At 46.6% G+C, this 223,627-nt stretch overlaps 7 protein-coding genes and 3 pseudogenes across 13 annotated transcripts; 6 read left to right on the top strand and 4 right to left on the bottom strand.

Moving 5' to 3' along the window:
* The first annotated feature begins 4,920 nt into the window (after positions 1-4,920).
* RAD51 (RAD51 recombinase) lies at positions 4,921-57,028 on the top strand. 2 transcript variants are annotated; one of them, XM_066277079.1, is made up of 10 exons: positions 4,921-5,358; positions 12,270-12,421; positions 14,720-14,857; positions 28,486-28,603; positions 30,287-30,378; positions 44,720-44,814; positions 53,486-53,599; positions 54,784-54,913; positions 55,131-55,252; positions 55,898-57,028. In XM_066277079.1, exons 2-10 carry the CDS (start codon positions 12,335-12,337, stop codon positions 56,019-56,021), a joined length of 1,020 nt encoding a protein of 339 aa, XP_066133176.1. In that variant the 5' UTR covers positions 4,921-5,358; positions 12,270-12,334; the 3' UTR covers positions 56,022-57,028. The 2 variants fall into 2 exon arrangements, with proteins under 2 accessions (XP_066133176.1, XP_066133175.1); XM_066277078.1 differs by having other exon boundaries at positions 4,923-5,358; positions 12,287-12,421.
* Positions 57,029-57,575: 547 nt separating this feature from the next.
* RMDN3 (regulator of microtubule dynamics 3) lies at positions 57,576-89,981 on the bottom strand. 2 transcript variants are annotated; one of them, XM_066277070.1, is made up of 13 exons: positions 89,433-89,981; positions 73,981-74,174; positions 70,781-70,973; positions 70,297-70,440; positions 64,460-64,745; positions 63,642-63,744; positions 62,350-62,410; positions 60,055-60,130; positions 59,819-59,896; positions 59,481-59,579; positions 59,149-59,202; positions 58,930-59,010; positions 57,576-58,316 (listed from the first exon to the last, which is right to left on the bottom strand). In XM_066277070.1, exons 1-13 carry the CDS (start codon positions 89,546-89,548, stop codon positions 58,263-58,265), a joined length of 1,539 nt encoding a protein of 512 aa, XP_066133167.1. In that variant the 5' UTR covers positions 89,549-89,981; the 3' UTR covers positions 57,576-58,262. The 2 variants fall into 2 exon arrangements, with proteins under 2 accessions (XP_066133167.1, XP_066133168.1); XM_066277071.1 differs by lacking the exon at positions 89,433-89,981 and adding an exon at positions 74,304-74,608.
* LOC136335883 (coiled-coil domain-containing protein 34-like) lies at positions 77,050-77,793 on the bottom strand (annotated as a pseudogene).
* A 1,384-nt stretch (positions 89,982-91,365) lies between the features above and the next one.
* Positions 91,366-148,670, bottom strand: DNAJC17 (DnaJ heat shock protein family (Hsp40) member C17). The gene is made up of 11 exons (XM_066277073.1): positions 148,517-148,670; positions 103,714-103,783; positions 103,364-103,422; positions 103,070-103,157; positions 100,927-101,012; positions 100,583-100,679; positions 100,069-100,112; positions 98,802-98,876; positions 98,240-98,320; positions 97,292-97,402; positions 91,366-92,057 (listed from the first exon to the last, which is right to left on the bottom strand). Exons 1-11 carry the CDS (start codon positions 148,592-148,594, stop codon positions 91,935-91,937), a joined length of 912 nt encoding a protein of 303 aa, XP_066133170.1. The 5' UTR covers positions 148,595-148,670; the 3' UTR covers positions 91,366-91,934.
* C4H15orf62 (chromosome 4 C15orf62 homolog) lies at positions 92,066-96,337 on the top strand. Its single transcript, XM_066277074.1, has 2 exons — positions 92,066-92,278; positions 94,265-96,337. Exon 2 carries the CDS (start codon positions 94,546-94,548, stop codon positions 95,104-95,106), a length of 561 nt encoding a protein of 186 aa, XP_066133171.1. The 5' UTR covers positions 92,066-92,278; positions 94,265-94,545; the 3' UTR covers positions 95,107-96,337.
* On the top strand, positions 132,201-133,850 carry LOC136333917 (TATA-binding protein-associated factor 2N pseudogene; annotated as a pseudogene).
* An 83-nt stretch (positions 148,671-148,753) lies between the features above and the next one.
* On the top strand, positions 148,754-155,982 carry ZFYVE19 (zinc finger FYVE-type containing 19). The gene is made up of 11 exons (XM_066277072.1): positions 148,754-149,004; positions 150,571-150,692; positions 150,858-150,908; positions 151,295-151,413; positions 151,513-151,658; positions 151,985-152,093; positions 154,112-154,321; positions 154,757-154,836; positions 155,150-155,248; positions 155,374-155,501; positions 155,585-155,982. Exons 1-11 carry the CDS (start codon positions 148,951-148,953, stop codon positions 155,661-155,663), a joined length of 1,197 nt encoding a protein of 398 aa, XP_066133169.1. The 5' UTR covers positions 148,754-148,950; the 3' UTR covers positions 155,664-155,982.
* A 1,140-nt stretch (positions 155,983-157,122) lies between these two features.
* Positions 157,123-171,425, bottom strand: PPP1R14D (protein phosphatase 1 regulatory inhibitor subunit 14D). 2 transcript variants are annotated; one of them, XM_066277076.1, is made up of 4 exons: positions 171,044-171,425; positions 157,852-157,956; positions 157,622-157,654; positions 157,123-157,432 (listed from the first exon to the last, which is right to left on the bottom strand). In XM_066277076.1, exons 1-4 carry the CDS (start codon positions 171,293-171,295, stop codon positions 157,367-157,369), a joined length of 456 nt encoding a protein of 151 aa, XP_066133173.1. In that variant the 5' UTR covers positions 171,296-171,425; the 3' UTR covers positions 157,123-157,366. The 2 variants fall into 2 exon arrangements, with proteins under 2 accessions (XP_066133173.1, XP_066133174.1); XM_066277077.1 differs by having other exon boundaries at positions 157,852-157,935; positions 171,044-171,416.
* A 14,689-nt stretch (positions 171,426-186,114) lies between these two features.
* On the top strand, positions 186,115-186,702 carry LOC136335468 (small ribosomal subunit protein eS6-like; annotated as a pseudogene).
* Positions 186,703-194,674: 7,972 nt separating this feature from the next.
* On the top strand, positions 194,675-208,578 carry SPINT1 (serine peptidase inhibitor, Kunitz type 1). 4 transcript variants are annotated; one of them, XM_066277050.1, is made up of 12 exons: positions 194,675-194,860; positions 195,185-195,319; positions 195,550-196,079; positions 203,843-203,970; positions 204,178-204,316; positions 204,407-204,577; positions 204,722-204,748; positions 205,080-205,205; positions 205,321-205,371; positions 206,802-206,972; positions 207,182-207,229; positions 207,659-208,578. In XM_066277050.1, exons 1-12 carry the CDS (start codon positions 194,784-194,786, stop codon positions 207,874-207,876), a joined length of 1,821 nt encoding a protein of 606 aa, XP_066133147.1. In that variant the 5' UTR covers positions 194,675-194,783; the 3' UTR covers positions 207,877-208,578. The 4 variants fall into 4 exon arrangements, with proteins under 4 accessions (XP_066133147.1, XP_066133149.1, XP_066133148.1 ...); XM_066277052.1 differs by having other exon boundaries at positions 194,722-194,885; positions 195,194-195,319; XM_066277051.1 differs by having other exon boundaries at positions 194,722-194,885.
* Positions 208,579-223,627: the final 15,049 nt, after the last annotated feature.

Here is a 223,627-nt window from a genome sequence, read left to right as displayed (position 1 = left end):
TTTATGCAATGTATACAATACAGATTTTGTGTAAACCACCACCACAATCACGATGCAGAACTGCTCTATCACAAAAGACTTATAATTTCCTTTTGCCACCACTTGATAGTCACACCACACATCCATCTTTATCTTCTGGTAACCACTAATCGGTTTCCATCTCTAGTTTTATCAACTTTAGAATGCTATATACATGGAATTTAAGGTATGTAACCTTTTGATACTGGCCTTTTTTTTCATTTGGCATAATGTCCTTGACATTCACCCAAATGGTCATGTATAAAGAGTTTATTCCTTTTTTTTTTTTTTGTATTTTTCTGAAGTTGGAAACGGGGAGGCAGTCAGACAGACTCCCGCATGTGCCCGACTGGGATCCACCTGGCATGCCCACCAGGGGGTGATGCTCTGCCCATCTGGGGAGTCCCTCTGTTGCAACCAGAGCCATTCTAGCGCCTGAGGCAGAGGCCACAGAGCCATCCTCAGCGCCCAGGCCAACTTTGCTCCAATGGAGCCTCGGCTGCGGGAGGGGAAGAGAGAGACAGAGAGGAAGGAGAGGGGGAGGGGTGGAGAAGCAGATGGGCATTTCTCCTGTGTGCCCTGGCCGGGAATTGAACCCAGGACTCCTGCACACCGGGCCAACCGGCCAGGACAAGAGTTTATTCCTTCTTTTTTTTTTTTTTTACAGAGAGAGTCAGAGACAGGGATAGACAGACAGGAAAGGAGAGATGAGAAGCATCAATCATTAGCTTTTCGTTGCGCAGTGATACCCTAGTTGTTCATTGATTGCTTTCTCACATGTGACTTGACTGCGGGCCTCCAGTAGAATGAGTAACCCCTTGCTCGAGCCAGAAACCTTGGGTCCAAGTCGGTGAGCTTTTTGCTCAAACCAGATGAGCCTTTGCTCAAGCTGGTGCCCTTGGGGTCTCGAACCTGGGTCCTCGGCATCCCAGTCCAATGCTCTATCCACTGCGCCACCGCCTGGTCAGGCAAGAGTTTATTCCTTTTAATGCTGAGAATTATTCCTGCTGTATAAATGTACTATAGTTTAACCAGTGACCCATTAAAGGACATTGGGCTGCCTGACCTGTGGAGATTTATTGGACTGTAGGGGTATCTGATAGACCTTAAAAGCAGTTACATGATAGACCCCTGAGAAACTGGAAAAGGGATCTAGAAAGCAATCAGAATTAAAAACTACCTGACCTGTGGTGGCGCAGTGGATAATGCGTAGACCTGGAAATGCTGAGGTCGCCGGTTCGAAACCCTGGGCTTGCCTGGTCAAGGCACATATGGGAGTTGATGCTTCCAGCTCCTCCCCCCTTCTCTCTCTCCCTCTCTCTCTCCTCTCTAAAAATGAATAAAATAAAAAAAAACAACTTAATTTCTGTGTCAGACTCCCATTTTTTTAACCTCTCATTTTTTTTTAAATGTATTCATTTTAGAGAGGAGAGAGTGTGAGAGAGAGCGAGAGAAAGTGGGGAGGAGCAGGAAGCATTAACTCCCAAATGTGCCTTGACCAGGCGAGTGCAGGGTTTTGAACTGGCGACCTCAGTGTTCTAAATCAATGCTTTATTCACTGTGCTACCACAGGTCAGGCCGCCTCTCAATTTCTTAATCCTTTTTTTTTTAATTTATTTTTATTTATTCATTTTAGAGAGGAGAGGGAGAGACAGAGAGACAGAGGGAGAGAGAAGGGGAGGAGGAGCTGGAAGCATCAACTCCCATATGTGCCTTGACCAGGCAAGCCCAGGGTTTTGAACCGGCGACCTCAGCATTTCCAGGTCGACGCTTTATCCACTGTGCCACCACAGGTCAGGCCTTCTTAATCTTTTTGCATATGCGGTTGCTCTGATTTAACATCCACACAGACACAGGAATTTAATTTTAGTAAAGTGAAAGTTGTATGACTTCACTCTGCCAAAAGAGGCTATGGATTTGCAAATGCCAAGGAGGAGTATACATGAAGAGTGGGAGGTAACAGATGGTATCTTTGGTATGGAAGGCAGCTCATTATTATCCCCAGGTATTACATATTTATAATCACTAAATTAGGTTGATTGTACTTCGAATGCTTCCTGAATCTTTTGTCATTGCTCTAAATCAAGCCTCCATCTCTTCTCTGTTAATTTCCTAAGTCTTTGCTGTTTACTCTCCTGAAATCTATCCTTCAATGCAAAAAGATAACAGTGTGAGAAATAACTCTATGAACTTTATTTTTAAATTTACTTTTAGAGAGACAGCCTAAGGGAGGGAGGGAGGGAGTGAGAATCATTCATTTGTTTTTCCACTTATTTATGCATTCCTTAGTTGAATTTTTGTATGTGTTCTGACCAGGGATTTAACCCCCAACCTTGGTGTATCCTGAGGATGTTTTACCAAATGAGCTACTTGGCCAGAGTGAAAACTTTATGAACTTTAAAGCATTCCACAAATACAAAGCAGTGGGGGGGGGGGGGAATAGATCTAGCCAAATGACTTGTCTGCTTAAACACTTTCAATGATTTCCCCATTACCTAAAGAATGAAGACCAAAGCTCAGTATTAAGCCTCTTTATAGTCTGAACTATAACGTAACTTTCCAGTCTCAGAACCTCTTACATGTTTTCTTCCTATCAGACAGTACTATTCCTTGACCATTGTTAAATTTCTATGGCCATAATACTTTTACCATGTTTCCCCATGTATAAGGTGCACCTTCTTCCAGAAAATTTGGGGTCTGAAAACTGGGTGCGTCTTATACAATGGTTGTAGGGGTTTTTTTTACTTGCATTTCCTGCTTCTCGCGCTCATTTTTTTTTTTTTTAACAGAGACAGAGTCAGAAAAAGGGATAGATAGGGACAGACAGGAACAGAGAGAGATGAGAAGCATGAATCATTAGTTTTTCATTGCAACACTTTAGTTGTCCATTGATTGCTTTCTCATATGTGCCTTGACCTTGGGGCTGCAGCAGACCGAGTAACCCCTTGCTCGAGCCAGCGACCTTGGGTCCAAGCTGGTGAGCTTTGCTCAAACCAGATGAGCCCGCGCTCAAGCTGGCGACCTCGGGGTCTTGAACCTGGGTCCTCCTCATTCCAGTCCGATGCTCTATCCACTGTGCCACCGCCTGGTCAGGCTGTTGTAGATTTTTTAAAATTGCTTTTCGCACTTTTTGTCTTAGCGTTCATAGTTTTGCACTTGTTACCGGTATATTATGTAGGTTATGTTTTGCCATGTTCTACCCAGAAATGGCTCAGGAAAGATTTTTGTACAGTGCTGAATTCAAGTTAAAAGTGATCCAGCCTGACCAGGCGGTGGCGCAGTGGATAGAGCATCAGACTGGGATGCGGAGGAACCAGGTTCAAGACCCCGAAGTCTCCAGCTTGAGCACGGGCTCATCTGGTTTGAGCAAAGTTCACCAGCTTGGACCCAAGGTCGCTGGTTACTCGGTCTGCTGAAGGCCCGCGGTCATAGCACATATGAGAAAGCAATCAATTAACAACTAAGATGTTGCAGTGAAAAACTGATGATTGATGCTTCTCATCTCTCTTCGTTCCTGTCTGTCCCTATCTATCCTTCTCTCTGACTCTCTGTCCCTTAAAAAAAAATCCAGTTTGCAAAAGTAAATAGAAATTATGCTGCTGAATGTTAAGTTTGGTCCTCCTCCAACTGAGAAATCAATTCGAAATAGTGATGAGGAGTTGTATGAATTTCATGATGAATAAAACTTGAGTTCAGCAACTCTATGTAATACATTTTCTTTCAAATTTCGGGCCCCCAAATTAAGGTGCGTCTTATACATGGGGAATACGGTATTTGCTTGTCTGCAAGCGCTTTGTCTTCGCCAGGAAACCCTACTCACCCTTTTTTTTTTAAAGATTTTATTTACTTATTATTTTAGAGAGGAAGAGAGAGAGAGAGAGAGAGAGAGAGAAGGGGAGAGGAGCAGGAATCATCAACTGCTATATGTGCCTTGAACGGGCAAGCCCAGGGTTTTGAACTGGCGACCTCAGCATTCCAGGTCGATGCTTTATCCACTGCGCCAGGTCAGGCCCTACTCACCCTTTAAAAACGGAGTAACAGAACATCCTTTCCAGTAAACTGATAGATATGTAAATTCCAAACTGCCCTCTTGATGTTCCGCTTATATGTTAGACCTCACCCTTACTGGACTATTGACCCTGAGACAGAGAAATTCCAAAAAACTGAGAAGCCGCCCCAAAAAGGGGCTCCGGACACACCAGGACTTTTGAGTCAACACCCACATGCTTGAAGCCCCCCAAGGAGGAGCATTCCGGACATATCAGGACTTTTGCCTCAGTAGCCCCTCAGGCTCTCCCAAACACTATATAACTCGCCCCTAGTCTGTAACCGGTGCTCTTCTGCCCTGGGAGAAGTGCCCGGCAGGGTTCCTTTCTTCCTTTCAATAAAGCCTGTTACTCTGGTCTTTCAGACTCCCATGGATTCCAACATAAACCATAAGGTTTAACTTCTCGAAATCAGTGCTTCTTTCCTCTGGAGTCCTGTAAAACTCCAGCCAAATAACACAGCTCGACTAATAATATTCCAGCCACTTTTTTCTCCCCCCTCCCCCCCCAGCTCGATTTTCCAGTTTCATCCATCTACTCTAGCTTCCTCAGCTCCAACACCTCCAAGGTCCTGGAAAGCACCTGGCTCATTCATGCGACTGGGTCAGAGGCTCAGTTACTTAGGGTGTCCAAAGTTCACGTTTAGCGACTTAAAAGTAAATCGAGGGTAACTCTCCGGAAGCCAGTCTACTCCCGGGAGAGAGAGAGAGGGAGGAGGGAGGCCGAGTGAGTACTTCCGTCGCGCCCGCCCGCGGTGCATACTGGGAGGTGTGGTCTCCAGCCACGCCACGACTTCTTGAGAATTGTAGGCCTCGATGGGGTCATAAGAAGGCGGCAACTCCCAAATTTTGAATTAGGCCTTAGGGGTAAAAGGAAGAGGGCAAGCCATAATATCTTGCAAAGTCAAGTTCCCTGGGTTTATCGCTGGGGCTCGCAAGCAGCAGCAGAACGTGCGAGGCGGCGACCGGAGAAGGGAGGGGCACGTTACGTTGACGCGAGCGTGACCCCGCGGAGAGAGGTTGGCGGGGTTTATGAAAAATCGCGGGGCAGAACGCTGGCTACCGGTGGAGACTTGAGGCCTGAGGGGAGCTGAGGCGCGCCTCCGAGGCGCCCCCCCAGGCGCGTAGTTCGGAGCTGAAACTCGCTTGGATCGTGTGCAGACGGTCGGAGCAAAGGAGTAGAGAAGTGGGGCGCAAGCAGGGCGTTTGGAGTTCGTCCAGAGTCGGGCGTGTGCCGGCCAGTGGACGGAGCTCGGAGCGCGCAGCCGGCCGGAGCGAGGGTGCTGCAGGCGCAGGTGAGTGCATCAGGCTTAGACTGGGTCCCTTTTCAACGCCGGTTTCGTTACCACGTTAGCCAGACCCGACCGGCTCGTGCTCCCCCACCCAGTTTAGGGGGCTCTCCGCGGCAACTGCGGTAGGGGCGTGCCCGGGCCCAACGGGCCCTGGGAGCTCATGGTAGCGAAAACAAAAGAGGACCCATCTTTAGAGCTGGGAGGAGCCTTTTTGAGGCCTTCATTTCCAACACCGGTTTTTTTTTCCTTTTTCTTTTTTATTTTTTTATTTTTATTTTTTTACTTTATTTATTTTTAGAGAGGAGAGAGACAGAGAGGGAGAGAGAGGAGAGAGAGACAGAGAGAGAGAAGGGGGGAGGAGCTGGAAGCATCAACTCCCATATGTGCCTTGACCAGGCAAGCCCAGGGTTTTGAACCGGCGACCTCAGCATTTCCAGGTCGACGCTTTATCCACTGCGCCACCACAGGTCAGGCCTCCTTTTTCTTTTTTAAAGATTTTATTGATTTTGGAGAGGAAAGTGAGGAAGGGGGGAGGAGCGGGAAGCATCAACTCGTAGTCGCTTCCGGTTTGTACTTGACCCAGCAGCCCGAGTTTCGAACCGGATTTCAGGTCAGGCTTTATTCACTGCGCAGCCTCACGTCAGGCCGATACCCATTTCATTGGCGTAGGCGAGGAAGCTGAGATTCAGAGAAGTGTAATGACTTAAATCACAGCTGTTTTATATTAGAGCCGGGATTTCGGATTTCTGGTCAGCCCTCTTTCCGTTACACCATGCTTTGCTTACTCCAGTTGACAAAAACATTTATTTTTTTCATTTTGCAGCAAGTAAAGAAACAATTTATTGGCGGTGCAGGAATAAACTCAGAAGGGACTGAGTGGGAAAGAAAGGGGGGGCCTTTGGTGCAGGTTCAGGGGGGGGGGTTAGCCCAGGAGGAGCTGCCATTGCCAATTGCTTCCCTGGTTGCAAGTCTCCTGGGGTCCCTTAGAGCTTAGGACACAGAGAAAGGCATGGAAAACCCACGGGGGTGGGGGGAGAAGAGGACGAGGAAGGTGCAGGTGTGCCTCGGAAAGGGAGAGTGTTCCACAAAAGATCATTTCATCATCTAATCAGAAGACTGTTTACTGGATGCCTGGGGAATAATCTGTAAAGTGAGCTGTTTTTTGTTTATTTTAGATCTCTAAAGTGAAGTGTAATATACATATAGGAAAACACAAATGTGTATTCAGCTCCATGAGTTACTACAAAAGGAATATATCTGTAACCACCACTCAGGTTAAAAAATAGAATTCTGTCAGCACCCCAGAAGCCTTCCTGTGCCTCCTTGTCTAAAATTCTTCCCCTCTTTTCTCCAAAAGTAACCACTATTGACTTCTAAGACCATTGACTAATTTCGCCTTTTCTGAACTTTGTATATATAAGTAATAGTATATATATATTGAATGAATTTATTTGAGCCAGACTGATGACATATGATCGGAAGCAAGACCTCAACTGTTCCTCTAAGTAATACTATATATTTTTATGTCTGGCTTTGCTCAGCATTCTGTCTGTACATTCATACATGTCTTTACACACAGCAGTAGTTCTTTATTGTTGCTATATGGTGTTTCTTATTTTACTCGTGGTGGACTTTTGGATTATTTGTGTTAACTTGTATGAGAAAGGCTGCTGAGAACATTACTATATATGTCTTGGTGTACTTTTGTACATGTATGCTTTTCAGTTGGTTAATAATATAAACTAGTGGAATTCTTGGGACACAGTGTTTGTCTGGTTTAACTTTCACATTTAATGCCAGTTTTCCAAAGATGTACCAATTTACGCTGATACCAGCACAGCAGCACATGAATGTTTAGTTGTTCCACATGCTTGCCAACACGTGATTTGTTAGTCTTTTTGATTTTAGCTATTCAGGTGGTTATATAGTAATATTGCTTTAATTTTCCTGATTATTAATGTAAGGTATTTTTCCTCGCCAAGGAAGAAGGAAGGGTGTAGCCACCAAGTGTGGATAAGCAAAAGCTTTATTGAGTACGGAGCACATCCCACCTGACGAAGTTCTCTGGTCCTGGGGACAGAGGCCAGGGAAGTCGCATGGGCTGACCAGCATGGGGAATATTTAAAGGGTCTCTAGAGTGGTCGAGCTAGTAGGACGTGGTGAAATCTCACTAGCTGGTAGACGGTGGCTCTTTTTCCAAGGACTCCTGGGAAGTTTCTTTTGGTGCTCATGAATGTGGGCACTACTGACCAAAGTTCCCAGGTCTGGGTTCCTCACGTGACCTTCCCCCATTGCTGACCACCTTACATTCCAGTCTTTTGTGTTAATTAGGGGCGCCCCGCTATTTCATCTGGCTACTTCCTGCTGGTTAGGGGCCTTGTGGGGAGGGGAGATCGGAAGGTGGTGGCTTTGAGGGGTGTCAGGAGGAACATCTGTTTGGCCATGAGTTGAGAAACTTCGTGGATGTGGTCCCGTTCCTGCAGGATTACCCTTGGTTCAGCATGGGTGAGGATAATGGGGGTCTCAGAGTCCAGGCCGTGTTCTACGAGTCAAAGGATGAGCCCGCCTGGCTGGATTGGCCTTCCATCCGAGTGGCTTGTCCTCCACGTAGAGATGCTGAGGATGAGCCTGCTGCCCAAAGGGGGCAATCGCTCCACCAGTGACCGGGCTGCTTGCAGTTAGGGCAGGGCTCAGTGGGCAGCTGAGGGCAGGGGCCCTGCCGGGACCAGTGACCCTGCTTGCCACATTTAAAGCAAGCTGCTGGCGGGATTTCTCTTTGTGGCTTAGACTTAGGTCGGGCACTTCTTGTGCCTTGCCCCTGTTGCTCTGCTGGCCTCAAGGCTGCCACAAGAGCCTGGGTTTGGAGTGTTATCTTCTGCTGTATGTGGGCCTGGCGTACAGCCTTGGCCTGTCCCTCCCGACCATTGAAAACTTTAAGTGCTATGTTCACAGGTCTCGGATAGGGGTTTGGGGGTTAGAATAAAAAGAGGGGGGCTCCTGGGGAGCCCGGCATCCAGATAAGGCCAGAAATGCCTGAGCTAGAGGCAGGACAGGTCCAGGCCTTCCTGTAAGAAGATTAGGGTCGGGCCTGACCAGGAGGTGGCGCAGTGGATAGAGCGTCGGACTGGGATGTGGAAGGACCCAGGTTCGAGACCCCGAGGTCGCCAGCTTGAGTGCAGACTCATCTGGTTTGAGCAAAGCTCACCAGCTTGGACCCAAGGTCCCTAGCTCAAGCAAGGGGTTACTCGGTCTGCTGAAGGCCTGCGGTCAAGGCACATATGAGAAAGCAATCAATGAACAACTAAGGTGTTGCAACGCGCAATGAAAAACTAATGATTGATGCTTCTCATCTCTCTCCGTTCCTGTCTGTCTGTCCCTGTCTATCCCTCTCTCTGATTCACTCACTGTCTCTGTAAAAAATAAATAAATAAATAAATAAATAAATAAAGATTAGGGTCGGGCGTCCTGCAAACCGGTGTAAGGGCCAATGGCAGGCTGAGAATGGCCTGACGGAGGAGGGGCTTAAGAACAGTGGAGAAGGGAGGGGCCCCTGGCCAGCAGGGGAGGAGAAAGAGAGACTGGTATTTGCAGGTGAATGAGAAACAGGATTCTGCAAAGGGAGGGGAGGAGGCTCTTGGAGGGAAGAAACCTGAGCTAAAGAGGTCCACAGAGGGACCAGAGAGGGGTTTGGAGAGAGGGGTGCCCTTGGGGGTCAAGCAGGGAGGGGAGAGAGTTGGGAGTCGGCTAAGGAGGAAAGATTAGGAGCAGAGGGTTTAGGTGCGGTTTCTCTGGCCTAAAAGGGCCTGCATGGTAGAACAGGCAGCACAGAGATTAGTACGGGAGCACAAATAACTAGAAGCCCTGAACGTAAGGGATCTCCAACCAGTTCCCTTTGATGATAGTTAAATTGGTGACGGTGTTAAAACCAAAAGTCCCACCTGACCAGGCGGTGGCGCAGTGGATAGAGCGTTAGACTGGGATGCAGAGGACCCAGGTTCAAGACCCCGAGGTCACCAGCTTGAGCACGGGCTCATCTGGCTTGAGCAAAGCTCACCAGCTTGGACCCAAGGTCACTGGCTTGAGTAAGGGGTTACTCGTTCTGCTGTGGCCCCATGGTCAAGGCACATGAGAAAGCGATCAATGAACAACTAAGGTGTCAAAATGAAAAGCTAATGATTGATAATTCTCATCTCTCTCCGTTCCTGTCTGTCTGTCCCTATCTGTCCCTCTTTCTGACTCCCTCTCTGTCTCAAAAAACAAACAAACAAAAAAAAACCCCGAAAGTCCCTTCAGGAGGCTACCTGGTTCAATTATCCAGTGGATTCTGTGACCTGGCCACAGTGGAGAATAAGAACAGTTTCTTCTTCTTTAGGGAGCGATAGATTTCAGATAAGGCAATTCCAGGAGTGTTTTTGGATTAGGTTTAAGATTTCTGTGCCTCTACGGCCATTCTCAGTTCTCGGAGTGGTCAGAGTTGAGCATTGGTGTCCTGCAACTCAAGCTCTGGCCACTGGATGGATAGGTAAAGTGGATGTGCTTGGGACGTCTCCATGGGCACACACGCACTCGGAACTGAACAGAAAAGAGGTCCCTGACACAGCTGAGGTTTCAGACAGGGAGTCTCCATGGAAAGAACTGAGGGGAGGCTGGAGGTAGGGGACTTACTGCACCGTGTGCCGAAGTGGGTGGAAGGTTGGAGGTCCTGGTTTTTTCTTGGAGGGGAAGAGGAGAGGAGCGTTCCTTGCAGACTTCTGACTCCTCCTGGGTTTTGGCACCAAATATAAGGTATTTTTCCCCACCGAGGAAGAAGGAAGGGGCGTAGCCACCAAGTGTGCATAAGTAAAAGCTTTATTGAGTACGGAGCACATCCCACCTGACGAGGTTCTTTGGTCCCAGGGACAGAGGCCAGGGAAGTCCCGTGGGCTGACCCGCATGGGGAATATTTAAAGGGTCTCGGGTGGTCGAGCTAATATGATGTGGTGAAATCTCACTGGCTGGTAGATGGTGGCTCTTTTTCCAAGGACTCCTGGGAAGTTTCTTTAGGCGCTCATGAGTGTGGGTGGTACTAATCAAAGTTCCTGGCTCTGGGTTCCTCACGTGACCTTCCCCCATTGCTGACCACCTGCAATTAACAAGGTTGAGCATTTGTTTATATGTTTATTGGCCATTTTACTACCTTCTAGTGTGAAATGCTTATTTAAATTTCCAGCCTATTATTCTTTTGGGTAGCCCTGCTGATTTGGAGCTTGTCTTTTTTTTTTTTTTGAGAGAGAGAGACAGAAAGGGAGAGAGATAAGCAGCATCAACTGGTAGTTGTGGCACCTTAGTTGTTCATTGATTGCTTTCCCATACATGCCTTGAAGGGGATGGCTCCAACTGAGCCAGCAACCTTGTGCTCCAAGCCAGGGACCTTTGGGCTCAAACTAGCAACCAAGGGATTATGTCTATGATCCTATCTATACTCAAGCTGGTGAGCCTGTGCTCAAGCCAGCAACCTCTGGGTTTTGAATCGGGGACCTCAGTGACCTAGGTCAATGCTCTGTCCACTACACCACTACCAGTCAGGCTCATCAAATATTTTTTTAAAAACCTAACATTTGCCTGACCAGGCGGTTGCACAGTGGATAGAGCGTCGGACTGGGATGCAGAAGGACCCAGGTTCGAGACACCGAGGTCGCCAGCTTGAGTACGGGCTCATCTGGTTTGAGCAAAAAGCTCACCAGCTTGGACCCAAGGTCACTGGCTGGAGCAAGGGGTTACTCGGTCTGCTGAAGGCCCGTGGTCAAGGCACATATGAAAAAGCAATCACTGAACAAGTAAGGTGTCGCAATGCGCAACGAAAAACTAATGATTGATGCTTCTCATCTCTCCGTTCCTGTCTGTCTATCCCTCTCTCTGACTCTTTCTCTGTCTCTGTTTAAAAAACAACAAAAAGGCCCTGGCCGGTTGGCTCAGCGGTAGAGCATCAGCCTGGCGTGCGGGGGACCCGGGTTCGATTCCCAGCCAGGGCACATAGGAGAAGCGCCCATTTGCTTCTCCACCCCCGCCTCCTTCCTCTCTGCCTCTCTCTTTCCCTCCCGCAGCCAAGGCTCCATTGGAGCAAGGATGGCCCGGGCGCTGGGGATGGCTCCTTGGCCTCTGCCCCAGGCACTAGAGTGGCTCTGGTTGCGGCAGAGCGACGCCCCTGGTGGGCGTGCTGGGTGGATCCCGGTCGGGCACATGCGGGAGTCTGTCTGACTGTCTCTCCCCATTTCCAGCTTCAGAAAAATACAAAAAAAACAAACAACAACAAAAAAACCCCTACCATTTATAATGTATCATGGGGTATATACAAATAAATAAAACTTGGCCCCTACCCTCAAGGAATATGAAGCAGGGGAAGAGGGACATAGTTGATGTAGTTAAGCTGTACATCTTCAAGAAGCAGAATAGGCCCTGGCTAACCCTGCATATGGACATCCTGGGTTTGATTCCTTGTCAGGGCACACAGGAGAAGCGACCATCTACTTCTCTCCTACCCCCTTCTTGCCTCTTCCCCTCCCACAGCCAGTGGCTCAATTGGTTCCAGCGTGGGCCCAGGCGCTGAGGATAGCTCAGTTAAGCGCGTCAGCCTCAGGTGCTAAAAATAGCTTGGTACTCCTCGAGTATTGCCCCAGACAGCATTACTGTGTGTATCCCAGTCCAAGGCGCGTGTGGGAGTGTACCTCAATATCTCCCCTCCTCTCATCTAATAATAATAAGAAGCAGCAGCAGAATAGTCCTGGCTCTTCCTAAAGTTTTTCTGATATACTAGCTAGGTGGAAGGGAAAGCTGGTGACAGATTTGTTCTTTTTCTTGCTGTGGGTAGGTCAGTGATTACACCAAAAGCCCAGCGAGCAATTCTTCAGGGATTTATTGCAAAATTGAGTTTGTAGCTCTGTATTTTTTCTAGTGTTCCTCCGGATGACCATCTGTATTTTTCGGTATTAAACACTGAGTGATGGCTATGCAGATGCAGCTTGAAGCAAATGCAGATACTTCCGTGGAAGAAGAGAGCTTTGGCCCACAACATGTTTCACGATTAGAGGTATGTACTTAGTTGCTAATTTGGGAATTTTAAAGCTGAGCTAGATTCTGTAACCTGTTGGGAGAAATCACAACCTTTACATAAATCATTGCTTTACTACCTATGGTCAAGACTCAGAGTTTTCAGAAGGGTAGTCAAGGATACTGTGGAAAGCCTTTAGATAGTTGCTAAACATGTCAAGGCAGATCTCTTTTGTCAAGAATTTTACTTAATCACTTTTCTTTCTCAGAGCTGGATTGTCAGAAACTAAGAAGTCCTAGGATCCCATGGTAGAGTCTGTGCTGTTTGTACTAAGTATGAAATGGCTGCCTGACCAGGCGGTGGCACAGTGGATAGAACGTTGGACTGGGATGCAGAGGACTCAGGTTCGAGACCCTGAGGTCGCCAGCTTGAGCGCGGGCTCATCTGGTTTGAGCAAAATCCCACCAGCTTGAAACCAAGGTCGCTGGCTCCAGCAAGGGGTTACTCAGTCTGCTGAAGGCCCGCGGTCAAGGCACATATGAGAAAGCAATCAGTGAACAACTAAGGTGTTACAACATGCAATGAAAAACTAATGATTGTGGCCCTGGCCGGTTGGCTCAGCAGTAGAGCGTTGGCCTGGCGTGCGGGGCACCCGGGTTCGATTCCCGGCCAGGGCACATAGGAGAAGCGCCCATTTGCTTCTCCACCCCCCCCCCTCCTTCCTCTCTGTCTCTCTCTTCCCCTCCCGCAGCCAAGGCTCCATTGGAGCAAAGATGGCCCGGGCGCTGGGGATGGCTCGTTGGCCTGTGCCCCAGGCGCTAGAGTGGCTCTGGTCGTGGCAGAGCATCGACCCCTGGTGGGCAGAGCGTCGCCCCTGGTGGGCGTGCTGGGTGGATCCCGGTCGGGCGCACGCGGGAGTCTGTCTGACTGTCTCTCCCCATTTCCAGCTTCAGAAAAATACAAAAAAAAAGAAAAGAAAAAAGAAAAACTAATGATTGATGCTTCTCATCTCTCTCCGTTTCTGTCTGTCTGTCTGTCCCTGTCTATCCCTCTCTCTGACCTACTCTCTATCTCTGGGGAAAAAAAAAAAAAGAAATTACTGTCCAGGGAATTACAGTGGCTGGCCAGTGATGCAGGGAGGAAAGACCCAGATCTGTGCTGAAGTTACTAACAAGACAGCTGTCACGGGCACGGAGTAGGGCTTGTAATTGCTATGGTTCAAGTGCCAAGCTCTAATTCAGAGCTTTGGACAAGAACATCAAGCACTAGAGCTGGGGCCTTGTACTGTTTCTACTCATTGTAGAGGCCCCAGTGTGAGTGCAGCTGATGTGGGCAGAAAGAAATAGGTGGAAAAGCAGAGAAAGCCTTCATTCTTCTGTCTCTCTTTTTTTTTTTTTTTTTCATTTTTTCATTTTTCTGAAGCTGGAAACGGGGAGAGACAGTCAGACAGACTCCCGCATGCGCCCAACCGGGATCCACCCGGCACGCCCACCAGGGGCGAAACTTTGCCCACCAGGGGGCGATGCTCTACCCATCCTGGGCGTCGCCATGTTGCGACCAGAGCCACTCTAGCGCCTGAGGCAGAGGCCACAGAGCCATCCCCAGCGCCCGGGCCATCTTTGCTCCAATGGAGCCTTGGCTGCGGGAGGGGAAGAGAGAGACAGAGAGGAAGGCACGGCGGAGGGGTGGAGAAGCAAATGGGCGCTTCTCCTGTGTGCCCTGGCCGGGAATCGAACCCGGGTCCTCCGCACGCTAGGCTGACGCTCTACCGCTGAGCCAACCGGCCAGGGCCTGATTGCTTTCTCATATGTGCCTTGACCGGGGACTACAGCAGACCAAGTGACGCCTTGCTCAAGCCAGCGACCTTGGGCTCAAGCTGGTGGACCTTGGGGTTTCGAACGTGGGTCCTCTGCGTCCCAGTCCAATGCTCTATCCACTGCACCACTGCTTGGTTAGGTATTATGTGTGCTTAATGTGGAAAATGTTGGGAAATACTGGCTTAAAGTAGTATTTTAGGACCCAAGGTCTCAAAGATCATTTATTTAGCCTACTAGTCATAAAAGGCTCAGAGTTATACATATATTTCCAGTGGTTGTAAGTTTTACTGATTTAATCCCAACTCATAATGAGTCCATCTTAATATACATGGGATAGTGCTAGTTTAAAACTCCTAGTTTTGATAAATATTTTTTAAATACCTTGTATAGGGCACACTCTTCAAAGCTTTTGGATATAATATCACAGTTATTCCAAACTTATAAAGTAGTTAGCAATAATATCCACATTAGACAGATGAGAAAAATGTTTAAATTTATCCATGGTTTTCTTCACTTGCAGCAATGTGGCATAAATGCCAATGATGTGAAGAAATTGGAAGAAGCTGGATTCCATACTGTGGAGGCTGTTGCCTATGCACCAAAGAAGGAGCTAATAAATATTAAGGGGATTAGTGAAGCCAAAGCTGATAAAATTCTTGTAAGTACTGCTTACATGACCTCGGGAGACATTAGAGGGAGTATTACAAAAGGGTATACTGTAAATGGTGGCAATCTTCCTCCTTCCATCACTTGTTCCCCTTTCTACAGGTGACTGCATCACCAGTTAATTATCTCTATTTGCTTTCTTGCATATATTGGGATTTTCTCTAAGGAATTCCAGCATCGTGGGTTATGATATAAATACTGCCAAATTGACTACCAATTTGTACTCCCACAAGCCATGCATGGTATGTGGTATACAGTATACCTTATCTTTCTAGATAGTATGATCTCATGCCTTGGCAATATTCTATAGACTGCATCTACAAAACAAAACAGCTTTGAAGAATATTCATTGACATAGAGAAATGTTAGGCCCTGGCCGGTTGGCTCAGTGTCAGAGCGTCAGCCTGGCATTTGGAGTTATGGGTTTGATTCCTGGTCAGCGCACACAGGAGAACTGACCATCTGCTTCTCCACCTCTCTTTCTCTCTCTCTCTCTCTCTCTCTCTCTCCCTCTCCCTCTCTCCCGCTCTCCCCCTCTCCCCCTCTCCCTCTCTCTCCCTCTCCCTCTCTCTCTCCCTCTCCCTCTTACCCTTTCCCTCTCTTCTCCTTTCTTCCTCTCTCTTCCTCTCTCTTCCTCTCTTGCAGCGTGGCTCGGTTGGAGCAATTTGGCCCCAGAAATAAGGATGGCCCCATGGCCTCGCTTCAGGTGCTTAAATAGCTCGGTTGTGGCCCTGGCCGGTTGGCTCAGTGGTAGAGCGTCGGCCTGGTGTGCAGAACTCCCGGGTTCGATTTCCGGCCAGGGCACACAGGAGAAGCGCCCATCTGCTTCTCCACCCCTCCCCCTCTCCTTCCTCTCTGTCTCTCCCTTCCCCTCCCGCAGCTGAGGCTCCATTGGAGCAAGGATGGCCCGGGCGCTGGGGATGGCTCCTTGGCCTCTGCCCCAGGTGCAAGAGTGGCTCTGGTCGCCACAAAGCGACGCCCCGGAAGGGCAGAGCATCGCCCCCTTGTGGGCGTGCCGGGTGGATCCCGATCCCACGCGGGAGTCTGTCTGACTGTCTCTCCCCGTTTCCAGCTTCAGAAAAATACCAAAAAAAAAAAAAAAAAAAAAAAAAAAATAGCTCGGTTGCTGAACAACAGAGCAGTGGCCACAGATGTGCAGAGCATTCTCCAGTAGGTGGCTTGCTAAGTGGATCCCAGTCAGGGCGCATGTAGGAGGAGTCTGTCTCTCTGCCTCCCTGCCTCTCACTTTAAAAAAAAAAAAAGAAACATTAACAAAATGTGCCCTGGCTGGATACTCAGTTGGTTAGAGCATCCTGCAATGCAGATGTTGCAGGTTTGATCTCTGGTCAGGACACATACAGGAACAGACTGATTTTCCTCTCTGTCTGTCTGTCTGTCTGTCTCTCTCTCTCTCTCTCACACTCTCTGCCTCTCTCCCTCTTCCCTCTTTCTCTAAAATCAATAAAACATTTAAAAAAATGTGTGTGGCCTGACCAGGTGGTGGCGCAGTGGATAGAGCGTCGGAGTGGGATGCAGAGGACCCAGGTTCGAGACCCCGAGGCCAGCTTGAGCACGGGCTCATCTGGCTTGAGCAAAGAGCTCACCAGCTTGGACCCAAGGTCACTGGCTCCAGCAAGGGGTTGCTCGGTCTGCTGAAGGCTCGCGGTCAAGGCACATGTGAGAAAGCAATCAATGAACAACTAAGAAGTCGCAACGCACAACGAAAAACTAATGATTGATGCTTCTCATCTCTCTCTCCGTTTCTGTCTGTCTGTCCCTGTCTATCTCTGCCTATGTAAAAAAATAATAAATAAATAAAATGAATAAAACACACACAAACTCACACACCATTGCCACAATTTAAAATTTAAAAAAAAAAAAATGTGTGTATACATACATACATATGTTTATATTCATTTATTTATACATTCTTGATTTTTGTTTTTAAAATGTAAATTTATACATGTATAGCACACACTGGGTATAAATACATTAAAATATTAATGTTATTTCTGGATGGTAAGAGAATGAGCAATTTTTATTTTTGCCTCAATTTTCTGAGGTTTCTATAATACATTTTCTTCTTTTTTTTTTTAATAATTTTTCTTTATTGATTTTTAGCAAGAGAGGAAGGGAGAAAGAGACAGCAACATAGATCTGTTCCTGTACATGCCCTGACCAGGGATTGAATTGGCCACCTCTGCACTTCACAGTGATGCTGTAACCAGCCGAGCTTTCGGCCAGGGTTTTACATCATCTGTAATAAACATGTTTACTTTCAAATAGAGAAGCTGTTTTTATTGCTTGAATATTAAAGTCATAGTAATTAGGCTGTCAGTGTGTATAATATGCTAGTCAACTAATCACAGACAAGATTCTTTTTTTTTTTTCTTTTTCATTTTAGAGAGTAGAGGGAGAGACAGAGAGAGAGGAGAGACAGAGAGAGAGAAGGGGGGGAGAAGCTGGAAGCATCAACTCCCATATGTGTCTTGACCAGGCAAGCCCAGGGTTTCGAACCAGTGACCTCAGCATTTCCAGGTCGATGCTTTATTCACTGTGCCACCACAGGTCAGACACAGACAAGATTCTTTAATAATGACAAGAGGGTGTGATTTCAAATCATGCACCTAGTTTTTTATTTCTCATAATAAATGACATAAAAGTAATTTTACTGGCTTAACTGAAATGAGTGTAATTCCTTATGAAGCACTTTAACTTTGAATTCTCATCTTTTTCATATATATTATCATTTGGTCTTCCTAACAACACTGAGAAAGATGGATAGAACCAGTCATCAATAATAACATAGTTGAACAGAAATTTTCTTTGAAAAATAATCTTTAAAAGCTGAAGAATCTTGCCCTGGCCGGTTGGCTCAGCGGTAGAGCGTTGGCCTAGCGTGCGGAGGACCCGGGTTCGATTCCCGGCCAGGGCACACAGGAGAAGCGCCCATTTGCTTCTCCACCCCTCCGCCGCGCTTTCCTCTCTGTCTCTCTCTTCCCCTCCCGCAGCCGAGGCTCCATTGGAGCAAAGATGGCCCGGGCGCTGGGGATGGCTCTGTGGCCTCTGCCTCAGGCGCTAGAGTGGCTCTGGTCGCAACATGGCGACGCCCAGGATGGGCAGAGCATCGCCCCCTGGTGGGCAGAGCGTCGCCCCCTGGTGGGCGTGCCGGGTGGATCCCGGTCGGGCGCATGCGGGAGTCTGTCTGACTGTCTCTCCCTGTTTCCAGCTTCAGAAAAATGAAAAATGAAAGAAAAAAAAAAAAGGCTGAAGAATCTTGGCTTGACCTGTGGTGGCACAGTAGATAAAGCGTCAACCTGGAATGCTGAGGTCGCCACTTCGAAACCCTGAGCTTTCCTGGTCAAGGCACATATGGGAGTTGATGCTTCCTGCTCCTCCCCCCTTCTTTCTCCCTCTCTCTCTGTCTCTTCTCTCTCCTTTCTTCGTTCTTAAATGAATAAGTAAAGTCTTTTTTTAAAAAAAGCTAAAGAATCTTTCAAAAGACTACATCCTTTGTTATTGAGTATCTTCGATACATGTAGTTCTGCAGTGTAACTTAGTCAAATGGACAGTATCTGAGATTTATGTGTATCGGAGATTTAATATCTCACACATAAAATATATACAAAACCCAGTAAATTCTGTTTTAGTGGATATTGTACTAAGCTTTGAATTTTTAAACCCTGAGGTCTCTGGCTTGAGCACAGGGTTGCTGGCTTGAGCAGGGCATTGTAGAAATGATCCCATGGTCACTAGCTTGAGCAAGAGCTCTCTAGTTAAGGCACATATGAGAAAATAATCAATGAACAACTAAAGTGTTGCAGCTACAAGTTTGATGCTTCTCATCTCTCTCCCTTTCTGTCTGTCTGTCCCTATCTCGCTTGCTCTCTAGCTAACAACAAACAAAACCATATATAATTTGAGCCCTTAAAGGAAAGATATTGTCATTTATTGGATTACTGAAATAATTAAATGTTTGAAGTGGCCTGACCTGTGGTGGCGCAGTGGATAACGTGTCGACCTGGAAATGCTGAGGTCGCTGGTTCGAAACCCTGGGCTTGCCTGGTCAAGGCACATATGGGAGTTGATGCTTCCAGCTCCTTCCCCCTTTTCTCTCTCTCTGTCTCTCTCTCTCTCCCTCTCTCTCTCCTCTCTAAAAATGAATAAAGAAAAAAAGAAAAAAAAATGTTTGAAGTGGTGAATTGGAAATAAGAGTTCTGAGTCCCTAATACCTTATTGAAAGATTGTGATATTAACTAAACCAGTAGGTATCCCTGAAGTCTATTTGTTATTTCTTTTTGGACTTCAGTTTTTGTGATTGAACAAACCCTGACAGGATCTTTATATATGCCTTCTCAGACCTTAATTTTAGAAACCAAATCAATGTTATGCTATTGTGAAAACATACAAACCCATAATAAGTGAAATGAGGTATGCAAAATGACTTAGATATGTCTTTCTGTTTCTGTCTCAGACATTTTTTTTTTTTTTTTTTTGCATTTTTCTGAAGCTGGAAACAGGGAGAGACAGTCAGACAGACTCCCGCATGCGCCCGACCAGGATCCACCCGGCACGCCCACCATGGGGCGATGCTCTGCCCATCCTGGGCGTCGCCATGTTGCGACCAGAGCCACTCTAGCGCCTGAGGCAGAGGCCACAGAGCCATCCCCAGCGCCCGGGCCATCTTTGCTCCAATGGAGCCTTGGCTGCGGGAGGGGAAGAGAAAGACAGAGAGGAAGGCGCGTCGGAGGGGTGGAGAAGCAAATGGGCGCTTCTCCTATGTGCCCTGGCCGGGAATCGAACCCGGGTCCTCCGCACGCTAGGCCTACGCTCTACCGCTGAGCCAACTAGCCAGGGCCTGTCTCAGACATTTTATACTGTGAATTTCTAGTAAGTAAAGATTGTGCTATTTACTTTTAAAGGCTAAAGACTTTTTCAGAACTGTGGCTGTTTCTTTCCACTTCCCCAAAATCTTTTTTCCTTTTTTTTTTTTTTTTTTTTTGGTATTTTTCTGAAGTGAGAAACGGGGAGGCAGTCAGACTCCTTCATGTGCCCAACCAGGATCCACTTGGGAAGCCCACCAGGGGGTGATGATCTGCCCATGGAGCCATCCTCAGAGCCTGGGCCGACTTTGCTCCAATGGAGCCTTGGCTACAGGAGGGGAAGAGAGAGACAGAGAGGAAGGAGAGGGGGAGGGGTGGAGAAGCAGATGGAATTGAACCCAGGACTTCTACATTCTGGGCCAATGCTCTACCACTTCCCCAAAATCTTTCTAGTTGGCTTTAAGCAAGAATATTTATTGTCACAATGGAGAAGGAAAACTATCTCCAAAATTCTTTATTTTGTTTTATTTTAAATTTTTTTCATTGATTTGAGAAATTGGAAGGGGAGAAAGGGTGGGTGAAGGGAGAGAGAGAAGCATCAACTCATTGTTTCATTTAGTTGTGTACTCATTGATAGCTTATCATATGTGCCCTAAACTGAGGTTGAACCCGCGACCTCTGATACACCAGTTTGGCACTTTATCCTTTGAACCACCCAGCCAGTGCCTATTTTTTATTTTCTAATTTATTGAGGTGACAATAGTTAATAAGATTATATAGATTTCAAGATACATTTCTAATACATGATCTGGGACCTTGAGAATATTACACTGAGCAAAATAAGTCAGAAAAAGCTAAGAACCTAGGATTTCACTCATGGGGATATACAACTGAAACTCAAGAGACAACAGAATGGGCCCTGGCTGGTTGGCTCAGTGGTAGAGCGTCGGCCTGGCGTGCAGGGGACCTGGGTTCGATTCCCGGCCAGGGCACATAGGAGAAGCGCCCATTTGGTTCTCCACTCCCCCCCCCCCCCCCCGCCTCCTTCCTCTCTGTCTCTCTTCCTCTCCTGCAGCCGAGGCTCCATTGGAGCAAAGATGGCCTGGGTGCTGGGGATGGCTCCTCGGCCTCTGCCCCAGGCGCTAGAGTGGCCCTGGTCTTGGCAGAGCGAAGCCCCGGAGGGGCAGAGCATCGCCCCTGGTGGGCGTGCCGGGTGGATCCCGGTCGGGCGCATGCGAGAGTCTATCTGACTGTCTCTCCCCATTTCCAGCTTTAAAAAAAAAAAAAAAAAAAGAGACAACAGAATGGTGTTTACCCGAGGGAAGGGAGGTGGAAGGTAGTGGGTAGTAAAGGATAAAAAAGACCAAATATATGGTGATGGAAGATGAAACTGTCTAAAGAAAAGAAATCCATTATCAGAATATAAATCAAAACAGTTGAGAGAAAATATTGTGAATGAAGCAGTTCATTCAGAAGGTGTCAGATTCTAGTGGCTTTTTCCAGTTTCAAACTGTAAAGAAATTGTAATTGGCTTTTGTTGAGCTATTCTCCCTTGCTTGGTACACTATGATAGCACTGACAGATTTGGCATGGATATTTTTTGTAATCTTTTACTTGTCATTTTTTGTCTTGTGAATAGGGCTTTGTAGTTTGGCTATTGAAGTCTTTTTTGTTTTTATTTTTAAAAAAGGGGAAGGGAGAGAGAAACATTGATTAGTTGTTCTACTATTTATGCATTTATTGGTTGATTCTTGTATGTGCCCTGACCAGGAATTGGACTCGCAGTCTTGGCATATCAGGACAATGCTCTAATCAACTGAACTATCCAGCCAGGACACTATTGAAAACTTAAACTTCTCAAGACTTCTACTTAGCATAGATGAAAGCAGGCTTATTATGTAAAGTGTAAGAATAAAGTGAAGTTCTGCCTAGTTAGGCAGTTGGATGGTTTTTTTTACTTCAAATATTATTTTGGTTATAATATTCTGTTCCTTTAAGAACTCATAGATTACAAAAAAATAAATAAAATAAAAAGAACTCATAGATTAGAAAATGTAGGGGTTAAACTGATAAGGTAAAGCATCTCTTTCTGAATTTTCTCAACATTTTTAACTTACTGCAAAGCTGAAAGAATTATACAGTGAACATTCATACACCCACCACCTAGACTATGCCATTAACATTTTAGTGTAGTTGCAGTCCATCTTGGTTATTTTTTTATGCTTTTCAAAGAAAGTTGCAGATATTAGTACATTTTCCTTGAGATTGTCTATTTATTTATTTATAGAAACAAGAAAAGAGATAAGAAGCATCAACTTATAGTTGTTGCAATTTAGTTGGTCATTGATTACTTCTTATATGTGCCTTGGCCAGAGGGCTTTTGCTGAGCCAGTGACCATAGGATCATGTCTATGATGCCATGCTCAAGCCAGCGACCCCATGCTCAAGCCAGCGACCTCAGGGTTTCAAACCCAGGACTGCGGCACTCCAGGTCAATGCTCTGTCCGCTGCGCCACCACTCTTTAGGCTTTCCACCAGGTATTTTAGCATATATTAACTAGAATTTTTTTTTAATAATTTTATTATTAACTAGAATTTAACCAGTATTGGCTTATAGCTTCTTTTCTCTCTCTTTGGTATTTTTATTTTATTTCTTTAAATTTTTACTTACTGATTTTAGAGGGAGAGAGAGAGAGAGAGAGACATCGATTTATTTATGCATTAATTGGTTGATTCTTGTATGTGTCCTGACTGGGGCATATTAGGACAATTATCTAATCAACTGAGCTGCCTGGCCAGGGCATGTGTTTTTATTTTCTAGTTTTCATTATCTTCATTTATCCTGAAGATTAGTAGAAGTTATAGGAAGAGAGATAACAGAAAAAAAAGTAAAAAGTTTTCAAGGAAATAATACAATACCACTTGACAAAGCTAAAAGGGAAGCAGAAGTCAGACATTGTAAGACCCCATAGAGTGTCAAAGACCAACACCTAGACAGAGCAGTGTGAATTTCAGTACACCGGTCACAAAGAGAAGATTCTGAAAGATTTAAGAGAAAAAAATAAGTGAGCTCTGAAGGAAAAACAATCAGAAAGCACATTTCCTATTAGATATATGGATGGTAGAAGCAGGTAGAGCAATGCCTTTCAAGCTCTGAGGGAAGATCATCTTAAAACTACCATTCTATTGGCCCTGGCCGGTTGGCTCAGCGGTAGAGCGTTGGCCTGGCTTGTGGGGGACCCGGGTTCGATTCCCGGCCAGGGCACACAGGAGAAGCGCCCATCTGCTTCTCCACCCCTCCCCCTCTCCTTCCTCTCTGTCTCTCTCTTCCCCTCCCTCAGCCAAGGCTCCATTGGAGCAAAAGATGGCCCAGGCACTGGGGATGGCTCCTTGGCCTCTGCCCCAGGCGCTAGAGTGGCTCTGGTCAAGGCAGAGCGACACCCCGGAGGAGCAGAGCATCGCCCCCTGGTGGGCAGAGCGTTGCCCCTGGTGGGCGTGCCGGGTGGATCCTGGTCTGGCGCATGTGGGAGTCTGTCTGACTGTCTCCCCGTTTCCAGCTTCAGAAAAATACAAAAAAAACACACCAAAAAACCTACCATTCTATTTATAGTTATATTATTAGTCAAATATTGAGACAGAATAAAACTTTCGGAAATATGAGAATTCAAAATATTTTTTTCTCATCCACTTTTTCTTAGGAAGTCAACTTGAGAGTATACTTTATCAGAACGAAGGTGGAAAAACGTAGGATCTAGGTTAGAGGGCTCCAACTCAAGTACTCAGTGAAGGCAGGCCCAGGACTGTAGCTAACCTAGAGTTCAGTTTGGACAAGGAAAGATCTTTAGAGTGAGAAAGAAGGATTCAGCAGAATGCATAGTAAGATTGAGAGGTTGGAAAATTTCAGAAATATTAAGTCAGGGAAGACTAGAGAAAGATGTGGCTCTGATATAAAAACAAGGTTAAATGATCAGGATTTTAAAACTAGAGGGGAGGGTACAAAAGAGAATTTATTTGAATTTGACAGTCGACACCTTTGAGAGACATAGTGTTAACATTGGAACCTTAGTGAAATAATTGTATTTCTGTCATACCATTCGGTTCTGCAATGAATTACCACATTTCCCCATGTATAAGATGCACCCCTTTTGAAATTTTGGGGTCTAAAATCTCTGGGTGCATCTTATACAGTGGTTGTAGTTTTGTTTTACTTGCATTTCCTGCTTTGTTGTGCAGATGAGGAGTAGTATGAATTTTATGATGAATAAAACTTGAGTTCAATAACTTTATATAATACATTTTCCCCCCAAATTTTGGGCCCCAAAATTAAGGTGTGTCTTATACATGGGAGCATCGTGTACATGGGGGAATATGGTGTATTTACAAAGCTATATAATATAAACATTGGGATGAGTTTTTTTTCTTGTTTTTTTTTTTTTTTAAGATGTTATTTATTCATTATAGAGAGGAGAGAGAGAGAGAGAGCAGGGGGGAGGAGCAGGAAGCATCAACTCCCATATGTGCCTTGACCAGGCAAGCCCAGGGTTTTGAACCGGCAACCTCAGCGTTTCCAGGTTGATGCCTTATCCACTGCGCCACCACAGGTCAGGCGAGTTTTTTTTCTTTATTATTCAGTGAGAGGAGGGAAGGCAGAGAAACATACTCCTGCATTCACCCCCACCAGGATCCACCTGACAAACCCACTAGAGCCGTGAAGGCAAACCTTTTTATAAAAACCGCCCACTTTTGCAGCGCTGGTCAACCTGGTCCCTCCCGCCCACTAGTGGGTGTTCTAGCTTTCATGGTGGGCCATAGCGGAGCAACCAAATGGTCCTAGGGGGTGGTGCTTTGCCCATCTGGGGTGTTGTTCTGTTGCTGGCAAGCAAGCTCTTAGCACCTGAGGCAAGACTATGGAGCCATCCTCAATGCCCTGGGCCAACTCTCTCCAGTTGAGCCATGGCTGCAGGAGGGAGAGAGAGAGAAGCAAGAGGGGTAGAGAAGCAGAGGGTCGATTATCCTGTGTGCCCTGACTGGGAATTGAACCCAGGACATCCACATGCCAGACCAATGCTGTACCACTGAGCCAATCAACCAGGGCAAGATTTTTTTAAAAATTATTTATTTATTTATTCATTTTAGAGAGGAGAGGGAGAGACAGAGAGAGAGAGAGAGAGAGAGAGAGAGGAGAGACAGAGAGAGAGAAGGTGGGGAGGAGCTAGAAGCATCAACTCCCATATGTGCCTTGACCAGGCAAGCCCGGGGTTTCGAACCAGCGGCCTCAGCATTTCCAGGTCGACGCTTTATCCACTGCGCCACCACAGGTCAGGCAAGATTTTTTTAAAAAGGTGTTTACAGCCATACATTTCCCTTTATGTACTGCTTTTTGCTGTATCCTATAAGTTTTCGTATTTGTGTTTTTTGGTTTTTTTTGTTTTTGTTTTTTTTAATTTTATTTATTCATTTTAGAGAAGAGAGAGAGAGAGAAAGAAAGGGGGGGGGAGGAGCAGGAAGCATCAACCTCCATATATGCCTTGACCGGGCAGGCCCAGGGTTTTGAACCGACAACCTCAGCATTCCAGGTTCACGCTTTATCCACTGTGCCACCACAGGTCAGGCCGTATTTGTGTTTTTATTTTTATCCGAAAGCACTTTTTTTTGTTTCCATTATAAGTTCTTTGACTAATTTGATATTTAGTAGTATAGTGTTTACTTCCCACATATTTGTGTAAATGCATTTATTTTTAAATTTTGGAATCAACTAACTGAAAGACTGATCATTGAAGATTTATCAGTAACTACAAAATAGGATATAAATCTCAGAAAAAGTAAAAGTTAAAAGGAAAGGGACGGCCTGACCAGATGGTAGCACAGTAGATAGAGTGTTGGCCTGGAACACAGCGGACCCAGGTTTGAAACCCAAAGTCTCCAGTTTGAGTGTGGGCTCACTAGCTTGAACGTGGGATCATAGACATGACTTCATGCTCTTTGGCTTGAGCCCAAGGTCACTGACTTGAAGAAGGCGTCACTGGCTGGACTGGAGCCCCCTGGTCAAGGCACATATAAAAAACAATCAATGAACAGCTAAGGTGCCGCAATGAAGAATTGATGCTTCTCATCTCTCTCCCTTCCTCTCTGTCCCTATCTGTCCGTCTCTGTCTCTCTCATTAAAAAATAAAAAAGGGGGGGGGGATAAAGCTGACAGAGATGAAGAAGTAGACATGGAGGGAGAAGAGATCAAAGGACAAATGTCCTCATTTAACAAAGTAGAAAGTTAAGAGATAGTCTGTGGTTGATGGAACAGGAATTGAAGGTTTAGATATGTTTTGGATAGACAAACCTGTGGAAGTGCAGTGGATAAAGCATCATCCTGGAGTGCTGAAGTCGCCTGTTTGAAACCATGGGCTTGCCCAGTCAATAAGCAGCAGCTTGCCCTGGCCGGTTGGCTCAGTGGTAGAGCTCGGCCTGGCTGCAAAAGTCCCGGGTTCTATTTCCGGCCAGGGCACACAGGAGAAGCACCCATCTGCTTCTCCACCCCACCCCCTCTCCTTCCTCTCTGCCTCTCTTCCCCTCCCGCAGCCGAGGCTCCATTGGAGCAAAGATGGCCCGGGCGCTGGGGATGGCTCCTTGGCCTCTGCCCCGGGTGCTAGAGTGGCTCTGGTCGCAACAGAGCGACGCCCCGGAGGGGCAGAGCATCGCCCCCTGGTGGGCAGAGCGTCGCCCCCTGGTGGGCGTGCCGGGTGGATCCTGGTCGGGCGCATGCGGGAGTCTGACTGTCTCTCCCCGTTTCTAGCTTCAGAAAAATACAAAAAAAAAAAAGAAGCAGCTTAATCTGAATTTATGCTTCCTGTACCTTTTCCACCCCCTTTTCTCTCACTCCTCTCTCTAATAAAGTAATGAATAAAATCCTTTAAAAATAGGCCCTGGCCGGTTGGCTCAGTGGTAGAGCATCGGCCTGGCGTGCAGAAGTCCCGGGTTCGATTTCCGGCCAGGGCACACAGGAGAAGCGCCCATCTGCTTCTCCACCCCTCCCCCTCTCCTTCCTCTCTGTCTCTCTCTTCCCCTCTTGCAGCCGAGGCTCCATTGGAGCAAAGATGGCCCGGGCGTTGGGGATGGCTCCTTGGCCTCTGCCCCAGGCGCTAGAGTGGCTCTGGTCGCGGCAGAGCGACGCCCGGAGGGGCAGAGCTTCGTCCCCTGGTGGGCAGAGCTTCGCCCCTGGTGGGCATGCCGGGTGGATCCCGTTCGGGCGTATGCGGGAGTCTGTCTGACTGTCTCTCCCCGTTTCCAGCTTCAGAAAAATATATATATTTAAAAAAAAAAAAAAAGGCCCTGGCCTGTTGGCTCAGTGGTAGAGCGTAGGCCTGGTGTGCAGAAGTCCCGGTTCGATTCCTGGCCAGGGCACACAGGAGAAGCACCCATCTGCTTCTCCACCCCTCCCCCTCTCCTTCTTCTCTGTCTCTCTCTACCCCTCCCACAGCCAAGGCAGAGGCTCCATTGGAGCAAAGATGGCCCGGGCGCTGGGGATGGCTCCTTGGTCTCTGCCCCAGGCGCTAGAGTGGCTCTGGTCGCGACAGAGCGATGCCCCGGAAGGGCAGGGCATCGTCCCCTGGTGGGCAGAGCGTCGCCCCCTGGTGGGTGTGCCAGGTGGATCCCGGTCGGGCGCATAGGTCGGGCGCATTCGGGAGTCTGACTGTCTCTCCCTGTTTCTAGCTTCAGAAAAATACAAAAAAAAAAAAAATATATATATATATATATATATACACACACACATATATATGTTTTGAACTTTGTATTATATTGTTATATTTGTTATATATCAGATGAAGTATGTATGTGATATAGATATATATATATATATATTTTTTTTTTTTTTTGACAGAGAAAGAGAGAGAGAGGGACAGATAGGGACAGACAGGAAGGGAGAGAGATGAGAAGCATCAATTCTTTGTTGCAGCTCCTTAGTTCATTGATTGCTTTCTCATATGTGCCTTGAAGGGGGGGGGTGCTACAGCAGAGCAAGTGACCCCTTGCTCAAGCCAATGGCCTTGGGCTCAAGCCAGTGACCTTTGGGCTCAACCCAGTGACCATAGGGTTATGTCTATGAGCTCACGCTCAAGCCAGTGATCCCTTGCTCAAGCTGGTGAGCCCGTGCTCAAGCCAGTGACCTCAGGGTTTTGAACCTGGGTCCTCTGCGTCCCAGTCCAATGCTGTATCCACTGTGCCATCACCTGGTCAGCATATATATATTTTTTTAAGTGCATGAATGTATTACTTGTTTTGGCAATTTAAACATTAATCTTCATGGAATCTCTTAATTAGCTTATCATTTAGTTGCCAGAGAGATACATAAAAGAACTAGAACTACTAGTATTTTGATGACTTTTTTTTTGCAAGAGGGAGAGGGACAAACAGGAAAGGAGAGATGAGAAGCATCAACTCTTTATTGCAGCACCTTAGTTGTACATTGATTGTTTCCTCGTATGTGCCTTGACTGGGGGGGGGGAGGGGCTCCACTGAGCCAGTGACCTTTGGCTTCAAGCGAGCGACCATGGGGTCATGTCTGTGATGTGCTCTCACACTTAAGCTGGTGAGCCTGCGCTCAAGGTACTGACCTCAGGGTTTTGAACCTAGGTACTCAGTGTCCCAGGCAGATGCTCTATTCACTGTGCCACTGCCTGGCAGGCTAGATGACTTAAAGAGAAATTATACTAGAAATTTGTTAGATGTTGTCTTTTCCTACTTTAAGCTTGGTTCTTTTTTGGTAAGCTTATTTTGTTGATTTGACTTTTCTTGTTTTTCCCAGACTGAGGCAGCTAAATTAGTTCCGATGGGTTTTACCACTGCTACTGAGTTCCACCAAAGGCGATCAGAGATCATACAGATCACAACTGGCTCCAAAGAGCTTGACAAACTACTTCAAGGTATAGTAATCCCTTATCCTATGTTGTGAACTGCAGTTAGCAAAGCATCCAGGTCATAGAATAAAGCTAAAGTATTAAATTTATGTTTTAGATATGATCAGTGGTGGGATTCAGCCAGTTCACACCGGTTCAGCAGAACCAATACCTAATATAAATATTTTGTTGAGTTTGGCGAACTGGTTGTTAAAATGGCACTTGTAATCAGGGTTCTCTCTAAAGTGAGTGCCTGGGCAGCTGCCTAATGTAGAAATCACAAATTTACGTTTCTTACTCTTTTTGTGTGTGTGTGTGACAGAGACAGAGAGAGGTACAGATAGGGACAGACAGACAGGAAGGGAGAGAGATGAGAAGCATCAATTCTTTGTTGTGGCACCTGAGTTGTTCATTGATTGCTTTCTCATATGTGCCTTGATGGGGCGGGGGGTGCTACAGCAGACCAAGTGACCCCTTGCTCAAGCCAGCGACCTTGGACTCAAGCTGATGAGCCTTGCTCAAACCAGATGAACCCACGCTCAAGCTGACGACCTTGGAGTTTCGAACCTGGGTCCTCCGCGTACCAGTCTGATGCTCAATTCACTGCACCATGGCCTGGTCAGGCTCTTACTCTTTTTTTTTTAACACTCATCGGCTCAATAGCTTATTCTAAGCGGTCCTAGTAATGTTCTTCAGTCCATAGGTGAAAAAAATTGCAAGTGAGGACGCCAACCAAGAAGCAATATGGAAATATCTTTAACAGTTTTATTGTTTTTTTTCAGGTATTATTTAATATGTTTTAATGTTTTTTATTAATATTTTAAAACTCTTATAATCCAGTTTTGTGTACCTCTTTTATTGTTTTTATTTCAATATTAAATGCATGAAATAATAAACTACCTTTCAGTATAATGTTTTCTTATACTTTAAACCAGGCATCCCCAAACTACGGCCCACGGGCCGCATGTGGCCACCTGAAACCATTTATATAGCTCCCGCCGCACTTCCGGAAAGGGGCACCTCTTTCACTGGTGGTCAGTGAGAGGAGCACTGTATGTGGCGGCCCCCCAACGGTCTGAGGGACAGTGAACTGGCCCCCTGTGTAAAAAGTTTGGGGACTCCTGCTTTAAACAGTCATTAGTGCAGGGAACTGGTTAAATTATTTGAATCCCACCACTGGATATGATTAAGGGATAAGAGAAGTGTTCACATTGATGAAGTAAGACTGCTGCAGGGTGGGTTCTGACTTACAAAACATTGATGTCTGCCAATTAAATAATTTAGTCTCAACTTAATACTGCATTCAGAGAGTAAGCTCCCTCTCTCTAAAGAAATAATTTAACCCTCTAACACAAGCTTAAAAATCTGATGACTGATTAAAATACTTTATGTTTGAATACTACATTGTAGTATACACTAATCTTCAGGACTTTATGGAAAGCTGTAGTTTTGAAAAGCATTACTGTCCTAGGTTAGATTTGATTCTTACTGCTTCCACAAATGTTTAATCATTCAAGTTTTCTTTTTTTAGGGTACAAAATAACATGAGTTCAGGAATCACACTTAAATTTGAGTACAATTACAGCCCTTCCTCCTGTACCTCTATACCCTCCTGTCAATATCTTTCTGATGAGCTCTAAGAACATTTCTATGATTATTTTTTCTAAACATTTCTACTGTGCTAAGAGATGTTTCTTACCGCTCTTTTAGGAGGGATTGAAACTGGATCCATCACAGAGATGTTTGGAGAATTCCGAACTGGAAAGACCCAAATCTGTCATACATTGGCTGTAACATGCCAGGTGAGCTGTTGGGCCTCTAACTAATCAAATCAGCAAGAATGAGTTGATTTCTACTGTTTTCAAGCATCTTTAGGAAAGGACATAAAAGGCACTTTCTATGTCCTTAAGAATCCTATGTTCTAGTTAAAAGAGATCCATACTACAAATGCAAAATTCTTCTACATCAGTGATTTTCAACCTTTGTTTTTCATGCACTCATAAACTAATTACTAAAGAAAAAGGGGCCCTGACCTCTTCTTCTTTAGTAACTAATTTATTTGTGCCATGAGATGAAAATGGTTGTATTCAGTCAGAGGCACTGACCTTAGTAATTAGTGTGTGTTTGTGCCATGAAAAAAAAAAAAGGTTGAAAATCACTGTCATAGAAACTTTCAAATCATTGATTTTTCTTTTTTTTTCCCTAAGGTGAGAAGAGGGGGAGATAGGCAGACTCCCACATGTACCGTGACCGGATCCACCCGGCAACCCCATCTCGGGCCAATGCTCGAATATCAAGCTAGTTTTAGCACCTGAGGTTGTTGTGCTCCACCAGAGCTATCTTCAGTGCCCAGGCCACGCTGGAACTAATCGAGCCACTGGCAGTGGAAGAAGTAGAAGGAGATAAGTGTGTGGGAGAAGATGGTCTCTTTTCCTGTGTGCCCTGACTGGGAATTGAACCTGGGTTGTCTATATGCTGGGCCAGTGCTCTATCCACTCTGCCACTGGCCAGGGCCCATTGATTTTAAATACTTTTTTACCATCCACAAGGCCTCCCCTGGCTTTACTTTTTCTTCATCACTAGTCTAGGTTTTATGATTCATTAAAGTTATTCCTTTAGGCCCTGGCCGGTTGGCTCAGCGGTAGAGCATCGGCCTGGCGTGAGGGGGACCCGGGTTCGATTCCCGGCCAGGGCACATAGGAGAAGTGCCCATTTGCTTCTACACCCCCACCCCCTCCTTCCTCTCTCTCTCTTCCCCTCCCGCAGCCAAGGCTCCATTGGAGCAAAGATGGCCCGGGCGCTGGGGATGGCTCCTTGGCCTCTGCCCCAGGCGCTAGAGTGGCTCTGGTCGCGGCAGAGCAACACCCTGGAGGGGCAGAGCATCGCCCCTGGTGGGCGTGCCAGGTGGATCCCAGTCAGGCGCATGCGGGAGTCTGTCTGACTGTCTCACCCCGTTTCCAGCTTCAGAAAAAAAAAAAAAAAAAAAAGTTATTCCTTTAAAAGTACCCTGATGTCCCATATACCTGAAAAGATGCCAGTCTCCATGAACCCTGTCTCCTCAATGCCTGTTCCCAAGTAGCTGATCATAATGGAGAAAAATCATACCATAAAGCTGATTGGCCTGACCAGGTGGTTGCATAGTGAATAGAGCGTCGGCCTGGGATGCTGAGGACCTAGATTTGAAACCCCTAGATCGCCGGTTTCAGTGTGGGATCATAGACATGAGCCTTAGTTTGCTGGCTAGAGCAAGGGGTCACTGGTTCAGCTGTAGCCCCCCTGGTCAAGGCACATATAAGAAAGCAATCAATGAGCAACTAAGGTGTTGCAACTATGAGTTGATGCTTCTCATCTCCCTCTCTCAAAAAAAAAATTTTTTTTTTAATTAAAAAAAAAAGCTATTTGGCTTTGCTTTAAATTTAAGATGACAAACTTTAGGTTAACATTCAATGATACTGCTTGGCAGATCAACTGAGTTTCTCCATTTGGACATACTTTATTCCACTCTGTAAGATGACTTTATCATTTGTTCTTTAACCTTCATACTCTTTTTTTTTTTTTTTTTTTTTTTACTTTTTTAGATTTTGTTTATTCATTTTTATTAGAGAGAGAGGGGGGAGAGAGAGAGAGAGAGAGAGAGAGAACAGGGGGAGGAGCAAGAAGCATCAACTCCCATATGTACCTTGACCAGGCAAGCCCAGGGTTTTGAACCGGCGACCTCAGTATTCCAGGTCGACGCTTTATCCACTGCGCCACCACAGGTCAGGCCTAACCTTCATACTCTTTAACACTCACTCTCAGCCAATGACCTAACCCACTCTTCCTGTAAAATTTATAAATTCACCTACATTTTTATCCACCTTTTCTTATCTTGGGTTATAATGGGGAAAGCTCTTTTCCTCTCAAAAGCCCATCCTACCAGTGTGATCTAGTTACTCTGTCCTGCCACCCTCTCAAGGACTTTACTCCTGTTTCCTGCTTTGCCTCTGTATAAGATTATCCTCATTAGCATACGAACACACCTAGTATCTCCATTTGGAGAAAACTTCCCTGGATCCTTTCAGTTGGTCCTTCCTTTACTTATTATGCTCCCATTCACAGACACATTTGAAAACAGACAAGGTGACGCCCTGGCCGGTTGGCTCCAGTGGTAAAGCATCAGCCAGCATGTGGAAGTCCTCAGTTTGGTTCCTGGTCAGGGCACACAGGAGAAGCAACCATCTGCTTCTCCAATCCTCCCCTTCCCCTTCTCTCTCTCTTCTCTCTTCTCTCTTCTCTCTCTCTTCTGCAGCCACGGCTCAAATAGTTTGAGCAGTAGGCCCCAGTCCGTCACCGAGGACTGGCTCTGTGGCCTGGCCTCGGATGCTAAAATAGCTCGGTTGCCAAGCGACCGAGCAGTAGGTCCAGATAGGCAGAGCATCGCCTGGTAGAGGGCTTGCCGAGTGGTTCCAGGTTGGGGCTCATGCCAGAGTCTGTCTCTGCCTCAATTTAAAAAATAAATAAATAAATAAATAAAACAGACAAGGTGAGTTAAATAATTGCCTAAGATCATACTGTATATAAATACTAGTAGATATGGGAATCAAACCAGTTTTCAAAGCTGATGTTCTTAAAAGATTCATAAGAGTAGAAACTGACTGGCTTGGTTTCTGCTGTATTGCTAGTGCCTGAATCAGTGCTTGGCACTTAGTAAGTATTGTACTTGACTGAATGGAGATGATGGAATATCCAAGGCATACTTGATATAATAAATGGTGTAGAGGAAGTAGCATAATTGTTTAAGGAAGCTGGAAGGATTACTTCAGCCTAGAGCCCTGGTCAGCAAACTGCGGCTTGTGAGCCACATGTGGCTTTTTGGCCTATCACGTGCAGGTGCTACCTCGATAAGGAATGCACCTACCTATATAGTTTAAGTTAAAAAATTTGGCTCTCAAAAGAAATTTCAACCGTTATGCTGTTAATATTTGACTCTGTTGACTAATGAGTTTACTGACCATTGGCCTAAAGTAATCATGGAATACTTTATAGAGAAAAAGAGATTGGACCAGACTCCTAAAGAATGCTAAATTTGAACAGTTAAAGAAATTTAAAAACTTTTAACTGTAAGGAGTGGAATGAATGGAAGTGCAGTGAGCAGAGAAGTGTAATGTATTGAGGAAAAGACAATAAATAAACCTGTTTACCTAGTTCAGAGATTTTATTTTGAAAAGTTTTGGGAGATGAACCTTAAAAAGGATGCATCACAATCATATTTTAGCCCTGACTGGGTGGCTCAGTTGGTTAGAGCAGTGGTCCTTATTAACCTTTTTTGGGCCACGGACCAGTTTAATGTCAGAAAGTATTTTCAGGGACTGGCCTTTAGGGTGGGACGGATAAAGGTATCACGTGACCGAGACTAGCATCAAAAGTGAGTCTTAGATGGATGTAACAGAGGGAATCTGGTCATTTTTTAAAAAATAAAACATCGTTCAGACTTAAATATAAATAAAACGGAAATAATGTAAGTTATTTATTCTTTCTCTGCGGACCGGTACCAAATGGCCCATGGATCGGTACCGGTCCAGGGGTTGGGGCCCACTGGGTTAGAGCATTGTCCCAATACACCAAGGTTGTAGGTTTAATCCCTAGTCAGGGCACATACAAGAATCAACCAGTGAATGCTTAAATAAGTGGAACAACAAATCAATGTTTTTCTTTATATATCTCTAGTTCTTGTTTCTTTCTCTAAAAATTATTAAAATAAAATTTTTTAAAACTATTTTAGAATGTCTTGTTTTGTAGTGTAGGAAGCTTACACTTGATTCTGTTAAGAATAGGGATTTAGTGTTTTTAGCTAAAGTGTAACAGCAAAATTTTCAAAAATATTCTGATAGCAACCTATTGAGTGAATTGAAAGGGAAGGCAAGAGCTGAAGCTATTTGATTGATGTATGATTATTAAAAGTATTAGCTGATCAGGACTAAACTAAAAAAGTTACACTGAAGGGATATAGGTAGAAGATACAAAAGGCAGCACTTAATGGTTAATAATAAAAAATACTTCTCAGCTGAACAGTGTGTTAATTTGTTAAACTGGGGTTTGGGAGAGAAGGTCTTTAATGAAAAGATGAGTTCAAGTTTAGAGATGGTGGGATTGATGAGATACAACCAAATAAAAGTTTCTATCAGTGGTTAGAGATGTAGAACTAAGTCCTTTATAGAGAAGTAACATTGGAATCTGAAAATGAAAGAGAGAGACAGAAGGATATAGAAGAGAAGGTGAGCAGACATTTTTCTGTTTTGCAACTTCAAGCAGTGTTTTAGGGAAACCTTTCTTCCTCTTTGAATGGGGTCCTAACATTCCCTAGCATAAGGGTATGCTGCTATGAGTGGCTGGACCACAGAGTACCCTGGAACTTGGTCCATCCTCATGGTCCAACTTTCTACTATCTTTTGGGGCTTTATTACAGTTTTAGGTATTTGAAGAAAATGGCATTATTTTAATTTAGCTATACTCACTTCTCTCAGAGGTAGTTTATTGATGGAGTTCAAGAATAGCTGAAGTGAAATCTGCTTCCTTATATGTAATGTCTTTCCATTCTAGTATGAAATCTTATCCACTCAACAAAATAATACTAGTTCTTGAAACCTACTTATAAATTTAGACATCAAATATAAATTTTCTTTTGTGTTTTTTCCCTTATAAAAAAATAAGTTGCAAACTATCCTTCATAATTCTGTATTTTAAATAGCACTTTATAAAAAAATGTTTATTACATTGATGTAATACTATGCTATAGTTAAGGATGGTATATGTTGTAAAAAAGGGATTTTGTGAGGACCCTATTTCTTGTATAGGGTTCACATTTGATATACTATATATACAGAGGCTAATATAATAAGGCTGATTTTTCTCAAGTCATCCAAGAAAATGTCTTATTTTCTCATATAACAAGTATGTCTTTTATCAGTCATCATTTTTGTGTTGAAGTAGCGAATGCTGCTTGCTTGCTTTTTCTTTCTCCCTTTCTTTCCCCCTCCCCTCCCCTCCCCTCCCCTCCCCTCCCCTCCCCTCCCCTCCCCTCCCCTCCCCTCCCCTCCCCTCCCCTCCCCTCCCCTCCCCATTTATTTATTTATTTAAAGTGAGAGGAGGGGAGATAGACAGACTCCTGCATGCAACCCGCCCACAATCCACCCAGCATCCATCTGATGTATCCTCAGTGCCTGGGGCCCAAGCTCAAACTATTATAGTTGAGCCACTGGCTGTGAGAGGAGAAGAGAGAAAAGGGGTAGAGGATGAGGAAGAGATGCAGATAGTCGCTTCTCGTGTGTGTCCTGACCAGGGATCTAAACCGGGACATCCATACACTGGGCCAACACTCTATACACTGAGCAAACCTGCCAGCGCTGTTAATGCCATTTCTTAAGAAAGAAAACATTCTGATTCTTTATGAATAAAAGCTGTTTAACAGCAAGAAATCCAGCTTAATGGTCTCCTGTATGTCACTATATATTTTATGACACAGCCAACTTATAAAGTAGACCTAAGCCATTGTTGGCTCTCCTCAGAAGTAATTCTGTAGAGGAGTTAGGGAGGTAGGAGAACTTTTAGAATAATAAGGGACAATCATTGAGAAGAAGAATGGTAAGTAGCTATGGAAGCTATAGTTTATTGCCTGAGCACCTTTAAGAAATTGTTAACTAAAGAGAAATAGTGCTGTTGAAATTATCACCTTTACTTCGGTCATTTGATGTGATATGTGACCAGTTCAAATAGAAATGTTTCCCCCATGTTGTTCTAACAAGGATTCACTTGGAATAAATATTTAGAATACAGAACACAATACTTGTATTTACCAGGGCAACTTGGTATGTCACACTGATGCTCTTAAGTTGTACAAACAGTCCTGTCCGGGGAATGTTTATTAAGTAGTCAGATAATGCATGTCAACAATAAACTGAAGCAAAATTCTCAAACATATATTTTCTGTAAATATATTGCTCACAAAAATTAGAGAATATTTCAAAATGAATATGAAGCTATAAACTATCTCCTAACTTTTGTGAGTAATATATAACAAAACATTCACAGGTGGCTGAATATCAGAAAAACTGTTAATTCATTAATAGTAGAAAAGATTACATTTCACCAGCCTAATAGCTAGAAGAGGTATAGAAAGACATTAGATTACTACTTAAATCTATATATTATCTGCTCTTACTTTTTCAGATTTTCTCAACTTAATGAAGTGAAGCCCCATTACGTTATATCTGGTTTTTTTTTTTTTTTAATTTAAAAAAACTTTTTTAGCCTGACCAGGCGGTGGCGCAGTGGATAGAGCATCAGACTGGGATGCAGAGGATCCAGGTTCAAGACCCCAGGGTCGCCAGCTTGGACCCAATTTCTCTGGCTTGAGCAAGGGGTTACTCCATCTGCTGAAGGCCCATGGTCAAGGCACATATGAGAAAGCAGTCAATGAACAACTAAGATTTCACAACAAACAACTGATGATTGATGCTTCTCATCTCTCTTTGTTCCTGTCTGTCTGACCCTCTCTCTGTCTCTGTAAAATAAAAATAATTTTTTTTAGGCCCTGGCCAGTTGCCTCAGTGGTAGAGCGTTGGCCTGGCGTGCAGAAGTCCTGGGTTCAATTCCCGGCCAGGGCACACAGGAGAAGCGCCCATCTGCTTCTCCACCCCTCCCCCTCTTCTTCCTCTCTGTCTCTCTCTTCCCCTCCCGCGGGAGGCTCCATTGGAGCAGGGATGGCCCGGGCGCTGGGGATGGCTCCTTGGCCTCTGCCCCAGGTGCTAGAGTGGCTCTGGTCGCGACAGAGCATCGCCCCCTGGTGGGCAGAGCGTCCCCTGGTGAGCGTGCCGGGTGGATCCCGGTCAGGCGCATGCGGGAGTCTGTCTGACTGTCTCTTCCCGTTTCCAGCTTCAGAAAAATACAAAAAAAAAAATTTTTTTTAAGACTTTATTCATTTTAGAGAGGAGAGAGAGAGAGAAGGGAGGAGCAGTAAGCATCAACACCAATGTGTGCCTTGACCAGGCAAGCCCAGGGTTTTGAACCGGCAACCTCAGCATTCCAGGTCGACACTTTATCCACTGCGCCTCCACAGGTCAGGCCCTATATCTCCGTCTTAATAATGAAGTTATAAAAAGTTGAAAGGCACAGGTATCTTACAAAAATATGAGCAGCTCAAGCTTGTTTAAAGTATGAGTGGAAGGCCCTGGCCAGTTGGCTCAGTGGTAGAGCATCGGCCTGGTGTGCAGGAGTCCCGGGTTCGATTCCCGGCCAGGGCACACAGGAGAAGCGTCCATCTGCTTCTCCACCCCTCCCCCTCTCCTTCCTCTCTGTCTCTCTCTTCCCCTCCCACAGCCAAGGTTCCACTGGAGCAAAGTTAGCCCGGGCGCTGAGGATGGCTCTGTGGCCTCTGCCTCAGGTGCTAGAATGGCTCTGATTGCGGCAGAGCGATGCCCCAGATGGGCAGAGCATCGCCCCCTGTTAGGCATGCCGGTTGGATCCCGGTTGGGCGCATGCGGGAGTCTGTCTGACTGCCTCCCCGTTTCCAGCTTCGGAAAAATACACACACACAAAAAAAAGTACGAGTGGAGGCTGACCAGGTGGTGATGCACTGGATAGAGCATCCCCAAGGTTGCTGGCTTGAGCACGGGCTCACTAGCTTGAGCACAGGGTCGCTGAAATGAGTGTAGAATCAGAGACATGACCCCATGGTCACTGGCTTGAGCCCAAAGGTGGCTGGCTCTGCTGCAGCCACCTGGTCAAGGCACGTATGAGAAAGCAATCAATGAACCACTAAAGTGTCACAACTATGAGTTGATGCTCTCATCTCTCCCTCTCTGTCCCTGTCTGTCTCTTCACTCTCAAAAAAAAAAAAAAAAGTCAAGTCAGCATAATTTAAAAAAAATTTGAAGACAATTTAATGAGTATTCTTTGTTAAAAATCAATTGATTGATTATTGATTGGAGAAAGAGAAATGGCGATTTGCTGTTCCACTTATGCATTCATTGGTTGATTCTCCTTTTTATTTTTAGTTGTTTTGGGGTTTTTTTTAAAGACTATTCATTTTGCCTGACCAGGCGGTGGCGCAGTGCATAGTGTCGAACTGAAACACGGAGGACTCAGGTTCAAGGTCCCGAGGTCACCAGCTTGAGCCCAATGTCACTGGCTTGAGCAAGGAGTCACTTAGTCTGCTGTAGTCCCTGGTCAAGGCACATATGAGAAAACAATCAGTGAATAACAAAGGTGCTACAACAAAGAGTTGATGCTTCTCATCTCCCTTCCTGTCTGTCTATACCTATCTGTTCCTCTTTCTGTCTCTGTCACACACACACAAAAAAAGACTATTCATTTTGGAGAGGGGAGAGAGAGAGAGAGAGATGAGCAGGAAGCATTAACTCCATATATGTCTTGACCAGGCAAGTCCAGGGTTTTGAACTGGCGACCTCACTCAGCATTCCAGGTCGACACTTTATCTACTGTGCTAACACAGGTCAGGCCCTGTTTGATTCTTGCATGTGCCCTGACCAGTGATGGAACCCACAACTTTGGCATATTGGGATGACACTCTAACTAACTGAGCTACCCAACCAGGGCATAGGTACCAGTTTTAAATGTACATGCCCTTTGACAGAAAATGTGTCTTTTAGAACTTTTCATATCAAGGATAAAGGTACAAAGAATTTACACAGCAGCATTATAAAATGGCGAGAATTTGAAACCACTCGCATCACTATAAAATAAGAATTAAGCCCTGGCCGGTTGGCTCAGCGGTAGAGCGTCGGCCTAGCGTGCGGAGGACCCGGGTTCGATTCCCGGCCAGGGCACATAGGAGAAGCGCCCATTTGCTTCTCCGCCCCTCCGCCGCACCTTCCTTTCTGTCTCTCTCTTCCCCTCCCGCAGCCGAGGCTCCATTGGAGCAAAGATGGCCTGGGCGCTGGGGATGGCTCTGTGGCCTCTGCCCCAAGCGCTAGAGTGGCTCTGGTCGCAACATGGCGACACCCAGGAGGGTCGCAACATGGCGACGCCCAGGATGGGCAGAGCATCGCCCCCTGGTGGACAGAGCGTCGCCCCTGGTGGGCGTGCCGGGTGGATCCCGGTCGGGCGCATGCGGGAGTCTGTCTGACTGTCTCTCCCTGTTTCCAGCTTCAGAAAAATGCAAAAAAAAAAAAAAAAAGAATTAAGCCCAGGCCGGTTGGGTCAGCGGTAGAGTGTCGGTCTGGCATGCGGGGGACCCGGGTTCGATTCCCAGCCAGAGCACATAGGAGAAGCGCCCATTTGCTTCTCCACCCCCCCCCCTCCTTCCTCTTCCTCTCTGTCTCTCTCTTCCCCTCCCTCAGCCAAGGCTCCACTGGAGCAAAGATGGCCCGGGCGCTGGGGATGGCTCCTTGGCCGCTGCCCCAGGCGCTAGAGTGGCTCTGGTCGTGGCAGAGTGATGCCCTGGAGGGGCAGAGCATCGCCCCCTGGTGGGCAGAGCATCGCCCGTGGTGGGCGTGCCCAGTGGATCCCAGTTGGGCGCATGCGGGAGTCTGTCTGACTGTCTCTCCCCGTTTCCAGCTTCAGGAAAAAAAAAAAAAAGAGTTAAATTGCCGGGGTCCAGCCCCGGGGGGAATCCAGGGGTCCCACAGGAAGAGACGGCATCGGCACGAATCGAGTGAGAGAGCCGAATTCTTTATTCTCTCTTTAGCATTTACTGCCAGGCATCTCTGCCAATGGCTGGTCTAGCTTTATTTTTATACATACACACTAAGTTACAATCACCTGGTATTCAGAATACATTGATTAATCATTGTTTTTGTTTCACTATGTTTACATATTTCTAGGCAACAGTTAATTCATTTCTATAAGCTATAAATCAGGTGGTAAGTCATTCAAAGTACAGTTATACAATAACTTGAATAGCAATAACAATATTGGTACAAACTTCTAAAAGGTCAGTACTGATTAATAACTCTACCTTACCTAAGATTCTATTGTCTAGTCAAATTTTATTTATTTACTATATTCATACACTAGTTAAGTTCTAACTTTATTCTCAGAGTGTTCCACCACCTGCAGGTCAGGTATGCAAGAAAGGAAAGTTTCTCTACTCTACCACATGAAAAGGCTAGGGAGGTAAAGTAATGAGTTAAGTGAAGGCTGAAAGGTGCTTCTGTGTATAGTTACTGTTTCCTACCTATTCATAAGTCACAATCTATTTTTTCTAACATGATAAGAAGAAATTCTCCTACAAACTTAACCCTTTATGAGGGATATCATAGCCAGCCTCTTATGTCTATGAGCCTAGTCCAAGGGGCTTACAGGCTTTTCTGTGGAACTCACACCCTCTGTCTCATTTCCAAAGAAATTACTACAAATCTGCAGGGAAAGCACAGTACTATTATCCCTGTGCCATAAATGATAGCACACACCCAGAAAAGGGGGGATATAAGGCCAAATTAATTCAAAAGGTCAAAGGGGGAAGTATCGTTGTGCCTTTACTATGTGGTGACTTTGTCAACCAGCAGCCATTGATCTTCACTGCGGTGACTTTATCAACCAGCAGCCATTGGTCTTCTCTGCTGTGACTTTGTCAGTCAGCAGTTTTTGATCTTCTTCTGCTGTGACCTTGTCAGCCAGCAGTTGTGGATCTTCTTCTGCTGTGACCTTGTCAGCCAGTAGTTGTTGATTGGCTCCCGACATTAAATTATGGTACTAAGCAGTTATTTAAAAAGCTAACATAGCCCTGGCCGGTTGGTTCAGTGGTAGAGCGTAGGCCTGGTGTGCGGGGGACCCGGGTTCAATTCCCGGCCAGGGCACATAGGAGAAGCGCCCATTTTCTTCTCTACCCCCTCCTCCTTCCCCTCTGTCTCTCTCTTCCCCTCCCTTTGCTCCATTGGAGCAAAGATGGCCTGGGTGCTGGGGATGGCTCCTTGGCCTCTGCCCCAGGTGCTAGAGTGGCTCTGGTCACGGCAGAGCGACGCCCCGGAGGGGCAGAGCATCACCCCTGGTGGGCGTGCCGGGTGGATCCCGGTCGGGCGCATGCGGGAGTCTGTCTGACTGTCTCTCCCCATTTCCAGCTTCAGAAAAATACAAAAAATAAAAAATAAATAAATAAAAGCTAACATAGTGGCGTTCAAGTTCAGTAACTCAGGGTGGCCATAGTGACACTGGGAGAGCAAGGTGAAGGAGATAAAATGGGCTGGAGTGCAGAGCATGTAATCCATCCCGTTGAGTCTGGCCAAACCACTGGGACTCTGTCCATGCCTCTGCTGTCAGTCTGCCTGCCTGTGGCCTTCCTCCTTCCCTTCTACCTAGCTGGAAAAGAAACCTTCTCATGTTAGCAGTAAAGACACTAAAAAGTAAGGGGAGGGGGAAACTCATTTATCTCAGTTTCTTGGGACTTAGCCCCAAGTGTCAAGACTTTCTCTTCCCCCTAAAAACTGAAGAAGTCTCTGCTTTCTGTCCTCTTGGTCAGTGGTTTCAAACCTTTCCTCTGTCAAAACCGTTTTTTGTTTGATACATATCCTTTGTTCCTTCCATGGATTCCTATGATTTGAAAGATTTTGTTTGCTAACCTGGCAAATGATAAGTATTTTCCCTTTCCAAATTCATAAAACCTTCCATTGGTAGAGAATATCATAAGTCTTCAAAGTGCTTTCTGTCTGTCAGGCACTGCACTGTGCTAAACACTTGACATAAATTATTTCATCTTTAAAACAATCCCAGAAGGGGGGTTTTATCTACATTTTACAGAAACGAAAACAGAATATTCTTTAGAACACATAGTATCAGAACCACAAATAATAAAAAATGCTTGTATGACAATGCATAGAAAATGATCTGAAAGATTACGTCTGGGAGATGGGAGTAATGAAAAGAGCTGTCAGTTTTTACTTTGCTTTTACTTCATTTTCTTTTTTCTTTTTTTTAAGAGAGAGGTACAAAGAGGAAGGGAGATAGATGAGAAACGTCAACTCATAGTTTTAGCACCTTAGTTCGTTCATTGCTTTCTCATATGTGCCTTGAGCCAGGGGGGCTCCAGCCGAGCCAGGGACCATGGGGTCATGTCTGTGATCCCATGCTCAAACCAGATGAGCCTATTGGCTCAAGCCGGCAACCTCAGTGTTTCAATGCTCTACCCTCTACACCACTGCCTGGTCAGGCTAACTCTACTTTTTTATATATTTGAATATTTAATATACATATAGTACTTTTGTAATTTTGAAAAATAAAATTTTATTTCTCAGAAATAGGAAACGAAAGAAAATTTGGTGCTACCATGTCCTTAAGGCAGAGGTCCCCAAACTTTTTACACAGGGGGCCAGTTCACTGTCCCTCAGGCCGTTGGAGGGCCGGACTATAAAAAAAACTATGAACAAATCCCTATGCACACTGCACATATCTTATTTTAAAGTAAAAAAACAAAACAGGAACAAATACAATATTTAAAATAAAGAACGAGTAAATTTAAATCAACAAACTGACCAGTATTTCAATGGGAACTATGGGCCTGCTTTTGGCTAATGAGATAGTCAGTGTGCTCCTCTCACTGACCACCAATGAAAAAGGTGCCCCTTCCGGAAGTGCGGCAGGGGCCGGATAAATGGCCTCAGGGTGCTGCAGTTTGGGGACCCCTGTCTTAAGGTAAAGTGTCCTAAGGAATTTTCCTCAGAATTAAGAGGTGAATTAGGCTCCACAGATTTGTAGGGTGGAAACTACCCTTTAGCATCATTCACCTAAACTCTGTAGAACCCAAAGGTGTCTGGCATGGGCTGGGGAGCCGAAAGTAGAGATTTCCTTGAGTAGCTCATGAGACTATTTCCATGGCCTTTCTTCCTTATCTCTTTGTTTGTGTCTTTCATATTTTATTTATTGATTTTAGTGAGGAGAGGGGATAGGAAGGAGTGGGAAGCATCAACTTGAAATAATAGTTGCTTTTTGTATGTGCCTTGACCAGGCAAGCCTAGAGTTTTGAACTGGCGACTTTAGCAGGTTTACACTTTACCCACTGTGCCACCGGGGTAGTATAGCCAGGCTTCCTTTTCTTTTTTATAATTCTTTCTATTATTTCTTTTTCCTTTTTGTTTTTTTGTTCATTTCTAATATCTAAATAGGCCTGACCTGTGGTGGCGCAGTGGGATAAAGTGTTGACCTGGGTGTACTTAGGTCGCTGGTTCAAAACCCTGGGTTTGCCTGGTCAAGGCACATATGGGAGTTGATTCTTCCAGCTCGTCTCTCCTCTCTCTTTCTCTGTCTCTCTCTTTCTCTCTCTGTCTCTCCCTCTCCTCTCTAAAATGAATTTAAAAATATATATAATAAATGAATGAATAAATAAATAAATAATAATATCTAAATATACTATTGGAGCAAACACCTTTTTCTTCATTTTTGCCCATACATTAATCTTGATAGGGTGCTCCTGGGGCATTGCCAGGTTCCTTTAGTAACCCACGTAAATGAACTCTGCTCAATAAAGTGAGGTGTAGCCTGACTAGGTGGATAGCATCATCCTGGAAGGCTAAGGACCCAGGTTCAAAACCCTGAGGTCGCAAACTTGAGCACGATGTCACTGGCTTGAGCCCACAGGTCACTGACTTGAGCCCAAGGTCGCTGGCTTGAGCAAGAGGTCACTGGCTCAGCTGGAGTCCCCCTAATCAAGGCATGTATAAGAAGCAATCAGTGAACAACTAAAGTCTATAACTACAAGTTGATGCTTCTCATCTCTTTCCCATTCTGTCTGTCTCTCTCTCTCTAAAAAAAAAAAAAATGAATAAGTGTGGTTTGGATATGCTAAAATTAATTGGGTATAGGGTCAGGCTCTCTTATATATTAAAGCTAAGGTAAATGATCTTCCAAATGTTTGTACTCTTGAAAGCACTGGTCAAGCTTGTGTTGGTGTGTAGTCATAGAAGCTTATCACCTACTTTGGATTATATTTCCAAGCAGTCCAACTCTGGCAAGACTTCTAGCCTCACACGCTGTGGGACACAACAAGTTTCATTCTACTACTGGCTATATTTTTCTCAGAAGAGAATGCCCTCCTTCCTACCTACAGTTGTCACTATGAAATGTTTTTTTTCCATTGCCTTATCGAATCATGGTTAAGTCGGTCAGTTATATCAGAAGTAGAACGTTCATTTCTACTGTTCTTTTTGTTTTCTCTAGCTTCCCATTGACCGAGGTGGAGGTGAAGGAAAGGCCATGTATATTGACACCGAGGGTACCTTTAGGCCAGAACGCCTGCTGGCAGTGGCTGAGAGGTAGGTTACTGGATTAGATGAGAGAAGTATGACTATACCTGTCACTGTAGTGATTGCCAGGATTAGTCTAGCTGAAAAGTGTCTTCTTATTACTCCATATTTCAAAATTGTATATATGGCCTGACCTGCGGTGGCACAGTGGATAAAGCATCGACCTGGAACACTGAGATTGCTGGTTCAAAACCCTGGGCTTTCCTGGTCAAGGCACATATGGGAGTTGATGCTTCCTGCTCCTCCTCCCTTTCTCTCTCTCTCTCACTCTGTCTCCTCTCTAAAAATGAACAAATAAATAATTAAAAAAAAATTATATATGTAGTAGAGAAAAGCATTCTTCTATAGTCAGTAATTGTGAGTTATTGCCAGACTGGATAAAAGAACAAGATCCGACTATATGCTGTCTTCTAGAAAAACACTTTGGTTCAAAGACACAAATAGATTGAAAGTAAAAGGATGGAAAAAGATTTGCATGCAAACAGTAATCAGAGAATTCTAGTGGCTACACTAATATCAGACAAAATGGACCTTAAGACACACCCAAAATATACTGCTCACAAAAATTAGGGGACATTTTATAGCTTCATATTCATTTTTTAAATATCCCCTAATTTTTGTGAGCAGTATATTTTACTAGGGACAAAGAACATTTTATAATTAAAAGGTCAGTTCGCCCTGGCCGGTTGGCTCAGCAGTAGAGCGTCGGCCTAGCGTGCGGAGGACGCGGGTTCGATTCCCGGCCAGGGCACACAGGAGAAGCGCCCATTTGCTTCTCCACCCCTCCGCCACGCTTTCCTCTCTGTCTCTCTCTTCCCCTCCCGCAGCCAAGGCTCCATTGGAGCAAAGATGGCCCGGGCGCTGGGGATGGCTCTGTGGCCTCTGCCTCAGGCGCTAGAGTGGCTCTGGTCACAACATGGCGACGCCCAGGATGGGCAGAGCATCGCCCCCTGGTGGGCAGAGCTTCGCCCCTGGTGGGCGTGCCGGGTGGATCTCGGTTGGGCGCATGCGGGAGTCTGTCTGACTGTCTCTCCCTGTTTCCAGCTTCAGAAAAATGAAATAAATAATTAATTAATTAATTAATTAAAAAAAAAAAAAGGTCAGTTCATCAGATAAGTAACTATTATAAACATGCACATCTAATAACAGAACCCAAAATATGTGAAACAAAAACTGACATAATTGAAAAGTGAAATAGACAATTCAACCATAATAGTTGGGGGCCAATATTTCACTGTCAAGAATGGGTAGGTGCCCTGATAAAGGAAGCCACAAAAAACCTACAGTTTACATCGCACTTAATGGTGAAAGTCTAAATGCTTTCTCCTTAAGATTGGAAAGAAGGCAAGGGTGTCCACTCTCATCATTTATATTCTGCATTGTATAGAGGTCATGGCCAGTGCAGTCAGGCAAGAAAATAAAAGGTATTCAGGTTGGAATGGAAGACATAAAACTTTTTATTCATTAGTGGCATGATCCTGGATGTAGAAAATCCTAAAGAAGCTATACATACACAGAAGAAAAGAAAACTAGTAGAACTTAATTAGTTCAGCAAGGTGGTAGGCTACAAGGTCAGTATTTCTGTATACTAGCAATGAACAATTTAAAAATTAAAAGAACAATCCTAGGCCTGACCTGTGGTGGCACAGTGGATAAAGTGTCAACCTGGAGTGCTGCGGTCTCTGGTTTAAATCCTTGGCTTTGCCTGGTCAAGGCACATATGAGAAGCAACTACAAGCAGATGCTTCCTGCTCCTCCTCACCTCTCTTTCTCCTCTCTCTAAAAAAAAAAAAAGAACAATCCTATTCACAGTAGCATCAAAAATAATATTTAGTAATTAACACATGCAAGATTGGTACACTGAAAATTACAAAACAATACAGAGAAACTGAACTAAACATCTGCATAAATAGAGAAACATTTCACATTCATGGATTGGAAGATGTAATACTATTAAAATGGTGATTTTCCCTTAAATTGACCTGTGGATTCAACACAATTTACCCCAAGCAGGCTTTTTTTTTTAAGAAATTGACAGCTGATTATAAAATTTATATGGAAATGTAAAAGACTCAGAATAGCCAAAACATTGTTGGGGGGGGAAATTAAATTGGAGGTCTTACTTAGTCTTTCCAATGTAAAAACTTGTATAAAGCAACAGTAATCAAAACAGTGTGGTACTGGCATAAGGATAGGCATAATGGGTCAACGGAACAGACTTGAAATTACAGAAATAAGCCTTGTCATTTATAGTCGCTTGACTTTGTATTTTTTTGTTGGTTTTTTGTTTGTTTGTTTGTTTTTGTATTTTTCTGAAGTTGGAGGCAAGGAGGCAGTCAGACAGACTCCCGCATAAGCCCGACCGGGATCCACCCAGCATGCCCACCAGGGGGCGATGCTCTGCTCATCTGGGGCGTCACTCTGTTGCAACCAGGGCCATTCTAGCGCCTGAGGCAGAGGCCAAGGAGCCATCCTCAGCGCTTGGGCCAACTTTGCTCCAATGGAGCCTTGGCTGCAGGAGGGGAAGAGAGAGACAGAGAGGAAGGAGAGGGGGAGGGGTGGAGAAGCAGATGGGCGCCTCTCCTGTGTGCCCTGGCCAGGAATCAAACCTGGGACTTCGCATGCCAGGCCGACGCTCTACCACTGAGCCAACCAACCAGGGCCTTACAGTAATTTTTTTAAATATGATAATCTGAAGTAAGAGCTAAAACTAACATTTTTGTGAGGGGGAAACAGAAGAAAAATTCGATAAGGATCTAATATCCAGACTATATAAATAAGTCTTACAAACAGACAATAAAATAACTCAATTTAAAAATGGGCAAAGATTGTAAAGACATTTCTTCAAAGACAATATATGTACAAATGGCCAGTAAGCACATGGAAAGATACTTATCATTAGTCAAAGAAAATGCAAATTAAAACACAGTGAGATACCACTACTGGGATGACTAATAAAAAAGACAGTCACAGGTTTTGGGGAATGTGGAAAAACTGGAATCTTTAATATATACTGGTGAGAATGTAAAATGATACAGTCACTTTGAAAAAGAATATGTCAGTTAAACAAATTTACCATATGACCCAGCAATTGACTTTGGTTATATACCCAAGAGATGTGAAACATGTCCACACGGAAACTTGTATATGGATGTTTATAGTATTGTTATCTCCAAAAAACTGGTAACAATCTATTGTCTATCAACTGGTAAGTGAACATACAAAATTTTATTTATCCATTTCATTGATAGTATTTCCATTGTATGTGAAATACTATTCAAACAAAAAGGAATGAAGTACCATTAAGAGTTAAAAAACATGGAGGAACCTCAAAAATGTACTAAATGGTAGAAAGACATGTTGTATATGATTCCATTTATATGAAATTTCCAGAAGGGGAATATCTATAAAGTTAGTATATTAAGTGGTTGCCTGGGGCTGGGAGTAAGAACTGAAGTAGCTACAGATAGACCTGAGATCTTTCTGGGGTGATGGAAATGTTCTAATATTGGATTGTGATGATAGTTGTTCAACTCTGCAGGTTGACTAGAAAGCCATTGAATATTACACTTAATACAGGTTAGTATTGCCTGACCAGGCAGTGGCACAGTGGATAGAGCGTCGGACCGGGATGCAGAAGACCCAGGTTCGAGACCCCGAGGTTGCCAGGTTAAGCGCGGGCTCATCTGGCTTTCTGGCTTGAGCAAAAAAAAAAAAAGAAGAAAAGCTCACCAGCTTGGACTCAAGGTCACTGGCTTGAGCAAGGGGTTACTCGGTCTTCTGCTGAAGACCTGTGGTCAAGGCACATATAAGAAAGCAATCAAAAAAATAAAAAAAATAAAAAAAAAAAAAGAAAGCAATCACGGGCCCTGGCCGGTTGGCTCAGTGGTAGAGTGTCAGCCTGACGTGCAGGAGTCATGGGTTCGATTCCCAGCCAGGGCACACAGGAGAAGCGCCCATTTGCTTCTCCACCCCTCCCCCTCTCCTTCCTTTCTGTCTCTCTTTTCCCTTCCCGCAGCCAAGGCTCCATTGGGGCAAAGTTGGCCTGGGCGCTGAGGATGGCTCCATGGCCTCTGTCTCAGGCGCTAGAATGGCTCTGGATGCAACAGAGCAATGCCCCAGATGGGCAGAGCATCGCCCCCTGGTGGGCATGCCGGGTGGATCCTGGTCGGGTGCATGCGGGAGTCTGTCTGACTGCCTCCCTGTTTCCAACTTCAGAAAAAGAAAAAGAAAAAGAAAGCAATTAATGAACAACTAAGGTGTCACAATGAAAAACTGATGATCAATGCTTCTCATCTCTCTCTGTTCCTGTCTGTCCCTATCTATCCCTCTCTCTGACTCTTTCTCTGTCTCTGTAAAAAAAACAAAAAACAAAACAACCAAACAGGTTAATATTATGGTGTCTAAATTACACCTCAGTAAAGCTGGTAAAGAATTGTTAAGTTTCTTCATCCCCTAATACAACTTTTAAATAAACTTTTTTTTTTTTTTAAAGCAAGAGAAGGACAAACAGGAAGGGAGAGAGATGAGAAGCATCAATTCTTTGTTGCTATACTTTAGTTGTTCATTGATTGCTTTCTCATATGTGCCTTGATGGGGGTGAAGGGTGGGGCTTCGGCCTAGCCAGTGACACCTTGCTCAAGCCAGTGACTATGGGGTTTTGACCTTGGGTTCACAGCATCCCAGGCAATGCTTTATCTACTGTGCCACTGTCTGGTCAGGCTAAATAAACTTTTATTATTAATTTTAGAGAGAAGAGAGAGAAAGAGAAGGGATTGAGGTGGAGCAGGAAGCATCAACTCGAAGTAGTTGCTTCTCTATGTGCTTTGACCGGGCTGGTTTCAAACTGGCGACCTCAGTGTCCCTGGTCATTACTCTGTCCACTGCACCACTACAGGTCAGGCTAAATAAACTCTTGAAAGCATTTTACTTGTTTTCCCTTGTGAAGGGGCAGATGTGATCATTTGGTCCCTACCACACATTTTCTGAAACCTAGTGATTAAACAGAATTTAATTGTATATTGAGATGTCAGGCTCAAGTTGAAACCTACCTGGCTAAATTGAGAATTTTCTAGTTTTATAATTATAGCCAAATTCTCTTTCCCTGTTAACAATTTGAGAAATCCAAACCATGGAGTGTATACCATTGAGGCATAAAGTTAGGTTGGAACAATAATTGTAGCTTTTTGCCTCTGCTTATAAAATCCCTGTCATGAAAAAAGAATTACTCTCTTGCAGCCTGGTCTTAGTTTTCTAAAGATGTATATACTGCCTGACCAGGCTGTGGCGCAGTGCATAGAGTGTCGAACTGGGATGCAGAGGACCCAGGTTCAAGACCCCTAGTTCGCTGGCTTGAGCAAGGTGTCACTTGGTCTGCTGTAGCCCACCCCCGTCAAGCACATATGAGAAAGCAATCAATGAACAACTAAGGTGCTGCAACAAAGAATTGATGCTTCTCATCTCTCTCCCTTCCTGTCTTGACTGTCCCTATCTGTCCCTCTCTCTGTCTCTGTCACCAAAAAAAAAAAAAAAAAAAAAAAAATCACCTGAGGGGCCCTGGCTGTTTGGTAGAGAGAGCATCAGTCTGGAGTGTAGTGTTGACTTTCTGGGTTTGATTCCTGGTCAGGGCACACAAGAGAAGTGCCCATCTGCTTCTCTGCACCCCCACTCCCCCACCCCCGCCCCGTCCCCTGCAGCCATGGCTTGCTTGGAGCCAGTTGGCCCAGGGTGCTGAGGATTGCTCCATGGCCTCTGCCTCAGGCACTAAGAAGAGCTCTTTACTTAGCACGGCCCCAGGTGGGCAAAGCATTGCCTCCTAGTGTGCTTGCCCGGTTGATCCAGGTCCAAGCACATGCGGTAATCTTTCTCTCTGCCTCCCCTCCTGTCACTGAATTAAAAAAGAAATTATAGCACATTGATTTATTTTTTTTTATTTTATTTTTTATTTTTTTCATTTTTCTGAAGCTGGAAACAGGGAGAGACAGTCAGTCAGACTCCCGCGTGCGCCCGACCGGGATCCACCCGGCACGCCCACCATGGGGCGACGCTCTGCCCCTCCGGGGCATCGCCATGTTGCGACCAGAGCTCCTCTAGCGCCTGAGGCAGCGGCCACAGAGCCATCCCCAGCGCCCGGGCCATCTTTGCTCCAATGGAGCCTTGGCTGCGGGAGGGGAAGAAAGAGACAGAGAGGAAAGCGCGGCGGAGGGGTGGAGAAGTAAATGGGCGCTTCTCCTGTGTGCCCTGGCCGGGAATCGAACCCGGGTCCTCTGCACGCTAGGCCGACGCTCTACCGCTGAGCCAACTGGCCAGGGCCCACATTGATTTGTTTAAAGAAATTCTCCTTTGAACTGTTACATAAGGGAATCAGTACTATATTTTTATACTATAATGATTGTAGGAGCCAATATGAAAACATGACTTGAATTCAAATGTATACAATTCTCTTTTTGTACGGATTTTGGGAAACTGTTACTCAGAATTTACTAGGTATAAAAAATGTCCTAGATAGAGAAGCTTAGTCTTGTTTTTTGTTCTTGTTGTTGTTGTTTTGTGACAGAGAGAGAGAAACAGATAGGGACAGACAGACAGGAAGGGAGATAGATGAGAACCATCAGTTTTTTGTTGCGGCTCCTTAGTTGTTCATTGATTGCTTTTTCATATGTGCCTTGACCAGGGTGATCCAGCAGAGCAAATGACCCCTTGCTTAAGCCAGTGACCTTGGGCTTTAAGCCAGTGACCATGGGGTCACGTCTGTGATCCCACACTCAAACCAGATGAGCCCACGCTGAAGCCAGCGACCTCTGGGTTTTAAACCTAGGTCCTCTGCATCCCAGTCTGACGCTCTGTCCACTGTGCCACCACCTGGTCTTTACCCTCAGGGAATTTGTAGTCTTTAGTCAAAGAATGGCAGGGCAGTTCTTCACAAGTGCCATTAAAAAAAAACCTGAACCAGCCTGACCAGGAGGTGGCACAGTGGATAGAGCGTCAGACTAGGATGCCGAGGACCCAGGTTCGAGACCCAGAGGTCGCCAGCTTGAGCGCAGGCTCATCTGGTTTGAGCAAAAGTTCACCAGCTTGGACCCAAGGTCGCTGGCTCGAGCAGGGGTCACTCGGTCTGCTGAAGGCCCGGGGTCAAAGCACATATGAGAACAATCAATGAACAACTAAGGTGTCGCAACAAAAAACTGATTATTGATGCTTCTCATCTCTCTCTGTTCCTGTCTGTCTGTCCCTGTCTATCCCTCTATCCCTCTCTCTGACTCTTTCTGTAAAAAAAAACACAAAAAGGAACCTGAACCAGTTTTTTGGAAGTGTGAGAATAGGGAGAATCACATCTGAGGGGTATGAGGAAGTTTTAATGAAAGTACAGGCATTTAATTTACTCTTGATAGATGTGTAAATCAAATTATCTTTGAAGAAATGGGGCTCCATCTTGACACATTTAATGAGAATAAAAACTCTCACTCAGTCTTAGGTAATGGTTATAAAGGTAAGAAAAAACGAGATATTTTATTTGCCTTTTTTTAATGCAGAGGAAAAAAATCATTATTAATGTATAAAATGAGTTAACATATCACTCATTTAACTATAAAATATATGTCAAATAATCTGTCTTAAGTATAATTACTAGCAAGAAAAAAGAAGAAAGGTACTTGTTTCTCTTGAACTTAGAGTTTAGAGTTTTGCTTAGGTTTTATTCCTATGTAAGTTTTATGTGAATTTGTTTAATAGATCTTTGAGTAATTCTTTTTGTTTGTTTTGGTCTCAATTCTGTCATGTTAAAATGAATGTGAAGCGATAAAAAAAAAGCATTTTTTTTTTTTTGTATTTTTCCAAAGTTAGACGTGGGGAGGCAGTCAGACAGACTCCCACATGCGCCCAACTGGGATCCACTCGGCACGTCCACCAGGGGGCGATACTCTGCCCATCTCGGGCGTTGCTCCATTGTGGCTAGAGCCATTCTAGTGCCTGAGGCAGAGGACACAGAGCCATCCTCAGTGCCTGGGACAACTTTGTTCCAATGGAGCCTTGGCTGCAGGAGGGGGGGGGGGGAGAGAGAGAGAGAGAGAGAGGGAGAGGGAGAGGGAGGAAGGAAGGAAGGAGGGGGAAGGGTAGAAAAGAAGGTGGGTGCTTCTCCTGTGTGCCCTGACCAGTAATCGAACCTGGTACTTCCACATGCCGGGTTGATGCTCTACCACTGAGTCAACTGGCCAGGGCTTGATTTTTTTTTTAAACAAGAACATCAGAAAAGCAAATGACAAGGCATAGAAAGTTATTCAGTCATAGAAAGTTATTCAGTTTTGAGATGCAAAACCAACTTATTTCATTGATGAAAATGCACTGTACAAAAAGCTGAAAGTACAAGAGTATCTACACGTTCCCCGATCCCCTAATTTTTGGAAATTTCTCTTCTAGTTCAGGAGTCCTCAGAGAATAGATCTAATTGATCTTAAAGTCCTGCCAGGTAGATTTATCTACTCCAAAGCAGCTACTACTGTCATCTCTTTCTCCCTGCCCCTCCTCTAGTTTGTCTGGACTTCCTAATAGAAAGGGTATTATTATTCTTGAGCCCCAATACCTGTTCTTATCTACCCATCCAGATAATTTCTTTATTAGAGATGACTTTCTCATCTGCCTGAGTTGTGTGTGCAGCCTCAAAATATCTTCTTCTGTTTTCTAGATATGGCCTCTCTGGCAGTGATGTCCTAGACAATGTAGCATATGCTCGTGGCTTCAACACAGACCACCAGACCCAGCTTCTTTATCAAGCATCAGCTATGATGGTAGAGTCCAGGTATGTGCTCAGTAGAAGACACTGAATATGCTCCCAGGGCCTTTACTCTGGATCTTTTTTTTTTTTTTTTTTTAATTTTATTTATTCATTTTTAGAGAGACAGAAGGGGGAGGAACAGGAAGCATCAGCTCTCCTATGTGCCTTGACCAGGCAAGCCCAGGGTTTTGAACCAGCGACCTCAGTGTTCCAGGTCGATGCTTTATCCCCTGCACCACCACAGGTCAGGCCCTTACTCTGAATCTTAACATGGGCTACTTGGCCAAATTGATATTATAGTAGCTTGAATTAGAAATAGGGAGATTAGAAGTCCCGGGTTCGATTCCCGGCCAGGGCACACAGGAGAAGCGCCCATCTGCTTCTCCACCCCTCCCCCTCTCCTTCCTCTCTGTCTCTCTCTTCCCCTCCTGCAGCCAAGGCTCCACTGGAGCAGAGATGGCCGGGTGCTGATGGCTCCTCGGCCTCTGCCCCAGGCGCTAGAGTGGCTTTGGTCGTGACAGAGCGACGCCCCTGGTGGGCGTGCCGGGTGGATCCCGGTCGGGTGCATGCGGGAGTCTGTCTGACTCTCTCCCTGTTTCCGGCTTCAGAAAAATACAGAAAAAAAAGAAAAAAGAAATAGGGAGATTAAAGTTTTATTTCCTGTTTTGACATTCTTGCTTTGTGGTTAGTCAAGTAATTTAAAAAATGAAGCCAGCCTTGGGCAAGGCACATACGGGAACAGATCTATGTTTCTCTCCCTCCTTCCCTCCCCCTTCCTTTCTCTCTAAAATAAATATTTTTTAAAATGAAACCATATCACCCCCCAAAAAATTAAACCATAATTTACCTGAAATTGTTGGAAATTTTATCTTGTCACATGGTCCTCAGACATTAACACTGTACATATATATTAATGAAACATCTAGGCCTGTCCTGGGGTGGCACAGTAGATAAAACGTCGACCTGGAATGCTGAGGTTGCTGGTTTGAAACCCTGGGCTTGCCTAGTTAAAGGCACATATGGGAGTTGATGCTTCCTGCTCCTCCCTCTTCTATCTCTCTCTCTCTGAAATGAATAAAAATAAAATCCTTTAAAAAAATAAACATCTATATACAACTATGAATATGAAATTTTAGTGGAGTAAGAAGAAGGAAGTGGAATCTGACATAAGCTAGAAATAGGCTTCAGAGAATCCTTGTTCCCTGTAGGTATGCACTGCTAATTGTAGACAGTGCCACTGCCCTCTACAGAACAGACTATTCCGGTCGAGGTGAACTTTCAGCCAGGCAGATGCACCTGGCCAGGTTTCTGCGGATGCTTCTGCGACTTGCTGATGAGGTAAGTTGTCAGGTAGGGACAGAGCGTAACTACTTTCAGAGACCACAAATTCTGGGTGCCTTGCTGGGAGGCCAGGATGTCAGGGCCTGGTATTAAGATACCAGTTTGATATGAAGTGAGACCTGAACCATTGGCTTGTGGGAGAAAGGGGTGGCAGCAATAAAGTCTTTGGAATGTCTGTGGCCACAAAAAGTAACATTTATCCTTCCTCCATCAGTTTGGTGTAGCAGTGGTAATCACCAATCAGGTGGTAGCCCAAGTGGATGGAGCAGCCATGTTTGCTGCAGATCCTAAAAAACCTATTGGAGGAAATATCATTGCTCATGCCTCAACCACCAGGTAAAGTGATGAGACAGATGACTTCATCTTAGAATGTTGTGTTAGCTATGAAGTAGACATGAAGATATAATATTTCCCTGTTAAAGCTACTGTTGTGTGGACAGAGGAGCCCTTGATAAATCTGTCATGCTTTGATTAGTATAGGTGTTTGCAAAGTTGATAAAAGAATAAAAAGCCCTCAAATGTGAAGGACTGAATATAAAGAATTAATATGCTTTTCCTTCATTATTAAAAGAAGGTAGTTGTATTAACATGGAAAATTTGCCTGACCAGTGGTAGTACAGTGGATAGAGCATCGACTTGAGATTCTGAGGTCCCAGGTTCTAAACTTTGAGGTCTCCAGCTTGAGCACAGGCTTATCTGGCTTGAGCGTGGGATCATCAACATGATTCCATGGTCATTGGCTTGCCACAAAGGGTCACTTGTTCAGCTGGAGTCCCCGGTCAAGGCACATATGAGAAGCAGTCAATGAGCAACTAAAAGTGACACAACTACAAGTTGATGTTTCTCATCTCTCCCTCTCTCTCTCACAAAAGGGAAAAAAAAATTGTGTGTATGGAAAATCCACTGTCCAAAAATTTTCAGTCCTACCATACTCAGGAATAGGAATTTTTGTAACTTTGTTTTGGTCTGTCTTTGGATCAGATTGTACCTGCGAAAAGGAAGAGGGGAAACCAGAATCTGCAAAATCTACGACTCTCCCTGTCTTCCTGAAGCTGAAGCTATGTTTGCCATCAATGCGGATGGAGTGGGAGATGCCAAAGACTGAATCATTGGGGTTTTTCTCATGATAAGCCTAAGTGCTGCAGCCTAATGAAGACTGCTTACTCCCTGGGGTTCTTTGGAGGCCTCTTCCTGTTGTGACTGCCAAAAAAAAAGGGCAAACAGGAAAACAGCTATTGTATCAGCTTTTCTGGTGGTGTAAACAGGAGATAGGTCAGTAGTCACAAACTGATCTGAAATGTTTATTCCTTCTCTATGTGAATTCTTTGGTTTTTGGGGGATGGTGTATGAAATACCTTTGACATAGTGCCTTGAGTGACTTGGGACATCTTGTGTCTCTAGAACTAAAGCTAAGGAGACCTGACTCCTCTTACTGTCTGAATAATGTTGAAAAGAATGTCTGAGCTACGTGGCAAAGGGAATGGGTCTCTTGGCAGGTTCTTTTTCTCTGTCAACCAGACAGAAGTTTTTAAGTTTGTATGCCTGAGTTTTCTTCAGTAAAAATTTTTTAGTTAAGGACTGAGCAGACCTGCTGGGTCACCAGCCCTTTACGATTCACTTGCATGGGGTTTTTTACTGCTAAGAGCAATTTAAGATAATTCTGGAATCTTAAGCATTTCAGAGGCTTAAAGTAAATGGGCTCGTTGTGGGGCTGCTAATAAAGTAGTTATTTGTAGCGACTGGTGTTTATAGGAGTTACTCTGGTACAAACTAAGTATTTCAAGATAGGGCCTTTATATCTTTTTGCCACTGGGTAGGTATGATCAGTTTCTATTACTTTAAATTATAATTTTAAAAGGGAGTCCTACATTCAGATGATTGAACTTCTTGTCCTTCAACCTAATAGACTATAAAAAGACTATACCATGGCTTTCCTATGGCCTTTGCTTTTATTCTGCAAGCCCCATGTTGTAGAAGTCTGATGCTTCCCTGGATTATTCTACTTCAGGGGTTTGAGACACTCTTCCCCTTCAAACTGCTCAGGATGAGTTTTAAACTGCTCTTACAATTTCAAAGGGCTTCTCAGTATTGGGAATAAAGGCAATGAAAATCTCTGCTGTTGTCTGTGTTGATCCCACTGTATGTAGAGAGCTAGGGAGATACAATTTAATGCAGCTTTGTTTTGAGAACAGTTCTATTCTTTGGTTTTTAAGCAGGGAGCATCTCTCGGGTCTTCTGTTACCAAAGAACAAACCTAGGGTAGGATAATAAAGCCCCACCAACAGATTCTGGAGTGAAAGCTTGGTTCTTGTATAAAAGCAATATCAGTATCTTAGGACCTATATTTAAATGCCTTTGACCTAAAAATTTGTCTCAATTTTTCTTGTAGGTAGGATTAGACTTTGTGCTGCTGACTCAAGTGAACATGAGTAGGTCAGGAAATAACCTGCTTAATTAGACTAGGCGTTGTTAGGCTAAAAATCAGCTGTCTGTATTTTATATGTATCATAACTAAAATTTTTGCAAATAGCATTAACCAGAGAGCTTTTTCTAAATTCTTTGGTGCTGTTTTTCTACTTGTCTGAGACAGCTTCTGCAGTAGGAAACAATTATGGAAATGTTAAGAATAGGAGCTGATAATAAACATAGGGGAATACACTTCTAATCAAATTTGGTTTATTTTCAGTTTGTATCAAAATATATTCCAGGCAACAACTCAGTTCATTGTTTCACAGTCTCATAAGCCTTATGTATTACTGTTATTTCAAAAGCAGCCAAGACTGAAGTCAAGTGGTCCAGCCCCTTGGACCAGGAATACAATTAGAATCCACATGATAGGTGAGAAGAGGGCAGTATCAATTGACTACCCTGCCCCTTTTACCCTGGAAGGGTAAAGGGTAGGGTGTGATCTTAGGGCTATGTACTTTGGTGTTGAACATTACTCAGTGAAAAAGATTAGAGAGTACAAGTTCTGTATTTTGTCCCTATAGCTCTTTGAAGTGCATTCACCTTACCAGTAGTTGGAAGGCAGCCTTCAGTTCTCTACCCAACCCTAGGACAGGTCTTGATTTTTCAAGCATTCACTTAAGGGAGAAAACAAAAGAAACCCAGGCCTCAAGTACTTCCCCAGTTTCAGCTTAGTTAAGCAATTAGAATAAAGTAACCCGTGGACAATAGGCAAGAACTGGGGAATGGTAGTAGGTACTGATTAGACCAGGCATCAGGATACTCCTTTACCCAGCCTTGCTCAGTCTCCTGATCTAAGCAGCGTCTAAGGGAAAAAAGACTTAGTTTTTTCCCCATCAGTACTGGTATTTCTGAAGTCATGAAGGCCACTGGAATGTGGTTAGTGTCCTAAAATTACTTCCAATTCTTCAAGGTCCTTCTGGAAAGCTGAATCCTAGGGAGACAAAAGAACAAGACTAGGACCCAAAATCTAAGCCAACATTTCCCAAGCCACTGGTACCCAAGAAAAAGGGCCCTCTGCTTCCCTTCTGAGCTGTTATCATAGTGCCTACAAGCAAAAGTACAGACTCGGCCCTGGCCGGTTTGCTCAGTGGTAGAGCATCGGCCTGGCGTACAGGAGTCCTGGGTTTGATTCCCAGCCAGGGCACACAGGAGAAGCGCCCATCTGCTTCTCCACCCCTCCCCCTCTCCTTCCTCTCTGTCTCTCTCTTCCCCTCCCGCAGCCAAGGCTCCATTGGAGCAAAGTTGGTCCAGGCGCTGAGGATGGCTCTATGGCCTCTGCCTCAGGCGCTAGAATGGCTCTGTTTGCAACGGAGCGTCACCCCCTGGTGGGCATGCCGGGTGGATCCCGGTCAGGTGCATGCGGGAGTCTGTCTGACTGCCTCCCCATTTCCAACTTCAGAAAAATACCAAAAAAAAAAAAAAAAAAAAAAGTACAAACTCTTTTCTAGAGAAATAAGATTTTAAGGGAAGATTTTCTCTCTCAAAAAGGTCCAGTGGTCACTGGATGATGGAACCTACTGTTAGAAAACTCTTAAAAGTATTACCTCATTAGTGACATCTGGCAGCTCCCTGGCCAGCTTCACCCACTGTCTAGCTTCAGAGTTTTTTCCTAGTTCTCTGTAGCACTGAGAAGAGACAACAGTGAAACCCTAGGAGAACTGCCATCGGGAGACTAGCAGGGGATAAGTAGGTATGCTTTTAGGAGTTTCCAGAATGTTACCGGCATACATACTTTTCATCTACATTGAAATAGGTGAGTTTACCTTGGAAATATATACTCTTCCTGCTTTGGAAAATCCTGGCTGTAGTTCTTCAGCCTGGAGGTGGGAGGGAGGCATTTCAGTAAGGTGTTCCCAAATTCAAGACAGCCTCTGAAGTACATTAGAGATTTCCAGTCCCCTACCCGGAGACTGATTTAGTGGTCTGGGAATTTATATCTTTTTATAAGCTTTTCAGGTGGTTCTGATTTTCCCACAGAACAAGCAAACAAAAGTGCTCCGTACCAGAAACCACTCCCAATAATGTCCTTAGGAAAAACAAGTTCACCCAGGCATTTTGGGCTGCTGTCCACCCCTCTCCCCCTCCCTCTTGATACCTTCAGGAAGCTCTGGAGGGCATCCTGCACAGTGGCACTGAGAGGGCTTTCAAGCAAGGCTGTAGCAGTTTTCTTTTCTAGCCAGCTCAGGTGTGCAACCTGCCACCAAAAGGTGTTAATGAGAAGGTTTAACAGGTGTTTTTAGGAATATTGCATATTCTGTACTGAAAACAAAAAGGTCAAACAAGGCTGGGCCCAGTCCCAGTAACATGACCATTCAGAGGAAATGGAAATGGTACTTGAACCAGGCTCAGGTCCCTGCTGCAAATTTTCACTACAAGGAGATCAGTGGCACAGGACACTGAGGGTCCTTCTATTAAGCCCGGAATTTAGCTCACCTGATAACACCACCTCCCAAGGAGAAAGTGAGCCATGGGGTTCTCTGGCCGGAGAGCAAGGGCTTTATCCACGTGCTCCTGAGGAGTAACATGTAAATATAAACTAACATCAGACATGATGACTGATAAAGAAAAAGGGGCGAGTCATAGAGGTGGTAGGAACACCCTATGCAAGGAGCGAGGATGGAGCAGGGAATGTGGACAGCACAAGGGAAAGAGGAGAAGCCTTTCCTCACCTTGAAGCTAAAGCCACTCTGGATGCGCCTCTGGATGCCCTCATGCTCAGCCAGCTGACCACAAAGCACTGCGTACCTACGGGGAAAGCAGCAAGCAGCAAGCTCAGCAACAAGGAACGTGCTTCCCCCCACGCCCATGGCCTGATGAGACCTGCTCCTGATCCTTCAACTAGGGCTGAAAATACCATTTCCATCTATTTGTAATTCCTCTTTTCATAGACTTGTGGTCCCAATTCATTCTTTGACATAGTGGCAGGCTCTCCAAAGTATACATACTAGGTACAAAAAAGCTATATCGCCTGATCTGTGGTGGCGCAGTGGATAAAGTGTCGACCTGGAACGCTGAGGTCGCCAGTTCGGAACCCGGGGCTTGCCCAGTCAAGGCACATGTGGGAGTTGATGCTTCCTGCTCCTCCCCCTTCTCTCTCTCTCTCTCTCTCTCTCTCCTCTCTCTAAAAATGAATAAATAAAAATCTAAAAAAAAAAAAAAAAAAAAAAAGCTATATCCTCCACAGTAAATCTCTTGTACTTAATATTTAGGCAAGGTCTTGGTCCAAATCTCTAAAAAAATTTTCCCACATAATGAGTACAGCCCCACCTGTCAAAATTTAAAAAGCAGCCTGACCTGTGGTGGCGCAGTGGATAAAGCGTCAACCTGGAAATGCTGAGGTCGCCGGTTCAAAACCCTGGGCTTGCCTGGTCAAGGCACATATGGGAGTTGATGCTTCCAGCTCCTCCCCCCTTCTCTCTCTCTGTTTCTCTCTCTCCCTCTCTCTCTCCTCTCCAAAAATGAATAAATAAAATTTAAAAAAAAAGAAAAAAAAAAAGAAACCCAAAACAAACAAAAAACTCAATAAATAAAATTCTTAAAAAAAAAAAAATTTAAAAAGCAGTTCTCTAATAATCAGCATCAAAGGAGAAGAGACCTGAATACATTGTTTTTTTTGTCTTCTGAGCAGACACTAAAAGAAGGTCTCTTTAGCCTTGGAAGTATACAGGTAAAACATTAAAATAGACTCTCTACAGTGGTCGATAAACTCATTAGTCAACAGAGCCAAATATCAACAGCACAACGACTGAAATTTCTTTTGAGAGCCAAATTTTTTAAACTTAAACTATAGGTAGGTACATTCCTTATCGAGGTGGCGACCGCACGTGTTATTTTGTGGAAGAGCCACACTCAAGGGGCCAAAGAGCCGCAGTTTGCCGACCAAGGCTCGAGGACAATCAAATTGGGATGAGATACTCTAGGAATTTCTGAGGTTAAGCTGGGAACCAATAGAAGCAAAGGAAGAAAGGCCTCTGATTTCTGCGCTCTCTTCTACATCCTTCCTCCCACGGGAACACAGCCAGCAACTTCTTATATTCTGTCTTTAAAACTAAGGTCTCATTACCTCCCAGCCTTGTTTGACATTAAATGAATGTTTAAAGGCTCAAGTTGCTTTTTCAAATATTCACTTGTATCAGATACTTTTAGAAGTTCATCTCCATGTTTAGTCCAAATCACTGTTCCCCAAGAATAGGTAAAGCATGAGGCCAATTTCCATTGTTGGGAGTCCAGCCCCAGGGAAGCAGTACCTGTGACACCCTAGAAACCGTAATGACCTGGCTTCTGAGAAGACCCCTTGCAGAAATCTAGTTTTAGCAACAGATAGCTTCTCTCAGCTCACAACGTATCTGAGGACAGATACGGAAAGCAAGAGGAGAGGTAGGAAAGGAACGTTTTCACTAACACTTAGGTAATGGAACCAGGTACCAGAACAAAAGTTGGCTCTGACCCATGCAAATTAGTGTAACTTTTACATGAGACCACACACAGGGCTGATGTTTTTGTGAGCTAATAAAGTGACTACTGAACTTCCCGGGGGTGGGGGTGAACTCATCCACTTTTCCTCATGCAAGCCAAGCAAAAAAGCCAAAGCCCACCACCAGCCAGGGATAGCAGATTGAGCAGGAGCAGGGGCTGCAAACTGTCCCAGCCTCTCTGAGGTACCAGGAACCCACAGGTTTTGCAGCTAGGTGACTTACAAAGCTGCTCATTTCTCCAAGCCTCAACAGAAAGGAGAGCATGTACTCTCCCCAGCCTCTTCATGAAGGTGCCTGCCAAGGAAAACTTCCTTCGGTCCCTAGCTGGGACAGGGCGGGGCCATATAGAAGTAAAGGCCAGAGCTCCCTCTCCTGGTTCTCTCCGCAAAGGCCTTTGTGGCCAGGGCAGAGACAATGAAGCCTTGCGCCCTCCACTCACTCTGAATGACCCCTCCTGGCTCTTCCCAGGACCCTGCAGGGTGTTATTACCATTGGTGACAATCAGCATTCTCCTCCCCCGTCTTCAGAGCGGCCTCCGCTTCTTCTTTTCCTGTGGGGCAAAGGTGTTACAGAATTGACAAGGGCTCCCCTGCACACTTCCTAAGAGGGGGCTTTGGGAAGAATGACTGCTCTCTAGCTCTCACCAATGCCCACCAGCCTGGACTTGTTTGGAAATAGTTGTGAACTTAAACAGAGTGAAAAGCTTCAAGTAGCTTCTCAGGAATGACCTGCTTCACCTTGCCTTCCCAACCTGTCAGCTGCCTTGTTTTTATAATACCCACTGATGTGCTTGCAGCACTTCAAATATAAAAGAGTCTACATTATCAAAGATTCAGTAACGTATATAAGGCTTTACTTATAAAAGTGGGAAAGTAGAGGTTTGGTTTTTTATTTAGAAAATTAAATGGTGATATTGATCAATAAGTACATACATAGGTTTCAGGCAAACATTTCTATAGCATTTAAACTTGATTATATTGTATACCCATCACCCAAAGTCAAATATTCTTGTCATATATTTGTCCCCAGTAGAATATTTTAGATAACTGAGTAAGACCTGGAAGCCCAGTGATGGATGGTATATGACTCAGGTGTGTGGCGAGGCAGGACACATCTCCTTCCCCATGAAACCAGTCGTGGTTTTGCTGAACATCAATTTTTTTGCTTCACTTATTTATGCATTCATTGGCTAATTCCTGTATGTGCCCCGACTGGGGATCAAACCCACAACCTTGGTGTATGAGAATGATGCTCTAACCAACTGAGCAACCCAGCCAGGGCTGAAACCAGTCGCTTTTTAAAGTTCCAGGATTCTCAGTGACTTCATGGCAGAGGGATCAGCCCTGTGCCTGGCATAAGTCTGATGCACTCTACCCCAGGGCACAGACTTGGCAACAGAATTGCCAAGTAGATTCGAGGGACTTCTAAGTAGTACAGTATTCTCTCAAACTACTCTTTACAGGTGCTCACCAGATATACTCCACTCATTCTTAGAACACCTGCCCCACAACCTCTATAAATGAAACCAGATCCATAAGCCACAGAAAAAAACTTCAGATTAAGAAAGGAGGTTTTGCCCTCTTTTTGTATTTGGAGAGTGAGACCAAAGAATTAGGCTGATATGATAAAAAGTACTTCCCAAAACATGCACTGGTGTTACTCAGATCACAATGATGTGCAGAGAAACAGACTGTTCTGTGTATCAAGGAAGCAGGAGTCTCTGGGAGCCAGTCTCTAGTGAGTAACTGAGCCACACTCCCCTGGAACGTGTCAGCACTTACCATTTAGAGCATATGACTTCTTCTCGCTCACCTCATCAGCTAGCTCACACATGTCACTGTAGGCCCGGGCCAGGCGCCAGAGAAAGTCCTGCAGATTTCCATACTACAGACCAAACAGAGAAAGGGATGAGGCCCCTCCTCCCTCAGAGAATTGGGGCTCTGGCCTTCCCACACCCCCAGTTTGAGTTTCCAGGCTAGTGTGTTACACATGCTAACTGACATTAAGCCAGTTTCGTGCACCGCCCTCTACCCCCATACAACCTTCCTTTTCTTGGGCATTTTCAATTTTTTTTTCATTGAGTTAGCAAGACTTCTCCTTTGCTGTGCCTCATTACATTTAGAGTTGACCTTTCCTCCTTACAGTACTAGGAAGCCAGAATGCCCTCTGCAGTAAGTAGTGCCTCAAAAAAGGGGAATTCTAACTTGGGGTATTTATACGTGGGTGAGCATAAACTCTGGCAGTGAACCTGAAGAGAAGGGAATTGTGGTTGAGTGAGCTACACACTTATCCCTGCTGCTGGAAACTTCAAGTGGGTAGGCAGCTCGGGCTCTGCCTCAAGGGAAACAAAAGGACATTCCAGTTCCTGTCCGTGTTTTCCTCTGCTGTGCGGTGTGTAGCTCTTGCAGTAACTCTAGGAGGCAGAGGACGACTCGGGAGGAAGCTCTGGAGCAGGCAGTAAACCTGGACCCTGGGGGTTAGGCGCAGAACCAGCCATTCACCCTCATTTTCCTTCTGATGTCACCTTGCAGGGTCAATAACCACAGTGTCAGCAGGGAGGGAGGGAGGGGAGAGGGCAGACAGGCAGCTGGAGCCTCACCGCTAGCTTGTTGTTGAGCAGCAGCTGAAAGCCTTCTCGCTTGTTCTGCTCACTGCCCTGGTGCAGCTCGTCGGCCTGCTGCAGGAGGGGCAGAACGTCCTCCAGGCCAGGGGAGCCCTCGGCCTCCAGGGCTCTGGGAACCAAGCCTGAAGCCACTTCTGCTTCCAGGTCCACAGAATCCTTTCTCCCCATCTTCACAGTCTCACAGCTCACTTCGTCTTCCCCATCTTCACTCTCCCTGTCAGAGTCCCGCTCGTAGTCAGACTCGGCATTAGCTGTTGTGTAACTATGGCAGAAAAATACAAGGTACAGGGTCAAAGGAGAGGACCATTCAGCCTCAGAGCCCTAGGCCACAAAGACAGACCTCGTGAGACTGTTGTCTGAAGCGCCAAGTAAGAACCACTCTCCCCACTTAGGGGCAAAACCAGTCCTCTAGAGAAGGCTTCCCATAGGGACTATGGGGCTGGGGAAATGATTTAGAAGAGTGACTAGCTTGGAGACACTTGACAGGGGCTATTATGAGAACCCCTGCTTAGCTACTACCAAGTCTGCCATAAAATACAGGAAAAGGAAAAGAAAAAGCCTAGAGAGATATGTACCAAAATGTTTCCAGTCCACCTCTCAGGGTAGAATTAAAAGAATTATTTTGGCCCTGGCCGATTTGCTCAGCAGACAGAGCGTTGGTCAGTGTATGGATGTCCCAGGTTTGATTCCCAGTCAGGGCACACAAAAGAAGCAACCATCTGCTTCTCTCCCCCTCCCACAGCCAGTGGCTCCATTGGTTTGAGCGCTGGCCCTGGCCACTGAGGCTAACTCAGTTGATTCGAGCATCAGCCCCAAACTGGGGTTGCTAAGTAGATCCCAGTCAGGGCGCACGCGGGAGTCAGTCTCACTATCTCCCCTCCTTTCAAAAAGAAAAAAAAAGTAAATTATTTTATCTTTTAATGTAATTGCTTTAGTGAGCATATAGTCTTATAAATAAGTGAATGTTTAGGATAAAAACTCCATTGTAGGTGGAACTGATCTCCTGAGCTAGAAGGCTCACCAGGCTCAGGGTTTGTCAACCATTTTCACTGTATCAGCCAAAGACACCTGTCAGAAAGAACCAACATGGGTGGGTGCCAGCCTCTGAGGCCACGGGCAGCCACAGATAGCTGCATTTCTTTTTTTGTGTGTGTGTGTGTGTGACAGAGAGAAAGAGGGACAGATAGGGACAGACAGACAGGAAGGAAGAGAGATGAGAAGCATCAATTCTTTGTTGCGGCTCCTTAGTTGTTCATTGATTGCTTTCTCATATGTGCCTTGATCTGGGGGCTACAGCAGACTGAGTGACCCCTTGCTCGAGCCAGCGACCTTGGGTCCAAGCTGGTGAGCTTTGCTCAAACCAGATGAGCCTGCGCTCAAGCTGGTAACCTTGGGGTCTCGAACCTAGGTCCTCCACATCCCAGTCCGACGCTCTATCCAGTGCGCTACTACCTGGTCAGGCTCCACATTTTCTTCTCAATTCAACGAGTACCTCTATCACAAGTCAGTCACCAAACCTAAACTAAAACAGGAGCAGCCCTTGGAAAACTTTGGAATTGCCGGGGCTAGGGTGAGGGCCATTTGCAGCTGCAAGTAGGGGTGAAAGAAGATGCAAACAGAACCCTCTGGGAAGGTAGCTCTGGGCCACCATAACCCAGGGGTCTCCTAGGGAGCCCCAACCTTGATGCACCTACTTAAGAGGAAGCCAAGTTTTGCTCAGATCTTGGCCTCTACCAGCAGCTGATTAGGGTATTTTTCCTAACTGCCAACTGAATCAGACCAAAACTGAGTAGGGGAGAAGGTAAGACTTCCAGGACGTAGCATCAGACACCAGAGAGGCCTCCAGACTGAAAGAAAAGCAGGTTCTGGAGCACAGGGAAGACCTCTAGAGATAAGCTTTCCTCCATTCTGGAATGAGAGATAGGGGAAGGACCCCGGTGGCTGGAGCAAAGCAGAACTGAAGGAGAGAAGAGGCAGACACGCACCGATCAAGTCGCACGAGAGAGCCTGAAGGCCAGAGCTGGATGCTGTGGGCCAGAAAGGCAGAGGTGAAGGAGGCAGATGTCATCTGGAAGGTACCAAGTGAGCAGTCGGACCTGATACCTAATCCCTGCTGACTGCTTCTTTATGGAGGAGCTTCCAGAATCCTCTAACAAAGAGGCCCTCGTAACATCTACTACAGGAATTTATAAGGTACCTAAAACCTTAATTTCACTCTGTTTTTGAAGTGATTATCCAAGTATCTTTCCCCTCTGGCAATTTGCGGTAAAAACTTTAGAAATTAAAGGGACAAGGAGAAGTGGCATCTGAGTTCCCAAACAACCTGGGTGGTGATGAGTGAGACCACACGGGGGCATCCTAGAGAAACTCCCAACCGAGTCCTAGGGCCCGGACAGTAACCTGCCCTATTCAGCCCAGCCGGGCTCAAAGCCAAATGGGTGAGTTATCTGGGGTGGAGAACTTGAGCCTTATCAACTCTACTTGCTAGAAAGAAGGGGAGACACCATTCTCTGCTAGACTGAAGGCTGTCTTGGCCAATCAGGAGTTCAAATCAGGAGTCTTTAGGGGACTCCTGCTCTTATGCTAGAGCACAGCCATCAGCAGTCTCTCCAGGGAGTTAAGCCAGGAGGAATGTCCTACAGTTTGTGGTCCCTCTAGGTCCTAAAGGCCAAGGAGAAAGAGGTCAGGAGGGCCTTACTGCCACCCACAGAGAGGTGGTAGAGTCCCGTGAGGCAGGGTGGTTCCAGTAAGCTGGCACAGTGAGACCTTTCATTGTACCTCAGCCCCACTTCCAAGGAGCTCCGCCTCACTAATTTGCAGCCTGTTGCCTGGAACGCAGTGGGCAGAGAAACAACGTGCTGAGTGAGCACTGATATCAGCCCCATGGCTTCCAGGGCTTGAGGAGAAATTAATCATGTGCCAGAGCTACGTGGGCCGCGGTCTCCACATTCACATCATACTCACACCTCCTGGACTGAAAACCCAGCCCTTGGAGAAATACACCAGAGAGAGAGGCGGCCCTTTTGTTTAACATGCCCTGAAGCTTTTGAGATCAGCAAGGGACTGGCAGGAGCCTTTGAAAAGGCCATTTGGATCTGTGCACTCAGACGGAACACTTCCACAGTGGGTCTAGGACCCAAGGCTCCCTGGAGCAAGGAGCCCAGAGCTATCCTACTGTATTCCTTGAGTGGTCGAAGACGAAACACCATCTTTAATGAGGTGATAATGCCCAAGAAGGAGACGACTTTACAGGCAATCCCTCTTGGCTGGGATGCCTGCCACGGCTTGCTGGAGGAGCTGGTGTTTTAGGACAAGTTGGGTTTTTTACAGGGTGGGAACAAAAGCCAGGTTTGCTATGATACTCAGGGAACAAGCTCACAGACCCACACGGTGATTTTGCCTCTGCTGCAGTCAGTCCCCTAGGAACTCAAAGTTGCTATTTTATTGGGGGGTGGGATACAGCTTTCCGTGGAGTTGAGTAGCCCCATCAAATATTCTTATCCTTTCATCCCTCAAAGAGGAAATCCTTCCCCCAGGCCCACATGTTCAAAGTAATTCCAGAGTTTGAGGTCTCCTCCCATAATTTCCCCTTGACCTGTATGGCACTGACCATGGCAAAAAGAATGACCTCACTCTGGCCACTGCCCCAGATGGCAGCCAGCTAAACCAGAGCCTTGCGTCACGTGCCCCATCAGCCTCCACAAGCCACGTGGTCAGTCATGGGGCTGAGCTTGCTGGAGCTATCATGAAGAAAGCCGCCCTTCCTCTCAGCCCGTCACAGGTGGCTGGCGACCTGCCCTGCCCCTCACGGGAGCCCCAGTGAGCACCCACAACTCCCCTGGTTAAACACTGGCTCTCACTGCCCACAGAGCTTTGTATAACTTCTTAAAAATCATCAAGGGCCTTGAGTGGTATACCCTGATCTTGGGCAGAGCTGTGACCTCTCTTACCCTCTTACAAAGTTTAAATGCCAATTCCCCACCCATGTGACCCGCTCCCTTGGGTGCATAGAGGCCTCTTTAGTGTCAGGGCCCATTATCAGCCACTCTGTCCTTTCAATCCAGATGTGTCAAATATTTCATTTCTGCCTCTCCTCTAAACAGCCCTCGAGAAGCATCTCTCAGCCCAGAGTTGTTAGATAAATTGAACAGAAAAGGGCCTCTCCTGCTAGCCCTTGAGAATACAGATAAAAGGGACCAGACAACCTAGGCACCAGTAGCCATGAATGAAGGACTAAAGCTCTACCAAGCCTTCACTTGTTTCTTTTTTTAAACTATTTTTTAAATTTTATTTATTCATTTTTAGAGAGGAGAGAGACAGAGAGGGAGAGAGACAGAGAGAGAGAAGAGGGAAGGAGCAGGAAGCATCAACTCCCATATGTGCCTTGACCAGGCCAGCCCAGGGTTTCGAACCGATGACCTCAGTATTCCAGGTCGACGCTTTATCCACTGCGCCACCACAGGTCAGGCAACCTTCACTTGTTTCAAGAGGCACCTGAACATTAATCAAATCCAGCACAGGTGCCCAATGGCAGTGACAGGGTAAAAGAGAGTAACACTATTCTTCATTTCCTTAGAAAACCAAGAGGCGAGGCAGGAGACTGTAATGGCCCAATCAAGAAAACAAGGCTGAAATCTCCTGAGTGAGAAGTACTGAACTTACTATACTACGATGGACAATGAGCTGTGACGGCTCTTAGTCAATGGTAAGAATTCCCAGGGACTGCTGGGATGTCCCTCTGTGAGAGCCCTTCTGTGCCCTGATGACCGAGGCATTCCTCAGATCACAGACCCTCACACCCCTGCAGATGAGCGCAGCTAAGCTTGAACTTGGTAGTTGGACAGCCCTGGGCAAGGCATCATACCTTGCTAAGCTTCAAGTCTGCTCTGAGAAACAGAAAAAGCAGCACCTACTCCACAGGATCCTTGTGAGGATTGAGTGAGAAAATGCTTCTAAAGTGCTTAGTACATATAGTGTCTGTCACAGAGGAAGAATGACCAGTGGTTAATATTATAAGGTGTTTCAGCTAAGAGGGACGGTGCTGCAGCAATCATCCCGAGTGGCTTGTTTATAGCTAAATCAGCCATCCTGACCTGACAGAAGGCTTGGGTGTTCTCTGCACCAATCTTTTCCTTGAGGAGGAAGCAAGGTTGGCAAAGGCCGTAAAAAAGAGATCAGGTTCTCTGGCTCCCGCAGTCACCTGGGTCCCTGGAGCTAGCAGCAAACCAGAGCAGTGCTGCCACTGAGCCCCAGGCACTGCAACAGATGCTCATTTAGACTTCATGTCTGGGACCGAAGTTTCAAAATGGCACTAGTGGTTTAAAATCAGAAGCTCTAGCCTGACCAAATTTGGAGGCTGTCTACAAGACTCCTGTCCCGTCTAGGGCCTAAGATCAAACCTGCAGGGCCACCAATTACTTAGGACAGACATCTGCCATATGCAGAGTTGGCAAGGAAGCAAGCCCCCCTGGGGGACGAGGGGAGCTCCAGGGAAGGGGCACACTCGTGAAGGAAATAAAGTTCTGGTGATAGCACAGGAAAATGCCCAACTGGTGTTATAAGAGAACAGAAATTTAAAAAATCAGACCTACTCAGAGGAAAATAATAGATGCAGGTAGTAACCACTGTTGACATTTGTTTGTCTGGATAACATAAGGCAGATGGTTCTCTTATTTCAACTTCTGTATTTATTTATACTCTTGTTCCAAATATTATTCATAGCAGCATGGTATCAATTTTCCATTGAAAAACATTACTTTTACAAAATATAACCTTGGCTGAAGCCACAACTGCCTCCAGGAGAGATGACTCACCCTCCTTCACTCTCAGCATCTGTGTATGTGGCTCCCGAGGTGGCCGTGAAGTAGACGGAGCTGGAGCCAGTGGAGTCACTCCTCTCACGGGCAAACGGGAACCTTCGCCGCCGAGCCCCTCTCTGGTTCTCTTCCATGTGGGATCTGAAAAGCAGGGTGGCATTAGGCCCCATCTGGCCTGTCTTTCCTCTCACCATGAGGGGCCTCTTTCTACCACTCCTCATTAAAGGGCCAAGAGCAGAGAAAATCTTGGGTCTTTACACTCAGGAGACCAACAGGGAATCTCCCTAGACAGACCTGGACAGACCAGGTTCATCAGAACGAAGCATTGCAGCTGCTACCACAGACCATAGGGGCCCAAAAGCAGCAAGGAACTTGTGCAAAGCCACCTTCCCTGCCAATGAGGTGAGAGGCTATAAAGCTGACCTACAGAGCTCAGCTGGAAAAGCCGTGGGGGCCGGGCCGGGAGGAGGCCATTACTCACCGGAACTCCCCAGCAATCTGCCCAGCGAGCCCCTGCAGGCTGCTCCTCAGCTCCTCCACCTCCCGCCTCAGTGCCACCAGACTAGTCAGCACGAAGTCCAGGCGCTCCAGCACCATCTCCTGCCCTTCTCGTGGGAGGCTGGGCAGGGTCGCAGCATCTCCGGCCTCGCCTGGGGCTGCTCGCAGTGGCCTCGCTGAAGGAAGGAGGACAGAAGACGGGAATGACCATGAGACATAGCAAGGAAACAATCTTGCACTTAGAATTCAAGAACACTTGCTTTTCATTAGAGTTCAATTTATAAAGACCCTTGAGGCTCAGAAAGCACATGTTCACAGCTAAGTCCTATTAACAAATCCCAAGTAACATCAAGGTCCCAATCTATAAACAAGAGCACTGTGTTCCACGAACTTTCTGCACCATGGCAGATGATATAAAATGCTTGTAAGAGTGAGGGTCCTCAAAGTCAGGACAGCTACCCTGCTAGAATAAAAGAAAAATCTACCCGACTACAGACATACCTCAGAGAGATTGCAGGTTTGGTTCCAGACCACTGCCATAAATCAGACCACTGCAATAAAGTCAGTTGTAATCTTTTGCTGGTGAGGGGTCTTGCCTTCAATTTGGAAAAAAAAGAAAAATGTGCCTGGCCTGTGGTGGCGCAGTAGATAAAGCATTGACCTGGAACGCTGAGGTCCCCAGTTTGAAACCAAGCTTGCCAGGTCAAGGCACATACAAGAAGCAACTACTATGAGTTGATGCTTCCCACTTCCCCACCTTTCTACCTCTTTCTCTAAAATTAATAAAATCTTTTTAAAAATGCAATGTCTGTGTGTTGGTCAATAAGTTTCTAAAGTGTGATTTTTCTGTTTGCTCGCTTATAGTTTGCATTGGGAGCAAGGCAGCACCAGGTATATGTGGTTGTGAAATTGCAAATTACCTTACTGCTTGGGAAAGACCATTGTTTTGCTAATGTTTGCTGGAGGAGAGGTTTTCTCATCAGAAAGTTCTGAAAAGAGAAGGAGAAGAAGCAGAGAGAAACCATGTTTGCATAGTGAGAGCAGAGAGAACGCAGAGTGCTGAAGCCAGTTTGTACAGAAAGAGAACATGTGCAGATGGGGAACCAGAGCTGAGGGACTTTTGTGAGGTCCACTGAGACTGGTGCGGCCTTTGGTTCTAGGGGAAACCGGAGAAGATTCTCCTGGTTGTGGAACTGAAGAATGTGTCAGGCATTGGAGTCCTGTGTGTTTGCTCATCGGCTGGTGCGAGACTTTAATAAAGGAATGGCCCACCCTTTCTTGGCTCCACTCTTTCTTTACCGTCTGTCTGAATCCAATGGGAGCCTACATGTGAATGGCCATGACGGTGGCGACTACTGGCCATACACTGTGAAATGCAATAAAGCGAAGCGAAGCACAATGAAACGAGGTATGCCTATATATAATACCCAGATACCAGTTCATACTGTGGGGTAGCTGTGTTAGGCTTGCTCACGGGGTTACCAGCTGCAAGCACTTTGCCTGATTGGTGTGTGAGTGTGTGGCTGTGTCATGTGTATATGGCCTATAAAAGGCTACGGGTGCTTGCACTCAAGAGAGACGGGGGGTTACAGGTGTGCACGGATTGCCTGCCTGCCACTATGAGGGGCCATTTTGCTGGTTCTTTGCCTGAGAGGTAGTTTCCCCTGCTTGTGTGCTTGTCCGCCATTGTGAGACTTTATTAAACGGAATGGCCCAACTCCTTCTTCCGGCTCCAGTTTTTCTACCGTCTGCCTGAATCCAATGCGAACCTGCCTGGCATTGGCCACCGGCATTACAAATAACAACCACAGAGCAAAACTAAAATTGAGCTCACCCAGATTCTGATCTTTCACTTCATAAAGAATAGCAAAAAAAACTTGGAGCTCCTCTCTACTATCATCTGAGAGGAGCAAAGAGAAAAAGGGTAGTAACTGAGAGAAAAGTACACTGGAAAAAGAAGTACTGGAAAAAGCCTATCAAAACCCTTTGGAAAAAAACAGCATTACCTAGCCCTGTATTAAGGTCTAGGTAAATTCCAACAATAAATGCTAGTAACCTGAGAGCTACCTAAGGCAATTTTACTATAAGATATAAAAACAGGAAAGAAACCAGGGAGGCAGAACCCACAGACCAGACCAGCAAGCACAAATCTGTTAAATCTAATAATCTAGGCCAGATTACAATACACATCCAACAGTGTTCAAGAATGTAGAGCAAGAAAGATCCCTGGGAACAGCCACTTTCTCACAATCTCAACAGAAGAATGACTACTGCTCAGGAATTACAAACAAAACTCAAGGGAAATGAAGAGAAAACAAGCACACATACAAAACTAGGTTTCTACCAGGTTATAAAATGCTGACAGTTACAAGTTAAAATGAGAACTCTGAAGACTCAAACTTTTCTAAACAACCTGGCCTTTGTTAATCAGAGAAAACACTCCCGGTTAACATGGGGTGAGACGATCTCAAAACTCCTGTTATGTGAACATGAGGTCTGACTCAACCCTAGATACTCTGCTCAAATGAGTTAATTTAAAGTGAAAGTTTTGCAAAACTGAAAGCACTATCAATTTCAGCTGTGGCTGGCTGCCAGCCATATTCAACTTCAGTTGCAAGTAAGCACCCTCCCAGCCTTGTACTCTGTTAAGTCCACAGGACCAAGTGACCAGGCCCTATACTGCCACTTACTTGCTCTGTGACAACCTTGGAAAAGTTACACAACCTTTTTAAATCTTGATTTCATCATAGGAAGGAAAAAACACGTGGACTACATAGTCTCCAAGGTGCCTTCATTCTAATATGTAATTTGATACATAGGCCTTGGAACTTTTAATTCTTTCCTACACAATTTTTCCTTTTGCCTACTTTTGGACTCTTCCTCTATTTACTAAACACTACACCCAACGCTAAGCAAGTGTCTTTAATACATATATAGCACCACTGTGGCCAGAACTAAAAGTGAAAGCTAAACAGTCTTTCCACAATGTACTTTCCCTGGGATTATAAGGGAAGAGTGCAGATGGGGGAGAATGCTTTCCTTTTGAATAAGCTTTCCAGAAGAGTGAAAGAAACTCTCAGGCACCCGCCTCCAATGTTCTGTCCCACAGACTCTGCTAAAAGCAGCCTGGATCCCAGGTCCATCCCTTAGTTGTGACTGCGGCCCCAGGGGACCGGCTCCTACCCTGGCGTCCAGACTCTGAAGTCTGCGTGAAGTCCAGTGAGTTGGGCGGGAGCTGGCTATGGCCATGGCGCTGGGTCCGTTTCCACCGCTGGCTATAAAGGGCACACAGGAATCCAAGGCCGGCGGCCGTGCCCAGCAACAGTCCCAGTCCGGAGCGGGCGCCGCCCAGCACCCCCAGCCTAGACATGATGCACCTGTAGCCCGCGTGAACCACCAGAGGCGGGCGGGGGGGGGGGGGGGAGAGATTCGTGAGCGTGGTCCACCCACCCTCGCGACGAACCCCTGGAAAGATATCCTTGCCCCGGCTCTGAGCTCCCACTTACCTTCACCACAATCCGGACCCTAAGACTTCTGCGGGCCCCCAGATCCTAACTACCGCGCCTCTCACACAGCGTGGACGCAGCCTCCCCTCCAACAACGCCCCCTATCCCTGATCCCTGAGTCAGGTTCCTGGCCTCCAAACCCTCTCCTCTAGCCTCACGGCACTCTAGGCCACAAATCCCTGGCTGCAAACTCCTGGTTTCCCCCGCGCCCTTTGAGGGTTCCCTGGCCTTGCCGTAAATAAACTCAGACCCTCAGCCTGCCGCTCAGCACCATGGCAGCAGTCACCGCTGCCTAACGCTGTCAATGATCGTGACGTCATTAAACGGCGCCATGAATACCGCATCGGGTTAGGAAGGCGCGGCAAAATGACTGTATTAGGCTGCGCCTCCCGCCCAAGTTTTTTCCCAGGGACGAGGCTGCGGGTGCGGACAGAGGGACGGAGCCAGCAGAGAGGCGGGAAGCGGGAACAGGGTGCGGGAGAGAGGGGAAAGCTGATTGGATCAGATGCTGCAGCAGAAGTCCCCGCGGTCTGGCCAGCTGGGTTACCGTTTCTCTTCAGGCACACCAAATTACCTGCTGTTCCTCCAGTATCTTTCTACCTTCGCATCTACTGTGGATTCTGCCTAGAAGGACCCATTCTCTACCTGAAAAACGCTGCCCCTTCCCACCTATCCTTAACAGTCTGTAGTAACTCTGACTTCATTTATTTAGGCATAACTTGTTTATGAATTTTTTCTGAAATTATGTATTTACTAAACGCTAGGCAGTAGCACCTCGCGCAGTTCAAATGACAACATAAAAATTGTTGGTTGGCTACAAGAAGTCCCTGAGTCCCCAGAGCCAGCTGCTTAAAAACTTGCACATCGCAGCGCTAAGAAAAATAATTTTTCTATGCCCACCTGTGGCCTATGGACCTTTTTATAATTCCATTATATTTGTGATTTTATGTAACTTCTTGTAATTTTAGAAACTAAATACAGTATTTTATTTTATTTATTCATTTTAGAAAAGAGAAAGAGAGAGAACGGGGAAGGAGCAGGAAGCATCAACTCCCGCAGGTGCCTTGACCAGGCAAGCCCAGGGATTCGAACCTGGCGACCTCAGCATTCCAGGTTGACACTTGATCCACTGCACCTCCACAGGTCAGGCAGAAACGAAATACAGTATTTTATGGACTATTTGATTGTCAGCATTCTTTAAGAGTTAAAATTTGGTGCCAGCTGAAATATCCAGAGCAGTCCTCCCCAAATGTTTGATTAGATATATTAATTTACCTTTTAATTGTGAAATATTTTACATATATGAGTACATTTAATGTATATGTACATTGTAAAGAATAAAAGCAGTGAGGTATCCACCCAGTGATGGGATTCAAATAATTTAACAACCAGTTCTTTGCCCTTATGACCGTTTTAAGTATAAAAAAACTATATACCAAAAGGTAGTTTATTATATCATGCTTAAATAAGAACAATAAAAGAGGTACACAAAACTAGTTTATGTTATAAGAAAGAGTTTTAAAATATTAAATAATACCTGAGGAAAAACAAAGTTGTTATTTATTTCTGGCCCTGGCCAGTTGGCTCAGTGGTAGAGCAAACGCCCAGATGTGGATGTCGCAGGTTCCAGGTGAGGCGGGTAGAGGTGGAGAAGTCGCGTCTCCTGTGTGCCCTGACCAGGAATCGAACCCAGTACTTCCACATGATGGGCGGACACTCTACTGCAGAGCCAAGCGGCCAGGGCCCCTTGTTCATTCTTTTTTTTTTTTTTAAAGAACACAGGAAAAATTGTTGGTTTTATTGGTATCACATTGGTTTTAATACAGAGCTAAATGCAAACACAATCATTGATTTTCAGTCACTTCTCCTGCAAAACAATATGTCAAGATAACTCTGAAGCATTTATAAAAGTGGAAATGTACAAAATGTCTTCCTTAATTAACTCTAAGGAATCCATATATTAAATGGAAAAATTTGAATTGTCAGTCACTCCAAAGGTTGAGCTATTATTGACTGAACAGCAAAAAACCAATTTCTGATTTTAAAATTCAATAGTTACAGGTAAAAGAATATAATTTCCCACATCTACTATCTCTGTATTCTGCACAGAGTTCCAAAGCTAAGATTGCTTCTGGCTCTATGAATTACCAAAGATTGTGACTTGTGTGGCTGACTTATCACAGGCCGTTTAGTCTTCTTTCCTGATAGATCCTTAGCTTCTTTGGAAGGAGGCATATGAATTGGTTTCCAGGGAATTGAGTTATAGATGGCTGGTTCTGGATAAGAATTTCCACTGTAAAAACCTGTAAGCCTCCCATTGGCATAACCATAGCTCTCTGCAGCTGGAAGAGGCTTGCTTTTTTTTTTCCCCCAGAGACAGAGAGTCAGAGAGAGGGATAGATAGGGACAGACAGGAACAGAGAGAGATGAGAAGAATCAATCATTAGTTTTTTGTTGCAACACCTTAGTTGTTCATTGATTGCTTTCTCATATGTGCCTTGACCATGGGCCTTCAACAGACCGAGTAACCCCTTGCTCAAGCCAGCGACCTTGGGTCCAAGCTGGTGAGCTTTGCTCAAACCAGATGAGCCCGCACTCAAACTGATGACCTCGGGGTCTTGAACCTGGGTCTTCCACATCCCAGTCCGATGCTGTATCCACTGCACCACCGCCTGGTCAGGCTATTTCTTTTTTTCTTTCTTTTTTTTTCCAGGCCATTTCTTTATTTTTTGTTCTCTTTTCTTTGCTATTCATTCTTTTTCTGAACCCATTCCTTATGCTTTTCTTCAGCAATTATCATTTTTTTTAAGATTTTTTTTTAAGATTTTATTTATTTATTATAGAGAAGGGGGGGGAGGAGCAGGAAGCATCAACTCCCATATGTGCCTTGACCAGGCAAGCCCAGGGTTTTGAACCAGCAACCTCAGTATTTCCAGGTTGACGCTTTATCCACTGCGCCACCACAGGTCAGGCAATTATCATTCTTTTTTCACGTTCTTCCCTTTCTTTTCTTTTTTCTAGCTTTTAATTCCTCTAGAGCTTTCTGTTGCAGATGATCACATTCTTCTCTCGCCAACAAACCACACTTCCCATGGTGTCAGGCTGCTGTCTGGTAGGCACACGTGTTTCTGCTCTTCTCGGTTATCTCTAGAGTCACCCACACTGGCGCACTCCTGTAACTCCGTTTCTTCCAGGCCCGCCCTCTAAGCCCTGGGTCGTGAGCATCTGCATCCAGTTCTTCATCCTACGTGTCGCCATCATCATCGTCAAACGGGAAGCTGCGATGGCGAAGGAGAGACAACAGTGATGGGGTGGAATTGCTGCAGCTCAGTGGCAGCGATGGCGAGTACACTGCCACATTCTCCAGGCCCTGTCTTTGGGCGTCCGCTGGCAGGGCGGAGAAGGTGCCCGAGGATGGCCGAGATCTGGACCTGCCGTCAGCGGGCAACTGGGTGTCGGAAGGGGGTGAGGCAGCCCCTGCCGCCCTCATGGGGCCCGCCAACTTCAAACCCACGGAACGGCGTCAGGGACGTGCTCTCGCCCCTTGTTCATTCTTTTTTTTAAATTTTATTTTATTTTTCTGAAGCTGGAAACGGGGAGAGACAGTCAGACAGACTCCCGCATGCTCCCGACCGGGATCCACCCGGCACGCCCACCAGGGGGCAACACTCTGCCCCTCCGGGGTGTCGCTCTGTTGCGACCAGAGCCACTCTAGCGCCTGGGGCAGAGGCCAAGGAGCCATCCCCAGCACCCGGGCCATCTTTGCTCCAGTGGAGCCTCGGCTGCGGGAGGGGAAGAGAGAGACAGAGAGGAAGGAGAGGGGGAGGGGTGGAGAAGCAGATGGGCGCTTCTCCTCTGTGCCCTGGCTGGGAATCGAACCTGGGACTTCTGCACACCAGGCCGACGCTCTACCACTGAGCCAACTGGCCAGGGCCTCATTCTTTTTTTTTTCTTTTTTCTTTTTTTTTGTGTGGCAGAAACAGAGAGAGTCAGAGGAACAGACAGACAGGAAGGGAGAGAGATGAGAAACATCAATTCTTCGTTGCGGCTCCTTAGTTGTTCATTGATTGATTTCTCATATGTGGGGGGGGGCGCCCTACAGCAGACTGAGTGACTCCTTGCTTGAGCCAGCCACCCTGGGGTTCAAGCTGGTGAGCCTTGCTCAAACCAGATGAGCCTGCACTCAAGCTAACGAGCTCAGGGTCTCGAACCTGGGTCCTCCTCATCCCAGTCCAACGCTCTATCCACTGCGCCACCGCCTGGTCAGGCCCCTTGTTCATTCTTTTTTTTTTTTTCATTATTCTGAAGCTGGAAACAGGGAGAGACAGTCAGACAGACTCCCTCATGTGCCCGACCGGGATCCACCCGGCACGCCCACCATGGGGCAACACTCTGCCCACCAGGGGGCGATGCTCTGCCCATCCTGGGCGTCGCCATGTTGCGACCAGAGCCACTCTAGCGCCTGAGGCAGAGGCCACAGAGCCAACCCCAGCGCCCGGGCCATCTTTGCTCCAATGGAGCCTTGGCTGCAGGAGGGGAAGAGAGAGACAGAGAGGAAAGCGCGGCGGAGGGGTGGAGAAGCAAATGGGCGCTTCTCCTGTGTGCCCTGGCCGGGAATCGAACCCGGGTCCTCCGCACGCTAGGCCGACGCTCTACCGCTGAGCCAACTGGCCAGGGCCCCTTGTTCATTCTTAAGAGTTTATTTCAATTAGTACCTCTTGAAATACACTCAAAGACTAGTTATAATTGTCCTGGTGGTGAGAAAAGAGGGGCTTTTAAATTTTTTATTTTTATTAAACTTATTGAGTATCATTAGTTGATAACATATAATTTTCAGGTGTACAAGATAATTCGACATCTGTGTACTCTAGTGCATGCTCCCCACATGAAATCTAGTTTTGTTCAACATATATTTGACCCTTGTAACCCAATTCACCCTCTCCCATCCTCTTTCCATTGTGGTGATCACCATTCTGTTGTCTGTATCTACCAGCCAGTTTTGTTTTTTGTTAGTCTTGTTACATTTTGTTTTATATTTCACAAATGAGTGAAATCATAGGTTTTTGTCCTTTTCCTTCTAACTTACTTCACTTAGCATAATACTGTCAAGATCTATTCATGTTGTCACAAATGACAATATTTCATCCTTTTTATGGCTGAGTAGTATTTCATTGAATACATGTCCCACATCTTCTTTATCCATTCATCCCTTAGGATGTTTTCCATGTCTTGGATATTGTAAATAATAAAGCAATGTGCAAAAAATAATATAAATGGAGCCCCTTTATTTATATATTTATTTTTAGAAAGAGAGAGGGACAGAGAGGAAGGGAGATGAGAAGCATCAACTCATAGTTGTAACACTTTAGTTGTTCAGTGATTGATTTCTCATATGTGCCATGACCAAGGGACTCCAGCTGAGCCTGTGACCCCTTGCTCAGGCCAGAGACCATGGGGTCATGTCTATGATCCCATGCTCAAGCCAGCGACCCCACACTCAAGCCAGCGACCTTGGAGTCATGTCTATGAGCCCACGCTCAAGCTGCAACCTCAGGTTTTGAATCTGGGTCCTCAGCAGTCCAGGCCGATGCTCTATCCACTGTGCCACCAACTGGTCAAGCAAAATGGAGCCACTTTAAATAATATAAACTAGAAAGCCCGGCGGTCATACAAAATGACCGCTGTTCTAGATATTATAAATTGTAATTAAAATGATTTGTGCAAAGGTGTCTGCTAATTCAAACTGAATTACCCAGGGCAGGCGGCGAGGACGCCCCTTTGCTTAGTGCCCCACGGGGTTTCCCCCTTCTACTTGCTTAATTGCTTAAAGTAGAGTGCAATGAAGGAAACCACTGGCGGTACATTTCTTAAGAGCCACCGCTAGCTCAATAAATAAAGGTGATTTAAATAATAAAATGTTAATTCACATGTCAAAGATCTCTTTGTACACAACATTTCTTGTGTAGATCTTTCCATCATTTTTAAGCTCGCCTTGCAGAGGACCATCAATTATTTTTAATTTAATATTCATGTCACCAGAGGAATGCTCAAAAATTAAAGTTTCTTCGTTTGAAACTGTTTTAATCCTTTTTGCATTTCAGTCAGCATTACTCTGTCGTTTTTTTGCATTTCTCTCCTGCCTTTGTTCAGGGACTCATTTTGTCGAGACAGGCTTTTTTGTCTTGCATCTAAGGCAAGCCTTGTTTCTCTATGCTCATCAGTCTCATTTTGCCGAGAAAGACACATTTGCTCTGCGACTGAAGCAAGCCTTGTCTTTCTCTGCTCAGTGGTTTCTTTTTGTCGAGAAAGCTGTTTTTGTGCAGCTTTAGCTCCTTTTCTCTCCTCTTCAGTGCTGTATTTTCTAGGAGGCATTCTTAAAAGAAATTACATTAAGACGTAGTTTTTATGTAAAACAGATGATTGCCAATGCAAACAAATGTTCACCTTCCCCATGACACGCTCAATTTGCGTTCAGCCTTAAATTGTTTCAAAAGCAGATGATTGTGCCTGACCTGTGGTGGCGCAGTGGATGAAGCGTCAACCTGGAAATCCTAAGGTCGCCGGTTCAAAACCCTGGACTTGCTTGGTCAAGGCACATATGGGAGTTGATGCTTACAGCTCCTCCCCCCCCTTCTCTCTCTCTCCTCTCTCTCCCTTTCTGTCTCTCTCTCTCCTCTCTAAAAATGAATAAATAAAAAAAAAGGATTTAAAAGCAGATGATTGCCAATGCAAACAAACGTTTACCTTCCCCCTGACCCGCTCAATTTGCGTTTAGCCGTGGCAACTTCATCCCATTGGCTAGTACAGTTACGCAATCAACCAATAAGCTATCGGCGACAAACAGACACTTAAGCCGCATATAATAAAGATGTGATCCCCAGTCAGGGCACATACAAGAATCAACCAATGGCCCTGGCTAGATAGCTCGGTTGGTTAGAGCATCCTGAAGCACAGAGGTTGCTGGTTTGATTCCCAGTCAGGGCACATACAGGAACAGATCTATGTTCCTGTTCCTGTCTCTTTCTCTCCCTCTCTCTATTTCTCTCTCACTAAAATAAATTTTTAAAAATCAACCAATGAGCCTGACCAGGTAGTGGTGCAGTGGGTAGAGCATTGGACTGGGACTTGGAGGACCCAGGTTCAAAACTCTGAGGTCACAGCTCAAGCGCAGGCTCATTTGGCTTGAGCTTGGGCTCACCAGCTTGAGTGAGGGCTCACTGGCTTGAATGTCGGTTCATAGACGTGACCCCATGGTCGCTGACTTGAGCCCAAAGATCACTGGCTTGAAGCCCAAGGTCGCTGGCTTGAAGCCCAAGGTTGCTGGCTTGAGCAAGGGATCATTTGCTCTGCTGCAGCCCCTGGGTCAAGCATATATGAGAAAGCAATCAATGAACAACTAAGGAGCTGCAACAAAGAATTGATGCTTCTCATCTCTCTCCCTTCCTGTCTGTCCCTATCTGTCCCTCTCTCTGACTCTCTCTCTGTCTCTGTCACACACACAAAATTAACCAATGAATGCATAAATAAGTGGAACAATAAACTCTTGTGTTTTCCTCATTCTCTCTCTCTCTCATTAGTCAATAAATAAAATAGTAATATAAATTGAGCCTGAGCTACCATTCCATTCCAGAGGCAGGCACATCTATGCCTCAAACCTTTGGAATGTTAAACAGGGCAAATTAACCTTTGGACTAGGCCTAAAGCAACATTGCATTCCTAAAGAACTTTTTGCAAAGATAACAAGAAAACAGATATTCTGCCTTCTGGACTGTTGACTATGGAATGAAAATTAACAACATTGTTTAAAATTAGCATCACTGGGCCCTGGCCAGTTGACTCAGTCCTAGAGTGTTGGCCCCATGTGTGGATATCCTGGGTTCAATTTCCAGTCAGGGCACACAGGAGAAGTGACCATCTGTTTATCCTCCACTTCCCCTCTTCCTTCTCTCTCTCTCTCTCTCTCCCTCCTCCTCTCTCAGCCAGTGGTTCAGTTGGTTCAAATGCATCCTTCCAAGGCTCTGAGGATAGCTCTTTGGAGCCACTGCCTCAGGAGCTAAAAATAGCTCAGTTGCAAGCATCGGCCCCAGATGGGGTGTGTGTGTGGGTGCTGGGTGGATCCTTGGTTGAGGCACATGAGGGAGTCTATCTCACTATTTCCTCTCTTCTCAAAAAAACCCGAAACTTTGTGTCATATGTTAGTTTGCACCAATAGAAATACCTCCCTTAACTGATGTAATTGTTCCCTTTCCCTTTCTCATAAATACACTTTGCCTTGTCATCAAAAAGAAAAAAAGAAAAAGAAAGCAGAACATTATCTTGGCTTCTGCCTAAATCAGTGCTTCCCCAATAGCTAGTCTTTTTATCTCAATAAATGCTTGTTGACTTTCACTTTGGCCTTTTATTTTAAAATTTTTATTTATTCATTTTTAGAGAGAGAGAGAGAGAGAGAGAGAGAGAAGGGGGGAGGAGCAGGAAGCATCAACTCCCATATGTGCCTTGATCAGGCAAGCCCAGGGTTTCGAACCATCGACCTCAGCATTTCCAGGTTGATGCTTTATCCACTCTGCCACCACAGGTCAGGTGGCCTTTATTTTTAGATTAAGTGTTTTCATATTAAAATTATGTTTTTAATATCCATTTCCCCTATTTTTCTCAATTTCTAAAAACAGCATGTTTCTTTTATAAGAAAAAAATATTAATTTTGGAGGGAATAAAAATTCATTTCTGCCTGACCAGGCAATGATGCTGTGGATAGATCGTCAGCCTGGAATGCTGAGGACACAAGTTTGAAGACCCAACATCGCCAACTTGAGCACAGGCTCATCCGACTTGAACATGGGCTCACCAGCTTGAGCACGGGGTCACTGGTTTGAGCGTCAGTTCATTGACATTACCCTATGGTTGCTGACTTGAAGCCCATGTTGCTGGGTTGAGTCAGGGGTCACTCACTCTGTTGGAGCCCCCAGTCAAGGCACATATGAGAAGGCGATCAGTGAACAACCAAGATGCTGCAACAAAGAATTGATGCTTCTCATTTTTCTCCCAGCCTATCTGTCTGTCTGTCTGTCTCTTTCTCACTTAGAAAAAAAAAATTCATTTCCTCTATTGGAATTAATCTTTTTATCTTCCTTTGCTTCTGAGGCTTGGTTACCTCCATTACACTTAGTTCCATGATTATTTGCTTTCTAGTCCATCTGCCTCACTGGACTCTAAGACAAGGTTCATGCCTGATTCGTCTCCATGTCCCTGGGGCCTAGCACAGCTCTAATGCAGAAGCCATCATAAAAGCTGAATAGAGGAAGGAAGAAGAAATGACCAACATCCAGGCCCTGATACTTTGACGATGTTTTCATGATGAAAAGCTGAGTTGTGGAAGAACAATTTCTCCTCTATTTATAGGAGAGGAACATCTGCCAGATAAACTGACTACAGCAAGAGGAGAAGCCAGATGGGCAGACCAAGCGAGGGAATTCATTTCCTCCTGGATATTAAAGATGTTATCTGGCTGGTGTGAGGCTGCCAGAGCAATCAGCAGTGGGATGGGTGCTTCTGGATGAAATTCTCTTTCTTATGCATCTGCAGATCAGTTTTGCAAATGTAATAAAGCCCTGGCAGCCTGAGACATGCACTACCCTTCCACCTCCTCCCCACCCCTTCATAGTGCAGCTCGAGAGAGGAGATCAGAGGAGACAGATCCCAAACTTCTGTTTTGCTCTCTCCCCAGAACATGATACCCTCATCTACCTGGCTCTTCCAAGAGTAGCAACATAGTCAAATGCCTTAGGTGTGCAACAAGAATTTTTAAAATATGCAATACCTGATTATTTGATCAGGAGCATTGATCTCTTTTCCCTCAGATTGTCAAATTAAAAAAAAAAAAAAAAAAAAAGGACACCATGCCCTGCGTAGTAGCTTAATTGGTTAGAGCATCATCCCAATACACCAAGGTTGTGGGTATGACCCCTGGTCAGGGCACATACAAGAATCAACCAATGAGTGCATAAGTAAGTGGAAGAACAAATCAATGTCTCTCTCTCGTTCTCTCCCTTCCTCTCTCTTTACTTTTTTTTTTTTTTTCATTTTTCTGAAGCTGGAAACAGGGAGAGACAGTCAGACAGACTCCCGCATGCGCCCGACCGGGATCCACCCGGCACGCCCACCAGGGGCGGTGCTCTGCCCCCAGGGGGCGATGCTCTGCCCATCCTGGGCGTCACCATATTGCGACCAGAGCCACTCTAGCGCCTGAGGCAGAGGCCACAGAGCCATGCCCAGCGCCCGGGCCATCTTTGCTCCAATGGAGCTTTGGCTGCGGGAGGGGAAGAGAGAGACAGAGAGGAAAGCGCGGCGGAGGGGTGGAGAAGCAAATGGGCGCTTCTCCTATGTGCCCTGGCCGGGAATCGAACCCGGGTCCTCCGCACGCTAGGCCGACGCTCTACCGCTGAGCCAACCGGCCAGGGCTCCCTTCCTCTCTCTTTAAAATTCATACGTTAAAAAAATAATATTGGCCCTGGCAGGTTGGCTCAGTGGTAGAGCGTCCGCCTGGCGTGCAGGAGTCCCGGGTTCAATTCCCGGCCAGGGCACACAGGAGAAGCGCCCATCTGCTTCTCCACCCCTCCCCCTCTCCTTCCTCTCTGTCTCTCTCTTCCCCTCCCGCAGCTGAGGCTCCATTGGAGCAAAGATGGCCCGGGCGCTGGGGATGGTTCCTTGGCCACTGCCCCAGGTGCTAGAGTGGCTCTGGTCGCAACAGAGCGACGCCCCGGAGGGGCAGAGCATCGCCCCCTGGTGGGCAGGGCGTCATCCCCTGGTGGGCATGCCGGGTGGATCCCGGTCAGGCGCCTGCGGGAGTCTGTCTGACTGTCTCTCCCCATTTCCAGCTTCAGAAAAATACAAAAATAATAATAATAGCCACCAGTGTGAATGAATCAAAATTATACCAATTATTTTTTCAGATCAGAAAAAAAAAATTTTTTTTGATGTTCTGCAGAATTTTAGTAATTAGTGTGTATATGCCTCAAGATGAAAAAGGCTGCCTTGGGATGGTGGGCTTACCCCTGTCTCTAACCTCTCAGGTAGTGATTTTCAACCTTACTTTCCTCACTTTACTTTATAGTATGACTACCCTCATTTTTATCTCCAAACAATATATTTCTTAGTTTTGCAAATTTGTGGTTTATGTAAATAGAATTGTTCTGTATTTTTCAAAAATTTGCGCTGAGCATTTTCATTGCTATACAGTTTCTGTCCTATGAATTGAGGACTTCCAAGAACTTGAATATCATAACTGGTGGCCTAACATTGGCATTTTTACAGTTTGAACTCAGACCCTGCTCTCTGCTTTCAGAGTTAAGACTCCACTTCCTTGGACTTGGAAACTGCCTTCAGAATAAACATTTTCTCTGTGCTGTTTGATTTCTGTTGATAAGAAATGCAAAAGCTTTAGTTCTACAATCTCAAACTAGACAAATCTAGAAACCCAAAAGTTTTTGTTCTACAATCTCAAACTAGACAATAATAATTGGTATAATTTTGATTCATTCACACTGGTGGCTATTATTTTTTTTATTTTTTTGTATTTTGTATTTTCTCAAACATTGACAAATGCCTAATCGTTGGTTATCCATTGTTCTTGTATCACAGCCCCACTTGCTGAACACTGAGTCCGCCACGGTTGAAAGTCCATTACTCTCAACAATTGACAAATGAATGATGTAAGTTTCTGGTCTTGTTTTCCCTAACAACCCATTTCATAGATGATCAGCTGCTAGCAACTTATATCTTTTATTTAAAAATTTTTATTGATTTAGATGGAGGGAAGAGAGAGATTGATTTGTTGTTCCACTTATTCATGCATTTCTTAGTTGATTCTTGTGCGCCCTGAGCAAAGATTGAACTTGCAACCTTGCCAAATCCCCATGACGCTCTACCAACCAGACCTCTACCAACCCAGGCAAGGCCTGCTTTGTTTTTTAAAGAACCAATCACAAGACAAAGAATGTTGAGTTGTCAGACTTTGTTGGCTACATCCAGATGAGGGCGTGGAGCACGGAGGTGAACTCGCTGCCCCCTCAGTGATGACTGGTGCGGGGGAAGTTGTTTCCTTTTGCCCCAGGTGTTGCCTTGTGATCTCCGCTTGCGCCATGTCCCTCCAGCTCCGCGGAAAGCTCTCCGATCTGAGGGCCAAATTCTGTTGGTTCAAGTCCGTCAGGCCTGGCACTCAGCTAAGCGCTCACTCAGTTCCTCTACAGAGCTACTGATTGCACCACAGAAATGCAAGATGCAGTTGCTGTGCTAGGAATTACAGCCAGGGAGGCGGAAACGCGCAGCGCACCCTAAGTGGTGTTTTAGCTGCTGTCACAAGCCTCCTGCCCCTATCTTTCTTCCGTTGAAGGAGTCTCTGGAGAACGGGTCTTAGGGATGGGAAGTGGGATCTGCTAAAAGCTTTAGAGCTGTCCCTGGGTGCAGTGGACTGGAGCTTGGGAGGCTTCAGCGGGGTCGCCGTTTGCTGCCTGCTCTGCTTCATTGGGACGGGGGAGGAGACCAGCAGAACTTTGGAATCTGTTACTGGAAGAGTTGCAGTAAGAGCGTGCAATGTCAACACGCGCGCTGGGTGCCTCAAGGCAGCGGGTGCTGGAGCGGCCCCCCACAAACAAGCACCTTCTCAGTGCGCTGCTCCAGGGCAGGGGTGGGCCCTGGATTGCCAGGTGCCAGTGCTGCGTCATGGACGCCCGTTCCTGATTGGCCGCCGCGGCGGTCATGGGCCGGGCGCACCGGGATTGGCACTGCTAGAGCCTAGAGCCGGAGTAACGGGACTTGGGACGGCGGGTCACAGTCCTGGAGCCCAGGTACTGACGTTGACACCAAGCCCAAAACCCACTTTGGAAGCCTGTCCAGGACGTTCACATCATGCCCTACGTGCTCATCAGCACCCAGATCCGCATGGTGAGTAGCCCCGCCTGGACAGTGGAGTTGGGGTTGGGTCGGGTCCGGGCCTGGGGACTGCTGCCGCACTTTGGCGCCTCCCTCCAGAGCAGCCAGAAGCTGTCTGGGACACGCCCCCTCGGCCCGCCCCGGATCCCGGGACTTGGAGCTCTGGCCGCCCCGCACCTCCCGGGCTGCGAAGGAGGGCAGGTGCGTGCGTCCTCGCAACCCAGCGAGCTCAGGGCGCTTGTGGCTGCAGTACTACCTATCCGCGGGAAACCCTGCCCTCACACATTCAACACCCACTGCCCTACACAAAGCCGCTCTGCAGAGGGGAAAAGGTATAATCTGAGGGAAAGAGGTCTGGAAAAGAAAAGGACGTGCTAAGACGCTAAAACACGTAAGCCAAGTGCCTGCCTGGTCCACCCACAGCTGCTGACTGCACCCTTAAGCACTTCCAGGAAGAGCTGTCCTTCAGAATTTAGGAAAGAAAAAGAAAGATCTTCCTGCCCATGAAGAAAGGGGAGACCGCGGCCCATAGGGTTAGAGGGGAGAACACCATTCAGGGGTCGATTCCCTCTTTCTCTAGATGCAGTTTCCTAGTCTAAGAAAGTGCTGGTTGCTCCAGGGGTCCCCTTTTAGCTTCAGAATGATATGATTTGGTCCCCCAGCTGGGTACAGGATGCTCCTCTCCCCTTTTTCACTCCCCAGTGCTTTCGTGATCCATCAGAGGGGGAGCACTCCCTGGGGGTGAAGGAAACAGGCAGGCTCACCACAGGACAGGAGGTTTTGGCAGTGCCCTGGGCAGTGGTTTGAGAATCAGGCAGTAGGGCAATTGTTAAAATGTGGACTCCTGGGCCCTTTCCAGACCTCTCAAAACACTCTGAGCCTGAGGCATGGATATTCAGTGCTCCTTAGATTATTCTTTTTCTTAAATATACAGGCAGTTCCTGGGTTACAAACAAGGTAGGTTCTGTAGGTTTGAAAATGTATAAGTATTTATATGCACAGAAAGGTAAAAATAAATGTTATACAAACACTTGTCTAAGTTGCATTTAATAGGTAAATGTACTTGTTCCAGCTGACATACAAATTCAACTTAAGAACAAACCTACAGAATCTATCCCATTTATAACCCCGAAGACTGCCTGTATCAGGCTTTTCTTTTCTTTTCTTTTCTTTTGAGAGAGAGAGACAGACAGGAAAGGGACAGAGATGAGAAGCATAAATTCATAGTTGCGGCACCTCAGTTGTTATTGCTTTCTAATATGTTCCTTGACTGGGGGGCTCCAGCTGACCCAGTGACCCCTTGCTCAAGCCAGCAACCTTTGGGCTCAAGCCAGTGACCATGGGGTCATGTCTATGATCCTACGCTCAAGCCAGTAACCCCACGCTACTTTGGGGTTTTGAACCTGGGACCTCAGTATCCCAGGCCGACACTCTATACATGGTGCCACTGCCTGGTCAGTCTCAGCTTTATTGCTATATAATGCACATACCATAGAATTCACCAATTTAAAGTGTACAATTCAACAGGTTTTTTAAAAATAGCATATTTAGAGTTGTGTAACCATCATCCTAATCAATTTTAGAACATATTCCGTCACCTTAACAGTCACTCATCATCCCCCTCCACTTCAGTCCCCCAGGTAACCACTAATCTACTTTCTGAGGTAATCTGTGATCTTTTACTGGCGTCTTTCCCTTACATAAATTTTCAATGTTCATGTGTATTGCAGAATATACCAGTACTCATTCCTTTCTATTGCAAATAAGATTTCATTGTATGGCTAATATCACATTTATTTGCCCATTCAGCAACTGAAAAACATTTAGGTTTCCACTTTTTGATTATTATTAATAATGCTGCTACCAACATTACTGTACAAGTTTTTGTGTGGACAGGCTTTCATTTCTCTGCTCTCAAGCTGATCCTGACATACCAAACACAGGTGGTGGGTGGTGCTTGGCACGAAGGTGCCAGTTCGGGCACTGCCTAGCTCAGCTTGGAGGGACTAGAGAAGCCTCGTATTGCTTGGCTGGGTCATTGTCCGGCCTCACCCTTTCCCAGCTTGTTCTCAGTCCTCAAGGTCCCTCACCAACCCCTCCAGCCTTCACCTGAAGCTGGCTAGGGGCCAGCTGGCAGGGGAGGAAGGAGGTAAGACCTGCCACCTCCACCTGGCAGCCAGCCAAGCATCCACTGTGACTTACCTTGCAGGAGGTGGGCCCCACCATGGTGGGCGATGAGCACTCGGATCCAGAGCTGATGCGGCATCTGGGGGCCTCGAAAAGAGGCGTCCTGGGAAACAACTTGTAAGTTGTGGCATTCTTAAGTATCGTCTCCTCAATGGCCCCTAGACCTGCTCCTGTTCCCTTCACACACCACCAAGACCAGGGCCAATGCCACTACTGCCCAACCTCAGAGCCTCTGCCTGCCTCCTGGGGCTCTGTCCTCTTGCAGGGTCAGCCTCCTGCCTGCAGCCTCACAGCCCCCCAGGCTTACTCTGCAGGTTTTCCCACTGGTCCTCCCTCACAAGAGAGCTCAAGGACAAAGTCAAATCCCAGGACAAAGTCCCAGGACAGAGTCCCGGTCCCTGGAGATAGGATTATGTAAATGGACTGTTCCCTGTCCTGTCCTTTTATCTCCAAGCTGGAGGAAAAGATAGGCACAGAGGAATAGACTTCTGTCCTAACGAGCTGGCTGATGAACAAAGCTAAGCCCTAGAAACAGGGAGCAGGCTGCCTGGGTCCTACTTCCAGCTCAGCCAACTGCCTGGGGACTCGGCCACTTCCCTTGGCATTCTTCACACCAGCTCTGAGTCTGAACAGCGAGTGCTGCTTCCTTTTCTGCCCCTCCCTCTTCATACCATGTAGGCGGGGAGAACCTTGGCTCCACAGGCTGGAACTCCTTAGAAGTGTCTCCAGAGTGAGCCCCAGTTCAAAGGGGGCAGCACAGGGGAGGCGAGCTGGTGCCAGCCCCTTGGGTCAGTGTTGGAGGACTGATGCCAACCCCACCCCTTTGCCATGAGGAATTTGTCTGGAGATGCTCGGCTTGGGGCTTGAGCCCTTTATCTACCTGATGGCCCTTTAGAATCAATTCCCCCTTAAAGAAGGAAGAGCGGCCCTGGCCGGTTGGCTCAGTGGTAGAGCGTCGGCCTGGCGTGCAGGGGACCCAGGTTCAATTCCCAGCCAGGGCACATAGGAGAAGCGCCCATTTGCTTCTCCACCCCCCACCTCCTTCCTCTCTGTCTCTCTCTTCCCCTCCTGCAGCCAAGGCTCCATTGGAGCAAAGATGGCCCGGGCGCTGGGGATGGCTCCTTGGCCTCTGCCCCAGGCGCTAGAGTGGCTCTGGTCGTGGCAGAGCGACCCCCCGGAGGGGCAGAGCATTGCCCCCTGGTGGGCAGAGCGTTGCCCCTGGTGGGCGTGCCGGGTGGATCCCGGTCGGGCGCATGTGGGAGTCTGTCTGACTACCTCTCCCTGTTCCCAGCTTCAGAAAAATGCAAAAAAAAAAAAAAAAAGAAGGAAGAGCAAGCATTCTCTGCGCTAGGGAGAGGCGCTCAGAGTCAGAAACTATTAGGGGCTAAGCTGTTGTCTGAGGACGGGAGGGCTGCGTGGGCCACAGGAGGGGCCAGCAGCCTGGGCGAGGACCCTGGGGAGAACAGCCCGTTCCTCCTGAACAGTGCAGCAGCCTAGATCACATGGGGCTGTCATCAGACTAACACGGGTTCTACTGTCTGATGACATCGGGAAAGCTACTTAAGCGCTCTGAGTTTTGTCATTAATAAAATGGGAACAATAATAGTGCCTTCCTCAGGTTGTGGGAGGAATAAATGAGATACATGCACAAAAAGTAGGATGCAGGGACTGTGCACTTAGCCTGGACCTTGGAATACATCAACAGATATCAGTCACTGCTATGAGCATTCCGACCAGGCGTGGTGTTCGCAGACACTAGCTTTGTAGGGGAGCCTGCACTGTATACTGCCTCACGCTGCCCCTTCCTCCTTCTGTTCACAGTTATGAGTACTTCGTCAATGATCCTCCTCGAATAGTCCTGGACAAGCTGGAACGCAGGGGCTTCCGTGTGCTGAGCATGACGGGGGTGGGCCAGACGCTAGTGTGGTGCCTGCACAAGGAGGAGTGACCCTCACTCTGAGGATTGGACAGGGCACCCCTTCTTTGAGTGGTTGCCACAGGCCCTGATCCCAAGCCCCTGCCTCACTCACTGCCCTGCCCCTCTTCCCAAATTGTCATTTTTCCCCTTCACCTAGCGACACGGGCCGTGAATGGCCTTCTCTGAAACCTGTCTTAGAAGGGAACAGGGAAAACAGGCCCCTTGCCCCGGTGCCCCCACTGCCCCTCCACCTTCCGGCCTGTTTATGGGTAGGCTGAGGGGCTGGCAAGAGCCAGGCTGCCCTTGGCCAGAAGCATGGCCCCAGACTGGGCGGGTGGACACTGTGTAGCTAGTCCAAGTCAATAAAGGGCTGTGACGAGTGGTGATCCTAGCTGTGTGTGTGCAGGGGCTCTCACCAAGTGGAGCGCCACCCCGGGGAGGGAGAGCCAGCCTGGGCGGGGCCTCTGAAGCAAAGCCCAGAAATCAGGGCCACACTTGGACGGGCCGGCACCCTACACCTATATGTGCAAGAGGTAGACTTAAAAAAAAAATTTATTGGTGGGATTTAAGAAAAAGGCTGTGGGTGGTAGGGCTGGAGGCTACGTGGGCTGCCCCACCTTGTCCTCCTGCTGCATCTGGGCGATCAGCTGCTGCCGCTCTGCTGCTTGGCGCATGCGCATCATGACGAGGCTTTCGTAGTCCCTCTCGGACACCACTGAGCCCTGGGGGACAGAGGAGGCACAGGCAGGTATCAGGGCACATCCACAGACTCCAGACTTGGTGGACAGGACCTAGGCACTGTGACAGTCGAGTAAATGCCCAGGAAGGGAAGGACCTGAAGCAGTCTGCAATCCCAATTCATCCATGCTCCTTCAGAGCGAGCAGGCCCTTGACCTCCAGACTAGCTTCTCAGCCCATCTGAACTCTGGTTCATCTCTCCCAGGTGATTCACTTCCTTCTGCGCCGGCCAGACCCACTTCTCCCTTCACTTCCTCTCAGCCCTCCAGCCCACAGCTTCTGCTTCTTGCAGTTTCCAGTGCAGGGGAGAGGTCAGAGGTTTACAAACCCATCCTGCTCTGCCAGGCCGAGGCCAGGGCACTACACCCTCCCAGCTGTCCACATTCCTTGTGGTTTGGCTCCTACTGAGCATACAGGAGAAGGAAGCCCTACCCTAGACACTCACAATCAGCCCTACCCTAAAAAAGAGAGACAAGCACGAGGCTGGCTTGCCTCCTAAAAACCACATGGGGGCAGGGGGCTGTCCTGATAGCTCAGTTGGTTAGAGCATCTTCCTGATAATGAGGTTCAATCCCTAGTGAGGGTACACACAAGAATCAACCAATGAGTGTGTAAATAGTGGAACAACAAATTGGTTACTCTCTCTCTTAAAAAGAAAAAAATATATATATCAGGGTTCCTGGAGCCCTGTAGCTTTTTCTTTTATGATTTTGCCAGCAGAGTGCAGGGGATTAAAGACTGGTACATTTTAATAATCAAAAGAATAATAAATAACCCCCTTACTGGGCCAAGGCTGTGAGGCAGAGAGGCAGTCTACAGTGCCAGGATCCCTGAGCTGCCAATCCCACGCCCTGATAAGGTCTGCAGTGGGAATTAAATCACTTCCTCCCTCGGGGCAGCGGAAGCTGAGTGAAGTGTGACGCCCACCTGAGTTGGCACAGAAGCGAGCCATGCCAGGGGGCTACGAAGCAGGCAAACGTGTGGAACCCTGTTCTGTGTATGCCAAACTGGTCCACTCTTGGAGAGTAAGTCAGGAGGCAAGTTTGGTGGTCAGTGACCCAGAAAATAAGAAGGGAGTGGCTGGTTAAGATGCCAGGCCCTGGCCAGCTGGTTTGGAGTGAGGGGTGTACATACCAGGAAGTGTTATTCAGCCCAGACCCCCCTGCTCCTCCCAGCAGCCCCTTCCTCTCCACTGGGCTGCAGAAGCACTCCCAGCCAGGCCCACCTAGCTCAGCTCGGCCCAGAGTACTGCTGACAGTTCAGGGCAGTCCCACATGGCCGCCCCTCCACAGAGCGACCTCAAGTGAAGGCCAAGCAGCGCGTGGGGAAGGACTGGACCCCAGGTTAAGAGGCAGCAGGCCTCTGCCCCTCAGCTGCGCTCTCCAACCCTGAGGCCAGCTGGTAAACCAAGAAAGGATGAGGAAATGGAGCAGCTAGACTGGGTGTCAGGCCAAGGGGAGGGCAGTTCTCCCCTCCCCAAGGAAATACTCCTCAGCTTAAAAAACTCAGTCACCCTGGCATGCCGGGCCCAGCCCTGGAAGGAGCCAACCCTTTATTGGCATGGGACTGCTCCTCATTAACACACCCTCTGCCTCCTTCCCCCGCAACTTCTAGGCTCTGTTCATGTGGGCCTGTCCCCAGGCCCAGGGCTGAGTCACCCACACCAGCAACAGGTCCCTTCCTTCCCCAACAATTGTTCTACCTCTCAATTAACTGCCGCCTTCCCTGACCTCCCACCTCCCAGACACACTGGGGGCTTGGCAGCCAGGCCTGCCTGCTAGGGCCCAGGATGGTGGGGAAAATGGAAACTGTGGTGACACACAAAGCAGGGTGCTCTGGACGAGTCCCCAGAAGAATCAAGCTCTCCAGTGGCCCTGGGGTGTCGGCCAGGGCTGCCCAACCCCTGCACGCAGATGCTGCAATTAACTCAGGGCACGAAACCGGGCTTCCCACCTGACTGAGTCAGCTGAGAACAACACACCTCCATGCCACACCAGCACAACCAGCGGGCGCTCATCAGCCAGGGAGCGTGGCAGAACAAGGCAGAGGCCGGGAGAGAGGGAGCTGGGGCCACGAGCAGCTGGGGCAGGGGAAGGCGCACGGTCGGCTCGGCCACCTGAGAAGACCCATCTCTGACACCCTGGAGCTGCTCTCACTCGGGCTCCTGTAAGTGCTGCTTCTTCCTCTTCAGGTTTTTTCCACTGCCCTCTCAAGTAACCAGGCCACTCCTGTCCCTCTGGGAAACTCCTGACACCCGGGACTCGCAGAACTCCGCTCTCCTCTTCCTGGGACCTCATTTCACCATCAAGAATGCTGGTCCGAGGTCTGTGCTGAGCAGAAGGCTAGAGGCCTGGGCTGGAAGCTCACGTGGGCTGTCTCCCAATCTTTGTCATTCACTGCTCTGGCAGGAACCAAATGGTCCCTAGCCATTCTTGAACTGGACTTCTAAGGACTGCTGGCTCCCTGGGTCCCATGGAAACCTGGCGGAAAGGCTCCTTCCGCAATGCCTCTTTCTTCAAGCGGTTGAGCCTGGCACGGCCTCAGCGACTCCGGCGACAGGGCAGTGTGCTGAGCCAGGCTAGCATGGCTGGCGGGGACCACGAGGAGTACAGCAACAGAGAGGTTGTCCGGGAGCTTCGAGGGAGATCAGATGGCCGGCGCCTGCCACTGTGGGGGGACGAGCAGCCCCGGACGACCCTTCTGGCCCCACCCAAGCCCCCGCGCCTTTACCGAGAGAGCTCCAGCTGCCCCAACATCCTGGAGCCCTCATCTGCCTACACTTCTGCCTACTCAGCTACTCTGCCCTCAGCACTCTCTCTGGCAGACACCCTCCATGAATACTCTGGGGAGGACCTTTCGGACACTACCTCCTTCCAGAGGACACCTGCTCTGGACCTTAATGATCCCTTCTTCTCCTTCAAGGTGGACCTGGGGATTTCACTTCTTGAGGAAGTTCTACAGATGCTGAGGGAGCAATTTCCCAGTGAGCTCACTTCTGAATGGGGTGAGGGTGGGCAGAGGTGTGGTGACTAAAGGACTGAAAGCCTTGGGACCCAGGAAAGGAAGGCACAGTCAAGGATTAAGAAAAAATTGGGGGCAGGAATCCAGGGCTGCCTGCCCTCGGGGTCCTCAACAGCCCTCCAGCTCACCCCAAAGTGGAGGGACAGAGGTGCAGAGGCAGAATGGAAGTCTGTGTGGCGGGCACTCGCTGACAGGGCCCTGAGCCTGGCTGGGCCGGGAAGGGAGGCCATGCATGCAACTGCAGGGCCCAGGCAGAGGTCAGCAGAGGGAGTGGGTGACACAAGGGGCAGGTCAGGAAGTGGAGGACACAGACTGGAGAGATCAGATGGGTGGCACCCTGCCCCAACCCTCTCTAAAGCCACTGTCAACAGAGTCTAGGCAAAAGTCCAAATGGGGCCTTAAAGGGAAGTGGGGAGGCCTGAGGGGAGAAGAATGAGACAGGCTAGACTTGTCCAGTGTGGTGGCTGTTTACATTTCAATCATTAAAAGTAAGCAAAATTAAAAATTTAGTTCCTGAGCTACACTAGCTGCATTTCAAATACTCAACAGCCACACATAACTAACAGCTACCACGCCGGACAGTGGAGGGTGAACAGTAACATCACTGGATAAAATCCTGTTGGATGGAGCTGGCCTCAGCCGTGGCCTGGTGGGGATGGTGGGAGCGAAGGGCCTGCAGCGGAAGGAGGGTGGCAGAGCAGGAGAGCGAGGCATGGAGAGATAGAGTATTTAGAGGAAAGCCACACAAATCATTAGCAGGAAAGGGCATGAGAGACTCAACTCCCAGAATTATTACTGGTGGGAGTCCTTGGAAGTGCGGCAAGAACAGTGGCAGGTATCCCTCCACGCTGGCCCCACGAGAGCACTGGAGGACTGGACCAGGGGATGGATACAAAACCCAGGACTGTTCCTGTGAAGAGGCACAGCTGTCTCCAGAACCCTCCACCAGGACTGGGCAGCTCTGCCTTGCCTAAGCCCTCCGCAATGGGGCCTGCCACCCAGGGCCGGGCCACTGGGTCAAGGCCACACACTGGGCTACTGCCCCACACTGTGGCTTGGCCAAAAGACTTGAAACCAGAGCTCAGGTTGGCTGGGCAATTCCAGGTGTGGAAGAGTAAGAGGGAAGCTTCCACTCACTGCTCCCACAGCCGAGCCTGTGGCTCTGTCTCTCCTCCTCCTGTGTGCATGAGCCCGGGAGAGGCACCCTCTGGATGCAGGAGACAATAAACAACATTCTGTGCAATAGCCTGTGGGGTGTCGTCTGGGGCTGTGAAGTGTTGGGACTTAATGGTGAGGGAGTGAGTTCTCAAAGGAAAGGTCTCGAGCTGGGCTCAGCTCAGTCACTTTCTTCCTCTGTCCAGGGTCTAGGACACACCCTCAGAGCTTCCCATTCTCACGGCCAGCGAGGGGCAGGTAGCAAAGAGGGGTGGAGTGACTGAGCAAAGGCCTTGCTCACCCACCGAGGGGCACCCTCCCTCATAGGGGGTTGTGAACACATCAGTCTAGGCTCCCACACAGACGCACAGGCCATTTCAGAGAAGGGAGAGCTCTTGGCCTTAAAAGTCTCTGTCCTACCAACATGGGGGCAGATGTGACTAGGGCCACCTTAGTGTGCGTGTGCGTAGCTGTGGGAATGAACAGCTAGTGCTCAGAATGCGTCAGCTGAAGTCTTTGCTTCACCACGAGTCCGGCCAAGGCAGCAAGCACCCCAGTGTCAGCAGGTAGCTAGAGTTATTTCTAAAGAGGAAATATCACCTCTTGACAGTAGATCCTGTCTGGGGAAGCCCGAGATGCACCTGGAAAATGAGCTGGGGACAGAAACAGTTGCCCTCGGCCTCTTCCCTTTCCCCACAGCACCAGGTTGCTTAAGTGCCAAATGCTCCACACCAAAACCAACATCTACAGATGCTGCCCCAGCATCCTGGGAAATCACTTCGGGTGATGACGAAGGGCTCCAACAGGAGGCCGGGACAGGGAGGGAAAATCAGGTCTAAGCATTCTGTGGGGTGGGGCCCACTGGCACTCAAACAGGAAAACAGGTCAGCACGGAATCAGTCCTGCTGTGGTTGGGGGGCCTGACTATCTCACTCCGTTGGGATGAACTGGATTTGCGAGAAAGCTCTGAGAAGAGCCAAACAGGAGAAGAGGGTTCCCCAAACCCTCAGCAGGCGCGCACGTGTCAGGCCTGGCTCCTTACCTGCAACTGTCCTGGGTGGCTAAGGCCACCCTTGCCCTGGGGCCGTCCCTCCAACCAGGAAATCTTCAGGGGGTTATCGACGAGGCCCACTTCATTCTGGACAGCCAGCTCCTGCCGAACACAGCATCCAGTTAGTCCCATCACTTCAATCGGCTACGGAGTGAGCCCCTACCTCCACAGAAAGTACCAGAACCAGCACTCTCATCTTCCAAGCAAAGCTGAGCAACCTTCCTGTACGGTGTGCTAGGGCTGACCCTCCTCACGGGTGAGTGGGGGGCTGAGCCTTCCTGTATGGTGTGCTAGGGCTGACCCTCCTCACGGGTGAGTGGGGGGCTGAGCCTTCCTGTATGGTGTGCTAGGGCTGACCCTCCTCACGGGTGAGTGGGGGGCTGAGCCTTCCTGTGACGGTGTGCTAGAGCTGACCCTCCTCACGGGTGAGTGGGGGGCTGAGCCTTCCTGTACGGTGTGCTAGAGCTGACCCTCCTCACGGGTGAGTGGGGGGCTGAGCCTTCCTGTATGGTGTGCTAGAGCTCTGACCCTCCTCACGGGTGAGTGGGGGGCTGAGCCTTCCTGTATGGTGTGCTAGAGCTGACCCTCCTCACGGGTGAGTGGGGGGCTGAGCCTTCTGACTGGGTAATTGGAGAAGGGGGAAAGGCAGTGTGAGACCCCCACCTAGAGGCGTGCCAGCTGCTGGCAGAGTGGAGGGGCTGGAGCCGGGCAACAGGAAATGAAGTTGGTCTGTGTTCTCCTTTATCCCAGAGCATAATCCCACCCATTCCTTCACTACTGTGCCCAGACTCCTGGGACTTGGGGGACCTCTGGAGGACTTTGGCTCTGAGCTGGCCCAGAGATTCCCTGGGAATATGGATACTTAAGCCTAGGGTACCCACAGAATTGACTCCCTGACATTCCAGGGCAGGGTGCCCCAAAGCCCCACACATCACTCACCGCAGCCTTGAGGGTTGCAAACTCCACCACGGCGGTGCCGGCCTTCCTCCTGGAGAGCACCAGGTTGAGCACCTCCCCATACTGCGGGGACAAGGGAGGCCCCGCTCAGGACACAGGCAAGTCTAGGCTACCCTGAAATAACTTCTTGTTGCCAGGCTCTCGGAGAGGCGAGACCAGATGGGAAGGAGAGGATTTTTTTCTGGGATGTAGGAGAGCAAAGGACTGGGACTTAGCCCGGCAGAGTTGCAAAGCTGCCTCAGTGACTGACAGTGGTGAAGAGACAGGGCTTCTGTGCCAGACCTACCTCCTCTCCCCCCACACACTCAGCTCAGCCCTCTGCTTCTAAGACTGGCAAGAGCCTCCTGGGCACTGAAGGTGAGACAGGCTGGGAGGGACACACGGCAACACAAGTGAGAGGAGGGTCGTGGGCTGGGAAGATGCTAAGCTGTCCTATCGTCTACGGACAGGAAAAAAAGGCAGGCAGAGGTGTTAAGGGAAGTGAAGGCCTGGAGACTCTGGGTTTGGACTGAGATGACGGCAAGAGGGAGTCAGCAGGGCAGACCTTCTGAAAGAGCCGCAGGAGGACATCTCTGGAGTAGCAGCCTTCGGACCCATCCTCCTGGCACTTCCACTTCAGCTGAAAGACAGCAGGGCGTCACCACCGCATGCCAGCCTTCGCCTGGCAGTACAGACCCCGCACCTGAGCTTCAGTCCCAACAGACTCCCTCCACTGGTAATCGAGGGCGCACCCTCCCCAACAATGTGTTCCCGTTAAACGCAAACGAGCAGGGCGGCCTGCTCAGCACAGCCACGACTCCAGCCCCATAAGATGCTGCCTCCCGAGGGCTTCCGGGGAGTGCTGCCTGCCGCAGTCAGGGCGAGAGCAGCTTCCCGGACAGTGGGAGGATGGGCGGATGCGGACAGTGGTGCTGGCTCCCAGACTTCCAGTGTTCCCACGAGAATGCCCCCCTTTCCTTTTTCTGTCTTCTTTTTTTTTTTAATTATTTTTATTTATTTATTTTATTTTTTTACAGAGACAGAGAGAGAGAGTCAGAGTGAGTGATAGACAAGGACAGACAGACAGGAACGGAGAGATGAGAAGCATCAATCATTAGTTTTTCGTTGCACATTGCGACACCTTAGTTGTTCATTGATTGCTTTCTCATATGTGCCTTGACCGTGGGCTACAGCAGACCGAGTAACCCCTTGCTTGAGCCAGTGACCTTGGGTCCAAGCTGGTGAATTTTTGCTCAAACCAGATGAGCCTATGCTCAAGCTGGTGATCTCGGGGTCTCGAACCTGGGCCCTTCTGCATCCCAGCATCCCAGTCTGACGCTCTACCCACTGCGCCACTGCCTGGTCAGGCTTTTTTTTTTTTTTTTTTTTTTTAGTGAGACTGAGACACAGAGAGAGAGGGACAGACAGGAAGGGAGAGAGATGTGAAGCATCAATTCACAGTTGTGGCACTTTAGTTGCTCATTGCTTTCTCATACATGCCTTGACTGGGGGGCTCCAGCTGAGCCAGTGATCCCTTGCTCAAGTCAGCGACCTCTGGACTTAAGCCAGCAACCATGGGGACATGTCTATGATCCCACACTCAAGCCAGTAATCCAACGCTCAAGCTGGTGAGCCCACACTCAAGCTAGATGAGCCTACGCTCAAGCCAGTGACCTCAGGGTTTCAAACCTGGGTCCTCAGTGTACCAGGCCAATGCTCCATCCACTGTGTCACTGCCTGATCAGGCTTACCAGAACCCCTTGAGCCACAGAAAGTATCAGTTCTTGCTAAGGAGAAGGTATGAGTGACTCATGGATCCCAACAGGGCTCACCTTTAGCTTGGGAGTTCCTCTGCCTTCAGGATTTTCTGCCTTTCCTAGAAAATTTGGGGAAATTAACAGAGTATGAGGGAGAGAGAAGTTCTCCCAAAGGAGACACTGCCCAGGGCCACAAGGACCTAGAAAAGGTCACTCCTGACCAAGGGCAGTATCTGCCTCCTCTGAGGAGCCTGGTGAAGAGGGAGAGGCAATGTGATGCAGGGCTGTGAACACCTTCTGGGAGCAGTACGTAGAGATATAGACCACACGGTTCTACTCAACAAAGCATCCCAGAGCCTCTCTTCTGGTGACTTGCTCCAAAATAGGGCCAGCCCTACTTAGGACTAGGATATACCAAGCCAGGAGATCTAGGGCACAGGGAAAAGCAAACAGGCCCCAGAGAACAGGTAGGAGGGACCAGTGACATGCATCCCCGTGGGGCGCCCCCAGGGTTCCAGCAGATGGAAGTCTCCACAGCGACTCCACAGAGAGCTGCCTCAGTGGAGGTGACTGAGTGACAGACTCGCACCTCTCAACCTCTGTTCCTGTTCTTGGCGTATCTGCTCCTGGATCAGCCTCTGCTGCTCCTCCAGCTGCCGGGAACCCTCTTCTCGCAGGCGTTCGATCTGCAGAGGGGAGGGTTGTGTGGGGGAGGTGACAATTCTGTGCAGATCCAACTCCAGGTTGGCTCCCCTTGTAAAGGTCCCTGGGAGGCCCCACCTGTAAGTTAGGGCTCAGCAAGCTGCGGGTGGGACAGATTACCCTGACCCCACAGAAGAGGATGGGAAGGACAGGACCTCCTCAGCCACTGCATCCCCTAGGCCCACCCACCACCCTGCCGATGGCCTCAGGCCCACATGCCTGGCCACTCACCTCTTGCTCTAGTGTCCTGGTGCTCCAGCTCTCCTCCGCCTCCTCACTGTCCTGGGCCTGAGCCTGCCGTTCCCGGGCCTCCAGGTCTAGACACAAGGGGTGAATGACCCAGTGACTGGTCTAAGCAATCTCTACACAGCCTCAGCAATGCTAGCTCTGGCTGCTCCCCCGTCTCATATAGGATGAAACCAACAGTGATTCTGCCCCCTCCCTCCATGCACATGTGTTCCTAAATTAATTCCCATTGAGAAAAAGTCACAGTGCAGAAGTACAGGTTCCAGCTGAGAGGCTGGGGTCTGGAAGAGTTAAATCAGCTCATACTGACCCAGCTGGTTTTCCGGTCAGAGATCAGGGTGGGGGCGGGTGCTTATGTCAGCAACCCAGGGTCATGTGTCAGGAATACCAGCAGGTGAACATGCTGGCCTCTGTCCCTGTGGTTTGGCACCACAGCCTCACCTGGAGCTTGCCTTGGCTCTGATGCATTTCCCAGCACTGAGCCAGGCTGTCACACACACACACACACACACACCCATTTACCAAGCCGCACTGTGAACCTGGCAGCATGGCTTCTACAGGGATAGAAGATTCTATGTGAGGACATGAGGCCAAGTCACAGAGCCTGTCTGTTTTCCAAGGGAAACTTGCTTGTGGCCCTGTTCCAGGCCAGCTGCTATGATAAACCCCACTGCTTTGGTCTCAGACTCACTGCTTTGTTTATGGGCATTGATCTACAATATCCAGGGGTTTTTTGTTCATTTGTTTTGCGAGAGAGAGATGAACAGACAGGAAAAGAGAAAGATGAGAAGCATCAACTCATAGTTGCAGCACCTCAGTTGTTCATTGATTGCTTTCCCATATGTGCCTTGACTGGGGGCTCCAGCTGACCCAGTGACCCCTTGCTCAAGCCAGCGACCTTGGGCTCAAGCCAGCGACCTTTGTGCTCAAGCCAGCAACCATGGAGTTTCGAACCTGGGTCTTCAGCATCCCAGGCCAACGTTCTATCCATTGCACTACTGCCTGGTTAGGCTTTTTTGTTTGTTTTTGATAGAGAGATGGATGCACTGGGCTGATATATGTACATATTCATTACACTGATATCAACTAGGCAAGAAGACAGGGAGAAAATTGAGTGAAGAATGCTTGGACCAATCTTGATGGAGAGATGAAATTGATTTACAGTTATAGTTAAACCATTTGGTAAATTTACCAAAAATCACTTTATGTTCACTTGAAAAGGTTGGATATTATAATACAAAAAATTTATCCAATAAAGCTGTTAAAGAAAATAAAAGAAACTAGAAGAAAAGAAAGGAAAGGAAAAGAAAAGAAAAAAGAAAAGAAAAGAATGCCTGGACTTCTCTGGATTCTTTTGAGGGGACTTCTCAGAGTGAAAGTTCCGTGCAGAGCCTGACCAGGTGGTGGCGCAGTGGATAGAGCGTCGGACTGGGATGCGGAGGACCCAGGTTTGAGACCCCGAGGTCGCCAGCTTGAGCGCAGGCTCATCTGGCTTGAGCAAAAAGCTCACCAGCTTGGACCCAAGGTCGCTGGCTCGAGCAAAGGGTTACTCAGACTGCTGAAGGCCCACGGTCAAGGCACATATGAGAAAGCAATCAATGAACAACTAAGGTGTCGCAACGAAAAACTAATGATTGATGCTTCTCATCTCTCTCCGTTCCTGTCTGTCTGTCCCTATCTCTCTCTCTGTCTCTGTAAAAAAAAAAGAAAGCTCTGTGCAGAAATGCAGCTGGGACGATTGAAAAGGCCAGGATGGCATGGGGAACAAGAACATGGGTCTACTTTACTGCATGGGTTTGAATCACAGCTCCAGCAAGCCTCGTCCTTGGGGTGTCTTAGCGTCTTTGTCTACAAAAAGTGGGTTTAGTAATACCCACTGCCTCGGAACACTGTGGTAATTAAAAAAGACGATAAAACGTTTGTCACAGTGCTTAGCTAATAGGAAATGTAGTCATTATTATCCCTGAGAGTGCTCTTGAGGATCCATCTGAGTATGAAGTTCTTCCCAGAGCTGGGGCCAACAGGCTCTGGGTCGCTGGAACTGAGGGAGGCTCCAGGAAGCAAGGCGAGGGGGCTACACGACAACGGCCGGGAGACGCGGGCCACCCAGCACCATCGTGTCACCTACCAAGCTTCACTTTCTTCCTCCTCTCATCTAGTTTCTGGGTCCTCTCTGCTGCCTGCTTCTTGGCTTTCCTGACCTTGTCATATGCGGCCTGGCAGGAGAAAGGTCATCGAGGAGCAGTCAGCCAGAGAACAAGCGTAGGGCCCAGCCACCTTCCTGGCCCCACCGCCTACACCTTGAGTCTCTAGTCTGGGACAGCCAGGACTCTGCTGCATGGCAGAGCACAGAGGACCGCGGCTAAAGTGCACGGTGGTCTCTCACCATGGGGACAGTGCAGATAGATGAGGATGTGCTTACCCTGGCTGCAGCATCAGTCAGTACCTCCAAAGCCTGAGAAAGCTGGTGGAAGAGTTCAGCTAAACCCAAGGGTCAAAAAACAGAGAAGAAAATTAAATTAGACTCAGTGATGGTGTGCTCCTTCAAAAGAGCATCTCAGAGAAGCCACAGGCTGGCAAAAAGCAAAAAAAGCCGACCGACATCAGCAGATGACAAACCAGCAAAAAAAGGGTGAACGCATCAGCAACTGACCTAAGATGAGAAGCCAGGTGAGTGCACCAGCATTCCCCAGCACTCCTGCGGGAGCGCGGGTGGGAAACGTACCATGCCCAGGCGGCTGGCCTCCTTCTCCCCACGCCTCTGAGTCTCACCTGCTCTGGGATTATCTGGATTTTTGTCTGGGTGGCAGGAGAGGGCCTTCTGCCTATATGCCTTTTTCACCTGAAAGGGTCAGAACACATGGTCATTAGTTCTCTGACCGGCACAGACAAGAACACCTTGCAGAAAGTGCTCCCTGTCTCTGTAAGAGAGGTTGCTGGCTCTCACACTGAGACAGTCACCTCACAACCAACAGGAGATTTGCAGTGGAGGAGGCAGAGGCTGTGGATGAAGCCCACCGCTGCCTGGAGCAGAAGGCCTGGGCCTACTTCCTACCAAGCACCCAATCTCACCACTGGGCATGTCAAAGCGATCCTAGCAGGGCAGGTTCTCTTCAGCCATGTGGAAACAAACAGGCACTCTCATATATCCTTGGTGGGCCTATCAACTGGGGCAACCTTTCTGGAAGAAAATTTTGCCATCAAAAAAAATTGGGGGGGGGGGTATTTTTCCGCAGTTGAAGCAGGGAGGCAGACAGACTCCCACATGCGCCTGACCGGGATCCACCTAGCATGCCCACCAGGGGGCAAGCTCTGCCAATCTGGAGCATTGCTCCGTTTTGGCTGGAGCCATTCTAGTGCCTGAGGTGGAGGCCATAGAGCCGTCCTCAGTGTCCGAGCCAACTTTGCTCCAATGGAGCCTTGGCTGCAGGAGGGGAAGAGAGAGACAGAGAGGAAGGAAGGAGAGGGGGAGGGGTGGAGAAGCAGATGGGCGCTTCTCCTGTGTGCCCTGACCGGGAATTGAACCTGGGACTTCCACACGCCAGGCTGATGCTCTACTGCTGAGCCAGCCAGCCAGGGCACCATCAAAATTTTAAATGTACTTCTCTTTGACCCATTCCTAGGAATTTGGACTTGTAGAAGTATGCCATCATACAAGGATGCCCACTGCGCCACTGTTTATATTAGCTCCCAACTGGAACCAACCAAAATCTCCATCAACAGGAGGATCCATTTTAAAAATTATGATAGATGGAAGCCTGTATGTGCTGACTAGAAAGATCTTCAAGTCCTCATTACAAGAAAAAAAAAGAGTCTGTACTCTGTGTGGTGATGAATGTTAACTAGACTTATTGTGGTGCATGTGTTGTATACCTGAAATTAATACAATGTTACATGCTTATTATATCTCAATCTGGAAACAAGAAGAATCTTCAAGATGTAGTGTGTTAAAAAAAGGCTTAGAGCCTGACCTGTGGTGGTGCAGTGGATAAAGCGTCAACCTGGAAATGCTGAGGTCGCCGGTTCAAAACCCTGGGCTTGCCTGGTCAAGGCACATATGGGAGTTGATGCTTCCTGCTCCTCCCCCCTTCTCCCTCTCTCTCTCTCTTTCTCTCCCCCTCCCCCTATAATGAATAAATAAAATCTTTTTTTTTTTTTTAAAGGCTTAGAACAGTTATATAATTTCACTTTGGGGCTTACAATAAAAAAACGAAATAAAAATAGTTAAAGATACTATGGCATGTACATAGCTTCTGTTTTCTTTCTTCCTCATAGCAATCATAAGAAACATAAGAGTGGTTTCCTTTGGAGAAAAGCTAAAGATGGAGGGAGAAAAACATTTACATCTCATTTTATGCCATTCTGTAGTTCAATTTTCAAACCACTTGACCTGTGGTGGTGCGGTGGATAGAGTGTCAACCTAGATGCAGTGGATAGAGTGTCAACCTGGAGTGCTGAGGTCGCTGGTTTGAAATCCTGGGCTTGCCCGGTCAAGGCACATACGAGAAGCAATCAAGTAACAGCTAACATGAAGCAACTATGATCTTGTTCTCTCTCTCTCGTTCTCTCTCTCTCTCTCTCTCTCTCTCTCTCTCGTTATCCCCCCCCTCTCTCTCCCTGTCTCTCTAAAATCAGTAAATAAAATCTTTAAAAATTTTTTGAACCTTAAGTCTTATTTTATTGTCAACAGAGAGTTATCTTGGTGGGGAAGTTATGGTTCATTTTTTGTTTTTATCTTTGCATATCTCTGATTTAAAAAGAAAAAAGGTAATATTTCTTATATTAGTAAAAATTAACAGCTACCAAGATTCCCGAGAGTGTTTTAAGGGAAAGCAGAACACAAAATCCCAGAATCTGTCCTGTTTCCTGAGGGCTTGACCTCATTTCTGCCTGTATACCTTACTTGCTGCTCAAACCTCCTGAGAGGAGGAACCTTTGGACCCAGAACTTCCATATCTCAGAGGAAACCAATAAATATTTCCACCCAAAGTGTGCTAAATAAGGACTTTCAGCCGCAAGCTGCCAGCCGCGCAGGTGCCTCACTCCACTCTCCCATCTTCCGCCAAGAAAGGCAGGTAGCTGCCTAGATCGCTGGGCTATGCTGCCACCTGCTGGGCCACCACCAGCACCACACCTTCACATGCCAGGGCAACCGGGCCCATATGGCTCTCCTGGCTGAGCAGGAGGCAAGAAACCATACCCCTAGGACAGGTCTTGAGCAGCAAAGGGGTAGACATGCCTCCATGCCCTCCCGCCTTCGCTCACCTGGCCCACCTGTTCACCTCCCCACCCCAATGTCTTTACCATTAAACAAAATCACCTAGCTGTTTTCACTACAAAATAACAATAATAATAATAATAGAAAATAATCCAAGGAAACTGGAGGTGATAGTCTTACATTTGAAATGTCATCTTGACTCTTTTTTTTTTTTTTTAACAGAGAGAGAGTCAGAGAGAGGGATAGATATGGACAGACAGGAACAGAGAGAGGTGAGAAGCATCAATCATTAGTTTTTCGTTGCAACACCTTAGTTGTTCATTAATTGCTTTCTCACATGTGCCTTGACGGCTCATGGGCCTTCAGCAGACCGAGTAACCCCTTGCTTAAGCCAGGGGCTTTGGGTCCAAGCTGGTGAGCTTTGCTCAAGCCAGATGAGCCCACGCTCAAGCTGGCAACCTTGGGGTCTCGAACCTGGGTCCTCTGCATCCCAGTCCGATGCACTATCCATTGAACCACTGCCTGGTCAGGCTCATCTTGATTCTTTAACTCCCTTGTCTTGTCTCTTTCTTTCTTTTGCCTCCTCCATTGTGTCCTCAATTTCATTTCCTTTTTGTTTTAAAGTAAGCCTTTATTATATATTCTTTAGATCTTAAGAGTCCTTCATTTATTTTTCCAGTAAGTAACACATTACAAAAAATGTATAAAAAGCTAATGTTCTTTGAGCATTTCCCCAGCCCTCTCTTCAAAATTCCAATGTTAACTGGATGGTAGGTATCCTTCTAAACCTTCCTCCTTAATCATTCCAATAAATACAAGCATCTAATGCACCTATAGGAGTCTTTGAGTTTTGTTTCGCCTCTCTCCCCCCACCTTGCTCTCTGGTCCCATCCCCACCCTCCGAGAAGAATGAGAGGAAGAAATAGGGAGAATGAGGTGTCTATCACCTCACCTTGAAACACTGCCCTCTGAATGAACTTGCTTAGAGCCAGGATTAAGATGCATGCCCTACTAATGTTGGGGGATTTTGTGGAAGGTGGTTTCTTTTGTATCATGAGTTCTTTTAAATATTGCAAGTTCTTTTTTGTAAATTCAAGAGGGACAGTAGAAGGGAGAGAGTGGCAATAAGGACCAGTAAGAAAGCAAGATAAAATAACCATGAGATGGGCTGGCTGGTAGTACATTCTTCAGTTCCTTTCCTTTCTTTTTTCTTGGACAGAATGCTTTATGGGCTTATTCTAAAGGAATATTAAATATTGCTTTGAGTTTTATAATTCATTTGGATGTTCTATATCTTAAAATTAGTTTTTTATGTAAATAGGGAGACAAAATTCTTCAAACTGAAAAAAAAAATTATATAACGGGAAATTAATCTACATATTTTAATTTGCTTCCTTATCAATTCTCTTTCCAGAATGTGCTCCTCTGACAAATGTTTATAAGGCCTGACCTGTGGTGGCGCAGTGGATAAAGCGTCGACCTGGAAATGCTGAGGTCGCCGGTTCAAAACCCTGGGCTTGCCTGGTCAAGGCACATATGGGAATTGATGCTTCCAGCTCCTCCCCCCTTCTCTCTCTCTGTTTCTCTCTCTCTCTTCTCTAAAAATGAATAAATAAAATAAAATAAAAAACTTTAAAAAATGTTTATAAGAGTCTCATCAGATTTTCCTTGAAGCAACTAGTACAACAAGATCTAAGTTATACCACTTCCCCAGTGGGCGGCATCCCCTCTCACTCAACCACTCATTTCTCACCCTCCCAACACAACCAAACACAACTTCCCCAATCAACTGGATGTATCCTGGACCCTCATTCCCTCGGGGCCTTGCCTGGTCCTCAATTTCCAAACCACCTTTTAAAGGTGTAAGGTGCTGAACATTCTGTGTTTCAAGATCTTACAGGAAAAATATTACCAGTCTCCTGCACTGACTAGATGTTGGCAGGGAGAGAGGTGAGGTCAGAAAGTCAAGGTTAGGCTGGTATTCAATCCCAGGCAGGGACGTTTAAAGGCAGAAGGAGAGCTCTTTGAGAACCTTCATTACAGTAGTGAATGAAGCTAACCCCCTTCTGGGTCTGCTGATGGAGCATCTAGGATAGACAGGGGCTTAGCTGGAGCTGGGCACACAGAGAAAAATCAGTCATTTCCCTGACACTGAAGAGGAAGGTGACTGTTGAGCAAGAAAGATGACTGAAAATAATTACATCACAGTGTGTGAGATGCTGTAAGAGTGGTCTCTAAGAATGGGAACACAGAAGTGAGTGACTAATTTTTGTCCTGAAGACTCCCCAGAGGAGGCAATATCTGAGCTGATTCTGAAAGGCGAGCAGTTCTCTAAGTAGAAAGCCAGAAAAGACAGTCAAGACAGAGGGTGTGAAAAAGGCAACTTCTCTTCACACCCCAGACCAGCTTAGAAAAGAAATATAAAAATTTTGTTTTAATAATGAGAAAAAGGGCCTGACCAGGTGGTGGTGTAGTTGAAAGAGCGTCGACCTGGGACACTGAGGTCCCAGGTTTGAAACCCCAAGGTCACCAGCTTGAGTGTGGGATCATAGACATGACCCCATGGTCATTCGCTTGAGCCCAAAGGTTGCTGACTTAAAGCCCAATGTCAGTGGTTTGAGCCCAAGATCACTGGCTTGAGCAAGGGGTCACTGGGTTCGCTGGAGCCCCGTGATCAAGGCACGTATGGCAAAGCATTCAATGAACAGCTAAAGTGTCACAACTATGAGCTGATATCTCTCATCTCTCTCCCTTCCTGTCTATCTGTCTCACACACACACACACACACACACAAAATTAACAATAATAATGAGAAAAAGGTACTGAGAACAGGAAAGGATTTGAAAAGACAGAGATGGTTGCAATAAAACAAAAACAAAAATGTTTTTGTTAAAAGATAGTTTTGGTTAGTTAAAAAACTTCAACCAGCCTGACCTGTAGTGGCGCAGTGGATAAAGCATCGACCTGGAAATGCTGAGGTTGCCGGTTCGAAACCCTGGGCTTGCCTGGTCAAGGCACATATGGGAGTTAATGCTTCCAGCTCCTCCCCCCTTCTCTCTGTTTCTCTCTCTCTCTCTCTCTCTCTCTCTCTCTCCTCTCTAAAAATGAATAAATAAACAACAACAAAAAAACAACAAAAAAAACTTCAACCAAAGAAAGTAATGAAAGGAAAATAGGAAAAGAAAAATTCATACAAACATGCAGGATTTGGGATGGATTAAAGAACGGTAAGTTAACAAATAATAGAACAAAAAGGTAAGTTAACAAATAATAGAACAATTAGAAGGGAAGCCCCATGGTGTTTATGAGCAGGGCCAGGTGTGGAGAGACTTCTGAGTTCAAAGTAATAGAACAGAATGAGTTACTAAGGAGGCTAATGGGATCTTGAAGTGCAAAAAACTTGAACCTCAACACTGTCTGCTATAAAAGCACAAAAATATCAGGCAAAATTAATGGAACAGATGAACAACTGAGGTCTTGCAACGAGAAACTGATGATTGATGCTTCTCATCTCTCTCCGTTCCTGCCTGTCTGTCCCTATCTATCCCTCTCTCTGACTCTCTCTCTGTCCCTGTAATAAATAAATAAATAAATAAATAAATAAATAAATAAATAATAAAAAGATTAATGGAACAAACTGTAGTAAATGTGAAAATTCAAGATATGATAAAAGGTATTATTAAAATTTACTACACCAACCTGACCAGGTGGTGGCGCAATGGATACAGCCTCAGACTAGGACACTGAGGACCCAAGTTCGAAACCCCAGGTTGCCGGCTTGAGCACGGGCTCATCTGGTTTGAGCAAGGCTCACCAGCTTGAGCCCAATGTCGCTGGCTCGAGCAAGGGGTTACTCAGTCTGCTGTAGCCCCCTGGTCAAGGCACATATGAGAAAGCAATCAATGAACAACTAAGGTGCCACAACGAAGAATTGATGCTTCTCATCTGTCTCCCTTCCTGTCTGTCCTTATCTGTCCCTCTGTCTGTCTCTCTCTGACTCTGTCACACACACAAAAAGTGTATTACACCAAGTGAAAAAAAAAGTTGAATCATCATCTCAACCAATATATCAAAGTAATTCCAGCTAGATTTCAAAAACTAATTATAAAAGAAAAAGAAACTAGCCTGGCCTGTGGTGGCCCAATGGATAAAACGTTGACCTGGAACGCTGAGGTTGCCAGTTCTAATCCCTGGGTTTGCCTGGTCAAGGCACACACAACAAGCAATCAATGAACAACTAAAGTGAAGCAACTATGAGTTGATACTTCCCTCTCCCCACCCTTATCCCTGTAAAATCAATAAATAAATATCTTTAAAAAAGAAAAGAAGGAAGGAAAGAAGAAAAGGAGGGAGGGAAGGGAGAAGAGGGGAGGGAGGGAGGAGAAAACTACAAAAACCTAAAAAGAAAGAAAATAATGGACCCGTAACCTGCCTTTTGGATGGGAAAGAAATTCCTAAGTATTAAAATGGAAAAAACTGGCCTGACCTGTGGTGGCACAGTGGGTAAAGCATCGACCTAGAATGCTGGGGTCGCCGGTTCGAAACCCTGGGCTTGCCTGGTCAAGGCACATGTGGGAGTTGATGCTTCCTGCTCCTCCCCTCCCCTCTCTCTCTCTCCTCTCTCTAAAATGAATAGTTTTTTTTTAAAATCTAAAACGGAAAAAATCATACACACACATGCACACAAACACAAAATGAATGGATTTACAAGGAAAAAACTTTTATCTGAGTCAAAAATCATACACAAAAGACAGAGGAAATAAAAACTAAGAGAAGGCTCTCCATGAAATATGACAGACACCAAATCCCTACCATATAAACAACTCATACAGAAAAAAACAAACTATAAGAAAATAGAGAAAGATCATAAAGAGAACACACTATAAATGGCTAAAAACATGAAAAATGTTCAGTCTCACAAACAACAGTTAAGTCATTTTTCTTTCTTTCTTTTTTTTTTTCTTTTCTTTAGTGAGACAGAGAGGAGATAGAGAGACAGAATCCTGCATGTGCCCCGACCAGTATCTACCCAGCAACCCCTGTCTGGGGCCAATGTTCTGCCCATCTGGGGCCATGCTTACAACTGAGCTATTTTTAGCACCTGAGGTGGAGGGTTCGTGGAGACATCTTCAGTGCTCGGGGTCAATGCACTCATACCAATCAAGCCATGGCTGTGGGAGGGGATGAGAGAGAGAGTGAGAGAGAAGGGAGAGGAGAGAAGCAGATGGTCACCTCTCCTTTGTGCCCTGACTGGGAATCAAACTTAGGACTTCCACACACTGAGTCAATGCTCTACCACTTAGCCAACCAGCCAGGGCAATTAAGTCATTTTTCACTTGTCAATTGACAACAAGTGAAAAAGAGATAGAGCCTGACCAGGCAGTGGCACAGTGGATAGAGCATCAGTCTGGGACATGGAGGATCCAGGTTCAAAACCCCAACGTTGCTGGCTTGAGCGAGGGCTCCTTCAACTTAATCACGGGCTCACCAGCTTGAGCCCAAAGGTCGCTGGCTTGAGCCCAAGGTAACTGGCTTGAGCAAGTGGTCACTGGTTCGGCTGGAGCCCCGGGTCAAGACACATATGAGAAAGTAATCAATAAACAACTAAGTTGCCACAATGAAGAATTGATGCTTCTCATCTCTCCCCTTCCTGTCTGTCTGCCTGTCCCTATCTGTTCCTCCTTCTGTCTCTATCCAAAAAAAAAAAAAAAAAAAAAAAAAAAAAGATGGAATTTAATGTTGGCGGCTTTGTGGTGAATATATAAATTGACACAATGATTCTGGAAAGCCATTCATACAGATCAGAAGGCTTTGAAAAGTGAAGACCCTTTGCCCTGGCCGGTTGGCTCAGTGGTAGAGCGTCAGCCTGGCGTGCGGAAGTCCTGGGTTCGATTCCCGGCCAGGGCACACAGGAGAGGCGCCCATCTGCTTCTCTGCCCCTCCCCCTCTCCTTCCTCTCTGTCTCTCTCTTCCCTTCCCGCAGCCGAGGCTCCATTGGAGCAAAAGATGGCCCCAGCGCTGGGGATGGCTCCATGGCCTCTGCCCCAGGTGCTAGAGTGGCTCTGGTCGCAACAGAGCGATGCCCCGGATGGGCAGAACATCGCCCCCTGGTGGGCATGCCGGGTGGATCCCGGTTGGGCGCATGCGGGAGTCTGACTGTCTCCCTGTTTCCAGCTTCAGAAAAACACAAAAAACAAAACAAAACAAAAAAACAACGAAAAGTGAAGACCCTTTGATCCAGCAAGTCCTCTTCTAAGAATCTGTCCTAAAGAAATATTTAGAAATTTACACAATATTTGTAAACACTGGTATTTATTTATAGCATTATTTATAATAGAGACAAATCCAGAAGTAACTTACATACCAAAAAAAACCCCCAAAATAGCAGCTGGCAATTACAATATATAATGCTCACCATATAGCAAGCTCTGTTTGAAGTTCTTTACATATGATAACTTATTTGACTCTTTAAAAAAATTTTTTTTCAGTGAGAGAGAAAGACAGATGGGAAGGTAGAGAGATGAGAAGCATCAACTGCTAGTTCTGGCACTTTAGTTGTTCACTGATTGCTTTTTTTTTTTTCTTTTACAGAAACAGAGAGAGAGTCAGAGAGAGGGATAGACAGGGACAGACAGAACGGAGAGAGATGAGAAGCATCAATCATTAGTTTTTCGTTGTGACACCTTAGTTGTTCATTGACTGCTCTCTCATATGTGCCTTGACCGTGGGGCTACAGCAGACCGAGTAACCCCTGCTCATACCAGCGATCCTGGGTCCAAGCTGGTGAGCTTTGCTCAAACCAGATGAGCCCACGCTCAAGCTGGTGACCTCAGGGTCTTGAACCTGGATCCTCCGCATCCCAGTCCGACACTCTATCCACTGCACCACCGCCCGGTCAGGCTGATTGCTTTCTCATATGTGCCTTGACCAGGGTTGAGGGGCTCCAGCTGAGCCAGTAACCTCTTGTTCAAACCAGTGACCAGGAGGTCATGTCTATGATCCCAAGTTCAAGCTGGTGACCCTGCATTCAAACTGGTGAGCCTGTGCTCAAGCTGGCGACCTCAGGGTTTTAAACCTGGGTCCTCAGCATCCCAGATTGATGCTCTATCCATTGCATGACTGCCTGGTCAGGCTAAAAAAAAATGTGTTTTGTTTTTTTTTTAACAGAGACAGAGAGAGTCAGAGAGAGGGATAGATAGGGACAGACAGACAGGAACGGAGAGAGATGAAAGCATCAATCATCAGTTTTTCACTGCGACACCTTAGTTCTTCATTGATTGCTTTCTCATATGTGCCTTGACCGCGGGCCTTCAGCAGACCGAGTAACCCCTTGCTCAAGCCAGCGACCTCAGGGTCTCGAACCTGGGTCCTTCCACATCCCAGTCTGACACTCTATCCACTGTGCCACCGCCTGGTCAGGCAAAAAAGAAATATTTTTAATTTACTGATTTTAGAAAGAGAGAGAAATGGGGAGAGATAGACAGAAAGAGAGAGACAGAAAAAGAAAAAGAGATAAACATCAATTTGTTTGACTTATTTATGCATTCATTGGTTAATTCTTGTATGTGCCCTGACCCATGGTTAAACCTGCAAACTTGGCATATCTGGAGTACGCTCTCTCCTACTTTCATCAATGTATAGATCATTCAGACAGAAAATCAGTAAGGAAACACTGGCCTTAAATAATACGTTAGCTCATATGGACTTAATAGACATATGTGGAACATATTACCCAAAGCAACAGAACACGTGTTCTTCTCAAGCACAATATATATCATATGTTAGTCCACAAAACAACCCTTAATAAATTTTTAAAAACTGAAATCATATCAAGCATCTTTTCTAACCACAACAGTATGAAACTAGATATCAATTACAAGAAGAAAACAAAAATTTCACAAATATGTGGAGATTAAACAATATGCTACTAAACAACCAATCGGTCAAAGCAGAAACCAAGAGAGATAAATAAATTCCTTGAGAAAAATAAAAATAGAAACACAACATACCAAAACTTATGGGTTACAGCAAAAGCAGTTTAAAGAGGGAAGTTCATAGCAATAAATACTAATAGTAAGAAACAAGAAAGATTTTTTTTTTTTTTACAGAGTCAGAGAGAGAGAGAGTTAGAGAGAGGGATAGATAGGGACAGACAGACAGAAACGGAGACGGAGAGAGATGAGAAGCATCAATCATCAGTTTTTTGTTGCAACACCTTAGTTGTTCATTGACTGCTCTCTCATATGTGCCTTGACCGCAGGTCTTCAGCAGACCAAGTAAACCCTTGCTCAAGCCAGCGACCTTGTGTCCAAGCTGGTGAGCTTTGCTCAAACCAGATGAGCCCGCGCTCAAGCTGGTGACCTCAGGGTCTCGAGCCTGGGTCCTCCACGTCCCAATCCAACGCTCCATCCACTGCGCCACCACCCAGCCAGGCAAGAAAGATCTTAAATAAACAATTTAACTTTACACCTTAAGGAATGAGAAAAAGAAAAACAAATGAAGCCCAAAGTTAGTAAAAGTAGGAAAATAATACAGATTAGAGTGGAAATAAATGAGGTAGAGACTAAAAGCCAATAGACAAGATAGATGAAACTAAGAGCTGGTTTTCTGAAAAATAAGCAAAACAGACAAATCTTGAGCTCAATTTATCAAGAAGAAAAGAGAAAGGAGGCAAAATAAAAATCAGAAATAAAAGTAGAGATACAACTGATATCACTGATGTCTACTGACTTCAATAGTACATTAAAAGAATTAAAAGAATCAAACACCATGATCAAATGGGATTAGTTCCAGGGATGCAAGGGTGGTTCAAATTCTGCAAATTAATCAGTGTGATACACCACATTAAGAAAATACAGTGGTACCTCGACACACGAGCACTTTAAATCATGAGCAATTTGAGACAAGCAGTCACTCGTGGCATTTTTTGCTTTAAGCCATGAGTGGATATTTGAATCACGTGCTTCTGCCACCCTCCACTAGATAGCCTGCTGAATGTTCTGAGAGGGAGGAAGAAACAAACTTCCATGGAAAAGTTTTTATTGAAACGGCCTCTAAGTGAAAGCAAGGAAAGTGTGGCAAAAAAGCCAAAAGTCAGTGAAAAAAATGATTGTTGGGCCCTGGCCGGTTGGCTCAGCGGTAGAGCGTCGGCCTAGCATGCGGAGGACCCGGGTTCGATTCCCGGCCAGGGCACATAGGAGAAGCGCCCATTTGCTTCTCCACCCCTCCGCCGCGCCTCCCTCTCTGTCTCTCTCTTCCCCTCCCGCAGCCAAGGCTCCATTGGAGCAAAGATGGCCCGGGCGCTGGGGATGGCTCTGTGGCCTCTGCCCCAGGCGCTAGAGTGGCTCTGGTCGCAACATGGCGACACCCAGGAGGGTCGCAACATGGCGACGCCCAGGATGGGCAGAGCGTCGCCCCCTGGTGGGCGTGCCGGGTGGATCCCGGTCAGGTGCATGCGGGAGTCTGTCTGACTGTCTCTCCCTGTTTCCAGCTTCAGAAAAATGCAAAAAAAAAAAAAAAAAAAAAAAGATTGTTGGGCAAATGAGTTTGTAAAATCTGTATTTTCTGAGTTTCCTCACTTTTATTGTTAAAAATGGCGCTGGCAGCTGTCTGTGAAATCGCTAATTACCTTCCTGCTTGGGAAGGACCATTTTTATGCTAATATATCATCCCCTCCCCCAGCATCTTCACCTGACCTTGAAGGTAAATACACTTCATAAACCAGTTTATTTCTTTACATTCTCTCTTATTGTGTGTGTGTGTGTATGTATGTATATGTATTTTTTATTTACAAAGTACATTTTCTTATTTAAAAGCATATAAAACAAAAAATTTGTGTGGTTTGGGGGGGCTGGAACAGATTAATTGCATTCCCCTTAATTAAAATTCAATTTGACACACAAGCAAATTGAGTCATGAGCTTGGCCATGAAACAAATTAAACTCATGTGTCAAGGTATCACTGTAAAGGATAGGCCCTGGCTGGGTGATTCAGTGGACAGAGTATCATCCAGGTGCACCAAGGCCACCAGTTCGATCCCATCCCCAGTCAGGGCACATACAAGAAGCAACCAATGAGTGCACAACTAAATGGAACAACTACATGGAACAATGATGCATCTCTCTCCATCTCTCTTTCCTCCTCTTTTTCCCAATTCCTCTCTCTCTGTCCCTCAAATTAATGGAAAAATTAATTAAAAAAAGAAAGAATAAAAATCATATGTTCATTTCATGATCAGCTCAATGGATGTAGAAAAGCATTTGACAAAATTCAACATCCATTTATGATAAAAATTCTCAATAAAGTGAGTACAGGCAAGTGTTGGTGAGATGGAGAAAAGAGAATCCTTGTACACTGTTCGTGTGAATACATAATACAGGTAATATATGACAATCCATGGCTAACAATACGTAATGGTGAAAAGCTGAAAGGGGCCCTGGTCACTTGGCTCAGTGGATAGAGCATTGGCCAGTGTTTGAACATCTTGGTTTCAATCACTGGCCAGGGCATACATAAGAAGCAACCATCTGCTTCTCTCCTCCTTCTCCCCTCCTTTCTCTCCCTCTTCCCCTCCCGCAGCCAGTGGCTCAATTGGTTTCAGTGTCGGCCAAGTGCACTGAGGATAGCTCATTGGTCCAAGCACCAGCCTTAGGTGCTAAAAATAGCTCAGCTGATTTGAGAATTGGCCCCAGAAAGGGGTTGCCAGGTAGATCCCAGTCAGGGAGCATAATGGAGTCTGTCTCACTATCTCCTCTCCTCTCGTTAAAATAAATAAATAAATATATCAGCCCTGGCCGGTTGGCTCAGTGGTAGAGCATCGGCCTGGCATGCAGGAGTCCTGGGTTCGATTCCTGGCCAGGGCACACAGGAGAACCGCCCATCTGCTTCTCCACCCCTTCCCCTCTTCTTCCCCTCTCTCTTCCCCTTCCTCAGCCAAGGCTCCATTGGAGCAAAGTTGGCCCGGGCACTGAGGATGGCTCTATGGCCTCTGCCTCAGGCGCTAGAATGGCTCTGGTTGCAACAGAGCAACGCCTCAGATGGGCAGAGCATCGCCCCCTGGTGGGCATGTTGGGTGGATCCCAGTCGGGCGCATGCGGGATTCCCTCTGACTGCCTCCCCGTTTCCAACTTCAGAAAAATACAAAAAATAAAATAAATAAATAAATAGCTTTTCCTCAAAGATCATTAAAAAAGAAAGGATGCTCATTCTCACCACTTTTACTTAACATAGTATTGAAGTCCTAATCAGAAAAATTAGGCAAAAAAAGATAAAAAGAACAGAAGTAAAAGGCATCTAAATCAGACAGAAAGAAGTAAATTTGTCACTATTGGCCCTGGCCGGTTGGCTCAGTGGAGCATCAGCCTGGTGTGCAGGAGTCTCAGGTTTGATTCCTGGCCAGGGCACACAGGAGAAGCGTCCATATGCTTCTCTACCCCTCCCCCTCTCCTTCCTCTCTGTCTCTCTCTTCCCCTCCCGCAGCCAAGACTCCATTGGAGCAAAGTTGGCCCGGGCGCTGAGGATGGCTCTGTGGCCTCTGCCTCAGGTGCTAGAATGGCTCTGGTTGCAACAGAGCGATGCCCCAGATGGGCAGAGCATCGCCCCCTGGTGGGCATGCCACATGGATCCTGGTCGGGGGCATATGCGGGAGTCTGTCTGACTGCCTCCCTGTTTCCAACTTCAGAAAAATACAAAAAAAAAAAAATCAGTCCATAAAAATTTTTTTTTTAAATGTCACTATTTGCAGATGACATATCACATATAAAAAACCCTAAAGATTCCACCAAAAGACTATTAGAACTAATAAATGAACTTAGTAAAGTTGAAGGTACAAAATCAATATTAAAAATCAGTTGCATTTCTATACACTAATAATAAACTATAAAAAAGAGAAGTTAAGAAAACAATCCCATTTATAACTGCATCAAAAAGAATACCCAAGAATAAATTTAAGCCTGACCAGGTGGTGGCGCAGTGGATAGAGCGTCGGACTGGGATACGGAAGGACCCAGGTTCGAGACCCCGAGGTCGCCAGCTTGAGCGCGGGCTCATCTGGCTTGAGCAAAGAGCTCACCAGCTTGGACCCATGGTTGCTGGCTCCAGCAGGGGGTTACTCGGTCTGCTGAAGGCCCACGTGAGAAAGCAATCAATGAACAACTAAGAAGTCGCAAGGCGCAACGAGAAACTGATGATTGATGCTTCTCATCTCTCTCCATTCCTGTCTGTCTGTCCCTGTCTATCTCTGTCTCTGTAAAAAAAAAAAAAAGAAAAAAAGAAAAAATTTAACCAAGGAAGTTAAAGACCTGTACACTGAAAACTGTAAAACAATGATTTAAAAATAATTGAGCCCTGGCTGGCTGGCTCAGTAGTAGAGCGTCGGCCTGGCGTGTGCAAGTCCCGGGTTCGATTCCTGGCTAGGGCATACAGGAGAACCGCCCATCTACTTCTCCACCCCTCCCCCTCTCCTTCCTCTCTGTCTCTCTCTTTCCCTCCCGCAGCCAAGGCTCCATTGGAGCAAAGATGGTCCGGGTGCTGGGGATGGCTCCATGGCCTCTGCCTTAGGCGCTAGAGTGGCTCTGGTGGCAACAAAGCGACGCCCCAGATGGGCAGAGCATCGCCCCCTGGTGGGCGTGCCGGGTGGATCCCCGTCAGGCGCATGCGGGAGTCTGTTTGCCTCCCCATTTCCAGCTTCAGAAAAATACAAAAAAAAAAAAAATTTGAGCCTGACCTGTGGTGGCGCAGTGGATAAAGCCTCGACTAGAACACTGAGGTCGCCAGTTCCAAACCCTGGGCTTGCCCAGTCAAGGCACATATGGAAGTTGGGAGTTGATGCTTCCTGCTCCTCCCCCCCCTTGTGTCTCCCTTCTCTCCCTCTCTCTCTTTCTTTCTCCTCTCTCAAATGAATAAATAAAATCTTTAAAAAAAATAAATAAAAATAAAAATAATTGAATAAAACACAAATAAGTGGAGAGATATTCCATGCCCATAGATTGAAAGAATTGATATTGTTAAAATGTCTATCTACCAAAAGCAATCTACAGATTCAATGCAACTCCGGTCAAAATATCAATGGAATTTTTCACAGAAATACAAAAAGCAATCCTAAAATTTGTATGAAACCATAAAAGACCCTAAATAGCCAAAGCAATCTTGAGAAAACAAAGCTATAGGCATCATATTTCTTGATTTCACACTATATTACAAAACTATAGTAATCAAAACAGTATGGTCTATACGCACACAGAACAATGGAACAGAATAGAGCCCAAAAATAAACTCACACATTCAAGCTCTATAATTTATGGCAAAGGAGCCAAGAATATACATGGGAAAGGACAGTTCCTTTGATAGTGTTGGGATAATTAGACAACTATATGCAAAAGAATGAACTCTTATACCAAACAAAAAAATAAACTCAAAATGGGTTCAAGACTTGAAAGTTAAGACTGGAAACCACCAATTTCTAGAAGAAAACAGATGGTAAGCAACTTGGCATCAGTCTTGGCAATAAGTTTTTGGATTTGACACCAAAAGCAAAGGACAAAAGCAAAAAAACCAACAAAAAACCAGTGGGACTACATCAAACTAAAAAGCACAGCAAAGAACAAGAGAAAACAAAAATCAACAAAATGAAATCAGCCTAAAGAATGAGAGAAAATATCTGCAAACCATACAGCTGATAAAGGTTAATATCCAAAATGTATAAAGGACTCATTCAACTCAATATCAAGAAAACCAAACAACCTGATTAAAAAATGGGCTTGACCAGGCAGTGGTGCAGTCAATAGAGTGTCAGCCTGGGATGCTGAGGACCCAGGTTTGAGGAGCCATGGTCACTGGCTTGAGCACAGGCTCATCTGGCTTGAGCGTGGGCTCACCAGTTTGAGTGCAGGATCATAGACATGACTCCAAGGTTGCTGGCTTGAAGCCCAAGGTTGCTAGCTTGAGCAAGGGGTCACTTGCTCTGCTGGAGACCCCCACCCCGGTCAAGGCAAATATGAGAAAGGAATCAATGAACAACTAAGATGTCACAACAAAGAATTGATGCTTCTCATCTCTCTCCCTTCCTGTCTCTCTGTCCCCCTAACCTCTCTCTCTGTCTCTTGCTTTAAAAAAAAAAAAATGGGCAGAGGATCTAAAGAGACATTTTTCTTACAGATGGCCAACAGGTACATGAAAAGCCGCTCAACATCACTAAACAACAGGGAAATGTCAATCTAAACCACAATGAGATATCACTGCATACTGGTTAGAATGAATATTATTACCAAAAAGACAAGAAATTCGGTAATAACAAGTGTTGGTGAGATGGAGAAAAAAGAACCTTGTACACTGTTGGTGGGGATGTAAATTGGTGCAACCACTATAGAAAACAGTATGGAGGTTGCTCAAAAAATTAAAAATAGAACTATCATATGATACAGCAATTCCACTTCTGGGTATAGACCAGAAAAAAATGAAAATACTAACTCAAAAAGATATATGCACCCCCATATTCACAGTAGCATTATTTACAATAGCTGAGACACAGAAGTAACCTGAAGTAACCTAAATATCCATTGATGGGTGAATGTATAACGAAAATGTAGCATATACATACAAAGGAATATTATTCAGCCATAAAAAAGATGAACCCCCCCCCCTTAGACAGAGAGAGAGTCAGAGAGAGGGATAGACAGGGACAGACAGGTACGGAGAGAGATAAGTATCACTCATTAGTTTTTCGTTGCGCATTGTGACACCTTAGTTGTTCATTGATTGCTTTCTCATATGTGCCTTGACTGCAGGCCTTCAGCAGACTGAGTGACCCCTTGCTCAAGCCAGCGACCTTGGATCCAAGCTAATTGTAAGGTCTTTTTCCCCAGCGAGAAGGAACAGGTCTCGGAGCCACCAAGTGTGGTAAGTTCAAAAGGCTTTATTCAGTACACAGCGTTCCTCGGACGAGACTCACTAGCCTGGAAGATGGAGGTCAGGAAAATCACGTGCGCACGGAGAGACCGCGTGGGTATATTTAAAAAGGGGTCCCTCTAGGGAAGTCGGGCTAATATGACATAGAGAAATCTCACTGGCTGACAGTCAGTTGCTTTTTTTCCAAGGACTCCTAGGAAGTTTCTTTTGGTGCGCTTGGCTGTGGGCAGTCCTAGCCAAAGTTCGCAGGCCTGGGTTCCCCACGTGACCATCTCTCATTATCCACTGACCTTACATTGATGAGCTTTTTTTTTTTTTTTGCTCAAGTCAGATGAGCCCACACTCAAGCTGGTGACCTCAGGGTCTCGAACCTGGGTCCTCCGCATCCCAGTCTGACGCTCTATCCACTGCGCCACCACATGGTCAGGCAAGATGAAAATCTTGCTCTGGCTGGATAGCTCAGTTGGTTAGAGCCTCATTCCAAAGTGTAGACATTGCTGGTTTGATTCCCAGTCAGGGCACATACAGAACAGATAGATGTTACTGTTTCTCTCTCTCCTTCTTCTCTCACTAAAATCAATAAATAGCCTGACCAGGTGGTGGCGCAGTGGATAGAGCGTCGGACTGGGATGCAGAGGACCCAGGTTCGATACCCCGAGGCCAGCTTGAGCTCAGGCTCACTGGCTTGAACAACAACAACAAAAAAGTTCACCAGTTTGGACCCAAGGTCGCTGGCTCAAGCAAGGGGGTTACTCGGTCTGCTGAAGCCCCCGGGTCAAGGCACATATGAGGAAAGCAATCAATGAACAACTAAGGTGTCCCAACAAAAAACTGATAATTGATGCTTCTCATCTCTCTCCGTTCCTGTCTGTATGTCCCTATCTATCCTTCTCTCTGTAAAAAAATAAAAATAAAATCAATCAATAAAATTTTTTTAAAGGATTAAAATCTTGCCATATGTGACAACATAGATAGAGCTTGAAGGCATTGTGCTAAGTGAAATAACTCAGAAAAGGACAAATACATGTGATCTCACATATATGTAGGATCTAAAAAAACAAACGAAAACCTGAACTCATTGATACACAGAACAGACTGGTGGTTGCTAGCGGCAGTGGGTGGGGGTGGGCAAAATAGGTAAAGGGGATCAAAAGGTCTGGGGATGTAATGCACAGCGCAGTGACTCGAGTTAATAATACTACAATATATTTGAAAGTTGTTAAGAAAGTAGATCTTAAAAGTTCCCATCATAAGAAAAAAATTGTAACCGTGTTGGTGATGGATGTTAACTAGACTTGTGATCATTTTCCAGTACACACATACCGTAAATTACGTTGTATACCTGAAACTAATATTATAGTATATGTCAATTATGTTTCAAAAAAACACAGGAGCCTGTGACCAGTGGTGGTGCGATGGAGAGTGTTGACCTGGGATGCTGAGATCCCAGGTTTGAAATCCCAAGGTCATGCTCAGGGGACTCTGCCAGGACAGAAATGAAATCCCAAGGTCACTGGCTTGAACGCGGGCTCGTCCGGCTTGAACACGGGATCATCAAAATGATCCCATGTTTGCTGGCTTGAAGCCTAAGGTTGCTGGCTTGACCAAGGGGTCACTGGCTCAACTGGAGCCCAGTAGTCAAGGTATATAGAAGAAGCAATCAATGAACAACTAAAGTGCCACAACTTCAAGTTGCTGCTTCTCATCTCTCTCCCCTCCTCTCTAAAAACAAAAGCAAAACAGAACAGAGAAATGTTTAGCTTATTTCTATTGTACCAAGCTAGGAGACAGCATGGTTCACTGAAAGAAAGAAGGGTCTGGAGTCTTAAAAGATATATTTTCAAAATACACATGAATCCTCCACAAACAACTAGCATAACCTTGGGAAAATTACTGAATCTCACTCAGCCTTGATTCTTCAACTACAAAGTGAGGAAAGTATTCCCTATACAGAGGACTGTTGTGAGGATTAAGTAATCCTTGTAAAGTACCTGACAAAAACCAGGCACTCAATATAAGTTCCAAAACCCTACCTTACCCGTTCCTGGGAGGGAGATAAATTGTGACACCAGCTCAAAATGAGGCCAACCTGACAATAACTCCAAGGGTGGATATGTGTCCACAGTGGGCTTGGAAGAGCTCAATTTGAATTCTTGAGGTGGACAGTTCTAAAATTCAATCCTTGGTTAGCCCCCAGGGGCTCTGAAATACTCTCATTCAAAAGGCAGAGGCCACAGGTAGGTGGTCTGAGATCTTCCAGAGCAGCTGTGACCCAAAACCAAGCTGGCCCAAGGATGCTGGTCAAGTGTGTCTGGCCTGATTAACTAGTTATTGCTATCTTTAGCAGCTAAGCCTGCTCTGGGCAGGGCCCATTCCTGGGTTTTAGGCTAGCAGGCCAGTTTTGACTTAGAACCAGTTGGCCTAGAGTTTGGTGTTTTGTGTTATAAATTGGATTCCCAATTTTGCCCAACCTTCCTGCAGTGACTGCTGCCTGAAGAATTTCTCATCATGTAAGCACAACTCTTCTAAAGCAGGCCTTTGAAAAAGCTTCCAGTGTCAATACTGTTCATTATGAAATAATCCTAACTTTATGAGCAGCTCAAGAGGTGAGATTCAGGGCAGAAAGATGCAACATTCTTGTTAACTGGCGCTGGCAGTTGGTTCAGGGGTAGAGCATTGGCCCAGTGCATGGATGTCCCGGGTTCAATTCCCGGTCAGGGCACACAGGAGAAGCAATCACCTGCTTCTCCACCCACCCCCTCTTCACCTCCTGCAGCCATGGCTTGAATGAGCAAATTGGCCCTGGGCACTGAGGATGGCTCCATGGCCTAACCTCAGGTGCTGGAATTGCTTGGTTGCTGAGCAACAAAGCAGCAGCCCCAGATGGGCAGAACATCAGCCCCAGAAGAGGGTTGCCAGGTGGATCATGGTCCGGGTGCATGTGGGAGTCTGTCTCTCCGCCTCCCTACCTCTCACTTTGTTAACTATAATAAAGTTGGGAAGAAAGAGAAACTTTCAGAAGAACAAAGAATAGAAGCACCTGATGTAGAATGATATGGGAGAAAGTCTGGACTGTCTGCCTATTCCAGGCATCGGGGTTGGTAGCTCCTCTTCTGAAACTGAGTTCGCAAGTGCTGAGATTGTTTAGGCAAGGCTGAAGTAGTCACAGGAAGTTGCCAAAAGCTGCTACATTGTCTTAATTAACACTTGCCAGTTTCCTTCTTTACCTATAGGTTTCCCCGAAGTCCTCTGGTCTCCTTAACACTTAGAAACATTCATTTGCATTTCCTGAGACTTCACAGAGAGGAGTTAGGTAACAGTTGAGAGATTTACCACCCAATGCCTCCTGCCCAGACCAAGGTTTTTCAGAGGACCAGGCTGTCTCCAAGGCCCAGCCCCAGAACAACAAAGGTCTCAGGTGAAGCTCTATAAGGACTTTAAACTCCAGGTTGCAGAATTATGGTCTTAGTCCTGATGTCTTTCTAACTGCCTACCCTCTCCCCTTCTCCGTTCTAAGACACTACATGAATTTACTGTCTTCCATGTCTGAGGATCATCACCCAGAACATAAACCACTGAACAGTACAGCACGTTCAGATGTGACTGAGGGCAGAGTCAGGCTTTTCCTATGCTTAGGCAGTGATAATCTTAAATTTACTTTTTATAGTTTTTCTGTCTCTTCCCTAGTCAGCCTCTGCTAGTCTGTGCCAGATGCCAGCACTTCCCTGGAAGTGCTTCTAGTGTGCAGTTTCTTTTCTGGTACAGTCAGGAAAAATAGATAAGCTGGTTGCAACCATAGCTCAAATGAGAGCATACAGGTATAAAAAATTATGAGGGGCCTGACCAGGCGGTGGTGCAATGGATAGAGTGTCGGACTGGGATGCGGAGGACCCAGGTTCAAGACCCCAAGGTTGCCAGCTTGAGCGCGGGCTCATCTGGTTTGAGCAAAGCTCACCAGCTTGGACCCAAGGTCGCTGACTTGAGCAAGGGGTCCCTCGGTCTGCTGTAGCCCCCACAGTCAAGACAGGTATGAGAAAGCAGTCAATGAACAAGTAAAGTGTCGCAACGAAGAAGTGATGCTTCTCATCTCTCTCCCTTCCTGTCTGTCCCACTCTGTCTTTCTTTGTCTCTGTCACAAAAATAAAAGAAATTATGGGGGTTCCTCTTACAAATAAAGAGAATGTACTTTAGGGGGCAGAGTTTTGCTTGTTTCCAGGGCCCGAACAGTGCACTGAACTGCACCTAGCACTTAGTCGGCACACAATAAACACCTACCGAAACAAAGGAGCAAACATTCATTTGTTTTCAACCAAAACACAATCAGAAAACCTCAACTATGTCAATTCGCTCAGGTCCACTAAGGAGTAGAAGGAAGTGGGTGCTGTCCCAACCCTAGGAGACCTTCCACTATTTCACAATCTCCCCTTCTACCTAAAACCTCCTCTTGAGAAATCAAGTCTGGAAAAGGGAAGAAATCACTAGAGCAGACTGCCAGGAGAAACTGCGGGAACTCAATGTCAACCCGCAGAGCCCACATCACAGAGAAGAATGAGTCAGGAATTAATAGCCACCCTGCCCTTCCTGGAGTCTTCTTAATTGGTTCCACCACTTGTAGCAACCTGAGCCCAGAGCAGGAGAGGGGCTGGGGAGCTGCGTCTCCTGCCATCTCCAGTGGGCTTTGTTCCTGGCACAGAGGAGGGCCTCTGACAATCCACTTGCTTCCAGTTTTGCCTCTTAGGGGAATGAACTTCTGATTTACCCCAAAAAACAAGGCACTAAGGGGTCCAATAAACATAAAATAGCCATAATTAACTTAAAAGAAAGGTGCCCTACAAAGAAGAGATCATTATATTTTAAAAGGCTGCAGTCTTTTCTTATAATAATAAAACTTGGAGCCAGTTAAGTAAGTGGTACAAAGTAATTAGGCCCAGTTCTCAAAAGCCAGACTCATAAATGGGACTCAGATATGGCGACTCACAGATAGGACTCAGATGTGAAGGACACATAGGGCGGCCACTCTGTGTGACAACAGGTACTGAATGAACAAGCCACCCTGATGAATCAGCTAGAAAGGCCAGGTTCCAGAAATTGGAACAGTCAGTAATCACCACCTGGCAGGAATTTTCCCCAAGCCTGGGGGAGACAGACATTTCTCCAGGAACACCAGAGGTTACATGACTGCCTGATGTCACAGGCAGGAAGTAATCCACAGAGCTCTGGGCACTTACCTAGCAGTCTGCTCTGCCTAAAAGATTGGTCACCTTCATCCCTTATAGCTGTGGCCCACACTGCAACAGCACGCCAGAGAAAGCCCTAAATGCCTGGTCACTACAGAAACTACGGACTCCTCCTAAGGCTCAGTGTAAGCAGGGTACCAGCCAACCCCCAGACCAGCATCCTCAGCTTAAACTTCCAAAATGTGGGCCCGTTGGTGGTATCAAGACGATTCTGAGAACCTGGACCTCACATCAACATCTCTCTCAAACTGCTAACCACGCCCAGAGTCCAGATTCAGGGCAGTGGCCTGTGCAGCATGTTCCACTGGGACCACGGACAGGGCCTGACTTGCTTCTCCCCACGTTGCCCCGACACACTCTTTGGGATCTGGATCTTCTGCCCATCTCTGAGGTCACTCTTCAGCTCCTTCCATCCCTCTGGCTCTCACCTCTGGGTTCCCCCTTCCTTCAGCCCTCCTGGCACTCCTGGGCCTCAAGCTGTCCAAACCTCCCTCTCGGCCCACTTCCCCAAATCAGCAACTCACCTGGAGCCCAAGTCCACTGCCCTCCTCCTCCTCCCCCACCTCCTCCTTCCCCTTCTCTTCCTCAGAGGCCCCTTGCTCTCAGGCCCTGCCTTGACCCTCCCACCCTTACCCTGAGTACCCTTTATCAGGCTGGGACTCCAAAATCCTTGCCCACCTTCTTATCTCAGGTTGGAGATTTCCACCCCTCAGGTCTGACCGCCCTTTACCTCTCCCCCCTGCCTGCTATCACCCCCAACTCCTGGAGACCTGGGTCCCCAACCCCAAACACTCTCTGTGCCCTGTCTCTGCCCTCTCCCAGGGTGAAGAAATCCCCTCTGGACCCTGGTACTTCCTACATCTCATTCATTTTTCCCTTAATGCACTGGTTTCCTTTATAAACAAATTCATATTAGCAAAAAGAGGTAAGCCTGAGCAGGCGGTGGCGCAGTGGACGTGGAGGACCCAGGTTCAAGACCCTGAGGTCGCCAGCTTGAGCGTGGGCTCATCTGATTTGAACAAAGCTCACCAGCTTGGACCCAAGGTCGCTGGCTCGAGCAAGGGGTTACTTGGTCTGCTGTAGCTTCCCGCCCTCATCAAGGCACATATGAGAAAGCAATCAATGAACAACTACGATGCCACAACAAAGAACTGATGTTTCTCATCTCTCTCCCTTCCTGTCTGTCTGACCCTATGTCCCTCTCTCTAATTCTGTCACCACAAAAAAAAAAAAAAAAAAAAAAAGAGGCAAGCCACCTGACCTGTGGTGGTGCAGTGGATAAAGCATCGACCTGGAATGCTGAGGTTGCTGGTTCAAAACCCCGGGCTTGCCTGGTCAAGGCACATATGGGAATTGATGCTTCCTGTTCCTACCCTATCTCCCCCTTCCACTGCTCTCAAAAATAAATAAATAAAAATAGTAAAAAGAAGTGAGTCAATTTAACTAAAGAACAGTACTCAGAAACAGCAAAAAATAGGGAAGCAGCTATGCAAACAGAAAATATTTTGAATACTGCCTCAGTTGAATGGAACCTATTGCAGTAATTTTAAGGTAAAAAAATTTTTTTAGGGGGGGAAGGATAGACAGGCTGGAAGGGAGAGAGATGAGAAGCATCAATTCTTTTTTTTTTTTTTTTAACAGAGACAGAGAGAGAGTCAGAGACAGGGATAGACAGGAATGGAGAGAGATGAGAAGCATTAATCATTAGTTTTCGTTGTGACACCTTAGTTGTTCATTGATTGCTTTCTCATATGTGCCTTGTCCGTGGGGCTAGAGCAGACTGAGAAACCCCTTGCTCAAGCCAGCGACCTTGGGTCCAAGGTCGTGAGCTTTGCAAACCAGATGAGCCCATGCTCAAGCTGGCAACCTGGGGGTCTTGAACCTGGGTCCTCCACATCCCAGTCCGACGCTCTATCCACTGCGCTACCGCCTGGTCAGGCGAGAAGCATCAATTCTTGTTTGTGGCATCTTAGTTGTTCATTGATTGCTTTCTCATATGTGCCTTGATTGGGGGGGGGCCTCCAGCAGAGCGAGTGACCCCTTGCTCAAGCCAGAAATCTTGGACTCAAGCCAGGAACCTTGGGGCTCAAGCTAGCGACCATGGACTCATGTCTATGATTTCCACACTCAAGCGGCAACCCCGCGCTCAAGCTGGTGAGTCCACGCTCAAGCCAGTGACCTCAGGGTTTCGAACGTGAGTCCTCAGTATCTCAGTTTGACAGTATCTACTGTGCCACTGCCTGGTCAGGCTTAGGGCAAATTTTGATGCACTTACTTAAACTTTCCAGACTGACTTAATACCTGTTGAGTTCACTGAGGTTGGGTAGCTTTACTCAGTCAAATGTCTATCTGTGTCACAGTTGGAGTTCCGAGGCTCTCTGGGGCCCAAAGACTCATCTCTATTGTCGTACCTGCCCCTGAAGTATGGGTCATGGAAAAAACTCTGAGAAAGGAGTAGAAAATTCAGGTTTGGGCAGGTGCTCTGCATTTACTAGCCACCTTATGCTGGGCAAATCAATTAAACTCTTGGTCTTCTCATCTACAAACTGGAGCTAATGGTCCTTGCCTACCTCACAGGCTTGTTTTGAAGATCACATCAAATGAGATAATTTATGTGAAAGCAATTTGGTGTTATATAAGTGTGAGGTATTATCTTGAAAGCTAATGTATAGCTTACAAAAACAAATAAATCATTCCTTCTGACTTTAACAGGCAGCCAAGTAACTTAAAAAAATCCAGAGCTTCAAAGAGAACACGAATAGCCTCAGCAATCTTGAAAAGGAAGAATAAAGTGGGAGGTATCACACTTCCGGATATCAAGTTATACTATTGTACAAGGCCATTGTACTCAAAACAGCCTGGTACTGGCATAAGAACAGGCATATAGATCAATGGAACAGAACTGAGAACCCAGAAATAAACCCACACCTTTATGGACAACTGATATTTGACAAAGGAGGTAAGAGCATACATTGGAGTAAAGACAGCCTCTTCAACAAATGGTGTTGGGAAAATTGGACAGCTACCTGCAAAAAAAAATGAAACTAGACCACCAACTTACAGCATTCACAAAAATCAACTCAAAATGGATAAAAGACTTAAATGTAAGCCGTGAAACCATAAGCATCTTAGAAGAAAACATAGGCAGTAAGCTCTGACATTTCTCGCAGCAATATATTTGCCGATTTGTCTCCATGGGCAAGACAGGATAAACAAATGGGACTTTATCAAACTAAAAAGCTTCTGCACAGCTAAAGACAATAAGAACAGAATAAAAAGACAAACTACACAATGGGAGAATATATTTGACAATGCATCTGATAAGGGGTTAATAACCAAAATTTATAAAGAACTTGTAAAACTTAATACCAGGAAGACAAACAATCCAATCCAAAAATGGGCAAAAGAAATGAATAGACACTTCTCCAAAGAGGACATACATATGGCCAATAGGCATATGAAAAAATGCTCAACATCACTAATCATTAGAGAAATGCAAATTAAAACCACAATGAGATATCACCTCACACCAGTCAGAATGGCTCTCATCAAGAAAACAACACAGAGTAAGTGCTGGCGAGGATGTGGAGAAAGGGGAACCCTCCTGCACTGCTGGTGGGAATGCAGACTGGTGCAGCCACTGTGGAAAACAGTATGGAGATTCCTCAAAAAATTAAAAATCGAACTGTCTTTTGACCCAGCTATCCCACTGTTAGGAATATACCCTAAGAACACCATAGCACTGTTTGAAAAGAAGAAATGCACCCCCATGTTTGTGGCAGCCTTGTTCACAATAGCAAAGATCTGGAAACAGCCCAAGTGTCCGTCAGTGGACGAATGGATTAAAAAGCTTTGATACATATACACTATGGAAAACTACTCAACCATAAGAAATGATGACATAGGATCATTTACAACAACATGGATGAACCTTGATAACATTATACTGAGCGAAATAAGTAAATAAAAAAAAACTAAGAACTATATGATTCCATACATAGGTGGGACATAAAAATGAGACTCAGAGACATGGACAAGAGTGTGGAGGTTACGGGGTGGGGGGAGGAGAGGGAGGGAGCTAGGGGAGGGGAGAGGCACAAAGAAAACCAGTTAGAAGGTGAAGGAAGACAATTGGACTTTGGGTGATGGGAATGCAGCATAAGCAAATGTCAAAATAACCTAGAGCTGTTTTCTCTGAACATATGTACCCTGATTTATCAATGTCACCCATTAAAATTAATCAAAATAGAAAAAAAAATTCTGCTGGGTGGTTATGTTCCACAGTCTCATTGTGATGTATGCAGATGGGAATAGAAAAATAAGAAATATCTAAGAAGCCCACTGATGATGGTTTCATCGGAACTGGAAGACGTGTGCTCGGTGGCCTCCCTGAGTGACAAGTGCCCAGAGTCAAAACCACCTAGCCATTATTCATTAACAGTGATTCTCCAAGATTAAGAAACATTCTCCCCCTGTCATTCCTCATGATATCTTACCTATTAAACACAGCACTCCTTCTGGCTTTAAAAAAAAAAATCCAGAGCTTCAGCTAGACAACCAAACCTAGGAGTGAGTTAACCATCAGAGAGATACAGAGAGATACCTGGCTCCTGGTCCTGACCAGTGCTGGTTAGGCCCATGGTGAACAAAGGATCATCACCAAGCGAAACCAAGCTCGATACCCAACCTCAAGGATTCAGTCCCTGGTTCAGGTGAGAGGCTTTGGGAGAGGCTCCTGTTGGAGACCATGAACCAGATCAGGTACACCTCAAATCCAGAAACGGCCCCCAGACGTCCACAGAATCAAGCCCAGCCACCCTAGTGCCTAGAGGCCCAAAGACAACACGTTTTTCAGATTCTCCTGCCACATTCTCAGTGAACCCGAAGCAATGTTCCATTCTTTGTCACAGGAAGCACTTTTACTTCATCTTCGTGCACATGCTGTTCCTTCAAGCCCCTGTCTATTCTCAAAAACTTAACTCTTCTTAAATCTGTAAGAAACAACATCAGTGCATCATATCCTAGGGAATAACAGAAATACGTGGTTTAAAGAAAGGTATTAGCTAGCAGACACGTTCAATAGCCTTTACCTTAAAGCAATAATAAACTATACCCCCCCCAAGTGTCAATATTAAATTTCCATGGTAGTTTTCCCAGTAAATACACTTAAAATTTAAATCTTCCAAAGTGATCAAAATGCATTTCAAGCACCTGGCTTCACCAAGTAATACCTGCCAAGATACAGTGAGTCTGAAGCCTTCAAAGGGCTTCAAATGAAAAGCAAGACTGCTGTGGACGGGAGAGCATTTCCTGTGTCAGCTGTCGAGGAGTGGAGAGAACATGACCTGGGCTCCAGTCTGGCCTGGCGCGCCCTCACTGGGTTATCTCTGGCAAGTTCCTCCATCCTCTTATCTATAAAGTGAGGAGTAGAGGAGCATGAAGATCACTTTTAACCCTGCTGTGATATATTCTTTTCTCCCCTCAAGGTCTTACACAAAAACATCTCCTGAGGGATGTCTTCCCTGATCTTGCCAATCATATAAATCATGTCTTCCTCTTTATTGTTACGTTATCTTTATATAATTTCATTAAACCTCCTGCACTCTACCTCAGAACTCATTGTTTACTATACTGTGTGAGCTGTCCAAAAGCAGAAGTGGTGTCTTACTCAGCTCTCAAGTCCCATATGCTACTTGTCCATGATGACATACTCCATTCATTAGTAGATTGGAACTAAACAGTGAACCCTGCTGATCCTCATTTTTGTTCTGATTCCCCACTTCCTTTCTACCCTGGCTGCTGCTTCAACTGAGAATCACTGGTGTAGTGCTGGATGAATCAGCACGGCTCTGTCAGACTGGAATAAATGAGAGGGGTGAAGGGTGGGGACAACTTCAGACATGAGTTCTGGGCAGCATATATTTGACTTTAGCACTCACCATGTAAGGAAGGTGGAACAACAGTGATAACATCAAGAGCTAACTTGTAGCCTGACTAGGCGGTGGCGCAGTGGATACAGTGTTGGACTGGATCACAGAGGACCCAGGTTCAAAACCTCGAGGTCACCAGCTTGAGTGCAGGCTCACCTGGTTTGAGCACAGCTCACCTTGAGCCCAAGGTCACTGGCTTGAGCAAGGGGTCACCTGGTCTGCTGTAGCTCCCCCATCAAAGCACATATGAGAAAGCAATCAATGAACAACTAAGGTGCTGCAACAAAGAATTGATGCTTCTCATCTCTCTCCCTTCCTGTCTCTCTGTCCCTCTCTGTCCCTCTCTCTCTCTGTCTCTGTCACAAAAACAAACAAACAAACAAAAGAACGCTAACTTGTAGTAGGCATGTACTCTGTTCCAGGCCCCATGCTAAGTGTTTCACCTGGACCCAGCTTCACAACAAAGCCAGCAAGGAGAACTGCAGATGGGGAAGCCAAGGCACACAGATGCTAAATATTTGTTCAACAGTCAAATTATGGTCAGCAACATGATTCCTATAATCAAAACCAGCAGTCTTACCATTCACAAAGAAAAAATTGCAGCCACAGATGCCTGTCATGATATGACTAGGTACGGAGAAGATAACAGAGGATGTGGCGGGTCACAGGGAGGAGGAAGATGGTGTGGGAGGTATGACAAGAATGAAAGAGGTCCTAAGACAGGATCAAGGGGTGGTGACGGTAATGGCTTCAAATATTTTGGTGGTCACAAAGATTATGGACCCAGACCAGATGTTGATTCAGAATCTGATAATTCAGATAACAACATAGTCTTTGTGCAAGGACGTGGGAAGGGTATATCCACAGACCAAGTGGAGGAGTTCTTTCAACAGATAGGATTATCAAGACAAACACCAGAAAACTGCACAGACAAGGACACAGGGAAGTCAAAATGGGAGGCAACTGTGTCATTTGATAGCCCTCCTTCAGCTAAGGCAGCCGTCGGCTGGTTTGATGGGAAAGAACTCCATGGCACCATCATTAAAGTGTCTTTTGCCGCCAGAAGACTTGAATTTATGAGAGAAGGTGGAACTGGAGGTGGGTGGCAAGGCCATGGAGGATCTAGAAGCCATGGAGACTTTCAGAAGAGAGGTGGAGAACCCAAAAGTGGGGACTGGGTTTGTCTTAATCCTCCATGTGGAAATATGAACTTTTCTTCAAGGAATTCCTGCAGTCAGTGCAATGAACTCAGACCAGAGGACTCTCGTCTCTCATAAGGAGATTTCCGGAGAATAGGCTATGGTGGAGAGAGGAACTACAGAGGTCATGGGGCAGAGGAGGAGACTGACGCAGCTATGGTGGAGACAGAAGTGGTTATGGTGGGGATAGAGGAGGTGGCTACGGAGGAGACCGAGAAGGCTATGATGGAGACTGAAGTGGGGTGGGGTATCTACAAAGAGGACAGGAGTAGTGGGAGCTATGGAGGACACCAAGGTGGCTATGGAGGCAAAATGGGAGGAGGAAATGACTACAGAAATGATTAATGCAACCAACCATAATGATGATTGTTTTGACTGTTCCTTTGTCTCTGACATGATCCATAGCAAAACTGTCAAGAGTTTTTTGGTTTTTTCCCCCTGACGTTAAAAGCGAGGAGGCAGTCAGACAGACTCCCGCATGCACCTGACTGGGATCCACCCAGCATGCCCACTACGGGGCGATGCTCTGCCCATCTGGGGCATTGCTCCGTTGCGGCTGGAGCCATTCCAGCGCCTGATGCAGAGACTATGGAGCCATCCTCCGCACCCTAGCCAACTTTGCTCCAATGGAGCCTTGATTGTGGGAGGGGAAGAGAGAGAAAAAGAGAGAAAGGAGAGGGAGAAGGGGGGAGAAGCAGATGGGCGCTTCTCCTGTTTGCCCTGGCCAGGAATCGAACCCAGGACTTCCACACACCAAGCCAATGCTCTACCACTGCGCCAACCGGTCAGGGTGAAACTGTCAGAGTTTTGCCTGCTGCTTTTCTCCTGGCCTCTTCTTGAGTAGTGAAATTAAGTAATGTTTAGAATTTTATTTGGGTGGGAGGGCAAGGACAGTTTCTTTTTACTAATGTCTACTTAAATTTGCCTCTTTAGTTTCCAGTCTTCTCCTTCCCAAATTTTGAACCTAAGTGTGCTGTAGAATATTAACAAAATGGGAAATGGTTTTTTGTGTTTTTTTTTAATTAGGCTATTTTTTAAAATTATTTTTATTTATTTATTCATTTTAGAGAAGAGAGAGAGAGAAGGGGGAAGGAGCAGGAAGCATCAACTCCCACATGTGCCTTAACCAGGCAAGCCCAGGGTTTTGAACCGGCAACCTCAGCATTCCAGGTCGATGCCTGATGCACTGCGCCACCATAGGTCAGGCCGGGAAATGTTTTTAATACTGCAATAAAGGGTCCTTGGTTTTTTTGTTTGTTTGTTTATTTTTTTTTTCATTTATTGATTTTTTTTTTTTTTTAGAGAGAGGAAAGAGAGGGAGAGACAGAAGAAGAGAGAGGAGAAGCAGAAAGCATCAACTCATAGTAGTTACTTCTCATATGTGCCTTGACCAGGCAAAGCCCAGGGTTTCAAACCGGCGACCTCAGCATTCCAGGTGGATGCTTTATCCACTGTGCCACCACAAGCCAGGTATTGTTTTGTGAGAGGAAAAACAAAACATATATATATATATATATATCCGATTCCAAAGTCCACTCTCTTAATTATCACTGGTGGTAAGTACAATGAACATTATAAAGGCACATTTACAATTCCAAACATCACCCAGTGATCTGTATTGTGATTTCCACCCATTCTCAACACACAGTTGATATAATAAGCAACAATTCTTGGCCTTACTAGTTAAGATTAGTTATAAACACTGCTATTTTCTACAGCGGTGACCTTCTCTAGGAAATCATCATCTGTTTTTTGGGGGTTTTTTTTACTTTATTTATTGGTTTTACAGAGACAGGAGAGAAAGGGGAGCATGGAATGGGAAGTATCAACTCATAGCTGCTTCATGTTAGTTGTTCATTGCTTGCTTGTTGTATGTGCCTTGACCAGGGAAGCCCAAGGTTTCGAACCTGCAACCCTGGCATTCCAGGCCAAAGCTTTATCCACTGCGCCACCACAGGCCAGGTGAAATCATCATCTGATTAGAAAATGTCAGCACCTAGAATTATCAGCTTTATCCTCTGCATTTCACAATGATGGGCCACAGGATCAAGAGACAGGGCATCTTGAAACAGACAAGCTGGGGTGACCATACAGGGATCGCTGTCTTCACATTTGTATCCCTAGAACCATCTGGAATAAGCACACGGTAGTCAGTTAAAAGTTTGTGGAATCAAATAGTGTTTGTGGGAAATGATTCTAAACTCCTCTAAAATACTCACATAGAAAGAAAAAGGAAGCCAAAAGGAAGCAGGGAAAACACTATAGTGTGATTTCATAAAGTGAGTGTGCCACCTGACAGGTGGTGGCACAGTAGATACAGCATTGACCCAAACTGCTGAGCTCACCCATTCAAAACTCAAGGTCACTGACTTGACCACAGGCTCACCAGCTTGAGTACAGGTCACTGGCTTGAGTGTGGGATCACTGGTTTGAGTGCAGGTCAACACGATCCCAAGGTCACCAGCTTGAACCCAAGGTTGCTGGCTTGAGCCCAAGGTCTCTGGTTTAAGCAAGAGGTCTCTGGCTCAACTTGAGACCGAGGTCTCTGGTCCAATCCCTGGTCAAGGCACGTAGAAGGAGCAATCAATGCACAATTAAAGCAATGAGTTGATGCTTCTCTCTCTCCCTTCCTGTGAAGGGAGGAAAGGAGGGAGGGAGGGAGGGAGGGAGGGAGGGAGGGAGGGAGGGAGGAAGGAAGGAAGGAAGGAAGGAAGGAAGGAAGGAAGGAAGGAAGGAAGGAAGGAGGGAGGGAGGAAGGAAGAAAAAGAGAGAGAAAAAAGAAAGAAAGAGAGAGAGAAAGAGAAAAAGAAAAAGAAAAAATAAAGAAAAAGAAAGAGAAAGAGAAAGAAATGTGTGTGCCTGCTCTGGCTAATGTATGTACTGCGCACACCGCATACTAATTTCAAAACTCAGGCCTGACCAGGCGATGGCACAGTGGATAGAGCATCAGACTGGAACATAGAGGATCCAGGTTCAAAACCCCAGGGTAGACAACTTGAGCGTGGGCTCATCTGGCTTGAGTGTGGGCTCACCAGCTTGAGCACAGGGTTGCTGGCTTGAGCCCAAAGTCACTCACTGGCTTGAGCAAGGGGTCACTCACTCTGCTGTAGCACCCTGGCTAAGGCACATATAAGAAGGCAATCAATTAACAACTAAGATGCTACAACAAAGAATTGATGCTTTTCATTCTCTCTCTTTTCCTGTCTGTCCCTATCTGTCTCTCTCTGCCTCTGTCAGAAAAAAAAACCAAAAACCAAAAAACTCAGGGCAGTGGTTGCCAGCAGAGACATGGGCAATCTCCTACCTACTCAGTGGGAGTACCACATTTCTGAAATATAATTTTTAAAAACAGTTATTGATTATAGAGAGAGAGAAGGGAGAGAGTGAGAAAAGAAATATCAGTTTGTTGTTCCACTTATTTATGCATTCATTGATTGATTCTTTTTCTTTTAGAGAGAGGGGGAGAGAGAGAGAGGAAAGAGAAATATGAGAAGTATTAACTCATAATTGCTTCACTTTTTAGTTGTTCATTGGTTGATCCTCATATGTGCCTTGACTGGGGGGCTCAATCTGAGCCAGTGAACTCTTGCTCAAGCCAGAGACCTTGGGATTGTGTCAATGATCCTGAGGTCAAGCTGGCGAGCTCATGCTCAAGCTGGCAACCTCACACTCAAGCTGATGAGCCTCCATTCAAGCTGGTAAACTCGGATTTTTGAACCTGGGACCTCAGCATTCCAGGTCGATGCTCTACCCACTGCGCCACCACCAGTCAGGCTCATTGGTTGATTCTTTTTTCTTTTTTTTAACAGGGACAGAGAGAGAGTCAGAGAGAGGAATAGATAGGGACAGACAGACAGGAATGGAGAGAGATGAGAAGCATCAATCATCAGTTTTTCATTGTGACACCTTAGTTGTTCATTGATTGCTTTCTCATATGTGCCTTGACCACTGGCCTTCAGCAGACTGAGTAACCCCTTGCTCAAGCCAGTGACCATGGGTCCAAGCTGGTAAGCTTTTTGCTCAAGCCAGATGAGCCCGCACTCAAGCTAGTGAGCTCGGGGTCTCGAACCTGGATCCTTCCGCATCCCAGTCCGATGCTCTATCTACTGCACCACCGCCTGGTCAAGCTCATTGGTTGATTCTTGTAGATGCCCTGATCAGGGATTGAATCTGCAACCTTGGCATTTTGGGACAATGTTCTAACCAACTGAGCTACCGAGCCAGGGCTTGAAAGACAATTTTGAAAAAGCTTTTAGAGGGGGATGCTACTGGAATGGAGGAGGACAGTGACAGCAATCACAGTGTAGCCAGGGTTGTCAATAATGAGAATTTTCATTATTTGATTTTAGAAGAAAATTTAACTGTAAAATTCTTGATTATCTTTATTATATGCAGCTAAAGTATCTGTTTGTCGCCGATAGCTTATTGGTTGCTTGTGTAACTGTACTAGCCAATGGGGTGAAGTTGCCACGGCATTCAAATAGTCCCGCCTTCTGGCATGCCACCTCACAAACTGAGGTTAAAGATTGGAGCAATTATTATGCTGTTAAGAAATCTTAACACCAGAAGGGGTCTTTGCAATGGTACAAGACTAGAGGTTCTCCAATTGAAAAATAATGTCATAATAGCTAAGTCTTTGACTGGCTCCTCTAAAGGTGAAATACATGTCATTCCAAGAATTGATTTGGCTCCATCTCAAACAGGGTTGCCGTTTCAATTGAGATGTAGACAATTTCCTATAAAACTTGCCTTTGCTATGACCATCAATAAGTCTCAGGGCCAAACGCTTAAGCGTGTTGGCATTTTTTTACCTGAGCCTGCATTTGGACACGGTCAACTTTATGTTGCCTGTTCAAGAGCTCGTGAAAGAACAGACGTAAAATTAAAAATAACTGATGGTCCTCTGCAAGGCGAGCTTAAAAATGATGGAAAGACCTACACAAGAAATGTTGTGTACAAAGAGATCTTTGACATGTGAATTAACATTTTATTATTTAAATCACCTTTATTTATTGAGCTAGCGGTGGCTCTTAAGAAATGTACCGCCAGTGGTTTCCTTCATTGCACTCTACTTTAAGCAATTAAGCAAGTAGAAGGGGGAAACCCCGTGGGGCAGTAAGCAAAGGGGCGTCCTCGCCACCTGCCCTGGGTAATTCAGTTTGAATTAGCAGACACCTTTGCACAAATCATTTTAATTACAATTTATAATATCTAGAACAGCGGTCATTTCGTATGACCGCCGGGCTTTCTAGTATTTATATAACAAGAGACCAAGAAATATACCTAAAATTTGATGTTGAATGCCTAGCAATGTAGCCTTCAAAATAGCCTCTTCTTGTAGCCTTCTATTTTATGCCTCTTCTGTAAAGACATCAAAATCATATTCACTCCTCCATGAGTGTTCCCTGTCAAAGACTCTGCCTATTCACCAGAGTCCCAGGAGGTCCCAGAACCAACAGATCCTGGGGTCAGCTTCAGAGAACAGCAGAGCAGAATCCAGTCAACTTCACAAGCGGTGTATTCAAAGGGAGACCTTGGCAGGCACCAGACCCTGTTGAGGCGAATTCCACTTTGTGTGGTCAGCACCTGCACAGTGGCTCGTACACTGTGGTTGGGGTTGATCCTCACCTTCAGCCAACCTGAGGGTCAACTCCTCGCACAAATGAGCTAACAGCAATCAAGTCTCAATTAAAACAGGAGGACCCACATAACTCAGTAAGGGACATTCACAGCGCACCCATCTCAGGTGATCAAGGAGACTGCACCACCAGTTCCCATAAGACACCTTCTACCTATGGCCACCCTATTAAGACTGGAAGTAATAGCAGATCTACGTAATACATAGAAACAAACACAAAGAGGCAGCCAAAATGAGGAGAAAAAGAAACAGGCCCCAAATGAAAGAACAGAAGAAATCTCCAGAAAAAGAGCTAAATGAAACAAAGGCAAAACAATTTATCAGATACAGAGTTTTTAAAATGGTTATAAGGAGCCTGACCAGTGGTGGCACAGCAGACAGAGTGTCGATCTGGGATGCTGAAGTTCCAGGTTCAAAACACAGAGATTGGCCCTGGCCGGTTGGCTCAGCGGTAGAGGGTCAACCTGGCGTGCAGGGAACCCGGGTTCGATTCCCAGCCAGGGCACATAGAAGAAGCGCCCATTTGCTTCTCCACCCCCCCCCCTCCTTCCTCTCTGTCTCTCTCTTCCCCTCCCGCAGCCAAGGCTCCATTGGAGCAAAGATGGCCTGGGCGCTGGGGATGGCTCCTTGGCCTCTGCCCCAGGCACTAGAGTGGCTCTGGTCGCAGCAGAGCGATGCCCCGGAGGGGCAGAGCATCGCCCCCTGGTGGGCAGAGCGTTGCCCCTGGTGGGCGTGCCGGGTGGATCCCGGTGGGACGCATGCGGGAGTCTGACTGTCTCTCCCCGTTTCCAGCTTCAGAAAAATACACACACACAAAAAAAAAACCAAAAAAAAAAAAACCACAGAGATTGCCGACTTGAGTGCAGGCAGGCTCATCCAGCTTGAACGTGGGATCAACATGATTTCATGGTCACAGGCTTGAGCCCAAAGGTCGCTGAGGCCCAAGGTTACTGGCTTGAGCCCAAGATCTCTGGCTTGAGCAAGGGGTCACTGGCCCAGTTTGAGTCCCCCTGGCCAAGGCACGTATGAAAAGCAATCAGTGAACAACTAAAGTGAAGCAACTATGACTTGATGCTTCTCATCTCTCTCTAAAAAAAAAAAAAGGGTTATACGGATGCTCAAACCCTGGCTGGTTGGCTTGGTGGATAGACGGTCAGCCCGGTATGCAGAGATTCCGGGTTCAATGCCTGGTCAGGGCACACATAAGAGGCGACCATTTGCTTCTCTTCCTCTCCCTCTCCCCTTTCTCTCTCTCCTCCCCTCTCACAACCAGTGGCTCGACAGGTTCGAGCATCAGCCTCAGGTGCTGAGGATAGCTCAGCTGATTCAAGCATCAGCTCCAGATGGGAGTTGCCAGGTGGATCCTGGTCAGGGAGCATGCAGGAGTCTGTCTCACTATCTCCCGTCTTTTCACTTAAAGAAAAATAAAAGATGCTTAAGGAACTTAGTGAGAGCTACAAGGAACTTAGAACTGCAACAGCATGAAAAAGGACAAAGAAACCATAAAAAAGAACCAGTTTGAAATGAAAAAATACAGTATCTGAAATGAAATAAACATAGGAGGTTAGATAAAGCAAAGGATCAAATCAGCTATTTAGAAGAGAAAATAGCAAAAATACCCAATCAGAACAGTAAAAAGAAAAAAGAATTTAAAAAATGAGGACAGATTAAGGGATCTTTGTGACAACATGAAGCATAAAAAATCTGCATCATAGGAGTACCAGAAGGAAAAAGAAAGCAAGGGATCAAGAATCTAATTGAAAAATAATGACCAAAAACTTCCCTAACCTGAAGGAAATAGAGGTACATGTCCAGGAAGCACAGGAAGTCCCAAACAAGATGAATCAAAGAGGCCCACACCAAGATAAATCATAATTACAATGACAAAGGTTAAAGACAAAAAGAGACTCTTAAAAGCTGCAAGAGAAAGACAGTTACCAACAAGGTAGGCCCATTAGACTGTCAGCTGATTTCTCAACAGAAACATTTCAGGCCAGAGGGGATTGGCATTAAATATTCAGAGTGGTGAAAAGCAAGGACCTACAACCAAGACTATTTTACCCAGGAAGGCTATCATTTATTTTATTTATTTTTTTAAATTTATTTTTATTTTATTTTTTTACAGCGACAGAGAGAGAGTCAGAGAGAGGGATAGACAGACAGGAACGGAGAGAGATGAGAAGCATCAATCATCAGTTTTTCGTTGGGACTCCTTAGTCGTTCATTGATTGCTTTCTCACATGTGCCTTAACCGCGGGCCTTCAGCAGACCGAGTAACCCCTTGCTCAAGTCAGTGACCTTGGGTCCAAGCTGGTGAGCTTTTTTTTTTTTGGCACAAGCCAGATGAGCCCGCGCTCAGGCTGGTGACCTTGGGGTCTCAAACCTGGGTCCTTCTGCATCCCAGTCCGACGCTCTATTCACTGCGCCACCGCCTGGTCAGGCCAGGAAGGCTATCATTTAAAGTTGAAGGAGAAATAAAGAGCTTCCCAGACATGAAAAAGCTAAAACAGTATTACAAGAAATGTTAAAAAGCATTCTTTAAGAAGAAGAAAAGGCCTGACCTGTGGTGGCGCAGTGGATAAAGCGTCAACCTGGAAACGCTGAGGTTGCTGGTTTGAAACCCTGGGCTTGCCTGGTCAAGGCACATATGGGAGTTGATGATTCCTGCTCCACCCCCTTCTCTCTTTCTCTCTCTCTCTCTCTCTCTTTCCCCTCTCTCTCCTCTCTGAAAATTGAATAAAGTTTAAAAAAAAAAAATCAAATAATAATATCAATAAATGCAGAAAAAGCATTTGCTAAAATCCATCACCCATTTATGATTAAAAAGATAAAGAAAACTCTCAACAAAATGGGAATACAGTCATCCCTCGCCATATCACGGTTTTCACATTTTGTGGTCTCACTGTATCACAGATTTTTTTTTTTTTTTTTTAACAGAGGCAGAGATAGACAGGGACAGACAGACAGGAATGGAGAGAGATGAGAAGCATCAATCATCAGTTTCTCTTTGCGCGTTGCGACTTCTTAGTTGTTCATTGATTGCTTTCTCACATGTGCCTTGACCGTGGGCCTTCAGCAGACCAAGTAACCCCCTGCTGGAGCCAGCGACCTTGGGTCCAAGCTAGTGAGCTCTTTGCTCATGCCAGATGAGCCCGCACTCAAGCTGGCGACCTCGGGGTCTCGAACCTGGGTCCTTCCGCATCCCAGTCTGATGCTCTATCCACTGCGCCACCACCTGGTCAGGCTGTATCACAGATTTTAAAATCGTCTATATCTAAATTTGTATTGCGGATTTTTCGCTATATCACAGGATTTTGCAGTATATAGGTATTTTTATATATTTATTATTTTTGCAGTAAAATAAGCATTTTCTAGCCTAAAATTTTGAAAACAATATAAAAAATTAATTGACATATTAAAAGAATATTAAATCAAAATAAAATATGTAGCATTAAGCAGATGAGTAGACATACTCGCACTATGGAAAACGCAGCTACAGCTGCTTCCACTTGAGCTTGTTTGTCCACGTGAGATCAAACAGGGCACACTATTGGCTGATTGATGGATGGGAGGCGACCAACCAGAGCATAGGAAGTGTTTATAAGAGTGTGGGAAAGGTTAAAAAGAGTGTGGGGAGGGTTTATAAAGCCTTAAAATATATATAAATAATAAAATAAATATAAGGTTGCTACTTTGTGGATTTTCAACTATCGCAGGGGTTTTTTGTTTGTTTGTTTTTCATTTTTCCGAAGCTGGAAACGGGGAGGCAGTCAGACAGACTCCTGCATGCGCCCCACCGGGATCCACCCGGCATGCCCACCAGGGGGCGATGTTCTGCCCCTCTGGGGCGTCGCTCTGTTGCATCCAGAGCCATTCTAGCGCCTGAGGCAGAGGCCACAGAGCCATCCCCAGCGCCCAGGCCATCTTTGCTCCAATGGAGCCTTGGCTGCGGGAGGGGAAGAGAGAGACAGAGAGGAAGGAGGGGAGAGGGGTGGAGAAGCAAATGGGCGCTTCTCCTATGTGCCCTGGCCGGGAATCGAACCCGGGTCCCCCGCACGCCAGGCCGACGCTCTACCACTGAGCCAACCAGCCAGGGCGAAATCAGTTGCATTTTTATATACCAAAAATGAACTATTAGAAAGGAAAACTAAAAAAAACCTCATTTATAATTTACATAAAGTAAAATACTTAGCAATAAATTTAATCAAGGAGGTAAAAGACCTATACATGGAAAATTATAAGACACTGAAGAGCCTGACCAGGTAGTGGCGCAGTGGATAGAGCGTGGGCCTGGGAGGCAGAGGACCCAGGTTCGAAACCTCGAGGTTGCTGGCTTGAGTGTGGGTTCATCCTGCTTGAGTGCAGGGTTGCCAGCTTGAGTGTGGGATCATAGACAAGACCCCATGGTTGCTGGCTTGAAGCCCAAGGTCGCTGGCTTCAGCAAAGGGTCACTTGCTCTGCTGTAGCCCCCTAGTCAGGTCACATATGAGAAAGCAATCAATGAACAACTAAGATGCTACAATGAAGAACTGATGTTTCTCATCTCTTCCTTCCTGTCTGTCTGTCCCTATCTGTCCCTCTCTCTGACTCTCTCTGTCTTTGTCAAAAAAAAGAAAAAGTCCCTGGCCGGTTAGCAGCTCAGTGGTAGAGCATCGGCCTGGCGTGCAGGAGTCTCGGGTTCGATTCCCGACCAGGGCACACAGAAGAGGCGCCCATCTGCTTCTCCACCCCTTCCCCTCTCCTTCCTCTCTGTCTCTCTCTTCTCCTCCTGCAGCCGAGGCTCTACTGGAGCAAGGTTGACCCGGGCGCTGAGGATGGCTCCGTGGCCTCTGCCTCAGGCACTAGAATGGCTCTGGTTGCAGCAGAGCAACCCCTCAGATGGGCAGAGCATCACCCCCTAGTGGGCATGTCGGGTGGATCCCAGTCGGGCACATGCGGGAGTCTGTCTGACTGCCTTCCCGTTTCCAGCTTCAGAAAAATACACACACACACACACACACACACACAAAAATGCTGACTCTACATTCCTATGAATGGTGGTGTTTAGTCCACTCCTGGGCCTCCTGGGTTTGTTATAATAAGAGAGAAAAACTTTTGCAAAAAGGGCTAGCTCTCCATGCAGAAAGATGGAGCTGGACTTGTCTGTACCTCTAGGGAAGTAGGTAAACTTTGTCTGTAAAGGGCCAGACAGTAAAAATATATAGTCTTTTTTTTTTATTATTTAAAAAAAAACTTACTGCCTGACCAGGCGGTGGCACACTGGATAGAGCGTCAGACTGGGATGTGGAGGATCCGGGTTCGAGACCCTGAGGTCGCCAGCTTGAGTGCGGGCTCATCTGGTTTGAGGAAAAGCCCACAAGCTTGAAACCAAGGTCACTGGCTCCAGCAAGGGGTTACTCGGTTTGCTGAAGGCCCACGGTCAAGGCACATATGAGAAAGCAATCAATGAACAACTAAGGTGTTGCAACAAAAAATTAATGATTGATGCTTCTCATCTCTCTCCATTCCTGTCTGTCTGTCCCTGTCTATCCCTCTCTTTGACTCACTCTCTGTCTCTGTAAAAAAATAAAAAAATAAAAAAATAAATAAATAAATAAATGACTCCAGATCTGGACAGTTAGCTCAGTCGGTTACAAGGTCATCCTGAAATGAGAAGGTCGTGGGTTCAATCCCCAGACAGGGCAAACACGGAAAGCAACCAATGAATGTACAACTGAGTGGAATAACAAATGAATGCTTCCCTTCCCTTCCCCTTTCCGTTTCCCTTCTCCATCCCCTTTCTCTACCTTCCTCTCTCTGTAAGTAAAAAATTAAGCCCTGCCAGGATAGCTCAGTTGGTTGGAGCTTCGTTCTGAAGTGCAGAGGTTACCAGTTCAATCCCCGAGTCAGGGCACATACAAGAACAGCTTGATGTTCCTGCCTCTCCCTTAAAAACAAACAATCAGCCTGACCAGGCGGTGGCGCAGTGGATAGAGTGTCAGATTGGGATGCACAGGACCCAGGTTTGAGACCCCAAGGTCGCCAGCTTGAGCACGGGCTCCTCTGGTTTGAGCAAAAGCTCACCAGCTGGGACCCAGGGTTGCTGGCTTGAGCAAGGGGTTACTTGGTCTGCCAAAGGCCCATGGTCAAGGCACATATGAGAAAGCAATCAATGAACAACTAAGGTGTCGCAACGAAAAACTGATGATTGATGCTTTTCATCTCTCTCCATTCCTGTCTGTCTGTCCCTGTCTATCCCTCTCTCTGACTTTCTGTCTCTGTAAAAACAACAACAAACAAACAAACAAACAAAAACAACAACTCCAGGTTCCTAGCTTGAGTGAATGAGTGGTGCCATTTACTTAGACTGAGAAAGAAGTACTGGGTAGAAATAGGTTTAGAAAGAGAAGTTCAAGGGTATGATTTTGGCTGTAGTAAGATTAGACCTCTGTGAAACATCCAAATGGAGAGATTGAATAGGAAGATGGATATATAAATTTAGCATTCAGAGAAATATCAATAGTATGAATGAAAATTAAATTTGGTGTTGGTGCTCATCACTACCTCTGAACTGTATGGTGCTGGACAGGGCCAGAGTGACACTGTCCAGTGGAAGGAGCCTGGGGATCTAGGGGGTCTGGTTCTAGTCCCAACTCTGTCACTAGCCAGCTCTCTCAGATATACAAGTGGTTGGCCTAGATCGAGGCTTCTTTAACCTTTTTTAGCTAAGAATTACCTCTTCTCTTCAAAAAATGAATAAAGGGAAAAAAATTACACATGGTTGCAGGGGTTTATTATTTCCTGGCACCTTTCTGTGGACCCCAAACTAGAAACTCCTACACTAACTGATGACACAACCAAAATTTAGGAGGCCTTCCTTATACATACTTTAAACATCTGTTGGTCCCCCAGGTACCCCTAGAGAATATGACAGGCCTTGAACCAAGGAGAGAGGACAACAGGGCCTAGATCTCCCTTGTTCTCTCTCAAAAAGTATCTGTTACCATGAAGCAAGCCAGTACATCCAAAGACCCCAATCTATTATACTTTTCAAGATTTATCTTCTTTTACCCTTCCTTTCTTTTTAGTCTATGCTCCAAAGTGGACTATACACATTCTCCCCTTTCTCAGAGTATCCTTCCTCCACATCTCTACACATCCAACTTCTGTCTGTTCATCAAGGTTTCAAATGCCTTTTCTATTTCCCCTACCTTTTCACAAACTAGAAGCAACCTTAGCCTACTCTACGCATCCACAGCACTTTGTGTCCCTCTTAAGGAACGTACCTTGTTTTTCCTTGTAGTACAGTTGTGACCCCCCCTACTAAAAATCAGGGGCAGAACCTTTTACCCTTTAAAAGAACGTTCTCACAAATCCCTTATCTCATCTGAGTGAAAACTGGATCCCAACCACACTGGTCTGCTTAAACCTTGGTTTTGGCTAGACAACAGCTCCCCAACCCCCCACTTTTGTCCATTCTATACACTGATGGCTAATATTTTAAAATCTAATTATGTCACTTCTCTGAGTAATAGGTACACCAACAATTAGGAAGGCTCCTGTCTTCCTCAAAAGTTCTCAATTTCACACCCTATCTGGATAGCTCAGCTGGTTAGAGCATTGTCCCAAAATACCAAGTTTGAGGGTTTGATCCCCAGTCAGGGCACATACAAGAATCAACAAAAGCGTCTGACCACGCAGTGGTGCAGTGGAGAGCGTTGGACTAGGACACGAAGGACCCAAGTTCGAAATCCTGAGGTTGCCAACTTGAATGCAGGCTCATCCAGCTTGAGTGTGGGGTCGCTGGCTTGAGTGTGGGGTCAGCATGACCACCCCATGGTCGCTGGCTTGAGCAAGAAGTAACTCGGTCTGCTGTAGCCCCCCCCCCCCCCCGGCTCAAGGCACATATGAGAAAGCAATCAATGAACAACTAAGGAAACTAAGGAGCTGCAACAAAGAATTGATGCTTCTCATCTCTTTCCCTTCCTCTCCATCTGTCCCTAACTGTCCCCCACCCGTCAAAAAAAAAAAAAAGAATCAACAAGTTAAGAAAAAGCCTGACCTGTGGTAGCACAGCGGATAAAGCTTTGACCTGGAACGCTGAGGCTGCGGGTTTGCGGGTTTGTAACCCTGGTTTTGCCTGGTCAAGGCACATATGGGAGTTGATGCTTCCTGCTTCTCCCCTCCTGCTCCTCCCACCTTCTCTCTCTCTCTCTCTCTCTCTCTCTCTCTTTCTCTCTCTCCTCTGACTCTAAAATGGATAAGAGTAAAAAAATTTTTCTAAAATTAATTAATTAATCAAGAAAAAAAATGTTCTCAATTTCGGGGTTCCACAACGCTGGCTGGATCTGGTGTGAAATGTCCAAAGTAGTTTCTCATTATTAATGAAGTACAAGTTAAACAATTTATGAATGTAGAGCACTAAGAATAATAGTGTCCCGCACACAGTGTTACACAGATGTTAGGCATGACTAATACTGAACTTTTGAGACTTATCAAGCAGGGGTAGCAGATGTTTTGGGTGCCCTGTACACATCCCCACGGCCTCTTCTGATTTCAGCTGCAGCTGCAGGGGACAGTTCTGTGCAGCTTGACAGCATCTCTCCTCAAGGGCCCTATGGGTCTCCTTGCTTTTCTGCCCCAGAGTTTCATTTTATAAGCTCACTCAGTTAATGAGCAAGGCAGCCTGGAAGTACAGGGGCATTTGTAGGCAATAATTTTCATCTGATGAATTATCTGATATTTCATCTGATGAATAATCCCTCCCTACATTGCTACAACAACCAACTGTGATCCAGGGTTAGATAACAGAAATCTTAATTAGAGCTTGATCAGTGTCCCACTCACAAGCACCTTCATCAACACCGTCCTGTGGAACTTCAGGCCATCTGTCTTACCCTTCTGATTTGCCTGTTTTTTGACCCACTAGCACATGTTGATTGGATACTTGAGCCATCTGCTGTTTGGAAACAGAGTCAACGGGCTGGGGTGGAAAAGAAAACGTAGTCCGCAGAGTCATAGGTCCCAGAGTCAAGGAGGGGGTGCAAAGGGAGTGGAGGAGCCTGGAGGCCTGGCCTTTCTTTCGCCCTAGGCTCTAAGTGTAATTAAATCAGCCTTCAGGAGAGACTGCAGAACCTCCAGCCACAGTCAAGATAGAAATGGAACTCGAGGCTTATCCTACACAGGGAGCAGCCTAGGGTTCCCTCCCAGGCTCACCCCGCCGCCTCTCATTGACAAGAGCCAAAGGGAGAGCAGAGTACCCTGCACGAGGAGCCTCCCTTCTGTGATCCCCTCTTCCTCGTTAGGCTCTCAGACCATCCTGGAATGGTCTAGCAGCCCATCTTCCGAAGCCGTCAGGCCGCCCCTCGCTACCCGCCCAGGGCCGGGCGGAACATAGCCGCGGGCTAGGCTCCAAGACAGGAAGGGCCACCAGACCTCTCGGGACCGGCCCTCCTCACCACCGTTCTCACCTCTTTGTCTGCCGCCTTCTCCTCAATGCCTAGCAGCGCGTACAGGTCCATCTGTAAGAGTTCCTTGGTCACCGCCATAGTTCTAACCCTGACTGGATTCGTACTACAACTCCCAGTCGTCTATGCGTGCGCGGAGATTCTCGGGACTGTCGGCCCAGAGCCGGCTGAATGACGCTTAGTCCCCTGGGAAATGTCGTGTGCTGAGGAAAGCCGGCCGTCGTGAATGAACTACGACTCCCAGCAGCCCCCGCGCCCACCTCTGTAGCTCTCCGACTAGGGTGGCGGGTCGCGATTTCCCGGCGGTAGGCTGTAGCTGGCCCGCGCGAATGGGCGTGGAGGACAGGGGCGGAGCTGGGTGAAGGTCCGAGGGGTCCTGGACCTCGTGCTCGTGATCTCAGCTCTGCGGACTATGCCGCGCCTCGACGGGAAACAGGATGGAGAGTAGGTGCTACGGCTGCGCTGTCAAGTTCACCCTCTTCAGGAAGGAGGCGAGTCTTCTCTCCCTGTGGGGTGGAGTGGAGGGCCAGGGAGGACGCAGAGTGGAGGAGAAAACAGGGGACTTGCAGCCCGTGGACTGGCTTTACGGTCCCTTTCCAACAGTATGATTTTAATTAAGTAACTGAGCCTTAGTTTGCATATTTGTAAAATGGATCTACTAGCACTCCCTCGCTTGCGGGATTGGTTTTGTGGGTCCAGTGAAGTGCTAGCGGTAAACGTTCTCTAGAAATTGTAAAGCGCGCCCGGGTCGTTTTTGGAAAGCTAGACTTTTCTTTCTGCCAAATGTAGAATCCGGCAGTTTCCTCCCCAACTCGGCTTCTCCGCAATCCTGTGACCACTCTCCATCACACCATGCCCCGTTACTCTCTCCTTGCTCTGCAACCTTCATCACGCAGCCTGCCTTCCCAAATTTCTTGAGTTAGATTACCGCCCTTTCTCCTGCCCGCAGGGCACCATGGCAAAATCTCTCCTCTTCAGTGCGGACCCGCCAAGCTCCCCTGGTAAATGGATGCTTCTTCTGCCTCAGCTGTGACCAGGAGATAGGGTGGATGAAAAGCACAGGGAGGCAGATCCGTATAGCAGTTAGAAACCTGGATTTGGGAGTCAGGGCTCAAATTTGAGCTCTGTTGTTTTATTCAAGAGATGACCTTTGTTTGGGCAAGTCATGTAACCTCTCTGACCCTGCCTAAAATAGGAACAATAATGGGGGGCATCAAGATTAAGCAAAATAATGTGTAGAAATTGTGAGGATTAAGTCAGTTGAATGTTAAATACTGAGCTTAGTGCCTGACACACAGTAAGCACTTAATGAATGGAGGCTATTGTTATCCCATCCTAGCTAGAGAGCAGAGAAGGCATGAGCTCTGCACTCTCTCTGATTCTCCTTTGTTGAAGAGTCAGTGTCCATCTGACCAACGGTGGTGCAGTGGATAGAGCATTAACCTGGGATGCCGAGGTCCCAAGTTCGAAACCCCGAGGTTGCTGGCTTGAGTGTGGACTCATCCGGCTTGAGCACAAGCTCACTAGCTTGAACGCGGGGTCACGGCTTGAGCTGGAATCATTAACTTGATCTCATGGTTGCTGGCTTGGGTCCAAGGTTGCTGTTTGATCTGGAGCCCCCCTCCCAGTCAAGGCATGAATGAGAAGCAATCAATGAACTAAAAGTGCTGCAATTAGGAGTGGATTCTTCTCATCTCTCTCCCTGCCTGTCTCCCTCTCTCTCTTTCTCTCTCTCTCTCTCAAAAAAAGAGTCATTGACCAAGGGGCTTTGCCTGTTTTTCTTCTACACCCCAGTGTGTCAGGTAATTGAAGACAGGGTAGAAAGAAATCATGGAAATTTTGCATGAAACTTTACTTGATTTGAGTAAAAGACCGGAGACTGAGAAATCACTTTACCCTCCACCCCGTGTCCCCCAGGCCTTAGGGGCCCCACTCCTCATCCTCTTCTCATCTGCTGGTCACAACTTTAGTGTCTTGTGTGTGTGCTCGAAGAATCCCAGGGAGGAGCCTGCAAGAGTGGTTGAGAGCTGGATAACCCTGCTTCGTATTTCTTGTAGAATGGCTGTAAGAATTGTGGTCGGGTCTTCTGTTCTGGCTGCCTTAGCTTCAGTGCAGCAGTGTCCCGGGCTGGGAACACCCAACAGAAAGTCTGCAAGCAGTGCCACGAGGCCCTGACCAGGTGAGAACACGACATGTGTGAGGGCTCAGCCAGACGTGGCAGCATGCAGCTGACCAGCCCTTGTAGCTTGTGCTCTGTGGCCAGAGGTCAGCCCAGGAAGTGTCTGGGGTGCGGGCACTGACTGGCAGATGGCAGGACTTCTAAAACCGTATTTCTTCTCTATAGAGGATCTTCTGCCAATGCTTCCAAGTGGTCACCACCTCAAAACTATAAGAAGTAAGTGCTTAAGGGACAGAGACAAATGTGGATGGAGAAAGGACAAGGGAGCCCTAGGGTAGGACTCTCTTCCCAGCTTCTAGATCAAACGAACAGTCTTGGGAGAATATCCACCTCTCAGGCTCCTGACTGCCCTCTTGGGATCAGAAATCAGCTAATTAGCCCCCTTTCCAGAAAAAGTTAGTAATAGACATTGCCCTTTGAGTTGGACCCTCCAGCTGGGCAGCTGGGTTGAGTTGCAGGACAATATGCATGAGGGTCACAGAATATTATCCATTTGAGGCCTCCCCAGATGCCTAGAAATGATTTGAATGGGAAGAAGTGAGTGGGTGCCTTCACCCCTCCCTTCTGCCTTCTTCAAGAACCCTTATCTCATGTCCTGCCAGGTGTGTGGCAGCCTTGGAAGCCAAGCGGAAGCTCGGCACTCCCCAGAGCCAGGGACTGACCCAACAAGACCAGCTCATCGCTGAGCGCCTAGCACGGCTCCGCCAAGAGAACAAGCCCAGTGAGTAGGGGTGGGCAGGGTGGCTTAAGGACACCATCTGGGGCTTCTAGGACTGGGATTACTCTGGATCTTACTAGGTTTTCCCCATGCCAATTTCAGAGTCAGTGCCCTCACAGGCGGAAATAGAAGCCAGGCTAGCCGCGCTAAGGGATGAACCCCACGGTTCCATCCCTTCCACCCAGGAGATGGAGGCACGGCTTGCTGCACTGCAGGGCAGAGTTCTACCTTCTCAAGCCCCCCAGCCGGTGAGTGCTATGACTTGAGAGAGAAGGGGGTCCTAGTACATGTATGCTTATGTACTCTGTAGGAGTTGGCAAGCCTGACCCTACCTCCTGATCCTTAGGTCTGCTGCCAGGCCAAGGACGCAGGGACAAACAAGATTGGATAGGGCAGGAAAGAGTGACCTCTTGGTCCTGTTGGGGACTGTCACATACTCGATAATGTGGGACATGGATTAGTCCCCCTTTCCCTGAGTTTTGGGAATGCCTCAGTATCTCCCCCTGACATAGACTGCTCTGGACTTTATGGTGTGGCTCCCACTAACCCTACTAAGGTTCCTTCCTCTGAGCAGGTGCATCAGCAATCAGACACCAGGACACAGGCCCAGCAGGCGCAGGATCTGCTGGCACAGCTGACGGCAGAGATGGCTATTGATGAGAGCAGGGAACGAGGAGGCCCAGGTAACTTCTCCAGCTGGGCCCCCAGGGACCTGGCTTCCTTTTTCCCCAAGTGAGGGAGGCTCTGTGCCCACCCTCTGGGAGGTGAATATAAATCAGAGAGCAATCAACATTATAAGAGCTACCATTTATTGGGTGTTTACTTCAACAAGAGCCAGTATAAGCCTAGTGGATAGTATGTAGGCTTTAGAATCAGTGATTCTCTGTCCTACCACTTCCTAGCTGTGTGACCCAGGAAAGTCTCACATTCCTCATCTGTAAAATGGAGGTGTATGTGGTAAAACCCACCTCGTGGGGAAGTTGTGAGGAGTAAATGAGGTAACCCAATAAGCTCTTAGGACCCTGCCTAGCTCATAATAAGTGCTTAGTAAATGTTGTTTGCAATGGTGACAATTAGGAGGAGGAAGAGGCTATTTAATTAATTAAAATTAAATAAAATTTAAAATGTGGTTCCTTCAGTGATACCAGCCACATTTCAAGTGCTCAGTAGCCACATGTGGCTCATGGCTACCATCTTGGACAGTATGAATGTAAACCATGATTTGGAATGTTTCCATCATCATAAAACATTCTATTTTTTTTTTTAGTTTTTAATTTTTTTTTAATTTTTATTTTTTAAAGACTTTATTTATTCATTATAGAGAGGGGAGAGAGAAAGAGGGAAGGGGGGAGGAGCAGGAAGCATCAACTCCCATATGTGCCTTGACCAGGCAAGCCCAGGGTTTTGAACCGGCAACCTCAGTGTTTCCAGGTTGACGCTTTATCCACTGCGCCAGCACAAGTCAGGCCATAAAACATTCTATTGGACTGTGCTAGTCAAAGGCTTTAGAGCAAAGGATGATTTCCCCTCCAGGGCCCATTTGACAATGTCTAGAGACATTTTTGTTGTCACAGATCAGAAAGTACCACTGGTATTTAGTGAGCAGAAACTAGGGATGCTGCTAAAACATCAAACAATGCACAGGACAGTCCCACAACAAAGAATTATCCTGCCCAAAATGTCAATAGAACCAACATTGAGAAACCCTGCTTTAGAGACACAATCTCATTGAACATCCTCAGTAATCCTATGAAGTACACACTATTATGATCCATATTTCATAAAAGCGGAAACTGAGGCCTGTTGAGCTTAAGGAACTTGATCAAGGTCACACAGCTATTAAGTAACAAAGCTAGTACTTGAACCCAAAGCTGTCTGCTTTTAAACCTCTTGCTCTGCAGCTGAACTAAAGGGAACGTGTCAAAGCCACATCCACTCTGGCAAAATTCTTCCAGCCTAGTAACACATTCTTTCTGTGCCGCTGCCTGAAGTGCTCATTTCAGCCTATAAGGCAGAGACTCTGGCTAATCCTTGGCTTCCCTGTATCCTGATCCTTTTGGGCAGCGAGTCCCATACCATGAGATGCCCACCCTAAGGACCTCATGTGGCAGAGCGTCGGCCCAGCCTGTAGATGTCCTGGGTTCGATTCCCATTCAGGGCACACAGGAGAAGCACCCATCTGCTTTTCCACCCCTCCCCCTCTCACTTCTGTCTCTCTCCCTCTCTTTCATCTCCTCCCCTCCTGCAGCTGCAGCCCTGGCTTGATTAGAGCAAGTTGGCCTCAGGTGCTGAGGATGGCTTCACGGCCTCTGCCTCAAGTGCTAAAAAAATGGCTCAGTTGCAACAGAGCATGGGCCCCAGATGGGCAGAGCATCACCCCCTAGCAGGCTTTCCAGGTGGATCCTGGTCCAGGCGCATGTGGGAGTCTCTCTGCCTCCCCTCCTCTCACTAAAATAAATTTTTTTTTTTTAAATCAGGTGGGTGAGGATGGATGTGGTTGAAAAAACATCTAAGATTACCAGTTTTTTACTCTGGGAAAAATGGAGGAAATACTCACTTGTAATATAAACCATAGGAGCTAGTGCTGAACAAAAAACTGATGATCTGTGGTTTTTTATAAAAAGTTGAAAAATGGGCTCAACAGCTTCTGATTAGAGATCTTGGGATGTTTCTGCCTCCCTGACTGAACTACTCCTTCTAGCTGCCTCTATCCAGAATGACCTCAACCAGGGTGGACCAGGGGCCCAGAGCGCCAACTCCAAGCGCCAGGCCAGCTTGTCCCTGGAGGGGGAGAAGAGCAGGCTGCTGGCTGAAGCAGCAGTCGCGCTGCGGGAGGAGAACACGAGGCAGGAGCGGATTCTGGCCCTTGCCAAGCGCCTGGCCGTGCTTCGAGGACAGGACCCTGACAGAGGTAGCGGCTGGGGAGAAGCTACTCACTCATGTCCATTGGGCAGCCACCACCCCCACCTCCAGGCCAAGCTCTGCAAAAGAGCTGCCAGGCTCGGTCAGCTGCTGGGGGTCCCTGTGCCCAGGGGTCGATAGAGCTGTGTCCAGAGCCACGGGGTAAGTACTGGAGCAAAGCAGTGGATGAAGAATAAATGGCAGCTCTCAGATGGCAGGTGACCCTCAGTCACTTCAGGTGCAGAGCCTCTGTTCCTACCCCCAGCCCTGTAGCGTGGAGCAGGGAGGGGCAGGGTCTGATCAGAATGGCTGCAGAGACTGCTCAGCTCTGAAACAAGTGCCACCGGAAACCAAACCAGCTCCTGGGGTCAAGAGTACAGCCACTCGGGTAAATTCTCTCAACCTCACTCCTCCTCCTCTATTCCTCTCTCTCTCCCTCTTCAAGTGACCCTCCAAGACTATCTCCTCCCGGACAGTGATGATGATGAAGATGAGGAGACAGCTATCCAGAGAGTCCTACAACAGGTGGGCCTGCCTTACCCACCTGACCACCCCTTGTTCTGTCTCTGCTTTGCTGCCCCTCCACCCACCTGGTCCATTCACCCTGCCTCCACTCTGGGATTGGATGGCCAGTCACACTGCAGCTGCTGTTGTAGCTGGGGCCACACTGTCCCTGTGACACAGACTTGCCCCCAGGCCCCTTGAGATGGAGTGTCAGCAGCCACAGGCAACAGATAAAGGAAGATGGGTTGAGAAGCTAAGGCCACACAACCTCTGGGGGTGTGGAGGAGGAGCTGGGCCACGAGCAGGGAGCTGTATGTCTTTGCTCTACCCACAGCTCACCGAAGAAGCTGCCCTGGATCAGGCAAGTGGCTTTAACATCCCTGTGGAGCCAGCTCTCCAAACCTGGGTCAAACCCTGCAGGGCAGAGCCTGAGGTGAGACAGACCCCTGGGTGGCCTCCACAGCATCCCTCGTGACTGGCTGACTGCTCTGGCAGCAGCCCTCCCACCCATACTCCACCAGGTACCTTACTTCCCCCATTCCTCTCTGCTGCCTGCAGGCCCAGGCTGTGGCCCCCAGGCCTGAGGCTGAGGAAGAAGAGCTCCCCTGGTGCTGCATCTGCAATGAGGACGCCGCCCTGCGCTGCGCTGGCTGCGATGGAGACCTCTACTGTGCCCGCTGCTTCCGGTGGGTGCGGTAGAATGTTCTGTAGGACTGGGTGTGTTCAAGGCCTACCTGTGATTCCTGACCTATATCTCTTTGTTCCATAGGGAAGGCCACGATGCCTTTGAACTTAAAGAGCACCAGACATCTGCTTACCACCCCCTACACGCAGTCCAAAAGCACTGAGGAGACCCTGGTTCTCCTAGGAAAATCACACAGGTTGGGGCACCCACCTCTGGGCCCAGGCTCAGGGCATCTGATGGGAGAGCATATCAGGCTAGCCTGTGCATAGGTACACCCTTTCCTGAGCCTCCGTGTCCCTGGAAGAAGGAAAGATTCTCCGCTGGAGATGGTGCACGGAGGAGCCAGATTGAAAGCAGAAGTCGGGAGCCCTCCACCAGCCACACCTGGACTGGAAGGACCAGATTGATTCTAAGGATGAACTTGAAACCTGCCCAAGGACCCTAGCACTTAATGTTTCAAATAAAATATGTTGATTCCTTGGGCCCAGCATCTTTTATCTCTGGAACCCTGTGGGCCCTGAGCCTGGGTCTTTGGAGTGGTGGCAAAAGAAGAGTAGGCTATAAGTCCAGTCCTGTGGAGTGAGGGAAAGGATTGAGCCCTCCTGGGACATTCTCCAGTCAGGAACGGTACCACCCATGGCGGAGGTCATATAGCCAGTAGGCATGAATATTCATTCAATTGAACTGTACTGTGTGTTCTGCTCTGGCAGCCCAGTTTAGCCCTCAGGCCCCACCATCTTGGATTCTCAGCCTCTCTAGTACTCAGACACTGCATTGCATAAACAATGGATGCATACCCTGCCTCCTGCCTTACTCCCAAAGAATACCACCTCCCAGCGCTCTGTCCTAACCTGCCTGCCATTCTGACTCTGTCTGCTTCCAGCAACTCCCGCCTGACCTCACCCTTGGCCTCTTAGCTTGTTCCCCTATACCTCTACTTCACCCCTGCTTTTTCTCTTCTTGCTGGAGCCAACTCAGGAGAGTTCTCTGCCTGAGGCCTCCTACATCATTTAGAGGATTGGAGGGTTTAGCTTTCCCTGATGCCCAGACCCAGCTAGCTTTTTCCTGTTACCTTTCTTCTGGGTTCAAAACTACTGTATTTCCCCATGTATAAGACACACCCTTTTTTGAAAAATTTGGGGTCTAAAAACGGTGCATCTTATACAGACTGATTCGTCATCAGACACAGATGAGGACAAGCTAATGGATGGGAGTTTGACAGTGATGAGTTGTATGAATTTTATGATGAATAAAACTTGAATTCAGTAACTTTATATAATACTTTTTTTTTTTTCCAAATTTTCAGCCTCAAAATTAAGGTGCATCTTACACACAGGGAAATTCGGTAGTCTTTGCTACTTGAGCTTCTGTTGTTGACAGGATGATTTGTGTCTGCCTCTGGGCCTTGCTAGATTGTAATCTCTGAAACTGTGAAATTGTGACTTTCATTTTTAAGTTCTTAGGGACTGTTTGGATGGATGGAAGAATGGATGGATGGATGGATGGATGAGGTATGTGAATACAGTGTAGTGAGTGACTCAGAGTGCTGACTGGTATATCGCTTCATCCCCTCCCTCCCCCATCCCTCACCATCCCGCAACACAGATATGCTCCACACTCCATTCAGCTGGAACTGCTAGGTTTTATCCACTTGGCTGGCAAGGAAAGCTTGACTGGCTCCCAGAAAGCCATGCTTCGAGGACAGAAAGCCCAGCTGACAAGAACTAGCTGTGACCGTACATACAATAGGGTTGTTCAAATGTCTCTCCTCATCTTCCAGTGTTTCTTGTCCGTGTCCCAAGGAGCCACTTCCCTCTCAGCTCAGGATCCAGAGGTCCAGTGTAGGCCTGACTGTGCTCACGGGTCTTATTTCTGAGGCCGACTGAGTCTCCGGAGTTTCTTGAGTTGACTAAGTAGCTCGGAGATAAAAGGCTGAGAGAGAAACCAGTGAGATTAAGGAATGGAGTCATGCCCGCCCACCCCACTGTCCTCCCTAATCTCTCCCCATCCCATCTCCTTAGAGCCAGGGAAGGGGGAAAAGATGCAAAGCCAAGCTTTCCTCTCATTAGCTGCCTCCCCACTCAGCTTCCTCTTACCCCCCGAATAGCAAAGCATCCATACCTCTGTGGGGTGGGGACAGTCTCGGAGAAGAGCCTTGGTAGAAGAGAGAAGACAGTGGGTCCCTGCGCCACAGCACTTTCCCACAGGCCCCCACTCAGTCTTCCAGGAATTCTTCCTCTGAGTTGGTTTTCCCCACTCCACCCAAAGAGGCAGAGCCACGATTCCCCTTGGTCCAAACCCACTTCCAACCCCAACCCCTAGACCTGGGGCCCAGCCCCACCCTATTCTACCTCCAACTGAGTTTTCTGCTCCTCAGCGGATAGTTCCATGAGAGCCTCCAAGTCAATCTCAGGCTCTGAAGGGGTTGGTTGATCCTGTTTGGGAATCACATGGGGCTCAGAGAGGAATGCCCAGCTAGTGCTGGAGTGAGATACTGTCAGGGGCTCACCCATCCCCCACTCCACTTCCCATGTTCAATCCCTCTCCTCACCCTACTCAAACCACACATTCATTCTTCCATAACAGTTACTGAACACCTAATATGTTCTACCTGAAACAGCACTAGAGTTCTTTAGAAAGAATATTTGTTTAATTTCAAAAGTTACATACATTGTCATAAGGATGTAAAATGGTATAGCTGGTTTAGAAAAACAGTTTGGCAGTTCTGTAAAATGTTAAGTATACAGTTATCATTGAACCCAGCAATTCAGCTCCTTGGTCTATTCCCAAGGGAAATGAAAACATGTCTACACAAAAGTTGGCACATGAATGTTCTTAGCAGCATCATTCATGCCAGCCAAAAAGTTGAAAACAATCCAAATGCCAATCAACTGATGAATAGATAAATAAAATATAATGTAGCAATACAATATAATTTGTCAATAAAAGGAATAAAGTACAACCTGACCAGTGGTGGCAGAGTGGATCAAGTGTTGACCCAGAGCACCGAGGTCGCCTGTTGGAAACCCTGAGGTCACTGGCTCGTCAGCATGGGGTTGCTGGCTTGAGCAGGGGAAATCATCCACACAATCCCAAAGGTCACTGGCATGAAAAGCCCAAGGTTGCTGGCTTGAACAAGGGGACATTGGCTCAGCCCTGGGCAGTTGGCTCAGTGTACAGAGAGTCGGCCCAGCATGCAGACATCCTGGGTTCAGTCCTCGTCAGGGCACACATGAAAAGCGACCATCTGCTTCTATTCCCTTCTCTCTCCCCCTTCTTTCTTTCCCTCTCACAGCCAGTGGCTTGATTTGTTCGAGCATTGGTCCCAGGCACTGAGGACAGCTCAGTTGATTTGAGCATCAGCCCCAGACAGGGCTGGCTGAGTGAATCCTGGTTGGGGCGCATGTGGGAGTCTGTCTCTATCTCCCCTCCTCTCACTTAAAAAGGGGTGAGGCACTGGCTCACCCTGCTCAAGGCACTAATGAGAAGCAATTAGCACAACTAAAGTGAAAGCTACTACAAGTTGATGCTTCTCACCATCTCTCTCCCTTTCCTGTTTCTCTCTCTCTCTCTCTCTCAAAAAAAAAAAAGGACCAAAGTACTGATTCATGCTACAACATGGATGAAACTTGAAAGCATTGTTAGTGAAAGAAACCAGTTATAAAAGGCTATATATTATATGTCTACATAATTTCAGTTTGTATGAAATGTCCAGAATAGGCAAATCGATGGAGACAAAAAGTAGATTAGCCTGACCTGTGGTGGCGCAGTGGATAAAGCGTTGACCTGGAAATGCTGAGGTTGCCAGTTCAAAACCCTGGGCTTGCCCGGTCAAGGCACATATGGGAGTTGAAGCTTCCTGCTCCTCCCCCCTTCTCTCTCTCTCTCTCTCTCTCTCAATCTCTCTCTCTCCTCTAAAATGAATAAATAAATAAATAAATATTTAAAAAAAAAAAAAAGTAGATTAGTGGTTTCTTAGGACTGGGAGTGGTGGTAGTAGGGAATGAGGTATGACTGCTAAGAGGTGCAGGATTTCTTTTAGGGATGAAAAACGGCCTAAACTTAGGTTGTGATAGTTGTACAACCATGTGAAGATATTTGAAACAATTGAAATTTTTATTTTGAGTGGGTGAATCATATGGTATGTAAAATAAAGCTATCTTTAAAAGTTATTGTAATCATTAGCCCTGGCTAGATGGCTGGGTTTGTTGGAGCATCATCCCGATTTGCAAAGTTTGCGGGTTCGATCCCCGGTGAGGGCACATACAGGCACAGATTGATGTTTCTGTCTCTCTCTCTCTCTTTCTCTCTAAAATCAATAAATGAATGTTTTTAATTTTTTGGGGGGGTTTTTTTGTGTTTTTTTTTTTCTTCTTTTTTTTTCCTTCTTTTTTTAAGCTGGAAACGGGGAGAGACAGTCAGACAGACTCCCGCATGTGCCCGACCGGGATCCACCCGGCACGCCCACCAGGGGGCGACGCCCTGCCCACCAGGGGGCGACGCTCTGCCCCTCTGGGGCATCGTACTGTTGCGACCAGAGCCACTCTAGCGCCTGGGGCAGAGGCCAAGGAGCCATCCCCAGTGCCCGGGCCATCTTTGCTCCAATGGAGCCTCACTGCGGGAGGGGAAGAGAGAGACAGAGAGGAAGGAGAGGGGGAGGGGTGGAGAGGCAAATGGGCGCCTCTCCTGTGTGCCCCGGCTGGGAATCGAACCCGGATCTTCTGCACGCCAGGCCGACGCTCCACCACTAAGCCAACCGGCCAGGGCCTTTAAATTTTTTTATTTATTGATTTTAGCGAGAGAGGAAGGGAGAGAGACAGGAACATCGATCTGTTCCTGTATGTGCCCTAACTGGGGACTGAACCAGCAACCTCTGTGCTTTGGGACAATGCTCCAACCAATCGAGCCATCCAGCCAAGGCCATAAATTAAAAATAATTTTTTAAGTTATTATAGTCATTGAAAAAATTTAACCTATATAAATAATCAAATTAAAGATGAAAGAAGCTCAAGACAAGAAGAAGACAAGCCATAGACTGGGATAAAATATTTGCAAGAGATATACCTGGTAGCCTGACTAGGCTGTGGTGCAGTGGATAGAGTGTCAGGCTGCGATGTGAAACCCGAAGTTGCTGGCTTAAGTGCGGGCTCACCAGCTTCAATGCAGGGTTGCTGGTTTGAGCGTGAGATCATAGATATAACCCCATGGTTGCTGGTTTGAAGCCCAAGGTTGCTGGCTTGAGCAAGGGGTCACTTGCTCTGCTGGAGGCCCCCCCCCGTTAAGGCACATATGAGAAAGCAATCAATGAACACTAAGGTGCCGCAACAAAGAATTGATGCTTCTCATCTCTCTCCCTTCCTGTCTATTCCTATCTATCTGTTCCTCTCTCTCACTCTCTCTCTATCTCTGTCAAAAAAGAGAGATGATAAAAAACTGTTATCCAAAATATACAAAGAACTCTTGAAACTCAACAACAAGAAGTGAATAATATTTTACAAGGCAAAATGTCTAAACAGATGCCTACCAAAGAAGATATGCACATGGCAAATAGCATCTGAGAATAGTCCCAGTGCACCACTGTTGCAGGTTTGATTCCTGGTCAGGGCACATAACAGGAATCAACCAATGAACGCATAAATGGGTGACAACAAACCAATGTTTCTCTCTCTCTCTCCCCCTCTTCCTCTCTCTCTAAAATCAATATATATATGTTTTAATTTAGTGAGAGGAGGGGAGGCAGAGAGACAGACTTCTGCATGCACCCAGACCAGAATCCAGCTGGTAAGCCCACTAAGGGGCAATGCTCTGCCCAGCAACTGAGCTCTTCTTAGCGCCTGAGGCAGAGGCCATGGAGCCATCCTCACCTCCTGGGGCCAGTTTGGTCCAAGCAAGCCATGGCTGCAGGAAGAAAAGAGAGAAAGAGAGAAGTAAGAGGGGCAGGGGTGGAGAAGCAGATGGGTGCTTCTCCTGTGTGCCCTGATCGGGAATCGAACCCAGGACATCCATACACCAGGCCAATGCTCTACCACTGAGCCAACCAGTCAGGGCAAAATTCAATAAATTTAAAAAGAGTGAGAGCCTGCCTCAAAGTATTTACATGTTAGGGTCAGTCGAGTAGACATAATAAAAATGGATGGAGTAAGTAGTTGTGCAATCTGATTAAAGGGCTATTGGGGAACTTTCTGGATGATGGAAATGTCCCATAACTTGATTGGGGTAGTGAATACATATGACACAGTACATTCAAATGTAGACTTCAAACAGGCAAATTTTATTCTGTCAGTTATACTCTTATAAATTGATATTTTAAATTTCTTTTTCTTTCTTTTATTTGTGTGGCAGAGACAGAGAGAGTCAGAGAGAGGGACAGACAGACAGGAAGGGAGAGATGAGAAACATCAATTCTTCGTTGCGGTTCCTTAGTTGTTCATTGATTGATTTCTCATATGTGTCTTGACTGGGGGGCTACAGCAGACCTAGTGACCCATTGCTCTAGCCAGAGACCTTGGGTTCAAGCTGGTGAGCCTTGCTCAAACTCGATGAGCCCACACTCAAGATGGCAAACTCAGGGTCTCGAACCTGGGTCCTCTGCATCTCAGTCCAACGCTCTATCCACTGCACCACTGCCTAGCCAGGCTCTTTCTTTTTTTTTTGAAGTGAGAAGATGGTGGATAGAGAGCATGTGCCCCAACTGGGATCCACCCAGCAACTCATGTTTGGAGCTGATGCTCAAATCAGCTGAGCTATCATCAGCACCAGGGGCAACACTTGAACCACTGGAACCACTGGCTGCAAGATGGGAAGAGAGAAGGGGGAGAGGGAGGGAAACAGATGGGTGCTTGTCATGAATGCCCTGACCAGGAATCAAACCCAGACTTCTGCACTCCGGGTTGACACTCTAGCCACTGAGCCAATGGCCAGGGCCTTAAATTGATTTTTTAAAAAGCAAAGAAAAAAGGCCCTAGCCAGTTGGCTCAGCGGTAGAGCATCAGTCTGGCATGTGGAAGTCCCGGGTTTGATTCCCGGCCAGGGCACATAGAAGAGGTGCCCATCTGCTTCTCCACCCTTCTCCCTTCTCCTTTCTCTCTGTCTCTCTCTTCCCCTTCTGCAGCCAAGGCTCCATGGAACAAAGTTGGCCCAGGCACTCAGGATGGCTCTGTGGCCTCCACCTCAGGTGCTAGAATGGCTCTGGTTGCAATGGAGCAACACCCCAGATGGGCAGAGCATCATCCCCTGGTGGGCATACCAGGTGTATCCTGGTTGGGCACATGCAGAAGTCTGTCTGTCTGCCTCCTCGCTTCTCACTTCAGAAAAAAAAAAAAAAAAGAAGCCTCATCTACCCTTGTATTTTTCCACATCTACCCTTGTATTCTTCCCAATGCCAATGGGTAACCACTATTAACAAGTTTTGGTCCTTCCATACCTTTTTTTAAAAATATATTCTCTGTTGCCTTATTTTTTTGTTTGTTTTTATTTTTTTCTACTTTTTTATTCTTTTATTTTTATTGAGTCCAGAGAGAGGGGGTTAGGGGGAGACAGAAGCATCAGTCTGTTTCTGTATGTGCCCCAGCCAGGGACCGAACCAGCCACCTCTGCACTGCAGGACAACGCTCCAGCCAAGCGAGCCATCCAGCCAGGGCATCCTCCATGCCTTTTTAAAAATAAACAGTGCTAGGGTTCTAAGTTAGCTCTTTCATCCTAAGCTCTAGACTTTACCCTTTGCTTCCTTGGTTTCTAGCTCACGTGATTCAGCATTCATTCATTTAACGCACATTTATTGCAAGAATGCTATGCACCAAGCACTGTGATGAATGTTGGGGCCATAACAAGACAGACTGATATGATCCTACCTTTGAGAAGCTTATAGTCTCCTAAGGGATACAGATAAGTGAAAAGGCAGTTGCAGCACTGGGTGATACGCACTCTGATGAGATACTTGGGAGAATATGAAAGGAGAACCCAAGTGATCCTGGGGTTTAAAAAGTCTTCCTGGAAGGAAGTGACCTCTAATTTGAGACCAGAAGGCTAAGTAAGAGTTAGCCAGATGTTTATCTTCTGGTCATAATGGTGTAACAGAGACCAGATTTATTTACCAACATAAGTAACTAGAAAACTAGGAAAAAATATATATGGACAATGTTTTCAGTTATTGGACAAGAAGTAGCTCAGAAATACCTGAGAGAGAAGGGAATTTAAAAAGTAAACTCTATAACTTCCCTAAATTTCTTTCTTTCTTTTTTTTTTCCTTTTTGTATTTTTCTGAAGCTGGAAACGGGGAGTTAGTCAGACAGACTCCCACATGCGACCGACCAGGATCCACCCGGCATGCCCACCAGGGGGCGATGCTCCACCCATCCAGGGCATCACTCTGCCACAACCAGAGCCATTCTAGCACCTGAGGCAGAGGCCACAGAGCCATCCTCAGTGCCCGGGCCAACCTTGCTCCAATGGAGCCTCAGCTGCGGGAGGGGAAGAGAGAGACAGAGAGGAAGGAGAGGGGGAGGGGTGGAGAAGCAGATGGGCGCTTCTCCTGTGTGCCCTGGCTGGGAATCGAACCCAGGACTCCTGCACACCAGGCCGATGCTCTACCACTGAGCCAACCGGCCAGGGCCTGAATTTCTTTCTTTAAAAAAAATTCTTTTTTTAAATTGATTTAAGAGAGAGAGAGAAAAAAAAAAACCACATCAATTTGTTGTTCCTCACCAGGGATTGAACCCCCAACCTTGCATATCAGGAAAATGATCTAACCAACTGAGCTACCTGGCCAGGGCTGCCCTGAATTTCTTTTAGAAGCAATTTCCAGACAACAAAGCTGAGAGAGAGATCCCAAGCAAAGCACAGTGGTCTTGCTAAATTTTTTTTTTTTTCTTTTCTGAAGTTGGAAACAGGGAGAGACAATCAGACAGACTCCCGCATGCGCCCGACCGGGATCCACCCGGCATGCCCACCAGGGGCGACGCTCTGCCCACCAGCGGGCGATGCTCTGCCCCTCCAGGGGGTCGCTTTGCTGCGACCAGAGCCACTCTAGCGCCTGGGGCAGAGGCCAAGGAGCCATCCCCAGCGCCCGGGCCATCTTTGCTCCAATGGAGCCTTGGCTGCAGGAGAGGAAGAGAGAGAGACAGAGACAAAGGAGGGGGTGGGGGGTGGAGAAGCAAATGGGCGCTTCTCCTATGTGCCCTGGCCAGGAATCGAACCCGGGCCCCCCCGCACGCCAGGCCGACGCTCTACCGCTGAGCCAACCGGCCAGGGCCTGGTCTTGCTAAATTGATATGACAGAGGTCAGAATTCAGGGTTGAGGTAACTGGAATTTGTTGGACAAAGTTCCGGTAAGGAGGGAGTTATAAAGAAAGGGACCTCCAGAAATCTGCATAAAGGGTCTCTTGAGTCTTTGCTGACACAAGATGCTCATTCATTGAGTAAAACTTCACAAGGCCAAATACTGTAAGATACCTAAAGCACAGAGATGAACAGTTCTCAGACCTCACAGAGGACTGGGAACAAATCAAATTCCACCCAGCCATGGATCCCAGTCGGGCGCATGCGGGAGTCTGTCTGACTGTCTCTCCCCGTTTCCAGCTTAAAAAAAAAAAAAAAAAAAAAAAAAAAAAAATTCCACCCAGCCAAAGTAGACAGTCATCACTGATCATGCAAGGATTCAGCAGATACCTCAGAAGGACCATACTTCACTACAGGGATAAATTATTCTCTAGATTAAAAGCTACTCTAGACTGATACTAATTGAGATTAAAAACAAACGTTAGAAGGATCAAACTGAACTACAAGTAAGTGAACTACCTACTAGGACAAAGCCTAGCACTCTTTAAAGGAAGAAAGAAAAAATCCAGTTACTCAACATCATAAAATTTATAGTACAATTCAGTATCCAGTAAAAAAAAAAAACAAAAAACCACTAGTCATGCCAAGAAGCAGGAAATGTGACCTATACCTAGGAGAAAAATCAATTAATAGACTCAGACCTAGAAATGGCAGACATAATGGAATTAGCAAACGAAAATATAAACATATTGATGAATAAAAGATATGAGAAAGAACCAAACATCTGGAGATGACAAATAGAATATTTTAAATGAAAATTTTGCCTGACCAGGCGGTGGCGCAGTGGATAGAGCGTCAGACTGGGATGCGGAAGACCCAGGTTCGAGACCCCAAGGTCGCCAGCTTGAGCGCGGGCTCATCTGGTTTGAACAAAGCTCACTAGCTTGGACCCAAGGTCACTGGCTTGAGCAAGGGGTTACTCAGTCTGCTGAAGGCCCACGGTCAAGGCACATATGAGAAAGCAATCAATGAACAACTAAGGTGTCGCAATGTGCAACTAATGATTGATGCTTCTCATCTCTCCGTTCCTGTCTGTCTGTCCCTGTCTATCCCTCACTCTGACTCTCTGTCTCTGTAAAAAAATAAAATTAAATTAAATGAAAATTTTACTGGATGGAATTGACAGCAAATTTGCCCCCCCCCCCCCCCGCCACCCAAAAAGAATCAGTTGACCTAGAAGATATAGCAAAAGAAGCTAGTCAGAATGAAGCACGAAAAGAAAAAACCTGAGGTGGGGAACAGAATAAAGCTTTGGTGATCTGTGGGGTGATATCAAGTGGTCTAACATACATGTAATTGGAATCCCAGAAGTTGGACAGTGGAATAATTATATAGAATATAATAATAAAGACATATTCTAATAATTAGAATTCTATCTTCAAAAGAGAGTAAGTACAGCTCCAAAAAACATTTTCATTTTTATATCACTTATGATATTAGAAATATGTATGTTAAATATGAGGTACGTATATTACCTAGAATCAAATTGCCACTGCAGTTCTGGAGTTGAGAAATGGGTTCATATCATAATCCAAATATTATTTCCCTCAAGTATTTTTTTGAATTCTCAGAAAATGAACAGACATATTAAACAACTGCTGAGATGAACAAGTATGGTACACTTATGACTCCTCATTACATGTGATGGTATCCTGGCAAATGCTGCCAGATTTAACCCGTTTCTCACCTCCACTCCCTACTCACTCCTCTTACTCCTGGTCTCTCATGGGATCTCTCATGGAATCAGCAATGGAGTAAGGATTAGAGATGAACTAACAATATTTGTTTCACATATTCAAAGACAATACTTTTTAAAAGTTGGAACATTAATAAATTGTTTTCTTTTTGTTTGTTTGTTTTTAGGAGAGAGGAGGGGAGATAGTAAGGCAGACTCCTGCATGTGCCCCAACTGGGATCCACCTGGCAACCCCATCTGCGGCTTATGCTCAAGTATACTGAGCCATTTTTAGCACCTGAGGTTGATCCGCTCCAACAGAGCTATCCTCAGTGCCCAGGGCCTTGCTGGAATCAAGCCACTGGCTGCGGGAGGGAAAGAGGAAGAGAAGGGGGACAGGGATAGGGTGAGAAGCAGATGGTTGCTTCTCCTGTGTGACCTGACCAGGGAACAAACCCAGAACGTCCATATGCTGGATTGATGCTCTATCCACTGAGCCATCAGCCAGGGCCAACAGGTTGTTGCTTAAAATCTCACCACATTAAAAGGGCTGCATTAAAATGATAAGGAAAAGATAGAGTCATGGATGGGTGTATGATGCAGGGTGCAGATGATGTTTTATTGAGTTGCACACCTGAAACCTGTACCCTAGTAAATTCAATTAAGAAAAAGAAGCCCTGGCCTGACCAGGCAGTGGTGCAGTGGATAGAGTGTCAGGCTGAGATGTGGAGGACCCAAGTTCGAGACCCCGAGGTCGCCAGCTTGAGCACGGGCTCATCTGGTTTGAGCGAGGATCACCAGCTTGAGCCCAAGGTCGCTGGCTCAAACAAGGGATCACTCGGTCTGCTGTAGCCCCCCAGTCAAGGCACATATGAGAAAATCAATGAACAACTAAGGAGCTGCAACAAAGAATTGATGTTTCTCATCTCTCTCTCTTCCTGTCTGTCTGTCCCTATCTGTCCTTCTCTCTGACTCTGTCTCTGTCACAAAAAAAAAGAAAGAAAAAGAAGCCCTGACTAGTTGGTTCAGTGGATAAAGCATAAACCCAGGTTCCAGAGGTCATGGGTCATGGGTTTGACCCCCCCCCCCAAGTCAGGGCATCTACAAGAAGCAATCAATGAATGTATAACTAAATAAAACAAGTAAGTGAAACAACAAGTTGATAGTTTTCTCTCCCTTTCCCTCTCCCTCCCTTTCTCTTTCTCTCTACCTTTCTTTCTCTCTTATCAATGGAAAAAGAAAAATAAAAGAAAAAGATGGTGTCATGAAAGTCATAGGAAAAGAGTGTTTCAAGAATTTGGGGAGGTCAACAGTGATGTGTACATTAGAGTTAGCCCATGGTAGTGATTGCTGACCTTGGCAAGACCTCTCAATAGAATGGTGGGAGCAGAAGCCAGATTTTGGTAGTTTGAATGGTGATAGCAAGAAAAAAGGTAATTAAAGGGTGTGAATGTAGACAAATCCTTTAAGTAGTCTTATTATAAAGGAGACATGAGATATGGGAAGGTGGAGGGGGGCACATTGTTGAGCATGAATCTTTAAAATAAGAGAAATTTATGAGTGTTTAAATCCCTGCTCAGTAGCCTAACCCACACTTTTCCTGTGGACAACAGGAGCTCTAGGGCCCCAAATCTGTTTGGTTGAACCCAGACTTCCTTCCTTTGGAGACCTCACAGCAGGCTGCACACCCAGGGAGAAGAGGTGGGGCGCTCCAACAAAGGAAGGTTGGGTCCATTAAAAAAACCAGACAAGTAGTGATGCATACCTGGAACCATTTCCAGTGGTGCCACTTATGGTGGACATGTCGGGGAGAGGCCTCGTGGGTGATAAGGGACTCTGAAGTTAGAACTGGGGTAGGGTAAGCCTAGAGGTTCTGTTGCCTCCACTTCTGCCATCTCTGCTGAAGGTGATGAGTCACTTGGCTACTTCCTGCTGAAAGAGCAGGGATTGGGAGAGAACCTGCCACCTTGCACCTTCAGACAATTGCTATGGCAACTGCAGGCCAGGTATTTTATTTCGGTCATTGCCTGGAAGCAGTCCTCCCACATGTCCTGCTTTCCAGTGTTATGAGCTCATTATTCTCCAGCTTCTCCCTCACCCCGCCAGCCCCTGCCTCCCTCTACCCTCCCCCTACCTTAATCTTGCAAAACAAGATTTGGCAAGTGTCTTTCTTTGATGCCTGGAAGGGTTTGCCCTGAGGAGTCTGAAATATGAGACTTTTCATGCAAGTGCACAACAATCTGAAATTGAAACTGATCCAGAGAGGGAGGGTGCTGGCAGTAGTAAAGGGAAGTGAAGATGCCCTTCAAGGTCAGAGCACACACAGGCCAAGAAACTTTTCCTCTCCTGCTCCGAGCATCAGGACATCTCCCACCTACCCCAGGATGCAGCAGATGACATGATCAACACCTGGATCAAATGCATACATGATCCGCTGATCCTCACAAGACACTCTGGCCACATGAATCACTCTTCCTAACCCAACATCAGGGCCAATGATACAGCCCTTCCCAGGAAGAACCATAGGCCCCTGCTGCTCCCAAGGGGGAAAAAAAAAAAGGACGCGAGTCAAGAAAGAGGAGAAACAAGGACCATGTTATATGGACAAGGAGGTTTCTGGTTTCCGGCTCAGTGCAGTGGTTCTCTGCACCAAGATCAACTGTGGAGCTCATAAAAAAGACCAGGGCCTAGGCCCCACCCTAGTAGATTAAAATTCAATTCAATTGAGGTGCAGCCAGGGCGTTGGTTTTTTCTGAAGTACTTCAGGTGTGGATTACCACTAGATGCTCAAATAAGTGCTCAGACTCTGCAGGCAGAACCCCAGCTGCAGCTCTGGGTCCCACAGCTTCTTCTTAGTTGTGTGACCTAGGGCTAGTTACTCAACATGTCGAAGCCTCCATTTCCTCCCTGGTAAAACAGTGCCTACCTATTGGAGTCGTGGGGAGGCTGAATGAAATAATGCACGTCAAATGCTGGCACTGTGTCTAACACATGTTGAAGTGCTCCAAATGTTATTCTTGTTGAAGCAGTTGTTGCTACTACTGTAGGACCCAATTTGGAGATATTTAAGTACTTCCATGATAAGGCACTAAGACCTATCCTTTTCCCATGGTGCTGTCAGTCAGAGCCAGGGCCAAGGCTAATCAGCTGCTGGTGTTAGTGCCAGTTACTCCGATGTCCTAGTCCCATTCTGTCCATCCTGAAATGATGAAAATGTTTTACATTTATGCTGACAATATGGTAGCCGCTAGCCACATGGGGCTATAGGGCAGCTGAAATGTGGCTAGTGTGACTAAGAAAATGAACTTTTAATTTTATTTAGTTTCATTAATTAAAATTAAATAGTTACAGCCTGACCTGTGGTGGCGCAGTGGATAAAACGTCGACCTGGAAATGCTGGAGGTCGCCGGTTCGAAACCCTGGGCCTGCCTGGTCAAGGCACATATGGGAGTTGATGCTTCCAGCTTCTCCCCTTGTCTCTCTCTCCTCTGTCTCTCTCTCTCCCTCTCTCTCTCCTCTCTAAAAAACGAATAAATAAAATTAAAAAAAAAAATTAAATAGTTACATATAGCTGATAGCTACAGTATTGGATGGACAATGTAGCTCTAGACATGTATGTGTGTTGAGGATGAGAGGAAATAAAGACATAAAAAGCCCTGGCCAGATAGCTCGGTTGGTTAGAGCATTGTCCCGAAGCACAGAGGTTGCTGGTTTGATCCCCAGTCAGGGCACATACAGGAACAGATGTTCCTGTTTCCTCCTGCTCTCACCCTTCTTTTTTCTAAAATCAATAAAATAAACATTTAAAAAATAAAATAAAAATAGACCCTGGCCAGTTAGCTCAGTCAGTTAAGAGCGTCATCCTGAAATGACAAGGTTATGAGTTCAATCCCCAGTCAGGGCGCACACTGGAAGCAAACAAAGAATGCACGACTGAGTGAAACAACAAATGAATGCTTCCCTTCCCCTTCCCCTCTCTCTGCCTTCCTCTCTCTGTCTCTAAAAATTAATAAAAATTAAGCCCTGGCCAGATAGGTTGGTTGGTGGGTGTCGTCCCAGAGTGTGGAGGTTGCCTGTTTGATTTCCTGGTCAGGCACACACAGGAGCAGCTCATTGTGCCTGTCTCTCTCTCTCTCCTTGCTTCTCTCAAAAAACGAAAAATAAAAAATAAAATAAAGACATAAAATAAAAATAGCCCTTCTATTATTTCATTTGAGCATCAGAAAGTCCTAAAAGGAAATATTTATAGGCATTTATAGCCCTATTTTATAGATTAGGAAACTAAGTCTCAGAGATGATAAAAGATGTGACCCAGATTTTATGAAGAGAGTTAGAGGCAGAGCATAGATCAGAGGGGCCTGGTTTCTGGGCTGCAAAAACATGCTTCACCTGTTGAGAAAAGCTCTTTCTCCACGGGAGCTTTTCACATCTGTCCTCCAGCTCCTCCTTGAGGTCTCAGAGCAGGCTCTTTCTCAGCCCCCTGGCCAGGACCCAGGTCCCCCAGACCCGCCGCCCTCCTGCATGCTACCCACCTGGAAAAGCTCCTGAACCTTCGCGTCCACCCACTGCTCCACCTCCAGCCAGCGCTGGAGCTGCCCCCGGTCATACTTCACCGTCAGCCGGCTTGGTCTCCGGGACCTAGACACTTTGGAGGGGTCAGGGTGAGACTTCGACTCTGCATCTGTGGATGATGTCCTTCTCCTTCCAGAAGCCCACTGGACCTTCTTACTTGAATTCTTGTCAGGGTTGGGAGATGTGCAGGAAGCAGGGCTTGAAGACAACATGGAAGGATTGGTCTAGGCAAGGAGCTGGGGTAAACTGCCTGTCAGAGCAAGGGTGCCAGGGAAGTGAGAAGCCAGAGAACAAGAGAGGCCAGCCGGGAAGAAACGCAGGAGGGAGGGGAAGGGAGGGGAGGTCAAAGATCAACAGGCCTTTGTCTGGTACTGGGAATGCTGGACTCCTGGCTCCTGGCTGCCAGTGAGTGGCACTCCTGAGTTGAGCTGTGCCCCTTCCTGTAGCTGATGAGGCCCAAAGTGACATAAACTGCAGATGAGCAAAGGTCAAAAGCCATGCCTGGGAGGTGGGGGGAGGCAGGGGCCCTTGGGTCCTGAGGGGTGCAGGGCTGTGATCTGTGCTCTATGACCGGCTCTAGAACAGGACCAGAGTTACGCTCACCTGAGAACCCTCTGCATTCTGCCTCCCTAGAACTAGGTCTACCTGGGAAGCTGTAGTCATACAGACCCAGCAGGAGCAGTGTCCCTAGCAGCAGGAGCTCCTGCTCAGAGTGCGGCACTGCAGTCTGCCAGGCAGTTAGGTAGTTGTTTGTGGTCCTTTGGAGTCAGCGCCATATTGTGTGTGGGTATGTCTGAATCTGAGTTGCCTTTAGGGATATATGAGGGAAAGGAGCCAGGATCCTGTGTTAGCCTGACCCTATGTGCTTCTAACAGCAAATTTCTCAAGCTCTTCTCCAATTCTCTTTCCCCAGAGGCTACTGCTTAGGAAGCCATGTTTAACATCACATGACTCCTGTCTTTTCCTGTCAGAGAGGAAACCTGCAGACTTTTACCCAGGTGTTAAGGACTACTACTTCTGGACATATTTGCATTCTAAAGGGAGGGTATTTTGTTTGTTTAGTTCTCTGTAACAAAAATTTCTAAATCTTTTAGAAAAGTTACATAACACCATATATACGGCTCACAAAAATTAGGGGATATTTTATCTCTTCATATTCATTTTGAAATATTCCTAATTTTTGTGAGCTGTATATATAATTTTTATATATAATTATGATATATTATATATAGTATATGTAATTATATGTTATATATAGTATGTATGTATGTTATATCATATATATAATATAATATATACTATATATAGTATATATTTTTATATAGTATATACTATATATAATAGTATATATATTACTATAAGTATATATTTATTATATAGTATATATTTAGTATATACTTATTTAGTATATATTTACTATATATACTATATATTTTATATATTTATTATATATACTATATATATAATTGTGTTTTTTTTTTAATGAACAGCTCAGAAGGACAAACAAATGAAAACGAAAGTTTCTCTTCTTTCCCTAGCTCTACTCCGTGGATGCAAACCCCACCAACAGCTTGTTTCTAGTTCTCCTGTGATCACTATTACCCTTCTGTGTAAAATGTCATAAATGAGTCCATTTTAGACAGTATCTCTTATCTCCCCCATATGAAAGATGAGAAATTAACTCCCTCACACTAACTCCATCTCCTTTACTTTCCACATTCCAATTTTTGTTTATATATATATTTTTTAGGTCTGGTAGCAACTGCCTTCATGTTGAGTTGCTGTTTCCAATGTATGGACTTCAACCCTCTTACACTGACTCCTAAAAGACAGCTTTAGACAAAGGCCAACAGATGAGATTTTAGGGCCAATTTTAGGCCCTAATTTAACAGTGTGGGGGAGGTGTTTGAGGGCTGGAAGCCAGGTTGGTAGCCTGGAAAAGCCCAGACTTTTGAGGAAGGAAGGCTGGCAGATCTGGGCTCAAACTCAGTTTTGCCTTGCATTGGTTTCACAACCTCTCTAAGTCTGTTTTCTCATCTGCAAACTGGGGTACTGGGAAGGATTAAATGAAATGATGTATGTAAACATTTAGCATGGTGTCCAAAACAGAGTCCCTGCTTAGTAGACATCTATCCCTTCCTTTCTTCACCTTCGCATTCTCCCTGCCTTCCTGGTGAGGCTCTGTCCAGGTAAGGCGGGCCCTGGGACTCTCCACAGTGAGTTCCTTCCTGGCCCTCTTTGGAAGAGGGTGGAAATTAGCATAGGTAGAGAGGCCACTAAAATGCAACCTGTAGACTCTCTTGTTACTTTGACGCTTTGTGATGGGCAGATGTTATGATAGTCCCCTCCCTCTTCTATTTCCAGTCTTCTGAAGGATTTGAGAGCCCTTTCAGGAAAATGAACCAGATCAGAAGAGTCAATGGTTTTGGTCATTCATTAACTCCTTCATTTAACAAAGATTTTATGAGCTCTTCTAGTAGGCCAAATATTATGCTCAGCACTAGGGATTGGTGATCCAAAAGAGACACAGTCTCTGCCTTCATAGAACTTGCCATCTAGTATGAAAATAAATGAACATTAATCAGCTAATCAAATAAATATAAAACTGCAACTGTATTTAGTTATCTAAAGAAAAAGTAAGAAGTGCTATATAAATGCCTAGTGAGGGTGTGACCTAGTGACCTAGTGAGTGATAACATTTGAACTGAATTTTGAGGGATGAGTAGGAGTTAATGAGGCACAGGGCCAGCAGAAGTGGATCTGACAGAAGGCAGAGCATATACAAACTCCTGTGGCAGCAAGAAAATGATGAGTACAGAGGACTAAGAGAGTCCAAGTCCAAAGGGTTGGAACAGAGAGGCCCAGGCCCATGAGCACTAGGGGTAGAGGTGTCTATACAGGGCTCACTGAATTATGTTAAGGAGTTTTGTCTCTATCCTAAGAGCGTTGGAAATCACTGCAAAATCCTAAGCAATGGTGATTGAGCAGGCTGACATATTCAGTTTTAAATTTCCAAAAGATCACCCTGGCAGTGGAATAGAGAGAGGATCAGAGCGTGCAGAAGAGCTGGAGGAAACCAACTAAGAGAATACTGCTGTAGGTCTTGACTAGGGGTGGTAGTGTTGTTGATAGTAAGAAGTGGACACATTGGAGAGCTATTAGGGGATAATCTTTAACAGAACTTGGTGATGAATTGAGAACACATAAATATGAAAACTTCATGATGCCTACATAGGTTCATGCATGGAGCCTCTCCGGGCATGTTTCCTCATCTGTAAACTGGAGGTTGATGAGATTCTGTGTCAGCATGCAATACAGACCTGATAAAACTTGAGGGCACACAAATGAATTATGCCTATTATTTATAATTTGAGGCTTAGGGTATTCACCAATAATACATCCAATAAGGGGTTAATATTCAAAGTATATAAAGAACTCGTACAACACCAAAAAACAAACAATCCAATTAAAAAGTGGGCAGAGGACCTGAATAGACACTTCTCCAAAGAGGACATACAGATGGCCAATAGACATATGAAAAGATACTCAACATCACTAATCATCAGAAAAATGCAAGTGAAAACCACAATGAGATGTCATCTCACACCTGTCAGAATGGCTATTGTCAAGAAGTCAACATACAACAAGTGCTGAGGAGGATATGGAGAAAAAGGGACCTTCCTGCCCTGTTGATGGGAATGCAGTTCCGTGTAATCACTGTGGAAAATAGTATGGAGATTCCTCAAAAAATAAAAAATGAAACTGCCTTATGACCCAGTGATTCCACTTCTGAATATATATTAAAAAAAACCAGGCCTGACCTGTCGTGGCGCAGTGGGATAAAGCGTCGACCTGGAACACTGAGGTCGCCGGTTCGAAACCTTGGGCTTGCCTGGTCAAGGCACATATGGGAGTTGATGCTTCCTGCTCCTCCCCCTTCTCTCTCTCTCTCTGTCTCTCTCTCTCACTCCTCTCTCTCTAAAAAAAATCAATCAATAAAAAAAACCCAAAACATTAATTTTAAGGAATATATGCATGCACCCCTGCCTGGCTTGTGGTGACTGAGTGGATAGAGTGTCGATCTGGAATGCTGAGATTGCTGGTTCAAAACCTGGGCTTACCCAGTCAGGGCACATACAACAAGCAAGCAATGAACAACTAAGGTGAGGAGGCCATGAGTTCATACTTCTCACTCCCCCTACCTCCTCTCTCTGTAAAATCAATAAATAATATCTTTTAAAAAATATATATGCACCCATATGTTCATTGCAGCATTATTTACAATAGCCAAGACATGGAAGCAACCAAAGTGCCGATCAATAGATGAGTGGATAAAAAGTAGTGGTACATATATACAATAAACTATTACTTGGCCATAAAAAGAATGAAATCTTACTATTCATGACAGCATGGATGGACCCAGAGGGTATTATGCTAAGCAAAATAAGCCAAACAGAGAAAGACAAACACCACATGATTTCACTTATATGTGGAATCTAAAGAACAAAATAAATGAACAAATAATAGAAACAGAATCATAGATACAGAAAACAGACTGATAGTTGCCAGAGGAGAGAAGGATTGGGGGTCTGAGTGAAAAAGGTGAAGAGATTAAGTATGAATCTATAATTACAAAGTAGTCACAGGAATGTAAAGTACAGCATAAGGAATATAGTAAAAAATATTGTAATAACTCTGTATGGCCCTAGGTGGGTACTTGAAATATTGGGGGACCACTTTGTAAAGTATATGACTATCTAACCACTGTGCTGTACACCTGAAACTAATACAAAATACTATTGAATGTAAACTGCAATTGAAAAAATAATAATGTGAGAATCCTTATTTACATTCTTCCCTCTCAGCATTTACTCATATCTTACTAGTCACCATTAATCAGTAAGCTTGCCAAAAATAAGGGGACCCAAAATCCAAGATAAGATGGGGAGAAAAAAAACACCAGAACAGCAAGGTCACATGATTCATCAAGGAAAAAAGAGAGTGCAGCCCTGGGCAGAGGCAAGAATGTCTGCCCTGTTCTCTTAGCCTGGCCTGGGACCAGTGGTGAGATAAAATGGGCAGCAGGCAGACTCCATCAGACTAGACTCTTCTTTCTCTTATTAAAAAAAATTTTTTTAAAGGATTTTTTATTTTTATTTATTCATTTTATTTATTTATTTATTTATTTATTTATTTATTTGTATTTTTCTGAAGCTGGAAACAGGGAGAGACAGTTAGACAGACTCCCGCATGAGCCCGACTGGGATCCACCCGGCACGCCCACCAGGGGGCAATGCTCTGCCCACCAGGGGGCGATGCTCTGCCCCACCGGGGAGTCGCTCTGTTGCGACCAGAGCCACTCTAGCGCCTGGGGCAGAGGCCAAGGAGCCATCCCCAGTGCCCGGGCCATCTTTGCTCCAGTGGAGCCTCGGCTGCGGGAGGGGAAGAGAGAGACAGAGAGGAAGGAGAGGGGGAGGGGTGGAGAAGCAGATGGGTGCTTCTCCTGTGTGCCCTGGCCAGGAACCGAACCTGGGACTTCTGCACGCCAGGCTGACGCTCTACCACTGAGCCAACCGGCAGGGCCATTTAATTAATTTTTTTAAAAAAGATTTTATTTATTCATTATAGAGAGGAGAGAGAGAGAGAGAGAGAGAGAGAGAGAGAGAAGGGGAGAGGAGCTCCATATGTGCCTTGACCAGGCAAGCCCAGGGTTTTGAACCGGCAACCTCAGCGTTTCCAGGTTGACCCTTTATCCACTGCGTCACCACAGGTCGGGCCTAAAAATTTTTATTAAAAAAGAAAAACATGTTCATTTTAGAAATATGTCTTTCTTTCTTTCTTTCTTTTTTTTTTTTAAGATTTTGTGTACCGGTTTTGATTCCCAGTCAGGGCACATAAGAGAAGCGACCATCTGCTTCTCTCCTCCTCCTTCTCCCCTTTCTCTCCCTCTTCCCCTCCAGCAGCCAGTGGCTTCATTGGTTAGAGCATCAGCCCCAGGCACCAAGGATAGTTCAGCCGGTCTGAGCCCATCAGCCTCAGGCACTAAAAATAGCTTGGTTGACTCAAGCATTGGCCCTTGACGGGGTTGCTGGGTGGATCCCAGTTGGGGCACATGCAGAAATCTATTTCACTATCTCCCTCCCTCCCACTTAATAAAAAAGATTTTGTTTATTAATTTTACAGAGAGAGAAGGGGTTGGGAAGCAAGAAGCATCAACTCATAGTTGCTTCACTTTAGTTGTTCATTGCTTATTTGTTGTATGTGCCTTGACTGGGCAAGTCCAGAGTTTTGAACCGGCAACCTCAGCATTTAGCCACTTCACCACCGCAGGTCAGGCCTACTCTGATATTTTCAGTTCTACTCCATTTTATTTTGTTTTTCAAATGCTAACAGCAAGTCACTTTGCTTTTCAAGACTCACTAACCTGTTCTATTAGAGGCAATTCCATGATCTAGTTACTCAATGCCCGGTTATTTGGTATGTGAATTGCTACCAACTTCTGCCATTATAAATAGTGCTGTTCTGATCATCCTTGTAACTATTCCTTTGTTAACATTTCATGATCACTTTTTTTCCTTTAAGAGAAGTTCTAGAGGTGGAACTAAAAAAACAGAGAATGTATAAAATTGTAGAATTTACTATTTATGGTCATATTAGCTCCCTGAAAAGTTGTATCAAATAAAATTTATAGTTTGATGTCATAATTTTTCAGTTAATGAATATATTAGTTACATACATATTGCTGCCTAACAAATTATCCAAAAACTTAGCAGCTTAAAGCAATTAGTATTTATTATATCATGTTTCAGTAGGTGGCTTAGCTGGCTCCTCTGGCTCAAGGATTCTCAGAAAGCTGAAAGCCAGGTGCCAGCCAAGGCTGTTGGCCAGAGACATTGGTTCTTTGCCTTGTGGACCTCTCTAAAGAGATACTCACCACATGGCAGCTGGCCTCCAGTAGAGCCAGGGCACCAAAACAGGGAGGAGGCATCAAGCAAGATAAAAAATCACAGTCTTTTTTGTAACCTAATCTAGAAAGTGACATCCCATGACTTTTTTTTTTGTTTTATCCCATGACTTTTGTATTCTGCTTGGCAGAAGTCAGTCACTAGGTCCAGCCACACTCAAGGGGAAGAGGTTACACAACAGCATGAACACCACAGGTAGGGATTGCTGATGGCCACTTAGGGGATACCTACCACACTGGAATATTATGGTAAGGTGACCAATCGTCCTACTTTAGGGAGGACAGTCCTCCTTTTGTAAGTTCTGTCCTCCCTTGAAAAGTGTCCTCCTACATGTCCCCCTTTTTGATATTGGAAGACTAATCTGTAAATGTCTGCATTTGATCGATGCAGAATAGATCCATTGTGTGTGATGTGACATATTTGTATTTCACATGACGATTTGTCAAAGATCAGTACAGTGCGATGAGATGCGATTATAAGATGCATGCGTTCTGCACGGGAGACCTTGAGAGAGCACACAAATGGCTTTGTGTACTTCTTACTGAAACACGACATGGCACACACAACATTGTAGATTCATGATTATTTCTTTCTCAGTGAATATTCAGTCATAGACAGGTAAGCACACACAATTCATGTTTTATTAATTCATTATCTATTTAATAGTTTCCAAATACATATAATTTTATTTACAAGTATTTTCCTGAAATTCAAGTTTTAAAGTGGAAATCTAACCCCAAACCATATCTATTAATAACATATTATGATTGAATAGTTGCATAAAACAGACATTTTTTAATTAGAAAATGATAAATACACCCAAATATCACTCCAAATTAGTGGTTTTGTTCGATATTTAGTTTTGTTAATTTAGCTTCTGGAAAATTCGCCTACCATGATGTAATGGTTTTGGTTCCTAATGTGTTTGCATCGTTCCTGTAGCTCTATATTTTATTTTTAATTTTTAATTTTATTTAAGGGATGAAAAAATAAAAAAAGAGAAAATGCCATTTCAACAATAAATTGAAAAAGGAATTTGCATTCCTCATATCAAAGAAAGATACCATTGTTTTCTGCAATATTTGCAGTGGAGAATTTTGTATTGCAGTTGGGGGCAGAGCAGCAATAACGAAACACTTGACCACCAACAAACATAAGCAATCATTAGATGCATCAGCTTCCAGTTGTACAGTAACAAGTTTTTTTAAAACTTCAAATTATTATGAAGATGAAAAATAGTTGGTTGCAATGGAGGGAACATTTGCATTTCATACCATAATTCACAATCAAAGTTTTCATAGTATGGATTGTACAACTAAATTATTGAAAAAGTTTCACAATGCAAAATTTTCCTGTGCCAGGACAAAATGTGAGGCTATTTTGAAATCAGTATTTAAAAATTACTGTGACAAAATACTTACAGAGGACTTGGAAACTGAAGCATTTGTAATGAGTTTATCTGATGCATCAAATCATAATGAAATTAAACTGTATCCAATAGTAGTTAGATATTTTAATGTCACCAAGGGCATTCAAGTAAAAATTTTAAATTTAGAATGCATTGAGGGTGAAATTTCTGAAATTTTGTCAAAGCATTTATACAAAGTAATAAATGAAAATTTGAAATCCAAAGTTGTTGCACTAACGGCTGATAATACAAATACAAATTTTGGTGGACAAAGACACAAAGGGGTGAATAATGTATATGTAAAATTACAAGAGTTACTCCCAAAGAAAATACTAGGAATAGGTTGTAATGCACATATTTTGTCAAATGCAATCAACACAGCATCATGTGCCATCCCAATTGATGTAGAATAATAACTACAATTTATTTGCCTTTTAGTCATTTTACCATTCGTGTTGCTACTTTAAAACAATTTTGTGAAGAAGCAAATGTTGAATACAAAAAACTTTTAGGATATTTAAAAGTTAGATGACTTGCTCTAACACCTGCTATAGAGAGTGTTTACAATTATTTGAGCCTCTTTGTTCATATTTTTTTGTTGTTGTTGTATTTTTCCGAAGCTGGAAACGGGGAGAGACAGACAGACTCCCACATGCGCCCGACCAGGATCCACCCGGCACGCCCACCAGGGGCGACACTCTGCCCACCAGGGGGCGATGCTCTATCCCTCCAGGGTTTCGCTCTGTTGTGACCAGAGCCACTCTAGTGCCTGGGGCAGAGGCCAAGGAGCCATCCCCAATGCCCGGGCCATCTTTGCTCCAATGGAGCCTCGGCTGCGGGAGGGGAAGAGAGAGACAGAGAGGAAGAAGAGGGGAAGGGGTGGAGAAGCAGATGGGCGCTTCTCCTGTGTGCCCTGGCCGGGAATCAAACCCGGGACTTCTGCACGCCAGGCCGACGCTCTACCACTGAGCCAACCAGCCAGGGCTTGTTCATATTTTTTAAGTTTAGACAAATGTCCTAAAATCCTGGAATCATTTTTCAATAATAAAATATCTGAGATATTAATGTATTTTGTACATAATCAGTCAACTACTTTTCACAAAATGATTCAAAATATTGAAGGTGAACACATTTCAGCTACAGAAGTTAGTCTTATTTTGAATGACTTTATCCTTCAATATAAATATCCTTTTGAAGAAAAATTTCTTTAATTATAAAAATTGTCAGATTTAGAGGAATCAAATCCAGGCATAACAGAAAATTTTTTCAAAGAAGTGCAGAATTTTTACCAGACATGTTTTCAATATAATGAAGAATGGTCTGAAACAAACATCACGGGAAGTAACAGTTTTCAATGGTGTTTTTTCACTTCATCGCAAGTACAGTATATTGGACAGATATTGAATCTTGTCTTGAGTTATTATCTAAAGAAATGCCAGACAGGCCCTGGCCGGTTGGCTCAGCGGTAGAGCGTCGGCCTGGCTTGCGGGGGACCCGGGTTCGATTTCCGGCCAGGGCACATAGGAGAAGCGCCCATTTGCTTCTCCACACCCCCCCACTCTGTCTCTCTCTTCCCCTCCCGCAGCCAGGGCTCCATCGGAGCAAAGATGGCCTGGGCGCTGGGGATGGCTCCTTGGCCTCTGCCCCAGGCGCTAGAGTGGCTCTGGTCGCAGCAGAGCGATGCCCCGGAGGGGCAGAGCATCGCCCCCTGGTGGGCAGAGCATTGCCCCTGGTGGGCGTGTCGGGTGGATCCCGGTCTGACTGTCTCTCCCCGTTTCCAGCTTCAGAAAAAAGAAAAAAAAAAGAAAGAAAGAAAAAAAAGAAATGCCAGACATCAAAATAGACAATTGTCTCTTTGAAGAAATTAGAAGACTGAATGTATATTTAAATTCTGAAAAATTAATACAATGGGAAAATGAACATGTCAAATTGATAAAAGATGGGTGGAAATATTCAGCCATTTCAAAAATGACCATATTCCATGTGAAAATTTATTTATTCTGTTCAATTTACATTGTGCTGCCCTGGAACTAAAGCAGCAGTTGAAAGAGTTTTTTCAACTGCTAATGATTTTTGGACAAGTGAGTAATCGAGATTGAATGTTGATACTCTAGCTGCAGCACTTGCTGTAAAACTCAATATAAAGAATATTTGTTGTTCAGATATTCCCAATATATTGTTACAAGATGATACATTGAGAAAAAATATTCATTCTTACAATTATTATTAAAAATTAACAGGCATGTAAGCATAATTACAATATAAAATATTACAAATGTTTTTATTATGCACTTATCATATGTATTATTGTTGCAGTGAATAAAATGTTTCTTTTATTTACAATATTGTTTTCTTCAATTTATGTTTGTCCTCCTTTTCATTGTAAAAAAAGTTGGTCTTCTTAATTATGGGCATTGTTGACATTAGAATTCTTCAAGTCTCGCCTGACCAGGTGGTGGCAAAGTGGATAGAGCATCAGAATGGGACGTGGAAGACCCAGGTTCAAAATCCCGAGGTCGCTGGCTTGAGCGCAGCTCATCCGGCTTGAGTGCAGCTCATCCGGCTTGAGTGCAGGATCATCAGCTTAAGCGTGGGATCATAGACATGACCCCATGGTCACTGGCTTAAGCTCAAAGTTTACTGGCTTGAAGGCCAAGGTTGCTGGATTGAGTAAGGGGTCACTCACTCTGCTGTAGCATCCTAGTCAAGGCACATATGAGAAACTAATCAATGAACAATTAAGGTGCTGCAACGAAGAGTTGAAGTTTCTCATCTCTCTCCCTTCCTGTCTGTCCCTCTTTCTGACTCTCTCTCTCTCTCTCTCTGTCTCTGTAAAAAAAAAAAAAAAAAAAGAATTCTTCAAGTCTCTTGCTGTCTGAGCCCAGTGTGAATGCTCCGCAGTGCCCAGCTGAGGCTGGAGGCTGGTGTGGAGAGAATCGACAGTACTGCAAGGATGCCCTGCTGGTCAGTGTTCCAGCCAGAAACTACACCTTCCAGGTGGCCAGATCCAGTGCCTTTTTTTTTTAACTTATTGATTTTAGAGAGAGAGAAGGCAAAGAAAAATAGAAACATTAATTTTGTCGTTCCACTTATTTATGCATTCACTGGTTGATTCTTTTTGTTTTTAAGATTTTATTTATTGGCCCTGGCCGGTTGGCTCAGCAGTAGAGCGTCAGCCTGGCGTGCGGGGGACCTGGTTCGATTCCCGGCCAGGGCACATAGAAGAAGCGCCCATTTGCTTCTCCACCCCCCCCCTTCCTCTCTGTCTCTCTCTTCCCCTCCCACAGCCAAGGCTCCATTGGAGCAAAGATGGCCCGGGCGCTGGGGATGGCTTCTTGGCCTCTGCCCCAGGCGCTAGAGTGGCTCTGGTCGCGGCAGAGCGACGCCCCGGAGGGGCAGAGCATCGCCCCCCGGTGGGCAGAGCGTCACCCCTGGTGGGCGTGCCAGGTGGATCCCAGTCGGGCACATACGGGAGTCTGTCTGACTGTCTCTCCCCATTTCCAGATTCAGAAAAATACAAAAAAAAAGAAAGATTTTATTTATTTATTTAAAGATTTTGTTTATTGATTTTAGAGAGAGGGAGCGAGATCATAGTTGCTTCACTTTAATTGTTCATTTATTGCTTCTCATATGTTCCTTGCCCGGCAAGCCAGGGGTTTCCAATCAGCAACCTTAGCATTTCAGGTTAATACTCTATCCACTGTGTCACCAAAGGCCAGGCAAGATTTTATTTATTTATTTTACAGTGTGGGGGAGCAAGAAGCATCAACACAATAGTTGCTTCACTGTAGTTGTTCATTGATTCTTATTGTGTGTGCCTTAACCAGGCAAGCCTGGGGTTTTGAACCAGCTACTCATGTTCCAGGTTGATGCTTTATCCACTGCAACACCACAGGTCAGGCTTTTTATCTTTTAGAGAGAGAGAGAGAAGGGGAGGAGAGAGATGAGAAGCATCAGTTCGTAGTTGTTCCACTTTAGTTGTTTATTGATCGCTTCTCATACGTGTCTTGACCGGAGGGCTCCAGCCAGCAATCCTAGGATATTGATGATCACACAAGTTGGTGACCCTGTGCTCAAACCTACCAGCCCGTGCTCTATCTGGAGACCTTGGGGTTTCAAACCAAGGCCATCAGCAGTCCCAGGTTGACGCTGAGCTACCACTGGTTGATTCTTTTTCTTTCTTTCTTTTTTAAACTGTTCGTGCTCTTTTAAAAAAAAAATTTTTTTTTTATTTGAGAAAGAGGAAGGGAGAAAAAGAGAGACAGGAACATCAATCTGTTCCTGTATGTGTCCTGACTGGGGATCAAACCAGCAATCTCTCTGCTTCAGGATGATTCTCTAACTAACTGAGCTATCCAATCAGGTTCATTGGTTGATTCTTGTATTTGCCCTGACCAGGGATCAAACCTACAACCTTGATACTGTATATTGGAATGATACTCTAACTGAGCAATCTGGCCAGGGCCAAGGTCCTGTACTTTTTATTCATTTTAGAGAGGAGGGAGGGAGAGAAGAAGGGAGCGAAGGAAGGAAGAAGGGAGGGAGGAAGGGAGACGGGGGGGGGGAAGAGAGAGAGAGAGTGAGAGAGAGAGAGAGAGAGAAGGGGAAAGAAGCAAAAAACATCAACTCCCATATGTGCCTTGACCAGGCAAGCCCAGGTTTTTGAACTGGTGATCTCAGCATTCCAGGTCTATGCTCTATCCCAGGAGCCGGGAACCTTTTTGGCTGAGAGAGCCATGAACACCATATATTTTAAAATGTAATTCTGTGAGAACCATACAATGACTTGTGTATGTTATGCATTATCCAATAAAAATTTGGTGTTGTCCTGAAGGACAGCTGTGATTGGCTCCTGCCACCCACAAACATGAACATGAGCGATAGAAAATGAATGGATTGTAATACGTGAGAATGTTTTATATTTTTAACGTTATTATTTTTTTATTAAAGATTTCTCTGCGAGCCAGGTGCAGCCATCAGAAGAGCCACATCTGGCTCGTGAGCCATAGGTTCCTGACCCCTGCTATCCGCTGCGTCACCATACCTCAGGCATGAGCTTTACTTTGAAGACAGTAGGAAAGAAATTTACTGAGGAATGCCTTCAGGTACAAAGTGATGAATGACTATCTCTGAGTCTCAAGAAACATTTTTCTCTAACCAAATGACTTTTAGATATTTCATACCTTTCCTGTGGTCTGGTCTGATAGCCAAAATTCTACAGAAATTGATGAGTTTTTACTCAAATAAGAAATCTGGGGGAAAGGAGTAGACTTTTACATAATAATGAACTGGATTTTTTAGCAAAGTGCTTTATATTTAAGACAAATAAAAATCCTACCACTGCTCTTTTCATGGGGCCTTAGAAACAGTCGGCTGCGTCAGGATGAGGTGGAACAATTCTTTCCCAGTCACTGGCTCTTGGACACTCATCAAAGTGAACGATGAATGAAAATTTCATACCTTTTATGAAAATCATATAACCAAAGAAGGGCCGATCTACAACTGCTGGCTGACAAGGTCACAGCAGGAGAAGACCCACAACTGCTGACTGACAAGGTCACAGCAGAAGAAGACCCACAACTGCTGGCTGACAAGGTCACAGCAGAAGAAGATAAAAAACTGCTGATTGACAAAGTCACAGCAGAGAAGACCAACGGCTGCTGGTTGACAAAGTCACTGCAGTGAAGACCAATGGCTGCCAATGGCTGCAGGTTGACAAAGTCACCACAAAGGAAAGGCATAACGATACTTCCCCCTTTGACCTTTTTGAATTAATCTGGCCTTATATCACCCCTTTTCTGGGTGTGTGCTATCATTTATGGCACAGGGATAATAGTACCGTGCTTTCCCTGTAGATTCGTAGTAATTTCTTTGGAAATGAGACAGAGGGTGTGAGTTCCACAGAAAAACCTATAAGCCCCTTGAACTGGGCTCATAGACTTAAGAGGCTGGCTATGATATCCCTCGTAAAGGGTTAAGTTTGTAGGAGAATTTCTTCTTATTAATCATGTTAGAAAGAATAGATTGTGACTTATGAATAGGTAGGAAACAGTAACTATACACAGAGCACCTTTCAGCCTTCACTTAATTCATCACTTTACCTCCCTAGCCTTTTCATGTGGTAAAGAAACTTTCCATTCTTCTTGTATACCTGACCTGCAGGTGGTGGAACACTCTGAGAAAAGTAAAGTTAAAACTTAATTAGTGTATGAATATAGTAAATAAATAAAATTTGACTAGACAATAGAATCCTAGACAAGGTAGAGTTATTAATTAGTACTGACCTTTTGGAAGTTTGTATCAATATTGTTATTGCTGTTCAAGTTATTGTATAATTGTACTTTGAATGACTTACCACCTGATTTATAGTTTATAGAAATGAATTAACTGTTACCTAGAAAATGTAACCATAGTGAAACAAAAACAATGATTAATCAATGTATTCTGAATACCATGTGATTGTAACTTAGTGTGTGTGCATAAAAAGAAAGCTAGACCAGCATTTGGCAGAGATGCCTGGCAGTAAATGCTAACTGGAGAATAAAGAGAAAGAAAAGAATTCGGCTCTCTCACTCGATTCGCGCCAACGCCGTCTCTTCCTGTGGAACCCCTGGATTCCCCCCGGGGCTGGACCCTGGCAGAAGGGTTAGTTATGTGATTTGAATGTGGTGGGAATGACAAATACGGTTTCCCCATTAAGCAGGGGTCTTGACCCATGGCTACATCTGCTTACTACCGAGTAAGGGGCATTCCTGTTATAGACCAGGAGGACTGGATAGAAAAAGCACAAATCTGTTCGGGTTGCATTGTAGACGCTGATCTCAGTGTTCTCAACTTAATCATTGTAAAAAAAAAAGGGGGAGAGAAAGATATTCCTGGTCCCATTGATAACTACTACTATGCCTTGTTGCCTGGGGCCCAAAAGAGTTAGTAGAATGTGCAAACTTTTCTATCTTTCTAAAGAAGACATCTGCCAATATATTGTGAGAAAGCCCCTAAACAAAGAAGGTAAGAAACCTAGGACCAAAGCACCCAAGATTTGGTGTCTTATTACTCAAACAAATGTCAGTATATTGCTCTGAAGAAACAACCTACAAGACAAATAAGGAAGAGGCCATACATAGAATATGCTGAATTTTTGGCTAAGAGAATGGAGGCCAAAAAACACCAGAAACACATTGCCAAGAGACGTAGGCTGTCCTCTCTAAGAGCTTCTAACTGTAAGTCTGAGTCCAGTCAAAAATGAGTTTTTCTAAGACTAACAAAAAGATAAGATTAAACAGCAAAAAAAAAAAAAAAAGATAAAGTTAAAGCTTTACTACAAAATGCACCAAAATGCATTTATTTCATAAGTGAATTACTAGTTTCTATACCTGGAATATTCTGTATGTTTTACTTATTGAATGTTTACATTTTTGGAAGGAAAATATTTTTATTAAAAAATTGGCCTGACCAGATGTTGGCACAGCGGATAGAGCGTCGGCCTGGGATGCAGAGGTTCCAGGTTCAAGACCCCAAGGTCACTGGCTTGAGCGCAGGCTCACGCGGCTTGAGTGTGGGCTCATGCTGCTTTAGCAAGGGGTCGCTGGCTTGAGCGTGGGATCATAGACAGGATCCCATGGTCACTGGCTTGAGCCCGCAGGTCACTGGCTCAGCTGGAGCTCCCTGGTCAAGGCACATATGAGAAAGCAATCAATGAACAACTAAGGTGCCGCAACAAAGAATTGATGCTTCTCATCTCTCTCCCTTCCTGTCTGTCTCTCTCTCAGTTTCTATTTCTGTTTCTGTCTCTGTCACACTAAAAATAAATAAATAAATAAAATGGAATAATTGTAATTTGTTGTCCCTAAGATTTTTACACCATAACAAAATTGGTTTTCTCATGAATTTACAATATCTAAATGAAGAAAAACCGGTGTAAAATTGGGGTGGGGGGCAGAGTGACATAGGCTTTATTAATCAAATTGTTAGACAGGACAAGGGTCTCAAGATCTGAGAAGTTCTAAAAGTTGTTTCTTCCTAATGTTAAAATATAGCACAATATTTTGCAGATAAGGCTGTAAACAGGAAGCACTGACAAGGAATGCAACATGTAATTGACCAAATATCATATATAAGCAATGGCTAAGCCTTCCTTCAGGGAGACAGAGCTTTGAATATAAATTCCCTGTCTCCTTAACTTGCTGGAAATAAATAAAACTATCTTGAGACAACCAAGTCTCATTTTTTATCTTAGTTTTTAACAGAACACCTCAAGTGGCAAACCCCTTGAGTTCAGTAACAAAATGATGTCTTGATTTTTCTAAATGAGAAAATGTTTTTAAAAAATTATTTCTTGCCCTGGCCGGTTGGCTCAGCGGTAGAGCGTCGGCCTAGCGTGCGGAGGACCCGGGTTCGATTCCCGGCCAGGGCACACAGGAGAAGCGCCCATTTGCTTCTCCACCCCTCCGCCGCGCTTTCCTCTCTGTCTCTCTCTTCCCCTCCCGCAGCCGAGGCTCCGTTGGAGCAAAGATGGCCCGAGCGCTGGGGATGGCTCTGTGGCCTCTGCCTCAGGCGCTAGAGTGGCTCTGGTCGCAACATGGCGACGCCCAGGATGGGCAGAGCGTTGCCCCTGGTGGGCGTGCCGGGTGGATCCCGGTCAGGCGCATGCGGGAGTCTGTCTGACTGTCTCTCCCTGTTTCCAGCTTCAGAAAAATGGAAAAAAAAAAAAAATTATTTCTTTTTTTTTAATTTCTTTTTAAGGTTTTTTTTATTATTATTATTCATTTTTTTAGAGAGGAGAGGGAGAGACAGAGAGAGAGAGAGAGAGAAACATGGACTTGTTCTACTTATTTATGCATTCATTGGTTAGTTCTTGAATGTGCCCGAAACAGGGATCAAACCTGCAACCTTGGTTAGGATGACGCTCTAACCAACTGAGCTACCTGGCTAGGGTCAGATGGTTTTATTTTTAACACCAAACATAGGAGCTATTTCTAAGCAATCTTGTTTGGAAAGATTAATGTTGTGTTGTGTATTACATTACCTCATTCTGTGTATGAAGCCAATTTGATCTTTGTCTTCTTAAGTACCTTTACTTTAAAGTTGTGGTTGTATTTTAAAGAAATAGTATATTATTGTCTGACTGGTGGTGGCACAGTGGATAGAGCATTAACCTGGATGTTGAGAACCCAGGTTTTAAACCCCAAGGTCCCCAGCTTGAGCTTGGGCTTGTCAGCTTGAGCATGGGGTTGCCGGCTTGAGTACAAAGGTAACTGGCTTAAAACCCAAGGTTACTGTCTTAAGCTCAAGGTCACTAGCTTGAGCAAGGGATCACTGGCTCAGCTTCAGGCCCCTAGTCAAGGCACATATGAGAAGCAATCAGTGAACAACTAAAGTGATGCAACTCATCTCTCACCCTTCCTTCTTCTCTCTCTCTCGCTCTTGCAAGAAAAATAGACATTATTTCATGTCTTCAAAAATGTTTAAAATGTAACTTATAGAACTTTGCAAAAGATTAAAAACAAAGTAATGTAAAAATCTTACAAATTAAATAAATTCTTAGGTATTTTACTTTGATGATACATCTTTAATTAAATATGGGACACTTTTTTGTGTGTGTGACAGAGACAGAGAGAGACAGAGAGAGGGACAGACAGACAGGAAGGGAGAGAGATGAGAAGCATCAATTCTTTGTTGCGGCACCTTAGTTGTTCATTGATTGCTTTCTCATATGTGTTTTGCCGGGGGGGGGGGGGTTGGCACTTGAGCAGACCGAGTGACCCTTGCTCAAGTCAGCGACCCTGGGCTCAATCCAGTGAGCCTTGCTCAAACCAGATGAGTCCACATTTAAGCCGGTGACCTCGGGGTTTCGAACCTGGGTCCTCTACATCCCAATCTGACATTCTATCAACTGTACCACCACCTGGTCAGGCAATATGGGATACTTTTAAAAGGGTACTTTGTGTTTGTAATTATATTTGAAGAATTTGGAAATAAAATTTCTGCTTAATTTCCTATGATTAAAAAAAATTCTTCAAAAATGCTCCTTTTAGGCTGACTAGGTGGTAGAGCAGTGGATAGAGTGTTGAATGGGGATGTGGAGGACCCAGGTTTGAAACCCTGAGGTCACCAGCTTGAGTGCAGGCTCATCCAGCTTGAGCACGGGCTTAAAGTTTGAGTGTGGGATCACAGACATGACCCCATGGTCTCTGGCTTGAAGCCCAAAGATTGCTGGCTTAAAGCCCAAGGTCGCTGGCTTGAGTCCAAGGTCACTCACTGGCTTGAGCAAGGGGTCATTTGCTTCGGTGTAGCCCCCTGGTCGAAGCACATATGAGAAAGCAATCAATGAACAACTAAACTGCCTCAACAAAGAATTAATGCTTCTCATCTCTCTCCCTTCCTGCCTGTCTGTCCCTATATGTCCCTCTGTCTCTGTTTGTTGCAAAAAAAAAAAAAAAAGCCCCTTTTAGGGCTGCAGCAGTATGTAAGGGACCTGTCTACTTTAAATAAAAATTAAGCCAATGACAGTGTCCTCACCTTGAAAAATATTATGTGCTTTCCCCAAACTTCCTTATAAAAAAAAAATTCTTCATTCTGCATTATCAAGGCAATTAGTGGGCTTTTACCTAGACTTTTAAAACTAAAATTTATTCTGAAAGAATATTATACTTCCGTTTCAGTTATTATTGCCACGTAACAAATCATCCCAACATTTACAAATTACTGTTTTATTTAAAAAATTTTATTAATTGATTTTTTTAGAGAGAGAGGAAGGGAGTTAGAGAGAGAGAGACAGGAACATTGGTCTGTTTCTGTGTGTGCCCTGACCAGGGGTTGAACCAGCAAACTCTATGCTTCAGGCTGATGCTCCAAACAACCGAACTATCCGGCCAAGGCACATATGAGAAGTAACTACCATGAGTTGATGCCTCCCATCACTCCCCTTCTCCCTCTCTCTTTCTAAAATCAATAAATAAAATCTTTTTTAGGAAAAAAGGGAAGGAAAAGATAGATGCCTTCTATTGGTGGGAGGAGCACCCTGCATATACAGAAAGGTGTGATCTGATCTACCATCTTTTCTGGCCGTCTTTGTAGACAATTCACCACACTACCACCTGAGACAAGACACTCAGTGTTCCTCTTCTAGTCGTGGTGTTAAGGATTGAATATTCTCAACAAACCATCCACTCCTAAGAGCAATGGTTGGTACTGGTTATATGGCAAATTGGAATGAAGGCTATAGTATAAACCCAGGCCTTCTCTTCACATCTACAGAAGAAGGGTGAACCACATGATCTAAAAAAGAGCTAACTCATCCAGACACTTGCCCCTGGGCCTGCAATGTAAAATTAGAAAACAGTATCATCTGGAAATACTTTGTAGAAAGGCAGGTCAGAATCATGGAAAGTGTCCAAGATTGGCCGTCTAGAGGCCATTTAATTTTCAGCTGGCCACTGCCACATACTAGCTGTATATTTCTAAACAAATCAAGGACAAATCTCTGGTTCTCAGTTACCTGTATGTAAGGGGAAGGACTTTAAGGCCCCCAATAGATCTGACACTCTCTGCTTCTCCACAAACTTCATAAATACATCCAGAAAACAGCTGACTCTACACACTGCCAGAGAAGCTGCTTGGTGTCTCTGAGGGTCTGGACAGGTGAAGGGCTGATGAAGGTAGTGCTGGATGAAGGAATCTTATGAAATATGCAGGGTGGCTGGGAGTCCATCTGGACGCTGGCACAGAGCCCAGAGCAAGTGCAGCAGCGGCAATAGACAAGAAGGGATATGCCTGACCTGTGGTGGCGCAGTGGATAAAGAGTCAACCTGGAATGCTGAAGTTGCAGGTTCAAAACCCTGGGCTTGCCTGGTCAAGGCACATGTGGGAGTTGATAGTTCTTGCTCCTCCCCCTTTCTCTCTTTCTCTCTCTCTCTCTTCTTGCTAAAATAAATAAGATCGAGAGAGAGAGAGAGAGAGAGAGCCTAACCAGGCGATGGCGCAGTGGATAGAGCGTTGGACTGGGATGTGGAGGACCCAGGTTTGAGACCCCAAGGTCGCCAGCTTGAATGTGGGCTCATCTGGTTTGAGCAAAGCTCACCAGCTTGGACCCAAGGTCACTAGCTTGAGCAACGGGTTACTTGGTCTGCTGAAGGCCCACGGTCAAGGCACATATGAGAAAGCAATCAATGAACAACTAAGGTTTTGCAACAAAAACTGATGATTGATGCTTCTCATCTCTGTCTGTCTGTCCCTATCTATTCCACTCTCTGACTCTTTCTCTGTCTCTGTAAAAAAAAAAAAAAGAAGAAGAAGAAGAAAAAAAAGAAAAGAAAAGAAGGCCTGGCCCTGGCTGGTTGGCTCAGCGGTAGAGCGTCGGCCTAGCGTGCGGAGGACCCCGGTTCGATTCCCGGCCAGGGCACACAGGAGAAGCGCCCATTTGCTTCTCCACCCCTCCGCCGCGCTTTCCTCTCTGTCTCTCTCTTCCCCTCCCGCAGCCGAGGCTCCATTGGAGCAAAGATGGCCTGGGCGCTGGGGATGGCTCTGTGGCCTCTGCCTCAGGCGCTAGAGTGGCTCTGGTCGCAACATGGCAACGCCCAGGATGGGCAGAGCATCGCCCCCTGGTGGGCAGAGCGTCGCCCCATGGTGGGCGTGCCGGGTGGATCCTGGTTGGGCGCATGCGGGAGTCTGTCTGACTGTCTCTCCCTGTTTCCAGCTTCAGAAAAATGCAAAAAAAAAAAAAAAAAGAAAAGAAGGCCTGACCAGGTGGTGGTGCAGTGGACAGAGTGTGTCAGACTAGGACACGGAGGACCCAGGTTCGAAACCCCAAGGTTGCCGGCTTGAGTGAGGGCTCATCTGGATTGGGCATGGGCTCACCAGCTTGAGCGTGTAGTTGCTAGCTTCAGCATGGAATCCTAGACAGGACCCATGGTCGCTGGCTTAAGGCCAAAGGTTGCTGGCTTGAAGCCCAAGGTTGCTGGCTCAAGCAAGGAGTCACTTGCACTGCTGTGGCCCCCTAGTCAAGGCACATATGAGACAACAATCAATGAATAGCTAAGGTGCCACAATGAAGACTTGATGCTTCTCATCTCTCTCCCTTCCTGTCTCTCTGTCCCTATCTGTCCTTCTCTCTGTCTCTCTCTCTCTCTGTCACAAAAAAAAGGCGGGGGGAATAGATGTGAATGATTACCAGTGAAGACTGTCAGGACCCAGGGCTGGCTGAATGTTTGCAGGAAAGCCCAGGGAAAGGCGGAGGGCACAGATAACTCCAAAGTGACCGAGACAGTGAGGCCAGGAGAGAATGTGGAAAGAAGAGTGATTTGGAGTTAAATATGAGGAATGTGGAGGTTGTCATGATGTATTTCTCTCTTCATTATGGAAGTTCATATTCACTAAAGAGAACTTGGAAAATAACTTAAAAACTAAAAAGAAGAAAATCTTACTCCATATTTCCACCATTCAATGCCATCACTTTCACCACTTGGTTGGACTCTTTCCCCCCATGTGTAGTTTTTCTTTTTATTATGTCAGAGCAGCCTGGGGTAGTAGGAAAAGTGTAGTTTTTGATGTCTGTGAGTGCTCAATATGTGTTACCTGAAACAAGTGACAGAGCCAGAATTTTACCGTCTCACAGACATCAGCAAGAAAAATGACCAAAGAGTTGGCTACAAGACCTAGTAGAGGGGTGGTTTAAGTCATCATGAAAAGGTGTCAAATCTTTTTGGGGAGACTATTAATAATAAGGTGACCAATCGTTCTCCTTTAGGGAGGACAGTCCTTCTTTTGTAAGTTGTCCTCCCTCGAAAATTGTCCTCCTACATGTCCTCCTTTTCTTTTCTTTTTTTTTTTTTTTTACAGAGACAGAGAGAGAGTCAGAGAGAGGGATAGACAGGCAGAAATGGAGAGATGAGAAGCATCAATCATCAGTTTTTCCTTGCGACACCTTAGTTGTTCATTGATTGCTTTCTCATATGTGCCTTGACCATCAGCCTTCAGCAGACCTAGTAACCCCTTGCTCAAGCCAGCAACCTTGGGTCCAAGCTGGTGAGCTTTGCTCAAACCAGATGAGCCCGTGCTCAAGCTGGCGACCTCGGGGTCTCGAACCTGGGACCTTCTGCATCCCAGTCTGACACTCTATCCACTGCACCACTGCCTGGTCGGGCATGTCCTCCTTTTTGATATTGGAAGACTAATCTCTAATGTCCGTATTCAATCGATGCAGAGTCGATCCATTGAGTGTGATGTGACATATTTGTATTTAAATGAGTACTTTTTTCTTACAATTATTATAAAAAATTAATAGGCATGTAAGCATAATTATAAAATATTACAAATGTTTTTATTATGTATTTATATTATAGTGTATTACTGTTGCAATGAATAAAATGTTTCTTTTATTTACGATATTGTTTTCTTCAATTTATTTTTGTCTTCCTATTCATGGTAAAAAAGTTGGTCACCTTAATTAATAGGGCCAATCTTGCTTTGTAAAGAAAGTTCTTAAGCATTCTTCATTTAGGAAAAACAATGAGTATGGCTTCAAGGAATCCAGGCTCACCACTTTGGTGAGCGGGAACCTCTAGCTTCCAAGGATGGCATTTCACTGGAAGAGAGTGGCCAATTCTAGACCAGGAGCATCGTCTTAGTGGTAGAGGAGAAGCAACCTGTGCTCTGAGCACTACTAATAGGGACTCAGGCCCGATAGAGACTCCAAAGTAAACAAACCTGTAGCCTGATCAGGCGGTGGCGCAGTAGATACAGCATCGGACTGGGATGCAGAGGACCCAGGTTCGAGACCCCGAGGTCGCCAGCTTGAGCACGGGCTCATCTGGTTTGAGCAAAAGCTCACCAGCTTGGATCCAAGGTTGCTGGCTCGATCAAGGGGTTACTTGGTCTGCTGAAGGCCCGCGGTCAAGGCACATATGAGAAAGCCATCAATGAACAACTAAGGTTGTCGCAATGCGCAACGAAAATCTGATGATTGATGCTCCTCATCTCTCCGTTCCTGTCTGTCCCTGTCTATCCCTCTCTCTGACTCTGTCTCTGTTAAAAACAAAAAAACAAAAAAACAAACGTGTAAAAAGTTGGTACAAGATGAGAAAGGGCCTCAAACCAAAGGGCACCACGGGAAATCGCTGTTTCTAGGTCTGGCAACAAAGGAGGGCTTCCTGGGACTTGCACAGGCGGTGACGCAGGTCCATGCACCGGAATTCCAATGATGAAAGGTGCAGCAAGAGTTTCTGGGATCTTTCCCCGCCGCGAGATGGAAATTATTTCCCGAGGGCTGACGACGACGGCTAAGTCATTTGCATCGGGCTTTCCTCCTTTCTCCACCCCCATCCCTTTTACATGCGCCTCAGGCCTGCGTGTGGGAACGCGGACCCGAAGGGCGCCGGAGGCGGTCGCCCGGAGCGCCTGACCCTCACGTGCGTCACTGGCGCCCCCAGGCAGGTCTGGACCTTTGGGGGTCGCAGTGCTGTTCTGGGGCGCTACCCCCCACCCCCACCGCTCTACCCGCGAGCTGGACTCGGTGGAGCGGGCGTAGAGCAGCCTCCAGGGAAGAGGCAGGGGGTCGCCCGGGCCTCAGCCCTCAGGGAACCAGGCTGTGGGAAAAGGAGGGGGAAGGATCCCGGGACCGCGCGGAGGTGCTGCGGCCACCGGGCTGGGGAGCGCGGGTCGAGGCTCCGGGCCGGGGCGGGGCGGGCGGCGCTGGGGTTAACATCCGCCCCGCCCCGGCCGCGCTGACTCAGTTTCACCAGAAACCAGGGGAGGAGGCGGCCAATGCCCCGCGCAGCCCGCACCTGGGCGGAAGCGCCAGTGGGAGCCGCGCCGGAAGCCGAGGCGGAACCTCGACAGCCTCGGCCCCACCCCACTCACCTGCGCAGGTAACCGGGGCCCCGGAGGCGGAGCGGGCCCGGGGCATGTTTGGCCCTTTGTTCCGCGCTTGTGCGTGTGTCCGAGTACGTGACCTCCTTAGCCGTCCCTCGGGCGCGGGTCTGGCGGCCGGGTCTCCCGGGGGCTCCGTGCGCCTCTGCCCTCCCGTTGACTTCCTCCGGGCCGGCCCGCCTTCCGTGAAGTCTCCCCGGCTTCCTCCTCTGTCTCTTCCCTCTCTCAGGTCGCAAGCACGCTCGGCGTCCAGAGACCAGCCCTGTGAAGGTGACCCCCTGGGCAGGAGGGCGACCGCCCCCGGGAGGACGATGGCCGGTGCCCCCCTCTCCCAGGCTCGCACCCCGGTGGTCGCCGTGTGGCTTCTGTGTGCGCTCCGCCTCCGAGGCGCCGCCGCTGGGCCGTCGCCCCCGCCCCCCGCCGGAGAAGCCTGCCTGGACCGCTTCACCCCCGGGGTGCCAGCCTTCGTGCTCGACACCGAAGCCTCGGTCAGAAACGGGGCCACCTTCCTGGGCTCGCCCTCCGTGCGCCGCGGCCGGGACTGCGTGCGCGCCTGCTGCACCACCCAGAACTGCAACCTGGCGCTGGTGGAGCTGCAGCCCAGCGGCGGGGAGGACGCGGTCGCCTCCTGCTTCCTCATCAACTGCCTCTACGAGCAGAACTTCGTGTGCAAGTTTTCGCCCAGGGAGGGCTTCGTCAACTACCTCACGAGAGAGGTTTACCGCTCCTACCGCGAGTTGCGGACTCAGGGTTTTGGAGGTAAGACTGAGGTGCGGGGATGGATGGATTTGGGGAGACTCAGAAAAAGGGCCGGTTATGGAGTCCTGGAAGACGCGAGCTTCCGGAAGGGGTTAATGAGAAGAGTTCGATTCTACCCTAACTCCTTAGAAGTAGGCAGTATAAACAGTAAACAAAGGATAGGCTAGGTGAGTGAGGAGGGGTAACATCCTAAAGCCCAGACTGGCTCCTGAATTCAGGGTGTTGTTGAGTGGGCTGGTGCTCTGGGGTGTGTGTATCGATCGGGTGGGGGAGGCAGCTTCTCAGGATTCCCGACTTCTGGCCCTGATATGCTGAACCAGGGAGTGAGCTGTATCCAAGCTGCCTAGTGATTAACTTGCACCCCCGGGCCAGGCACCCCCTGGTCAAGCACCAGCTAAGACACTTTGAGGCCCTGTCAAGTGATCCTGATGGAGAGCCTCCTCCATTGATGAGCTTGGGACTGGATAGCATCTCTAACACCCCACCCCCACCCCACCGATTGGCCTTTGGTAATCTGGGGAAAACTGCCAGACCCTATAGACTAAAGAACAAGTCTGGGGTGGGGGTGAGAGGGATTGCTGAGTGAGTCAGTTCACTAGTATGTAATCCTGGTAGGGGAGGATGTCAGCTGGCCAGGCAGGTGTGTATGTATGTGCCCGAGCCAGGCAGGGCTCTCTCTCCCTTAGGATCTGCTAGCCAAGCTCTCTGCTCACCTTGTTTACTTCTGGGGATAAGGGCAAAGTGGGAGGCCCGGGCTTTCCCTCTTCCTTTCCAGGACTGAGCAGTTAGCTGGGATCAGGGCCCCTCCAGAGACCTTCGTTCCCTATTCTATCCACCTGCTGTTCTGGCCAGGTGGGGCTCCAGGTCAGGGATGGGTTACAACTGATAACCTCTGTTAGCACTTTACAGTTTTCTGATTGCTATGACATTCAACCTCCCACTGAGACCTCATGACAACCACCTCTGAAAAGGGTGCTATTATTAGTCATCCCTCTTTTCAAAGTAGGGTTAAACTGACTTCTGTATTAAATAATTTGCCCATAGCCTGACCAGGCAGTGGCACAGTGAATAGAGTGTTGGCTTGGGACTCTGAGGAACCAGGTTCGAAACCCCGAGATCACCAGCTTGAGGGCGGGCTCACCAGCTTGATCACAGGGTCGCTGGCTTGAGCATGAGATCATAGACATGACCTCATAGTCGCTGGTTTGGGCAAGGGGTCACTGGAGCTTGCCCCCCCCATCAAGGCACAGATGAGAAAGCAATTAAACAACTAAGGTGCCGCAACTATGAGTTGATGCTTCTCATCTCTCTCCCTTCCTCTCTGCCTGTCCCTATCTGTCTCTCTCTCATGCTAAAATAATAATAATAATTTGCCCAAAAATGGTAATAGATCTGGGACTCAACCCTAAGCAGGACCTCCAAAAGTCCTGGGCTATTTTTCACACAAGATCACCTTTATGAAAGAAACCTGTCTCTGAACCAAGACAGCCAGTGGCTGACAGAACCAGAGACTGGAGAACCCAATAACCAGAACTGGGTTTGGGATGGTCTTAAGTCTGGAAAATGGAGAAAGGACTGTCCTCTCCAGCCCTTTTTTGGCCTAGTCTCTCTCCCAGGTTAAGGGCTCACTCTTCTCTCTATCCTTCAAGGAGCTCTGCTGGGTCTTTGGGATGGAAATTCCAGGAGGGGATACCATCTCTGGGCCAGGCCGGGCCGCCAAGCCGCACTGGGCCAGGGCCTGAGCCTGTTCCACAAGGAAGTAGCAGAGAGAGTAGGTGTGATGACTTTAATTGACCTGAGCTGCCTGTGCCCTTCCTGTGCTATCATTGGCCCCTTGGTAATCTCACTCCCAGGCCAGTGTCTGAAACTCTGGGGTCTGATCAAGGAGCTGAGCTGGATGGGGCCACGTGCTCTTGGAACCAGCCTTTCTCATCAGGAAACCTTCCCACCCCCAGACTGGCCTATTTAGCACAAGACAGGCTGGAGTGGGGATTTCCTGGGTACTTAGGGAGCTGGGTATGGCTTGGACTGAGTGTGAGCTCCAGACCATTTTCAGGGTACTGCAGTGTTTTGGGGAGTGGGGGGAGCTGGGTGGTGTCAAGGAATCCATTCACAGCTGAGTCCAACTAGAGAGGTTGGAGGTGGGTAAGAGCAGGATAAAGCCATTATTTCAGGCAAGGTGGGCTGGTGCTTAGGACTTCTAAACCTTTGATGCTTGGATTAGGTAAAAAACTCTTCTCCAGGCCTGACCTATGGTGGCGCAGTGGATAAAGCGTCGACCTGGAAATGCTGAGGTTGCCGGTTCGAAACCTTGGGCTTGCCTGGTCAAGGCACATATGGGAGTTGATGCTTCCAGCTCCTCCCCCCTTCTCTCTCTCTGTCTCTCTTTCCCCACTCTTCCTCTCTATCTCTCTCCTCTCTAAAAATGAATAAATAAAAATAAATAAATAAAAAAAAAAACTCTTCTCCAGAGTGCGTTTGTTTGAACCCCCTTTCCCTGCCTGTGGCCAAGCCAGTCCAGTCCAGTTTCCTGTGGCCTCCTGAGCACCCTGCTCCTTCCTCTTTTCCTGCCCTCTCCCCCTTTCCTTTGGAGGAGTGGCTTAAGCGGTGGAGTCTGTTTGCCTGGAGATGTTCTTCTGGCAGCTAGGGGAAGGGCTGGCTTTATTACCACTCTGGCCCTTTGCTCTCTGAAGGGTGGGAAGAAGGGAGTGGTAGGGCAGGTCTTCTGCCCCTTGCTCCTGGGCATTGGGGCTTGGAGACACCAGCTGTGTGGGGGTGGACATTCCTGATTTGGCCCAAGGTCTGACACAGCACTGCCTGCCACTTCCACCTTGGGTGCTAGTGGGGCTAGCCTGTCTGTCTGTGAAGTAGACTTCCAAGTCGTCTGTCTTCTTTACCCTTCAGATAGCCGATTACTTTCTGAAAAATGCGAGGAGGGATGATGGGGTCCCTCCCAGCTCACTGCCCCCTTTGCTGTGTCTGAGAGGCCATCTCAGGACTGGCCCCTGTTGGCCGTCTCATGATCTCCGGCCAAGCTACTGGGCTGGGGGATGGTTCCAGACAAACATTTTCCTTTTGTGGAAAAGCTCAGCTCCTGGTTTTATTTCCCCTCAACCCTTGGAACCCAGATTCCCTTTTCTCACTCTTGTAGGCCTCTACTCCGTTTGATATGTTTCTCTATGCAAGTTCTCCCTTCCTATCTTTGCTGTCATTATGTGTCCTGCTCTTTTCACTTCTGTCTGTGACTACCCTCTGTGAGTCCCCCATTGTATCTGCTTTCTGGTCTTCTCGCCTCTGTCTGTGACCACCCTCTGTGACTCACATATTGTATCTGCTTTCTCTGCCTCATCAAAGAGAAATCCCTGTGACTCAGCCACCAGCCCTCTGTTCTTATTACTTTGTTTTCTTCCTTTGAACTCCCTCTTACTTGAATATACCTTCTGTAGAGCCTCTGCTGAGGGCAGTTTGGCAATATCCATCAAAACTGTAAATGTGTATTACCTGCAACTCATTTCCACTTGTAGTAATTCATTTTGTGGCTATACTTTTTTTTTTTCTTAGAGAGAGAGACAGAGAGGAAGGGAGAGAGATGAGAAGCATCAACTCGTAGTTGCAGCACTTTAGTTGTTCATTGATTGCTTTTCATAAGTGCTTTGACCAGGGGGCTCTAGCCGAGCCAGTGACCCTTGCTCAAGCCAGCAACCTTGATCACAAGCCAGTGACCTTGGGATCATGTTGATGATCTCATGCTCAAGTTGGCGAGCTGGTGCTCAAGCTGGATTAGCCCGCCAGTGGTTTGGGGTTTTGAACCTGGGACCTCAGCATCCCAGGCTGACACTCTGTCCACTGCACCACCACCAGTCAGTCCATTTTGTGGCTATACTTAATGCATATGTAGAACAACATAGCAGCCTGTTGTTCACTGTAGCATTGTTTAGAATGGCAAAGATCATGATATCTGCCAACAGATCCTATAATTAGATACTGTGGTGATATTTTAACAGTAATAATGAACCCCAAGGCAGCATGGTTTAGTTGTTAGTAGAGAAGGAAGGAAAGAGGGAAGGAAAACTAAATCAAGAGGAAATTGATGGACTGGTTAAATAAGTCAATTATGGTGTATTTATGAAGTGAGTACTGTGCAACTAAAAAGAAAAAAGAAAAATTCTTTATGCTGCAGTGGAATCATTCTCAAGATATATTATGAGGAAAACAAGAATTTACATGCTTATATGTTCAATACGATCTCTGTTGATAGTCTCATACACACAGAAACTAGTAAGACATAGATGCCCCTGGAAAGAGGAACCTGGGGGTTAAGGAGAAAAGGAAACTTAATTTTCACTACCCTTTTGTACCCTTTGAGATTTACACCATATTACCTAAACTAAAAACTAAAACCTGAAGATTATAAAGGTGATCAGAATCACACCTCTAAGCAGGCAGGTGGCCTGCAGCATTGTATTTTGGACAGAGAATGAGTCAGACAGAGCAGGGTTCAGATCCCAGCTCTGCCACCTAGAAACTGAGCAACCCTAGGTAAGTCATTTAACTTCTCTGGTGCCAATTTTCTCACCCAGAAGTGGGGATGAAAATACAGTTGTGGCAGGGTGTTTAAGAAGGTGGGCGATATAGATCGGGGTGAACAAACTTTCTACGAAGCTTTAAATAGTAAATATTTTAGTCTCTGTGAACCATACAGTCTCTGTTGCAGCTACTAAGTTCTGCTGTTGTAAGGTGAAACAGCCATCCACAATATGTAACCAAATAGGCCAGGCTGGTTCAGACATAAATTTGAATTTTCTGTACTTTTCACATATCACGAACATTATTGTTTTTTCAACCATTTGAAAATACACTAGGTGGTGGGCTGGATTTGATCTGCAGGCCTTGTGCCTACTCCTGTGTGGATGATTCAGGTAAAGTACCTGGCGTGGTGCCCAGTGCACATCCAACAGGTGGCAGCTTTGCTAATAATTATAACTCCAGGTCCGTTTTCAACCCCGGCCTCTCTGGAGCTCCCAGTGTGTGTCCCTCCCTGTGGATGGTCTCGCCTCCCTCAAATTGAAATTCGCTCTGACTAAACCCAAACATTCCCTCTAGACCTGGTTTCCTGTGCCCTGCCTCTTCCTGCCCAGTTCCCAGCACCCGTCAGGCATGACAGCCTGAAGTGTTTGCCCAGCGTTGTTGCTAACCTCCTCCTTTCCATTCCTTTACCTGCCCCTTGATTCAGACCACTCCTGTTGCATCTGCCTGACCCACTGCTCTGGTCTGTGCAATAGCTTTCTTGTTCCACAGAAATAATTTTAAGTAGATGGTACACAGCTGCTGCCCGAAGCTCAGGAGTGCCCCTGCTACCCAGGCCCTGGCCCTGCCGTAGCACTCCTGGACCTCGATCATGCATCTAGAAGGTCAATGTCTGCTGTAGCCAGGGCTTCTAGGGCTCTCCTCTCATCATTTCTCATGCTACTGTCTGTCCCCTTCTTGTACCACCAGTTGTTAAACATTTGAATGTCACTCCTGCTGTGTCCACATGATCTGGCCCAGCAGTCAGGGCCCTTTGAGGTCTATACAAGCTAGCTGGTCTCCTTAATGTCACCAAACCAGCCTTGCAAATCCCCAACTCCTTGCTTTGGCTCCTCATGTCTTTTGTTGTCATCAACAGCACTGAAATTTCCCCCCCACAACCAAAAAAAAAGAATCAAAAAATCCTTTCTCCTTTCTCTAGAAAATCTTTCCTTATTCTTCTGGTCTTGCAGAGCCTCTCCCTTGTCTGAGTGTCCATCCGCTTCCTTGTCCTGTACACCTACTGCACACTGCTTCACGTTGGGTCTTTTTCCCATGTTGCTTTATGTTGTTGGATCTTATCTGCCTAACTGGACTATAATTCCCTCAAGGACAGTACTAATTTCCTATGGCTTCTTTAACAAATTATTGCAAACTAGCTGGCTTAAAACAACAGAAAACTATTGTCGCACAGTTCTGGAGGCCAGATGTCTGAAACCGAGGCGTTGGCAGGGCTTCGCTGCGGCTGACAAGCCTGGAAAAGAATCATCTTTGCCTCTTCCAGTTCTGGTGTCTCCAGGGCTTCCTTGCCTGGTGGCCACATAACTCCAATCTCTGCCTTCGTCTTCATGCAGTCTTTTTTTCCTTCATTCTGTGTTCTCTTCTGTCTGTTACAAAGATACTTGTCATTGGATCTATGCCTAGCCAGCTAATCCAGGGTGGTTTCATGGGAAAATGCTTAACTTAATTACTTCTGCAGAGACTGTTTTTCTATATAAATTCACATTTATGAGTTCTGGAGGTTAGACACAGACATATGTTTTGGGGGACCACCATTCAACCCACTGCGGGCAGGAATCCTGCTTTGTGCTTGTTTCTCCAGTCTCTAACCAAAGACCAGAGAGGCCTCAGCCAGGCTCTGTCAGGTGAGGGAGGGCGTGGTTCCCTCGGGCCCTCTCTTTTTTTTTTTTTTTTTTTTTTTACAGAGACAGAGAGAGAGTTAGAGAGAGGGATAGACAGGTACAGACAGACAGGAATGGAGAGATGAGAAGCATCAATCATTAGTTTTTCGTTGCACGTTGCAACACCTTAGTTGTTCATTGATTGCTTTCTCATATGTACCTTGACCACGGGCCTTCAGCAGACCGAATAACCCCTTGTTCGAGCCAGCGACCTTGGGCTCAAGCTGGTGAGCTTTTGCTCAAACCAGATGAGCTGGACTCAAGCTGGCGACCTCAGGTCTCAAACCTGGGTCTTCTGCATCCCAGTTCGACGCTCTATTCACTGCGCCACCGCTGGTCAGGCCCTCTCTTAACAGGAGGCAGAGTCTGTCTGAAGTGGCGGAGGCATCCTCTTCCTGTGGCCACTCACCCTGGGACACCAAGACTTGCCACATTGCTGCCTGAGGACTCTGTGCTTAGGTCTCTATCAGCAGCAGTTGGGCAGCAGAAAGGGGTAATGGGTATTAATTCCACGCTTATTTATTTGGCCTTCCAAAAATATTGTTGCTTTAACTTTTTAAAGCAATTAACACAAGACCTTCTTATTGTAGAAGATAGAAATAAGCCTCCTCTAAAAAAAATATTTTTTCCTAAATGGGATCAGATGGCATATGCTATACAGTAATTTGTTTCAGAAAGTAAGTTTGTTTGTTTTTTTAGAGAGAGAGAGAGAGAGAGAACAGACAGGGATAGATAGGAAGGGAGAGATGAGAAGCATCAACTCATAGTTGTAGCACCTTAGTTGTTCATTGATTGCTTTCTTATATGGACCTTGACCGGGGCTCCAGCCAAGCCAATGACCCCTTGCTCAAGCCAGTGTCCTTGGACTTCAAGCTAGCGACATTTGGGCTCAAGCCAGTGACCATGGGATTATGCCTATGATCCCACACTCATGCCAGAAACACCATGCTCAAGCTAGTGAGCCTGTGCTCAAGCCTGATGAGGCCACGCTCAAGTCAGCAACTTTGAGGTTTTGAACCTGGGTCCTTAGCATCCCAGGCCAGTGCTCTATCCACTGCACCACCATCTGGTCAGGCCCAAATGTGAGTCTTATGACATAAAGTCTTTACTATATCAAAGACATAATATATATAAATAGAAGTCAAGAAGATGGTTTAGTTGTGGGTTCCCACCTCCATCCTATGCTGGTTGCCTTGTCATAGGTTGGTCTAGTGTGGCCCATATAGCTAGCTCCCGGCCCCCGGGAGAGAGCTGGTCCATTCACTGTTGGTTGACCTTACTTTGCCTTCCCTGCAGGGTCCCGGATCCCCAAGATCTGGGCAGGCATAGATTTGAAGGTACAGCCCCAGGAACCCCTGGTGCTGAAGGATATGGAGAATACAGATTGGCACCTACTGCAGGGTGATCCGGACATCAGGGTGGAGGTGAGACACTGGTCTGGCTCCCTGACTCCAGCTCAGCTCTCCAGGGCCCCCTTTCTTTCTGAGGCCATAGGCCAAGGTGGATAGAAGCTGAGGATACATCTAATACCAAGTCTCTCTGTTCTCTCTGGGGGGTTGTGTGGCTGGGAGGGTCTGGAGTAGCCCATGGGCATTCGGGAATCCCAGCCTAATGACCACTCCTATGCATAGAGGAATGATCCGGACCAGGTGGAGCTGTGGGGACTCAAGGAAGGCACCTACCTGTTCCAACTGACTGTGGCTAGCCCAGACCAGCCAGAGAGCAAAGCCAACATCACAGTCACCGTTCTCTCCGCCAAGCAGACGGAAGGTGAGGGAGAGGGTGGGGAGGCAGCGTTTGGAGCCACCCCGTCTGTTGATTGGCCCTGAAGGCCGGGCTCACAAGCTTTTCTCCCCACAGAATATTGCCTCGTAACTAAAAAGGTGGGCCGCTGCCGTGGTTCCTTTCCTCGCTGGTACTATGACTCCACTGAACAGATCTGCAAGAGTTTCGTTTATGGAGGTTGCTTAGGCAACAAGAACAATTACCTTAGGGAGGAAGAGTGCAAGCTAGCCTGCCGCAGTGTGCAAGGTGGGCCTTTGCATGGCAGCTTTGGGGCTCAGGTGACTCTCCCCAGTGAGGTGGGCATGAGAGCCCCACATTCCCAGGTTCCCCCATCAGCTCCCTGCTGGGACCTGGCCCTCTCTTCTATCACATCTGTTTTCTCTTTCTCAGGTCCTTCCATGGAAAGGCACCAGCCAGGTAGGCTTTGCTCCTTTTCCCTATTCCCCTTATTGCTGCCAGATCACCAGCCCATGTCATGTCCATGCCCTTGACCTAGCTGCTTTACCTAACCCGTTCCTGCCATCATAGTATGTGGAAGGACCCAAGCACCCCACCCCTTGCAGCCTAGCATCTTCCTATCAGGATCTGCCCGGTTTGTGTGCAGAAGGGTTCATGGAGGACAGGTGGGGAAACGGGACGTGTCATGAAGCGATGTTAGAATAGAGAGGGCCGGGTAGATGATAGACCGTTGGTACTTGCTGGCCTCTGCTGGAGCGTGACTCCCCTACCCCATGTCACCCCCACCCAGTGTGCTCTGGTACCTGTCACTCCACTGAGTTCCACTGCAGCAATGGCTGCTGCATCGACAGCTTTTTGGAGTGTGACGAAACTCCCGACTGCCCTGATGCCTCCGATGAGGCCACCTGTGAAAAATGTGAGACCTGGGAGATGGAGGGCTGGTGGGCAGCAGAGGGGCGGTCCTGACCATTGACCCTGCACACCTGGGAGACCATTGTTGGGCCTGTGCCTCTGATCTTTCATCTTTGCAGATACCACTGGCTTCAAGGAGCTCCAGAGCTTCCATTTCCCCAGTGACAAAGGTGAGATCCCCAGATCCTCTAGGTGAAGGCAGATGCTGGCACTACCATCCTCACTCATCCTGTCAGTGTGTCGAAAGTGTGTGCCAGGCTGTGTGGGCAGAAAGAGCCAGAGTGAGCTCCCAGCTCTCTCTTCCTTTGGCTTTATTACCCAAGCACAGTCAGCCTTCTAACAGCTTCAGAAATTTAGCCATGCCCACATATCACTGAGATGGTATTTAATCAACTTTTTTTTTTATTAATCAATTACTCTTTTTTTTTTTTTTTTTTTTTTACGGAGCCAGAGAGCCAGAGAGAGAGATAGATAGGGACAGACAGACAGGAATGGAGAGAGATGAGAAGCATCAATCATCAGTTTTTTGTTGCGACACCTTAGTTGTTCATTGATTGCTTTCTCACATGTGCCTTGACCGTGGGGCTACAGCAGACTGAGTAACCCCTTGCTCAAGCCAGCGACCTTGGGTCAAGCTGGTGAGCTTTTTGCTCAAACTCGATGAGCCTGTGCTCAAGCTGGCGACCTCGGGGTCTTGAACCTGGGTCCTCCGCATCCCAGTCTGACACTCTATTCACTGCACCACCGCCTGGTCAGGCAATTACTCTTTTAACTTAATGGATTAAAAAAGGAAATTTCATATCACTACCTTAAATGGAGAGCCACTAATACATGCTACAATTTGAGATTGACTATTAAACTAAGTATAATAAAACAACATTAAGAAATTTTAGCTGGACATGGGTGCCTGCCAAGGCTTAGACCCTGAGCTGCTTTTGCAAAAAGGTAGACCTTCCAGTGCTAGAGACCTTGACACCATCAGGAAAGCCAAAATAAGATTGAGAAAGAAATAGTTATGTGAGTCAGGGTAGTTACTTCTGTTCCTAAGATTATTTATCTTCCTTTCCTTTTTTTTTTTTTTTCCTTTTTGAAGAGGGTAGATAGAAAGATTCCTGCATGTGGGCCAACCAGGATCCACCTGGCAACTCCCATCTAGGACTGATGCTTCAATCAGCTGAGCTATTAGCACCTGAGGCTGATGCTGGAACCAACCTAGCTATCCCCAGTGCCCAGGGCCAATCCTCGAGCCATTGGCTGTGGGAAAGAGAGAGAGAGAGAAGTGGGAGAGGGAGTGAGAGAGAAGCAGATGGTCGCTTTTTTGGTGTGCCCTGACTGGGAATCAAACCCAGGACATTCATATACCGGCTGATGCTCTGTCCACTAAGCAAACTGGCCGGGGCCTATTTGTCTTTCTTGCTTGTGGTAACATTGCAAATGAGCCAGGTGTTTCTGGGACCCCTGAGGCCCTCACTGAATCATAGCACCCCTCAGTAGGATGTCGGTTGGGAGGTGGCAGGCAGCACCCACGTGGAGTATGGTAGATGGTAGCAGGAAGGCCCTGTGGACTTGCTCACCCCTTTGCCTGCTCCTCACCTCTCAGGGCACTGTGTGGACCTGCCAGACACAGGCACCTGCAAGGACAGCATCCCACGGTGGTACTACAACCCCTTCAGTGAACGCTGCGACCGCTTTACCTATGGTGGTTGTTATGGCAACAAGAACAACTTTGAGGAGGAGCAGCAATGTCTTGAGTCCTGTCGTGGCATCTCCAGTGAGCAGGGCAGTGGGGGGGTGGAAGATGGGGAGGGAAAGGCTTAGCTAGAGCACTCTGCTCTGCCCCAAAGTGTGGGCTAGTCATACTGAGTCCTCAAAGCACCTGCAACGGGGGTGGGAGAGGATGGCTCTGGGCAGTCTGGAGCACTGCAGAGCAGCTGAGTGTCAGCCCTTAATATTGACCTGTTTCTCTCCATTATTTTGTAGAGAAGGATGTGTTTGGTTTGCGGCGGGAAAGCCCCATTCCCAACGTAGGTAAGCCCTGGTCTGTCCTATTACCAATGAGTAGTATCAACTCAAGGATCAGCTCCACACAATTGGCTGTGACTGCCTAAACCTGTGTTGAGAAGGATCCTGAGGTGGGCTAGAGGGACAGAGTGTCCCAAGCAATAGTGAGACCTGCCATGGCAGGGGAGGGAAGCAGAGTAAAGTGCACGCGAGATGTTTGCCGTCAGTCCCAGGCCTCCTCCAAGCGTCCTGCAAGTAGAGCAGCCTGCCACTGAGACTCAAGGCCCGTCAGAACCTGTCCCACTGAGTACCCTAGAGCCGTTCAGCTGCTCGTGTACTGGAAGTCCTTCCTCATCTGGCATCTGTTTGACTTGGTTCTTTAGAATCAGAGTGGAGCATGGGCATCAGAACCGAGTGGGCCCTAAGAGCTCTTCATTCTGCCCTTTCTTCCCTCAGGCTCCGTGGAGGTGTCCATTGCAGTGCTCCTGAGCACCTGCATCGTGGTGGTGGTAGCCATCCTGGGATACTGCTTCTTTAAGAACCAGAGAAAAGGCTTCCACAGATACCGCCATGGCCACCGCCACCCCCAGCCCCCGACCCCTGCCAGCTCAACAGTCTCTACCACTGAGGACACGGAGCACCTGGTCTACAACCACACCACCCGACCCCTCTGAGCCTGAGGCTGCCCTGGCCCTTCAGCCGGGGGCTCTCACAGACTCTTGCCAGCTCTCGCCTGGCCCTGCTTCCTCCTTGCCAAGAAGGAGGGCTGGGCTGGGCTGGGAAAGACTTTGGGACCAGACCCCTCCTGTTTCCTTGGCCTCTCTGCCTCTAGTCCCTCTCAGAGATGCCTGAGCTAAGCTTAGGCCACTTGTTCCTGAGAAAGCTCCAGTATCGGAGAGGAGGAAAAAACTTTGAGCCAGGAGTCTCACACAATAGGTGGACCTGCCTGCCTAGGATTCCAGAGGAAGTTGAAGGTTTGTTTCCTGTTCAAAACCGCCAGCCCCACACATGGTTTTGGGAGGGGCCTGGGCAATGTCAGAAGCTGGAGGCCCCAACCCTGTCCTCCAGAGCCACCCCTCCCTCTCTGCACAGTCTGGAGCTGGGGTAAGGACCTCCCTATGTATTTCGTGCTGTACAGAGTTGCTTTTTGTTTATTTAATGCTGTGGGGTGAATGAGAGGAGTAGAAAGTGGCTATCTGGCCCTCTGCTACCTCTTTCTCTTCCCCAAGAGTGAGCCCCGACTTGACCTGACTTAGAACAGGGAGCCAGAGCTGCTCCCCGGACCCTGCACCTCCCAGGGCTGTCGGCACCGCACCTCCCCCACTCCCGCCGGCCCCAGTCCACCCACAGTGTAATAAAATGGTTTGTTCTCTGAGGCTTCTGCCTCTGCTCTGCGGGCCAGGAGAGGGACAGGGCTGCTGGGGGGAGATGCGACCGCCCAGTTCAACCGGTTCTGGCTTTGGCCACTCTGTTTAGCTGGTTTTACCACCCTTCTCAGAACTGCCCCTGCCCCTGAGGGGGAAGAGCAGTGCCAAGTTTGACCACCAGAAGGGAGGGGTGAGAGGGCCATGGGAGTAGGGACCCAGGGAAGCTTCAGTGCTGATGTATTTCTTCCTGGTTTGGTCCTGTTGAGAATACTGTTTTGTAGCTGGAGCAAGTCTTCACTGCACTGTGCATTTGAAGATAGGGAAGGTGGGCACACAGACTTGAGCTGTGGTTTTTATCCTCACCCCCTTTGGTGTGGGCTAGGGACAGGGGCCCGTTCACCGCCTCCCTTCCCCACCCACAGAAGCCTTGGCTTCACAGGAGTGAAGCTGCTCCCTGGACTCTGAGCTCATCCTATTCGGGAGCCTTTAGTTGAGGTACTCCACTCTTACCCACAACCCTCCCTTTGTTTAAGCCACATTTTGGTACAAAAATAATAATTGTGCTTTTAATTCATTTTTTCATTTACTCAACAAATTATTGAGCTCCTATGTGCTAGATACTGCCAATCATTAGAAATTCAGTCTTGTCAAGATAAGCACCTACAAAGCACTAAGTAAGTGCTTTACATACCTCAAGTTACTGTCTTGGCACAAAACCGTGTGATGAAGATATTATCCCCATTCTATAGGTGAGGACAGTGGCAGCAGAGTTCTCAGAATCTTGGAGCTGGTACAGGGAGACTGGATTTAAACCCTAACGATGGCTCCTGAGTCTAGTCTTACAATCGAGAGACGTGGATTGTGATAAGTGCTATACAGAGGCCCTGGCCGGTTGGCTCAGCGGTAGAGCGTCGGCTTGGCGTGCGGGGGACCTGGGTTCGATTCCCGGCCAGGGCACATAGGAGAAGCGCCCATTTGCTTCTCCACCCCCCCCCCTCCTTCCTCTCTGGCTCTCTCTTCCCCTCCCGCAGCCAAGGCTCCATTGGAGCAAAGATGGCCCGGGCGCTGGGGATGGCTCCTTGGCCTCTGCCCCAGGCGCTAGAGTGGCTCTGGTCTCCGCAGAGAGACGCCCTGGAGGGGCAGAGCATCGCCCCCTGGTGGGCGTGCCGGGTGGATCCCGGTCGGGCGCATGCGGGAGTCTGTCTGACTGTCTCACCCCGTTTCCAGCTTCAGAAAAACACACACACACACACACACACACACACACACACACACACACACACAAAAGTGCTATACAGAAAATAAAAAGATGACCTGGCCCTGGCTGGATAGCTCAGTTGGTTAGAGCATCATCTGGAAGCACAGAGGTTGCCAGTTCAATCCCTGGTCAGGGTATATACAGGAACATATTGATGTTCTGTCTCTCTCCTCTCTCTCTAAAAATCAATAAAACATTTTAAAAAAAATAATAAATAAACAAGTAGAATGATGCCCTGGTTAGATAGCTCAGTTGGGTAGAGCTTTGTCCTGAAGTGCAAAGGTTGCTGGTTTGATTCCTGATCAGGACACATACAGGAACAGATTGATGTCCTTGTCTCTCCCCCTTTCTAAAGTCAATACATTTTTTTTTTTTAAAGATCATAAAAAATAAAATGACAGGACTGACCAGGTGGTGGCACAGTGGATAGAGCGTTGGACTGGGATGTGGAAGGACCCAGGTTCAAGACCCCAAGGTCGCCAGCTTGAGCGCGGGCTCATCTGGTTTGAGCAAAAGCTCACCAGCTTGGACCCAGGGTTGCTGGCTTGAGCAAGGGGTTACTTGGTCTGCTGAAGGCCTGTGGTCAAGGCACATATGAGAAAGCAATCAATGAACAACTAAGGTGTTGCAACGCACAACGAAAAACTAATGATTGATGCTTCTCATCTCTCCATTCCTGTCTGTCTGTCCCTGTCTATCCCTCTCTCTGACTCTCTTTCTGTCTCTGTAAAATAATAATAATAATAATAATAATAAATAAAAATAAAACGACAACCTGAGAGGTTGCAGGTTAATTTAAACACCTAGAGTATAACAGGTGAATATGCATGAGTCATAAGTGTAAAGCACAATGAATTTCCATAATTGCAAACGCTCAGATGGAGAAGCAGAGGGCCCTGGTACCCCAGGATGGAGCTCCTGATGGGTAACTCATACCTCTATGTTTATGTTTTTTGTTTTTGCCATACTCAGCCTGGACCACCTCCCCCTTCCTCATCTTTCAGCCTAAACTCAAGTTCTTATTCTTGAAATCCTGCACACACACTACCTGCTTCACACCCCTGTGTCTGCTGCTAGGACCCTGAATACAGAGCACTCACTGTTCTTTTCCAGTTACTTACCTGTCTTCCCACTGGGTGGGGCTCCTGGAGACACAGATAGCATTTTAGTTGTCTCTGGGTCTTCCCATGTTCTGTGACCTTGGTAAATGGTAGTGGTTCGCTAAGTGTTGAATAGATGGCAGGGGTTGGGCTCATTACCTTGCTTTGGCTCTTTTGGCTCCCATTTCATACATTTTTGCTTTCTAATTTGCCAGCCACTCATCCATCCTTCAAGGCTCAAAATGGGCTTGCTCCCTCTTCTGGTCTCCCCAGCACTGCCAGTCATTAGTCAACTCCCATCATCCTTTGGTTCTCTAAAGGCATTTGCAGACCTGAGGTGGTTAATGACTCATTAAATTTTGTATCCTGCCCTGGCTGGTTGGCTCAGCGGTAGAACGTCGGCCTGGCGTGCGGGGGACCCGGGTTCGATTCCCGGCCAGGGCACATAGGAGAAGCGCCCATTTGCTTCTCCAACCCCCCCTCCCTCTCTGTCTCTCTCTTCCCCTCCCGCAGTCAAGGCTCCATTGGAGCAGAGATGGTCCTGGCGCTGGGGATGGCTCCTTGGTCTCTGCCCCAGGCGCTAGAGTGGCTCTGGTCTCGGCAGAGCGACGCCCCGGAGGGGCAGAGCATTGCCCCTGGTGGGCGTGCCGGGTGGATCCCAGTCAGGCACATGTGGGAGTCTGTCTGACTGTCTCTCCCCGTTTCCAGCTTCAGAAAAATACAAAAAAAAAAAATTTGTATCCTGCCTGACCAGGCAGTGGCGCAGTGGATAGAGTGTCGGACTAGGATGCGGAGGACTCAGGTTTGAGACCCCAAGGTCACCAGCTTGAGCGCGGGCGTATCTGGCTTGAACAAAAAGCTCACCAGCTTGGACCCAAGGTTGCTGGCTCGAGCAAGGGGTTACTCGGTCTGCTGAAGGCCCGTGGTCAGGCACATATGAGAAAGCAATCAATGAACAACTAAAGTGTTGCAACAAAAAACTGATGACTAGGCCCTGGTCGGTTGACTCAGCGGTAGAGCATCGGCCTAGCATGCGGAGGACCCGGGTTCGATTCCCGGCCAGGGCACACAGGAGAAGCGCCCATTTGCTTCTCCACCCCTCCGCCGCGCCTTCCTCTCTGTCTCTCTCTTCCCCTCCTGCAGCCAAGGCTCCATTGGAGCAAAGATGGCCCGGGTGCTGGGGATGGCTCTGTGGCCTCTGCCTCAGGCGCTGGAGTGGCTCTGGTCGCAACATGGCGACGCCCAGGATGAGCAGAGCATCGCCCCTTGGTGGGCAGAGCGTAGCCCCCTGGTGGGCATGCCAGGTGGATCCCGGTCAGGCGCATGCGGGAGTCTGTCTGACTGTCTCTCCCTGTTTCCAGCTTCAGAAAAATGCAAAAAACACACACACACACAAAAAAACTGATGATTGATGCTTCTCATCTTTCTCTGTTCCAGTCTGTCTGTCCCTATACAAAATAAGTGCTTAGTAAGTGCTTACTGGGCCGAAGGGAACATCCTCTCAGAGAAGGGTAGAGACAAGGTGAGACCATGCCAGGCATAGAACCACTGGGATGGGGGAAGGGCACCGCAGCAGCAGCAGGAGGTGAGCTTGCACAGGGGCCACTAGGGAATGCATTCAGCCCTACTGGGTGCTGTATTTTTTGCTACCAAGGTTTGAGCAGAGAACACAGTCCCAGGTGTCAGGTGTGAAGCAATGAAAACAGATGCTGCCCCTGCTCTCCTGCAGTTACACTCTGGAGTATAGACAAGAGATGCAAATACTGTAACACAATTTGGTCCACCAAATCACTCCTTACCTCTGACTACCCTAGCTGTCCTCTGTCCATCCCCACCCAAATGACTGCTTTCTTAAAATTTCATGCTTCCATTCCTTTGCACAGGCAGTTGCCTCTACCTCAAACACCTTTGTCTCTGGAAAGCTCCTACTTACCCTGCCATATACAGCTCAAAAAGCCTTCCCTGTTTCCCCAGGCGGAATTCATTGCTGCCCTCCATTCTGTCATGCTTAACACAGCTCTGCTGATTACACATGGCTTGTTTACTTTATGTCTGTCCTTAGCTGGGTGAGACTCCTCAGGGCAGGGATGGGGTCTTTTTTATCTCAGCATCCTCTAATGCTTTTGGATATGAGGTATCTGGCAAATGGCGGTTGAAGAAAACAGAAGCGGGTCAAGCCATGGAGATTAAGAAGGAAGTTGAGATTTCATGGAGGAGGTATAAAATAAGATGAGTAGGTGGGTGTAGGTGTTCCAGGCATAACAAAATCGTAGTGAAAATGCTGAGCAGTGATAATCACAGATTTTGTTTTGTTTGGGGACCAGCAAGCTGCTCAGTTTAGCTCAAGCACAGAGAGAGCGAGGAGGTTGGTGGGTGGAGACCACATTGATGGGCACTTGGGAATTTGAGCAAAGGAAGAGGTGATCTAAACTCAGCTTTAAGAAATGGACAGGTTAAAAAGAGGGATAAAGAAAAAGAAAGGAAGAAAGGAAAAGAAAAGAGAAAGATAGAGAAAGGAAGAAAGACTGGCCCTGGACGGTAGGCTCAGTGGTAGAGCATCAGCCCGGCGTGTGGATGTCCTGGTTTTGATTACCGTTCAGGGCACACAGAAGAAGCCCCCATCTGCTTCTCCACACTTCCCCTCTCCCCTCTATCTCTTTCCCTTCTGTAGCCAAGGCTCCATTGGAGCAAAGTTGGCCCAAGTGCTGAGGATGGCTCCATGGCTTCGGTTGCAACAGAGCAACAGCCCAGACGGGCAGAGCATCACCCCCAGTGGGCTTGCCTGGTGGATCCAGTGGGGCACTTGCGGAAGTCTGTTTCTCTGCCTCCCTGCTTCTCACTTCAGAAAAATACAAATAAATAAGTTTATTTAAAAAAAAAAAAAAAGGGCCCTGGCCGGTTGGCTCAGCGGTAGAGCGTCGGCCTAGCGTGCGGAGGACCCGGGTTCGATTCCCGGCCAGGGCACACAGGAGAAGCGCCCATTTGCTTCTCCACCCCTCCGCCGCGCTTTCCCTCTCTGTCTCTCTCTTCCCCTCCCGCAGCCAAGGCTCCATTGGAGCAAAGATGGCCCGGGGGCTGGGGATGGCTCTGTGGCCTCTGCCCCAGGCGCTAGAGTGGCTCTGGTCACAACAGAGCGATGCCCCGGAGGGGCAGAACATCACCCTCTGGTGAGCAGAGCGTCGCCCCCTGGTGGGCGTGCCGGGTGGATCCCGGTTGGGCGCATGCGGGAGTCTGTCTGACTGTCTCTCCCCGTTTCCAGCTTCAGAAAAATGAAAAAAAAAATAAAAAATAAAAAATAAAATAAAAATAAAATAAAAAAAGGAAAGAAAGAAAGATAAAGACAGGTAAGCAGGCCTTATCACTAGAGGTTAACCCACAGGGAGAGAAAGGTGGCCACACCAGTAAATAAAACAAGGTAAACTATGTAAAGTACAATAGATATACAATACAGACTAGCTGGATGTTGCACCCAGCAGCCTGCAATCACACTTTGACCAAAATAGTGCTTTCTTTAGTTAGTTACCGTTGGCCAAATAAGTTTGTAAAGTGTGTTTTTTTATGTTTGCTTGCTTACATTTTGCATGGGCCTGGGCAGCACCACGTGACTGTAGTCTGTAAAAGGCTGTGGTGCTTGCCCTCAGCACAGCACATTGCAAATTGGGGATTACCTTCCTGCTCCTTAGGGGCCATTGTATTGCTAATATTTGTTGGAGAAGGGATTTTTTCCTCAGCCTGGGTTCTGCAGGAAGAGAAGAAGGAATGCAGATGTGGAACTGGAGCTGAGGGGCTTTGAGATCTCTGCTGGGACTGATTTGGGTCCTTTGATTCCAAGAGGAACCGGAGATGATTTTCTGGGTTGTGGAACTGGAGAATACATGCGTCAGGGATTTGGGAGCACTGAATGACAGGGAAGCGGTCTTCCCTACCTGTTTGCTTATCCGCCAGTACGAGATTTTAATAAACAGAATGGCCCAGCTCCACTATCTCTTTACCGTCTGCCCGAATCCAGTGAGAATCTGCATGGTCACAATGGCAGCAGCCACTGGCCATATAGTTATCAACATTCAAAGAGTCAGGAAACTTTTAAAAAATCCATTTCTAGCCTGACCAGGCAGTGGCGCAGTAGATAGAGCATCAGAATGGGATGCAGAAGACCCAGGTTCGAGACCCTGAGGTCACCATCTTGAGCAAGGACTCATCTGGTTTGAGCAAAAGCTCACCAGCTTAAGCCCAAGGTCGCTGGCTCGAGCAAGGGGTTAGTCGGTCTGCTGAAGGCCCGCGGTCAAGGCACGTATGAGAAAGCAATCAATGAACAATTAAGGTGTTGCAACGTGCAAGGAAAAACTAATGATTAATGCTTCTCATCTCTCCATTCCTGTCTGTCTGTCCCTGTCTATCCCTCTCTCTGACTCTCTGTGTAAAAAAAATAAAAATAAAAATAAAAATATTTCTAGCTTCTTGTAAAAACTTGGAGGACTGGCAATCTGGAACCCACATTTCTGCAGTAATGCTGGTGCCAAATTCAGGTCCTCTCAAGGTTGGCAAGCGCTATCCTGTTCACAGCCCCCACTCAGCCTGCTGTTCCTGGCATTCAACTTTGGAACTTCCATCATCTTATCCCTTATAACAGGGGTCCCCAAACTATGGGCCGCATGCGGCCCCCGGAGGCCATTTATCCGGCCCCTGTCGCACTTCTGGAAGGGGCACCTCTTTCATTGGTGGTCAGTGAGAGGAGCACATTGACCATTTCATTAGCCAAAAGCAGGCCCATAGTTCCCATTGAAATACTGGTCAGTTTGTTGATTTAAATTTACTTGTTCTTTATTTTAAATATTGTATTTGTTCCCATTTTGTTTTTTTTACTTTAAAATAAGATACATGTAGTGTGCACAGGGATTTGTTCATAGTTTTTTTTATAGTCCGGCCCTCCAACGATCTGAGGAACAGCGAACTGGCCCCCTGTGTAAAAAGTTTGGGGACCCCTGCCTTATAACCTGTAAAGCCAGTAGCCATGGCCATCATCACAGCCACCTGGCCCATGCAGGTTCACATTAGATTTGGACAGATGGTAACTACGGAGCCAAGAACTGGTGGGCCATCATCTTTAATCCTGGCTTGCACCCAGTGGCCAAGTAAAAACACACACTGGGCTCCAAAACCCACTCATTCAGTGCTCACAAAGCTACTGACTTATCTGAGTTTCCTAGAATCAAAGGAAACTAGCTAGCTCACTAGCCTTATTCACCTCTGTTTTCCATCTCCTTCTCTCTACACAAACTCTGCACAAACTGGCTTCTCCTTCAGCACTCCACCATCTTGGCTGCCTCTCCTCTTCACATGGCCTTTTTCTGCTCTCCTATAGCATGGGCTCCTCCTAGAACCTAATCACTCTTCCCCTGGAACAACGTGATCTCTCTCCCTTTTAAAACCTTTTGGCGCGAAAGCCCTCCCCCAACACATATTAACATAATCACGCCCATCCCAAGCAAGAAGAGCAACTAATATCATCACCTGGGCGACAGGCTTCCACGTGGGCAGCGCCATCTTTAACAGTGAGCATAATATATTTTATCTGCCCAACATAACCCATCCTGCCTTCCCTATAGTAGGGAGTTTTCACCAAAACCTATTTGTCCTAACAGTTCAAATAAACACGGACTAAAATTAGATTGTTTCTCCCAAACCCATCCCCACTCATACAAACAGTTCTGAATGAGGAGGAGTGGTTTTCCCTATTGTGTTAAGACCACTCCCTTCCCCACCCAAACACAACTAGGCTAAACCCTGGGAAGGTACTTTTCAGCCCCCTCTGGGATGGGTAGTCATTAGAAGTGCCACCTGGAAGCCCCAAATCTGGAAGCTCAGCTTCATCCCAGGATGTGGCCCAAACTCTCCTACACATCTGCCTGTCCTTTCACCCTCAGTGTTTCCTGGGGGTTCTATCAGTGGAGTCCAAAACAAGGAAGACTAAGAAAATAAACTTAGAGGCCCTTTGTAATGGAGCTTAAAAAAAAAAAAAAAAAAGCCTGGCCTGACCAGGCAGTGGCACAGTAGATAGAGCGTCAGCCTGGAATGCTGAGGACCCAGGTTCAAAACCCAAAGGTTGCCAGCTTGAGTGCGGGCTCACCAGCTTGAGCACAGGGTTGTCAGCTTAAGCATGGGATCATAGATGTGACCACATGGTCACTGGCTTGAGCCCAAGGCCCTTGGCTTGAGCAAGGGATCACTGGCTCTGCTGTAGCCCCCCAGTCAAGGCACATATGAGAAGCAATAAATGAACAATTAAAGTGCCACAACTATGGGTTGAAGCTACTCATCTTTTTTCCTGTCTCACTAAAAAAAAAACCTTTTTATTTATTGATCCTAGGGAGAGAGGGAGAGAAATATTGATGTGTTGTTCCACTTATTTATGCAATCATTGGTTGATTCTTGTGTGTGCCCTGACAGGGGATCAATCTTGCAACCTTGCCATAGCAGGATGACACTCCAACCAACTGAACTACTCGGCCAGGGCCACAACCTGCATTTTCTAAATTTTCTACAATAAATATTGTTTTTTCAATAAAAAGTTATTTTTTGAATAAGTATTTGGATATATTTTAGAAAGAAACAAATCATCAGGTCATTAAGCTCTGATATGAGATAGAAACAGTGGGATGGAAAAGAAGAAACAGCTCTGGAGGTCTGGGGAAGGGAGTCTCTTAAGACTTGGTAACTGGGCCCTGACCAGGTGTTGTCACAGTGAATAGAGCATCAGCCTGGGATGCTGAGGACCCAGGTTTGAAACCCCGAGGTCACCCACTTAAGTGCAGGCTCACCAGCTTGAGCATGAGATCATAGACATGACCCCATGGTCACTGGCTCGAAGCCCAAGGCTGCTGGCTTGGCTGCAGTCCCCCAGTCAAGGCACATAGGAGAAAGCAATCAATGAGCAACTAAGGTGCCACAACTATGAGTTGATGCTTCTCATCTCTCCGCCTGTCCCTGTCTGTCTATCGGTCTCTCTCTCTCTCTCTCTCTAAAAAAAAAAAAAAAAAAGGTAACTGGGTTGTGAAGGAGTCAGTGAAGCCTCCAGATTTTCTGTCCTGGCAGTCAGGAAGGGTGTCAGGTTCACCAAGAGAAGCAGGGCCACCCCCATGTTTGTGGCAGCATTGTTCACAATAGCGAAGATCTGGAAACAGCCCAAGTGTCCGTCAGTGGACGAACACATTAAAAAGTTTTGGTACAGCCTGACCTGTGGTGGCGCAGTGGGATAAAGCACTGACCTGGAACATTGAGGTTGCCGGTTCGAAGCCCTGGGCTTGCCTGGTCAGGGCGCATACGGGAGTTGATGCTTCCTGCTCCTCCCCTTTCTCTCTCTCTCTCTCTCTCTCTCTCTCTCTCTCCCCCCTCTCTCTGGAAATCAATAGGTAAAATATTAAAAAAAAAAAAAGCTTTGGTACATATATACTATGGAATACTACTCAGCCATAAGAAATGATGACATCGGATCATTTACAATAACATGGATGGACCTTGATAACATTATACGGAGTGAAATAAGTAAATCAGAAAAAACTAAGAACTATATGAATCCATACATAGATGGGACATAAAAATGAGACTCAGAGACATGGACAAGAATGTGATGGTAACGGGGGGGGGGGGGGATTGGGCGAGGAAGGAGAGAGTGGGTGGGGGAGGGGAGGGGCACAAAGAAAACCAGATAGAAGGTGATGGAAGACAATTTTACTTTGGGTGAGGGGTATACAGCATAATCAAATGTCAAAATAATCTGGAGATGTTTTCTCTCAACATATGTACCTTGATTTATCAATGTCACTGCATTAAATTTAATAAAAAATGATATTGGGAAAATTAGATATTCACATGTAAATAAAGAAACTGGACCCCTAAAAAAAATAAAAAACAAGAGAAGCAGGGCCAAGTAAAGGAGGGGCAGCTTCAGGAGAACCAGGCAGAAGGTGAGAGGCTATCAGGTACAAGATGAAGAGTGGTAATATTGATTTTATTGCCTGACCTGGGATGGCGCAGTGGATAAAGTGTTGACCTAGATTACAGTGGTCGGCAAACTCATTAGTCAACAGAGCCAAATATCCACAGTACAACGATTGAAATCTCTTTTGAGAGCCAATTTTTTTTTTTTTTTGAGACAGAGAGAGAGTCAGAGAGAGACAGACTGGAACGGAGAGATGAGAAGCATCAATCATTAGTTTGGGGTTTTTTTTTTTGTTTGTTTTTTTGGTATTTTTCTGAAGCTGGAAACGGGGAGAGACAGTCAGACAGACTCCCGCATGCGCCCCACCGGGATCCATCCGGCACGCCCACCAGGGAGCAATGCTCTGCCCACCAGGGGGCGATGCTCTGCCCCTCCGGGGTGGGTCGTTCTGTTGCGACCAGAGCCACTCCAGCGCCTGGGGCAGAGGCCAAGGAGCCATCCCCTGCGCCCGGGCCATCTTTGCTCCAATGGAGCCTTGGCTGCGGGAGGGGAAGAGAGAGACAGAGAGGAAGGAGAGGAGGAGGGGTGGAGAAGCAGATGGGCGCTTCTCCTGTGTGCCCTGGCTGGGAATTGAACCCGGGACTCCTGCATGCCAGGCCGACGCTCTACCACTGAGCCAACCAGCCAGGGCCCAATCATTAGTTTTTCATTGCACATTGCAACACCTTAGTTGTTCATTGATTGCTTTCTTTTTTTTTTTTTTTTTTTTAATATTTTATTTATTGATTTTTTTAGAGAGAGAGGAGTGTGAGAGAGAAACAGAGAGAGAGAAGGGGGAGGAGCAGGAAGCATCAACTCCCATATGTGCCTTGACCAGGCAAGCCCAAGGTTTCGAACCGGCGACCTCAGTGTTCCAGGTCGACGCTTTATCCCACTGCGCCACCACAGGTCAGGCTGATTGCTTTCTCATATGTGCCTTGACCGTGGGCCTTCAGCAGACTGAGTAACCCCTTGCTCGAGCTGGTGAGTTTTGCTCAAACTAGATGAACCCGCGCTCAAGCTGGTGACCTCGGAGTCTCAAACCTGGGTCTTCCGCATCCCAGTCTGACGCTCTATCCACTGCGCCACCGCCTGGTCAGGCGAGAGCCAAATTTTTAAAACTTAAACTATATAGGTAGGTATATTCCTTATCAAGGTAGTGCCTGCACGTGGTATTTTGTGAAAGAGCCACTCTCAAGGGGCCAAATAGCTGCATGTGTCTCGCGAACCGTGGTTTGACGACCGGGGATCTAGAACACTGAGGTTGCCAGTTCGAAACCCTTGGTTTGCCTAGTCAAGGCACACATAGCAGGAAGAGTTGATACTTCCTGCTCCTCCCTCCTTCTCTCTCTCTCCCCTCTCTAAAATAAAAATAAATAAAATCTTAATAAATATATTGATTTTGTTGGTATCTTATTTGTTTGCTTATGCCTTGCCTAACTGAGGAAGGATTTAAAGACAGCTTAAAAGGAGTATAAATTATGACATAACATGAGTATAAAGTAGGACCAAGATTTTAAAAAAGAGCAAGAAGGAACATAAAATAGGACTAGGAACAAAGCAAAAACATGAATCTTGTAGTCTTTAGGCCATACCTTAGCTCTGAGCGTCTCAGTTGTGGTGCATTCCGGTGAGGCTGAACACTAGACGTAAGGGAGCCTGGCTTGTGGAGTGGATCAGCTCCTGGATTTGGGGGTAAGCCATGTAAGGGCAAACCGGAGGAATGGAGAGATTACCAGGAAAGAGAAGCAGAGCAGACCTATAGAGAGGGGAACAGAAAGGGAGGACAGAGCCTCTTCTTGTCCCACTTGGAGTTGTCTTCCCAATGGATTTTTTCTGACCCACTTATCCTTTCCTGAATGATCCCCTTTGCAATCAGTTTATGACCTTGGGTGACCAGGCCGATCAGGACTAGTCTGTGGCCCCCAGAAAGCATCCAGAGTGGTCTATGAAAACTAAAGGACTAGGACTAGATGGCAAGATCTTTTCTATCCCCAAACTACGATGTTAACCTCTGGTTATAGGCTCTAGGGCCCTTGAATGCATAACTGGGGGAGGTTTTCAGAGACAAGTCATTGAGGGCCAGAGAGGGGCAGTGACTGGTACAAGGTCACACAGCCAGTGACTGGGGACAGAGCTAGGCCAGAATGCCAGTATTCCTGAGCCCCGAAGTTTTTGCTCTGATGTCTCATCTCCAGACGACCAGACTTCTGGCTTTGGTTTCTGTCCTCTCTCTGGAAATGGGACAAAGGAGCCAGAAGCAGTCCAAGAAGCTGTCAGGGCTAGTCCCAAGCCCCAGGAGGCTGGGAACCCAAGGTCCACACCCATGTAAACACAGGTCGGCACTGATACTTCTTACTTGGCTCTCGATAGCTTCCTCTAAATCAGTTCCCCGCTATTATCTTGCTTATCCCTGCAGGTCCCCTGGGAGCTAGGGAGGGGCAGAGAGTATCAGCCCCACTTCATAACTGGGAGAAACTCAGACAAGGAAGAAGGCAGTAATTTACCCAAAGTCACCCAGCAAGTCAGGGATGGGGCTGGAACAAGAGGCTGGTGGAAGATGGAGTGGTCAGCAAAGCACATGGCCTATTGGGTAGGGGTGAGGTGGTGCCATAGGTAGAAAATGCATACAGCCCCCCCAGGAATCAAGGGTCCCTTGTCTTTACCAAGCAAGTCATCTTGTCATCTCTGGAGGGAGACTTCTGGGGAAAGGCTTGGCTTGCTCTCCAACTGGTACAGGATACTAGGCAGAGAGAGATGGGCAGAGGCAGCGGAACGTGGTCACTGAGAATGCAGGTCCAAAGGATGAAGCCATCCTAGGTCAGGCATCCACAGTGAGGTCTGTGCTCCCTGCTTCTCTTCCAGCTTCAAGTGGCCCCAGGAACCCCTATGCCCAAACTGAGTCCAAAGGTTCCTTTGCTGCCCCCGACAAGGGTTTAGGGAGTCATCTGGATACCTGGGAAGAGAGGCAGATTGGCACACGTGAGGGTCAAAGAGGCCATGGAGCTGGTGACATTGACTGGCTCTGCCTTCCAAAGGGGTGACAAGTAGAGTGACCATAAGCCCAGGTTACTAATAGAGCTCCCATTCAATTTCAAAAATATCCCTGCCTGACCTGTGGTAGCGCAGTGGATAAAGCAGGGGTCCCCAAACTACGGCCCGCGGGCTGCGTGCGGCCCCCTGAGGCCATTTATCCGGCCCCCGCTGCACTTCCGGAAGGGGCACCTCTTTTTTTTTTTTTTCCTTTTCTGCATTTTTCTGAAGCTGGAAACGCGGAGGCAGTCAGACAGACTCCCACATGTGCCCGACCCGGATCCACCTGGCATGCCCACCAGGGGGCGATGCTCTGCCCATCTGGGGCGTCGCTCTGTCGCGACCAGAGCCATTCTAGCACCTGAGGCAGAGGCCACGGAGCCATCCTCAGCGCTCGGGCCATCTTTTGCTCCAATGGAGCCTTGGCTGCAGGAGGGGAAGAGAGAGACAGAGAGGAAGGAGAGGGGGAGGGGTGGAGAAGCAGATGGGTGCTTCTCCTGTGTGCCCTGGCCAGGAATCGAACCGGGGACTTCCACAAACCAGGCTGATGCTCTACCACTGAGCCAACCGGCCAGGGCCAAGGGGCACCTCTTTCATTGGTGGTCAGTGAGAGGAGCATAGTTCCCATTGAAATACTGGTCAGTTTGTTGATTTAAATTTACTTGTTCTTTATTTTAAATATTGTATTTGTTCCTGTTTTGTTTTTTACTTTAAAATAAGATATGTACAGTGTGCATAGGGATTTGTTCATAGTTTTTTTTTTATAGTCCGGCCCTCCAACGGTCTGAGGGACAGTGAACTGGCCCCCTGTGTAAAAAGTTTGGGGACCCGCCTGACCAGGCGGTGGCGCAGTGAATAGAGCCTCAGACTGGGATGCGGAGGACCCAGGTTCGAGACCCCGAGGTCACCAGCTTGAGCACGGGCTCATCTGGTTTGAGCAAAGCTCACTAGCGTGGACCCAAGGTCGCTGGCTTGAGCAAGGGGTTACTCGGTCTGCTGAAGCCCCATGGTCAAGGCACATATTGGAAAGCAATCAATGAACAACTAAGGTGTAGCAATGAGAAACTAATGATTGATGCTTCTCATCTCTCTCCATTCCTGTCTGTCCCTATCTGTCCCTCTCTCTGACTCTCTCTCTGTCTCTGTAAAAAAATAAAAAATAAAAAAATAAAAAAATAAAAGTTTGGGGACCCTTGGGATAAAGCATCGACCTGGAAATGCCGAGGTCGCTGGTTCGAAACCCTGGGCTTGCCTGGTCAAGGCACATATGGGAGTTGATGCTTCTAGCTCCTCCCCACCTTCTCTCTCTCTGTCTCTCCTCTCTCTCTCTGTCTCTCCTGCTCCTTTCTAAAATGAATAAATAAATTAAAAATTAAAAAAATATATCCCGAGTTTAACAATGAATTCTGTGATCATCCCAGTCACAGGACAAATCTTATGTTCAGTGGAGAAAGGCTTGAGAACATTCCACTTGGAAGGCCGGCCTGACTCAGTGTTGACATTTCTCCTCACATCCCACCTCAGCCCTGTCTCCCTCTGCCTCACTCTCCAGCCTACAACAACCTAGTTTGTTCCCTACACCAGTGGTCCCCAACCTTTTTTGGGCCACAGACCGGTTTAATGTCAGAAAATATTTTCACAGACTGGCCTTTAGGGTGGGACGGATAAATGTATCATGTGACCGAGACA

The sequence above is a fragment of the Saccopteryx bilineata genome, chromosome 4 (assembly GCF_036850765.1).
Source record: "Saccopteryx bilineata isolate mSacBil1 chromosome 4, mSacBil1_pri_phased_curated, whole genome shotgun sequence".
Classification (NCBI taxonomy): Eukaryota; Metazoa; Chordata; class Mammalia; order Chiroptera; family Emballonuridae; genus Saccopteryx; species Saccopteryx bilineata.
Note: the sequence above shows the minus strand (reverse complement) of the source record. Positions and strands in the feature narration are given on the sequence as shown.

Coding starts and splice junctions, on each gene's coding strand:
- RAD51 (XM_066277079.1), top strand. CDS start 12,335: ATGGCTATGCAGATGCAGCTTGAAGCAAATGCAGATACTTCCGTGGAA. Junction 28,604..30,286: donor GCTTGACAAACTACTTCAAG/GTATAGTAATCC, acceptor CCGCTCTTTTAG/GAGGGATTGAAACTGGATCC. Junction 30,379..44,719: donor CATTGGCTGTAACATGCCAG/GTGAGCTGTTGG, acceptor TGTTTTCTCTAG/CTTCCCATTGACCGAGGTGG.
- SPINT1 (XM_066277050.1), top strand. CDS start 194,784: ATGCGCCTCAGGCCTGCGTGTGGGAACGCGGACCCGAAGGGCGCCGGA. Junction 204,317..204,406: donor CTCCGCCAAGCAGACGGAAG/GTGAGGGAGAGG, acceptor TTCTCCCCACAG/AATATTGCCTCGTAACTAAA. Junction 205,372..206,801: donor CCATTTCCCCAGTGACAAAG/GTGAGATCCCCA, acceptor CTCACCTCTCAG/GGCACTGTGTGGACCTGCCA.
- RMDN3 (XM_066277070.1), bottom strand. CDS start 89,548: ATGCCACAACTTACAAGTTGTTTCCCAGGACGCCTCTTTTCGAGGCCC. Junction 59,897..60,054: donor AGAGTGGCTTTAGCTTCAAG/GTGAGGAAAGGC, acceptor GTTACTCCTCAG/GAGCACGTGGATAAAGCCCT. Junction 59,580..59,818: donor TTGGGAGGTGGTGTTATCAG/GTGAGCTAAATT, acceptor TTTTGGTGGCAG/GTTGCACACCTGAGCTGGCT.
- ZFYVE19 (XM_066277072.1), top strand. CDS start 148,951: ATGGAGAGTAGGTGCTACGGCTGCGCTGTCAAGTTCACCCTCTTCAGG. Junction 149,005..150,570: donor TCACCCTCTTCAGGAAGGAG/GCGAGTCTTCTC, acceptor TATTTCTTGTAG/AATGGCTGTAAGAATTGTGG. Junction 154,322..154,756: donor AGGACAGGACCCTGACAGAG/GTAGCGGCTGGG, acceptor TCCCTCTTCAAG/TGACCCTCCAAGACTATCTC.
- C4H15orf62 (XM_066277074.1), top strand. CDS start 94,546: ATGGAAACCTGGCGGAAAGGCTCCTTCCGCAATGCCTCTTTCTTCAAG.
- DNAJC17 (XM_066277073.1), bottom strand. CDS start 148,594: ATGGCGGTGACCAAGGAACTCTTACAGATGGACCTGTACGCGCTGCTA. Junction 103,784..148,516: donor AGAAGGCGGCAGACAAAGAG/GTGAGAACGGTG, acceptor TGACCCTTTCAG/GTGAAAAAGGCATATAGGCA. Junction 98,321..98,801: donor TCCTGCGGCTCTTTCAGAAG/GTCTGCCCTGCT, acceptor TTGTCCCCGCAG/TATGGGGAGGTGCTCAACCT.
- PPP1R14D (XM_066277076.1), bottom strand. CDS start 171,295: ATGTTGTCTTCAAGCCCTGCTTCCTGCACATCTCCCAACCCTGACAAG. Junction 157,957..171,043: donor AGGTTCAGGAGCTTTTCCAG/GTGGGTAGCATG, acceptor TTCCTCTCTGAG/CCCCATGTGATTCCCAAACA. Junction 157,433..157,621: donor ACTGTCCCCACCCCACAGAG/GTATGGATGCTT, acceptor TTTCTCTCTCAG/CCTTTTATCTCCGAGCTACT.